This window comes from Plutella xylostella, chromosome Z (assembly GCF_932276165.1).
Source record: "Plutella xylostella chromosome Z, ilPluXylo3.1, whole genome shotgun sequence".
Lineage (NCBI taxonomy): Eukaryota > Metazoa > Arthropoda > Insecta > Lepidoptera > Plutellidae > Plutella > Plutella xylostella.
Window position 1 is genome coordinate 12,451,634 of NC_064012.1, and position 288,358 is coordinate 12,739,991.

Sequence of the window (288,358 nt, forward strand, 5' to 3'; positions counted from 1 at the left end):
CATTATGCACCAAACTATATTTATTTTAATGAATGCTATATTTAGAGATATTGTGACTATTTGTGACATTATAATGGCGAAATTACATACATACTTACATGATGAGCAGATTTTTAAATGTAATTGTAATTGTTAATGGATATGTTTTATTATTGTTGTGAACCAAACATTAGGTACTTACCATAAATTGTGTGTGTGTACAATACACCTAAAACTTTCATATTTTGCTTTAAAAATGTATGTAGGTTGTTTATAGAACATATTCAAAGAAATTGATTGTGATTGTGTCATTAAAATGGCGAAATTAGATATTTATATGCACAGAATTTTAAATGTAAGTCTAACTGTCTATGGAAATGTTTTCTTATTATTGTTGTGAACCAAACAATTACATAAATTGTGGGTGTGTACAATACACCTAAAACATTGATGTTTTGCTTTAAAAAATGTAGCTTGTTTAATTAACACTATATTCAGACTATTCAGAGATACTTAGTGATTGTGGTTGTGTCATTATAATGGCCATTAATGGCGAAATTAAATACTTAAATACACAGAATTATAAATGTAACTGTAATTGTTTATGAAATTATTTCTTATCGTTGTTGTGAACCAAACAATTACATAAATTGTGGGTTTGTACAATACACCTAAAAACATTGATGTTTTGCTTTAAAAAATGTAGATTGTTTAAGGAACATACCTATATTCAAAGAAATTGATTGTGATTGTGTCATTAAAATGGCGAAATTAGATACTTACATACACAGAATTTTAAATGTTTGTAAGTGTTATTTTATTGTCAATGGAAATGTTTTCTTCTTATTGTTGTGAACCAAACAATTACTTACATAAATTGTAGGTGTGTACAATACAACAAAAAACAATGATGTTTTTCTTTAAAAAAAATAGCTTGTTTAATTATCACTATATTCAGACTATTCAGAGATACTTATTGATTGTGGTTGTGTCATTAGGTATAATGGCGAAATTAGATACTTACATACACAGAATTATAAATGTAACTGTAATTGTCTATGAAATTATTTCTTATTGTTGTTGTGAACCAAATGATTAACATAAATGTTAGGTACCATTTTGAATAATAAATGGATCACCGTAGAGCTCGAGTTTTGATTTACCTGCCGAGTCCAGGCCGCATGTTTAGTACAGAGAGAGGCTCAAAATTGAGGTTTTCATTGTAGATTAATCCAAATGGAGTAATGCTACCTATACATAGTTATAATGCATTTGGAATCCAAACATGGATGTCAGTTAGTTACATTTTGAACAGTCCCGAGTGGTATCAACAGAATTGGGCATTTGAATTTCCTTCTTTTCTTTTATTCTCATTTATATTCGGTAAGAATGTAACACTACTTACCATTTCGAACATACCTGAGCCTGAGTTGTATGAACATATTATTGGGCATTTGAATTTTCTTTTATTTTAATTAATAATCCGTAAGAATATAACATTACTTACAGTCAGCACCGCAACCTAAGGCTTGAATTTTAGGCGTCCGCGCGAGCGAGCTTGCTAGTAATGATGTCCTCCTGTTTTGTTTGGACCGCCACAAACAGGATACAGGGCCACCCTCCACCCTGTATAAAATCGTAGATACACACATTACAAGCGCGCATTCGCTACATGGTATGTTCAAAATGACTGGAGTAGTCTGGAATTCCGTTTTTTCAAGTAGTTTAGACTTGCCCATAACCAATTTAGAGATCTGGATCCGCGCCTGCACTACAAACCCCTACGGTCTACACACCCGTCAGTTTTCAAACATCAGAAATGCACGGTATGCAGGCAGCTACCGGCAGCGGCAGGTACCGAGAAGAACCTATGTACATTTTATCGACTAAATGTGGATCTCTATGTGGTTCACTCAAGTGGATCCTTTGTTGTACAGTTCCCTATAATTTCGGCCATCCTAGCTTCTGGTTATTCAGCCAGGAGCTTCGAATATCCTAGAATAGCTTATTTAATGTTACATACGGTAAGTATATAGGGCAATAGAAAATCGTAATGCCCGATACGATGTAATGGGTATTATATTATAAATAGGGTAAGGTGGCGTATATTGGACCAGCTCTTTGATTGGACCAGTGAAGTATTTCCTAAAGTATTGGGATGAAACAACAACCGCCATTTCAAACGTGATGCTTATCACCCCCCTCCACACCCCGCAACGCTCAGTAGAGCGCGAGACGCCGTTAAGTAAGAATGTGCATCAGTGTTTTAAACCCCCAATTTATCTAATAAATACGCGCTACACTTTACCATGTAAGTACTACAATTATGATGATTATTATTAGTTAATTGCACGTGTGTTACGACGACCGAATGGCGTAGTGGTTAGTGACCCTGACTACTGAGCCGATGGTCCCGGGTTCGATTTCCGGCTGGGGCAGATATTTATTTAAATACAGATATTTGTTCTCAGGTCTTGGATGTGCCCGTAAAATGGCAATAGGCCCGCCCCCTATTACATTGGGACTAACATAACACTCTGGCGAAAAGTGGGTGCAGCAATGCACCTCTGCCTACCCCGCAAGGGAGTACATTAGTACAAGGCGTGAGTGCGTGTTTTTGTGTGTGTGTGGGTTTTTTTGCACGTGTGTTATGGCAAACTATTTGTGTAAGGGCGGATTCGACCAACGTCGAGTAACTTTTTACTCACGAGTAGAGTACCAGTTACTCGCGAGTAAGCAGATTTTGCATTCTACCAAACCTGAAACCAAGATAACTAGCTTATCCCAAGAATAAAATGTTATACCGCCAAAATTTGACCGTGTAACGAGCTTATCCGAGAGTAATTTTGTAATGGCGGCAGCACATCAGCTGATTAGAAAACCGTCATAATGACATATAAACACATCTGTCAAAACATAAACAAAAGTACGTTAAAAGGCAAAGTCTCAGAATAACAACAGCGAATAAAATATTAAAACATAAACAATTTCATACTTTTATAATCCATTCAAACTAAGTTGGCATGTCATTTCTATTGCATGCTTTGAAACGCAGCTATTTTTATTTTAGTTGCATTACAGTTTCGTTCCTCGTTCATTCAATTTAATCATGGTATAACTTGGTAGAATGCAAATGTACTTATCCTAGATATTTACTCGCGTATAATTTTAATTCCGGTATAGTTATTCTCGTGTAACGTGATGTTTGGACGAATTCACCCTAAATGTTTTACTGTCTAGATAGTCTAATCCAAAATGTGAAAAAAAAATTGCCACGTGTTTTGTGTATAAGTAGAAAGCTTCTCAATCAATGGACCGGCGTCAGTTGCTTGATTTGGACCGGTCCAATCATGGCAACTTTAAAACAGAATTTTTAATAAAATTATTATATTGGTTTCAGCATGGCAGCTACTCGGAAATATTACGAGTAGAACGAAACAAGCATGAAACTCGCTATTACTGCTTCAAAAAAGAAGGAGTGCGGCTTAAATGAAGCTAGTCGGGTATATGGTGTACCAAAAGCCACGTTAAAGCGCAGATTCAATGGGACCAATAAGAATGCAAAAGAAGAGAAGCAAGTCTGAGGATCCTTTACCTACTTATCTCCTGGGTTGGAAGAGACATTGTACGAACGCATTTTAGAAATGAAAGCATGTCTCTATGCCGTCACTCCAAATAATGTATGAAGATGTATGAAGACTAGCATACCAAATCGCAGAAAAAATAATCTCAAACACCGATTTAACAAAAACAAGGGCATGTCCGGGAAAAAATGGTATTATGCATTTTTAAAAAGATACCCACAACTGAACTTGCGACAACCACGAGCCACGTCACTGAATAGAGCTACGGCTTTTAACAAACCAACAGTGCAAGACTTTATTAATAAACTGGAGGCAGTCATGGATGAACACAATATAAAGGACGCAATACAAATTTACAATATGGATGAGACGGGTCTTTCCACGGTACAGAGGAAAGTAAGAAAAGTACTAGCACCAGAAGGTAAACACCAGGTTGGTTCTATTTCAAGTGGTGAACGTGGAACTACTACGATTGCTGTTTGCTGTGCTAGTGCAGGTGGATCATTTGTTTCCACACTGATAATTTTAAGAGAAAAAGAGCAAAAGATGAACTACAGGATGGAGCACCACCCGGATGTATTTTTGCATTCAAACCAGAAAGTGGCTACATTAACAAGGACATATTTTTTGTTTGGATGCAGCACTTTGTTGAAAATGTGAAATCAACGGAAGACAAAAAAGTCCTCCTTATACTCGATGGCCACACCACTCATACCAAGAATTTGGATGCGATTAATTATGCCAAAGAACACAATGTGGTGTTACTATCACTTCCTGCTCACACGTCTAATAAACTGCAGCCACCTTCTTCTGAACATCAGCTACCAGAAAAATTCAATACACAATTCGACAAAAACATTGCAAACACTGCAAAGAAGAATGTCTCAACCGAATACTCTACACCATTAAAGACACCTTTAGGATCAAGTGTAAATGATGGCCATGTGCCGAGTACAAGCACTGCACCACCCCCAATGAAGAATGTCTCAACCAAATCCTCTCCACCATTGAAGACACTTTTAAGATCAAGCGTAAATGATGACCAAGTGCCGTGCCGAGTACAAGCACTGCGTTTGATATCAGTTGCATTTCGCCAGGAGCAAAAAACATCATGAAAAAGTTAAAAGAAAAAAGCCGCCAACCACAACGTACTACTTAGGGCGCCTTCAAATTAGTCGCTTAAGTGTCGCGCGACTGCAGCGCTGCTGCAGCGCTGCAGCCGCGCTGCTGTCAAAATCCATATAAATTTTGTAATTTAAAAGATGCGCGACTGCAGCGCGGCAGCAGCGCTGCAGTCGCGCGTTAATAATTTATATGGAATTTAGACAGCAGCGCGGCTGCAGCGCTGCAGCAGCGCTGCAGTCGCGCGACACTTAGCGACTAATTTGAAGGCGCCCTTACAGTGTCAACATCAACACGCTATAAGAAGGCAATACAAGAAAGAAATCCAGACTAAAGAAGGGAAACCTAAAATAAAGATTCAAGAGTCAAAAAAGACTGCAAAGAGGTCATCTACCTGCCTTTTGTGTTCCATAGAAGTTGTGAAGTTGGGTACATGAAGAGTGTGCCTGTGTGAAAAAAGGAAGAAAAATATACCTATTTTTAGCACATAGTATAATCGTCTATAATGTGTCTAGTTTTTTATCATTCATTTGTTCAGTTTCCAGAACTTTAAAGCACTTAAATAGTACATACAAATATATTTACTTTTTTTTTTGGAAATAAGTAGGTACTCTTTCCATATTTTTGTTTTGTTATTGTTGCAAGTATCTCCTACTGAGGTCTGCTGCATTTATTTGACTGTTGATTATTAATTTGACTGATTACTTTTAAGGTAAAGATGATAAAGACTGATTATTTGTAACTTAATAAAAGAGTCAAGTTTTTATTTAAAGAATTATTCTTAAATTAAGCTTTTCCTTGATTAGTTCACTGAGGCAATTTTATCAATGTCTAATGATGAAAACTCAAGGGCCCCGGAAGATTCCCGCTCAAACGCATTAATCTTAACACCCGGTAGAAATGTTTTTATTTTGGCTTTGTATTTTAGTTTCTAACAAAGAAAACGTAAAGCCGGACACAAAATCAATCTATAGAATCCAAAAACATATAATATGACATATAGTTTAATTTTTATCACTATTTGAAGTTAAGTGGTCCAATATACGCAACCTTACCCTGCCTACCATCGAATATTCGGAATATATTGCTTAAAGGGGCGAAAATGCGGATTTTTGCATGACGGCTAAGACGATAGAGAAAGGCATTTGTAGTTGATTAAACCCTATAATAATACACTCACAGGCAATGAAAAAGTTTCATTCAGAAAATCACCAAATTACACAGAAACGGAAAAAAACTAACTCAATGACGCCTTCTGCAATATTTAAGTTCATTTATCGGCGCATCAGAATATAACCAACTAAAAACATACTTAAATATTTTGTTCACGTATTAAATGTTTTTTTAAAAATTACGCCTGTTGGCATTTTGTAAGTTTAACTGTTTCTTTGCCCGTGAGTGTAATATCACTTTGAAGATATTTTAAATAAAAAGGTTTTATAGTCGAAATAATTAAATGCGCATTATTAGCCTTAATTTAGCCAGTTTAGATATACGTGCATCAAGATTAGTTATCATAAGATTTGTGTAGTCTCCAACGTAGAATGGATATTCTACGTCAATGGCTAGTAGAATTTAAACTAAACAGCTGTGAATATTAACAATGTCTTAGCAACAAAGCGATAGCTTAGCCGTTTCAAGCCCTAAGCCCCTTTGTCAGTAAACACTGAGGCGACGTAAACAGATCTTTGAATTTCCTGTAAGTATGTAGGTACAGTCTATTGTTGTCGACTTGTTATGGACACAGGTGTCGAGTCTACTCTTCAATCTCTCATCATCATCAACTGCTGTCTTGTGAGAGTTATGAGTGCCCATTTGGGGTAACTAACAAATGATATTTACATCATCACTATCGTTATAGATCGGCAAAAATATCCAGCCCTTCTTGACGATCGAATATTGGTAAGTACTTATCGAATTTTCTATCGACAAGTTAATGTTAAAAAACATCTTGATACAGCCAAACACTTGTTAAGAGTTTTAAATTCAATTGAGTGCTGTGTCGTGTAACCTTTGATACGTATATTATACATTATAACGAGTATAATTGTTCATCATCACAAGAGCCCCAGCAGTAGGGACTGCTGCTTTTTTTTGGCCTTAGTCCACCACGCTAGCCTAGTTTGGGTTGGTGGACCCAAACAAAAGCAAGCTTGTGATCAGAGATTATCGGGTAAGCGGGCAAGCCGATTGTCAGATTTTTTCAAGCTGCCCGAAGGCCTCTGACTAGGCTCTGGGACTGCTGCCGATGCAGAAATGTGCCATGTGTTTTTTCAATTAGTTACGCTCACTGAAGCTAGCTCGACTACGGACGCATCAGCTCGACTCTTACTTTCTCGATTGTTACTTTAAAGTAATGAAAATCAGGGAGTAACCTAGGCTTTCTATTGAGTATTTCGTGTGTTTTTCAAGACATTTTAATCAATGATTGTTAGAATTTTGGATTTAGTAGACGGGGCAGTCTCTACTATCTGTCGTTCCGTTTGATGTACCATCAACACTAGGCTAATACCTCAACGGTGCTCCTTCAGTTTCAATCTTAGAACAAATGAAAAAGGAAAATAATAATAATAATATAGTATGCCCATATTGCCCATCAAAACCTATTTAACAAATGAAAATACTGTCCACCAAGGACGTGCTTTATTATTCGTTCTTTATTACCACCCTCACCATGTGATCAAGGGGGTAGGTACTTACCACAAGATGCATGGTCTTGATACTTGATGGGCAATATGGGCATACTATATTATTATTATTTTTTTTTCCTTTTTCATTTGTTCTAAATTTGATCTAGAATCATACTCTATTGTTAAAACAAAGCACCTGCATGTGGCTTTGATAAGCCAATCTCTTATCTCAATCTATTCCCCCTAGTCTGTTTATAATATTCCATGTACATAGATTGTAGGTTAACACCAAATTTATGGATGTTGGATAATTATAACACGAGCCTAAACTGACCACCCGGGGCGTCTGAATTTTGATCAGCTTGTTACATCATAACATATCGTTTATTCATTAGCGAGATTTGCACGAGCACGTAATTGAAACGTGTGTCAATATCGATGCTCACATAATCCCGATATAATATATTAGATTTCTGAGCCAAGTAATTATGTCACATGAGTGCTAACATGCCCACACGAGCGTGTGAAATATTACTTGTTATTCCTGTTCCTATTTAATTGTTAACATTTGTTGTCTGTGATTTAAACTACTGAGTCTGAAATGTCTCTCGCAGGATGAGTCTTCTTCTTCTTCTAGTGCCGCTTCACTACTGCAGGTTGGCGGTCAGCTCTGCATACTCCTCTCTATTCTAGTGGGATGAGACATAATTGCGATTATTAGTGTGACTTGCACTAAAAAATATTCTGAAGGTAGAAATTCTAATGTTAACGCTGTCTATCAAACTATACATTTTGCTAGCTAAAAACGATATCTACGGGAACACTCATAGAGTCGAATTTTTATTAAGGGTCGGCAATAGGCAATCGAGGGTTGGCATTGTCATAGAATTATGTAGTAAATGATGCTCTACAGCCTTGAAAAAAATCACACAGGTAGCCGAAGAGTCTAGCTAGGTGCTGAATCATTCGAATTTAAGTAAATGCTTATGGATAACTGTAAATTAATTACGAAAAACCAGTAAATCACACTCCCGTATTGTAACAACTGTGTCGTAATTATCAAGAATTTTCACATGATTCTTATCAAATTATAAAGATAAATGCTTGGACTAGGCGCTTAATACCTTGTTTTTTAATAAACACACACCTATTTTGTGTAAATTAATCCCAAACTTGAGCAATTTTTTTCCCTCAAATCTTCATACAAATATCTATGGCGGCTTTCTGTGTTATAAAATCATAAACACAAGCGACGTTTGACTCAGTCGGCCGGTGGCCTCCAAAGAAGGGTCACGTCGGTTTAGGCGGCACTGACAGCTCGCGATCTATTCGTGTACAGACACAAAATCACTGCACATTGGTTGTCATTGCACTTTTTCAACTTTTATGACACCAACATAATTTGATTTGAAATTGAGGAAGCATAATTCTTATACTATATTCAATAAATTAAATGATAATTTTTTTTATTAGTTAAGTCCATGGTACTTCTTGATTAAATTATAATTATTAATGCCTAACTAAAACTAACTAATATAAAATTAAAATTAAACTAAAAAGAAGATGCTGGCCAGATCGCTGCCACTGTCGGGTAGGGTACCCAAGACGCTGGCCGCGTTACCCCGCTATATAGCGATGCTTAGCCTTTGTGATAGGTAAGTGCCAGCCCTAGGGTCCCTTGAGACTTCTATTAGTCTGCTGCTGATGTCTTTAAAAAGCTGACGTGCCTCCGGTCCCCACGGCCCTGGGATGAGGAGCAGGAATGTAGTGAATGGATCTAAGTGATGACAATACGTAGGAAGATTAGGTTAGGATTCAAAAACACAGTCTCATGGTGCTGGTTGAGGCATGGTCTCGTGAGGATCTGATGAGGGCAGTAACACGGAGGTGACTGAATTTTATTTCAAAGATTTAATAGCTAAAAGCATCGAGTTTGGGCGCGGTGGTAGCTCAGTCGGGTAAGCGCCCGCTTCTCACGCAAGAGATGCGGGTTCGAATCACGGCGCTGACATGTACCAATGAGTTCTTTTAACTTGATGTCCTCTTCGTCGTATCCGACAACAGCGACTCTTGCTACACTCTGTTATGTGCTCTTATGTGGCTGGCAAGTCCGAACTTCGTCTTGAACACCCTGTCACACTGAGCACAGTAGAGCTGTCCCATCCTGTTGTATGTATAGTTGTAGGACGGCTTAGGGCGTGTCTTCCGAGAGTGGCGTTTCACGTCAAGGGCTTGAAGTCGAGACTTTTCAAAATTTTCTAAGCCTTTGTGGACAGAGTTACGCCACTCTGGCCTCATCTCAGCTAGTTCCTCCCAACTGTCCGGTGATATGCGCTTATTCTTCCCATCTTACTGTACGCTGCAGAAACCTGGTGCCTCTACAAACCAGACATTAGAAAACTGGATACATTCCATATGAGATGTCTGCGCTGTATTCTGCGCATCAAGTGGCAAGACAAGATCCCGAATACCGACATTCTTCGTCGTACTAACATGCCTGGCATGGAGGCCATGTTGATGAAGAGCCAGCTCAGATGGTGTGGACACGTCAGGCGTATGGAAGACTGCAGACTACCTAAAGCCGTGCTCTACTCAGAGCTCAGTCGCGGGAAACGGAACCGTGGCGGGCAGTACCTGCGCTACAAAGACGTGCTCAAGCGTCACCTCGTTGCTTGTGGCATATCTTTTAACTTAAGTACAATGTATACCATCGCTCTAACGGTGAAGGAAAACATCGTGAGGAAACCTGCATATCTAGATTTAGCACATCTAGATATGTGAACCCACCAACCCGCAGTGGACCAGCGTGGTGGGAAATGGTTCAAGCTTAGGAAGGCAGTTTAGACCTTGGGGATATGCACAAAGGTTCCACTCGAGAGAGCCAGGTGCAGGTACTTACACCCCCACAGAGAATAGAATAGAATCGAGTTTGGGCTATTAAGTATGTTTTTCAAAGAGAGAGAGAAAGATATTTTAGGTTTCCTCTGGATTAGTTAGGTTTACTGGGTTTACTAAATTCATTCGTAACGTAAAATTGTCAATGACGGAATTTCTTCTATAGACAGTAGCCACTAATAAAAACAACGATATATGGCGTGATTTGCAAAAGTACCTATCTAGTCAACCTGCCACGGGGTGACTTCGGTGGGTAACTCAGAATAATACTAATTATATGTTATTGCATCAATAATAAAAAAATCAAGAAAATATTCAAAGTTTCCATCCTCGTTTTTCACGCACACACATCACAAACTCATACCTTGTTCTAGGAGCAGGGTCTATTTCCATGACCCTAGTGTATTTCCATGACCACTTTTCACTAGTGTTTCCCACCGGTTTCGGTGCTCAGCTGAATAACATCATTAACCATTATTATTCTGAGATATCATCACTTCTTATTCTGAGTTACCCAACATAAAATCACGCCATCTATTGAAATCATTTTTTTTAATTAGGTTTTTTCTATGGTATTATCCCCAAATTTAAGGGAAGCAAAATAATTATATTCTAACCTTTTTATACCTATTATATTAAAATACCTATTCAACGATACCCTACCTACACCATCAAAATAACCAGAAAAAATAGCAGCCCCAATTTACTTGTATGGGAGAGGGAGTACCCCAATTTTTTTTGGGGGTACCTACTCCCCATAAATATTAGCTTGATATCTTTACCGGTTTCTGATAAAAAGAGCGGTGACAGACAGTCAGTCAGACAGACGGACAATAAAGAGACCCTAAAAATAAGAAAAAATATTATGCTGCTACCAAAAAATATACTTACAGGTATTGAAAAAGCGGTATATACCAAACAAAAAACCGGCCAAGTGCGAGTCGGGCTCGCGCACAAAGGGTTCCGTAGCAGCAAATATAATATTACAGTTAAATCAACCTATCTCAAAAACTATAAGAGATACTTTGATCAAACCAAAAATCGTTGAAAGAGTTAATTAGCATGCATCACCTCTATTTTTTTTAGAATTTTATACCCCGTAGTTATAAAAATAGAGGGGGGGGACATACTTTTTACGACTTTGAGAGCTGATATCTCAAAAACCGTTCACTTTAAGAAAAATGTTTTTTAGAAAACTTTATATCATTTTAAAAGACCTTTCCATTGATACCCCACACGGGTATGTACATCGAAAAAAAAAATTTCATCCCTCAGTTACATGTATGGGGGGCCCTACCCCCAATTCTTTTTTTTACTATTTAGTGTCATATTTTTGTAGCGGTTCATACAACACATATTCCCATCAAATTTCATCACTGTAGTACTTATAGTTTCCGAGTAAATCGGCTGTGACAGACGGACAGACGGACAGACGGACATGACGAAACTATAAGGGTTCCGTTTTTGCCATTTTGGCTACGGAACCCTAAAAAGGAGTGAGACAAGGGGTCATTCTGAAATTTTGTTCTACGAGTTTTTGCGACACTCTGTATTTACTTTGCTTTGTCGTCGGGGTTCAGTTGGCTGGAGGATGTCCTAAACTTATTATCTACACTTTAATACCTGTAGTTACCTTTCTACAAGTAAATACAACATTTGTTTGCGAAAGCTAATCGGGTTCCGAGTATGGAGAAAAGTGGCACCCCTATTAATTTCTACTCTTTCCTGGTGCCTAAGAGTGTAAGTAAAAATTATACTTACCCTAAAATCACCCAAAATTTACTTGAAAATAATTGTCAATAAAGTTGCCGAGTAAAATTTTATCGACCCAAAATTAAATGTACTCTGTGCCCACTGTGCAAACTTACATGTGTGCGTGTCACTGCGTGTGCTGTGTGAAGAGCACTGAAAACCCAAATTTGGCGGGGCACGTCACCCTGTACGGGCCCTTAAAGAAATTCAGCTCTAAAATTAGAATTTCTGTCTTCAGAATCGACTTCAGTATACTGTCAAATAGAGTGCAATAGATTTATTTTTTACTAGCCGTTCCCGCGAGCTTCGCTTCGCCTTAAAAAGTTTCCCCGTGGGAATTCCGGGATAAAAAGTAGCCTATGTTCTTTCTCAGGGTCTACACCATATGTATACCAAATTTCATTCAAATCCGTTCAGTAGTTTTGGCGTGAAAGAGTAACAGACAGACAGACAGACAGACAGACAGACACAGTTACTTTCGCATTTATAATATTAGTTAGGATTAACTTTTTTGTGCCACCCTTTAGCCCCAGTTTCACCATACTCTGTTAGATCATAATAAGGTATTAGCTGTTGACTTTTGACACATCTGTGAATAATTTAATATGGAGATGACATATTGTCTTGGCTATTAAATTGACCAGTGCTGGGCAAAGTGGTCAACGTACAAACGCAGGGGGCTGAAGTGCTAAGCTTTACTGATCCAGACGCGACCAGAGGGCCTATCACGGGTTATCAAGGCAATTCGATACTATTTTCGATATACTACACAATTAAATGGAAAAAGAACAGCGCAACACTAAGCCTTACATTTGACAGTGACAGTTGACGATTCGCGACGTAAACGGAGGTTCGAAAATCTTGTAATCGCTGTAATGCTCACAATAAGGTACAGGCTGTAATTTTATCAGTGATGTTCCTGTTTCCAGGTCAATCTTCTCTACATAGTGAGCTCTTTTATTACTATACTAAATTTCGTGAAAATCGTTGGAACCATTTCTGAGATTCAAAAACATAATTAGGTATATGGGGTGGCCCTGTATAAGTTGATTTTGTGCTATGGGTACCCGTGGGGGTGTAGGAAGTGTACGTACGTACCTACATATCCACTGTATAGGTATAGGTGTTGTGCAACCTGAGCAGTCAGCAATAGCTATTAAAAATATAGGCTAACCTAAACATAACTGTTGCTTAGCTATCGCATATTTAAAAGAATATCATCCAAAATAAATAATAAACATTTACGCTGCAAAGGAAAATAGTGATCTGAAGTAACAGGTGAGTTGTTGAAACAGCAAACATTTTCCAAGCAACCAGGAATCTGCACGACCGAATCTGGCTGAACATGAAACGGGCCAACGTTTTTACTCGATTGCACTTCAACTCCTATCGGCATCTTAAGGCCAGTTCAACAACAAAATACGGCAAGTATAAAGAGGTAAGTTCAGCAAGCCTATACATATATTTTTTTAAAACTTTAGCTCCAATTTCTCCATAGTCGGTTAGATCGTAACCAGGGAAAGGTTGATCAATTATATGTCAAATCCATATTAAATTCTTGTCAGATGTGTCAAAAGTCAAGCAATAATCCCCGGTTATGCTACAAATACAAATACAAAAAACCTATGACAAAAAACCTAAAACCTAATATAACCTAAAAATATGCTCTACCCCACTATGTCGAAATTGGCACTTAGATTCTTTTCTCTGTGACAGTCGAAGCATATTTAGAATTATCTATTCAATATTATAATATTTATAATATACTCGTGAGCAATGAACAAGCTACTGTGGCATAGCATCAATTTACTACTAAACGGAAAGGGCTAGCTTAATGTCGCCGTCTGCAATATTGAGATAAGTTAAGTACATTTAACAGCACGACATCATCATTTTATACAATAAAAATTAAAATATAGTGTTCTAATTTTAAATTAAATGTTTAAAAAAACTGAGGCCAACTTTTTCATTGCTCACGTACCTACAACTCACGATCGTGTTATTATGTTGTACCTACCTAGTCTTTTTTTTTTCGTACATAGTTTAAAATGAAATGCTACTATATTTTAGATTAAGTAGTTTATTACTAATAATAAGTTTCACAAACATATGTAAATATAATGGATGGATAAGACGTTGTTGTGAATTAACATAAAATGTATCTGTTTTATTTTGAATCTATTTTGCAGAACTAGGTCATTCTATTTAAAACTAAGGTTTTCCGAATGAAAATAAGTCTACTACTTCTTAGTTTTACTACTTGTTTAGCACTAACATTTTATTTCTGTGCTTCAATGTTATTTTACCTTACATTTTATAGTTCAGTTTATTGTAAAGAATGAACTCCCTCAATGGAACTTCGTGTTTAATTCAGTCGACTTCTCCGATTTAGTTTTCCTCGAACTACTTAGATACTCTTGCAGTTGCAAAAACTTTGTAAAATTCTATTTGTTGAATGTTTATGCACTGAGTTTTACACTTATAAATAAATGAACAATAAATAAACAAAAAACAAACTTTTATTTCATATGTGTTTATTACATACATAGGGTTTTTTTAATAGCGTGCGGATTTCATCACGCACGCGGGATTGCCCCGCACGCGTGACACCCGCAAGTGTTATTTTCATACAAGTATTCATTGTAATGCGTGGAATATGCAGGCGGGACGCGGGAAAATGGCGCGCAATCCGAGTGCGTGATGAAATGCGCAGTGCGCACGCTATTAAAAACACCCATACATAATTTCAGGACGTACGCACATCTATAAAACGGAAATGACTCCTAACTTGTTATTAAAACCGCATTAAATCGATCTATTATTACCTTTAAATATTTAACTACATATCCGTTAACCCATTGAGTGCCGAAGGTACCTAATGTCACTAGGTACCACATGGTACGTACTACGCAATATTGCGTAGTCGGCATTCAATGTGTTAAAAATAATTATTATAACATATTCTTTATTTGCACACCAAAAAGAATAACACATTACAGATCAAACTTAATTTAACAAAATGTACAAATGGCGGCAAAAATATTTCTCTCAATCGGTATTTCCTTTTTTTAATTGTAAGTAAGTAAATAACTGACAATGATGAAAAGTCTTTGCAAAATGGCACTCTTTATTTTCATAGTTGGACTGTACCTAAAGATAGACTCATTTAAAATTTTACTAATTATAGTAACATTGAGGCTTTTATGGCTGGTCATGTAGCTCCGAGATACATTTACGAGTTACGAATAGTTACGATATAAATTAACCCCCTTATTCATAGAAAAGTTACAAAACGTTTTAACTAATAAACTGTTTTGTCCCTCTCTGTCAAAGAACAAATTGTTCTTTGTTGGAGAGGGACAAAACAGTTTATTAGTTAAAACGTTTTGTAACTTTTCTATGAATAAGGGGGTAATACTACACAAAATGACGGTTGCATTGTATCATCATACATAATCAGACATTTCAGACCACAATTAGATAAAAAAATCGGCACACAGTCAGGCCGAACATGTTATCGATTGGACGCTGAATGCGGGAATTGCCGAGATTATTTTGATTTCAGAATTAATTGTTAATACCTAGTTAAAGTGTAAGTACTGCAGTATGCATAGTATAACATAAAAATCTAGTGATAAGTCATTAAAAGTGTACGTCTTAATTACAAACTTGAAGTCTAGACTCCACTGAGTCACTTTTTCATGTTGCTAGACAAGTTACACATTGTATACGCGCTCGCCGCTCTTACTCATGTGTACTTGTTTGTTCATTAGTGTAAAATACCCTTGAACTTATTCCCGCATTTACCGTTGCTATTGACCGTAGAAAACACATTGTTTATTAACAACACCCACACAAGAAAACCTTGTATGGTTTTATGTTTATTAAAAGTTGGAATAAAAAACGTAGTGTGGGTAGCGTGGGTCGTAGTAGTATTATAGTAACGAGAAAATCGAGCCATTTTGTTGCTTCAAACTTACGATCGCGTGGGTGTGGGGATGGACATCATGAAATAAATATTTTACGAAAATCACCCTTTCATATTCGGAAATGGTGAATGGGCCGTCTAAATACAAACACAAAATTGTTTCCTTATTCATAAATATTAAATGAATGTGTGCTAATATCTAAAAATACATCGGGTAGTTCGCACGTAGCTGACCAGAGCACGTTGTCCGCTGTGGACCGGGAGGTTCGGGGTTGTTGATTGGAAGTGATGAAGGTCGTAGGGTGGATAAGAAACGACGGCGACTCCGAGACTGCTCGCAGCAGGCGATCGATAGCACGCGGGGCCGCCCGCCGCCGCCGCCGCCGCCGCGCTAGCTCGCGGCACTCGGGCCCCGCTCGCGCCGCCGTCAGCCGCGCCAGCCGCGACCATGCGCGGCGACCGCGCCACTCGCGACTCGCGACACAACAAAGATCACGATAACTTAAAGTCATCACTTAAACAAAAGGGGAACAAGTCTAAAAAGCACAGAGTCGTGTTCGACGAGAGCGCTAATGAGTTCTTCGAGGCGGACTACATCATCGTGGTGCGTGATGAGTGCGGCTACTCCGACGAGGGCGAGGGCGAGGAGTGCGGCGGCTGCGGCGCGTGCCACCAGGAGGCGGACGCGGGCGCGCTCAGCCCGCCGGAGGGGTACAAGGACCTGGGCCTGTTCAACCGCGACGGCACGCTGCGGGAGCAGGCGTGGTGGGAGGCGGGCGACGTGGTGCTGGTGGGCGAGCGCTCGGGCACGGTGTTCACGCCGCAGCACCTGCAGCTGCTGCGCCGCCTGCAGCGCGAGCGCATGCTGCGGTCCACCATCTGCGCCGACTGCGACGCGCACGCCGCGCTGCACCAGCCGCTCGGTGAGTCTCCCCTTGTCTCAGCTGATCCGGCACGCACACAAGCCCATTGTCTCGGCTCTATTCATGCTCCGTCTCGCGCCTACAGATGCTCCCCCATTGTTCCTGACATACTATGTTGATGCGAATGTTATGCTTGGCGAAGTACCTACTGGTCGTGTGATACGATACCTACATGTAGCTCGCGAAACTTTTTGTTTGAGAATTGTCGTAGTAATCAGCTGATGGCCTCGGCCTGTAGCATGTCCTCCATTATTCACTAGATAAACAGTGTTGGTTATTGCGAGCGACGGCCTCTTAATTACTTTTAATTAATTAACCAGTATTTAGCAATGACGACTGGGGGTCACACAGCATACATATTTTAGTTTGTAGTAGTTTGTACGTAGTTTCTGGTAAGGATTTTTCTTTAATGATTCAGTTGTAAGCTATACGTAAATCAAAAACACTACAAATACAGCAGCTGTAATTTTCGAAGAGAAAATACAACGTATTAAGGAATATGTCATTTAAATATCGAAATTATAATTGTTATCCAATTATAAAAAAACAACTTATTTTGAATAATGAATATATAATTTACTTACCCTAAACATTTCATTCCTACTTAAACCAATTAAACATTTCAGGGCTTGCATAGAAAATATAACAGAAAGAAATCAGAATGAATTTATTTTGAGCGTAATCACTAAACACGTTGTTTGTAGATAAGTATCTTAAATTTTCTCCCAACTACACTCACAAGCCATGGAAAAGTTGCAGTGACAATACCACCACATTATTACTAAACAGAAAAGGCTAGCTTAATGACGCCGTCTGCAATATTGGAGTACATTTAACAGCACAATAGAATATTAACAATTTAAACATAAATATTGTGTTCAATTTTTTAATCAAATGTTTTAAAAAATCGGCGTCATTTTGTAAGTGGAACTTTTTAATTGCTCGTAACTGCATTAATAAAGCAAAGAAAACCTTGTAAGTAGGTACCCTAAAAATGCAAATGTCATTCTATTACGGTTAATGAAATACGGCCCGCTGACAGACCGACAGTCAGTGAAGGCTTAGTTAAATGGTCTTCGGTTGGCAGTTGCCAGTGTTGGCACCCATTGTAACTGAAAATAGCCTGAAGTCATACAGGGGGTTGGTAAATTGGTAGGTAGGTATAGTACCTAATCCAAAAAGGGGTACCTCATTGCTAATGCGACATTCTAAAAATCTTTTGTTGTAAAACTGTTGGAAATTTGTTTTTTTAATCTTCAGAAGAAAAAAAACCAACACATGGTAACTCATCTATTTTTTTTGTAAAAACAAATGTGGTTCTCTGAATTTAAACTTGTGTCTGTTCGTTAAAATCTGAATTAAGCCGTTCAAATTTTATTGGTCTGAAAACCAGATGCCTACGTTTTTTTAAAGGAATATCGAAAAATAAATGTTTCACGGAATGTTGCTGAAATAATTGACGTGTGTTGCTGGGGCCGATGACCTCACCTGAAAGTTCAGGATAAATTAACAAAAACTTGTAATTTTGATTGTTGTTTTTTTTAACGTAGCAACACACACATTAATGTTCCTATCACACAACCAATAATTTAATAACCTCCTCGCGGTGAGTAATCAAAATTACCGAATTTTATTCACACACACACTCACGCCTTGTACTAATGTACTTCCTTGCGGGGTAGGCAGAGGTGCATTGCTGCACCCACTTTTCGCCAGAGTGTTCTGTTAGTCCCAATGTAATAGGTGGCGGGCCTATTGCCATTTTACGGGCACATCCAATTTTATCCCCATCATACATAATAATTTCAATAACATTTCGGTGGCGCAGAGGTCGATTTGAAAACATACTTCACTGTAGGTGCACGGTTTTAAAGCAGTTCGATATAATACCTAGATAATTATTTCGCTTTGGTTTGGTATTTCGTATCGCAACTCACCGTATTCATGCACGATATGATATTTATTATCAAATTGTGCATATACATTTATCAACAAATAATTAAATTGTATGACATCGACAAAATATCCAATCTACAAAGGATCAAAGTGACCAATATGCATTAGGCTAGCGTTATACAGTCGTCAAAATTGATGAATTTCCGAACAAAGACTCCGTGTTTTGTCAATATTGTACCCAATATGTAGAAGTCGTATTCTACTATGTCATTAAATTATTGCTATAGAAAGGTTTTTGCAGTCTATTAATCTCTATAATATTCAGTTATTTTTTGCCACTATTTTATTTAAAAAAATGCTGTACTTGCAGTCAAGCATTACAATTAAACATGATTTTATTGTTAATTCCGGAATCTGGAACCTCTAATCTCTACAACTTCTTTCCTATTGCTGCCAAAATGCTGGTTAAAAAGCTATCAAATGTTAGTAAACTATTAAGTACCACTGCTCGGTATTAATACGACTGGTAATGATATAATTATTATGGTAATGCAAATCTAAATATGAATAGAATACGATTATATATTCATATATACGCGAGATATGAATCACACACTCACACACACACACACACACACACACACACATATAATCCTTTTGAAATTAGGCCCAATCAATTCTAGACACGATGTGCTGAATGCAACGTTTCAATGTGACTTCACAGACACACATCTGAGTAGTTATATTCGAATTGCTTTCAACACTCCAGCTGTGCGACGCGACAGGGCCCTTGGTATCTTCGCTCGCAACAGATACCAAATAGTGTTCGTATCGTAATTCGTAACATTGACATTTCAATTTAGTGTCTCAGGATTTATCGGGAAATATTGCTTAGGGAACGGGATATTTTAATCTAAACAAGTGTTAAATTCCAGCTGGGTACGAAATATATACCATGCCTTTACATATTCATAAATTTTCTCCATTGCAATTCAAGGTTTCGTTCAATTAGTATGTACATTCTTAATTAATTGTGAATTGTTCCGAAAATCTAATTTTACAGCGCTCACACAGATGTGCTCTTGTGATGTTCAAATCCATCATTTCATTTTCTACGTAGCTGGGGTGGACAAAGAGTTAAACAATATTAGTCTATGAAAGTGTTGATTTGTCATAAATTACATGCAGAAATTAGCTTTTATAAGATACGATACGTTAGCGTTATTTATATCAAAGTTATTTTCAGCCTTGTTAAGAAAGTATTTACAGTGTTACCTATTAACCTATTTTGCCAACATTCATCCTACACTTTCACAAAGCAGGATGAGCTGACAGTCCGATTGTCCTCACTAGTTTAACGTTTAACAAAACAAACGGACGAAGGCCAGCCGAGCCGCCGTGGTCGGCTCGTTTCAAACTTGCTACAAATAACATAATGCAATCCAACTTTTGACTTTGACCGAGTTAAAGTAAAGTTAAAACGTGCCGCAAGTGATGCATTGTATAATGAACCAGTTGAACAAATGAGTTTTTATAGAAAAACCTATACAATCATCAACAATATGAAACTTTCCCTATGTAGGTAGCTGGAGGTCTGGGCTATAGGATAAATAAATAATAAATGGTTGAATGGTTTTCTAAGTACGCAAATAATCCTGATAGGTAAGTATGTACTTACCATTATTATGTAAAATGATAAATCCGTCATTAGATCAGAGCCGCGAGCACAGGATTCGAAACCTCCGTTTACGTTGCGTATCCTCAAATGTCACTGTCAAAATGAAAGGCAAATTTGTTAGTTCAAAAAGTGGCATTTAACCCATAAGTTTGTGTAGATTCGATAATAGTATCGAATCCTGTACCCGTATCACGAAAAACCGCAGCATATTCTATTCGATAGTCTATTCGAAAGTGCTGTCAACCTGTCAACAACAAAATGGCGGTGTATAGATTTGCGAAAGTTTGACAGCTATCATTCCATAGGTCATTGTCAGAATAATATTATGTACTCTGTGGTCATTCTTTTCGAAACTCATTCGAAAGGTAAAAAGTGTTCGAAAGTGCTGTCAAGTTGACAATAGTCGCACTCGCATTCGATTCTATTCGTTAGCTCGAATTTTCATGATACGGGTACTGTGCTCGCGGCTCTGCACATCTACCAGACCATTTCTACACGTCATCATCTGCCAAAAGTCATTAAAATCTTATTTAAAACCGTACCTTAAAAACTCGGTAATTACAAAGTAAAACTTTCACTTTATTTGCTCACTCAACACTCAATCCTCTAAACGGCCGCCTCCAGGCGCTAATTGCGAATTTTACTGTTTCGCATTTAAACTAAATTGCGTCTCAAAGGACAAAGAATAACCCTTGTGATAAAATAAAATGGTCGCTTGGGCTCTTGAGTGGAGATACAACACCCGGTAATGTGATGGCCTCCCTTCAACTAGATTGTATTGTACACATGATCTGCTAAAGGTGTCGGATAGCCTCGAACCCTACTTTGCTTTCAGGGCGACGGCCAAAAAAGAAAATAGGTTTATGACCAGTAGTTCATTGAATTGAGTGACCGATCTATACCTACTCATTATTATTGTTGGTGAGTATTTATCTTCTATATTTTTATTCGTCCTTTGACACAAAAAAACTTTGGCTTATGATATAAGCTTTATCATTATACTTTAAAATAAATTAACGCTTTCAATTAGTTTTTAGTATACACAAACACAGAAACTACGCACAGAAAGTGGCGCAGCATATTATTTATGTCGAGGACAGGTAAAGCAGACCCTACTCAAATTCACGCCACAATAGTCAGAGACAGCGACGGCGACGGTATTTCGCAGTTCTATGTTAAAGGCTATCGGGACGTATCAGCGTTTCAGTCGAAATGAAAAAAAGTAGTACTTGTAATATCACAAACAATAACCTTCCCTTATTTATTGAACTCTTCTTAGATTTTTTGTTACTTAAATTGGACATTTAAAATATAATCTCGCTTTCACATTAATTTCACAAGTTTATTATTTTATTATATTTTACAAGGTCAAACTGAGATATAATATTAATTTAACAGTAAGTAATTCTTGCTCTCGTGTAGGCTTAACTCTGTTGGTCACTAGTAGTCACTACTGCCATCAAGCTTAAATTTTACCTTTTCCCTTATATTTCGAATGAAGTAAGTAGTCATAATTTATATCATACTAGTTAGCTTTTTTCGCAAACACTACCTTTTCAGACGGGCATACATACAAATAGCCTGTGTAAAAAATATCTGGCATAGCCGGCGGTCGAATCCGGGACCCTTAGAACTAATTCAGAGTTACTATAACACTGTGCCATCAACGGTCTTCGTACATTGTCGTCGTAGTGAGAATAAGTGAAATCAGAGATCCAATTTAACCTGAGTAGTTTGTTGGTTCGTATCTCTAGTTTCTCTTCCACTGTTATTATTTATATGCTACCCTTACGCCACCTGACCTTATACACGTATATTTGATTTAGGATATCCCGATCTGGCCGTTTATAATTGGGATATAAGAAAACGAAAACCAATGAGTGTCTTCTCTGAAATCATTGTTACAAACACTGAAACTGAAAGCGTAACTAAGTTATGTTCGCGTTTATAAACAAAATAATAGAATAGTTTTAGGCTCCACAACCGTCCGTATTACAATTGAATTATTACAGTAAGCAAAATTTATGTCCGATCGTAAATTAGACCTGATAAATAATATAAAACAACTGTATAAATACAACTTAAAAGAAGGATTAAATTAAAGTGTTCAGAAATTATTCTTTAGCGGGAATTTCAGTAAGTATTTACGTTTACATCTACAAACCTTAATTAAATTGACAAATAAATACAGAAATTACCTATAACACCAGCTTGAATTGAGCAAGATCATTAGAATGCTGATAACAAATTCTCGGGAAAAGCTAAATTGCCCAAGATGCCAGATAAAACACCTACTCCTATTTAATTATTTATCTAAAAGATAAGTATTCGAAATCTCTGAATTTAATGTCTGTTAAGGATGATAATTAATCCACTGGGATAAAGCAAAACGTAAAACTTCACACTTTTAACTGCCTTGCCTCCTGGTTTGGCTATCAAAAATTTCTGGGAACTATGAACCTTTGCCTTTTTAAAAAAGGGTTTACAAGTCATGGTAATAAAAACACTTAATTTGAAAACCTAATAATAGTGCAGTGGAAGCCAGCATGTGACTTGGCTTTTATTTTATCATGCAATCTTATAGCCTCGTAGCACTTTTGTAGCTTCGTAGCGTGCTACGAAGCTAGCTACGGATAAACCACGCTACGATACAATAGGCAGACACTCGTTGACCGTGTCTCCGTCATAATTCATGATTCATGATTGATCCATAAACAAACAAAAAGTTTAAGTTATTCGAGAGATTTCGAGAACCTCTTTTTTATTGATTTACCAACTTTTTATTGCAGAACTTACATCTTTTCTTCCTTTGGCAAGTGACCCCCTGAGTACTGAAAAGTTTCGTATAACATTCGCATTTCGCAGGGCGTATATATTTTTTTGTTTGTGAATAGAGCCGATGCGACTGAATGTAAGATATAACAAAGATCACCACATATCTCATCCCACCAGTCTAGCCATCTCGAATAAATTTGGTTAAAGTTTTTCTGACTCCCGAAATCAAATTTGCACACGTTGAATATGGAACGCACTATCCTATGAGAGTTGGAATCCATCCAAATCCAAACTGTCAATATCTCCTAGTACCCTTGATGACGGTGACGCTTTGTCTCTTAGCGTCAATTCACACGTACCACAACCACACCACGTCGCAGCGACAAAATGTGGTCAAGCTGTGGTTACGTGTGAATTGTGTGACAGCGGCTTTTTGCAGTTGCGTTGTGGCAGCGACAAAATGTCGATGTGGTTGCGTTGTCGCTGTCATTGCGATGTGGTAACCACGTCGTCGAGTGCAGTTAATACGGAAAACAGGTTGCCGCGGTGCCGCCGCCGCGTGGCGGCGTTGCCGTTGCGATGTGGTTGCGTTGTGGTTGCGATGTGGTTGCGATGTGGTTGCGATGTGGTCGTATTACACAGGTGGTCGATAACAACGGCAAAATGTCGCACGTGTGAATTGGATTATTCATTGTCAATACAAAATATACGCCCGACCACATCGCGTGGTTGTGGTGTGGTTGTGGCTGTGGTGTGGTTGTGGTACGTCTGAATTGACCCTTATTACCATTGAGGGCTTGTACACAAAACTGCGTTGCGACGTCGCATCGCAAAAATCTGCCAATGTTTTGACAGTTTTTCAGGGCCAACGCTTGAGGTTAAGTGCCAATTTCGCTTACAGCATAACCAGGGATTATTGCGTGATTTTGGACACATCTGTCAAAATTGAATATGGAGATGACGCATAATTGATCATCCCTTCCCTGGTTACGATCTAACCGACTATGGAGAAATTTAAGCTTAAGTTTTTTGCGATGTGACGTCGCTTCGCAGTTTTGTGTACAAGCCCTCACCCTTGATGACGATGACTCTTTGTCTCCCATTTCCCCTTGATGACAATGTTGGTTTGTCTCCAGACATCGAGTACAACTACGAGGAGGAAGACTCGAGCGACGTGGACAAGGAGCTGCGGCCGGTGGCGCGGCGCAGCGGCAAGCACATCGCGGCGGGAGAGGAGCGGCCCCGGACCAACTCCAGCCAGCAGACCACGCCCACTGACGGTCAGTTTACTACGTTTTTTTTACCGAAAAGGGTGAAACACCTATTGACGGTCAGTTCACTACAGTTTTTAGCCAAAAAGGGTGACCCGAGCAGATTGCCGATTCTGTAGATGAACGAAAATGCCGAATAGACACTGCTGGCGGAATGAATTAATAGACTCACGTACAATCAAAATGTTTCATTTACATAGTGTTGGCACCAAATTACCAAAATTGTTTAAACATTTAATTTAGCATTTGATCAAAATATTAACCTTTTTTAGTTCGTATAATATTCTGATGCGCTGTTAAATGTACTTACTTCAATATTGCAAACACGGCGTCATTAAGCTAGTTTTTTCTGTTTAGCAGTAATTTGGTGCTATTGTCACTCAAAACTTTTTCATTACTCGTGAGTGGAATATGTGTGGCAACCTTGCTATACTATGGTTATTCTAGTTTTTTCTAAGGTTATAGACTTTAACCCATCATTGGGTTACTCGTATTCTCATGTAAGATATACTTTATGTTCGCAACCACGCAACATAGAATTGCTAATATTAGGCACCCAGCTGAAAATTATGGCCATTTGATTAAATTGAGACGGCTAGACAGATTCTAATATAATTTTTGATACCGTGCAAGATAAATTAAAATAGATGGATTTATGTTTCACATTCAATAATCGTCCTCACCGATTTAGCTGTTCTCCCGATACTAAAAGTAGCAGTTTGCACCTGTCTAAGATATTGATAGGTTTAGCTCAAGGAATATTCCGAACCAAATTGCACCTAGGGGCAGCTTTACCTAACCTAGATTGACTGCTTTTAGGCATCCATTCTATTATGGATGGTGTCTTGCTTTCAACTCTTGGCATTTTCGATAGCAAGTGAGCAAGGCCTGAGTGTTTTGTGTATGTAATTTAAAGTAACGACGATAATCCTACCAACGTGATCTCACTATAAACATACATATACGTTTTATTTTTAGTTTTAAGAACTGACGACCTTTGTCTAGCTAGGTTCTTCTGAGTTTATCCACCCGTCTGAAACAAAATTGAGCTTTGAACCCAACCAAGGTCAAGTTATCTATGTAGTAAATGTACTTGTCACACCCACGTGTAAACAAATACGTAACTATATCCGGAACATCACTAACCGTAACGGAAGATCTGATGCCATAAAAAAATGTTGGAAAGATCTTAAGGCAAACTTGCACCAACATCTTAAATATAATTTTAAAATTTTGTGACTTGCACCAAAAAGTTAATCAAAATTAAATCTATTGCTCTCTTGCTCTGGCATAATACTGTCAAAGCAAGATAAAGACAGCAATTGATTAAATTGCATTTAAATGTTTGGTGCAAGCCAAACTTTCCCTTCGAAATTAGAAACGTGAATCCATACTAATTTATGGCTTAAATCGAGATTTAACACTAAATCAAGATTAAAGATTTTGGTGCAAGTCGCTATAAGAACAGTAATCTCAATGACACACCAGAAACCAAGAAAGCATATTTAAAAAATAAATTTCCTAAACAATAAAAGCGCTACGAGTTTGCGATATCTTCAATCAAAACATGTATAGCTGCAGGTAACTAAAAATAGCAGTCGTCTGCCGGCCGGCTAGCGTAGCCGTCGTAGTAAGGCCGATAGAATACAATGCATCGATTTACCTCACTCCACTCCCCGCCACGTGGACTCTTTACAATCTACGCTACAACCACTATGTACGCGTTAGCCTTCTCCCATGCAGTTTATTAATAGATTACTATACGTGGAATTTCATGCCCCGTTAGTTTGTGAATGAATAATTGTTACCTGTTTTAATCCTCAAGGACTTTAGCGATTGTTGAACTGTTAACGTTTATTGACCCACTGGGATGAAATGTACGATTATTTGGAGTAATAGTGAGAGGAGAATATAAGTCGGATGCAGACAATGAACATTGTACATGATCATGATCGGTCATAGTTGGTCTTTATAGCGTGTCTGTGACAAACACTAGAGAATCAGTCAGAAAAGTTGACCCTCTTCAAATACCCAGGGTTAGGCTCCTTCTGTGGACTCGCTTGTTGATAATTTATCATAATCTCTGAAATCAGTTAGTTAACTGCGCAGGAGTTGAGCATCCAAAAGTTAGGTCCATGACTGACACCACAAAATAGTTCACCGGTGGATTGGTCCTATAATAAAAATTTAGTCATTTACTCGATATTATGTATAACAGATTTTACTTTCTGTAAATGGTCTTCTAACCATGACTGATCTTATGTCAATTTCAGAGTGATGTCTAGACATTTAACACATATGCCATAGTATTATCTAGGCCGGACAGGCAGATATAACGAATCTATAAGCATTTCGTTTGGCCACTTGGATCCGGAACCATAACCTATCTATCAATATCTAAAACTATCAATATGTTTAAAGTTTACTTATCGGAAACACACGATTACTAAACATTCACGACACAAAAAGATAAGTATTAATCACACAGTGTATTTATTAAAATAAAACAAAATTATCTCGTCTATTTCAATGTATTAGTTAATGGGTTAGTCTCTGTGCAAAACATGATAATTATAATCTGATCTAACCAGCTTAGTAACAATGCACTAAAAGGTATTAAATGAGCTTTCGGACGACCGTCTCTTCGTTATTTGTGCAACGGACCATTCGAAACATTTCTGCCTGATCTCCTTTATTCCAGTGAAGGATTATTCAAACAATGTTTGTGCTGTCCAACCAGAGCTTCGTTTGATGGTTTTAAGCATTTCCCAGAAGGAAAATACTTGTTTTGCAAATGCTTCATTCAACAAACAGCTATTAGCCAGCGTCCACTAACCCTAGAGCCTTTCGTCCCATGTTTACAGATTTAGTTTTTACAAATTTTCTACTTCAACACTGTAAAAATGGGTAATTTCTACTGGTTTACATGTTTATTAGATACTTACACACATTTGTTTCAACGGAATCACGTAATTTAGGTACTCCTTTTTCGCATTTTTATGATAACATTTTTTTAATAATCAGGCTTAGAACAAGAACCGGGAAAATTATAATTTATTAAAAAGAAAGCAGATTTTACGTACCGCTCTATAAAAAAGCACATTTTAGACAAGCACGTGCAATAATAAAAACATGCATTTTTGGCCAGGGGACCATGGATGAATCTTGCGGAGAAAGCTAATGTATGATTTAAAAGGGAGAGTTCCCAAATCGCATAGAGAAACAGTAAACGTGTTCGGTTACCACCAATCTGTCCCCCCTAATAATATGCAAAGCCGCGACTTTTCATAGAGAGTAGTCGAAAAGTTATCTATCTTTTATACCGGAAAGCTCTGAAACAACAGGATTATCACGTATGTAAATGCGTTCGTTAGGATTCTAATATATGCGCAGACACTCGGCGTGCTTAGTTGGTAATACCCGTAAAACCGATCCACGCGGCTGTGAGACTGATAATAATCAAACACGTGCTCTACACTGGATCTTGTGACAAGTAGGTCACTTCTAGTAATGGTGTGTCACATACAAAAATAAAGCAAATAACTGTCTGCATTCGTTTATTGTTAATCTAAGAAGTAAATAGTATACGCTTGGAGAAGGACATTTTTTGCTATACAGTAGGTTTTTGTTTCAGATATGTAGACGGGTTCTACCTTTTTTGGCATAAGATTTATTTGCCTAATCTCGTATTGCATAGTAACGTTTGGTCAAAGTCTCGTTACGCCGAAAATCGTATGGCATAAATCTCATTTTGTAAAAAGTTATTTCGCATAACATTGTTTAGCCTAATAATGGTATGGCCAAATCTTGAATAGCCTAATAATGCTATGGCATAGGTTTATACAAAGTAATAATATTCGTTTGGCTTTAACTTTGACGGAGCGTCTCCCTACATAGCGCAAACTGGTGCCTTGTATTGTTTCCGCTGTTTGGAAAACGCTCCGCTGCGCTCCGCTTTGGTTTTGATGAACATGTGCACCTAACACGCTCCTCCTCGCTTTGCTCGTCGTCGCACCTATTTTTAGGTTTCGATCTCATGGGGTTTGTAATAATTATATTGGTCGTTAACTTTCGATTTTTTGATCATACAATATCGTGATTTTCGGGATGTAGGAGAAAAATACCACAATTTGTACATTTACTACATACTTAATATATTATTTATTAAGATAACATTAGGAGAAACAAGATTATACATAGGTATAGACGAACATAAATTTGAGCAAACGAAACTTAGGTGTTTAAAGATTGTGCCTAAAGAGTTTTAGACGAAACGAGCCTTATGCCACATAAGTCTTGGCAAAGTGATGGTTCGGCCAAAAAAGTTTAGACCATACGAGTTATGCGACATGAGTTTTGGTCAATAAAGATTATGCGAGATGAGCGGAACCCATGTAGACGTTTTAAAAGACAAATAGTTACAGGCCATCTATTGCGAATTTGTTTTGTCAACGATTTTTAACCGACTTCTAAAAAAGGAATAGGTTCTCAATTAGTATGTATGTATTTAAGTATGTTTTAAAAAAAAATCAAATTATTGTATTTGACAATAATTACTTCGTTAATGTTACTTCGTTTTGACTTCGCGTTTGGGCCCCAGGCTGTTAAAAGGGTACAGTAACCCAAAAGGTTACTTACAGATGACTCAGGGGTATCAAAAGTTTTACAGAATGAGGCCCTGAGTCACCCCCTTCCGGCTTACTATACCACTTTTGCAAAATTAATGTTTATTGTTAGTTTGTTTAATTTTTATTGTTTGTTTCAGATATTTCGCCTGAAATGTGCATAGAAGACCATCATGTTGAACCACAGCTTGCTCCAGTTACAAGTAAGAGTTTTATTAAGAATTTTAAAATAATATTTATGTATTTGTATATATCTATTTATTATAGAAAGTGTACCAAAAGTTTCGCAAAAGCATTTATGTCACATAAAAAGTGATAATGATAACTTTTTTCGTAGGACTATTTCAAGTTTTCGAATGCTTGGGGTTGTAAGTGCATTTCTGTTATTTTTTCACGAAAAACAACTGAACATTAAACATTATCTATTATAATAACAGACTCTGCAGTTACATGAAAGTTACGTATCTTAGTCGCCCTGAACTTCATGTCGCGCTAAAACGACCTTGGCTTTGCCTCGGCTGCAGCCACCGAGCGTCAAGTGAATGGGAGCGTGTCAGAAGATAGAGTGGAGTGGCTTGACAAGCCGCAGATGCTACTCACAATGTAGGGAAATATGTACTGTGATGATGATGACGGCACCTGAACTCCAAAACTTGTATTTATGCTACTGAATAACTAACTAAAAAAAATGGCATAGTTCGAGATCGAAAAGATTCAAAGACAAATTCTTTACCTACTGGTAAGGACATCATTTAATGATTGATTAGTAAACTGTACTAAACAATATGCCATGTATATTTAACAGCACTGTGTAATTATTACCGGAAAACAGCTCAATAAAAGACAATCCTGAGGAGGTACTTTGACGCCCTCTCAGGCAATTAGTTTAAAGAGAATAATAAAGAGAGAAATTCCAAGAGCTTTTCAATTTAATTAACTAAGATAAGGAAATAGTTTTGCTTAATAGACACTAAGAATTAAATAACAAATGAAGTTGTGTACAATTTTTGTTTTTGAACGTTAATTAGTTATAATTTACCTATTAAAAAATTGTTAATATAAATTACTCAGTGAATACAATAATAATTGTTATATGCACTCACCATTACAATGCATTCCTCGCAAGTCGAAACAGAATCCAATTTAAATATTCGGAAATATTTATCAACAATAAAGAATCGAAATAAATAAATGGCGGGAAATTGAGTTCTCTACAAATTTATTGGTAGAAAGCGGTGAATAAATATAAATAACCATTTATTTACAAAGCTTATTGTTGTGATTTCAATCAGAAGGTAACAAATTAAATTAAATGTGCCTTCATTTTTATTTCCTCTTCTTTTTGCTTTGGACATAATATTGAATTCGTAAATATTTGTTGAGATTCATGTAATAAATTCACAGCGAGCAATGTAAAAGTTCCACTTACAAAATTCCAACATTAAATGGCCTACATGTTTTAAATACATATTTACGTTTTTGGTTGGCAATATTGTGATGCGTTGTTAAATGTACTTCAATATTGCAAATTTCCGTTTAGGAGTAATTTGGTACTACTTAGGTACTAGTTAGGTACTACTTTTCTTATTGGGACTTTTTCATTGCTTGTAAGTGTACGTATACATACTCGTCCTTTGTTTATTGTCTGTTTTGAGTCAATTTAAATTTATACGTATAAGTTTAAATATATAACGTATTAGAGTTAGCTGTAATGTTGTGCAATTTTAGTTTCAATATAAAAATCGTTTTATGGACTGCACAATCCATTGATATATTAAGTCCTTTACTTCACTACTCACCAGTACTTCACATATATTGATTTTGAAGAAAGAGGGCAAGTAATAATGGTTATGTGTTTCTAGGCGAGGAGAGTGACACCGGAGAAAACGATGGTCGTCTCTCCTTGGAAAACTCGCCTCTTCGACAAAAACGGGGAGGAATTCTCAAGGGGGGCCGCCTGTGGAAGTCTATGGATTCCGAAAGAGACATCATAGAACAGGTATGTCACACTTTATGATAATACTAAATGAATTTATAATTACAGTTCATGGATACTCGTTTATGGATAAGCCAACTATGTTTTCAGTCTGAAAGTTCCAAAATGTTTACTTACCGGGTCCGGTGATCGGTCCCAGTAGGAATGGGTGGACAGTTGGAAATTCCCTGTTTAGGGACCGTAAATGTTATAAACCGGGCCTGTCGTACACGTAACATTATTGATGCACAATTCTCGGCACCGAATTACCGATCGGAGCCACCTTTTCTAAAATAACAGATAGCAAAAATAAGATTAAAACTATATAAACATAACTTTAACAACCACATAAGAAGTACACGTTTTAATATCATCATGCGCCAGCCCGTTAAATGTTCAATTTACATATTTATAGAATAACTGGAGTTCACGTAATGACATCACCAGCGCTTGTGTGACCTCACTCGTTAATAACGTTATACAGGCATTGTATACCCTGCAGCAGAGACAGAAAAAAGGAGATAATAAATGATAAAAGAAATAATCTTTTCTCTTCTTCTTCTTATCGTGTCGACGACAAACCAACAAAGTCGCTAAATAATACATGCCCAGAACTGGTCCACTGATACTGCACCGCTGGTAGCGGTCATGAGCTCTTCCCGCGTACAGGTGTAGGGACACGCGGGGCATGAAGTAAGGTGCACCATAGTTTGTGGCGCTTCACACAAGCAGTTCAGATTTTGTGCATCCGTGCGTGTGCATAATCTTGTTTTGTATTGCAAATGTAGGTATATATACTTTTAAAATATATAAATATTTTCATACATCATACGTTCAATAAGTCAAATTTGCAAGACGGGAAAACCACTATGTGGATATGCAGATGCAGACTGGGCATTGTGCGTAGTGGACTGAAGACATACACTGGATACTCTTTCATCAATGAAGGTTCTGAAGTAAGCTGGGAGTCGAGAAAGCAGAAGACTGTCGCTCTCTCTACATGCGAAGAAGAATTCATTGCCGTAACGGAGGGCATCAAGGAATTTATGCACTTGATGAAATTATCTGAAGACTTCGGAGAGAAGCCAGCTGGACCCATAGTCGTGTATAACGACAACCAGGCTGCGCAAAACTTATTCAAGAACTTATTGGTAAGCTCGAGGACTAAGTGGGCAGATGGGAAGGACGTACAAAAGACTGAAAGACGTTTGCAATATTTCTTTAATTTTATTTCTATCCCGATTAATAAAGGTAATTAAACAACTACATCTCTTTTAATTCCACACGAATGTCGAACTCCAGTTCACGGAAGTTTAGATGCTGGCTGACCTGTTGACCAAGGCGCTATCGCCTGGACGCCATTAGACCTCAAGGATAGGGCTCGTGAGGGGGAGTGTTGTGCTGGCAGGTTAGAGAGAGAACTCGCCTCTACGCCTGGCCGTCTGCTGAACATCTGTCGTTGGTTTCTCGTAAACAAGTATATCACGCAATTGCGTTATATTTTAGAATAAATAATTATTACAGACTTTACATACGAGTTTATTTAATGCAAACTACTACTACCTACTACTCCGCTTAGGATTGCAACTTCTGCCACGCACATCGCTGCATTTGTGGGAGGGAGGTAAACGGGCAGGGTTGGGACGGGCTACACTGTGTGCACATTCGCACAGTCACACTTTAAGAGTCCACCACAGTGCCGCGCTGGCATGGAATCAGCGGCGAGAGAAAAACGATGAAATACTCAAATCTATAATGATCATTCATCTTTGACCCTCTGGCCATAGAGACCACCGCCGCATGGGGAAAGCAGGGGAAAGCCTTTCTGTTAGAGAAATAGGACGGAAAATGAGGGACAAGGGACTAGACTCTCGGTTCGGAGCATTCCATTTTAGGCAATTGCACTAGACATGTACCCGACCGCTCCCCACCAGAATAGATTTAGTTTATCACTTTTTAGCAACTAAGAACAAGTTTAATAATGTAGTATAGACAGTATAGTGCTTGTTTACGTTTCTTTACTTACTTACATTTTATACGCTTTGTTCATTTGTTAGTGCCTATCTAGTTTAAATTTTATCCAGTAATAAGTTGTTTAATATGTTTTATTATTTAGTTTTTCGTCAATAAAGTTCACCAAAATTACACAAATTCAATCAATAATCCTATTAATATACAAAATAAATACTCATTAGTCCGCATTAATTGCAAATGAACAAATGATTTTCCAGCTCTGAATGTAATCTCACCCCTCGGCTTTATCCTATCAGGGATTCAGGCGTACGAGCAAAGGTAATTCCACAGAAATACAAAATAGGTTATATTATAAATCAAATTTTGTTTGATGTGTACATCGAGTGTAAGTTTTAATTTACGTGTTTTGTTCCGGATTCGAAGTATTCCTGAGGGGTTAGTGTAGGTTTTTCCTAACCGACACCGATCGCGTAGTGAAACCTAGGTGGCGAAATTCTCGCGCCATACAAATTCACGATTACTCGCCGCGTGTAAAAACTCGCAGTGCAGACTTACAATTAGGCACTACAGCGGCCTCATGGACAATTACATCTTTGTGCCCCTGGCTCTGGAGACTACGGGAATCTGGGGTCATGACGGCAAAATATTCATCAAAAGCCTAGGCTGTCGCATGAGGGACTTCGGGCTAGACATCCATTCTGGAGCGTTTCTGATGCAGAGGATCTCTCTGTCTGTACAGCGAGGCAACGCTGCCAGCGCCTTAGGGACCTTTGCGTCGGATGCGTTCCGGAGCGAAGACACATAGTTTTTTTGTTGATTATTGTTAGGTACCTAGAGTTACAAGTTTTTCTTAAGTTTAGAATAAGTTATTTAGATTGTATTGTGTTGTGTGTTAGAACAGTCTCATGATATTTGACAAATTAGGCACTTCTACTAGTCGACCTAGAACAATGGAAGTTGGCAAGTATTGTTAAATATTACAGATTGAGGGAAAAATCAGAAAACGGAGCCTTTGTTATTGTACCCATTAGTAATTTGCCATGTATACCAACATCAAAATTACCTGCTTAGTTGTTGATGCAAATATTATATATGCTATGAATTGTGCGTGCTGGCAAAAATGTTCGAGTGCTATTAAACATAGTTAATTCGAGTCTAACTCGCACTTGGCCGGTTTTTTATTAGCAGAGTACCCTATGTGGCTGCGTGAACTACATATTTTACTTGAATAACACTCACTAATTGGAAAAGTGCATTGGTCAGGTCAAAACTATTTTTACAAAGCCAACTAGAAACATATTGATACCACCGATGTAGGCCAATGGGCTTTGGTCAGATTGAAAAGCTAAAAAAAAAGTTATCGATCAATCAATCTGGCTAGGCCGCTTTCAATCACAGGCTCTTGACTAGGTTGGAAGAGCAGATTTCTAAACCGCCGGGAAAAAAGAGTGGTATATAAAATATTATATCATGTTTGTCTGAATAACAAATACTTCTACTTTCTGCAAATGCAGGATATGGGCTCCTCCAAGACTAGAGGGTTTAGCCGTACAAACATTATACACCCAATTTACCCAATACCCCTGATCAAATAATACGTATTTAAACCGATACGTGCGATGATATGTTTTAAATAGCATTTAATTGAATTACAATATTGTTCAAATATACTCGTATTAAGCCTATTAAAACCATTATTTAAAAATATCCCATTTCTGTTTACAATTTAACAAAACACTGATTATATCATCGGTTTTCACTCACTAATGTTATTGAACACGACTTTGCATGTTCTGCTATATCTACGTAATTATGTCACAGATTCACTAATTGAAATCCCTTGTCTGCGTATAACACGTCAAACAAACTCACATCGAGCACTAGGCACAATATTGATTCGATTACGTTCATTCGTTTAGTCTACACAAATTGAAACGACCGCTAACAAAATTACTGCCTTTATGTAACGTGCAAAAGTTACTAAAATATTGTTTTTTTAGACTAACAAAGTGGCCACACGAACTAATAGCGGAGTGGTTGGAATGGAAGTACTCCATCAATTCTGTAGATTCGGTCCGCGGCCGGGCATAATACACACGCGAGCAATGAAAAAGTTCCATTAGCAAGATTAGCAATTATTCCTAAATGGAAAATACCAGCTTAATGTTGCCGTCCGCAATATTTAAGTACGTTCAATAGCGCATAAGAATATAACCGCCGCACTCGAATGTCACAAGATCTCCGCTCCTGCAAAGAGCTGGTTCTCTTCTTATCTTCGAGGTCGCCAGCAGGCAATTCGCAGTGGTCCTTCTGTTCTATCAGATTGGGCCGACTTTACTGCTGGTGTTCCTCAAGGCGGTATTCTCTCTCCTTTGCTTTTTTCTACTTTTATAAACTCCGTCACGTCTAATCTTCACTACTCTTATCACTTGTATGCCGATGACTTGCAAATTTACAGCCATGTTAAAATTGACGAATTAGATGCTGGCATTGCTGGGGTGAATGGTGATCTCGACGAGATACTAAGGTGGTCACAGAACTTTGGCATTTCCGTCAACCCCAAAAAGTGTCAGTCCATAATTGTAGGTAGTTCAAGACTTTTATCCTGTCTGGACTACACCACTGTACCTCCAGTTAAATTTGACGGTCGTGTGGTACCTTACTCACCAACTGTTATTGACCTAGGACTGACTATCGATCAACACCTGAGTTGGGAGCAACAGTTGGACAAGGTGTCTCGCAAAGTGTACGCTTCTCTCCACTCCATGCTTCGCCTTAAAAACTTTCTTCCTCAACACACGAAATTAGCATTAGTCAACTCACAGCTCCTACCGATCCTGGACTACGCGGATGTGTGTTATTTGGATTTGACCGAGGCACTTCTCAATAAGCTTGAACGCTTATTGAACACCTGTATCCGTTTCGTTTTTGGGCTACGTAAATATGATCACGTGTCCCAGTACCGCGCACAGCTAAAATGGCTCCCCATCCGAGATCGTAGAAATCTACGGATTCTATGTCTCCTCTTTTCTGTCCTCCACGAGCCAAATACTCCCCCTTACCTTAAGTCCATGTTCAACTTTCTTTCTGACACTCACACTCGTCATCTCCTCCAAAGCTCCTTCCCGCAATGTCTTCAAGCGACTAACCCGTGCTCATTATCTCAGCAAGTTAGATAAGTAGCATTTTCTTGTACCTCTTTGAATATTATAATTTTGTATGTTTTATTGTATATATAATTGGTATTCGTATATATATATATATATATATTTATTTATTGAATTTATAGTATATTGTGTATATTTTATGTATATCTATTAAGTTAATTATCAAGTGACTTTATTTTGTTTTTGCTTTTTCAATTTAGTAACTACTTTATTTTTGTTGCACCTTTCTACTAGTTTTTCTGTACCTCCTGTAGGTTGGCTGGTAGAAAATGCTTTTAGCATTAAGTCCACCTTTTGTACACTTATATTTCATATTTGTGCAATAAAGTATCTAATAATAATAACCATGTAAAAAAAATATTTTGATAAATACTAAAAGTGTTAAAAAAATTGGGGTAATTTTTTGTAGACATTTTGTATGTGGAACTGTTTCATTGCTCGTGAGTGTATATTGGTTTCAACACTTGGCTTTTGTTATAGCGCCTTAGATGTGTCCGGATAGCAATTACGCTTGCCCCCGTATTACATTGGAGCTAAAGACAACACTGGTGCTCTGGGTATAAAAGGGGCTATGTAAACCGACAGGGGATGACTCTAAGGGCCATAAGAAATATATTACAAATTCCTGAAAAAAAAATGCTTCGCTCTAGAAACTTTGATGATCACGTGACTTTTTACTGGTTTTTCAGAATGACTCCCAGAGTTACCCTCTGTCGGCTTAGTGTTCCACTTTTGCTACATCGTATACAGCCCTATTTAAGCTATTTTCTATACGAGGCCACCGCACATAGTTGAAGACTAATCGGTTCTATAATAGGGTTGGTATTATAGCTTACGAACTAATGAACTTATCTAATACCCCTGCGGCGCTTGCCAGTTGACTTCACTTTGCTTCACAGATCAAAATAAATCTGTTTCGTGATAACTGTTAAGTCTCTCCGTGTCACTCTGGTAAAATATAGTGTAATATCTACCACATAAGAGAGCACAAAAAATAAAGAGTTAATGTACTTTTAAATTTTCTAGTAAGCTTCGATTTACCGAAAGGAGTAGACTCAGTTATGTTGCCTATAGACCAATATTCTAAAATGTATGTAGATGATCTATTATTGGACTGACAGAACGCCTATTTCAGCTTTTACAACATCCAGGCTTGCTGCTCCAGTTTACCCGGGAGTTAGGCTGGCTGAAACTAGTGGGATTTGCACAAAGGAACGAATTTTTGTATTTAGTAAACAAGTAAAAAACATTACCCTCGGGTAAATACTGGACAACCCACCCATGGACATCGGATGTGCACACACCGGATGTGACAAACTCACACACTCTACCAACATTAATATTTAAAATAGGAAATGTCATGTTTCACTTCAGATTTGGGAACGGAGACGGAAAACAATACACAACTGTATAAAAAGCTCCCTTATTACTTCCACATTAAAACTTGAACGCACGGAGTAGTCAACAAAGGAAGCAAAAATAGGAGAAATAATTCGGTTTCAAGCAAATTTTGACATAGTTGTAGGGATGGTGTCTGAAACAACATAATCAAACTATTGATGGAGGAGGATGGGGGGGTAAAGCTAAGGGCAGGGGGATGTTATATATTTTTTTAAATTCAGCATTTCTCATTATTATCTTGGACTATTATCTATACAGCAGGTCTATACAGGGTTATGTAACATAAAAAAAAACCTTATAATATATAATTTTGTACCGGCGGCACACGCCAAATGATCCGGGGTGTCGATATACAGCACAATAAAAGGGACAATATATTCGAAAACTATAGACTTTTTACTGAGGTCATATTGCGATATTCTGGTCACTTCTGAGCTGGGCTTAAGTATCAGCCCTCCAAGGCATGACGTTGACTTTTTGGACACCATCTATAACTATAATCTGTGTACGAGGTTAGAGTTAAAAAAACTACAAAAATGCTACAATTTTAAACATTCTCTTTGCCAGTAACATTTCCATTTAAAACAAGGCTTGGTCGATATTTATGCAGGCATGTACTCGTATTGTTATTTCTGGAAATCTATGTGAAACTCGTGTGAATAAGCGTACAAAGGTAATATACGCAGAAACTATTGGACATACGTATGTACCACACAATATAACTGTGCTTTTAATAAACCCTCTCTTCGTAGAACCTTCGTTGAAGCGAACCATATTGAATATCATAAAATCAAAACTCATAACTTCGAAATAAACCCAGTCTATTTCTGTAAATTTTGTACAATACACTAGCGAGCAATGAAAAAGTTCCAGTGACATATACACTCACGGGCAATGAAATGGTTCCACTGAGAAAAAGCACCAAATTACTCCTAAACGGAAAAGGCTATCCTAATGACACCTTATGCAACATTGAAGGACATTTACCAGAGCATCAGGTCAGGACATTACCAGCAAAAAACGGTAATATTTTGTTAATTTTTTTATTAAATGTTTAAAAAAAGGGTCGTTTGGTGTCGAATTTTTGTGAGTGGAACTTTTTTATTGCCTGTGAGTGTACCTATAGATCGGCAATGACAGGTGAAACTCTTTCATTTCCCGCAAATATTGTAGTATTTTCATTGAAAATCAATTCGATTTACCTCTGGAAAAGCCCCACGGTAAATACCTATCAAAGTGTGCAAACTCAAAGGCTCTCGAGACACGAATATCGTATATCTAGATGTAAAAAGAAAGGTACATGTTAGAAAAGCCACAGTCGCGTTTCACACACCAGCTGTTTGCTGGGTCAATAACCTCTCATGAAATGAACTCTCACTACCCCCCGTCGCGTCACATTGATTCAAAAAGAACGAGAGGGCGTCATCTAGCTAGACTCTATAGCTAGGAGAGCACCAAACTTTTGCTGTTTACCTGATCAGGAATTCAGAATAATTATGTGTCTTAATAATTTAAGATTTTGCTGGCTAACTTATAAAGGAATAAATACTTAATTAATAAATAGTCATTTATTTCACGCTAGATACCCATATCCCACTTTTATTATCTTGACCTTTAAATGATTTCCAATGGGAAACCTAGGCTACAAAATTTTGCCTGATGAATCCCTATATTACAGTCCTGTTAAACATATTAAATTTCAACTAAATAAGTACTTGTATTTCAGAATAACCCTAAACCAAGCATATGGTTTCTTATATTTTTTTAGTACTTGAATGTATTAAAGAGATTACAGATAAAATATTTTGCAGGTGTGTAATACGTTCCTGATTAGGGTAAAAAAATATATCACTAAACTTATAATTCACATCGGTCTATAGCAACGTATCGTATATTTAATATGATAATTATTATGTTTATAATCAGTGATGTTAAGATGTAAACAGCCGGAACTTAGCCGTAGTTAATGTAGGTATGTTTTCCCGCACTAAACTTATAATAAATGTTTTTCCACACTAAACCTAGACACTAAATTATAAATAGAATTTTAAATAAATTGTGACGCAAATAGAATAAACTCTCTCCGTTCAGCTCTTTTTAAAATGTGCTTCATAGCGAAGTTACATTTCTGTGAAACGTAGACTTTAACGCTCACCAACAACGATGTTTATGGCTCCAGACATAACTCTTTTTCCTCAAAGATGTACCCACTCACGTACTTCAAAGCTATTTCAAACCAAACACTTTAGAGAAAAATAGCGTCCTCAGACTAACTTTAAGTGTTCTTTGTGTTGCAAATTATATTTTCCTAGCTTATTTAACGTTACCAACTAAACATTTACATAGCCAAAGAACTGTATTTAGGATCTGCATAGTTCTTTTCAATGAATCTGCTGAAAAGTGTTCTTATCTCAAATACATTTTTAATAGTAAGACAAAAGTTATCTGGGGAATAGTTCTGATGCTGTCGCGTCTGAATGTTTGTGTTAGACAGTGACAGCAACAATTTTATTCCTCAGATAACTTTCATTGTAAAATCAGCCCTTAGTAGATAAATTTTTCCAATAAATGTATGTGTCCATGTTACAGCTTTTACGGTACGCTATTACCAATTTTTCCTACCTCCTGCGGGTTGACTGGCAGAAAATGCTTTTAGCATTAAGTCCACCCTTTGTACTTTTATTTGTAATATTTGTCCAATAAAAAATTAAATAATAATAATAATAATTACGATCAGGAAATTTAGTAACTTGAACAAAATAATAATGTTTAATAGACGACGATCAGATATGATTCTTCTAAATTTTCCAAGGGAGACGTACCTATTGTTCTACACCAGTGTTTTTCAACCTTTTTCATGACGCGACCCCCCTGGTATAAAAAAATATTTCGCGACCCCCTTGACCCTCTCGGTTTTTTATCATGTAGGTATGTATGTGTATGTTACAGTATTCCCAATATTCATTCCATACGACGTATTTATGGTCTCCATGATTAGGATTCGAAGTACATACTTACCGGATTTAAAAACACATTATTTTACAATTACATACATCGGATACATGTCGCCATACGGTACATACCTACGTACATGCTATTGCGACCCGGAATTTCTTTTCCGAAATTGGATTTTCTTTCTGACTTTTTTGAGCATTTAAATATCTTGAATAAAAGTTTTCAAGGGTGAATTGAAAATAAAAAGACAAAATACGTGGCTTTACAAAAAATAAATACTTGTGGTCGTCGTCTTTGAACCAGGCAGGAAGAACTCCTACGCTATGTTTGCCTATTCGTGGTCTATACTCGAGAACTCGTTTACCCCAATGGTTATCGGTTCTTCAGCAGATATGACCAGCACACTACCACTTCAGCTTGCATATTTTGACAGCTATGTCAGTAATCTTAATCCTCTGACTGACGGAAAACCTCATTTCTGATACGATTTATCAGAGAAACCCCAAGCATAGCTCTCTCCATAGCACGCTGAGCGACTTTAAATCGGTGGACTAGTCCTACCGTCAGTGTCCACGACTCTGCACCATACGTCATCACTGGTTGAAATCTTTAGTCTTCAGGCTCTCAGGGATGGCCAAGGAGAATATGTGCTGACGAAGTTTTCCGATTGTAGCCCAACCCAGTTGGATGCGCCTTGCAACCTCCTTGTCGAAGTTGCTTCTGCCTAGCCGAATAGTCAGCCCGAGGTAGACATATTCTTGCACAACTTCGATTGTGAGCATTGTACATGACTTTTGTCTTGTCCAAATTTATACCCCGATGCCTACACGTTGGGAAGCAGCATTTAGACCACTTCCATCATCCAGCTGAGTTCCTGCAGAGATTCTGCCATAATAACGATGTCGTCCGCAAAGCAGAGAGGTGTGACATGTACTCGCCATTCCACGTCCAGCGGCATCGCACAGACTCCTCAACTCCTCGATATAGCGCCAGTCGATTTGAAATCTCTGCAACGCTCTAAAATAGCCCATGTCTCGATGGAGTTGAAGGCGTTTTTTTAGTCCACAAAGGCTAGATACAGAAGCTAATAATACTCTTCGGTCTTCTGTGTAATCTGCCTTACTGTGTGGATGTGGTCTATTGTACTAAAACAGATCCACGATGAGATATTAAGAAAATTTTCAGTAAAAGTTTTTTTTTGAAGTAATAAGAGTCTTTCTTAATAAATTAATACTTATTGTCTTTATTGTTTTTTTACTAAAGTTCCCAGTTTTTTCGCCCCTTGGCGACCCCCCTACAGAAGCTTCGCGACCCCCCAGGGGGTCGCGACCCACAGGTTGAAAAACACTGTTCTACACCTTCGGATCATCTAAGTGATGATAAATTATAATAGTATAGTATTTTGTAGTAAAACTAATATTATAAATGCGAAAGTAGCTGTGTCTGTCTCCCTGTCTGTTTGTTACTCTTTCACGCCAAAACTACTAAACGGATTTGAATGAAATTTAGTATACATACGGTCTAGACCCTGGGAAAGAACTACTTTTTATCCCGGAATTCCTACGGGAAAACTTTTTAAGGCGAAGCGAAACGCGCGGGAACAGCTTGTATGAAAATAAATAAAGAGGCCAGCAAATAATACTCGCCATCACCAAGGTCGCAAAGTAAATTAATATCCTGCACGTGCCTCCGAAACCGGAAGAACTTCAGCTCGATAAAAGCAGTTCAAACACTAATGCATTTATAACAACATTTTAAAACAAAATATTAAAGTACTCCCGGTTTGGTTCATCAATGCCAACATCACTCGGCACTCGTCTGGCACTCAGGCCAAGGTTGCACTTCCGTCGTCTCTCCCTTGCATTGCCAGAGTGCTAGCTTATCTCCAATCCACTTCGCATTGCTGGTGTTTAAGAATCATAATTTTGCATAACTTCGATTTTATTCATTCAAGTTCATTCCTGAAATTTGCAGGAAAGAGAATGAATACATCAGCTCTCTTGGATGAATTTAATATGTATGTATGTAGGCAACTCCCCCTCCCCATTAAACCTATCATCGCGTTGATAGCAGTCATTAGCAAAATCAAAATGTTCATTCAGACTACTACTTGGCTTTTCTTTATATAAAAATATTTGGTTCTTATGCCTTTTTAACTGTGCATCACTTTCATTGTCATTTAGTAAATACACCACTTCGCCCAACTTCTTTACAATAACACCTTTTGTCCAGTGATATTTATTTTTGTTTACAAATTTATTGTACATAACAATGTCTCCCGGCACAAAGTCGGATCGGATTGTTCCCCCGTAGTACTCTGTAAGGACTGTTTATGTTCGATGGATGAGTAAATAATCCCTTAGGCGTGTTTATACAAGTTATATTATTTGTATCTTCCAAAATCAGCTGATTATAAGCACTAGACATATCTAACTTAGTAAACTGTTCGCCACCATGAAGCCTGGAAACAATTCTTGCACAGTGGGCAGCGGATATTTTTCAACGAACAGCTGTTTGTTAATTGTTTGAGAGTAATCTGCACAAATACGGACTGACCCATTACTTTTTAAAACGGGAACAATGGGAGACGCGTAATCGGAGTAATCTACCGGTTTAATCATGCCTATTTGTACGAAGCGTTCAATTTCTTTGTTAACTTTTTCTCTTAGTGCAAACGCGACTGGTCTAGATTTCATAAAAATCGGTTTTGCATCTTCCTTTAACTGCAAACGCACTGTGTACTTATAAAAACAACCTAGTCTATCCGAAAAGGTATGTGAAAACTTTGTTAATAACATATCAATCAGTTTGTTATCGGGATATTCGCCATTGCAATATTTTATTGGAGCTATTTCTAAATGAAACTGCGATATAAAATCACGTCCTAATTAACACGGGCCGCCATCTTGGATTACGTAAACATCGAGTATTTTAGTGACATCCAAATAAGTAATGGGCAATTTTGCTATACCTAAGCAGTTAATGTTTCCCCTGTATAACTTATTAGCTTTTTTCGGCTTGACACTAGCTGTGTATCCTGAAAATACAAGTTATAAGTTTTCTCGGATATAGCTGTTACTACCGAACCGACGTCTATTTCGAACTTTCAGGGAATATTCCTGATATTTATAGTTATAGACATTGGTGCATCTCTATTAGAACGAATGTGCAAAATCTCACCATCGTCATCGCCCTTTTCCACCTAGCCAGAATCCACAAAGTTGACTCGTTTGCACATCCTACGTAAATGACCCTTCATGTTGCACTTGGTACACTTGTACCTTGCGAACCGAGTACCGACACTGATTGGACTTGTGGCTCTTGCGGTCACACACTGTACACCTCTCACTATCACTAGCCGGCTGGTTGCCGTCGGAGCCTTTCGCTATCGCGAACACAGGATCAGAACTGAGGGTACCCGGCGGCGCGCTCATGGCCGCCGCGGCTGCCCCCGCGCGCGCGCACCGCACGCTCTCCGCCACGTCGACCGCCTTTGCCAGGGACAGGTCCTTCGTGTCCATGGCAAACATCTTCTCCCGCTCGGCACCCGGCAGCATTCCTATCACGAATTTGTCAAGTCATGAGTTCTCCAAGTCTTTGAAATTGCAATGCGCGGCGAGACCACGCAGGCGCGCGGCCCACTGCGCGTGCGTCTCGTCCGCGCGCTGCGCCGCCGCGTAGAAGTGGTACCGCTCTGCGAACCCGCGACGCCGTGGTGTGAAGTGTTGGTCTAACTCCTTCACTATATCGTCGAAACTCAGGTTCTCCAGCAGTAACTTCGGTAGTACTAAATTGCTTGCTAGTTTATAGGTGTTCTCACTGAATGCGCTCAGAATGATAGCACGTTTCTTCACTACCGCCTTGTCCCAAGATGCATCGTTGTCATTTGCTAAAAACCACTGCTTTAATTGCATCTTATAAGAAGTCCAGTCCTGTATTGTGTGGTCAAAACGTAAGAAGTTTCCGAAAAACGCACTTGAACTTGGACCTGCCATTTTTATTTATTAATGTGGGTAATTAACTCACTCGCCGCCACTGTTGTATACGGGAGATACGTGAAACGACTGCTGGCTTGTAGCACACTGACTGTATATTCAATAGAGCCCTATACGTAACGGGCAGCCACACCTATACATATACCTATGTAATATCTATGTTTACAACTCATACGAGTATCTCAGTTTGAACTTTAGTTTTATGCAATTTGAAATAAACTTTATCATTGAATAGCTGTCGGTCCTTAACACTAAACGCCAAGTTAATGGAGCAAGTGTTCGGCACAGGGGCGGTGCCTGGCGTGAATAAATAATTGTTAGGCGGTTCCTACACTGCCCCGCACCATGTTGTGTGTTGCGTGAATTGCAGGCGGTAAGTACTTTTTATGTAAACGTTGGATTGTGCATGATTTCTTTACCAATGGATAAACTTACAAGCAAAGTTCGGACACGCAACTTGCAGCGTGTTGCGTGGCAGTGTGAGGACCGCCTTAATCCTGAAGCTACGGAACCGATGCTATGTCCGCCTCCTATTGCGAAAGGGAATGGGCGGGAAATGAGTAATTGCTCTGAGTGCATCTTCATAGAAGTTTACTCGCTCGAGGTGGATGCACTTCTATGTTCTATGAACGTTGCCATTGCTATTAGTCTGTGTGTATTAAGTGATTTCGGTCCCCTGTGCGGTAGACGGACGGATATAATGAATAACGGATGCAGAAGCTATTTGACAGGGTTCTACCTTTTTTGGCATAAGATTTTTTTGCCTAATCTCGTATTGCATAGTAACGTTTGGTCAAAGTCTCGTTACGCCGAAAATTGTATGGCATAAATCTCGTTTAGTAAAAAGTTATTTCGCATAACATTGTTTAGCCTAATAATGGTATGGCCAAATCTTGAATAGCCTAATAATGCTATGGCATAGGTTTATACAAAGTAATAATATTCGTTTGGCTTTAACTTTGACGGAGCGTCTCCCTACATACTAGCGCAAACTGGTGCCTTGTATTGTTTCCGCTGTTTGGAAAACGCTCCGCTCCGCTTCGCTGCGCTCCGCTTTGGTTTTGATGAACATGTGCACCTAACACGCTCCTCCTCGCTTTGCTCGTCGTCGCACCTATTTTTAGGTTTCGATCTCATGGGGTTTGTAATAATTATATTGGTCGTTAACTTTCGATTTTTTGATCATACAATATCGTGATTTTCGGGATGTAGGAGAAAAATACCACAATTTGTACATTTACTACATACTTAATATATTATTTATTAAGATAACATTAGGAGAAACAAGATTATACATAGGTATAGACGAACATAAATTTGAGCAAACGAAAGTTAGGTGTTTAAAGATTGTGCCTAAAGAGTTTTAGACGAAACGAGCCTTATGCCACATAAGTCTTGGCAAAGTGATGGTTCGGCCAAAAAAGTTTAGACCATACGAGTTATGCGAAATGAGTTTTGGTCAATAAAGATTATGCCAGATGAGCGGAACCCATTTGACAGCGCAAAAAATATTTTTACAAAAATACACGCACATTTATGTCATACATACATTGAGTATGAATGGTCTGGAGACGAAATAGGCAGACGTGAAAATTTTGACTGCAAGTAGTTTTTATAAATCGGTGGGCCTTTCTGGCCCACTACCGCGGCAGAGGGGAACGTCCGTCTATTTCGTCTCCAGACCATTCATACTCAATGATGTTATATCATACAACGAATATTTTATTGTGTGTTAAGTTTTGTACTATTGTGCTTAAATACGAGGATGAAGCGATTCTGGGAGTCGTGATATTATTATATCAAAAGCCTTCTGCATCTGTCAAATACCGAGCTGGATTTAGCCCCAATTTCTCCATAGTCGGTTCTATGGTCCCTGGTCTAACCTACCAGGGATTGGTTCATCAATCGCACTTGGGCCCTCTTTTATTCCTAATATTTATTAACGACCTTACCACCAACATTAAACATTGCCATTTCTCCTTTTTTGCTGACGATTTAAAAATTTATAAAACCGTAACCTCCATAACAGATGTCAAACTTATTCAAGAAGATCTAAACAATATTAAAGACTGGTGCGATCACAACCATATGTCAATAAACGTGAGTAAATGCTACTTCATCAAATTCACAAAAAAGAAATGTCCTCTTTCATCTTCTTACACTATAGACAACACTCAACTAACAGAAACAAGTGAAATAAGAGATCTCGGTGTTATCATTGATAGCAAACTCAGTTTCAGTTCTCATTATGATAATATTGTTAAAAAAGCAGCTCAAATGCTAGGGTTTCTAAAGAGAAATTCGAGGGACTTTCACAATAACAAAACTAAAATACTTCTTTACAACGCGCTAGTTCGCAGTCACCTGGAGTTCGCCAGCGTGGCGTGGAGCCCTCACTATACGGTGCACTCTCAGAGGATTGAAAGTATACAAAGGGCATTCACCAGATACTTGGCATTCACTTCTACTGGGATATCGCACAGGAACACTTACGACCAGCGTCTAAACTTTTTCAACATGCACACGCTGCGTGACCGCCGTATTGTACAGGATCTAGTATTTCTATATAAAATTATTTCAAACCAAATTAGCTGTATTCATCTTTTCGAGAAAATTAATCTATCAGTGCCATATAATCTTCCTAGAAAACCAATCAATAAAATCTTTCATATTAGTACTTGTAAAACAAATACTGGTTTGCACGCTCCATTTAACAGAATTTGCCAGGAGTACAACGAAATTAGTACTAAGCTTCCGAATATAGATATCTTTAGTGACAATCTACCGAAGTTCCAAAGTGGAATACTGCAACTATTTTCAGTTTAAGTTAAGTATAACTATAGTATGATATTAGTACCTAATTTAAAATAACGGATTTGCAATATTTGTTCACATTTAAATTTGAATTCTATTATTAAGTTAACACTTTAATTTTGTTATAAAATTTTAATTTTGTTATAAAATTATTTTTTTTTAATTTTTAAGGTTTGTTGATTTTAAAATGTTGTATACGCCTGTAATTGGCATATCGTATTAGATTGTAAGACCTTCTTTCGATGTATATTTTAAAAACTGTAATAATATGTATGCTGTTGGTGTATCTTTAATAAATAAATAAATAAATAAATAAAATCAATTATCCGTCATCTCCATATAAAATTCTTGACAGCTATGTAAAAAGTCAACAACTAATACCTGGTTATGCTCTAACCGGCAGAATTTGGCACTTAAGTTTTTTGTGGTAATAGGTATGACAAGTTTAAAACTGACGACATAATGACCTACAACTACAACAGATTGTGACCTTGTCAACAGAAGGAGGAGTTGCGAGCTACGGGCAGCGACGACGACGGGACGACGGCGCGGTCGGTGCGCTTCGTGGTGGCTCGGGAGGCGTGCGACGGCGAGCCAGCCCCGGCTGAGCCCGAGGCCACCACCCGCCCCGATACAGAAGCCACTAAAGACGCCAACACTCAAAGGTATGTCTAATGAATACAGTAATTATCCACTTCTGGACATATGCCTCTCCTAAGGAGCGCCACAACCACAACACTCGGTCCACGGCCGTCCTCATCCCGCCGCTACCAGGGAACCGCTTTAGGTCGTCGCGTCGGTCCAGCGGGCAAGAGAGCGTCCCATGCTGTTTGCCTGTTCGTGGTCTTCACTCGAGAACTCGTCTACCCTAACGTTTATCAGTTCTTAATACACTCAACTCATGAGCACTAAAGATGTTCCAGTTACAAAAGCACCTAATTGCTCCTCAACGGAAAAGGCTAGCTTTATGACGCCGTCGCTAATATTGAAGCAAGTACATTTAACAGGGCATCAGAATATTACCAACTAAAAACGAAAATATTTTAATCATATTCCAAATTAAATATTTAAAAAAGGATCATTATTTGGTTTCGACATTTTAAGTGAAACTTTTCATTGCTCGTGAGTTTTAAGGGCTGGATGTAAATGTAACCTACCACGTACCTGCGAAGAAGAAAATTTCATTTCTACTCTATGCTACAGGTCTAGGCGATAAATTGTGGTCATTCATATTTATTCCTTGAACTATAAACGCTATCATCAGATTAGGAATGATAGCAGTTTTCTCCACCGCACAATAGACTCTACGAGAGTACATATGTGGCATTATATCGTTCGTTGGTAAAGTGCCAAATAACCGGTAGTGCCAATTCAGAACAAAGCACAGCCCTATCACTGAACAAATCTAGAGTGACATGGTCTACCGTCCATTTCTAGGCTGTGCCATAGTGTTCAACTATTGTATTTTGTTATAAATTCAGCTGCACAAGCTTTATGATTGATTAATAAAATTACAAAGATTCAACAGATACTCAAATATTATTAACAACCACGTCGAAGTCGTTTTTAACTCGGGGGTCTAGGAATGGTCCACAATTGTCTTATTTGCTGTTATAATGAAATGCTACTTTATGCTGTACGTAAGTATAAATTCATTCTTTTTAACCATTTTTTTTATTTGTAAAAAATAGCTTGGTCGTGATCGTTCTGCGTTTAAGTGTAACTTTGAATTAAGATTTAATTACGTTTATTAAAGTTTTGCAGTGCTTCTGATTTTTAATTCCTCATCATGATCATCATTGGCCAATGCATCTATGCTTAATTTGGATTTGGCGGTGTTTCCAGATATTGTTGAAGCCTCTTTGTTTAAAATTTTCCAGCCATTTTCCAGCGCGTATAAAAATTGTGTGGTTATGTTACATTTTCTAATTAGCCCAGTGTTGATACTGTCATACTTGTACAAGCATATAAAGTATAGTGGCGGCAAAAAAATCTTTACATGAGCCGTTTCCCTTGACTGCGTAGCTGCCAGTTGAGTTTTATTTTTTTGACAAACAATCATTGCTCTGTGGGTTTGAGAGTTTTGTTCAACTCAGAAAACGCCGTCTTTTTCTCCAATAATGTAAACCTTTTTTTTTAACAAACGCATCATTGGCGCGAACATTCAATAATTGAACAAGGTTTGGTAATAATTGCTTTTGATTACAATAATATCATTTTTATCGCACAAATGGGTCGGAAGAAACTTAAAATAGAAGAAAAGGCACGAGCACTGATTTTGCTTGAGAAAGGAGACTCTGTTATTAGCGTGGCACACGATATTGGCGTTTCAAGAGAGGCAATTTATCAGCTCAAGAGATTGGCTAAGTCACTGCCGAGCTGAAACTATCCCAGAACGAAAACCAGGATCCGGAGCACCAAAAAAAAACTTCAGCTAGGACAGATACAATGCTGAAGAGTGAAGTGTTGTCTCAGCCGTCAATTACAGCCACTGAGCTAAAAAATAAGCATCCTGAGCTCCTTCAAAATGTGGGAATCAGGACTATTCGCCATCGTCTTCAAAAAGATCTTGGGTTGCCTTGTCGACGAGCTGCAAAAAAGCCTATGCTAACCGCCTCTATGAAGAAAAAAGGTTAGATTTTTGTAGAAAATACCAGCACTGGACACCTGAACAGTGGAAAAAAGTAATGTTTAGCGATGAAAGTACATTCAGGTTGGTCAGTGGAGGATCCAAATTCATTAGGCGTACAGCAACAGTCTCAAGGTATGACGCAAAATATACAGTGAAAACCGTTAAACACCCCGACAGTGTCATGGTTTGGGGAGCATTTAGTGGCAACAAAGGTAGAGGTGGCTTATACTTCCTTCCCAAGAATGTTACAATGAGGGCAGTACATTATATCTCTGTGTTGGAGGAGCATCTTTTGAATTTTTGGCATATTCATGAGTGTGATTTTTTCATGCATGATGGAGCCCACAAAGCCAAAAGTGTGAAAAAGTTTTTAGCTGACCATAAAATTAATGTATTAGAGTGGCCCGGTAATACACCAGACTTTAATCCCATAGAGAACGCATGGAATCATATGAAAAACAAAGTTGAAGAGAGCCGGCCCTCTAACATAAATGTTCTGAAAGAAACATTAAAAACGCTGTGGGTACATATGGATGCCGATTATTTCAAAAATCTTGCAGAATCTATGCCAAAACGGATGCAGCTAGTAATTGACAGCAAAGGAGACATGACAAAATATTAACATGTATATAAATTATTGTACTTTTTCTGATCTTTTACTGAATACAATAAGCACTGATTAACGTATTTTTGATGTTTTATTCGCCATGTAAAGACATACATAAATACATTCATATAAAGGCGACTTCTCGACTCTACCCATAGTTCATCGAGGGTAGTTGCTCCCCTACCGTCGAGACTAATTATAATTGAATCCCATGCAAGTCAATTTGCTAACTCAATTGTAGTCCCGGGCACGAATGTCAACAACTAGAGTTCCATATACTCGTAGTGATCGTTTTGTTCGGAAATAATAAAAGTGATATAATTTTTCACTGAATTGTTTCTTTTCCATTATAATTTATTAGGTATAATTTAATTTATCAAATAAGCAGAAAATTTAAAGATAAATAATTGTATTAGCTATCGGTTTATACTTAGATAAGCAATAATTACTTCCAGCATAGCATCAGTTCATCATTGTGCTTTATCACTTTAAAAAAAAGTAATTGTAGCGAATCAATACTATTCCACATCGCCTGCGGATAATAATAATTATTTCAAACAGACACATAAAAAACTGTGCCTTATTTTTCTTACAAACTAAGTTTTCAAATAACGTAACCTCACGTCGCTATAGGGATTATAGGATAAATACTTACCTAATTTTGTTTATAAATTCTTTTTCTAGACTTTATTTATAAACATACTTTAATATACCTACGTATGTTGTAGTCAAAGAGATGAATCTAAACGATGCACTTTTGATGCACTTTTACCATCATAAATGTAATTGAGTGTCTCGGAAAATATAAGGGAAATTCTCTCTAGCTTGCTTTGCCGCTACGACGAACTGAAGTGTGGAGAATATAAATAAAATTTTAAGACATAGGTAGTTTTTATTATAGTTCGATACTTTATAATAAAATACGCATTTAAAGACATATTTTTTCAAAACAAAAAAATGCTATAAGCATCAGTTAAAAAATACACTTAAAATAAATATACATAGGTACAGACGAATTGAGAACGTCCTCCTATTTTCTAAGTCGGTTAAAAATCTACAGACTTTTTATTTATTACGCTTAATATACTTGTACTTAAGCTATTATAATATTCACTAAGGTGGCCGATTTTATAGAACAGAAACTTTGAATGCAAATAAAAGAATATGGATTGGGTATTTTTGAGCCAGGATACCACGATACGGGGCGGTAATTCAGACAAAGCTTGTGGTGAATAATGTACATACGTATATCATAGACTAATATACTAATCGAATTTTGAACAGGTTTCGTCAAATTTTTCGTACAATTATTGTACATCATTCACCACAAGCTCTGTCTGACTTGTCAAAATAGCTATTTTAAGCGTAATCATACATACACTATACGATACACTCTTACCTTATCGTATAAAATCAAATATAATTACCTTTTTGTATAAATATAACGAAACCAAATAAAAAAGCAACATTTTATGCAAGGAAAATTCTCAGTCGCATCCCCAACAACCCATCTCGCCCAAGTGCTGTTAGTTTGTGATGAATACTTTCCCCGACATTTTAAAAGGAAAGTGCATTGCCGACCCTGGATGGTCACTCTATATAACGAAAAACTAAGTTTCGGGGCGCGGCTGCGTGAGCCACTAGTTTATCTTGTATTATCTATAATAATTATAGACAAATACATAAGTAATTAAATTTAAACTTAATTAATTACCTAGCTACTGAAACGTAATTTTTTCCAAATTTCATTATAGGTATATATTATATAGGTGTATATATTAATTATTAATAAATGAGTATTTTAGTATTTCAGTATTAAACGTGCCGATTGCACGACAGCTCTCGTTCGTTCGTTTTTCGTCAGTATTGAATAGAATAGAATAGTTTTATTTCTTTCTACAATTCAGTAACAAAATAGCGACCAGACCACTTATAAGTTAAAAGAAACCTGTGCCAGTGAGACACTGCTCTTCCATTTTGTATAAAATTCAATATGCTTAGATAGAAATAGAACAAGTAGCAAAAATTAAAATATTTAAAATAAATAGGCGCAACCTGTAAATATGTAGGCACATTTTTTTATAAATACTCATACGTTTTTGTTATAATATGATACCAATAAGCCCCTTTAAAATAAAACAACCTTAGTTTAAAGTATAGAGCAACCCTCCCAAGCTGTTCGACATTAATATCGTTCATCGTTGGGGCAACTTGGTCGCGTCCGGCGCGGCGCCTCCGCTGTCTTCTCCATTTCCTGTTGATTTGTGTTCTCCCGGCGACAGGTTTCACAACTTGCTCACTGCCGATATGCAAATGAATTAAGTGAATTACAACTTCAGTTACCAGTTGTTATTACTGTGAAACACGGGTTCTGTGCTAAGTTAAAGTATAATTTGAGCAGAGGGAGAAACTAAACTAAATAATGTCATAAGAAATGCACGGAAATATAACTTAGGTAAATACGTAACGAATAATTTTGGAAAACTTCGGTGTTCAGTATAATTGACTAAACTAGGTTTGGGCTTGCAACCGCTGTTCGCCATTACGTACCGGACACTCTGTATATAAATGTTACTATAAAATATAACGGCCTTTGTCACGGCCACTGCCATTTGGGCAGGCAGGACTGAAATAACACTGAAATTTTCAGCGTTATCAGAATTATTATTTAAGTGTCGAAGCGGTTTAGCGTGTGGGTGTCCGCTGAACATAAATATGCATACATAATACTCACGACTGTAATCCCCGAAGGGGTAGTCAGAGGTGGCTTGCAAACGACCCACCCACTTTTTGCAGTACATTATTGTACTCACGTTATTGACGTGATACTGGTAGATCGCGAACCGTGTCTTCGTACTTTTTGCATTAGGTAGGTACTTTTGCACTCACGTGTAGGACACGAAATGTATACATTTCCTTACAGTTTCATACACTATATTGTATTAGGAAATGTATAGAATAGAACACTATGTGTGATGAATAAAATTTTTAAACTTTATTGTTGGCAAATAAGATAACATGAGTGTCTATGTTACGTTAACCCATTATAATATAATTATCTAAGGTTAAAATCCACAGGATCCCTAAAGCCTAAAACATAAAAAATATAGCAACATCGAAGCCGCTATGAATTAATCTAGCTTTTCAGCGATCCGTATTTCGCCTCAAAGGCCTTCTTGGAAAAATATTCTTAATCAAACTAAGGCAAAGGAAATTTTAATCACTCATGTTCAAAGAACATTCTGAATCAAAGTTGATAAAACTATGTGTGTTTCTAAAAAAATGAAATGAGGCATTTTAGTTATTGTTCTAAAATTTTAAACGAGTATTTATGATATATTACCTTGCAGTTAATAAATTTCATAATCAAAGCCGCAGCAGCCTCAAATTTACGCCTAGATGAGTTAATTACATATTTTAGTACTAATACGCATTAAATATTCAGTAGATACATTATAGAAATTTATATCTAATTATAAATTCCAGTAAACCAATCAACGTCATTGAGTATTTGCGGTAAAATTTTGTATTATAGCGAAACTACGATACTACGCTTACAATAGAAACGAAAGTAGAAAGGCCTTACGTAATTATCTATCTAATAACACAGCCGAACTGTTACTAGGCGCCAAACCAGACAATTTCAGAAACTTGTAGTTTATACAATACAGGTGTTGCAAAAAGGGTATACTAAGCCGAAACCGACATGTGCAGCATGGTATATCTAAGCCCGAAACTGAAATCAGAATTTTAAAATTCGCGAAAAAATATATTAATTTTTCATAGAAACTTAGTTGGTCGCTTGATTTTTTACTATGGAGAATGAATATTTCATTTCGCGAATTTTGAAATTCTGATTTCAGTTTATATTTTTTTTATATTTTATTCAGTTTATAGCAGTGTTTTTCAACCTTTTTCATGACGCGACCCCCCTGGAATAAAAAAATATTTCGCGACCCCCTTGACCCTTTTGGTTTTATATCATGTAAGTATGTGTATGTTACAGTGTATTCACAATATTCATTCCATACGACGAATTTTTGGTCTCCATGATTAGGATTCGAAGTAGTACGCTTACTTATCGGATTTAAAAACACATAATTTTACAATTACACAGTACACACATCGGATACGTGTGGCCATGTACAATTGTACATAGGTACGTACGTCTAATGCCATTGCGACCCGGAATTTCTTTTTTGAAATTAGCTTTTTCTTTCTGACTTTTTTGAGCATTTAAAAATCTTGAATAAAAGTTTTCAAGGGTGAAATGAAAATAAAAAGACAAAATACCTATAGCTTTACAAAAAAAATATACTTATGGTCGTCGTCTTTGATGCAGGCAGGAAGGCCTCTCATGCTGCGTTTGCCTATTCGTGGTCTATACTCGAGAACTCGTTTACCCAATGGTTATCGGTTCTTCGGTAGATATGACCAGCACACTACCACTTCAGCTTGCATACTCGTATTTTGTCAGCGATCTCGGTAAACTTAGTCCTCTGACGGATAACTTCATTTCTGATACGATCCATCAGAGAAACCCCAAGAATAGCTCTCTCCATATCACGCTGAGCGACTTTAAATCGGTGGACTAGTCCTACCGTCAATGCCCACGTCTCTGCACCATACGACATCACTGGCAGGACGCACTGGTTGTAATCTTTAGTCTTCAGGCTTTCAGGGATGGCCAAGAAGAATATGTGCTGACGAAGTTTTCCGAATGAAACCCAACCCAGTTGGATGCGCCTTGCAGCTTCCTTGTCGAAGTTGCTTCTGCCTAGCCGAATAGTCTGGTAGACATATTCTTGCACAACTTCGATTGTTGCCTCACCAACGATCACCGGCTCCGGTTCGATGTGAGCATTGTCCATGACTTTCGTCTTGTCCCAATTTATACCCCGAAGCCTACACGTTGGGAAGCAGCATTAAGACCACTTCCATCATCCAGCTGAGATCCTGCAGAGATTCTGCCATAATAACTATTTCGTTCGCGAAACAGAGAGGTGTGACATGTACTCGCCATTTATACATATGCCATGTCCAGCGGCATCGTACGGACTCTTCAACTCCTCGATATAGCGCCAGTCGATTTGAAATCTCCGCAACGCAAAATTGCCCAGGTCTCGATAGAGTTGAAGGCGTTTTCATAGTCCACAAAGGCTAGATACAGAGGTTGATTATACTCTTCGGTCTTCTGTGTAATCTGCCTTACGGTGTGGATGTGGTCTATTGTACTAAAACAGATCCACGATGAGACAATTTAATTAATAAAAAACAAGCTCAGCCTTCGCATTTAAGAAAATTTTAAGTAAAAGTATTTTTAAAGTAAGAGTCTTTCTTAATAAATTAATACTATGTAATTGTCATTATTGTTTTTTTACTAAAGTTCCCAGTTTTTTCGCCCTTTGGCGACCCCCCTACAGAAGCTTCGCGACCCCCCAGGGGGTCGCGACCCACAGGTTGAAAAACACTGGTTTATAGTATAGATCGGGTGTGCCATTTCAAAACACAGTAACAGCCAAGAGACAAAATTTTCAGGAGAGCCAAAAAACGTTTTTTTCTCTTCATTTCAATGCCCTGGTAAAACTACGAGTATGATACATATCTCTACGAATGTAAGCTTAAAAGAAGCGGCAGAACCAAGGCTTTACAATACAATACTATTTCATTTAAATTTGACTACCTAATATTGTTGCTGTAATGCACAAAAGAAAACACTGTCTAGTAGTGTTCTCTTGACTCCGGTAATTTTCCCGATTTATGGCGTAAAGCCTACGTTATCCCTCTCCCCAAAATTTCCAATCCTTCATCTCTCAACCATTACCGTCCCATCTCAATTTTACCCTTCCTTTGCAAAGTCCTCGAGTCGATTGTTCACCGACAACTCACTGCGTTTCTCTGCAATGGTGTTTTACTTTATCCGTACCAGCCTGGTTTAGCACCACTACTGCATTGCTAAAAGTCACAGAAGACATAAGGTCTGGCATGGAGAATCGGATGATTACCGTGCTGGTCCTTATTGACTTCAGCAATGCCTTTAACGCCGTGGATCATGACCTTCTGCTAGCCGTCCTAGTAAAATCTCAGATCTCTCCCGCCGCTGTTAGCTGGTTCTCCTCTTATCTTCGGGGTCGCCAGCAAGCGATTCGAAGCTGCTCGGTATTATCCGGCTGGTCCGATTTGTCTGCTGGCGTTCCTCAAGGCGGTATTCTCTCTCCATTACTTTTTTCTATCTTTATTGATTTAGTATCTAGTCTTCTTTGTTCCTACCATCTATATGCCGACGATTTGCAACTCTACTGTCAAGTCAAACCTGAAGACCTTGTGTCTGCCATTAATCATCTAAATGGGGACCTTAACAGTATCCTTGACTGGTCCAACCGTTTCGGTTTTTTGGTAAACCCTGGGAAATGCCAGGCAATCATTGTCGGCAGCTCTCAACTTATCTCTAACCATGACCTTAATTCAGCCCCTCTGGTGTTCGACGGATGCATCATACCTTTTTCATCAACGGTCAAAGACCTCGGAGTGACCATTGAAGAAAATTTAAGTTGGGTGCCACAGGTCAACAGCGTGTCTCGTCGGATTTTTGCTTCTTTGCATTCTCTTCTTCGAATTAAAAACTTTCTTTCTTTCCAGACCAAACGTTCATTGGCAATGTCTCTGCTCTTGCCCAGTTTAGATTACGCTGACGTGTGCTACTTGGACCTGACTGAAGCACTTTTTAATAAGCTGGAACGTTTGCAGAACACCTGCATACGTTTCATTTTCGGTTTCCGTAAATACGATCATGTGTCAGGTAACCGCGCCAAACTAAAATTGCTCTCTATTCGGGATAGACGGAATTTACGAATTCTTTGTCTTCTCTTTTCGATCCTTCATGAACCAAATTCTCCTTCTTACTTAAAATCAATGTTTAACTTTCTTTCCGATACCCATAACAGGCACCTCTGCTCTTCTCATAACCTCTTATTATCTTTACCCTTACATCGGTCTGGTTTCATGCTTAATTCTTTCTCCGTCACGGCAGTCCGTCTGTGGAATGATCTCCCTGAGTCAATCAGGAAAGCCCCTTCTCGACCGCTCTTCAAGTCTATGGTTCGTGCTCACTACCTCAGCAAGTTGGGACAGATTAATGAGGCAGTTTTTCTTGTACCCACTGTTTTTATATATATAATATATATTATTATATATTATATATTATTATATATATTTAAGCTAAGCCGTAAGCCTAGTCAGAGGCCTTCGGGCGGCTTGAAAACATCTGACAGTCGGGTTGCCCACTTACCCGACAACTCTCTCAGCACAAGCTTGCTTGTGTTGGGGTCCACCAACCCGCACTTGGCCAGCGTGGTGGACTAGGCCTAAACCCTTCCTTCATTGGAAGGAGACCCGTGCCCCAGCAGTGGGGATGTAATGGGTCGTGATGATATATATTTATATGTGTATATTTAGGATTTATATATATATATATGTTACTGTAAAAGCCCGAACAACGGTAAATCCTAGGATTTACCAGTAGGGGAAGTATGTACAAAATGAAATACATGGACAAAACGACACACTGCACTTCTTTCAAAAACCACAACCTTTAGCGCCTTTCTTGTCCACTCAAAATATGACTACAGTGCCATCTATAATCCTGCCGAAGTAACTATGCGGCCGGCTCAGTCGTTCGTGAGTGACAGGTCCAAACTGGTTTTCGGCTGTCAAAAGTTTATTTTTCGCTCCACTTCTTTTAATGTTTTGGTAAGTTTTTAGTGACTTTTCTTCATTATTTGAACTTTATAAGGCAGTTTGTGTATAAGTTAATGATAAAACCTGTTTTAAATTACAAATAAGAGTATTTTATATTTTAAAAACATATAAAATAATTTTGCAGAGTAGTACGGACAAAATGACATACAACTGTTATGGACAAATCAACATAGTGTGTCATTTTGTCCATACTGTATCAGGTGTAAAAATAATAGATAGTAGGTGATCTTAATTAACGCAGAGGTTTTCTTACTTATTTCCAGAAGACTTATGTCTCAAGTCTCAACATGCCTCGCGACTACAAAAGGACTACCGACCGGCAGTCTTGGAGCCAAAAGCATATGGAAGAAGCAATCAAAGCGGTTAATGAAAACAAAATGGGCTGGCTTCTAGCATCTAAAACTTATGGTGTGCCTCAAGCAACGTTGAGACGCCACGCATTAGGTTTAAATAAAACACTGACACCTAATACTAAAGGTTTGGGACGATTCAAAATTACATTTCCTCCGGAAATTGAAAGACAGTTAGTCGCCCATTTGAAACTACTAGAAACTCGCCTTTTTGGATTAACCCGGACCGAGGTACAAGAACTTGCATTCCAGCTAGCCCAGAAAAATGGGTTTCCACATACTTTCAACGCTGTAAAACAAAGAGCTGGCCAGGAGTGGCTAGCTGGCTTTCTAAGAAGAAATAAAGACATTTCAGTTCGCAAGCCAGAGCCCACTTCTGCAGCCAGGGCCCAGGCGTTTAACAGGCCACAAGTGACGAAGTTTTTTAACGCATACGAAGAACTTATAATCACTCAAAAATTTCCACCAAACAGAATCTACAATGTGGATGAATCAGCGCTTTCCACAGTGCAAAGACCACAGAAAATCCTGGCGACGACTGGTAGAAAGCAAGTTGGATGCCTAACAAGTGCCGAACGTGGATCCCATTTGACAGTAGTATGTTGTATGAATGCTGCTGGTACATACGTTCCTCCATGCATGATATTTCCGAGGAAGAATATGAAAAATGAGCTGTTAGATGAAGCACCTACTGGGACAATAGGCATAGCACAGGAGACTGGGTGGATGAATGCTGATATCTTCGTTAAATGGCTACGTCATTTTCAGTCGTATGCTAAGGCAAGTGTTGACGAGAAAGTGTTGCTTGTTGTTGATGGTCACGCAAGTCACAAAGGCATTGATTGTTTGTCTTATGCAAAGGAGAATGGCATAGTAATTTTATGCCTGCCGCCACATTGCACCCACCGAATGCAGCCTCTCGACGTTTGTTTCTACGGGCCGCTCAAAACATATTTCAACCAAGAAATAACGAAGTGGTTGAAAGCTCACCCAGGTCGTGTGGTTACACATCTACAGATTGCCGGGCTTTTTAACAAAGCATATGGAAAGACAGCAACTGTAGAAAATGCATGCCAGGGGTTCAAAAGCACCGGTCTCTGGCCTGTTGATGCTGATATCTTTCCAGACCACTTGTTTGAGCCGGCGGAGACCACTAATATACCATTGACTACAGAAGCTATTCCAGACGCTCAAACTTTGACGACACATGATTCTCAGCCTCAGCAAACTACAACTGCAAGGAGCACCAGTCCAAAACCTCGTTCTCGATCGACTATTACATTGGAAGAGGAAGCTCATGTTTTGGCCACGCAAAGTAATCAAATAAGCTCCATTGCAAAGAGCCCCAGCCCACAGCCTGGGCCTTCTGGATTATCTGTTTCATTGGAAACCCTACGACCTATTCCACGAGGCAAATTTGTAAGTGGTCAAGGGAAAAGGAAGCCTAAGAGCCGTGAAACGTGTTTGCTACTGACTTCAACTCCTAATATGGATGAAATAAAGGATCGGCAATCAAACAAAAACCCTACTGAAAAGAGGAAACGCAAGGTCACTAAAGTTCTGTTTGACGAAGATAGTGATGAAGAAGTTTTTGCAGTTGAATGCACAGAGGATGAAGAAGATTGTCCTTGCATATACTGTAATGACCTATTTTCTCGTTCAAAACCGGGCGAAGGCTGGCTACGGTGCATGTTATGTTCCCGCTGGGCACACGCATCATGTGCAGACTTACCTAAGTCTACAAAGAAATTTGTTTGTGAACTATGTGTGTAATTTTAAATTTTTCGTTATATTTCATTATGTCCATAAATATATATGCCATTTTGCCCATAATATGTATGCCATAATGTCCATGCAGTATGGACAAAATGGTTTTTCGCCCAAAAAATTGTGAGGCTTATATCTAATCAACGGGTAAATATTAATACTTAAGACTGATTATTGTGATAGATGATTAACCAAAGATGATTATTCCAAAAATCCAGAAACCTCTCTTTGAAAATAAAAGTTTTATGGTATGAAAACAAAACCCTATTTCATTTTGTACGTACTTCCCCTAAATCTTAGGATTTACCAACATGAGTTGGTAAATGTAAGGATTTGTGAAAATGGGTCATTTTTTTCGGGCTTTTACCATTAGAATTTGGTAAATGCTAGGTTTTACCATTGACACCTAGTAAAAGTTGGTTTTGGGAATAAAACAAAGATTAATTATTACCTATTCATTTATTTCAATCAAAAACTTAAATTATTTTCTTTCAGAATTTATATTATTTTTATATGGTCAACTTTTGGGCGAAGTAATGCACCGGATTATGGTATTTATGTGTATAGTAATAGATGCGAATTATCATTGAATGCTGGATTATTGGAAAATAACTTTATTTTCACTCATTCACTGAACGATAATTTGAACACGGAAACCGGAAGTAAAATAATTTGCAATAATAAATATTTCTTAAGTTCGGTTAGTTATAAGTTATCATCATCGGGACGTAATGAGTCGTGATGATTCACGACTCATTACGTCCCCACTGCTGGGGCACGGGTCTCCTTCCAATGAAGGAAGGGTTTCGATCTAGTCCACCACGCTGGCCTAGTGCGGGTTGGTGGACCCCAACACAAGCAAGCTTGTGCTGAGCGAGTTGTCGGGTAAGTGGGCAACCCGACTGTCAGTCGTTTTCAAGCCGCCCGAAGGCCTCTGACTAGGCTTAACGACTGCTGCCGAAGCAGCAACCGGGACCCACGGCTTAACGTGCCGTCCGAAGCACGAAAGCATCCAGAAAAGAACCACTTGAAATCGGTCACCCATCCAATGGCTGACCATGCTGGTTGTTGCTAAACCTCAGTGATCAGTTACGATCACTGAAGCCCGCTCGACTATATACGGACGCTTTGTTCGACTACGGAGGTTATAAGTTATAACCTGGCTTTTTCAACATTTACCGTGCCTTAATGTAAATCCTAAGATTTACCAAGTGAATAGTGGTAAAAGTGCGAATCGCAAAATCTTTCGGGCTTTTACCATTAAGAGTTGGTAAATCTTAGGTTTTACGCGTAAATCTTAGGATTTACCGTTGTTCGGGCTTTTACAGTAACATATATATTGTATAGGTAGTATTTTAGTATTACTAGGTATAGGGTCATATATTATATTTATTAACTTAGTTTTAGGGTTAGGTATTATTTTTATTTAGGCACTTCACAATCATATTGATCTTTTTTTTCCGTTTTTGCACACCCGTACTTTTTATCTTCTTACCTCCTGCAGGTTGACTGGCAGAAAATGCTTTTAGCATTAAGTCCACCTGTTGTACATTATTACTATTGTAAATTGCGCAATAAAAAATAAAAAAATAAAAACTAGGTTTTAAATGGTTTTCTCACCCTAAAACCGCCCTCACTGACCATTTCATAACCTAGTAAGAGCCATTATTGTGTAATTTAAGACAAGTTAAGTATATTAAAATTGCAATAATTACGTAGGTAATAATTTAGATGTTTTTATTTTTTTATATGTTTGAGATCCTTCACATAATATAAATCAAATTTTGCAGCACTTTTACACGACCGCACTATAAGTAATAGCTGAAATACCATTTTTTTTTAAGTTTGTTTTTTTGTTTTATCTAAACTAACTAAATCGCCATATTAAGAAGGCATGTCTGACATAACATTATTTATGTTTGCCTTAAATTAGACAATATTTCCTAAATTTTGAGCTAAAATTAGTTTACTATGTTTGAGTTTTTTTTGGTTTATGCAAAATAGGGCTAGTAGAAAGGTTCTGACGAGAAAGGTCTCTATGGCTTTTATAAAGAAGACAAATTTTCCTTATGTTCTACTTTTAATTCAACTCTCTAGGTCTCATTGGTTCAAAGATACAGGTTCTGAAATATCTGATATTTTTTTCGAAAAAAGTGTTAGTAATAATGTATGCCATTTGTGACGTACTAAAATTAACGGGCGAAAATTGACCTTTGCTGACCATTTCAAAACCTAGTATGAGCCATTGACCATTTTAAAACACAGTAAGTCATTTTCACTTACTATGTTTTAAAATGGTTGGTGGCTCTTACTATGTTTTAAAATGGTTGGTGGCTCTTACTATGTTTTAAAATGGTTTTCGAGGCATTTTTGATATCGCAGGATGGAGTTACTAGGTTTTTAGAATTTCTATTTTCGTTTCTAAGCGTTTATTTGATATTCTGACAATGCAGTTTTATGCGCAATCGCCTAAAATAATGTATAAATCAAAGACCCGTTTTTTTTAAAGTTGGCGCTTACTAGGTTTTGAAATGGCACAGCCGAGATATCTAACTAAGTTGTATGATTAAAAATTCCATAAAAAGATCACTCCTCTGCTAACATTATTTGTTGTTTGATTTCTGTTTAAAGGTGTGATAGTGAGGTATTTTAGTGGTTAGGTAAGTACTTACTACACTCACGGGCAATGAAAAGGTTCCATTGAAAAAAGCACCAAATTACTCCTAAAAGGAAAAGGCTAGCTTAATGACGCCTTCTGAAACATTGAAGTAGGGACATTTAACAGAGCATCAGGATATCACCAACTAAAAACGGTAATATTTTGTTCAAATTTTAAATTAAATGTTTGAAAAAATTACCCGGGAGTGTACATTAAATATAGCAAATGTGTATCATTAAAACTACAGTTAGTTCAAAGAAATTCATAATATATTATTGTATATCTATAATGTGATATGTGAGACCAATGTGACATTATGACCACTCAAGCCGGCGATCATTATCAAATGCAGAGGCCGTTATGACCAGCCAAACTCAACTACATAGGGACGCCATATATCTCGTGGGCAGACTTGATGCTTTTTTTAGAAAGTATAATGGCATATTCACAGTAGTTGGAAGGAATTAGGAACATATTATTGTTCCCCATTGGTGATTTAGAGGTGCCGTGTCTGACGGAGGCCAAAAATGCGTGGCTGAACGCTGCTGGTCCCGGGCAAGATATCCCGACAGACACGACGTCTCAGAGGCTATGGGACGGGCCACTATGTGCCAAAAAAGAAAAAGACCTACTGGAGACCGCAACCGATCCAGCGGACCGAGCTGGTCTCCTGGCCTCTAGCTCTCCACAGTCGGGATATTGGCTGAGTGCCTACCCTTCGGCAAATCTAGGCACGCTGCTGGATAGAACAACTCTGGCAGTGGCCATCAGCTTGAGGTTAGGGCTTCAAACGAATGAGCCCCATCGCTGCCGCTGTGGGGAACATGCCGACCGCCGCGGCCACCACGGCCTATCGTGTGGCCGCAGTGCCGGGCGCATAGCGCGCCATGCCGCACTTAATGACACCATCCGCCGGGCCCTTGCCAGTGCAAACGTTCCCGCTACCTTAGAGCCAAGCGGGATCATGCGGGACGATGGCAAGAGACCCGACGGCATGAGTCTAGTGCCATGGAAGAGGGGCCGGCTGCTGGTGTAGGACGCAACATGCGTGGACACACTAGCACCGTCCCATCTTCCATCTACCTCCACAGAGGCTGGCGCTGCGGCCGGGCGGGCGGAAACGATGAAAGGCCGCAAATATGCATCCCTAGGAGAGGGGTACATGTTTGTGCCTTTCGGAGTCGAAACCCTAGGGCCGTGGGGACCGGAGGCGCGTCGGCTGCTAAAAGAAATTGGCAGCAGGCTCAAAGAAGTCACAAGGGACCCTAGGGCTGGCTCGTACCTCGCTCAAAGGATAAGCATCGCCATACAGCGAGGTAACGCGGCCAGCGTCTTGGGTACCCTACCCGACAGTGGCAGCGATCTGGCCAGCATCTTCTTTTTAGTTTAATTTTAATTTTATATTAGTTAGTTTTAGTTAGGGATTAATATTTTATCATGTATTGTATAATAATTATAAATAAATAATGTGTTCCTCATTGATATTTTCTGAACATCTTGCCCACTTTGCTTTATTTATGTCAACTGAAAGTAAGTTTCCTTTTTTTACCGGGTAACTATTGATACTGATGATGATAAATAATCACTGAGAAAAACTAACTTTTTATGTTTACCCGTTCGTAACCTTAAAACTTATGTATGAATTTAGCTAAGAGTTACTACAATATTAATAAATAGCTATGTATATTTATAATAAGATAAAAAGGTTCTATCATTCATTTTGCATCCTTAGTTCAGAATATCTCAACCGTCCGTAAATAAATTATTTATCTTTCTATAAAAAAATATAATTATAAACAAACAAAAAACCCGAATGCACGCTTAAAAGATGAAAACAAGTCCCAATGTTAATGGGAAGTATCGTAGGCGGGGACCAGCAGAGGGTTCACCATTTAGGTGAATGTTACTTAGAAAACGGCCTTGTGTGGCGGTCAAGTTGGTCCCCGCCTGCGATACTTTCCATTAACATTGGGACTTGTTTTCATCTTTTTAGCGTGCAGTCGGGTTTTTTGTTTGTTTATAGTTATATTTTTTTATTTGTAACTTTTTAGTTGTTTTTATTTTATGAAATTTTACGTCAGTAGTCGGGTTTTAGTTCATGAACATTTTTTATTTCAATAATTTTGGTGTTGTTATTCAAATACCTACAATATGCATATTTTTGTAATGTTCAAATAAAGCTCTTTCATTTGATACCCCACACGACATAGTTGGAAAAATATTATTTTTTCGATCATCACGTTATGTCCTCTAGAGGGCACTATGTACATTTTAATGTAACGTCACATAGCCTATAACCATCGCGCTATCAATACGCTTCTAACGATACCGCATACATTAAATAAAATCTATCAAGCCGTTTAGGCTACAGGAGGGAACAAAGAAACAGACAAACATACATCGACATCGAAAAACATTACCCTCCTCCTTCGGCAGTGGGGTAAAATAGCAAATTGGTACTTTATTGTGGTCGATTAAAAGCTAATTAACAATTCTGCAATGACTGAGCAAAATGCGGAGCATTGTAGAATATTGGAGTTGGAATTAATTATGAACAGGAATTATGATTGGTTCTGCCAACGAGTCGAGCATCGATAGCGAGAGAAGGAAACGGGAACAGTCATTTCTCAAAGTTATTCCGTTGTCTTCCAACGTCCGGCTTTATTATGCTATGTACAGATTTTGGCTTTCTACGGTTTGTCAGTGTTATTGTTATCTGTACATTACATAAATTAAATTTACAAAGCACAAGATCAAATCCATCAAATACTGATGTAAATTGGGCAAGCAGGGGTAGGAAATCGTAGAGTAACTTACAAACGGTAGGAAATGAAGGAAGGAAAACCTTTACTGCGTGTAAGGTGAAAAAAAACTGTTGACTGTGTAACAAATAAAAATGATGCCACCAAATAATCAATTGAATTTTTAACCCCTTGGATGTACCTGACCATAACCACCACACCGATGAATACCTTGGACTCACCTACTCGAATACCAACTTAAATATTGATACGAGTACATTGGACTAGATTCCGAATGAACAAGTTTACAATTGACAAACCGGCCAACATAAGAAGCTTCCGTTGATATTCTACAAAGACGTAATCATAGAAACTATGATTATGCGTTAGTTCATACTTTGAACTTGTCCAAGATACTTACTATTAATTACTAGACAATGAACTATTAATTGGCATGGCTGAAAAGTGCTGTGAAATAGTAAAAAAATTCCAGGGCAGGGGTAAATTGCAATCCGAGGATAACTGTCGATTCACATATTTTCTCTTCGTTTGCGCTGCTATTGGCAAAAAAGATTTTCTACAACCCGGAACTTTTAATCCAATGAAGTGAGCATTATGTACAACCGTGGCAGTAGCAACTCTGAAATCGTGAAATATATTTACTGATCCATACATTTTGGTGAAGTACGTTTAGTATGCAGCTGATATTTTTTTGCGATATAAAGTTGATCCCATAAAGTTGCTCGATCATTGATAACATTTATTGTTTAAAAGTGTAATTAGTAATTATTTTAGGGTTCCGTACCTCAAAAGTTAAAAACGGTACCCTACACGGATCTCTTTGTTATTCGTAAATTTAAATTCATAGTTAATCTAGAACAATGAAGTTTGGATAGTTATACTATCAAAAACTTCAGATTGAAGAAAAAAATAAATTAGTAAGCTGTCACGTAACAAACTTCCAATTTCACAATGATACTTAAATTTTAAGTTTCTTTGTACGTGAATCCCACTCGCACTTGGCCTGTTTTTGTAGTCTAGTGTAGATGTTTTATCCATGAAGCTATTAATTGCTATTAACTAGACCGTGGCATCAAACTGGGTCCTCTGATGTCTACGTTAATTGGACGCTAAAGAAAAGTAATTAGAACATTATTACTCCCGCTCGACTGAAAAAGAGCGTTAAGTTCTTATAAGTTTATTTGTAGCTATATGGGTTTTCTGCCTTTGAAAACGTAGTTTCATATCGGATTTTAAATTCATATAGCATATTTTTAAGCTGCGATGATTTATAATTTTTTTGCGGCGCAGGCAAAGGATGAATCCGTACAAAGGAGGTCGTCCAGTTCAGGAACTGGCCATAGCATTAACATCTTCTAACAACTTTTACTTTGCTTCTACTGCAGTCCTGATACAAAATGTATTGTAACTCAAAGTTATAATACTGCTGCGATTTTGCTTTCAGTTCTATCGGAACATAGTTGAGTTGAGCGCTGTGGAATTCCACCGCTAAGTGATACCTACCCTCGCTGGCCCCGCTTTGCAGTCATCCGCACAATTTCACAATTACTTGTCTTACTGCTTTTTTTATTTTGAGAATAACAATAGTGAACAGTTATTGGGTGATTCTTCAGGGACTGAATTTTCGACGGCGCGGCGTTGAGGATATTTCTTTAACCAATTAAGATAATGGCACGTATTTTTTTTTCAATACAGTCTAGCACTATCTCTATTTGTAACCAATCTTATTTTTTCAGTAAATGCTGTTTCAGTACCGAAAAAAAAACTTTGAAGTGTGTTCTTCTGATTCATATAGGGCGTCCGTTAGCCAGCTTGAGGAACAAAATGGTCAATATCTCATTTTGCCTTCGATTTATTTAAATCAATTAAAAAGATATAGAAAGGCAATGAATTGGGCTTTTACAAAAAAAATACGAATTACTGTTTACTATGTTAGTATGTTTTAAAAATAATAATTAAGAAGTGTCCGGCGCTTAACGCTGATTCTTATTCTGGACGCTACGACTGACCGTACTTGGACAGCTATTGACAGTGAGAGGGTGGGGGTCCGCGCGGGGGGAGCCAGTAGTGCAACGCATCAGCAGCTCGATCCCGGTGATACGAAGGTAAATGTCTGATTCATATTCCCTTGGTTCAGGTAGTTCTCTGATTCATATGGCGCATACAATAAAATAAATAGTTTTTATATACCATACTAAGTTAAGGAAAAAATATGATACTGAGGTCCGTATAAATGATGAGTTTTGTGTGATTATGTGTTAAATTCTGATTCATATGCATCTGATTCATATGGTTAAAAGACTATATGAATCACAATATGTACAATTTTTTCTGTTGACGGCTGAATGTTGCATTGATTACTTCTGAAACTTGAGCGCTGAAGGGCTCACGTTCTGTCCCTGACCGGATCAAGTATTTTTAACCTCTTTATAATTAAAAGTTTCTGTTAGTTTTATATTGCAGTAAAATAAAATGCCACAAAGTAACGAAACTGAAAAAGGTGAAAAAAGGCTCTCAGAACGTAGAAGAATGGAAAATATACGTAAAGATCCTGAAAAATACGCGGTGTAGAACCAAAAAATGAAAGAATTATATTTAAAACGAAAGAAAGAAGGAAAAATCAAATCAATTAAGAATTTCCAACTATTGAACGAAAAGAAGCTCAAATGAAAAGTAGAATCAGCTCTAAAAAACACTTTAAAAAAGAAAAATGTGTTGAAGAAAATACAATTAATAGAAATAAGCAAGAAGAAATTTTCATTCATGAAAATAAGGCAGAAGAAAATTATATTGATGAAAATGAACCAAAAGAAAATTGTGAAACAACGCAAGAAGCTGTAATATTACCTAGATCTAATGAAGGTCCTAGTTCTTCGCCACTTTCTTTACGCACAAGAACCGCAACAAGAAAAATGAAGGCCCTTAATTTGATTTCATGCGAAACTGATGCCTCGTCGAGAATAATAAATTCGCCTTCACCAGCTAGTGTGATATTAGATTCACCGAGGACACTAACAAGCATCGCATCGTCTCCACAGCGTGTCATCAGCCCGCAAACAAGCAACGTATCGTCCCCACTAAGTGTCATCAGCCCGCAAACAAGCATCGCATCATCTCCACGTCGTGTCATCAGCCCACAAACAAGCATCGCTTCATCTCCACGTCGTGTCATCAGCCCACAAACAAGCATCGCATCGACCCCACGTCGTGTCAACAGCCCAATAGTTAACAGGAAAACCGTACGAGAAACATCTATGAAGAAGAAATCACCATGGAAACATATTTTACGTAAGTATTGATACAGATACAACAGAGAACTACATTTAAAAGATCAGAAAATTCTCGAACTGAAAAGGGCTAATGAATGTTATAGAAAAAAGTTAAAAAGATTACAAAAATACAATAAACAAGTAACAGGCGTAGATAAAACAAAAAACAAGATATCTGGAATAGGAAAAATACAGTTGGAGGTTGAACCCTTAGCTACCGGAATAAAAGAAAATGTTATAAGATATTTTGAAGAAGATGAAAATAGTAGAATACGTGCGGGAAAAAAAGAATTTGTGACAAAAGGAAAAATAAAGAAGCAGAGAGATATCTTAACGACAGCTTGCTGAGTCTTCACAAAAAATATCTTGAAACCAATCCTCAATATAAAATAAGCTACAGCTCATTTTGCAAGTTTCGACCATTTTGGATACGCATACCAAACGTCAACATTCGTGAAACGTGTCTATGTAAAGATCACGAAAATATGGAATTAGTTATACAGGCTCTACGGAATAATTATCTGATTGAAGAGAAATCTGTAAGTGAGATTCTACAAGCACTGTGCTGTGATCCTAGGAACGTGTCCTGTCTGGCTGTGAAAGATGTAAAAATAACTTTATAAATTATAAAGAATTTGACAATAGCAAAGAAACATATTATTGGTTTTGGAGCAAAGTGAAGAAAACTTACATGAAGGATGGATAAGAAAAAGTTACGCTTCAAACGGTTAAGGAAAAAGTTGTAGCGTATCCGAAGGATATAATCGAGCATTTTGAAAAACTGTTACTACCCTATATGCGGGACTGTGGAAATATTTTTGCACAATATGATTATATAAAAAATTTTAAACAAAACCTGAAGCCAGAAGAGTGCATCATACATTGCGATTTTAGTGAAAATTACAATACTAAATACGCCGCTGAGATCCAGTCATTCCACTTTGGCAGTTCCAGGCAACAGGTAACATTACACACCTCCGTCATTTATTACATCAAAGATGGAAAACTGTGTAAAAAGTCATATTGTACGATGAGTGAATGTTTACGCCATAACGCTACCGCAATATAGAAACATTTACATCCAATACTTCGATTTCTTGAAAAGGAAGTGCCAGCTGTAACGGTATTTCAATTTATTTCGGATTCACCATCAGCACAATATCGTAATCGCAAAATGTTTTACATTATGGCAAAAATGCACTGGTATTTTCCAAGTTTGCAATTGTTAGTGTGGAATTATTCCGAAAAAGGACACAGGAAAGGGGCTCCTTATGGAGGAGTTTCAAAGCGAACTGCTGATCAAATTGTTGCAAGAGGGAATGACATTCCAAACATTGCTACTCTAATCAGACACCTAAATGAACGTTGTCCAGGAGTTATTATAGAAGAAGTCAATGGTTCCGCCATACTAGAGAAAGATATGTTAGTTCCCATAAAAATTTGAAGGAATTTCGCGGGACCATGAAAACACATCAGGTTGTGTGGAGTTCCAATCAACTTCAAACTTTAGCTATGCGTGAACTTAGCTGTGGCTTGGACAATTGTTCTAAAGAAGCTATTCAATGTCCGCATGGTCAACATATCGGTTTTTATACCATAGAAGACATTACTAAAGAACAAAGTAATGTAGAAGAGTCCATAAATAAAAGAAAGGAGAAATCTAAAAAGACTACATGCTCTTCTTTGATGTAGTCGTATATCTGGTAATCACAAAACTCAGTCCGGAAAAGAATCAGAAACAGCCCAGCAAGACCTCGATCTTCCCGATGACGATAGCTTTTGGGCTGAGACTTCGTCAATCGATGAAAATATAATAACGCCAGAATTCACCAGTGATGTCCTATCGACTCTCTATCTATACCGTGGATGATCTGTCAGATTCTGATGATGAGAACATTTTCGTATTCAAAAAGCCCCAATTTGATAGACGGAGAAAAGAATTTCAATCGGAAAGGATGAGATTACTGCATCTTCGTCCAAAAGTTCTAGACCTCGTCATCTCGGAAACAGCTGGATCCCTTGCAAGCAGCCAAGAATTTTTTTCTTCTAGTACCTACTTTATATTGACTATACTTGTTAAACATGCTAAACTTGTTTAGAGTATTTTTTTATCAATGTTAAATTGTTTATACACGAAATTAATGCAACTTAATTAGAGAAAAAAATATTTTTGTTACTTCTTGATAATTAAAACTATGCGTGATTGTTAATTAAGCTAAAATTAAGAATAATTATTCATTTGATTTTTTTTTCTTTGACATTAGTATTTTGTTAATGTTACATGATTTATGTCATTTGATTGATCTCTGTTACCATTATTTTTAGTAATAAATATGTCCGTGATTGTTAAGTGTAACTTAGTAATAAGTAAGAATGATTGACCGCACAAAACCGGCCGTTTTTACGGCGATTCCTTCACAGTGACAACTGTACTGCTGTGGAATGCTCTTCCTGAGGACATAAGACGTGCACTTTCTGCAGCTTCCTTCAAAGAAAGGGTTAAGCGGCACTACCTAAATTCACTGCCTTAGTTGAATATATTATTGCTGTATATCATTATGTATTATTGTATGTAAGTATAGGTATAATAATATATATTATGTATTTATTTACTTATTTTCTTGCTATATTTATTTATTTAGTTATTTATTTAGTGTATGTAGTGTTTAAGTAGTGTATTATACACTTGCACCCCAGCTACCTCTAATTCTATTTCTATTTTTTATAACTCTCTTCCATCCAAAGGTTGTCTGGTAGAGATTGCTATAAGCAATAAGGCCGCCTGTTTGTACTGTTTTTATTTTTTAAGTTTTTATTTTGTATGTTGTGCTATTTTGGTGCAAATAAAGAGTATTGTATTGTATCGTATTGTATTAAACTGATATAATATACAATAGTAAATTATTGGAGTAAGTATTTTTGTTTACGTTAGATGATCAATGCAAATTTATAAATAGGTATATATCCATGTTGTTTTGTTATACTTAATAATAATAATTTATTTATTTTTAACCAGCATGGATCAAAGTGTTAGTAGTGTTATTTTCATGTTAGTAATAAATTAACTAATTTGTGTTCTTTCAATATAGACCTACAGTTAAAAGTGATTGTTAAGACTGATTTGTTAAATTAATAAGAGTAGGTTTTTACTTTAAATGGTTATAGTTAAGTACTCTAAAATTTATTTTTGTATTATTGTATTAAGTACAGATAAAAAATGTTGAATTGCACCTGGAGCAATATGATCAATGATGATAATTTTGATAAATACGAGATGTCCGAAAGGTTTTTTTTTAATATATGCCAATTTGATTATAAATATTGTATTTTTATTTCTGTTTCTGATTCATATGTCGAAAATTCTGATTCATATGGTCCCAAAAAGTTTGAGTGCTGATATCTCAAAAACTACTTAATAAAAATGAGTGCCTCATTCATAAATAACCTATTTACTATCTCTTTTTTCATATAAACTTATGTTTAAAAGCTAAAAATAAAAAATAAAATTGGCCATATGAATCAGACGAAGAATGACATTTCGAAGAAATACCCAATTCATTGATAGCAATTTATTTTTGTTCCAAAACTTGTTACACAAAATTAGTTTACTCTTGTTAAATCCTGTGTGGTAGGGGTGAGCGGCGGCTGTCATCCATGAGTTGTACAAGTTTTGATTATTTCCTAAAACGGATTATAACCAATATAACCATGAAACAAATGACAAGATATTATTTACAACAATAACAGAAAAGTACATTTCTAAGAATAATTTAAGGCCTACAGCTTTCAGGCTTCGGTATAATAATATTTTGCTGAAGCCTGAAAGCTGTACCGTACGAGCCAACAAGGTGCTAAACATATTAAGCACCGATGCTACGCACCTAAGTGATAGGTGTTGGGAGAAACATTGATTAACATTGAGGCGTCGTGTTTTATCGAATCACTTCATTTTATCCTATTTTCTTACTTTGATCTTAGATAATATTATCTTCAGTGCAATGGGTAGCCCCATTGTTCAGCCTAGTAACGTGTTCCCACGGTAACGGGAAAAAAAAATATTCGTCACAACCGTAATAGTATATTATTACGGTTGTGACGAATATTTTTATTCCCCGGGTCAGCCATTGATAGATTAGAATAATTGAATCGCTCTTTACAATAGCAATTACTATATAAATAAAACTCGAAAAATTGTTTAATCTTTTCAAAGATTCTAATACAGTTCAGTTATGATATCGTATTGCCTACAGGATAGAAACACCGCCGGTGCCAGCCAGTCAGCTGCCGAAGACCAATTCGGCTGTTCAGCAACTCTTCAACACCGTGAGGCCGCCACAGACAGCTGTCGAACCTACCCCCATCACTTCCGAGACATTAAGGTACCTATGAATAAAAAAAACACACACACACACTGTTCGTAATTATCTACTGGGAGGCACCGACCTCGTCCTATATTATTTAATGGAATAGATCGACTTACTAATCTAGGAATACGGATAAAAAAGCCGGCCCTAAATATACGACGTACCAACATTTACTTGTTTCTTAAAATACTTATTCTATTTTATCATTTTTATCGTATTTGTACACAGGCAGTGAAAAATAAATAATCATAAAGGTTGCACGAGTATACTGCATACTCATCATTCTGGACAAAGTTATTTACGTGTAGCACATATTCGAAATACTTCTGTAAAATGGAGATAAACAAGGACAACCACATTGTTACGAGTATTTCTAAAACGCTTTGATACAATTTAACTTTCATAATAGTGAGATACAAACGTTTTGAAACGTACTCGTATACTATACACTACTATATACCTGCCTCTATATTTACATAACTACAGCCTTAATTGGCTGGAAACCAGTAAAACACTCGGGTTTGTATTCTTGGTACTATTGTGATGTGGATGTGACCTCTCAGTTACAAACAACACAATGGCCCTTTGTCTCTCATCCGAGGCGCAGTACTACGTACATACAAACGTACAATCTTTTCTGAAACTACCCCATCCTTTGAGTCTACTTTTGTTCCAAGGTTGATTAGAAGGTTTGAATCTTCATCGCTGAGAAAGGTTTCTTCTCTGATCTGATGCATATACATATTTTCTTACTTCTGGGTTAGTTTTACTTTGATTAAGATTAATGTTTCAAGAAATGTAGGTTTCTTGTTATCGCTTAATTCGATGACTTGATTACTAAGATCTGCTATAAGTATATATATTCGAATGTCTTGACTTTCCCGTACTAAGTAGTAGTTGAAAATTATTGACTTGACCGGTTTAATTTAAAGTAGTAGGTACATTGTGCTCCAAAAAGGTTAATCATTTATTAATACAATCAATGTAATATCTGTAAGTAGTTAAAGTTATCTACTCACATACAGGAGGCCCAATAATTGTTTATCAATATTCAGTATGTACCTGCGACGTAGTTAATTAGCTATGTCTACCACATTACAATATTTGTACCTGTGTGGTTTCACGTGCACCAATGATTGTATTTTTTGTGCAATAACTACATATAATTGCTTCATTCCGTTTTTCCTTGAAGCGACTCTGATTGAAATGTGGGAGGCGGTATTTTAAAAATATTATTGCTATAGGTATACCTATAATTTTTCTAGAAAAAGCAATCTCAGGAAATTAAAATCGAAGGGTAAATAAATTATTCCTTACGGAATAAGTAGTTTATTTCGCTCTAGATACAAGGCTGCGTGAGCGTTCTTTAGGTTTTTTTCTCTGCAATCAGAGATTCAAAAGAAGTAATCAGACGTATATTTTTATGAAAAATAACTTTAATATACCTATAAGCTCGTTATCATGTATTGTATGTTCACTATATTTCTGAACTAGTTTTTCGCGCGTGCTTCGCACTGCCTAACTCTAAGCGCTTCCCCGTATTATGGGAATTCCGAAATAAAATGAAATACCTGAGGGTTATATTATAATGGTGACAGATTTCCATAACCATCAATCGACACCCATATTGATAATTAGACACGTGAATTGGGAATGTATCTCTCGGTTTTAAAGCCGTTGTTGTTTCCGTAATACAATCCGATAAACTACAGATTGCTTAAAAATGGCCGAAAGGGAGAAGGTCAGGTCTTATTAAAATTCCCGGACAAAACCCATCGTATCTGCGATCATAGCTAGTGTCATAACTAACTATACCATTTTCCAGAACCAATGATATGGGGGACGTTTTCATGACGTTTTGAGTTTGGCAGTTTTAGAGATGTCCGAGAGTAAAATTCTATCGACTTGTACCTATCGATTTTTGTACGGGTCAATTTGTATGTGTCAGATTAAACACCGACATTGATGATCAGTTCATCTTGCAAACAATCTATCCGAGCCAAATAGTCACAGTCCTGTAATATAATTCTTTTTGTTCTATCAACCAAACTCAAATGAATTACAAAATCACGACATTCCGAGTTTAAAACAGCCTTTCTCGGCATTTTGACAAAAATAACAAACAAAATGACAAAAAACAGACCGAAATTTTCCAACAACAAAAGGATATGCACTCTGATTAAAATATCATAGTTTGTTTTAAAGCTGTTGATGAGAAAGTAAGTAATAAATACTATATACCTACTTACTATAATACAATGTAAAAAATTCTAATATTTTATCGATTTCAGAACGTCGACTTTGATGTGTCCCGTCTCTAGTACGTTCCATTTTACCAAAGTGTGTACTCAATAAATATATATTATCTGTGGTCGTTGTCAATAAAATGACAGATTTCGCAATAGTATTCATGCGTTAAATGGAAAATTTTAAAGTGTCTTGGTCAATGGTATAATAACTATTAGGTATTTTTATAGTATATATGGAAACCGTATAAAGGTAGTTGCCAAATTTTGGTACTTGTAGAAGTTATTGGATTTTCAGAATATCTGGTGCATTCCTTTGTTACACTGGTTAATTTGATCGCTTCTGCGAGCGTAAAATTATGAGCGCAGAGGAAATAGTTAAAGACTGAAAAATATGAACTTTATGAGTATGACATGTCTCCAAAGACTTGATAATATATCATATAATTTGGGATTATACATTACATACAGTGCTCCAAAATTTATAATGCGCATAGAAATCTTTGACAGATCGGTTGTTTTCGATTTTGTGACAGATGATATTGACTCCTATTTCTTTCAAACAAGGTGCGAAATGCAAGTGTTTTTTTAAGGCTCTTACGATTTAATGATTCAGATGTGCAGATCTGCATGTGCATTATAAATTTTGGACAAGTGTACATACATAAGATATGGTTAAGTTATTTAAAAAAAAGTACTTAATTAAGTACTAATATTATTTATTCACTTTTTCATAAAATTGATTCGACCTCAATCCTATATTTGTATAACAATATTTGTTAAACTAAGTAGGTAGTATTACGATCATTATAAAAAATATGTATATTTCTTATATTATTTATTTGACGCATTTCGTATCATTGGAAAAAATACAGAAGATATTAGCTACCTATACCTGTACTTTAAGATCTAAAGTACGAGAAAATATTTTCTTTGAGCGTAAGCTCTGAGGTTAGGTTTGAGGAAAATCATAAACATTTTCAAGGAAAATTATAATAATATTTCTCCTCTTGGTAAGCCGAGCCCTTTTACAACATACTTACTACAGTTCCCCAAAATTGATAATGCGCATAGAAATCTTCGTCATTGTTCGGCAACGGTCGTATTCCCGAGCGTTAGAAAACTACATTTATTTAGAGTGGTTAAGTGCATTTTCTTCATGCAATTTTAGTAGAATTATGTATTTGGTGCTAAAAGAGATATTGATTTATCCGTAACGAAATTTGATTCGATAATTCATAATATTGTCATAATATTAAAATTTACTTCGAAAATGTTACAGTTCTTTCCAAGTGTCTTACTGAAGCTGATGTAAAGAGAAATGAAATAAGGTTTGAATAACACAAGGTTTATATTATAAGAAATGTATTTCAAACACAGGTATACATTAAAAATTTAAAATCTCAACTCAAAAGTATTTACAGCACTGATCATTTCACATTAATATTACAATTACAAACTTTTCTTGTCTTTTGGGTGTGGCTTTATTTACAAAGTGAAGTCTATCAATGTGACATATTTTATTCTTTAATTTGTTTCATAATAAGGCGTCATCAACAATAATTTTATTAAAGTTGAAATTAAATTCACATTTGAAAACAAAGCCAAGAACGATGTGTAATAAGCTCTATACTAGTGATGTAACGAATATTCGCATTCGCATTCGCATTCGCGAATATTCGCATATTTTTGGATATTCGCATTCGCATTCGCATTCGCAAAATTTTGTGCGAATGTTTTGCGAATATCAGTGCTTATTATAAAAAAAACTATTTTAAAATAATGGTACGTTAACATAATCAAAATCCATTCGTATATACCTAACCTTTTATTACAAGTTACCCTCTTAATCACATTACCAGTCTTACTTTATCATTTAGTAGGTTGTTTTTTTGGGTAGGTAATAAAACTTTAGAAATAGAGGTGGGCCAAAAGTAGGTAATCACCCTATTGGAAGTTGCTCTCATTTGTACAAATGGCCGCCAATTTCAAATTTGTTTTGATATTGGTGGACAGGACAAATGCAGAATACAAGTTCAGAAGCCATGGAGTGATATTCTCCCCAAGATCGCGGAATAATTGTGTAGGTATACTTATTCAGTTGTCGGGACGCCTTTTTTTCGTTCTATCTGTCTTTTTTTTAAACTGCGTCTAGTATTGGTTAGTCTGATTCGGAATGCGCCTAGAACGGAACGTACCTCGTTAAGTACGAGAATGCCACCAAATCATACAAATTACGACAAATTTGAACACAAACTGAATATTCGCATTCGTATTCGCGAATATCGATATCAGATATTCGCATTCGCATTCGCGAATGTCCAAAAACACACATTCGTTACATCACTACTCTATACATATTTCCACAGAACTGACTGACAAGGACCTTTGACTGATTGGTGACAGCCGCCGACAGCCCAAATTGTTTTCGATTATGTACACATGATATTGACTCCTATTTCTTTCAAACAAGATGCAAAATCCAAGTGCATTGTTTAAGGCTCTTACGATTCAATGATTCGGGTGTTTCCGGGAATACGACAGTTTGCGAAGATTTGCATGTGCATTATTAATATGGGAGAACTGTACTTAGGTACACCAACTTTCGCCTTTGTAATGTTAGGTTTGTTGTTGTTGTTGCTGTCCTATGGTACCCCAGTGGTACAGAGGGTCTTCACAAGCGTGCGCCACGCCGTTCTGTCCTCAGCAACCGCTCTGGCCTGCGTCCAGCTCAGGCCTTGCGCTCGCAGCTCGCCGTCCACTGTGCGCCGCCATGTGTGCACGGGGCGACTGCGTCTGCGGTGGCCGCCCGGCGGTTTCCATTCAAAGGCAATGCTCGCTTTGCTCTCGGCTCCTTTTCTGATTGTGTGGCCAATCCATCTCCATTTTCGCAATGCGATTTCTTGTTCGATGGAGGTCTGCTTACACACGTTCCACAGGTCAACGTTCCGGATTGTGTTCGGCCAGAAGATGCGGAGGATCGACTTCAGGGATTTGTTGACGAACACTTGTAGTTTTTTCATCAATCCCTTAGTCACTCTCCACGTTTCACAACCGAACTAGTGTTGCCCAAATTCAGTCTTGGTCTTGCAGTCTTGGTCTTGTTCTTGCGTTTTTGCAAGACCAAGACCAAGAACAAGACCGCGTATTTTTAGCAAGACCAAGACCAAGACTGACCGTGCAAGACTTGAGCAAGAACAAGACATAGCCTGCAAGACTCTTGCGTCTTGCAGAGCGCTATTTCACTGAGTAGTTAGGTGTAACAGTTCGGTGTATAGGTAAGTACGCTTAGGAATTCTATGAGATGCAAAAAACTGTATCAAAGAAAATGAAAAACTGGACCTATGCGCATTACGACTAATACCATAAACATAGCGAATAAAAAAATATCTATTAAAATCAAAAAGTAAACTTTAATAAATAGTAATAGACTAATAGGTAATTGCAAGACTTGCAAGACTCTTGCTGCAAGACCAAGACCAAGACTGGGAGCGCAAGACCAAGACCAGGTGTATTGGCGCAAGACCAAGACCAAGACCAAGACCAGGTGTATTGGCGCAAGACCAAGACCAAGACTGGCTAAGTCTCGTCTTGTTCTTGCATTTGGGCAACACTAAACCGAACAGCAGAACCGATTTGACGACGGAGTTGAAAAGGGAGATTTTCACGCGACGCTTGAGCACGTTGGAGTTCCACACAGGTCTTAGTTGTGCGAAGGCAGCTTTCGCCTTATTTATTCTTGCTGCAACGTCTTCGGTTAATGTTAGGTTTAATGTTATATATTTATATTGTGTTAACAATACAAAGAAATACAGACATAATTTTATTTTTACGACAAAAAATATAGGCTTAAAATCTCTTTATAAAGGGTATCCCATAAGTCAAAGTCCACAAGAGTTACCACAATATCGGAATAACACCTGAATTATAATTTAGATAGATAGAATATTCTTTATTTGTACACACACATAAAATAAACTTACTTAACTTAAATACAAACACATATGTACAAAAATGGCGGTCTTATCGCTTAAATTTAATACTCCAATCAGGCAAATTCATGATTTCAATTTCAATTACGTAACTCTCAATGCTTCTTATACATAATTATTCTTATAAGAATTGCATTGAGAGTTACGTAATTATTAAAACAACATAATGTAAGTGAGTTAACAACAGTTTTGTTATTTATTACGTCTTTCTCAAGTTGTAACATATTCTCTAGGGCTTGGGATGCCGGTGTCAAGCCGAAGATGGAGGAAGTAGCCTTACGGAGGGCTGCTGAAAGGAACGCCTTAAGATGTTCACTACTCAGGAGTGAAGCTCGAAAGAAACAACCAGCTAAGGTAAGAACTTATACCCGTAACTATATTATGTCCTTTTTTTAATAGGTAAATATAAAACACGTCCCATACGTGTTTGTGACTTCGAGTATCACGACGACGCTTGAAAGCCTCTTCTAAATGTGATAAGTGGTTTGTTTGATGGATTCGGGTTTCTACGTTATTTATATTATTAGTATCTGGTATTATGCAGGGTGTTGCAAAAATGGTATAGGTACTAAGCCGAAACCTACATGTGCAGCATGCATATTACATAGATAGATAGATAGAATATTCTTTATTTGTACACACACATGAAATAAACTAACATAACTTAAATAATAACACATACAGGGTGTCCCAAAAGTCAACGTCATCCCATAAAGGGCTGATAGGTCAGCTCATGAGAGGCCAGAATATCACAATATGTCTTTAGTAAAAACTCGATAATTTTCGAGATATTGACACTTTTATAAATTTGCTGAAAATCGACACCTTGGATCAGTTTTTTGCGTGCCGCCGGTACAAAAATCCATATTGTTAGAATTTGTTTGGTGTTGCATCACCCTGTAAAGCCCTGCTATTGATCGCAGTCAAAAAAATATCGAGTAATGCTGTATGTTTAAAAAAACACGGTTTTCAAAGTCATAAAAGGTAATCGTATTTTTTTATAAACAACTTTGACTCTACATACTGTAAAAAAATATACCACGCAATTATTTGAAAAGATTGCTCATTTAATGCAGTTTCCAAAATGGTATGAAACGTTGCTATTGTTTTAATTAACAAAAAAGTTATTGCTATTTTAGTAAAAAACGACCTCGATGTAAAATTGTTTGAAGGAAATTTATCTGACTGAATTTATTAAGGGTAAGTCATGTTGGAATGAGTAAAAGTAAAATAGGTGGTGGGGTCAGCCGTGGCAACATAGATGACGCAAAAATAGCTAAGAAAAAACTTACCAAACTCTTATAAAACATATTTTGCGTTTTTTACACCTTATTTAAAAAAAACAAACATTTATTGACTTTTATTTTTATTTCTCAAAATTATAACACCACATTATTATATTAAGTAAATAATCAGAAAAAATTATACTCATTAATGGTCATAATCATAGTTTGGTTTTGTTTAACAATAACTTTAAAATAAATAACAAGTAATTAGAGGTAATGTTAATGACAAACTGATCTGTCCCTTTTTTGGATACTGTGGGTGTACAATGTACATGTGTAAGCGTTTTACTTGTACAATATCACACATTAGCACTACTCACTAATGTACGTTACCATGCGCTACATTTATGGGGAATTTGAAGTTGCTATTGTCCACTTTTTTCGAGAAAGATACTCAAAATGCGTTTTTTTACTAACTGTGACAACGTTGTCTCTTTTCCCACTCCCGGCCACACCACCTATTTTACTTTTACTCATTCCAACATGACTTACCCTTAATAAATTCAGTCAGATAAATTTCCTTTTGTAAAATGTTTTAGTATTCTCTAGCCATTCATCAGTCTGTCTTCTTATACATTGATCTCACACGGTGTAAATAAATGGATTTATAGTTAAGGCACTGTGAGAAGAGATATTAGAGAGTGAGCATACGGGACGCTCTGTTCGTTACGTTATAGCTCTATAGCGTTGATTAATGCCGCAGTCAATTAGTATTCAACACGGTATACAAAGCAGCTTTAAAATTGGAGTCACTATTGATTTTTGTAATGAGAGGTCACGCAAAGCAGATACAGCCAATAAAATTATAAAATACAGGTACATATCATCTTCTGTATATAGCTTCAATTCGAAAACCATATCTCTAAATAATTAATCTAGTTTTCAAATTATACAGCTTTACTTTTATACATTTATGCATTTTTTAACTGAATTTTCTATCTGACGGGTAGGTAGTCGAGTCAGTGCAGCCTACCCAGCCAACAGCATCTCAAAGTGAAATGCTTTTATTCATAAAAAAATAATAATAAAAAATCTGATGAACGTAATTTTTTTTACAAACTCTTATGCGTTCTATAATTTCTTTTGTTTAATTTTTGACAGTTTCTCCATGACAAACTTTCGCATGTTGCGTGTTGGGCGAAACCATAGAACAACGCGGACTCGGGTGTACTCAATGGGCGAAACCGAAAAGCAGGGAAGTTCCGCCGTAGCCGTGTCGACAAGCAATCCTAAAGTACTATTGTATTTGCCAATGGACGAATTTGTCGCATCGCATCCTTAGAACCTTCAAGCAAATCTTTTTAAAAGCTGAAACAATAAACCAAACGTGGCTAATAATGTCTTTAATCTACGAGTATCCGTTAAAATACAAAATATTGTTCATAATAATAACTTTATTTTTTTTACGAAATTAAATACTTACTTTTATTTAACTTACCAGTACCAGTGTTATTAAATAAGTTATATTAATTCACATAAACAAAGAGAACAAGTTTTAAAAAACAAGTAACTGAAAATTACTTTTAAAATACTTAACACCGTTTTTCCTAGCAAACAAAGAATGTAAAAAAAGCAAACAAAGAACAAATACTGAGAAATGTAGAAAGTGTTATGAAACAAGAAAGCAATTACAGAAAACATTTTAATTGAACACCGTCCCTGTAAAAATAAAATAAAAAGTCTGTGACCGGAAAAAAGTAAACTGTAGCGGGAACTGCGGGAATGAATACAAGTGCGCTTCATTATAAAAATGCTTTTTAAATAAAAATATATTCAAAGTTTTCTTGTAAATATCTCCGGTAATATTATATTGTCTGAACTATAAAAGCAATTTCTGCTATAAATTTCCAAGACATTCTAACATAAAGAGTGAAGAAGCCATCCGGCTTTTGATACAACATTCAATAAGAATATTGATATCTACAAATATTTTTCTTTTGAAACTTTCTTCATATTATTATATTGGCGTTGATAATATGTTTGGTTTTAACTCCTTAGTACTAGTAGAGCTACACATAACATGTTTCTATTTAATCAATTTAATAATCTTATAATTGTTTATATTATAAAATAAGCTCTTAAGCTAATTAAAAAAAATACAAAGAAAACCTATACAAATGGATATTGCCAAACTTAATGCCCTAAGGCTCATTACTCGTAGTAACGTTTTGTTTTATTTATGATTATAGCATCAAGAAACGACATCTTTAGCTGAGAGGATTCGTTTGCTCACGTGCGACGTGGATGATGATGCAGAGGACACGAGGTCTTCTCCATCCGGAGTTGGCATGGACAAAACACAAATCATCCACCATGACAAAGGTAGGTCATTCTGTAAGAGAATCGTCATGAGTGTGTATTTAGGAGACAGTATGACTGGATCATACCTTTTGCGTTAACGATTAAACTTATATTAAACTAGAAAACCTTGAAAAATGTTATCAAAACTTTCATTTAAATCGAAATGGAAAGTTATTTCAAAAATTCAGTGTGTAGTGTGCAAAAAAACATTATGCCGGATATTTATCATACAGGATATCTAATCAAGTAGAAGGGTGGCATCGACGACTTAGACACCAGATCCCACAAACACGCGTCTGTAATACCGAAATGGTAGTACAGGCGAGCCACCGAGTTTCCCCGTTTGTATCGACTCTTGATAGTCAACTGAGCACTTGCAAAGTTATGTGTGAACTCTACACAACTCCATAGATCTACAAGTTTCCTCTCGATGTTTTCCTTCATCGTAACTGCACCTGTATTGCTTATTTAAAAATGTTTCTTTCGCATTCTTCTTATTATCGATTGAGATGACAATATCACAGCCATAGCCAATACAGCCCTTTAAACTTGTAAAGTAAAAATAATAATTTTCGTTTCATTCAAAAGGAATTATCGAGAAGCCATACGAGAAACCCTTTGACAAGAACAACGAGAAAGCTTTCGGTAGCGGCTCCACTAGCTCATCCTCGTCCACATCATCAGCGGCTCTGCCCATCAGACAACAGCTGCCAGACCTTGGGGACGTCCTGCAAGAACCACAAAAGGTATCCCACCTCCCAATACGCTAGTAAACTACCGATAAAATTGTGTATCAAACTTTGAAGAAGATGCTAGGAATCTTAAGCCTTTGAGTGGTGCACTTAGAAGCTGTGAAAACTTAAACTTACGCTAACTTAGTTGCACAAATTGGAGAGTTTAAAGTGGTATCTTACAGAGCACTTAAAAGTTTCTGGGATGTAAATAAACGCTGCCGTTTCCACAGCCTCGGCCGGAGCCGCGGAGACAGTTCTTGTCGACGCTGGCACCCCTGACGGCGTGTGTGGGCAGCATGGCCCAGCACGAGGGCTTCTACTACATGCCTCCAGCTGACCGGAACAACCCACAAGCCACCACCCACGTCGACATCCAGGAGCATAGCGACGCACCAGCCCCAGATGTGGTAGCCGGGACACCAGGTTTGTCCGATAACCGAAGCAGTTGTGACAAAAATTGAGTAAACTGAACAACTACCAAAATATTGTACCTATTCTTATATTGAGTGGTTTGACTTTCAACACACTGGGATTTTATAGAGAACGAGCTGACCCGGCGAACTTCATACCGCCTCTTACCCTATCCTACCCTACCCTACACTACCATACACTACCCTACACTACACTAATTTACCCTACCCCACACTACTCTACCCTACCCTACACTACCCTACACTACCCTACACGACCCTACACAACCCTACACTACACTACACTACACTACACTACACTAAACTACACTACACTACACTACAGTACACTACACTACACTACACTACACTACACTACACTACACTACACTACACTACACTACACTACACTACACTACACTACACTACACTACACTACACTACACTACACTACACTACACTACACTACACTACACTACACTACACTACACTACACTACACTACACTACACTACACTACACTACACTACACTACACTACACTACACTACACTACACTACACTACACTACACTACACTACACTACACTACACTACACTACACTACACTACACTACACTACACTACACTACACTACACTACACTACACTACACTACACTACACTACACTACACTACACTACACTACACTACACTACACTACACTACACTACACTACACTACACTACACTACACTACACTACACTACACTACACTACACTACACTACACTACACTACACTACACTACACTACACTACACTACACTACACTACACTACACTACACTACACTACACTACACTACACTACACTACACTACACTACACTACACTACACTACACTACACTACACTACACTACACTACACTACACTACACTACACTACACTACACTACACTACACTACACTACACTACACTACACTACACTACACTACACTACACTACACTACACTACACTACACTACACTACCCTACCCTACCCTACCTTTCTTACCTTTTAAACATTCCCTGGACTTCTACGAATATTTCAAGACCAAAATTAGCCAAATCGGTTCAGCCGTTCTCGAGTTTTAGCGAGACTAACGAACAGCAATTCATTTTTATTATATAGATACTCGTAGTTCCATTCTACTGAATCCAATTCCTCGGTGAATATATTTTATCCCTATTCTTTGTTATTGCCACGTGTGTCGTGTGACTCGTGTGCGATGGACGGCGTCGTTTTGCCTCGTGCCCCGTGCTATTGAATATATATACATGACAAATTCATGAAATGGAAAGAATCCCCGACATAAAATATACTTAAGTCTTTTTTTTTACATTATCGCCAGTAAGGGCTTATATTTTTTCTTCTTCTTTCCTTTCTCATACCTTTCCTTTCCTAAACTATTCTTTAAGGTGGAATTTTACCAAACGCTAAACGTATTTAGTAGCCCGTCAAACGTCTGTACTGACAGTACAAAATGAATTTAAAATTTGATTTAAATACAATTTATTTTTAGTTTGGTAAAAGTGACCATAAGTATGAGTGGAAAAGAGGATGGGCTAAAATGTATGGGAGCTGGGACCACCCTCCAATAGCAGTAACATGAGCGTCGTTGGATAGGTCTTGTCAATAGGAATTACATATTTTTTGAAGTTGGTGCCATATTTCTTTAGATTACTTTGTCACCGCACCAACATCAAAAAAGAACAGTTCCTGCTTAGGTATATTTGTACTGTCACATACGAGTATAATTTGTGTAAACCTTAAATTATTTCTTACATTTTAGTGGTTTTTTGAAGTCGGTTTTTTATTTTTTTTAATTATTATTGTTGTCACAGTTGTCCGTTCAGAGATATGACATATAAGTTCTAATAGGATAGAATGTAGTTTTATAATTAATGGTGGAGGAGTGATGTGTTTGTGGTCATCGTATATGGTGACATCTTTGTGAAGTGACAGTTCACTTCTCACGATTACTAATAAAATGGCCGTTAACAAGCAATTGAATTATTTATAATTACCGCCAACCCATAATGGATTTTTGAATTGCACCACGATCGATAATAGTTACTTATGGAAGATTTCCGCAACTGTGTTATGTGTAGGCGAGGCCTTTATCGTGGCAGATATCTGCGACATACTCTGACAGATAATATACCAAGAGCGCAACCAGAGATTGCTGCATTCATACAACAACATGCAGTGTTGGAGGTGAGTGTGTCTTCTCGTTTCGTGATCTTATTTTATTGTAATGAAGACTTTTTTCGACCGAACGACCTAACGTGCCTTTTGCGTTGCTGTCCCAAATATTACATAACGTAAGATAAGGTACTTACTTTTTTACGAAATAAATATCTGAACAGTGTGTCATAACCGTAGTACAAGATAGTGTAATTATAATAATAAATAGTTAAAGAATTACCAGTGTTATTATTTTTCTTCCCAAGAAAATATTTAATTAATCGGAATTTATATGTCATATTATGTCATATATCTCTGAACGGACAACTGCGACAAAAAAGCTGTCAAAGCATAAGTTATTCCTATTGACAAGACCTATCCAACGACATTCATCTTACTGCTATTGGATCGTGGTCCCAATCAGCCTATTCTCTTTTTTAAATAATTTTGTTCGTATATTTTCTTCAATAATCGGTGGGTGATGTATGTTCATTAGGTGCAGACGACATGGACGACAGTCTTGCGGCGTTCGCCCGAGCCTCTGCGATGCGCACGGAGCGACTCCGCCAGAGATACGGCCAGGAGTCACAGCCGGCCAGCAGCGACGACGAACATGATGACTACGGTCAGTAGATAACTAGTAAACAGAAGAGTAATGGTAATGGTATAACGTAGAGAAAAAATCGTTCAACACTAGTATGGCGGCGTAGAATAGGGAATATGCATGATTTTTTTTATATTATTCGTTACTTTTACATAGGATTATTACAGTAAAAAAAAACAATTTAAGTTATTTTAAAGAAAGGTTAAAATTTACGAGCAACACGACAACTTTAGACATCCATCATTTCGGGGCGCGTGATGTGACGTCGCAGTCTCGTCTCACGGCTAACACGCGCTCCACACTCGCTACGCGAACGCCCGCGAAAGCGCGAAACGCGAGTGTAGATAGTGTTCGCGCCTTCGCGTTCGCGGTTCGCGGCGCTTCCCGTCCGGTGTCGGTTTTTTGTCCGCGACGCGCGAACGCGAACGCATCTACACTCACTGTTTTTTCGCAGTAGCGTACAAGACATTGTGGGGGATGGTTGTGCGTGCGTTGCTTTCGTTTCACAACTAAATGGGATAATGAACTCGAACTGATGCTGCTGATCCGATGCTATGGCAGTCGAAACACAAGGATCATAAACATAAAAATAAGGTTCATGATGCCTGGACACATCATCATCAGCCAATAATCACCCACTGCTGGACATAGGCCTCTCCCAAAGAGCGCCACAACACTCGGTCCTCGGCCTTCCTCATCCAACCACTACCGGCTACCCGCCTAAGGTCGTCAGTCCAGCGGACAGGAGGGCGTCCCACACTGATGCCTGGATACGCATAAGTTCTATCTTAAATATATGTACCAGTGGCTGAGTTAAATAAAAAGAAGGATTCGCTAATGTCGAGCTATAGAACATAATAGAAAAAAAGACCTGCTTTTTAGATTTAACACACAAGTAATTATAGTAAGCAATGGCAAGCAGAGCCTCAACAGCAGCAGAAATCACGTCGTCATCCATTGAAGTTGGTAACAACACTGCGAAACTTCGTGAGTGTGGAGGGTAGTGTTGCCCAAATTCAGTCTTGGTCTTACAGTCTTGGTCTTGTTCTTGCGTTTTTGCAAGACCAAGACCAAGAATAAGACCGCGTATTTTTAGCAAGACCAAGACCAAGACTGACCGTGCAAGACTCTTGCGTCTTGCAGCTAGGACTTAGCGCTATTTCACTGAGTAGTTAGGTGTAACAGTTCGGTGTATAGGTAGGACGAACGCTTAGGAATTCTATGAGACGCAAAAAACTGTATCAAAGAATATGAAAAACTGGATCTATGCTCATTAAGACTAATACCATTAACATAGCGAATAAAAAAATATCTATTAAAATCAAACTGAGTGCATGCATACTTATGTTTTAACCATCGGCACTTTGATAATGCAGCATCAAAGGTTTTGTACTTACTTCTCAAAGAAATTTGCCGCTTTTCGGAAGTACAGGGAGGGCCAGTGAAAAGTTTAAATTTAAAAAAATCACAGAAAAAAACTATACGAAATATTTCAATATTTTTTTTTATATAACGTCAGAAGTCGGGTATTTTTTTTGAAATAATAATATTGTTCATATGACCACCGTCGCGACTTTAACCTTCTTCCAAACGAGAATGAAAATTTTGTTGCATAGAGACCTCGGTATTGCCATAGGAAGTGTTACGAGTGTTTCTGTCCACTAAACTATAAGAATTTGAGGTTAAAATTCGATAACGTGGTTCCAGCAAGACGAAACCACTTGTTACACGTCAAATGAGTCCATGCCGGTAGTTCAAGAAATTTTCCCGGAAAAGCTGATTTACGGAGGCGATATCCTGGCCAGCCAGTCCAGTCCAGTCCCAGTAGTTTTTTTTTCTATGGCTATACGTGAAGCACCGTGTGTACATTCATAAAGCAAGGACACTGCGTGAATTAAAAGCAAAGATTAGGGAAGAGATGGTGGCAATACCAACAATATGCAAAAGAGTATTGACAAATTTCCATTCTCGTTTGAAAGAATGCCGAAGTCGCGACGGTGGTCATATGAACAATATTATTATTTAAAAATATATATATAATTATAAACAAACAAAAAACCCGACTGCATGCTAAAAAGATGAAAACAAGTCTCAATGTTAATGGAAAGTATCGCAGGCGGGGACCAGCAGGGGGTTCACCATTTAGCTGAATGTTACTTAGATAGTTAGGTAGCTTCGACCATTAGGTAGATACCTTGTGTGGCGGTCAAGATGGTCCCCGCCTGCGATTGTTTGTTTATAATTATATTTTTTTATTTGTAACTTTTTATTTTATGTCAGTAGTCTGGCTTCAGTTTAAGAACATTTTTTTTTTTCAATAATTTTGGTTTTGTGATTTAAATACCTACAATATGCATATTTTTGTAATGTGCTAATCAAGCCCTTTCATTTGATACCCCGCACGGCATAGTTGGAAAAATATTATTTTTTCGATCATCATTTTATGTCCTCTAGAGGGCGCTGTATACATTTTAATGTAACGTTACATAGACTATAAACATCACGCAATCAATACGCTTCTAACGATACATCAAACATCAAAATCTATCAAGCCGATTAGACTACAGGAGGGAACAAAGAAACAGACATACATACATACATACAAACATACAATCGAAAAACATTACCCTCCTCCTTCGGCAGTCGAGTAAAAAATCCCGACTTCTGACGTTATATTAAAAAAAGATTTTTTGAAATAAAAGCGAGAAGCGCAGCTAAGCGCAGCTAAGGTGGTGTGGTCATGTGGTACGTATGGAGGATGATCGACTACCAAAAGCCGTCTTCTACTCCCAGCTCTCAAAAGGTGCGCGAACAGTTGGTGTACAGCACTTGCGATACAAGGATGTTCTGAAAAGGCATATAACTGCTTCTGGCATTCCACCTGACAGATGGGAAAAAGCAGCCCACAATCGCAACGAATGGCGCTCCACACTCCACACTAGAGTAAATGAGTTCGAAAAAGCCCGACTAGAAACTCTTGACTCCAACCGCCTGCAGCGCAAGACTCGGCCGAAGCCTACTTACAACTACACCTACAACGGCCGTGGCAAACTATTCTGCAATCCTTGTAACCGGACCTTTGCCACGAAGCTGGGTTTCGCGAGTCACATTCGCGCCCACCGCCGCAGAAGTCCTACTAGCCCCTGAGGTCGCCGTCATCGGATTACGATGAGGAGGACATCATATGATACACGCGCCGGCGGCTTCTTTTGAAATCTAAAACAATCGTTGCCGCCACGCCGAAATAATAACATTTGACACTATTTGGTTGCCGCCATAGGGCGTAGGTATACTCATGCAAAATAATTTCGAATTTTAAGAGTACCTACAGACAGGTGTTCCAAGAATAAATAAGTTTCAGAGTGTTTAGAATGAAAATGAATACATTATACTGATCACGCAAGTAGTATTATGATTAGCATAAAATGGTAAGGATAGGTAGTAGATGTCAAGGTGTGTGAAGTTAGCAGCCTAAAGTTAGCAGCCCTTTAATACTCGACCAAATAAAGATGGTCACTTCAGTCAATGCATACTTTATCAATAAAAACACGTAAAAAGCCCCAAAAACATTGGGATAATAATGCTAGAGATTTATATAAACACTATAATATGTTCTAAAATAAAAAATACTAAAAAATTAGACGTTTACTTACTGACGCTCTTGTTGGTTAATGGATATTTTGTATGGGGGCACCAAGATGCTATAGACCTGCTCGCATCTCACCTGGTTTATTATGTGTGTTGTGTCATTAGAAAACACTGACAGAAGTTTCATCAACATTGAAACGGTATAGCAGGTGTCCAGGAGCCACTATCTGACAGATTTTGGGTGAATAATTTACAATATTTCACGAATATTCAAGTTTGCAGGTGGAACCTGAAGACATTCAGCTGCAAATGATAGTTCATATGAAAGGTATAATTAATACCTAGAAACAGTTTTCAGCAATTTCAGATTAAATTACTTTTGGTGAATATTCAAGGAGAACATCAAAAAATAAAACTTAGCAGCCCAAGATTAACATTTTGTATGGGGGCACCAAGATGCAATAGACCTGCCCGCATCTCACCTGGTTTATTATGTGTGTTATGTCATAAGAAAACACTGACAGAAGTTTCATCAACATTGAAACGGTATAGCAGGTGTCCAGGAGCCATTTTATGACAGATTTTGGGTGAAAAATTGATATTATTTCACGAAAATTCAAGTTTGCAGGTGGAACCTGAAGATAAACAGCTGCAAATGATAGTTCATATAAAAGGTTTTATTAATACCTAAAAACGATTTCAGCAATTTCAGATTAAATGACTTTTGGTGAATATTCAAGGAGAACATAAAAAAATCAAACTTAGCAGCCCAAGATTAACATTTTGTATGGGGGCACCAAGATGCTATAGACCTGCCCGCATCTCACCTGGTTTATTATGTGTGATGTGTCATTAGAAAATACTGACAGAAGTTTCATCAACATTGAAACGGTATAGCAGGTGTCCAGGAGCCATTTTCTGACAGATTTTGGGTGAAAAATTGATAATATTTCACGAATATTCAAGTTTGCAGGTGGAAGTTGGAAGGTGTGTTGATGAAACTTCTGTCAGTGTTTTCTAATGACACAACACACATAATAAACCAGGTGAGATGCGGGCAGGTCTATAGTATCTTGGTGCCCCCATACAAAATGTTAGTCTTGGGCTGCTAAGTTTTATTTTTTCATTTTCTTCTTGAATATTCAGCAAAAGTCATTTAATCTGAAATTGCTGAAAACCGTTTCTAGGTATTGATAATACCTATTATATGAACTACAATTTGCAGCTGAATCTCTTCAGGTTCCACCTGCAAACTTGAATACGTGAAATATTGTCAATTTTTCACCCAAAGTCTGTCAGAAAGTGGCTCCTGGACACCTGCTATACCGTTTCAATGTTGATGAAACTTCTGTCAGTGTTTTCTAATGACACAACACATATAATAAACCAGGTGAGATGCGGGCAGGTCTATAGCATCTTGGTGCCCCCATACAAAATGTTAGTCTTGGGCTGCTAAGTTTTATTTTTTCATTTTCTTCTTGAATATTCAGTAAAAGTTATTTAATCTGAAATTGCTGAAAACCGTTTCTAGGTATTTATAATACCTTTCATATAAACTACAATTTGCAGCTGAATCTCTTCAGGTTCCACCTGCAAACTTGAATATTCGTCAAATATTGTCAATTTTTCACCCAAAGTCTGTCAGAAAGTGGCTCCTGGACACCTGCTATACCGTTTCAATGTTGATGAAACTTCTGTCAGTGTTTTCTAATGACACAACACACATAATAAACCAGGTGAGATGCGGGCAGGTCTATAGCATCTTGGTGCCCCCATACAAAATGTTAGTCTTGGGCTGCTAAGTTTTATTTTTTATTCTTCTCCTTTAATATTCAGCAAAAGAAATTTAATCTGAAATTGCCGAAAATCCTTTCTAGGTATTAATAATACCTTTCATATGAACTATAATTTGCAGCTGAATGTCTTCAGGTTCCACCTGCAAACTTGAATATTCGTGAAATATTGTCAATTTTTCACCTAAAATCTGTCAGAAAGTGGCTTCTGGACACCTGCTATACCGTTTCAATGTTGATGAAACTTCTGTCAGTGTTATATAATGACACAACACACATAATAAACCAGGTGAGATGCGGGCAGGTTTATAGCATCTTGGTGCCCCTATACAAAATGTTAATCTTGGGCTGCTAAGTTTTATTTTTTATTCTTCTCCTTTAATATTCAGCAAAAGTAATTTAATCTGAAATTGCCGAAAATCGTTTCTAGGTATTAATAATACCTTTCATATGAACTATCATTTGCAGCTGAATGTCTTCAGGTTCCACCTGCAAACTTGAATATTCGTGAAATATTGTCAATTTTTCACCAAAAATCTGTCATAAAATGGCTCCTGGACACCTGCTATACCGTTTCAATGTTGATGAAACTTCTGTCAGTGTTTTCTAATGACACAACACACATAATAAACCAGGTGAGATGCGGGCAGGTCTATAGCATCTTGGTGCCCCCATACAAAATGTTAGTCTTGGGCTGCTAAGTTTTATTTTTTCATTTTCTTCTTGAATATTCAGCAAAAGTCATTTAATCTGAAATTGCTGAAAACCGTTTCTAGGTATTTATAATACCTTTCATATGAAGTACAATTTGCAGCTGAATCTCTCTAGGTTCCACCTGCAAACTTGAATATTCGTGAAATATTGTCAATTTTTCGCCCAAAATCTGTCAGAAAGTGGCTCCTGGACACCTGCTATACCGTTTCAATGTTGATGAAACTTCTGTCAGTGTTTTCTAATGACATACGACACATAATAAACCAGGTGAGATGCGGGCAGGTCTATAGCATCTTGGTGCTCCCATACAAAATAACCATTCACCAACAAGAGCGTCAGTAAACGTCGTATTTTTTGTATTTATTTATTTTAGAACATATTATATTGTTTATTTTAATAACTAGCATTTTTTATCCAGTGTTTTTGGGGCTTTCTACGTGTTTTAATTGATAAAGTATGCAAGGACTGAAATGACCATCTTAATTTGGTCGGGTATTCAAGGGCTGCTAACTTTAGGCTGCTAACTTCACGGAGGTTAGATGTCATATTAATTCATTCTAGTATACATATTATAATAATGATGTCGATTCTGTAGGCAGAAATTCTAAATTTAGAGCTGTCAAAACCAGTATTTCGTCTAAAATCGCTGCAGGTGCGCGAAATTCTTCTTGGTATACTGCCTAAGATTTGTGACATGTCACCTGTAATCAAAGAAAAATAAAGATTATATACTTTTCATTATGACCCATCCCGTCCCCACTGCTGGGGCACGGGATGGGGTGAACATATTAATAAAATTACATGTGAGTATATGGGTAAAATTATTCGTCATATTTGGCAACACTAACCTGTAGCCGGTGCAACTCGTTCTTCCCATTTTTCAAACAGAATTAAAGGCGTCTGAATACGTTATTCTTCCTGCATAAAAGCCAATATATCTAGTATTACATTTCTTGCATCACATTTTAGCGCTTTTGGCATTATTTTCACGCAGAAAATCACAAAATAAATTATACCTGGATCTTTTATTCGACGGAATTCTGACATTTCAAAAGTGATGCTACTTAAAAAGCTCTTAACCGAAAAAAGGAAAAATTTGGATCCATTTCTGGGCAATAAAAAAATAAAATGACAGATAATGTATGGAATTCATATTAATTACTTTATTTTATTCTTTAGCTGGCATCACTTCCTACTAAATTCAGGGATAGTAAACCTTTTTAATCGATTTCAAAAAAAGATTCTCTTACCGTAAGAGCGATGGTATACATTGTACTGAAGTTAAAAGAACTCATTGGTACATGTCAGCGCTGGGATTCGAACCCGCATCTCTTGAGTGAGAAGCGGGCGCTTACCCGACAGAGCTACCACCGCTCTTATTATTATTTAATAATCGATTAGATATTTTAATAATCAATTATATTTTTTCTTTATTTATTAATTTATACTTTAATTATATTATTTTTGTGATGTAAAGGGACGTAATTATTACTCACCGTAGGTATATCCCCTTTTAATTTGGAGCCGCACTTAATAAAATGGATAGGTACATTCACTAACAAATAAAATGTATAGAGTAGTTTAGACTTAGATGTTCAAGGGGGTCACTCTCTAAATCGACGAACGAACGAACAAGAATTGTCACGCAATCGGCACGCTTAATACAACGAGATAGAGCCGAGCTCTTGTTCGTTCATTCGTTTGATTTTGGTAGTGGCCCTCCAGACTCGTATTGAAAAAAGGGCTCAGCAAAAAAAGGTTTGTGATCTCTGACATGTCAAAAGTAGATAACTGTCAGAATTCCGCCGAATTAAAAATCAAGGTATAAATAACGTAGCCTCTTCGCAGAAATTGACAACTCAAATAACGCACAGAGTATGAAATGACGTTTGACAATGACGTCTCGTTAGTTGCACATTTTGACCACCGGAACAGATAAGATTGTGGCACTATACACTTCCTTTTTCGTTTGTTACCATGACAACATTTATTTATTTGTTGAAAATACAAAAGTACTCTGTGATTACTTGATTAGGGAAAAAAACTATGCCGACTGACGGGACTCATTATTCTGAGCCGTGAAATTAAAAGTTTATGACGTCACACCAGCCCGCCATCCTGACGGGAATTTCAAAGTGGTTGTGTATTTTTTTAATTTTTTTAGTGGGCTGGTTGTAATTTTTTAACTTTCTTTAAAATATCTTAAATTACTTATTTTGGCGTTGAATTTTTTTTTACTATAATAAAGTGATGTAAAACTATCCAAACCAAATTCAAACCAAACCAAAAATAAGTTAAGTTTCATTTAAATATTTTGGTGGATTATTTTTGGGTAGGCAGAATTAAAATTCACAACACAATACAGATACCTTAATTTTCGACAGTCGAACGTTAACCTCCGAATTGGGTTAGACTGCGCCTATAAATACACTTGAGACCTACAAACTAAACTTAATATTCACAATTCCGGGAATATGGCCCTGACACTGACAACAAAGACGACTAAGTTATAAGTGAAGTGTTCAACTTGTGAAGTTCGCTAATAGCTCAGTGAATTCGAAATGAACTATAAATTGAACGACACGTTATGTACGAATGCTGCAATACGATTATTAGCAATGACGCAGGCGTTTTATGACACAGTTAGGCCAGAGCCATGCAGCGCCAGCGCGTGCATGGCCATAAAATAATATCAAATTGTACTTTACCAATAGGACAACTCAGTTAGGAAGCTTAAAGGCCTCTACACACCAAAGCCGCTGACCCGGCGGCTCAGGCCGCCGGCTCAACCCGCCGGCCTCATTTTGTACAATCATGCCTCATTTTGTACTATGTTAACCCGCCGGCACTAGGCCGCCGGGCTATGCCGCCGGGTCAGCGGCTTTGGTGTGTAGAGGCCTTTAGAAGCCCGGAACAAAGATTTTAAAAACTTTAGAGAGTTTCACAGTAATAAATTAAGTTAAGTGTGCAAAAATAAATTAAGTATACCTACCCGTTTTTTTATTATTTTGTTTATAAATATTTATTAAAATATTATGCTTTTGTAACAGTTATTCGTAAATTTAAATAAGAACTTTAGTATAATCGCATAATAATAATTTAAATCATAATTGACAATATCGGCCCGCAGTGCGCAGCGGGCGGCGCGGCGGTCACGTGGAGGCGGATATTTATATTTATAATTCTCCTCCATAGAGTAAATAATATTAGTACTTGCCGCCGCGCCGCACGCTTCTCCCGCTGGTGTCGGCGACGAGGCCTTAGAAATAAATCGTTTTCAGTAGCATAAAGTACCTATCGCAAAAAGCACCGCGGAGATTTTATTTTTGTTAGCATAATGCACCTGTCGCATAATGCCCCAATCGCATAATGCACCTGTCTCAGAATGCACCTATCGCAAAATGTACCCTTGTAAACAAAAATCTATAATATGTTTTTTTTTTTACTTTTACATAATAAATATGTGATCCTTTCTGTTGGTTGATATTATTAATATTTTTTTTTATATTCATGTATTAATATCATCATTAGCACGACCCATTACGTCTCCACTGCTGGGACAAGGAACTCCTTCCAACGAAGTAAAGGGTTTAGGCCTAGTCCACCACGCTGGCCTAGTGCGGGTTGGTGGACCCCAACACAAGCAAGCTTGTGCTGAGAGGAGCTCTATATTTTATAGGTAGTTAAATTATAGTCTATTATAATGTTTATTGTGATCAAGGTAGGTTTTTATACATATACAGGGTGTCCGTAAGTTAACGTCAAGCCGGTGATATAACTCGTCATCCTAAGCAACTTTTGTTTGGGTTCTCCTTACTGAGTTAGTTTTATTACTTTTACAGTGCGACAAACTTATCTGTTCCGGTGAGAGTTCACTAAATTGGTCCATATCTCATTGTTTTCTAATAAATTATATATATTGATATAGATTAGATGGGTTTATTGAAACCGCAAGGGTAAATTACCAATACGGGAAGACTTAAAATCGTAAAGAATTAAGAAATATTAGACATTTACGTCAGCTCTCACCGGAACAGATAAGTTTGTGGCACTGTAGTATGAGGGACTTAATTTTTTCCGGGAATTTCGAAGTTTTCACAAGAGTAAAAGTTTATAGTATGAAAATTATAATATATATACATATACCAAACAACAGACAGGATCAGATTATTATTAAAATTATGGTAATGTAAAAAAAAATATAAGGGTACATTTTGCGATAGGTGCATTTTGCAACAGGTGCATTATGCGATAGGTGCATTATGCGATAGGCGCATTTTGAGAAGGGTACATTATGCGACATTGATTTAAAAAGTTAATGCCTGACAAGTTGTACCACTTTCATTCAACACATCATGTTCCCAGGCTTCAACCGTCGTCCGGCCGTCCGAGGCATAGTAGCCAAGCAGCTCGGCGCCTCAGACGACATCCTGCAGCAGATGCAGAGCGACTTGCAGCCCAGCTCGGGGGCGCCGCCCGCCCACGCGTGCCAGCGAGCAAATACGTACTCCTGGCCCTACTACTCCGAGGCCAACCTCAACAACTCCCGCCCTGTCAGCCGCGCCAGCACTAATTCTAATTGGTGAGCGTAATAACATACATTACTTCTTCTCAGCGCGGGTCAGTCATAAAGTTGGGATCAGACGGTTAATTTTTTGCTCATTTCTGTCTTTCGTTCGGCATTTTTCACTCGAAATGATACGTGAAAACTCAAAATGAAACAAAAGTGCGGAATTAATTCATTAATGAGCCGATCCAACGATGTTGGATTTGGCATTCGCATTTTTCACTCTCACTCCGAATGAACTGTCTTCACACAGAATGAACGTTCACTCGCATTCGGCCATTTGGTTTCGAGCCCTGTAGAGACACACAACATGGTGTTCAAGTGGAATTAGCAAAATACGCTACTAATTTAGAGAATTTAAAAAATACCATTGTGTGTAACCCAAACTCGACGAATACAAGGACAGAACCTAACGTATAAACTCTACAAAATCCTTAATTAGTACTTTTTTGATTAAATGGTCACAAAATAAATGAATTCCGAGACGCACGACATCATCCGACGACATATTATTGGAAATAATAAATTAATGTTCATTAGTTCATTAGTCATGTGAACAATTGGAACTAGTTTCATGCATGCGACTGCTATCAGAACCTAAAAAACCTGTTCACTGAAAGCAGAAACAAATCGCACTATTAAACATGCATGCGGCTCTATTTAATCGTTAGATGATGTTTTTTTAACATCAGTTTAAGCTAGCTTTCTCCTTTAGGGTGAATTCGTCCAAACATCACGTTACACGAGAATACAACAAACAATGTAACAATACCGGAATAAAATTTATATGCGAGTAAATATCTGGGATAAGTACATTTGCATTCTATCAAGTTAGAGTGCGACAAACTTATCTGTTCCGGTGACAGTTTACTAAATTGGTCCATATCTCATTATTTACTAATAAATTATATATTGATATAGATTAGATGGGTTTATTAAAACCGCAAGGGTAAATTACCATTACGGGAAAACTTAACATCTTAAAGAATTAAGAAATATTAGACATTTACGTGAGCTCTCACCGGAACAGATAAGTTTGTGACACTATATACCATGATTAATTGAATGAACGAGAAACAAACTGTACTGAAACTAAAATAAAAATAGCTGCGTTTTCAAAGCATGCAATAGAAATGACATGCCAACTTAGCTTGAATTTAGCTTGAATGGATTATAATAGCATGAAATTGTTTATGTTTTAATATTTTTAATCGCTGTTGTTATTCTTAGAATTTGCCTTTAAACGTGCTTTTGTTTATGTATTGACAGATGTGTTTATATGTCATATGACGGTTTTCTAATCAGCTGATGTGCCGCCGCCATTACAAAATTACTTTCGGATAAGCTCGTTACACGGTCAATTTTGGCGGTATAACTTTTTATTCTTGGGATAAGCATCTTATCTTGTTTTCAGGTTTGGTAGAATGCAAAATCTGCTTACTCCCGAGTAACTGGTAGTTTACTCGTGAGTAAATAGTTACTCGACGTTGGTCGAATCAGCCCTTATATGTCACTATCCTTTTCATTGCCCGTGACTAACAAAACACAAACACCCATATTCCAGGACCAACAAGTCTCCGGACTACGTGTCGGCGCGGCAGTGCATGACGGCTGCGCAGGCGCAAGCGCACAACGAGGCGTGCTACACGCATGCGCAGTCCGTCGCCTACGCGCAGTACCAGCAGCGCCAGGAGACCGCCTATAGGAACTCCTGCTCTATTTACGCTAATATCGGGTAAGAATTCAAATTAAACAAGTTCTAATCCGGTCCACCAACCCGCACTAAGCCACTTAGTGTAGTGGACTAGGCCTAAAACCCTTACTTCGTTGGAAGTGCCCCAGCAGTGGGGACGTGATGGGTCGTGATGATGAATCCGGTAAAACTGAAACATTTTTGTAATGGATAGTTACATCGATACTTACTAATCATCATACTCAAGCAATGGGAATTGATGGCATATTAGATCTATGTTGGATCCATAAATAATATACAGTAATTTAAAATTGAAATTACTCTAACTATACCCACATTTAATTCAAAATTTATAATTTTTACTTAATACCCAAAATAACAGTTTATGGGTCCAGTCCTATGCCACCAAAATGCCAAAGTAAAATAAAATAAAGTAAAACGAGTGTGCTATACGGACCAGCACGTGGATCCATCGGCGGAATAGCCTGACCATCGTCTAGCATAATATAAGCTGATGAGTATAACTATCACTCAGTGGCAACATCAGAGCTATGTCAACAACAAGACAGTAATAAACTATGAGGGTGCAAACACTGAAATCTATATTATTTTTACTTCTAAATACATAAAAACATCAATAATTCTTATCATTACGGGATAAATAGACTTTTAAGAACGAACTATTAACTAGAATATTAAGCATTAGGCAATTTAGTAGATCCACGAGTAGTTTCACACCCGTTCTTTTCTAACATCATTATTACCAACTCATCGTTAGCCCTTCACCGACACTATCTCATCTCATCCCCAGTTGTTCCGACAGCAGTCAAGAGCTCTACAGTTCTCAGACGAGTTCTGAACAGACGTCGCCGGTGCGGTCGTCGTCCCGATGCCGTCGGCCCGAGTCCCCGCCGCCGATCCGCACCCATCACCAGCTGTTGTATCTGCCGTATAACGCACACTATCACTACCAACAAGAGTACAACCAGCAGTGGACCGCGGCGGTCAACGATTGTGAGTACCAAGAATACTATTGTAACCATCGAGCGGTGGTAGTCAGTCACAAGATCAAGCTCTGTGTAACCGGAGTAAGTATAGTTATTGTTACTATAACTTGTCATAAAAATATTAAGCCACGAACATAGGTGAAATTGGAATTGCAATTTAATCGCTATTTTTTTAGCATTGCATACGACACAGCCGATTGCAATGCCACCTTCACAACGGCAAATCGAATTACTGACCGTTTCTTGCGGGTCGAAGAAAACCAGTTAGAGATACAGCGCTCTAATGCCAGCATACTGCAGACCATGTTGGAGCCTAGCATTGAAAGAGACAGAATTATCTGTTAAGCTGTGACCGCGGTTGGGGAAGGGTTAAAATATTTGGCGAAAGCTAATAAACAATGCGAACAGTGACCTCCTATCTATAGCGGTGTAGCTCAGTCGGTTAAGCACCCGCTTTTCACGCCAGAGATGCGGGTTCGAATCCAGGCGCTGACATGTGTGCCAATGAGTTCTTTGGAATTTAAGTATAATGTGCAACCCGCAGTGGACCAGCATGGTGGGAAATGGTCCAAGCTTAGAATAGCAGTTTAGACCTATCAGAATAATAACATAATTTAAGATTATAACACAATATAATTTAAACATTTACATTTTATTCCACTTACAGACAACAGACAGCAGCAAGCATTCTACCAACAGAACTGTGCGGTGGGAGCCACCACCCCGCAGCCGGCCCAGCCCCAGCGGGCAATGTATACCTCAGCTTTACAACTGCAGGTACGTTAAGGTGCTTCTAAACGAGCAATGTTTCTCGGCAATTTGTGGCCGCACCACGAGCAATGAACGCGTGCCAGTGACAAAAGTACAAATTATTCCTAAAGGCGAAACGTTTTTAATCCCTGCGAGCTCATGATAAGGTCAATAGAAGTAAAAAAAAATCTTCATATCTATTTTGTACCTGTTAACATAATTATGAAAAACTGGATGAAACGATTAGAGCAAAACGCAGTTACAGCAAGTCACCCTTAGGGCCAAATTCACCGAAGTAATTAAACGTGGTTAGAATGATCGAAAACGCAGTTTATGCTCTAAACGAGCTTATACGCTCATTTTGATTTTCATCGACCAATATTAAAGTAGATTAGAGCAAAACGCAGTTACAGCGCTAAGGGCGGCTTGCAGAAAAGAACCCCTAAGCATAGCTTTACTAAACGTTTCTTAACACAAAACTGATTTTTATTTAAAACGATTTAAAACTGTCTTGTGCCATGGTTTTTCTAAAACGATTTAACAAAACCTAGTTTACGATATCATTCAATTTCTCATTCGGTCTATACGATTCGTTATACACTATTTGATTTAGGGCGTCTTGCACAACAAAGTTAAATAAAATTAAATCTATGACCTCTTGCTCTGACATTACACTGTCAGAGCAAGAGACAAACTATTTAATTTTATTTAACTTTGTTGTGCAAGACGCCCTTAAAATTTGATAGTTTCCAATGAAGTAGGCTAATATTTTGGGTGAAATGAAATATACTTGTCGTCACATGTCAGTCCATTCACCGAGTGTTACTGTCACTTGATAAACAAACAACATGCAAACAACCGTGTGCAACTGCACACGAAATTTAAATACCTAATTGATAAATTATAAAAATGGAAGGTAAAAAACACCAACGGGCACCCAATTTTACATGTGACGAAAGTATGCTTTTATGTAACCTCGTATAGTAGTTTGCAATAGAATCCAACAATCATGTAAACAAACCAAATTGTCACGATTACTCCGTAATCACATACATTTTCGATCAATTTATGAACATAGTCTGATTTCAACGAACGCACTATTGTTTTCACATTATCTTCAACACGATTTAACTTGTATTTATAAGTTAAATTTGTTAAAACATTTGCAACGTAAAAATTTCGAAATATTTGACAAGCTGTCATCTTAGTTTTTTACTCATCGAACTCTATAAGTCATTGAAAAGTTAGTGTTGTTCGTAATCTGAAGTTATCTTTTATTTTTAATTTAATAAATTATTTTAATTTAATATTATTTGAATACAATAAAAAAAAATTCAAGAGCTTAATATAATTAACCAAAACGAAAAAAGGAAGAGGAAGAAATGAAAAAGCTCGACGGCATTTCAGACACGGCAAGCGATGACATAGTGGTTCCATTTATAATTACGGTTACCGGCGACACTTCTGATAGTGATGATGACGAAGACGAAGATTTAAATTTGTTTTAATAAACACTTTTTAGGGTTCCGTAGCCAAAATGGCAAAAACGGAACCCTTATAGTTTCGTCATGTCCGTCTGTCCGTCTGTCCGTCTGTCCGTCTGTCACAGCCGATTTACTCGGAAACTATAAGTACTACAGTGATGAAATTTGATGGGAATATGTGTTGTATGAACCGCTACAAAAATATGACACTAAATAGTAAAAAAAAGAATTGGGGGTGGGGCCCCCCATACATGTAACTGAGGGATGAAATTTTTTTTTTCGATGTACATACCCGTGTGGGGTATCAATGGAAAGGTCTTTTAAAATGATATAAAGTTTTCTAAAAAACATTTTTCTTAAAGTGAACGGTTTTTGAGATATCAGCTCTCAAAGTCGTAAAAAGTATGTCCCCCCCCCCTCTATTTTTATAACTACGGGGTATAAAATTCTAAAAAAAATAGAGGTGATGCATGCTAATTAACTCTTTCAACGATTTTTGGTTTGATCAAAGTATCTCTTATAGTTTTTGAGATAGGTTGATTTAACTGTAATTTTGATTTGCTGCTACGGAACCCTTTGTGCGCGAGCCCGACTCGCACTTGTTTTTATATATAATCAGTTTTATTTTATAGTCTATGGCTTATATATTTAATCTAATTAGAACACTATGACATCACTATGGGCATAAACAATACGCTGTCAATGTCAGTCCGCCATATTTGTTTACATGATTGTTGGATTCTATTGCAAACGACTATAGACATGTCGCAGGCTTCTAATATGGCGTCTAACAGCTAACAGCTGATACAAAAAGCACCTATATTGATAGTTTTTTGCAAATAAATAGCTTTAAAGTGAAAGAAAGAAAGAAAGAAGAAAGAAAGAAAGAAAGAAACATTTATTTGACACACTGAACAATAAAAACAGAAACAAAAAGAAAAAAAGAATACTACAAAAAATATATATGAAAATACAGAAAATAATACAATATAAACAAACAAGGTTGCTGTCCGGAGCGTCAAAAAGGCACCAGCTCAGCGTGTGCTGTGGCCAGAGAGGCTACAGGCTAAGTGCGTTATTTGTGTTAAAATAGTGTGACAACATGGATTTACCTATTATTACGCCGCGGGCGGATAGTTTCAAAGAAAAAATTGTGGCGTAACTGGATAGTTATAAACAACAATATGAAGGTACGTTTATTGTTATTGTTTAGTTAGGTAATTTGTGAGATAAGAGCTTTGTAACATAGTCTTTTTGTTGACTATTGTCTGCTCATGTTCAACCTAACCAGACATTACAAAGTTGCTATACTATATCCCATTCAACGACTCCGCTGAATAACGTTCAGTCAAGACGTCGAACGTTACAATCAACGACTTGACGAGTTGTCCTTTAGTCATACAACTGAATAGCGCCATCCAATGAACGGGCTAGTGGTTCAATCAAACAGGAGATTAAACCAAATGCCTGCGACAGACACATATAATTTCATAATTGAAAATTGGTTAGACCGTAGCCGAAAAACAGAAGGCTTGGAAGATGCTGAGTAAAGAATAATATAACGCCAACACCACTTATGTACCCAGAACTACTGAGAATTTACTGGTAGGTACAAAAACCTGAAAACAAAGACGAAAAAACAGCACTCAAGTGAAAAAATGCAGATCTCAAGTAAGTTCTATTATTATATCTAGCCATATGGCTACTTACAAAATAAAATTGGCAATAAATTGTATAATAGTAGGTAATAAAGTATGTAGCTAGAGTACTGTGATTTACTCTAATTTTTATGACTGGATTTTTATGTTTGCAGATATACCTAGATAGCAAAGTTTTACACGCGTCTGTAGTTCAGACAGTGGAGCTCCATGGACAAGACTGGGAAACGGTTTCGGCTGATGTTAATCTCCCCCCCGAGGAATGCCAAACAACATTCAATATTTTAAGTAAAGAAGCGAAACCATCATCAAGCAAAATAAAACAACAAGCCATATTTTAAGATTTAGGTATATAATATACAGTGGTAATTAATAATAATAAACATGTTTTTAAATCAACTGGTGTTTGGTACTGGTGACGCTATAACCTTGCAAAATAGTTATTGATCAGCGAAGTTCTTGCATTGTTCCCAGACTGTAAGGCACGAGGAGGTTGGTCTATATAGATTGTTGGGGTATTTTTTGTAAGACGAAAGCTTTTAATAAATTCATCATCTCGATAAGCACGAAACAAATCTGTTATTTTAGTAGTTAACCCTCCTATAAAAGTAAGGGGTATTCAAATATTCAATCATTTCTTTATCGTCGTCTGAGTAATACATTTTTGATCTTCTTCTTCTTCTATCGTGTAAATGCACTAAGCTAACTTCCTCCAGTGTTTTGCTACTCTTATTGCGAGGTCATTGGCTTCATCAGGTCTCCTTGACTGCACTTTGGGGCATTAGGGCACTCTATAAGATGTGACGTAGTCTGGAGGCTTCCGCAACTGCATAAAGTGCTGGCATTGGCTGGGAGCATATCCCATCGCCTCAAATATTTTTGATATTACCGTAAATTAACTAGAAATTCTAATTACTAACAACACACTAACAACAAAACAACCAAAAAGAATACTTCAAAGATTGCTTTTGACATTTGTCAAAGAAGTTAAATCTCGATTTACGAGATATTGCCGGTTTAGTTTTGACGTTTCTCTAAATCGAGATTTGACACTAAATCGAGCTCTTGCAAGAGGATTTTGCTGATTTACGCTTAAACTGAGCTTAAGTTGAACAAAATCGAGTTTTAAGACGTTCTTGCAAGCCGCCCTAAGGGCCACTTGCACCAACATATTAAATCTGGATTTAGTGTTAAATCTCGATTTAGTGTCAAATTTTATATGCACTGACGTTTCTTAAATCGAGATTTGACACTAAATCTAGATTTAATATGTTTCTGCAAGTGGCCCTAAGTGCTATAAATTGGCCAGTTACCCCCTGGCCACAGCCAGTATTGCGGCGCGGCGGGGACGTATTGCGTATAGTATTGCGGGGTGAAAGACGCGGAGGGGACGAGGTACCCAAGACGACAGCGGGTAGCGGGAGGGTAGCGGGGAAGGGCAACGCATGCACTGCATGTCATTGTTACGGCAGTCTCGGCCGCGCAGCCGAGGCGGCCACATGTCTTATATAGTCTGTCATAATTTGAGTGCGACCCACATGAGATCATTGATCCTGAGACCATTAGTCTTGGGATGAGTGTTGAGGCCTTTTTAATATTATCATTATAGTATTATTAGGTGTCTATAATTCGTCAACAAAATAACGTTAAAAACAACAAATTGTATAATGTCTCAATATAGGGGCTTCTTGTAGAACAGCGTACCGGATCAGTCATGCTACGCGGCTAAAGGTTGGTACTGCGCAGTCAGATACGAAAAAGTAAACAACAAAGACGAAGAGTCCATATGACAGTGCGTCAGTTGTCAGTTCTTGTAACTAGAAAAGCAACCAAAATTTATGTGATTTAATGAAAGTAATTAATGAGCAAAACACAGAGAAAAATTACAAAATTGATGAAATTTTGAAAGAAAATGGTCATATCGTGCTTCGCCTACCCCCATACCACCCGGAATTAAATCCTATTGAACTTGTGTGGCGGTACGTGAAAGGCGAGATCGCAAGAACGTCGATTGACTCTAACTTAGATAAAGAGATAAAAGACTTAGAGTTGCTTTTCTCTAATTATTCGCCTGAAAAGTGGAGAAATTGTGACGACCATGTCATAAAAAATTAAGACGAATATTATAAATCTGATAGAGTATTTGACGATGTATTGGACAGGTATGTTATTGTTTATTTATAATTTAATGTAAATTAAACATAAAATATTATAGGTGTACACTGAACTAATATGACTGGCGTACTCTACTTCTCATACTTCAAACTAGGTATAATGTTTTTTGGTTTTTGTCTTAGATTTATAATTGAAGTTAATGAAAACGATTATGAAGATGAGGATGACGACGACGATCAACAAGTTCAAACAGAGAGTGAACATGAAAGTGACATGGAAATTGATTTATAAAATAAAACACTTTTACATAAATAAATTCAAATTGGTAGATATTCTGAAGGTAAACATCCAAATTTTAATGCTGTCAAACTATAAATTTTAAGCTAAATATGACATTTACGGGAACACTCATAGAATAAAATTTTACTTACGTCAGAAATAGTTACAAGCTATCGCGAGATTAATCCGGGCACACTTTTCTACGTGTGTAGCATGTCGTGCTACCTCGCCCCCGCCACTTCTTTCACCCCGCAAGGAGGGTCGCCAAGTAACTTGCCACATTATAGCGGCGCGGGTTGACTGGCGCGGTGCGCGGCGGCGGCGGGCGGCGCGGTGTGCGAGCGAAACAAATGTACTATAGTCGTTTGCAATAGAATCCAACAATCATGTAAACAAATATGGCGGACTGACATTGACAGCGTATTGTTTATGCCCATAGTGATGTCATAGTGTTCTAATTAGATTAAATATATAAGCCATAGACTATAAAATAAAACTGATTATATATAAAAAAAAGTGTTTATTAAAACAAATTTAAATCTTCGTCTTCGTCATCATCACTATCAGAAGTGTCGCCGGTGACTGTAATTATAAATGGAACCACTATGTCATCGCTTGCCGTGTCAAAAATGCCGTCGAGCTTTTTCATTTCTTCCTCTTCCTTTTTTCGTTTTGGTTAATTATATTAAGCTCTTGAATTTTTTTTAATTGTATTCAAATAATATTAAATTAAAATAATTTATTAAATTAAAAATAAAAGATAACTTCAGATTACGAACAACACTAACTTTTCAATGACTTATAGAGTTCGATGAGTAAAAAACTAAGATGACAGCTTGTCAAATACTTCGAAATTTTTACGTTGCAAATGTTTTAACAAATTTAACTTATAAATACAAGTTAAATCGTGTTGAAGATAATGTGAAAACAATGGTGCGTTCGTTGAAATCAGACTATGTTCATAAATTGATCGAAAATGTATGTGATTACGGAGTAATCGTGACAATTTGGTTTGTTTACATGATTGTTGGATTCTATTGCAAACTACTATAGAGAGTATCGAGGCGGCCACAGCTCAAAGCGGCGCGCGCGGCGGCATCAAGTGGACGGAATAGCCAACGCGCGACCAAAACAAATGTGTGCTGTGGCATACCACCGCAATCCGCACCGCCCGCCGCCCCTCACGCCGCACCTCATCCCGCACCGCTGATAGCTGTGGCCACGGCCTTAGCGTTGCTAAACGCAGTTATAGAAAGCTGTCATTGTCAAACGTCAAACTAACTTCGGTCTAATAACAATGAAAAAGTTAATTTTTTTATAGAAATGCTTGAATTATTACTTTTATTATGTGGAGAGCATTGGAATTAGCCTTTGAAGACGAGGGAAGCCGTAGACCTAGGTGGATACGTGAGAGAGAAGAGCAATTCGACTCTCTTGACGACAAAGACTTTGCCGTAAGGTTTCGTATAAAGAAGCATTTATGATGAGTACTGGATATAAGAAATAAAAGCAGCTGATTATAATATTTTATGATGTTTTTTTTATTATAAGCAATTAAAACCTAAATAACTAAGACAAAGTCTATACAAAGTCCTTGTAAACAAACCACTGAGCAAATAAAAACTAACTGACAACGACATATAAATTATTTTTTTATTTTATAATGTGTCAAAACGTTTTGTTACCTCATTGCTCGAAATCAAAATACGCAAAAAGTATATACGGCGCGACGCATTAACTAAACGCACCGATGAATTTCAGGTTGCTCTAACCGCGTTTAGACGAAATGAGTAAACGTGTTTAAAGAAATCATAGTTTAATGGAACTTAGATTTCTATGTTACCCGTGAATTTGGCCCTAAGTATAACAAACTTTAGTGGAATACTTTTTCCTCGTGGTCAAACTAATGTAATGATGTTAAGATCGGGAGACATCAAAAGCCAAAAAGCAAAAATGTGCTTGTACTGTAGAATTTGATCAAAAATAGTGTCGGTAGTCTAAATAGGTACGGTAATAGAAAGCAACACAACGAGTCCTTGCTACAAAATGGATTAGGAGACTTGTACTGTGTTTTAACAAAGTGTGCGTTTTTTTCAGAATCTGTGTCCTGCGCCGGCGAGGTATCGATCAGTACCAGCCGCCCAGCCAGGTGGGGGGAAACAAATGATCTGCTACTCTGAAAAGGTAATTACATGAAGGGTACACAGTAAAAGAAGGGATTGACCAAAATTATAATTTTAGTGCTGTCAAAACCTTGAATTCTGCTTGTTTAAAATTTGACTCTGTGAACCTCTTTTTTCTCTCCGGCATAATTTATAGTTTGAAAGCACAAAAATTTGTCGGTCTTATTCATAAAAAACACTTTAAGCCTATTTGAGGTTTCATAAAAATCTCTATTCATAATAGTTTCGTAAACCTTCAATAACTATAGCGAAAACTTTCATTCATGTATCAATCTCTACTATCTGTGTTAGCAACGGCACGGCATTCAAAAAAGTTTACGTTGGCTTAAAGGCCCAGTGGCCAAGCCAATAACCACAAAAGAAAAAAAAAAGTTACCATAGCAACTAACATATCATAAACACATCGTAAGCTGTTGTAATAAGATTCAATTCGGCTATCAACGTTTTAAGATGAAAAACGAGCCGAGCGAGATAGCTAGAATAGAGGCCGTTTATCCCTTTCCAACGCCTGCCAGCCTTTAAAAAACGGGATAGTTGGTAGAAAATATTTGATTTGAATTGAAAATGTTAGATTTTTATTTCAAACAATGATTATCATACGAACTCTAAGCTTAACTTATAATTAAATAATAACTTTAAACTTACTAATAAGATTAAAGTTGTTATTTAATAAGATATTGATGTCGATTCTAAAGGCGGAAATTTTAATTTTAATGCTGTCAAAACCTTAAATTCTTTGTTTTAAATTCGACTCTATGACTGTTCCCTGAAATCTCATTTTATACTAGCATTTTTTTTTTGTTTCACAGCGTTAAAATTAGAATTTTTGCCTTCAGAATCGACATCATTATTTTGTAACGTACCTCATAATAATTATGTTAAACCTGAAATTATTATCAAACACTAGGTAGTATTCTTTTTAGTACCTCATGCCAACCCTTTCATCTGTCATATGGCGGTTTGTTTTGAAGTTTTGAATTTAGGCGTTATGTCGTGATACCTAGTTATTTTTTGTAATTTAGTAAGTTACGTTGAAGAAATGGTTAAAAAGTGCTGTGTACAGTTTAGTAAAAGTGAATCGTATGGTGGAAGCGGAATTTCATTTCACAGGTATAAGTCGAAAAATGTAATATTAAATTTAAAACAAATAGGGTAACCATGCGGCATTGTGGGATTAGGTGGTGTATTATGTTATGGTGGGTACAGGTATGTGACCTTAAAAAGGATACGTTTTGCGGTGTTTCAATGTGCTATGATATGATTAATTATAATTTATATTTCTTTGACAGATTTCCGAATAATGAAAATCAGAATAAAATATGCCTAGATGTTGTCCCGGTGACACAAACATAACAAAAAATTCCATTGTATGTAGCCTTCACTTCAAAACAGAAGACTTCTATACAGCAAACTCCCGATTGTTATTGAAAGCCGGCGCAATACCGTCTGAATAAATATTTTTTTCCTAAACCACCGCCGTGTAATCCCTGTTTTTTATATGTATATAAAATTGTATGTAAATATGTATAAAAGTTCATTACGTTTTTTATTATTATTTTATTCCGTACGATAGAATTACGGAATAATAAAAACTAATTCAATAAATAAATGTATTTTATTTGAATTTGTCATGAATCATGATCAACTAAACTATCGCCGTCCTTGACAATCGCAAAACAATCGCATTTGCTATCTAAGCATCCCGTCTATGCAACTCCGAAGTGTGACGAGATTTTGACGACGTATGGTAAAGATTGTTTAGTAGAATTATCCATAAATTATCTAGGTACCTATATAGTTTTTTTTTTTTGGGTCCCAATTTTTGATCACAATAATATTTATTTATTTATTTATTTATTTAATAACTTAAACCTATCATTACAGCTACTCCAATGCGATAGGCAAGCAAACAGTTTTTAGTTAAAATTAAACCCTATATCTTATTATTCATAACATAACACAGCACGTATGAACAATTCCTATTGAATTCGACCAGAGAACAGTGAAACAAATCCAACCCCTCCGCTACAATGTTAAGCGCGAGCAGGGCGCGGGTGAGGGGGGCCTCCCGCAGCAGGTTGGTCCTCGCCGCCGGCTCCGCCAGCAGCCGCGGCCGCCGCCGCCGCTCCACGTACCTGTCCGGGACATTTAAACTAATCCTACCCAATATTGCAGAGTTTGATGTTCTACCATTTAATAATCTAAATAAATATGACATCAACGCTAGTTCCCTTCTTACCCTTAATATATTATTAGTTACAACAAGTCCCCAAAGTCCCACGTAACACAATTTTTTTGGTCACCTTATTAGAAAGGGACAAACGGCCTCTTTACTACACCTCCTGCTCGGCTCGCTTTTGGGTTCCGAGTAGGTACTCAGTCCTGCTATATATCCTTGGCAAATATTAACTTCACAACAAATGTCAAATTGAAAATAAAACAGAACAGCTGTTGACCGTCCGTCATGTTTTTGTACAATAGGAGATTTACGGAAGGTGTATAGTAGGGTCCAGCCTACTTTAACATATCAAGGTTTTATGAATCACTTGGAGAGTTCTTTAGAGCTATTGATCGTTTATGAATAAACTTTTTTTGACATTTGCTTATAGCAGGCCTATAGGTCTCCCATAACTTTTTATGAATAACACCGTGTGCCTTCAGAATCGATATCAATGAATCTCTTTTAGAATTTTAATTAACACGTGCAAGGCTACTTATAGTCGTGCTTCTTTTATACTTAATATGCAGGGTAAAATTTTGTAATGCCAGTAAATTTCGGTCGCTCCCATTATCCCCATCCCCATTCCCCATGGAGATAGCGGGAATGCTGTTTTTATGAATTTTAGTCCCACTATCCCCATTTATATCGATTTCGGCTATAAGTAAACCACACACATTAATGAAGAAAATAACTGTCCGTAAATAACCGTTACTGTCAATATAAAATTATTCAAAACATTCATAACAAACATACCCCTTCAGGCATTGACTTATATATTACTAGCGTAAGGACAGGCCCTACCGTTCATAAGGGTGCCATTTTCTTTTGACAAAACGTTCTGAAGGGCGTATCCTTCCTTTTGAAATCATTGCCTTCAGGCGGATTCCCATCCTTCCTCTATATTTCTATGAATACAGGCTAATATCATGATATTCATGTAGTAAGATTACTGTCCCCTATTCACCACATTATTCCAAAAACTGCACACAGGTGGCTCCTCCGCTGTACCAGCCGGCCCCAGGGTCGCCGTCGCGGGCGCGCGGGGCTCCGGAGGGCGCTCCGGCGACCGCCCAGACCGCCACCTCCCCCGTCGCACCGCCCCCAAACCCTGTCTACTACGCAATGAATGTCTGACAAGGCGACTAGGTAATACCAGGCTTCGGACCTGATAAAATAGAATATCCTCCGACAAAATAGATACTAGATCGATTATTTTGTTTTTAAATACCATCCTTCGGACCTATAGAACAACGCGGACTCGGGTGTACCCTCGGGAAGCGTCATAGCGATCTTTCTTGATAAAAAAAGTCTGCCAATTTTTGCAGGGGGAAATTATGTCCCATTTGACAAGCCATTATGAGTTTTAATTCCCAGCAATAAGGGTTACGTGAAGTGACATTTAATAATGAACAACAGTGTTTTCATTTTTCTTGCCAATGGATGTAACAATTATCGATAAGTGTTATCGATGAATTCGAGAATATGGGTTGGAAATACTAATTTTAAATTAGTTAAATTATGAAAGATTATTAAACGAAGCCTTTATTTAAATAACTATCCTTAAAACGAATACTTAAGTAAAAAATAAATGACGCACATATACCTAGTAGTTTTTTGGTACTACATTTGTACTCACGTGATAGGTCGCAAGCCGTATCGCTGTTTTTGATGAGTACGATGCAAGTGGTATGTTGAATGTAAGTGGGCAACCCGACTGTCAGATGTTTTCAAGCCGCCCTGCCGAAGCAGAAACCGGGACCCACGGCTTAACGTGCCGTCCATCCGAAGCACGGAAGCGACCAGAAAAGACAACCATTTGAACCCATCATGTCACCCATCCAATAGCTGACCGTGTCATTTGTTGCTTAACCCCAGCCATCACTGAAGCCCACTCGACTACGGACGCTTCCCAACTACTTATGTCTTCCTTTTGTCGATAAATCAATATTATCTGCATACCGGTACATCACTATTGCATTTTTTTGACATTGGTTGCTAACGGCTAATAACAATAAACCATGACCGAAGGAGATCAAATCTGTGACCAAATCCGGAAATCCGAATATTCTATGAAATAACGCTGTCATTTTAGTATGTGAACAAATCATTATCTATGAAACGAACGCTTTGCCAACTAGATTGAGTCTAGTGAAAATTGAGACTGCAACTAGTTTTTTATAAATCGGTGGGCCTTTCTGGCCCACTACCGCGGCAGAGGGGAACGTCCGTCTATTTCGTCTTCAGACCATTCATACTCAATGTTCGGACCTGATAAAATATATTATAATAACATCCTCAGACAAAATAGTTACTTAACCTATTATTGTGTTTTCAGGTGAAGATCATGGTTGGACCAGCTGGTCAGGTGCGAATAATGGTACAACCACCTTCCACTGCCCAGTCAAACCATAAACCGCCTTAAGATGCTTCAAAAACACGTCTATACGTATTATATGGATATAGTACGATTGTACATATGTATAATATTAAGAAACGGATACTACGAAGTTTAGAACCATTTGCTTCGCATATCTTATGTGAAGAAACCTCTATGTGTTTCTTAATGATACTTAGCAACAACTATCTTTGCCAGGGTAATGTAGCGTTGCGCGGGTAGTGTGTGGTATGCGGTCCTAGTCCTAGTCCATCTAAAGGCGACCATGGTGGCCCAATCACTAGCGCTTCAAATGTATCGACGAACACGTCATCCATCAAAATTATACTTAGTTTAAAAAAACACATTATTATGCTAATATTGCTTTGTTGTTCGTAATGTTTATTAGCTTAAAAGAGAAAGTAATATAGTGTTCGACGTTTGGAAAAAAACGTGAAGGGAAGCTTGAGTTATACTGTAAAAGCATAAATATCTTTTAAAAACATCGAATTAAAAGTGAGTAACACCAATAGATGTTGTGTTATTTGCATACGATATGTACGCATGCAATAAATGCGGGATGATAATGTATGTTATGTAATATACATAGTGCCAAAATATTGGCATAGATTCAATCAATTTTACCTATGTATATTATGCTAGTTAAAATTAAATATTAATAATGTACTTATGATATTGTTATTTTTAATAGATCTATCATTTATGTTTATTATTTACTTAATAATTAATAGTTTATGCCAAGTTTAAACTTAGCAATGTGTTTCTGTATAGTTTTATGTGCGTTCATGTGTTGTCATTTTTGGCAAGATAACACAATACTTATTAAGAAAAAACATATTTCTATATAAATATATTATGAATAGCATTTGTATGTCGTAATCGGATTGTACAATTTTAATAGCAGCTATTTGTAATGTACAATCTGACTGCGACATGTAAACTCGTTCGACAAAGTTTAGGCGTATTTAAGTATATAATGTAATATAAAGACCCCAAAATAAATTGATTAAATAATGTATTACATTTGAAATATTATGTACATAAAATGAAGTTACCTAGTTAGATTGTTACAAAAGTTACTTAATTGAATTTAAACTATAAAATAGTTACATTAGGATTATATTTATTAGAAGCAAACATGTGTAAGGATAGTAGTGAAATTGTATTAAGTAAGTATTGTTCTTATAAAATATTCTACAGCTTTATAATAATTGTTTGCCAAAGATAATGCCAAAATTAGTTATTAGACTTAAAAAATGACTAAGTATTCTCATTTTTTAAAATCTTAGATTTACTTATACCTGCATATTTAAGTACTTACTTATTATGTTTCACCATTATGTTCTATTTTCCGTGTGACCAAAACGCCTATATTATCGTATATCTAAGACATATTTATTATATTCTGCTACTTTATTTTTTCCACTTTTTAAATCTGCCCACCAATGTAATTGGACGTTTGTACTTTGTGTACTATTGTTTTGTTTTTACGGGCTACGTGTTCCCGGAATATTCATAGCCAGATTATTAAAAATAATTAAGTATCATTTTTTTCCATCAGTAACTAATGTTTGCAACATAATACAAACATATTACTTTGTTTTGATAAGTAAAGTGTGTACATTGTGTGTGTTGCAAAGAGTAAACTAAACCGAAGTTTAAGTTGCCGAGTTGCCGACTATCCTAAAGACAATTTGGGCACCACCGACGCGTGTTAGGATGTTACGACAAACATTAATGGCATGTCCCAATAGGACTATGCGTTGAAACGGTAGTGCTCGTCTAGTCCCGTTAGTTCAAGAAACTCTTATGTAAATTTAACTTCCCCGTAGCATCATACCAGATTCGCAGAGTACCAGATTCTGAGCATACTAGACTGGCATGGAACCAGACTAGGAAAACACCAGAAGTAAAGATAGCATAAATCAGCATCCTAAAATATTATGCTTCACGCCTTTGTGTGTTTATTTAGATATCTCCACAACAACGTTAACCTTTTTGAACCTTACGCACCTACGTATCCTCCTTGTGCACTAGCCAACTGGAAAGTCGCGTCATCCGACTTTGCAAAATTTTGGCATTATTTAAGGTTTTTTTAACGATTTGTGAAACTGCAGAATCATCTATTTTTCAAGTATTTTTATAATTCAATTTGTTACGCAATGGATCAACAAAATAACTGCCAATTTTTTTTCTGCTATGGCGAGAAAAATCGAACAACGAATGCTATTGAAGGGCGGCACCGACGTATTAACACTAAAATCTCACCAAAACCAAAACGCTTTTTCAATTGATTATGCCTAATCCAGACGCACGCATAGAGAGGTCTCGGCGAGAGGTTCGTCGAGACTTCTCGCGTTCTCGGTAAACCATACACACTCAGCGGGGTCTCCTTGTGTTCTTGTGGCTATCCGGCAGATGTTATACCTTTGTGTGCATTAGCGCGAGAACGATTGATAATGTGATCTCATTCTCTTTCTTGCCCGTGAAATCCCTTTGTCTCGGGCCAAAAGACCTACATCGATCGGAGAACACCCGAGCGAGAGAACGAGAACATGAGAAACTCATCACACACAGACGAGAACATTATCATCTTGCGTCTCGGGTGTTCTCGGGTCTTCTCGGCGTGAAAATAAGAATGAATGCTTGTTTTTATCTTGAAAAATATTGTGACAATGAGGAACGAAATATCAGTGGGATTGTGCCTGCAAAGACTGGATTGGATACCCTTACTAAGAACCGATACAAAATTAAAAACAAAATCTGCTGTTTTCCTATTTCATGCGATTATGGTATGCTCAGAATCTAGTATTCTGCGATTCTGGTATGATGCTACGGAGGGAATTTAACATTAAAAACATAGCAAAATTTAAAAAAACCTCCCTGCCGCTGCCACGATGTTTTAACGGCAGACTTAAATGGTCTAAATCGAAGGAATTAGGAATATTTTTGTTAGTACGAGTATACGTAGGCCGTGATCCAGAAAAAATATAAAATATTTTAACGATGTTGGTAGAATATTTTTAAAAAATACAAGAGGATTGTATTTATATTTCACACTTATTTAGTTTATCGTCGTATAGGTACTTACAATTATTTAATAACCTGGTACCAACGAACACGAATTCTAAAAGTAATTTTACTTCATAAATGGCTGGGTGACGCTTGTAACTTGCAACTACTTACGAAATGACATAAGTATACGCACACGTACTGTAAACATGGTTATAAGCTAATGTTCAGTCCAAGTCAAAAGGTATTTCAATGATGATGATTAAATTAAATAATAATTGTGTAACTATGCAAATGTTTTATTTATTACTAGCTGTGCCCGCGAGCTTCGCTTCGCCGTAAAAAGTTTTCCCGTGGGAATTCCGGGATAAAAAGTAGCCTATGTTCTTTCTCAGGGTCTAGTCATATGTGTTTGTTTCATTCAAATCCGTTCATTAGTTTTGGCGTGAAAGACAGACAGACAGACAGAAAGACACAGTTACTTTCACATTTATAATATTAGTTAGGATAATATATTAAGCGTAACTAAGAAAAAAATTGAGATCAGAAAAGTTTAGTCAGGGTGAAGAGTGTTACCTAAGCAATTAGGTTTGCTTTACTGACTGGTTGAGTAAAAATAAAATAAAGGTTATTTGAGATTTATTCACAATTTACATTTAGTAATAAAATAATAGAGCTATCTATGAAATTGCTTAGTAGCTTATATTAAAGCAAAGTTAAAGTACAAGTGTTTTGAAATGTTATTTTCATTATTCTTTCTTTGTAGCGGCTACGGCAGCAGCGGTTGTCTGACCGGATGCATAATGTTTCACATGGTGTTCCACAGCTTGTGATTCCGTTATTTGCATGTCACTATCCGGAAGACACAAAAATATCATGCAGAACAGAATAAAACAGACAAACTGAAAAAAAATAAAAAATATATTATTTTGGTACAATTTAGTGAGTTGATGTGCCGGTGAATGTTTTTATCACGGTGAAATCATACAATTTCCTTGCATATTTTCCTAGTTCCAAACTGCTCATAACAAGCGATTCTAACGGCAGCAAATCAAATAAAGCATCAATGTTGTACTTAAAAAAACAAACTAACAACAACTTTTCGCTTGAACAGAAAAGTTGAAAAGTTGTATTACAGCCTTATAATTATCAAATATTTATTATTGTACGAGTTTACGGTGGTGCTGAATTTGGTTGGGTGCCGTCAGAATGAGCTTCATGGACTACGTACCAATGAAAAACATGAATAAAACCATTTATTGTAGGCCAGTGCATAAGCTTTCCAGTTTTCAGCATATCCGTGGTAATAATAAATATCCACGAATCTTTTAAAATAATTGAAGTAGAAATCTTCCCAGATAAATATAGCATTTACAGGAACAGTTATTAATGGTGACAGAAACCCCAAATAGAAAAAACCTAAGACTCTTCCTGTTAAATTTGCGGCACCTCTACCCAATCTTGCTAATCTTGTATAATATTGCTTACTCCCCGTCGTCAAACCTACATAACGGCCCTTTTTAAGGACACCGGTATATCGTCTCCAATAGCCTGAAATCGAAAAAATATAATTATATTTAACTAGCGACCCGGTTTCGCACGGGTTCGACCGTGCAATTACTGATGCTAAATACACTACAGAACAAACTGTGATGTTATTGTACATAACCCTTAGGTAGGTACTCTTGAATCATTATTACTCTAAAAAACCCCATCAAAATCCTTTGCGTAGTTTTAAATCTTTAAGCGTACAAGGAGACTGTTTTATCCTATGTAGTGATTATTTAGTCACACTTTGAAAGTCGGTTAGGAAATATATTTACTAAAGTACTGAAGGTCCGGATCTCTTGACACCACCAAAACGACACCGGTGGTTGCAAAGGCACGTTGACTGCAGCTTTGCGGAAGCTGGGTGACTACTACAGTCAAAACGCTTTGAGGCAAACCCATCCAAAACTCAGTCGTGTGCTTTTCCACCTACGCTACGCAACCAACCAGGCAAATCGAGAGCTGGACATAACATGGGAAGGGGTAAAAATCCAGCACTGCTCGTCACCAAAATACCTCGGAGTGATCCTGGATAGATCCCTCACGTACATACAAACCCCACTGCCAAAACACCAAGAAGAAAGTCAGCTCCCGAAACAACCTTCTGCGACGGCTTATTTCTACCAGCTGGGGTGCCTCTACGCAAGTTCTACGAACAAGTAGCCTAGCACTCTGCTTCTCAGCCAAATTTGCCTGCCCCATATGGGCAAGGTCCGCGCATGCTAAAGAAGTAGATGTTGCCCTTAACGACACAGTTCGTATAGTAACGGGATGCCTCAAACCGACACCGCTCTACAAAGTCTACTCTCTGACTGGGATAGCACCCCCTAGCGTACGGCGAAAAGTGGCATGTTCTGTTGAGAAATCCAAACAAGAATGCGACTCCAGACATCCACTTCACTCACATCACTCGCCGCACCTTCCCGCCTTAAGAACCGCAAAGCGTTTCTAAATAGTGAGGTGTCCTTAACGGATGAAAACCCACAAAACGAAAGACAGGGAGGAAAAACAGCCCCAGTATCCTTTCCTACCTCTTGAGGAAATCTTGCTCCCGGTAACAGACTGGCTGGTTGGCTCATTTGGAAGACTCTAAATCGGTTGCGAGCAGAGGTAGGATGCTCCAAGGACAATCTCTCCAAGTGGGGCTATACCGTTGGTACCAACCTATGCGACGATTTTCTAGGTCCCAAAAAGCATGAGAGTATTTTTTTTGATCTAATAGAGCAATTATCAATCATATGAGACCTTCTTTAAAAAAGGGTCAAGTAGCCTATTCCTTTGATGATCGGACAAAAACCGTCACGCGTATCATTAACCAAAGTCTTTGCTAGAGATCGATCTGTTCAGCGGACTCTGTTGACCCAACTGAAGACCGACAGTGGCAACACCGTTTCATCAGTTACCGAAATTCTGGGAGAAATTGAGAGATTCTACGAACAGTTATGCACCACAACACAAAACCCTATTACCAGCGGTGCTCATGACAGCCGAGAGCCACTCACCCGACAATATACCGAAGATATCCCGGACGTCAGTCTAGACGAGATTAGTATAGCTCTCAAACAGCTAAAAACAATAAAGCACTTCGGAGGCTGTTTAATTTCGTCATATTCGAAGGCACAAGCTTAGAGGCATGGAGCAGAAGTGTAGTGACTTTGTTCTTTAAGAAAGGCAACAAAGCCCTATTGAAGAATTATAGACCCATTGCACTTCTCAGCCAGGTGTACAAGTTGTTTTCGAGAGTTATTACGAGCAAAGACTCGGCGACTTCCAGCCGCCCGAACAAGCCGGGTTCCGAAAAGGATATCCATCATATCCATAGATCATATACACAAGCTTCGGCAGGTTATACAGAAGACCGAGGAGTATAATCTACCTTTATGTCTAGCGTTTGTGGACTATGAGAAAGCTTTTGATTCTATTGAGCTCTGGGCGATGCTTCAATCCCTTCAGCGGTGCCATATAGACTATCGCTATATCGAGGTGTTGAGATGTATGGACAATGCTGCCACAATGTCAGTTCGATAACACGAACATACCACAAAACCGATCCAGTTGCAAAGGGGCGTGAGACAGGGAGATGTTATTTCTCCGAAACGGTTCACCTGTGCACTGGAAGATGTTTTTAAGCTTGTAGAGTGGAAAATACTGGGCATTAACGTCAATGGCAAATATATCTCTCATCTACGATTTGCTGATGACATAGTTATTATGGCGGAAACGCTGGAGGAGTTAATAAAAACTCCCCACTTGTTAGGAAAAAAATAAAATTTCCCTAAAAACGTAGATAAAATTACCAACATTAGCAATTTCACCCCTTTGAAGTGGTCAGACAGATTTGTGGTATATGGCGCATTTGTTAAGATAAATACAAAGAATTATTTTTTAAAATAAAAATTCCCCACTTTTAGAGAAAAAATATTTTCCCTAAAAATATACAAAATGTAAATAAACTTTACCACAGTGTAAGTGCCGAGCGCAGCGAGGCCATAGTCCTTCTACAAACTATACCAAAATAAAACCAGCCGAGCGCAGCGAGGCATCCGACAAGTAACCCTGCCATAAAGGAAAGAAATCATAATTATCAATATCAATAAAGAAAAACTACGGGAAAAGTCCCGTTTAAGAAGTGGAAAGCCGAGCGAAGCGAGGCAAAACAACCTAAACCATCAATCCAAAACCTAGAGAGCCGAGCGGGGCGAGGCAAAACTACTGAAACCAACATCCGAAAACCCGAAGAGCCGAGCGAAGCGAGGCAAAACAACCGAGACTACCATTCCGAGACCTGGAGAGGAGCCGAGCGCAGCGAGGCAAAACAATCCAAACAATCCAAACCATACCACAAACCTTGGAGAGCCGAGCGTAACGAGGCAAAACATTTCAAAACATCATACCACAACCACTGAAGAGCCGAGCGCCTATATAACCTAACCGTTAAAGAGGAGCCGAGCGAAGCGAGGCAAAACAATGCGAACCACCATACTGCAAACCCTAGAGAGCCGAGCGAAGCGAGGCAACACTACTCAAACCCTCGTCAACACAACTATATAACCTGAGAGCCGATTGTGGCTAAGAAATAACTTGAAAGACAAAGTGTAAGTTTGGCCGCGTTCATAGTTCCATAATACGTATGCAACCAATTATGAATTAAATTTTAGTAAAACATAGTTCTATAATGTAAAAAAATGCACTTTATCCTACTTACTGTGTCTTAAACAGCAAACCCACATAAGAAACTAATGAATAAAAAAAGACTGTAAATTTCGTTGCTATGAAAAAGTTTCTTTTCAGGACAGAGTAAACTAATAATAGAGACGCTAGAAAAACGCGCGAATGGAGGTGACTCAGCTGATTTATGAGGTGTTAAAGAACCCAATATTTATACACAAAACGATGTCATCTCAATACTAGGTAAAGTTTACGAAACCGAAACATATCCGTATTTGTGTGAGACAATCCGTAATTCATAATGAAAAAAGTTTTCAAGGCAATTATTAACATTCCTGTGGAGTTTTTTCATGTACTTAAAGCCAAATTCAAGAAATATCTTGAATGAATAAAAAAGAAAGACAAAGTGTAAGTTTGGGCGCGTTTATAGTTCCATAATACGTATGCAACCAATTATGGATTAAATTTAAGTAAAGTATAGTTCTATAATGTTAAAAACGCACTTTATCCTACTTGCTGTGTCTTTTAAACAGCAAACCCACATAAGAAATGAATGAATAAAAAAAGCCTGTAAATTTCGTTGCTATGAAAAAGTTTCTCTTCAGGACAGAGTAAATCGAGAAGCTAGGAAAACGCGCAAATGGAGGTGACTCAGATTTTTTATGAGGTGTTAAAGAACCCAATATTTATACACAAAACTATGTCGGCTCGATAAGTTAACGAAAGTAAGTAAGTAAAGTTTACGAAACAATAATACAATGACCAGTTTCTCTACCGTATTTTTGTGAGACGAGAGAGAGTAATTCACAATGAAAATAGTTTTCAAGGCAAATATAAACATTCCTGTGGCGATTTTTTGTGTAAAGCCATGCCAGAAATATCCCTTGTATTATGGCAAACAAAGTCAATACCCATTTCAAGGGAAAACTAAACCCCATAAAATATTCGATACGTTTTAGTCAAGTGAATAACCGTATCTCACCAAAATTCATACTGAAAACCGTATCCCACCTAAAACAAAAATCATCAGTACGCCTGTTAAAGTGAAAATCATAGTGAAAATAGTTTTAAGGCATAACAAAAAGCAAGAATGATTTGCTATGATATATTCAAGTCAATAGTCCCTGCTGAAACTGAAAATCATACTGAAAACTGTTTCCCACGTCAAACAAAATCGTCAGTACCCCTTTAATTAAAAAAAATCACAGTGATCACAGTTTTTAAGTCGTAACAAAACGCAAGAAAGAGTTGCTACGATTATGTTCAAGTCAATACCCTGCTGAAACCGAACCAAAAGCATCAAAGCACCGCGCGGCTGCTTGCAGCCCGCGCCACAACGCGACCTCTAGTTTTATATTATGCCTTAGTCTGTCCCAGTCTACCAGTTCGCAATGGCAAATAAATTTGAAATACATTACGTCATTTATTCTTCTTTGGCCTTCAGATATCATATGAGCTACGCAATGTATAAAAACCGAGGCTACTTTTTCTACTCGATCTTAGATGGCGTTAACCTGAGCTTTACATAAAAGTACATCTACTCGAACTAAGGGTCAATTCAGACGTACCACAACCACACCACAGCCACAACCACACGGTGTGGTCGGGCGTATATTTTGTATTGACAATGAATAATCCAATTCACACGTGCCACATTTTGCCGTTGTTATCGACCACCTGTGTAATACGACCACATCGCAACCACATCGCAACCACATCGCAACGGCAACGCCGGCACGCAGCGGCGGCACCGCGGCAACCTGTTCTCCGTATAAAACTGCACACGACGACGTGGTTACCACATCGCAATGACAGCGACAACGCAACCACATCGATATTTTGTCGCTGCCACAACGCAACTGCAAAAAGCCACTGTCACACAATTCACACGTAACCACAGCTTGACCACATTATGTCGCTGCGACGTGGTGTGGTTGTGGTACGTGTGAATTGACGCTAAGATGGAGTTAGCGTCGCGCACCTCAGCCTTCAACCCCGATTAGTGGCTTCATCTCATCCTATACAGAAAACGAAATATGGCAGCTCTACTTTGTATTTGCTTTGTGAATGCTCCTCTTAATCTTAGGCGCTGGTACTTACCCCACTTCGGTGTAGTCAACCCCAACAAGCCAGGACAGTTAAGAGTAGTTTTTGTAGAAAAGCTCTCACGAGCCGAAGCCAACACTTGGCATCAATGGGTTGAGGATCTTGTAACAACCTCTAGTTTAAGAATTCCTCGGTGGTACGGTTCGTGTGAGGTGGAAATCTTACACCGCGAGCTTCACGTTTTCTCAGACGCAAGCGAGCTGGCTTATGCAGCTGTGGCCTATTGGCGTATAATATTCGTCGATCAAAGCGTAAAACTCGTCATTGTGAGTAGCAAATCACGCGTAGCTCCGTTGAAACCATCATCAATTCCACGTCTGGAACTCCAAGGAGCACTCATTGCTTCGCGTCTGGCCACCTCAGTGATTGATGCTCACAGATACAAGCCAATAAGGCGCAACTTTTGGATGGACAGTATGATCGTACTGGGTTGGCTTTGACGTGGGAATCCACGCAGTTTTAAGCCATTTGTAGCAAATCGAGTTGGAGAGATTCTTGAATCTTCAGACGTTAGTGAATGGCATTGGGTCCCAGGCGAATTAAATGTAGCTGACGATGCCACTCGCACTAAATGCAGCTCAATATCGCAAAATTCTCTATGGATATCCGGGCCATCATTCCTGCTGTCATCAGATTGGCCATCTGAACCATCTCCCATTTTACTTTCATCATCAGGTAGTGAAGAAGTAAAAGCAGTAGATCGACTTCAAGTCTGTTTCATCAATAACGATATCAATTCAGAATCACCCTCACCAACCCCGATCGTTTCAGTTCATGGCTTAGGCTGGTAGCGCACAACAGCACGTGCACATCATTACATATCATTATTACATCAACGCTGTTTAGCCAAAAGGGGGGTCCAAACTAATCAGTTAGAGTCTATTACTGCTAGTAATTTGATAACGGCAGAGGTCCATATTCTAAGAAAGAGCCAAAGAGAGAGTTATGGAAACGAACTTCATCTTCTCCGAACAGCAACCGATCCATACAACGAGTAAGTTATTTAATCTGTCACCAATGATAGACGACGATGGAGTACTTCGACTATCAACTCGAACTAGAGCTACCCCCGACGTGGACCTGACGCCCCCAATAATACTGGACGGAAAATACCCAGCAGTGCGTCTGCTTATACAGCATCACCATGAACGAGCGGCACACGCGAACACGGAGACGGTGGTCAATGAGCTAAGGCAAAAATAGTGGATCATCCATTTGAGAAGCACCGTCCGGTCAGTCGCACATAATTGCCAGTATTGTCGAGTATGGAATTTTTCCTGTTGAACCACCCATGGGTAATCTACCGGAGGCCAGGCTTGCACATCATCGCAGACCGTTCACCTTTGTCGGGCTGGACTATTTTGGACCAATTACAGTAAGGCTGGGTCGAAGAAACGAAAAAAGATACGTTGCTCTGTTCACATTCCTTGTATGCCGAGCCGTACACTTGGAAGTGGTTCACAGCCTGTCAACTGACGCAGGCCGCAGCCCTAATGGCATTGCGGCGCTTCACAGCTCGTCGCGGCACGCCCAGCGAAATATGGTCAGACAACGGCACAGCATTCGTCGGCGCGAACAGAACATTGAAGAGTTTGTACTCAGAAGCTGTAACAGATTTTGCTGCGAATGAAAAAATCGAGTGGAAGTTTATCCCCCCGCCTCGCCATTTATGGGCGAAGCGTGGGAAAGACTCGTGATAAGTGTAACGTCAGCCCTGAAGGTGACACTTAAGGAACGTTCACCATCAGACGAGGTCCTCGCAACACTCTTGGCCGAGGCGGAGGCCCTAGTAAATTCGAGGCCACTGACCCATGTATCAGCGGATCATGAAGCGCCTGAAGCTTTAACACCTTTTAGTTTCATACTCGGCTCGTCTTCGGGTTCCCCAAGTCCAGGATCTGTCTCCGATGCAGACCTGCATGGCCGTCAGGGCTGGCGTAGAACAGTTCGACTAGCTGACTTCTTCTGGAAACGTTGGCTGACGGAGTATTTGCCAACTCTGGCTCCCAGAAGGGGTGGCGGGACTGAAGTCAAGTGGAAAGTTGGAGACCCTGTGATAGTTGCAGATGGGAACCTACCCAGGGGAAGCTGGCCAAGAGGCCTAGTTGATGCATTATACCCCAGAAGAGATGGGGTGATAAGGGTTGCGGTCGTCAAGACCTCTGCCGGGGTCTTAAAGAGACCCATTAAAAAGCTGGTCAAGCTTCCAGCTTGAAGTTGGCCATGCAACTCCTTATTTTGATATCCTTATTGTTTTATACTTTTTTCTATTTTCTTTGGATTTATGTTTTTTACGTTTTGTTATTTTTTGTCACTCTTTATTAATATACGAATTGTTTAGCGAAACAGCGGTTTTCCTTGCTTCAGAAAAATACGTTAATAGATGTATAGGAAGCCTAACAGTAATTAACACGTGTGTTGGAGCGACGGAGATCTCTTCGTATCAGCTTCTTTATACGCTTGTTGAGTGCCCCTAGTTCTGACGAAGTGTCGCCCGCCGACGGAAATTCGCGTCTCTGCCTCATAAACTCGAGTGTCTCGCTTGAAAGTTTGGACTCTTTGCTTTTGCTTCTCATGCTAAAATGTCCGTGGCCCACCTCACGAAGAGCCTTCAATATTTGGATTGTATCCGCGTCAATATCTGTAGTGGTTTCCAGCGATTCGAATGGGCTCTAGTTCTCTCTGGAAGCTGGTGTTGCCAGCTGTAATTTGGTGCAGTGTGGGACGAAGGGTCGACTTCACCAGACGTCTCCTCTCCAGCTTGAAGTTGATATTCAGAGTGCCTCGGAGAAGTCGGTGATCACTCCCAGTTTTAAACCTATTGATCACTGAGACATCTCTGAATATGTGCCGCTTGTCAGTCATAATGAAGTCGATTTCTTTTTTCGTCCTACCATCGGGGCTTGCCCATGTCCACTTCCTCTGGGGCTGTTTCTCAAAGAAAGAATTCATCAAGTACAGCCCCTCCCTTTCGAGGAAGTCAACAAGCATTTGCCCTCTCTGGTTTCTGCTACCAAAGCCTGATTGCCAAAAACTGATGAGGTCCTACCCTCGATTCGTCGCATTCTTGTACTCCCACTTTGGCGTTGAAGTCCCCCATCACAACGGTGTATTGGGTCTTAGCAGAACACTTGATAGCTCTAGAGATATCTTCGTATGCTGCTTCGACTTTTGTGTTAAGAGTTTGCCGAGGTTGGTGCATATACCTGTACGACCTTCAAGGAATACCTCTCGGTTAGTTTTAGTACTAGGTACGCTACCCGATTCGACACACTGCTGATCTCCACTACGTTGTTGACAAGGGTCTTGTCGAAGAGAAATCCTACGCCACCTTGGGACAGTTGGTCGCCCTCGCGATGGTAGAGCATGTGGCCGGACTCCAGGGTCATCGTGTCCTCGCCCTCTCTACGGACTTCTGATAGCCCTAAGATGTCCCATTTTATTTTGCTAAGCTCTACCTCGAGTTCTACCATCTTCTCGTCCTCTCTCAGTGTACGTGCGTTGTATGTAGCCAGTTGTAGTCGTTGGTGGCAGCCATTCGTAGCCCGAGGATTCTTCGCACCCCACGCCCTACCGTTACCTAGACCGCTGCCGTAGTCAGGAATAGTGGGGCTGTCGGGAACTGGGGGACGGGGCTTTGGGTGTTACTCCATGGAGGTTTTTGCTATAATCACCACGCTTGGCAATGCGGGTTGATGATCGCAGGGCTACACTTTTTGTACTGGTGATGCTGCTGCCCATCGCCGGCCTATGGGATTTAGTGTAGCTGTTTTTGGATGGTTATACCGCCATCATCCGGTCGCCAGAGCCTCGTCTGTTATTTAGCAGGGTGCACCACGGGCAGGTTAGGTTGGCAATTGGTTCATTCGGATGTTTAGAACCCTTACACCCCAAACAAATAAGTATTACTGAAAAAGGGGCTACTTAATATTTCAAACAAACCTTTAAAATAGCAAGTTCTTCTAGGCATTAAATCATAATCGTTAGTCGATTTCCATGTATTATGTTGGTAGTAAGTCGTGCAAGAACATGACGGTTTATATAAACCATAATTGTTTTCGATGTGACGCAAATACTCATGTAAAGGTGTGTCGTCACCCTTTTCCTTCTCGAGAGTTTGATAATCCTGAAACAGAAGTAATAATGTAACATAACTGAACCTTAGAGGTATACAATAATTATCCCACAACTGACACCTTCTATGAGAGTATATAGAAATGTGTGGCGTTTACGATAAAAACAACTAAAATAAAAACAACTAAAAAGTTACAAATAAAAAAATATAATTATAAACAAACAAAAAACCAGACTGCACGCTAAAAAGATGAAAACAATGTTAATGGAAAGTATCGCAGACGGGGACCAACTTAACCGCCACACAAGGCCATTTTCTAAGTAACATTCACCTAAATGGTGAACCCTCTGCTGGTCCCCGCCTACGATACTTTCCATTAACATTGGTACTTGTTTTCATCTTTTTAGCGTGCAGTCGGGTTTTTTATAATAATTAAAAGGGAAAAGGTTAAATTCTATCCTTTGATTACTAAGCCTTGTTTCTTATCTCGTTTTATGTTGTGCTGTGCTGTGAATACGTGTGACTTATGTTAGAGCATAACATGCACCTGTTCTGTATTCTTAAAAGATAGTTGTGTATCAAATCATGTATATCATATATCCATATGTGATATGGATTAAAATGAAATGTCTACAGTGGATTAGGTAGGTACTTTGAGTAGCCAAAATCTCGGTAGGTACCAGACAATGTGGCCTCATGACTCCCATGAGTGTGGTGCTGATGCATGTGTACTTTTTTTATTGACCTTGGCATTGAATTTTGGAATTGAAACTGAAGTTTAAGGTCATTATGTCAAAACGAATAGCTATGTAAGGGCGCCTTCAAATTAGTCGCAAACTGTCGCAAAATATGTTTTATAAGAGTTTGGTAAGTTTTTCCTTAGCTATTTTTGCGTCATCTATGTTGCCACGGCTGACCCCACCAACTATTTTACTTTAACTCATTCCAACATGACCTACCCTTAATAAAATCAGTCAGATAAATTTCCTTCAAACAATTTTACATCCAGGTCGTTTTGTACTAAAATAGCAATAACTTTTTTGTTAATTGAAACAATAGCAACGTTTCATACCATTTTGGAAACTGCATTAAATGAGCAATCTTTTCAAATAAGGTGCCAGGTTTGCGTGGTATATTTTTTTACAGTATGTAGAGTCAAAGTTGTTTATAAAAAAATACGATTACCTTTTATGACTTTGAAAACCGTGTTTTTTTTTAAACATACAGCATTACTCGATATTTTTTTTGACTACGATCAATAGCAGGGCTATACAGGGTGATGCAACACCAAACAAATTCTAACAATATAGATAATAATAATAAATAATAACTTTAAACTTACTAATAAGATTAAAGTTGTTATTTAATAAGATATTATTTTGTAACGTACCTCATAATAATTATGTTAAACCTGTCATTATTATCAAACACTAGGTACAGTGCCACAAACTTATCTGTTCCGAAAAGTTTCCGACCTCAACGTGAAGATGGCAGCACACATCAATTAAAGTCATGGAAGTAATAATACAACAGGAATGCGCACTGCACCAAAAAAACGAGCCGACAGAGATAGTCAGCACGGAGCCCTCCATCTCTTTCTATTTTTGGTGACCATAATTTTAGGTAATTCATGAGACATCACTTCTAATCTATCATGTCGCGCATAGGTGTCGATGGTCTCAAAGTCACCTATTATTCGAATAAAGGATAATTCGATTGCAATGTAGGTACGAATGTATTTTGGTGATATGACAGTTGTCAGGGTGTCCACTCAGAATCCTCCAAAAAATTCCCTGACTTTTCCCTGACTTTCCCTGACCATTTCAGAAATTTTCCCTGACCAGAGATCAAAATAAATAAAAGCTTGATTTGAAAGTTTTCCGTTCATTTGCAACACTTATTAAGAAAAACTTCAACTGCGTAAAATATTTGGCTGTAAAAAGGGTATATTAAGCCGAAAGAGAGAGTGACTCAGGCAGATCTGTTCTGTTCACTGTGGGGGTGTTAGTACCTGCACCTGGCTCTCTCGAGTGGAATGGAACCTTTGTGCATATCCCCAAGGTCTAAACTGCCTTCCTAAGCTTGAACCAATTCCCACCATGCTGGTCCGGGTGACGGACCAGACCACTGCGGGTTGGTGGGTTTACATATCTGGATGTGGTAGATCTAGATATGCAGGTTTCCTCACGATGTTTTCCTTCACCGTAAGAGCGATGGTATACATTGTACTTAAGTTAAAAGAACTCATTGTTACATTTCAGCGCCGGGATTCGAACCTGCATCTCTGGCGTGAGAAGCGGGCGCTTACCCGACTGTACTACCACCGCTCCTCATTACCATTACTATGACTCAGGCAGGTCTTTTTAAACAACATGAAATTCTAAAAAAAATGATTTTCCACACAAAATTTGCTAGACAGGTGAAGTTATATGAGAAAAAAACGCGAATTTCAAAAACACGTAGAACAAAAGTTGTTTCGAGTGAAGCCCTGAGTACTACTGCCACTACTATTACCACTATTGCAACATTATGTACAGAAAGCAATGATAAATAGGACCTACTTAATTTTTTTGTACAACAAAGTTTGAATACTTTTATTTTGCCATAACGTGTATTTTTTTTTTGTATTTGCAAAATTGAGAAATAGGTATATATTTTACTAGCTGTTCCGGCGCGCTTCGCTTCGCCTTTAAAGTTTTCCCGTGGGAATACCGGGATAAAAAGTACGTTCCTACCCTACCTACCTATGTTCTTTCCCAGGGTCTAGACCATATGTATACCAAATTTCATTCAAATCCGTTCAGTAGTTTTGGCGTGAAAGAGTAACAGACAGACGCAGTTACTTTCGCATAATTTATAATATTTGTTAGGATTTATTTTCAAAATTTTATTTTACTTTTGTAAAAAGTCATTTAAAGTTTGAAAACCCAAGCGGGATCCACTGGTTATTATTGCAAAAGACGTTAGTTAGACCTATTTAATTTTATTTAAGATCACTTATTGATGGTAGGATTAGTACAGAGTGCTTTGAAGAAATACGCCTCCTCATATATATTTTTTAAATGAGAGTTTGGAAGCAGGTAGATAAAATATATTTTTTAAATTGTGTATAAAACTTGTACTATAATATATATAATAATATATATAATAACTTGTATATATATAATAATCACTCGAGTTATTTCGGTTTTGAAGGTCCTAAGATCACTATACAAGGTGCTATACCTCATTCGGGGAAACGACGTAGCAAAGCGCCCTCTTTGTCCCACATTTCCATACAAAAGACAAAGACGACAAATGAGTTAGCCACGCCCATTTGGCCACGTGATTACCTAAAATTGTAAAGCCATGTTTACACTTCTGAATTAAAGTATGGAGTAGGAAATAAAATTGTGTATGTTCATAATAATATTTTTTATTAATCTCTTTCTGACGACTCATCACTCCTATCATTTACATTTATAATAAATGATTCATTAAAATTTTCAAAGTTGTGGTCCATTTTTGACGAGGATGAGAGCGAGAGGATACACGGGAGACGTCCGAACGGTACAGAGAGCAACGACAGACTAATTATGACCTACAGTGTAAACGCGCCTTAGCGTCTTATCTATGACCAATCATATGCTTTCGTATATTCTTAGTACTACGTCGTTTCCCCGAATGAGGTATAGCACCTTGTATAGTGATCTTAGGACCTTCAAAACCGAAATAACTCGAGTGAAGCGTGTTAAGCTTTGTAAATGCCGTAATTAATTTAAATAACCAACCATATAAATAAAAACCAAAATCAAATATTTTCGTATGGGTGCGACGCTTTAAAAAAAACATTAGGTGCCGCGTAGAGGTAACGCTTCTGCATGCGCTCCCGCTGCCGTAGCAAATTATGAGAATTGATGAGTGAAATGAGCGCCGATACAGCGCGTCTGCACCAACACGTTATGTGGGGACTTATTTTTCATCACCAACTCCTAAAACTCTTAAAACAAAAGTTTTTCAGAATGGCAAGCTGAGTCACTCTTTTGAAAGAAATTTAATTAAGGGAACATCATTTTACTATTGAACAAACTATGAACTGAGTCTGGAATCTGGCTTACGAAATTTTATTTTATGACTTACGTATTTTACGTTTAAAATAGAAGAAAAATAATAATTAGTAAAGGAAAGAACTACAATTTTGCAAAAATATATGCTTTACTAGTCATTTTTCCCTGACTTTCCAGATGGCGCATCAATTTCCCTGACTTTCCATGACCACCTTGAGCTTCCCTGACTTTTCCCTGACTATCCCTGACTTTCCAGAAAGTGGACACCCTGGTTGTTCAATATTACTTCTGTCAATCTAAAGTGTAAATATTCACTGAGTCACGATTTTGATAACGTCAACGGCTGCACGGAAGCCAATGACGTCATTAATTCGTCGAAGAGCCGATCTTTACATTTTTTATTAAATTAACAAAAAACAAAAAAAACACGCACTCACGCCTTGTACTAATGTACTCCCTTGCGGGGTAGGCAGAGGTGCATTGCTGCACCCACTTTTCGCCAGAGTGTTATGTTAGTCCCAATGTAATAGGGGGCGGGCCTATTGCCATTTTACGGGCACATCCAAGACCCGAGAACAAATATCTGTGTTCCGTTTACATAGTCTAGTTGATGAAAATAATAAGATTTCAAAAAAAATATCTCAACCTAAGTGCTTCCGCCGGTTTTAAGCTTGATAAATTATCTTTTAATACTCATATATATCATCAGCTCATAACTCTTTACCAGCCTTATAACATAAAAAGCCACAATAATGCCTAATGATACTTAGGTATAAAATAAAACAAAAAGTTTAAAGAAACAGGTCCTAATTAATGGAAAGTGATTCAAAAGTACGAATGAATGGTCACCCTAACTATAACGTCTCTCACAACAGTATAAACGTCATCCGTCATCTTGACAACTTCGGTCTTGTCGTAAAGTATTTAGAAAAACTACCAATATTTTTTATGAAATTATTATTCATACAAATACCAAATATTTAATTAAATTTACATGTTTATAATGATTTATTATAAATTTCTTTTTGAAAATGATATGATATACAGTAGTCTATGAGTTAATTTAATATTTTTTTTGCATAGCGCTCTTCGTAAAAAATCGACTAAAGTTTACACAACTAAATCCTGGCAATTGTTAGAAAGAGAGGAAGGGCTCTGTGGTAAGGTTCTACCTTTTTTGGCATAAGATTTTTTTGCCTAATCTCGTATTGCATAGTAACGTTTGGTCAAAGTCTCGTTACGCCGAAAATCGTATGGCATAAATCTCGTTTAGTAAAAAGTTATTTCGCATAACATTGTTTAGCCTAATAATGGTATGGTCAAATCTTGAATAGCCTAATAATGCTATGGCATAGGTTTATACAAAGTAATAATATTCGTTTGGCTTTAACTTTGACGGAGCGTCTCCCTACATAGCGCAAACTGGTGCCTTGTATTGTTTCCGCTGTTTGGATAACGCTCCGCTCCGCTTCGCTGCGCTCCGCTTTGGTTTTGATGAACATGTGCACCTAACACGCTCCTCCTCGCTTTGCTCGTCGTCGCACCTATTTTTAGGTTTCGATCTCATGGGGTTTGTAATAATTATATTGGTCGTTAACTTTCGATTTTTTGATCATACAATATCGTGATTTTCGGGATGTAGGAGAAAAATACCACAATTTGTACATTTACTACATACTTAATATATTATTTATTAAGATAACATTAGGAAAAACAAGATTATACATAGGTATAGACGAACATAAATTTGAGCAAACGAAACTTAGGTGTTTAAAGATTGTGCCTAAAGAGTTTTAGACGAAACGAGCCTTATGCCACATAAGTCTTGGCAAAGTGATGGTTCGGCCAAAAAAGTTTAGACCATACGAGTTATGCGAAATGAGTTTTGGTCAATAAAGATTATGCCAGATGAGCGGAACCCCTGTGGTAACCCTCTCTATCGGCTCGCGGCCTCTTTCACTTCAAATATAAATCTTAAGGTGAATTCGTTAGGTCTATTTTCGTTTGCATCATTTTGGTGAGTGCGCTCGCGGCCTCTTTCACTTCAAATATAAATCTTAAGGTGAATTCGTTAGGTCTATTTTCGTTTGCATCATTTTGTCATTCCTGTTGTATTATTACTTCCATGATTAAAGTCAGGGAATGTAACTGTGCATCTTTTGACAGCAACACTTCAAAGTTTCAGCCATTTTTGACGCGTGGTTTTAATTTTACAGTCGTTTGAGTGAGTCGATGTGAGCATTTTTGTGAAAATTGACAATATCGAGTATCGAACTGTCTTAAAATATTGGTTTTTGAAAGGGAATACCCCTACGCAAATCAAAGATGAGTTAGACTCTGTGTACGGGGACTCTTCACCGTAATTTACCACTGTAAAATTCGGAGATGATGAACGTTCGGAACGTCCAAAAACTGTAACTACTGACGATAACATCGCTAAACTTCTTCAAATGGTGTTAGACGACCGCCGAATTAGAGTGAGATAGATAGCAGAGGCAATGAAAATGTCCAGAAAACGTGTTTATCACATATTAAATCAAGATTTAGGCATGAGAAGGCTGTCCGCGCGTTGGCTGCCGCCTTTGCTAACGTCAGACCAACGACGTGTTCGAATGAACATTTCCAATGCTCTGTTGGCGCAGTTTAGGCGCAATAAATCCGTGTTTTGGCGCCGCCTAATTACTGTTTTACAGGCTATGTAGAAGAAAAAAAAATTAAGAAAAAAATCTTGTATCTATGTTAGGTCGGAACCTTTTCAGACCACCCACGTATTTTGATCCATATCTCATTACTTACTAATGAATTATATAGTGATATAGATTAGATGGGTTTATTAAAATCACAAGAGCGAATTACCACTACTACTCGTAGCAAACTTAAAATCTTATAGAATGAAGAAATATTAGACATTTACGTGAGCTCTCACCGGAACAGATAAGTTTGTGGCACTATAGTATTCTTTTTAGTACCTCATGCCAACCCTTTCATCTGTCATGGCGGTTTGTTTTGAAGTTTTAATAGTAATATGTTTATTTTTGAATTTAATACCTACCTAGTTAAATTCCGTTGTATGTAGCCTTCACTTCAAAACAGAAGACTTCAGGAAGCTTTGATTATTTCATTATGAAAAACATGGATTTTGTCACTCCTGTCGACATTATAGTCACTCGTGTCTATAGAATAAAATAAAAATACACATTTTTTTCCTAAACCACTGCCGTGTAATTCCTTTTTTTTATGTATATAAAGTTGTATGTTAATATGTATAAAAGTTTATTCCGTACGGTAGAATTAACGAATAATAAAAACTAATTCAATAAATAAATGTATTTTATTTGAATTTGTCATGAATCATGATCTACTAAACTATCACCGTCCGGACGGTGATAGTTTAGTAGATCATGACATCCTTGACAATCGCAAAATAATTGACATTTGCTATCTAAGCATCCCGCTTCTATGCAACTCCGAAGTGTGACGAGATTTTGACGACGTACGGTAGCGATTGTTTAGTAGAATTATCCATAAATTATCTAGGTACCTACATAGAACAACGCGGACTCGGGTGTACCCTCGGGAAGCGTCATAGCGATCTTTCTTGATACAAAAAAGTCTGAAAATTTTTGCGGGGGGAAATTTTACCGTTTACCATGATTATGTCTCATGGGACATATCATTATGAGTTTTAATTCCCAGCAATAGGGCTACATGTCATTTAATAATGAACACAGTGTCTTCATTTTTCTTGCCAATGGATGTAACAATTATCGATAAGTGTTATCGATGAATTCGAGAACATGGGTTAGAAATACTAATTTCAAATTAATTAGGTATAGTTAAATTTAATTAGGAATGATTAATAAACGAAGTCACCCGCTTTTCGCTGTACATTTATACTCACGTGATAGGTCGCGAGCCGTATCGCCGTTTTTGAATGAGTACAATGCACTGAAGCACTCGGGCGGCCTCTGACTAGGCTTAACGACTGCTGCCGAAGCAACAACCGGGACCCACGGCTTAGCGTCCCGTCCGAAGCACGGAAGCGTCCAGAAAAGAACCATTTGAAATCGGTAACTCATGCTGTACCTACCAATGGCTGACCGTGTCAGTTGTTGCTTAACCTCAGTGATCAGTTACGATTACTGAAGCCAATTCGACAACGGACGTTTCCCAACTATGACCTTTTTGTCGATTAATACATATCTACATACCGGTACATCACTATCGCATTTTTTTGACATTGGTTGCTAGGAAACAGCTAATAACAATAAACCATGAACAAATCTGTGATCAAATCCGGAATCCGGATATTCTATGCATTGAAGCTGTAATTTTAGTATGTAAACAAATCATTTTCTATGAAACGAACGCTTTGCCAACTAGATTGAGTCTAGTGAAAATTGAGACAGCAACTAGTTTTTATAAATCGGTGGGCCTTTCTGGCCTACCACCCCGCCAGAGGGGAACGTCTGCCTATTTCGTCTCCAGACCATTCATACTCAATGAGGTACCTATATAGCTATTTTTTTTTGGGTCCCAATTTTTGTTCACAATAATATATTATTAGTTACAACAAGTCCCGAAAGTCCCACGTAACACAAATTTTTTGGTCACCTTATTAGAAAGGGACAAACGGCCTCTTTACTACACCTCCTGCTCGATTCGCTTTTGGGTTCCGTGTACTCAGTCCTGCTATATATACAAAGTCCTTGATGGAGACCGATAAAGAGGACAATACGTCGGGGCCAAGTACCAGTTCAAACGAAACACCCACCTTCAGCTTCATCGAGAGCAACCACGGGGGTAGAATATTAGTAAAATCAGGGCCCCAAGTCTGCTATTGGTTACAAAAAATATCAATGAAGATATCCAATAGAGACTCCATTGCAACTCCATTGTCATTGGCCCAAAAACGGTAGTCCCTACGTCTCACGGCCGGTTCTACCTTTTTTGGCATAAGATTTTTTTGCCTAATCTCGTATTGCATAGTAACGTTTGGTCAAAGTCTCGTTACGCCGAAAATCGTATGGCATAAATCTCGTTTAGTAAAAAGTTATTTCGCATAACATTGTTTAGCCTAATAATGGTATGGCCAAATCTTGAATAGCCTAATAATGCTATGGCATAGGTTTATACAAAGTAATAATATTCGTTTGGCTTTAACTTTGACGGAGCGTCTCCCTACATAGCGCAAACTGTTGCCTTGTATTGTTTCCGCTGTTTGGAAAACGCTCCGCTCCGCTTCGCTGCGCTCCGCTTTGGTTTTGATGAACATGTGCACCTAACACGCTCCTCCTCGCTTTGCTCGTCGTCGCACCTATTTTTAGGTTTCGATCTCATGGGGTTTGTAATAATTATATTGGTCGTTAACTTTCGATTTTTTGATCATACAATATCGTGATTTTCGGGATGTAGGAGAAAAATACCACAATTTGTACATTTACTACATACTTAATATATTATTTATTAAGATAACATTAGGAGAAACAAGATTATACATAGGTATAGACGAACATAAATTTGAGCAAACGAAACTTAGGTGTTTAAAGATTGTGCCTAAAGAGTTTTAGACGAAACGAGCCTTATGCCACATAAGTCTTGGCAAAGTGATGGTTCGGCCAAAAAAGTTTAGACCATGCGAGTTATGCGAAATGAGTTTTGGTCAATAAAGATTATGCCAGATGAGCGGAACCCCTCACGGCCAGTCTCGATAAAATATAAATGCTATTGACACAGAATGACTTCTGGGTGATCGTGACGTCATCTTGGAATATTATCAGTGTTGCCGGTTTTGTCAAATTTGTAAAGCCACCATACACGGATCGTTCGACTTGGGCTTAATTTGAAGATTTTCCACACTATTTATTTAAAAGTATTAGTGTTTTATCTTATTCGATGTTTTTTAAATTCAATAATTGACGTGTTATGGCATTTAAATATATTTTTCATATATTAAACTGGCTGTATAATTAAGACCACAGGCAAAAAAAAAAACTCGTCGTGTCGATATGTTGCATTTCTTATGTCAACTTTAACAACACAGAGTACATTTTAACAATTTATCGTTTTGTTCTCTGACCAACAGGGTTCCTTTTTCTGAGGTTTTGTTTTGGTTTTGTCTGTTAGTTGAGGATAAAAAAAAAAGATACAGGCGAATTGAGAACCTCCTCCTTTTTTCGAAGTCGGTTATAAAACATGGCTAAAAGAATGCAATGCAATGAGTATATGAAACATATATGTATAAGTATTAGATCTTCTACCATCCAGTACAGCTATATTTTGCCAAATTATAGACGGCTCCAAACTTTAATCATAACAGATATACCATCTAGCCTGCGTTCTTTGGCTATCAGTGTAGTTAAATCCGTGGCAATCTCTTTCACCACATCCTTACTGAGGCGAAATGTCTTCACAAACTCTGAGTCCGGCAAACTCAGGAAAGGATCGACATTCCGCCTCATGAAGGCGCGATTGAAATTAATATTCCAATTCATGTTGACAACATCTGAATAAAACGTGTATCTTAGGTGTATCTGCTCAATAGCCTCACAAATGTGATTTTTGACAGATAAACCATAATGAAGCCATTGACGGAAACGTTAATAAATAGTGGACTACGCAAATTGTCACCCGAGAGACGATATCGGTGTGGCACTTATCAGTGGACTAGCGTTTTGTTCAATGTAATATGAGTGGCTTCATGGTGGCTTCCATCCAACTTCCATCGAGCTGACACTATGGTCTTAAAAAATACAAGACTGCCAAATGTGTCATTTTTCGCTGTCGACATGCTGTCGACATACAATCGACATCCAATTTTACTCTAATGCGTTTAGTAGACTTGGGGCCCAGGTCGCAGGCACTACCTTAAACGAGTAAATGAAAAATCTGGCACCGCAGTCTGGAATTGTCATAAGAAAATGTGTAGTGGGCTAATCGTCTTAGGTGCAGGTGAAAATCACATCACGCGAGCAATGGAGCACAGCTGTGTGCCAGACTACGAAAGTATTGAAATAGAAAAGAGTTTTATCAGCCTGAAGAAGAAAACCTGCTCTGATTACAAGCCTATCCCCTTACTGTACAAACAAGAGATGAAGAAATATCGACTGTAGCAATTAACAATGTCGTAACTGACTTTTGGCCATTTTTCAGTTTATTGCACTAGAAGGTCATAATATCAATAAGGAAGGTGTTAGGAAAGTTTCAGCTCTTAATTATGAATATTTCCCGATTTTTCTTGTGGAAAAAAGTCGGATCTGTTCATGGCGACCGCTTAACACTGTCGGTAAGTATGTTGCGACACTGTTCCCGGGGCGGGCAAGCGGGGCGGCCGGTCGTATCTACCACTTCCCGCCATGTTAGCGGGAGGAGCCCAAGTTGCGTTATACAATTTTATTATGTGGTCTTTATGATCAATTAATTTATAAAAATAATGAAACTATAATGTCTTGCTCTAAATAATGGTAGACTTAGTGTATCAAGGAACGGGTAAAGATCTCAAGACAATGTATGACAGAATTTGAAGATTTGTGTACAAACATGTTCCATTAAAACGAATACAATTAAACAAATATATATTTTTATAGCATCTCACATTAACATGCTTGCCCAATACAATGTATTTTTTTTTAACAATTAATATTTTATTAAATTTTCGTATGGAAGTTGTATAAACAGTACTGAACAGGTAACATTGTAGCAAACGGCACATCCAACAGTATTAACTGCGCATTATTTTAATTTTGAGTCGGATGTACCACATCCCACATTGTTACTTGCTTGCGTTTCAAGTACTACTGTTGTATATGGTATTACCGACTTTATTATTTGTTCTTCTTTCCCTTGTGATTGTCGGATATGGAAGAACCGACCTTGTTATTTGTACATAATGTTAAACTATTGAGTTGGATGTGGTACAATGTACCATTATTTTCTGTAAACGTTGTAAAATCTCGACCGGCTCTCTATAAAAGTTAGAGCCCAGCCTCACTAGAACCTCATTGACCGCGTTACCAGCAACGTGTCCAAGCTGTAAGTATTGAAATTGATGGTACCTAACTCACTTGGCGACGACGATGTGGCATCGTCGCTAATACCATACATTTCAATATACCTACTGCTTGGATACGTAGTTGCTGATGTGACCATGGCCTAGTAAGGAAGGCCTCTTACTGTAAATTTATTAAGGGCAGATTTTTCAAAAACAGTTAAAAGCTCTGGTATCTACAAAAATAGTTTACTTTAATTTAACACTCACATCTTTAGAAATCCCATACATACTCGTAATATTCCAGAGTAAGTAATTCTGTATGGTAAACTTAAAGAAATGATAATTTGCGTAGGTATTTATATATTTTAGTTGGACTGAAGGAGCACGTGGTTCATGATTTCAGGAGCATTGCTTTTACATTCTGTATGTTTATAGGTACCGATATTTTATTATTTATTTGTTGTTTTTTGGATAACAACCGTCAGTAAAATTCCTATTGGATTTGAAGATGAACTAGTGCAGTCACGTGCACTGTAACCTGCAGGTTTCTCGGCCTCTTACTGTACAGCTGCAAGGATACGAGTATGCTAGATCTTTAGTGATAACAATAATAAATGACATCAGCGTAGGGAACAACACTCTCATGAACATCCAAACGAGCTTTTTGAGACACTTTCTGACTCCTCATTACAGAGTTCCAGGCTCCAATAAATTTATCTGATTTCCCACTTTCACTTTCAATAACCCTTACATCTCTCGTTAACAGGATACCCAAACAATACAAACTCATTCTCTTGCTGTAATCTTTAATTCTCTATCGTGATCTTACACTCAGTCACCGTTTCATTTCTTTCAAACATCATAACTTTCGCCTTTCATTCCCTTCATTTTTAAACATCATACCGGAAAGTTACTTATTTTTGCAGCTGTTCTACCGACGGTGATAGTAAGACTTAATTGTCAGCGTACAGCATGCACTTAAGAAGTAACTTTTCGATTCGCAATCCTTTTTATCATCTTTTATATCCCTAACATAACTTTCTTTAAATAAATGAAACACCCAAGGCGAAGCACACATTAAGCAGGGCTTAACACCCCTGTGGATGCCAAACCAGTCAGTGTAGGCTCTATTTATCCTAACGCAAGCCAAAGTCCTTAAAGGGATCCCAGTGGTCGCGTCAATTGGCTGTCCACTCCATAAACGGACATTGTGTCCCACAAATCATTCCTCCTTACTATAAAAGCATTTCCTAAATATAAGAAGGCACAGAACTCTGTTAAGCCAGGACCTATCTGTGACATTATACGTAGTGATAAGATCGTAATCCACAAATCCCATTCCCTTCCTTCAAATACCATGCCAACACATCCAAGATTTTTTATTCTCTGTCTCCCTATATACCCTTTCAATCAATATTTTTGCATACAGAATCAACGATACTTAAGAGGCTGATGCCACGGTGAATGTTGCGGACCTGGAGAGAGCCTTTGTCTTTATGCAAAGGAACTATGACCGCTCCGTTCCAGTTACCTGGCACTGTACCGCAACACCAGCACTCATTGAGGAGTTGGTAAATCTCAGTTGCAGCATCTCCCAATGAGCGCCACAACACTCGGTTCTCGGACTTCCTCCTCCAACCGGCTACCCGCCTACGGTCCAGCGGGCAGGAGGGCGCCCCACCCTGCGTCTGTGTGTTCGTGGTCTCCACTCGAGAACTCGTCTACCCCAACTGTTATCGATTCTTCGGCAGATATGACCAGCCCACTGCCACTTCAGCTTGCATATTTTGACAGCTATGTCGGTAACCGTAGTCCTCTGACGGATAACCTAATTTCTGATACGATCTATCAAAGAAACCTCAAGCATAGCTCTCTCCATAGCACGCTGAGCGATTTGAAATCGGTGGACCAGTCCTACCGTCAGTGTCCAGGTCTCTGCAACATACGTCCTCACTGGCAGGACTCACTGGCTGAAGAATTTTGTCTTCAGGCTCTGAAGAATGGCCGAGGAGAATATGTGACGAAGTTTCCCGAATTTCCCGTTCTTAGCATGCCTTAAGAAACTGCGACATTCAGTTTTGTGTCTAGAACTATAAGCAGATTATCGTTGCATTATTATAATTGATAACTAAAATTTATCTTAGAAAATAGAAACGAAATAATGGAAAACTACAATTTTCATGGAAAAAATTATTCAGGAAAGCATAAATCCGACATCGTAAAGAATATAAAGTCCACTTAAAATAGCAGGATTTCCCACTTCCGACAAAATTTTGAGTACTAAGTTCAGTGAACATTGTTGAATCTCCCACTACCAACAAAATTTATAATACCAAGTCCAGTTAACATTGTTGGATCTAACTCTTCCGACAAAGTTAATCTGGGATTTGACGGTTAATAATGTCACATGTGCCTTTTTTCACCTTTCCTATCAAAAATACTAACTTTTTATCTTACTACCTTGTAGCACATTTAAAACTAAGTCACCATGCCGAATTTGGTTAAGATAGATAGAGTAATGTAAATTTTAGAACTATTTTAGTCATATTTAAAACTTAAAACGGCTCTACTGAAAAGTAGCGGTTTTTCACTTACGACATTGTTAATTGCTACAGTCGATATATAAGTGAAGAATATGTACATAAACTACCAACTTTTTCGAAAAAAAAAAGAACACTTTATAGAGCCCGTAATAGCGAAGCATCAATTCATTGTAATAGTATTCGAATTCCTGAAACCCTGGCTGAGCATTAATGACAATGATATGCTAGTCTTCGTTACAACACAAGCTAAAGATTGGATGAAAAACTGTAAAACGTACTTCTCAGACGGAACTTTCAACGTCGTGCCAAAGCCGTTCACGCAATTGTATACCATACACTCCGATATAGGATCCGATGCCGATTCTACAAAAGTGGTCCCGTGCATTTTTGCCTTACTACCGAACAAATGCACAGAAACTTACATTAGATTGTTTCAATCAATTAAAGATGAGATTCCAAATTTTCAACCTATAGAAATCAAAATGGACTACGAAACTGCTGCAATCAACGCTGTTAGGGAGATACACCCATCTACCAAAATCAGTCGATGCTTTTGTCACTACTCGCAGGCCATTTTCAAAAAAGGCGAATCACTAAACATTTTGGAACAACCCGGTGTATTTATATTTTTAAAAGTATTATTTTTAAAATTGTAACGAAATATTTACAAAGTGAAACTGACCTGAAAGCGTGCATCAATTCATTATCATATCTTAAATACTAAATGTTTCTTGATGTCATTCCATTTATGTTTTATGCAGAAATTTTAAGAAGGCAACTAATTACTATTTTATACTATTTTATATATTTAAGGGAAATACAATATCCTATGTTAACAAAAAATAAGTAACTAATATGTATTATGTTTACATTATGTTTTTACGTCTTACGTCATAAAAAGATAAAAAGTTTTATTAATAATAAGGAGTTTGTTAATTTTACCACAGCGTTAGGTAAATTTTATAGCTTAACCAGTTTTCCCATATTTAAATAAGGGTAAGTTTTATATCAGTTCATTACTGAAAGATTCTATACTAGTAATAAAATACGAGAATATGGAAAATAACAACCGCATCAAACTATACCAATAAATTAGAATCACAGGAAAATAATTACCCAAAAAAAAAGAATAAAAAATAATGACATTAATAAATTTCAATACTGATCAAAACATACTAAGTCTATGGATCAAAATAATGTTTCGGGAAAAAACGACACCGGGAAAAATGGGAATGGAAATGATGCCACCAGCAAAAACTGGTTTTCGGAAATTATGCCCCACACTCGAATAGGGTAACAATGAAATTTTAATATTTATTTAATAAAACGATTTTATGTTTATCATATTAAAATACGTTTAATGTCTTATAATTAAATGTCTTATCGTGCCCAGTATCATCAGCTGTATCTACCATTTCCCGCTCCAACGCAATCAAGTTAACACCCTGTATTCCAATTTTAGGTTATGTTATTTACTAAGGTGACCACACACTAAAAAAAAGTCTCAATGAGCCGTTTGTTACAAAAAAAAGTTTACAGTTTGGAGAAACAGATGGCGCTGTCTGAGTTGCACCAAAACTGTCAATCCCTCAGAACACAGATTTTATGTCAGCTCACATCTTATTTCAACGGAAGAAGTTCTATATCTGCCCTCATGCGTTCCCTAACACAACGACTCGAAAATAAATACAATCTAGCCTTGTAAACTAGACTTAATAGAGATACTATGTGAGCTCTTATTCTGAGTTTAAAACGTCAACCTCTTAGGTCTGTGGGTGCAATATTTTTTGTTGGATATTAACTCCTTTATCTCCCTGTTTCGTTTGATCCATGACTTTTTGGCCACCTGTATACAGGGTTATTTGCAAGTAGACCTGATCCTTTCAGGAGGTGATAGAGGAAGGCATTTCCAGTCGATTATAACCTATAATGCATTATCCGAAACTTAACCATTTCTAAGATATTTAATATTTGAAGAATTTTTGATTTTTTGCCAAAATTTCATGTTTAAAACCGAAAATAAAAAAAACTAGCCATATTTCAACACTTTTTTGTTTGTTTAGGATTAGTAACATCTTAATAAACTAATTAAAATTATCAAATGTGCATTATTAGAAAACTCAACAGGGGTTTCCATACTAAAGTGAACAGGACTGAAAATCATCACACTTGTTACCTTTAAATTGCGCTAATTTTGTTAGTTTTTCTGTTGAATTTTGTCCGCCTTCTCTGATTGTTTTGGCCATATCTTGGTGATACCTAAATCGATTTGATATTGAAATATCTCATTTGAAAGCTTATAAGTTGACAATGTTTTTAAGCTGAAGTGCACAAAAAATTGTTATATGAAGTTCTTTTTTAATTTAACTTATTTGTTTTTAGGTTTTGACAATTTTTTTAAATGTGTATGTATTTTGAGGTATTGTGTCTAATTTAAGTCGAATAATGCACATTTGATAATTTTAATTAGTTTATTAAGATGTTACTAATCCTAAACAAACAAAAAAGTGTTGAAATACGGCTAGTTTTTTTTATTTTCGGTTTTAAACATGAAATTTTGGCAAAAATTCAAAAAATCTTTAAATATTAAATACCTTAGAAATGGTTAAGTTTCGGATAATGCATTATAGGGTATAATCGACTGGAAATGCCTTCCTCTATCACCTCCTGAAAGGATCAGGTCTACTTACCAATAACCCTGTATAATGTATTGATTTACACAACACCCTGTATATTGTATAGATTTATATGATAACACGAGTGGTAACCGTTGCTGCAAAAATCACGTCTCTGGTGGTTATTTAACTATAAATACGGTAGGTACTTACCTACGCAGGAAAATGTTACGTAAGTATATGTTAATATTACTTACATACTCGGGGAAAACTTTAAGTGATAGGTATCCAAGTTCATAGCTAAGATCAGTTGATGCGTTCGGGCCAAACGCAGGTGTATAAGCGTAAATTCGAAATTTTTCAAAAGGCTCAAAATTCAGATGATCAACTACTGATTCGTTTTTTTCTGCAAGCTTTGTAAACTGCAAAATGGCCTCCGATGTTATAGTGCCAAGAAATATCTGAAACAATTTTAATTATAGTCTTTCCCGAATGATTCACCCTCAGTCTATTTTCCCATTAGATCTACATTAAAAACAAGATATAAATAATTTCAAAAGAAGGTACTTACTTGAAACCACGCTATAGCTATAACTATAGCAAACAACACATTATACCAGGCACCAATGCCTAAGTTTCGTCTTAAAATCGGCCTTCTGCTGTATAAAAGGATGCGTCGAGCAGAAACCCTGAGTAATAATAAACAATTGTTAATAATTTAGAAAATTATTATAAATGCCTAAAATTTAACAATTAATTCATAAACATACTGGTAGAAAAAACGATAAATTCTCACTTCAATGTATGGTAGGTATCATAAAATGTTATTCAAAATTCATATACACACGAACTTCTCACCTTAAATCGATAGCATTGGATACTAATACGACGAGTGGAGCTAGCGGAAATATTCTTGCAAACAGAGTGAAACTCGCCAACTGCACCACTAAGAGGCAAGGTAAAAAAATAAACTTTACGACACTATGGGTTATGAACTAAATCTCAGGTGGATTTTCAGCGACTTGATATTAGGGCATGCAATACCGCAACCCCGGTATTGCGTAATACCGGGATCCCAAACAAAATCCACGCTTCATTCAATACCGGTATTGTTTATTTATTTATTTATTTTTATTTTGTTTTAAATATAGTTAAATAGAATTGAGCCGATATAAATTAATATACTGTATGAATTATACTAATGTGATTTATTGTGATGTAATTTTAATTAATTTATTGACTTATTGTGATCTAATTTTAATTTTTAATTATAATTTTATTTTTAATTTGATTGACATTGCATGTACTATGGATCTTGTTATCTGAAAATAAATGTATTATTATTATTATTATTATTATTGAAAGTTAATACCGGTATTGAATTACTTCAAGCATCTTACCGGAATCGGAAATTTTTTAGGCTATAAATCAAGCGATTAAGATATAGTTAGCCTTGTGCTCCTATGGGTGATTCTTCGAAATTCCATTCTTCGTCTAATTTATATGGCCATTTTTTTATTTCATTTTTAGTTCTATAACATATTTTTATATGAAAATGGATACAGCAAATAACATATAATTGGAAAAGGCACTCTTTTTTATCAAGTAGTTTTTGAGTTATTGACGTTACAAATTTTTGTGGCCATATTAATCAGAACCAGAAGAAAGAACAGCATGGAAAAACATCTTTGTTTTAAACATACAGCATAGCTCGTAATTTTCTTTTACTGTCATCGATAGAATAACTATAGAAGGTCTCGCAAAATAAAATTAAAACTTAAAATATTAAATTTTGTAGCAGTGGCATGTAAAAAGCTGTTCTGGGGCTAATATTTTTATAAAATTTATAAAAGTGTCAATATCTCAAAAACTAAGTAAAGGTTCTAAAATTATAACTCTAAGGCCGAGATAAATAGTCGTTGCTTAGCACTTGCTCAAACTAATGCTTAGCCAAGTACGACTTCACCTGAACTAAGTCGAGTTGCAATGAGTCTCTAAAATAGACACTACTTAGCGTTTGCTCGGCTAAGTCACTGGCTTAGAACCTGTTATGTCAAATCTGCGTCAAATTTATATATTTATTTATCTGTGGTCATAGTTTCATTCATTCATTCCGTAGTTTTTTAACAAATTTGGTATAAATGTGGTCTGTGGATAGCCTGAGAGCTTAGAATAATAATTCCTTACAACTAGTGCAGCCACTTACCGCCAGGTGGCGACTCTCCCCGTGCTATAAAAGTTCACATTCATATTTATTTCTTAATTAACCCTCGGCGAAAATAGGAGTATTATATTATGTTTAATGTGTATGTATTTGTCAGGTGAATCCATTTCCGATTTGTTTTTTTACGGTGATTGGTAATAGGTATAATATAACCCAGAGTGCCTACCTATATTTTATTAAAATAAACTTAGCATTTCCAAAGTTCTGCGATTCTTTTATTTTTAGTTTTGAATGTCGTTTTTTTCCCATAAAAAATCCTATAAACAAACCAATTGATAATAAATACCACAACTATTTATTTCAACGGCGTGCTAAGCAAGGGCCAAGTCTTGACAAATGTGAACTCGAACTCGGCTAAGTCAGAGTGCGAACTCCGTAGCTTAGTCTGTGCTCAAGTAGTGTCTATGATAGTGAAATTGTGTTCTAAGCATGTGCTTAAGCTAAGACTCCGTCTTAGTTTCGTCTATTTATCTAGGCCTGATACTCAATTCTCGTAAAAAATATTAGGTACATAATACAGAATTTGATTGCTTTTTCTTGTTGTATTTTGCCCTATACGGCCTTTAAACAAAATATGTATATGCCATTCATAACAAGAAAGTCTAATACCGGTACTAATACCGGGATCCCGGTATTGAGTTCTAATACCGGAACTTAATACCGGTATTTGAAAATATTACCGGTATTGCATGCCCTACTTGATATACTACATCGTACTTACGTACCTAAGTAAAGCCAAACCAGGAATATAAAAACCCTGTAACCCTGGTAAATGACAGTTTCGAGATTTGAATCCACATCTCTGGCGTGAGAGGATATTGAAGAGGAAATTGTCACGCATCGAAACTAAATAGGAAATCATTTATGTGCTTTGAGATTTAGAAAATTTATAAAGTTAATGTGGTACACCTACTTAAGTCCCGATATTTCAAAGTAATAAACTTTTCTGTCTCCATAGATGACTTTAGAGCCTTTTCTCTTTCCCAGTGCGGAGTTCGAACACTTCTCAGAACACCTAATAAGAAAACAAACAGACATTAGATTTGGAACAACAATCAGAGAAAATTATTTTTTGAACTCTACTTTGTACTCTATAGTCCACTTCAAATAGCAATATCAATAGTCTATCGGAAGTAGGTAGGTATGATATTGCAAAATCCTGCTCATCATATTGCACAATCTACGCTACTTCACAGTAAGTCATCATAAATCATATGAAATCTATTTACCTAGGTCGCTGTAGTCTATGTTATGGCCAATGCTGAAAAAAAAGAAATTGAGTTTTTAATAAAGCATTTTATATAAATAAGCAATTTGAGAGGTTTAGCTCCAATTGGCCATGCTAACTTTCTGAACAAGAATGGAATGCTTAAAACCGTTTCTAGGAATATGCTTTCTGTACAATTTCTAGTTATCAGATTTTAAATTAAGTCTCAATTTTTTGAATTATTCAATAAAAACTAATAACCTTAATTTGCCCTTTCTATTTTTGTAAATTAGGATTTATGCACAAAATGCATTTGCCAATTAACAAAGTACTCTGTGGCATTTGCCTACAAAAAAACAGTTAACGTCAAACTCAAACGTCATAGCGTGTGTTTATTTATCAATGACAAAGGAATAAAGAGAGGACCTGGCATAAAAATCTGTACTTAAAAATATATCGTCGTCTCTTTTTAACTTATTGGTGTTATCCTACGTAAAAAAGGACAACAGTAGTTTTGTCTTTGCCTAAAATTACAACATTGCGACCGGTCGCCATTTTGATTGACATCCAAACACAAGGTACGTACTTCAGCTGTCAAACAATTTGTTTGTTTACATTTTTCAAGAAAAAAGCCGCCATTTTAATTGAAACCAAAGTTTAGGTAGGCGCATTTTTTTCGTGGATATGCCATGTCCTCTCTTTATTCCTTTGTCAATGTTATTTATCTTTGCCATTTGTTACAGAATGGTTAGAAGTAGAAAAATTGTTTTAATTTATAAATGAGCAAATAAGAAGGAAAGAGAAGGCCTGGTGTTCACGCTCATCACGCAAGATCTCAGAAGAAGTAGGGACAGTAAATAAATTGTCAAAATAGTGTATATTTAAATTTCAGTCTAGCAACATTTGTATTGTATAACTTCACTCTTATTTCAGTCTTGCAACATTTTCATTGTATAACTTCAGTCTAAACTTTCAATCAATCAAAAATTCATTCATTCTACCTTCCTTCTTCAACTTTACGTCAAACACGACACATTCTAACGATCTGAATTTTAAAGAAAAATAAATTATTATATCAGCATCAACTCAATCAAGCATCTTTCATTGGAAGTACGCACCAAACACAGGCAGGCAGGCAGACATCATCATCAGCCCAAACACCTGGAAGGAGGAAATTGACGTGGCTGTGCAATATGGAAGAGAGGACCGGTGTAAAAACCGTGGAAGAAATATTTAAACTAGCCAAAAATACAGAGCGCTGCAAAAAGCTGACTTCCAATGGTGGAGAGGTACTACAAGAAGAAGATTTATTTTCTACCTTGTTTTGAAACTCTACTACGAATAAATGTAAAATAATGCGTTAAGGTCCTTCAAAGTTAACTTTAAAAAGCACATTAACACCACTTAATTTCCATTTCTAACACTGAGCTGCAGAAAGGATCTTTAAGTTAATGTCGGCATTAAATCGGCTGTCCAATTTCAAAACACAGTAAGCGCCAACTTTAAAAAAAAACGGGTCTTTGATTTATACATTATTTTAGGCGATTCCGCACATTCTTGCATTGTCAGAATATCAAAAAACGGCTTAGAAACGAAAATAAAATTTCTAAAAACCTAGTAACTCCACCCTGCGAAATCAAAAATGCCACGAAAACCATTTTAAAACACAGTAAGAGCCACCAACCATTTTAAAACACAGTAAGTGAAAATGACTTACTAGGTTTTAAAATTGTCAATGGCGCTTACTAGGTTTTGAAATGGTCAGCAAAGGTCAATTTTTGCCCGTTAATTTTAGTAAGTCACAAATGGCATACATTATTACAAACACTTTTTTCGAAAAAATATCAGATATTTCAGAACCTGTATCTTTGAACCAATGAGACCTAGAGAGGTGAATTAAAAGTAGAACCTAAGGAAATTTTGTCTTCTTTATAAAAGCCATAGAGACCTTTCTCGTCAGAACCTTTCTACTAGCCCTATTTTGCATAAACAAAAAAAAACTCAAACATTGTAAACTAATTTTAGCTCAAAATTTAGGAAATATTGTCTAATTTAAGGCAGCCATAAATAATGTTCGTGTCAGACATGCCTTCTTAATATGGCGATTTGGTTCATTTAGATAAAACTTAAAAATATGCCGGTATTTCAGCTATTACTTAGTGCGGTCGTGTAAAAGTGCTGCAAAATTTGATTTATATTATGTGAAGGATCCAAAACATATAAAAAAATAAAAAACATATAAATTATTACGTTATTATTGCAATTTCAATATACTTTACCTGTCTTAAATTACACAATAATGGCTCTTACTAGGTTATAAAATGGTCAGTGAGGGCGGTTTTAGGGTGAGAAAACCATCTAAAACCTAGTTAGTGTTTTCTTTTGTGCATTACAGCAACAATATTAGTCATATTTAAATGAAATAGTATTGTATGTAAAGCCTAGGTTCTGCCGGTTCTTTTAAGCTTACATTCGTTTAGATATGTATCATAGTTTTACCAGGGCATTGAAATGAAGGGACAAAAACGTTTTTTGGCTCTCCTGAACATTTTGTCTCTTGGCTGTTACTGTGTTTTGAAATTGGACAGCCGAAATGTATTGTTGCCTTTCTTTGACAGTATACGGACAGAAAGAGACAGACATAGATTTAATGTCGACATTAGCTTAAAGTCCCTTTCTGCAACTCGGCATAAGTGGCTTAAATTGTTTGTTTATTAATACCTAAATTGTTAATTTCATTGTTTATTCTATGTTTATTTTACTAATGTTATTATTAGTTAGTAGTTATCACTTAACTTAGTAAAATGTTTCTTCATTATAAAGATAGCTGTAAGTACGTATAATTACAGCTGAACATAAAAGAGTAGAGATTAATGTTTTTGGAACTAAACAGATTTAAACCTGGCAATAAAAAAAAAACTTGTGATTTGTGGTCTGTTTCTATGGTTTGAACATGGAAGTAATAATACAACAGGAATGCGCACTGCACCAAAAAAACGAGCCGACAGAGATAGTCAGCACGGAGCCCTCCATCTCTTTCTATTTTTGGTGACCATAATTTTAGGTATAGTGCCACAATCTTATCTGTTCCGGTGGTCAAAATGTGCAACTAACGAGACGTCATTGTCAAACGTCATTTCATACTCTGTGCGTTATTTGAGTTGTCAATTTCTGCGAAGAAGCTGACGCTACGTTATTTAATTTGTTTTGTGATTTTCTGGGTGAAATACTGCCAAAAACGCTGTAATGTGATGCAAGAAAAGTAGTACTATATATATTGGCTTTTATACAGGAAGAATAACGTATTCAGGCGCCTATAATTCCGTTTGAAAAATTGGAAGAACGAGTTGCAGCGGCTACAGGTTAGTGTTGCCAAATATGACGAATAATTTTACCCATATACTCACATGTAATTTTATGAAATATTTTCCCGAGAGGCCCGTGCCCCAGCAGTGGGAACGGGATGGGTCGTGATACTCGTGATGAAAAGTATATAATCTTTATTTTTCTTTGATTACAGGTGTGAGGACGTGACATGATACTTTAAATCTTAGGCAATATACCAAGAAGAGTTTCGCGCACCTGCAGCGATTTTAGACGAAATAATGATGATTTATGACATGTCATTGTTTTCCCAACCTATCAAGAGTTGGCTGTAAGAAATTGCTTTTGGCAATTAGCGTTTGGAAGGAGACCCGTGCCCCAGCAGTGGGGACGTGATGGGTCGAGATGATGATGATGATGAATTAGCCTTTGCACACTATCTGAATTTCTTTTAATTGTATGCTCTTGTTTCTTGTTACTTTAGAAAATGTAAAATAAAGTGTTCAAAAATCTCGTGATTCCTACGATATTACCACATATATTATCTATACCATTGTAATCTAGATTTAATCTCCTATATCAGAAGCAGAACATAATCAGAACTAATTTTATTTCTTTTCGCCGTGGGCAAATTTTCTATACAACAAATGTCGTTTGATATATTATATCCACTTTCATTTACTATCAACCCTATATTTTGATTTATCTATGCTTATGAATGTACCTAATTATAACAATAGGTAATAGCAGAAATGCATTGTCGTTTAAACCAGAAATAGGCAAAATTTAATCGATGGCATCACTGGATTTGATCACAGCGATGTCGCCACCGGAACAGATAAGATTGTGGCACTATAATGAGGCGTTTGTTAAAAAAAAAAAAGTTCCTTTTTGGAGAAATAGATAGCGTTGTCTGGGGTTGTACCAACTTTCAAACCCTCAGAACACACTCAGATCACAATATGTTATTCTGTGAGGCTAACGAAATGTGAAAGTGACGTAGGTAGAATTGTAGTATTATTTTCTCTATGATGTCGATGTCACTGTTGCTTCAGCGTTCAGTGCGATTGTGCGTACAGCCGTTCTTTTCAAGTTTTCTCAGTTTCCTTGTGTTTCTTCTGTATTAATTGAGTTGTAGTTGAGCTATCTGCTCCTCCTCCCTTGATACTGTAGAGTTAGTGCACTTGAGATAGTGACTCTTTTTATTATTTATTTAGGATCATACAATAAATAAAAATAGAAAATCAGTTCTCGCACGCAGCACCCGTTCAAACGGCGCGCATAGAGAAAAGAACACTACGTGACGGCGCGGGTAGAACTATTCACAGAATACTTAGCACTATCCCAAGCCACATGCAGTCTGAGCCTCGGAAGGATGGCTCGCGCTACCACCCGACATTTAATCACAACTAGTGAGTTCTTATTCTGAGTTTAGTACTCTTTGCTCTCTATGTAATTTTTGACAGTTGGTACACTGCGTTTTCACGCCATCTATCGGCTTACCCAAAAGCTCAACTGACAGCTGTCAAGGAAAACGGCTCATTCATGAGACATCACTTCTAATCTATCATGTCGCTAATAGGTGTCGATGGTCTCACGCCGGCTCCATACGTTGGCCCCAACGCAGGTCCCAAGTCCCAACGCTACTCGTCCAACGTATGGATCTAGAAAATTGCATTGGCCCCAACGTTGGAGCGAGCGTTGGTAGTTGGCCGGCTCGTGTCGGTTTTATCAAAGGAATCTGCGCCAACGCTGGCGACCACGCCCACACGTTGGCGCTTTGCTCAGTGCTGTTGTAACACGCAACGAGTGCGGACGTCGAGCAAGAATGGATTTCTCACCACAAAATCGTCACCTTTATGGAAAAATTAAAAAGTTACAGATTTTATTGAAATTAACAACAAGCACATCCAATAATATGGGACGCAACTCGAAAGGAACATAAAAATCAAAATGTATTAGCATGCATGGCGCAGCATTCATCAGAATATGGGCATGATCTTCTCAATTGAAGATTTTTAAAAAGGGGGAATCATTAATGAGCACATATTTATCGCCTCAGAGCAGTTAAGATTTCTGTATCGGACATCTTCACGTTGGCTCTGTCGGGACAGAACTGGTTTATTAGCCAACGTATGTACGCCTCACCCAATTTGCAGTCCAACGTTGGTACGAGCGTTGGGACCAACGTGTGGAGCCGGCCTCAAAGTCACCTATTATTCGAATAATTCGATTGCAATGTAGGTACGAATGTACTTTGGTGATATGACAATTGAGTAAACAAATGGGGTGAAGGTAAAATTTGTATAGATGTGTTGTTGCAGCGCAAACTGCAATGTAATATTGATATGTTTTTTTTTCCATATCAATGAGATATTCCCAAGGTTTGAACTAGCAACAACAATCTGTCTTTTTACCAAATTCTACTAAGATGGACTGGTTTTAAATAGAGAGTTAGGATTGACGTAAATAATAAGATGAGCGAAATCAAACAACACACGTTTTTATAATAAGTATAATACAATGTATTTATTGGATCTTCTTTATTTACACGTTACTATTCTATTATATTTTCTGCGGGTTAAGTAGGTACCTTATTAAATTAAATCTGTCCTTCAATACGCTCCGCAAGGTTAAAGTTTCAACCAAAGAGAATAAAAATGTTCAATATCACTTCTGTCAATCTAAAGTGTAAATATTCACTGAATCACGATTTTGATGACGTCAACGGCTGCATGGAAGCCAATGACGTCATTAATTCGTCGAAGAGCCGATATTTACATTTTTTTATTAAATTAACGAGAGCAGTAAAATAAAAAATATTCAATTTAGTGTCTCGGACCGGTATACATCGTACTTTTTTTTTTTTTTTTTTTAAAGATTTTGTTATCACTCCACAGACTTTATGTCCGTGCATTTTTGAGAGATCAATATATTGTGAGAGTTTGGTTGTTTTTTATCTTCATCTTTTAACTACTCACTACTCAATGTGGAAGCTTATAATATATATATTTTATCTTTTATATATATATACCTATATATTATTAATAATTTTTTTTTTTTTTGCACTCCTGGAGGAAAATCTACACAGACACCTGGGAAGGGGACCCAGGTAGTGTCGGCCTTTAACCGACTAAAAACCCCCAGTTGTGCATTTCTTGTTTTTTTTTTTTTTTCTTTTTTTTTTTTATACATCGTACTTAAATTCAAAGAACTCATTGGTAAGTACATGTCATCGCCGGGATTCGATACACGCATCTCTGGCGTGAGAAGCGGGCGCTTAAAACCGACTGAGCTACCATCAGTCCTCACACATTACTATCATCATTTGGGAAAATATAATTTTAAGAAAATAAAATTAAGTTGGGTGTAGTGTTGACAAGAAAGTGTCAAAACAGGTTAACATTAAACGCAACTATGTACCTAAAACGTGTTTACTCTGTGGGTGTTCCGTTTACATAGTCTAGTTGATGAAAATCATAAGATTTCAAAAAAAATATCTCAACCTAAGTGCATCCGCCGGTTTTAAGCTTGATAAATTATCTTATAATACTCATATCTAACACCAAAAAAATCAACAGCTCATAACTATTTACCAGCCTTATAAGATAAAAAAAGCCACAATAATACCTAATGATATAATTAGGTATAAAATAAAACAAAAAGTTGAATGAAACAAGTCCTAATTAATGGAAAGTGATTCAAAAGTACGAATGAATGGTCACCCTAACCATAACGTCTCTCACAACAGTATAAACGTCATCCGTCATCTTGACAACTTCGGTCTTGTCGTAAAGTATTTAGAAAAACTACCTACCAATATTTTTTATGAAATTATTATTCATACAAATACCAAATATTTAATTAAATTTACATGTTTATAATGATTTATTATAAATTTGTTTTTGTAAGTGATATGATATGCAGTAGTATATGAGTTAATTTAATTTTTTTTTTTGCATAGCTCTCTTCGTACAAAATCTACTAAAGTTTACACAACTAAATCCTGGCAATTGTTAGAAAGAGAGGAAGGGCTCTGTGGTAACCCTCTCTATCGGCTCGCGGCCTCTTTCACTTCAAGTATAAATCTTAAGGTGAATTCGTTAGGTCTATTTTTGTTTGCATCATTTTGGTGAGTGCGCATTCCTGTTGTATTATTACTTCCATGGGTTTGAATGTCAAACTCGCCCTTCCTGTATAAACAAATCGGATTTTGCTTAATTTTGGGGTTTTGTGGATTGTTCAGTTTGTTCACGAGGTGAAAATGAATAAAACCATTCTCAGCGAAGCTAGAAAGATGATTTACTGCGTTTACCTACGATGTTTATGAAAGAGCAGCGTTTTATACTGGTGAGTAGTTACTTAATTTCTAACCATTAACATACATTGCTTATATTTCTTGTAATAAAGATACTATTTTGTTGTAATAGAATGCCTCCCAATGTGTATTTTATTATTCTTATAGAGGTTAGAAAATACTGGTGTCAATCGTCACATGACATCAGGGTCTGGATGCTAATGTTGTTAAAACATCAGGTCTAGATACTTTTTTACTAAGACCCGACTCAAAAAAGGGTATCGATAAGTTTTACTGCTGTAGGTGCCTATGTGTATCGGTATCTCCGTGTAAGAGTACCTATTGTAAAAATATGTGTAAGAGTCGGTATAAATTCCCCAGACATAATAATTTGCAAGTCACTGTTTTTCTGACCAATAAAATAATTTGTTGCAGGAAAATTTGTAAACACAGTTGTAGAAGAATTGCCGGGTATGGGGCACATTTGAACTTAATCCTGAGCAAGAAAAAACTGTAATAAAATATCGATGTGTGATGCTAGCACTTTTCTCCTATAGTAATTACATATTATAATGGGATAACCAACACGTGTTTCAGTGCAAAAAATCATTATGAAATACAATGAAATAAAAGTTACAGTTGATTAAGGGCCGGTTTTTCAATGCAAGGATAATAGGTCAAATAACTATCAAACGAATAAATTTATTTGGCTGTTTATCGGCTTGGTAGTTGCCAAACCATTTTTCAATTGTGATTTATTCCATAGGTAACTTTTTCTACTTGAACTCTGGAAAGGTGAAACAAGTATATGTAGACACGAGGTAGACACCTAGTGCTAAAGCAGGACAGACTACTATTTTGATTGTCAGAGTCAACTGTCACTGTCAAGCCACAAGCCTCACTGACTGTTTGGTTTGGTTGTTTATTGGGTTGTTTAAATTTTGATATTTATATTTGTTATTTTTGGATCGCAATGGAATCACAAAAAAGAGAGCGTTCAGCGAATTTTAATATTAATGATGTTACTGTGTTAGTGAGTGGTAGATAAATTTTATTCAAACATGTCATAGAAAATAAAAAGACTGATGCAGCAACAAATAAAGATAAGGAGACTGCATGGAAGAAAATTGAGTTTCTTTTAACTCCAGTGGTAAAACCAGTCCGCTCATTGAATATCCTTTAATTTAAGTACGAGGGCATCAAAAAAACAATGAAGAAGAAGTCGTAAGAAGAAGTCTTCCCTGCAAAGGCAGGAGATGTACAAAACTGGAGCTGGGCCCTCAAATGCTCCTTCATTTAACGATGTAGAAGAAAAGGTGTTAGGCATTTGCTCCAACATAAGCATTAAACGTATCCTTAATTTAAATTTAATGAATAAAAACTGAAAGAAATAACACCTATGTTTTATTATCAAGTACTGGATGGTTTCTCTCTTTTCTCCTCAGCCTATAGCCGTCCACTACTGGACATAGAAGATCATGCCGCCAAGCCGGAGGGATGTCTTAGATACTTAGGTATATGTAGCATAGGTTACCTACTTATCATAAAATGAAAAACTATAATGTACCTTAATATTTTATTATGAAGGAAGTGCTACTACATTCCTGTTTTTTTTTTAAATTAATGCTTGAAAATAAATCAACATAATGTTTGTAGTCTGGCGCCTTTCGGCGATGAAATTCTTTTGCATCCCACATGCTGTAATGATCAGGCCTCGTTTTGACGACTCTGACTTTCCTTTCAACAGGATTAATACATTCGTTCATTACCTACTGCCTCTTTTTCGATCGCCAAATCATCAATATCATCGAAAATATCCATTGAAAAGACGATTATTCTCTGCGCTTGTATAGTTTAGAATTGGTATAAACACAAAAAAGAACTTACTTAATAACCTCAAATGTCAAATTATCAATCGAATAAGCACTATCTGGCGGCTCAAGCAGCAGATAGATTTATTCTCCAGTTAACTGAGTTATTGGACGAATAAGCTCTATCTGACGGTTGAAAAATTCAATATTTCGCTATCTGTCGAATAAACGCTATCTGGTTGTCTATCTGAGCATTGAAAAATCGGCCCTTAATGAAATTCATTCAAGACTGCCCCCCTCTCCCCTACTAATTTCTTCTCTTAACATAAACCTCCCCAAAAAGTGGCATTTTATCATTAGTAAATATTTGAAACATTTCTCGTTTTGATTTTTTCTGCTAAAGTATCATGTTACTTTTGTCCGTTTTCTATACTATAATAGTGTGACCACTTTCTTAGATTGCAACGCCCTCAATAATTCTCTACTCTTTTATGTTCAGCTGTAAGAGAACACTTTATTAAGTATTTTATTTATGTGGCTTTTATGTATGTAACAAGTGTATCAATTGTTGGTCTTCAAATAAATAAATAAATAAATAATAAACCAGCGGATACTACGATGGCAACAAGATCGGTTCATTTCGAAAAAGCTGACTCTCGAAATTTGCCCAAAGCTTAACCCCTCGGCTGTCGACCAACCTTTATAAGGTGGACAATAAATAGCTCACATATTATGTCCCGCCATCTCTAAAGGTGTTACTAGTCTGCCGTATTTAAGTGAGCGATATTGCCTATGTGAACTATATTTATCTTGGTTTAACCTCAACTAAGTGTAAAAAAAATGACAAGGATGGCATATAACCTAGCGGCTGTTAAATCGGCTGCCAACCGACCTTTATATCCTTATAAAACCTGGTGCTCGATTCGCCTCAATGAGGCGCGTTATTCAAAAATTATTTAATAATAAAAATGATCAACGAAGCGTATTATTTTAATTTATTAGTGTAATATAAATAATATTTTGTACTAGTTTTGCTGTACCTCCTGTAGGTTGGTAGTTAGTAGTAATACTAATGTTAATTTAAACTGCCATGCACGACAAGAGGTAAGCAACTGATAGTTGTACATCAGAACATTCAGGGGCTTTCTCGCAAACTTCAAATGTTCTAATGTTATTTTTAGAACAATACGACATAGATATAATGTGTATTACTGAACATCACCTTAAAAATGATGACATGAATTTTAATGTAAAAAATTACAATGTTATAAGCTCATTTAATAGGAAATCGTTAGACAAAGGAGGATCATTAATATTTGTAAAGAAAAATTTGAAATGTAAAGAAAGGAAAGATATCGTAAAATTGTCAGTCGAGAGAGTAGCTGAACTAGCCTGTGTTGAGTGAGATGGACAAGTATATATTTTTAAGCGTGTACAGGCCCCCATCTACTGACTATAATAAGAATATATAAAATATAGGTTAAGACAATTTGATGCAATGTTTATGAATGTTTTGACATGAATACATTTTTCTTGTAAATTTCAACTTTTTAGGGTAATAGCTCGAAAACGGTTAGGAACCTTTTGGCGACTTAGGTCTATCAGAAAAAATGACTAGGTATAAAAATGGCTAGAACGTGATATTGTCAAGAAAGAAAATTGGAGAGATGTATTATTACCTAAGTATAAAAATGTCGACATTAAAAAAAAGTCCAATATGATTATTACCTAAGTATAAAAATGCCGACATTTAAAAAAGTCTAAGATGATTATTACCGTAGTATAAAAATGACCAGTAGGTCTAGTATAGGTTTGTTATCATCATCAGCCAATAATCATCCACTGCTGGACATAGGCCTCTTCCAAGGAGCGCCACAACATTCGGTCCTCGGTCTTCCTCATCCAACCACTACCGGCTACCCGCCTAAGGTCGTCAGTCCAGCGGGCAGGAGGGCGTCTCACGCTGCGTTTGCCTGTTCGTGGTCTCCACTCGAGAACTCGTCTACACCAACGGTTATCGATTCGTCGCATTCTTGTACTCCCACTTTGGCGTTGAAGTCTCCCATCACAACGGTGTATTGGGTATTAGCAGTACACTTGATAGCTCTAGAGATATCTTCGTATACTGCTTCGACTTCTGTGTCAGAGTGTGCTGTGTGTGTGTGGTGCATATACCTGTACTCGGTTAGTTTTAGTACTAGGTACGCTACCCGATTCGACACACTGATGATCTCCACTACTTGTTCAGTCATGCGACTCCTCGTTCTGAGGGATATCTTCCTATCTCTAAAGAGGCTTTCCACCTTCATGTTAAGTGTAATCACGTGAAGCGTCTTATTATGAAAAATATAATGACAATGACATTAGATTTTGTTTCAAGAAGAAAACGCGTCAATAATGGATAAAGAATTTATTTTAACGAAAAATCAAAAAATCAAACCATCTATTATCGAAAATGGGTATCGGTACAATTTAGACGGCAAAAACCCATCAAGCAAATCGACTCGATGGCGGTGCGTAAATAGAGAGTGTTGTACAGCTTCGGTGACACTAAATGGAGACCAAACGGAAATAATTCGTAGGAGCAATCATACTTGCGAAAGAAATTTGAAGAAAAATAAAGTATATATGGCCATGAGAAAATGTAAGATGAGCTAGGTAGTGATTTGGGTTACGTACAGGAAACTTATGAAAAAAATATGGAACCTTTAAAAAAGGAGCGTCAGAGTTACATCGACGAAATGCCTGAGTTCTCTCAAGTAAAAGACGGTTTACACAAACTAGTTAAAAGAACTCTCGAATCTGAAAAGTTAACTTACAAGAACATAAAAGACGTCAAAATTCCACGTGGCTTGTCTGATGGAGTTTTAGTTGCCGAAGATGGAGTAGAAGAAAAATTGCTAATATTTTCGTCGTCGGTGTCGAGAGATTATCTGGACACATTTTATAACGAAGAACGTTATTTTGGTGATGGAACTTTTCAAGCGTGTCCTAAGCCGTTTTACCAGATATATAGTGTACATTTTTATTTAGGATCAAATGTAAATACTAATAATGTAGTCCCAATAGTTTATGGTTTGCTGCCAAATAAGAGTGAAAATACGTACATACGGTTCTTCACATTATTGAAAGAGAAATTGGGCATGAATATAAAACAATTCAAGTGCGATTATGAAGTGGCCGTAATGAATGCCGTGATGCACGTTTTCCCAGAAGCGGAGATATTTGGCTGCCTTTACCATTTTCAAAAGGCTATAAGGAAGATGGCCGAGGATATTGGACTGTACTTTGATACCAGAGAAGGAAGGAAACTGATCCGATTAATATGTAATTTACCACTCATACCTGCGGAGAAATTGTGGGAAGCATGGACTTCAATCCTCAACACTGTGCAAGAAAATAATGAAGTAAAGATATTCAAAAACTATTTTTTGAAATACTGGATACTGGATGAACAAGTATCCATTGCACATTTTAAGTTGCTCTACTAACAGACATAGAACGACGAATATAGTTCAAGGGTGGCACAGGCGGTTGAATACGAAAATTCCTAAGCGACCGACTCTGTTTCGTTTTATCAAAACAATAAAAAAGAAGCTATATATTTCGACTACAAAATAAAGAATAGCTTGTATTTTTCGGAAAAGAAAAACAGAAGGAATACATCCGACATCCTTTTTGATTAGACGTATAAAAAATATTTAGATCAACTACAGCGAAAGGGAATGTCACCACTTGAGCTTATTAATAAAGTTGTAGATTTAGGGCGAAAATATATTTAAATTAGGTACTAGGATTTAATACACGTAAGCGAGTTTTTTTTTAATTAGAAGCAAACAGAAGATTTTGTTTCGTTTTAAGGAAAAATAAAATAATGTTTTTATAGAACGCAGTTTTATTTCATTTCGCCTTAGATTCTAAAATCATGAGCTTATATCGTCTAGAATAGGCCGCTGTTTGAAATAAGTTATTAAAATTAAATTAAGTCTAGAAAATTGCATAGGTTGGAACAAATATTTAACTATCGAAAAGAAAATCGTAATTATCATTTAGAACATTTGGTAAGGGATTATTGTCATTTTTATCCAAATTGCGAAAAAAATGGTAATCTGTTGGAGCAAGGTCCGGAGAGTACGGTGGATGTCTAAGACATTCTAATTGAAGCTCCTCTAATTTGGTAGCCGTCTGTTGTGCAGTGTGTGGTCTAGCGTTGTCCTGAAGCAGCAGTGGCCTAGAGCGATTGACCAGCCTCGGTTGTTTAGCAGCTAGCTTTTCCATCATGGTTTGCAGTTGCTGACAATAGATATCTGCCGTAATCGTCTGGCCAGATTTAAGAAAGCTGTAGTGAACGACACCGGCACTAGTCCACTAAACACTTACAAGCAACTTTTTTTTAGTCAATTTTCGCTTAGGACAGGAGTTGGCTGGTTCGCCAGGGTTCAGCCATTGCGATGAGCGCTTCCGATTATCGTAGAGGATCCACTTTTCATCACAGGTAATGATTCGATTTAAAATTCCTTCATTATTGTGCCGGTTGAGTAACGTAACGCAGCAGTCGACGCGCGTTTGTCGGTTTGCTTCACTCAATTCATGAGGTACCCACCTTTCAAGCTTTTTCACCTTCCCAATTTGCTTCAAGTGGATTAGAATAGTTTTATCACTAACACCGGAGCCTGCAGCTAACTCGGACGTGGTTTGCGATGGATCCGCTTCCACAATAGCCAATTATCAACTTTGGTCTCCGGCCGTCCACGAGGCTTGTTCTGCAGGTCGAAATTTCCAGAACGAAAACGTTGGAACCAAAAACGCACTGTGTTTTCTTTTGCGACACCGTCACCATACACATCATTAATCCTTCGAGCCGTTTCTGCAGCACTGGTGCCACGGTGGAACTCATACTCGTAAATAACGCGATATTTCAAGTTTTCCATTTTGTAAACAGGGGTCAGTCTCACTATTCCCATTGAGCTTTCTCATTGATGGTAATAGTGATACTACTTGTATCACTATCCCCATTGCGTTTATATAACCGCTACTATTCGCGACCAATAAAACGCCCGATATTATGACCTCTTTATTTGTTTTGATATCTATACAGGCAATTAGTAATAATAAGTTACAATGACAATAATGATTTTCAATGACGTTTCCATTTCTCACATGTAAATCATTTTACAAATAAAGTTATAAGGTATCTATCTATCTATCATATGAGAATCTTACATGATATATTCATCTTTGATCACACAAATTAACAAAATGGATATTGAGATAATCGAAAGAGGAAAAGGGAAAATTTTGTTATATGGGTTATATTTTGTTGTATAATTTTGGGTTATGAATACGTAATAATAACGTAGCATTCTCAATATAAGAATGGAAATTATATATGGCGTTGTAATAAACGCCATAAAACTAAATGCAAGGGATCCTTGACAGTGACTCCTGTAAGTACGCAATAAATCAATCATCATTATCATCAACTATCAGTGTATCACACTCACCCACTGCGAGTTGGTACTTCACGAGCTTTTGAGTTACATACCTACATGGTCCACCTAAAACCATTGGTTGAAAAGTTGTCGATTGGCTAAACTATACCTAATAAACTGTCATAAGTACTTATGTAATTGATCATCATAATAACCTTTCAGGATTGCAAGACAAAAGTTTCATTAGTTATACATTCTACTCAATGTGTTCCAAATGTAAATGAAATAATAGTACAGTCAACAATGGCAAGCTATTCTAAGGAAGCTGCTAAAGGAAAAATATCAGTGTTAAACGCTTTCCAAAAAGGGATTGTATCCTTGAAGGAACAAGGAATACATTTGACGGGTACACCCTTACCAAAATTTAAAGCAAAAAAAGCGTCAATGTATAGACAAAGGAATAGATTTTTAAAAGTTACTAAATTATGCCATAAATCTGTTGAGAAAGTGCAGGTTCCAGATATGTTTACAAAACATTTACTAGCAGACTATAATGATAATGGTGTAAGAATTTTAATTTTCTGTCATGAAGAAATAGCACCAACTTTGAGTGAAGGTCATTATTTTATGGATGGCACATTTTTTTCTTGCCCGGTTCCATTTGGTCAACTTTTGTCGATACATTTGGACAAGAGTAGTGACATGAATGTCACAAATGTTGTTCCTGTGATTTATGTTTTATTATCAGACAAAAAACTGGCGACATATTTAATATTATTTGATTTGTTAAAAACCGTATTGCCTTACTTTCAACCAACAAAAATTACAGTCGATTTTGAAAGGGCCACGATAACTGCTAAAAAACAAAAATTACCCAACACTGTTATTGTTGGTTGCTATTTTCACTTTGTGAAGTGTTTACAAAAAAAAGGAAAGGCCACTGGTTTAAATAAATCGCCAGATACGAATTATATTCTCCAATTATCATGTCGACTACCATTGTTACCCATAAACTTAATACGTGAGGGATGGAACTATATAGTTAATGAGATGGGTAACAGTGACCCAGAGAGAAAATTTAAAAAATACGTAGAAAAATATTGGCTGAAAAATAATTTTGAAGCGATTTGGTGTGTTTTTGCAGAACGCCATCGCACCAACAATGCAGTAGAGGCATGGAATCGTATGATAAACCGTAAAGTCCCCAAAAATGTGAACATTGTGCAATTATTGCATATTTTATTTGAAGACTTTCAGTACGATGCTGATGAACGTAAACGCAAGAGGGATCTAATTACCAAGGATATGAAAATATTAGAAGCTCAGATACAACTGATGAATGGTTTATTAACACCTGGACACTTTCTCACCAAAATGGCATTATTATATTCCAATTACAAATAAACTTTTTGCGACATATATATGCAATTTAATTTTAAATTATCCTTAGATGTAGGTATTTGACATTGACAGAATCTGTTATCATTCTGAGCATAATTATATTTTCAATATAATAAATAGAAGTTATCTAATAAAGTGAATTCATTTATTTATATGTATCATGGCTTTCGTTATCGATGTTGAAGAATATAGACATTTTACAAGTGTACTTAAGGCAAAATGTATAAATAAAATTCGACACGGGAATTCTGACTACGGTAAAAGAAAATAATGATAGATGATTTTTGTATTATGGTCAACAAAACCAAAAGTACACTTGTAATATTCTCATTTCTTTTCAGTACCAAATTTATGTTCCTGTAAGATTAATTTTCGGGAAAGGTGTTTGAGAATCATGCTTAAGACAATCCACTTTTTAAAATTTGATGACTGTTGGGACGAAGTGATTGACGTATTTAAAAGATATCAGCTAAAACGTTTTCACGGTAAATAAATTGCACGGAAATTAGGTCAAGGGTAGTAAATTATAGTTTTAATTCAATGACATCATTTTATTTTACAGAAAACGAAATATTGAGAATCGGTGGTTGCATATGCTCAAAACAGCGGCCAACCGAACTGCGTAAAATGTTAATGCAAATACCATCACAAAAGTTTGAAGAATTTTGGTTCGCCATTGTAAATACAATAATTAGATATACATAAATAATAACTAAAACCCCAAATAAAATTTTACATTGCGTAGATTTGTTTTTTTCTTCTGTAGGATAATATATTATTGTACACCCGACGTCTAAAAAAACCGCTCCAAATGGGAATAATGAGACATTTTGTAGGAGAACATAAGTCTCACTATTACCATTCGGCGTTTCGTAATTCAATGGGAATAGTGAGACTGATTTGAAAAAGAATGCTGTCTCAGTATTACCACTGCAATGGGTAATGGGAATAATGAGATCTACCCGTAAACAGAGTGTCACAAAGAAAAAAACAAAAGAAGAAAAAACAAATGAATTAGGGGGTTTGAAACACAAATGCATGAGTAAATAGCTGTATGAATTTGAATTTTGAATTCCTAACCATAAAGGTAATATTTGAGATCAAAGTGGCCAGTACGACAAAACGCCAATTTCATATGTAAGGACCTAATATTTCATTCGTTTCAATCCAACATTTTGCACTCCAACATTATGGAATTCCAACTTTTTGTGAATTCAACATTCTGAAAATTCAACATTATGTGCCTGAGGGATTATTAGCGTCAATTAACACGTACCACAACCACACCACGTCGCAGCGACATAATGTGGTCAAGCTGTGGTTACGTGTGAATAGTGTGACAGCGGCTATTTGCAGTTGCGTTGTGGCAGCGACAAAATGTCGATGTGGTTGCGTTGTCGCTGTCATTGCGATGTGGTAACCACGTCGTCGTGTGCAGTTAAGGGTCAATTCAGACGTACCACAACCACACCACAGCCACAACCACACCACAACCACGCGGTGTGGTCGGGCTTATATTTTGTATTGACAATGAATAATCCAATTCACACGTGCCACATTATGCCGTTGTCATCGACCACCTGTGTAATACGACCACATCGCAACCACATCGCAACCACAACGCAACCACATCGCAACGGCAACGCCGCCACGCGGCGGCGGCACCGCGGCAACCTGTTTTCCGTATTAACTGCACACGACGACGTGGTTACCACATCGCAATGACAGCGACAACGCAACCACATCGACATTTTGTCGCTGCCACAACGCAACTGCAAAAAGCCGCTGTCACACAATTCACACGTAACCACAGCTTGACCACATTTTGTCGCTGCGACGTGGTGTGGTTGTGGTACGTGTGAATTGACGCTTATACGGAGAACAGGTTGCCGCGGTGCCGCCGCCGCGTGGCGGCGTTGCCGTTGCGATGTGGTTGCGTTGTGGTTGCGATGTGGTCGTATTACACATGTGGTCGATAACAACGACAAAATGTGGCACGTGTGAATTGGATTATTCATTGTCAATACAAAATATACGCCCGACCACACGGCGTGGTTGTGGTACGTCTGAATTGACCCTTACTTTTCCTTGTACTTTTGAACGTAACGCAGCCACTTTCGAGTTCAGACCAGTTACATCAAACAGAATTGATAAGTTTAAATCTCAATTGATCGGTAAACTTGACAACTGTATTAGGAGCTCTGAAAAAAATCCCAATGATGCCTATAAGGAAATATTTCAAGGTTTATCTCAAGAATTTGAAAATGTGTCCACTAAGAAAAAAAGTAGATGTTAATTGTAAATTAAGTCTTAATGATTAGGCAACATCGGGAATTTATAAGAGCAGTACGTACATTTACTCATGACGATAACTTTAGAGATTATGTAAAGAAATAAACAAAGATCTTCAAAGCCGTTTGCCACCAAGCTAAATCAGATTATATAAATAGAAAAATTAAAAACTCTAATAACAGGATTATTTTTTTTTTTTCCATTGACATTCTTTTTAAAAACTCAGTCCGTTGCTTAGTAAACGTTGTAGTCTGTGGTTCTGAGGCAACCCTAAGGTGGCTTCTTTTTCTATGCGTATAACCACGTATAACTTATTATGCACCGTAGTCCAGCGAAATAAGGCGCATATTTCCTCAAAAATAAATTGGTAGGTAATTAAATAAAAACGTGTGCGGCTGGAACGCGATCTAAATTAGATCTTATTGCTTATGGAATGGAGTCATATTTCTTTGAAAGCCATTGCGAAGATGGACTTCTGTACTGTTGCCCGAGCACAAGTTTCGATCCTCCGTTAACGTTGCGTATCGTTGAATCTATGCGATACCTAATTCGAATCTACAGTCGAAATCGATAGCATTGAATGCTAGCGTTGGCTAGGAGATTCGAAGGTTCGTTTAGAAACTGCTGTCTTAACCTTATTATATCCTAAATTTCGCATTTTTTTTGTTTTTATTATGAAAATATTGTTGAAATAAGTGCTATTATTTAATATTATTTAATTAAATAAATAAACAAAGTGAAATTAAAATAATTTTATCAATTATTTTTAAAAGTTGTTTTAATTTTATATCGTATTATGAACAAATATGGACGTTTGTGATTGTGAAACCAATTTGACGTATAGATTCAAACAAAAACGCTAGCGATAAAATTTCGTTCGAATCTATGCGTCAAATTGGGTTCGTAATCGCTAAAATGTCAAATTTATATGGGCAAAGACTTTCGAATCTATACGCTTTCGATACCATAGTCGATAGGTGAATGAATTTCGAATCTATACGCTTTCGATACCATATTCGATAGGTGAATGAACGTCACTGTTATTTTTCCATATGTTTGTGTAGTATCGAAAATTAGTATCGAATCCTGTGCTCGCCCTACTGGTACTAGTTATTATTCTGTGCCAAGGATTAGTTCATCAATTATGCGTCTCTCCATATTAAATTCTTGACAGATGGGTCAAAAAACAACCAATAATCCCTGGTTAATGGAATTAAAGTCTTAGACCCCCCGCAGACTGCAGACTTTTAGTCGGCCGATAGTTTGGTCGGGCTCGTATGGTAGTGCGCACATTCAACGATTATGTATCGGCCGATACTCCATACTGATTAAGAGCCCGACCAAACTATCGGCCGACTAAAAGTCTGCAGTCTGCGGGGGGTCTTAGGGTAAGTGCCAATTTCTCCATTCTCGGTTAGAGCATAACCAGGGAGTAGTGGTTAACTTTTGACACATCTGTCATGAATTTTATATGGAGATGACGTTTTATTTATAAATCAATCCCTGTCGGTTAGATAACCGACAATGGAGAAATTGGCACTAAGCATATAATTTTAATTAATCACAGGTACACATTGTACATGGCTGTTAGATGGCACATTATTATATATTTAGGTATATCTTTCTTACATTTTCATGTATGGGACAAATTTGAAGACTAGTTCCCTCATGTAAAGTATAGTGGCCATTACAATGAGCACCTCATCCATGCACGACCTTGGGTCACATTTCTCCACCAGTATACCACTATATTTTCTCCACACTCTCATGTCTATGGGATAAGTATAGAATTGTCCCTGCAAGAAGAAATTATGGTGACAAACGCTAGTGTAGCCATTGTGTGGTTTATTACAGACAGGATAAAAATATTACGGGTAGTTAAAAGAAAATAAAATTTAAGGCCCCACTAGATTTAAAATAACTTTAAAACATGTAAGAATACACTTACCTTTATAAATGCGAAAAAAAATGGAATGTTAAAAGTAAGGAATATGGAGTAAGCAGTGAGTTTATAGGCTAGACTTTTATCCATTGACAGTGGTGTCTTCAGACGTTCCCAATGAGGCACGTAGAAAATAATAATTCCAAGCATCTGAAATTTCACATTCTAGGTAAGATGGACGACCGAATGGCGTAGTGGTTAGTGACCCTGACTACTGAGCCGATGGTCCCGGGTTCTATTCCCGGCTGGGGCAGATATTTGTTTAAACACAGATATTTGTTCTCGGGTCTTGGATGTGCCCGTAAAATGGCAATAGGCCCGCCCCCTATTACATTGGGACTAACATACACTCTGGCGAAAAGTGGGTGCAGCAATGCACCTCTGCCTACCCCGCAAGGGAGTACATTAGTACAAGGCGTGAGTGCGTGTTTTTTTTTTGTTTTTTTGTTTTTAGGTAAGATGGTTTGGATTTTTAGATTAGACAAATGGTAAGCTAAAACAAAATAAATAAATCTGTGGGGACATCTCACACACGGCAATCCAACCCCAAGCTAGGCAGAGCCTGTGTTATGGGTATCGGACAGCTGATATATCTACACAAATATATAGAAAGATAAATATTAAATATAAATATAAACACCCAAGACCCGAGTACAAATGCAAAACAGTGTTCATAACCAACTGAGAGTTGGTTATTAATCGGTTACAAAAATTTTGCACTACCAAAATCAATATTCATTACTTATTTTTGAGATCTATTAATTAGAGAAGTGATGAAATCAGGGAGGGAGGGAGGGAGCTATGTTAAGGATACTTAATGTACATAGATGTAAGAACAGTGTAATACCAACATAGTTGCAATAATAAATGAATATGAATATGAATATGAATAATATGGTAAGATGTAGGTTATATTTCTTTTATTTCATTGAAGTATTGACGGTAAAAGATATAAATGAGACGATAATACTTTAGGGTCTTGCAACAAGGTAACAAGGACTGGTCAGTGGTATAGCAATGTTAAAGTCACTTTCGACTTTTACACTAATAGCCAACACCAAGCTCAGATTCAGCCGGACTCGTGGCACTAACATCTCACAAACATCTTGCCATCTTGTTTTATTCAATTTTAACATCGTCCCGTCCTTGTTGAAAGACCCTTTATATACAGGATGTTGCATTGCATGTATGTAGGTAGGTAAAGAACATTATTATAAAATGGGGCATGGTTACAAATTGTAGACCTACACATATTTTATCTCTTTTTTTCCTTCTATTAATACGAAAATTATAATCATCGTATGAATCTTGAGAGCATGGAGCGTAGTAAATTGGCCATGATGCTTATTAGGAATACTTACTCTCTCTAGTACAAACACTAATCCACAATTCGATATTGTTATAAATATTAATACGTAGTAGTTTTTCTTGTAAAGATTTGCCGCATCCATATTGGGCATTTTTAATGTTCGCAGCAATGCGTAACGCCAATAAATAAACATGAAAGCGTTATATCCTGACCATATTATCTGCAAGAAATATTGTAGTCGGTGAGGGACAGCATAGGTTAGGGTTATAATAATATGGTAGTGGTAAAAACCGGCCAAGTTCGCGACGGATTCGCGCCTTTAAACTTTCACCAAATGAAAAAATTAAACGTATTTATAGTGCCACAAACTTATCTGTTCCGGTGAGAGCGAACTAAATTGATCCATATCTCATTACTTACTAATTAATTGTATATTGATATAGATTAGATGGGTTTATTAAAACCTCAAGGGCAAATTACCACTACGGGCAAACTTAAAATCTTATAGAATGAAGAAATATAATACATTTACTTGAACTGTCACCGGAACAGATAAGTTTGTGGCACTATAGTCGCCTGTCAAACGTCTTTCAGTACAAAATGTTTTTAAAAAGAGAATGGCCAAATCTGACCTTCTTTGCAGCCACTAACCAAACCTATTTTAATTCAGTTATAAAGGTGTTGAAATATATAAAAAATCTAAACCATGAGGTTTCGGTTATATTAGGGTTCAAAAGTGAATGAATATAAAAATATTAAAATACGACTTTTATTAATTTTACACTTTTATTCTATTTTAAGTTCCCGTTGTCCCGAAGTAACATAAAATATTTTTTATCCAGGAATTAGGTATGTAAAGTAATTTTATGAATGAATGGCAATTAGGTACTTTGATTTGGTAATAAAGGCTTTATTATTATTAAGTAATTTTATGGTGATTGTTTTTATAATTTTAAATTGAATTTTGTCGGAATTCAAGACACGAATTTAAATATTTTTTTATTTTACTGCTGCTATTTAATAAAAAAATAATAGGTCGGCTCTTCGACGATTATATGACGTCATTGGCTTCCGTGTAGCCGTTGACGTCATCAAAATCGTACATTTTTATTCTCTTTGGTTGAAACTTTAACCTTGCGGAGCGTCTTGAAGGACAAATCATATATTATTATTTTTTGATAAAATAATCGGAATCCTTGAATATTTTATTTTATTAATAACGAGGCACTTATTAGGAAGATAATATCTCGAATTGTATAACGGGGTGTATAACGGGGTCCCATATATCATCACACGGGGCCCAAGTCAACCTCACCTGCACGTGGTGCACCCTGCTGACTAACGAACGAGGCTCTGACGACTCACCAACCCGCACTGGACCAGCGTGGTGAGATTATGGTCCACCCCCTTATGAATGCACACCAGAAGTCCCCGGCCTCTAGTGCCCGGCGGGCCCAGTGGCCCCGGCGATGACGGCAGCCGGGTCAACCCTGGGCCAGGTGCGAAGAATCTCCGGGCGGGACCGAACCCCCGTCAGACGACCACAGCTTTGAAAATGGATACAAATTCTTTGAATATCATAACGTATAATGTACGCACACTAATGAAGGAATAACGATTAATTGAACTGGAAAATGCTCTGAAAGACGTAAATTGGGACATTGTTGGTTAATCCGAAGTTAGAAGGCTAGGCGAAGAAACCGCAGAACGAGAAAACAACATTTTCTACCACTACGGCACCATCAGCGGCCTGTACGGAGTTGGCTTTCTTGTCTCCAAGAAGTGGAAGAATAATATTATTGAATTTGTTGGATACTCAGATAGAATTGCAGTTCTAAAGTTTCAAATATCATCGAAACAAACGCTAACCCTAATCCAAACGTACGCACCAACATCTTCGCATACGGACGACGAAGTAGAGAACTTTTACGACCAACTCAACAAAGCCTGCGACGATCACCGGGGCACGTGGACCATGGTCCTTGGTGACTTCAACGCAAAGGTGGGCAAAAGGCAAGAACTGGACAACGCAGATATTATTAGACCACACGGGCTTGGATGCCGTAATGAACGTGGCACGCGGTTGCTCCAGTTTGCTTTCGGACAAGGCCTTAAAATTAGTAATAGCTTTTTCTTTAAAAAAGCTCAACGTCGTTGGACCTGGGTCTCTCCCGATAATCGCACCAAAAATGAAATAGATTTTGCATTATCATCTCATCAATCTATTGTTAAAGACGTTTCAGTTATAAATAAATTTAAATACAGTTCCGACCATAGGCCACTACGTATAAAAGTTTTCTTTGACATCAAAATCTACCGCAAAATTATTTTCAAAAAACGAATAAAAAGACTCAACAAAGAATCTTTACTTCAAAATGCAGATCTGTTTAATTTAGAACTCCAAAACAATTTCAAACAGTTGACAATAGACATTGATGACGTGGAAAACCAATAAAATAGTATAAAACATGTTATTAATAAGGCAAGTAAAAAACAATAGCAAACTTACAACTGCAACAATAGCCCTTATTGACGAAAGAGAAAGATATGCAAAGTTCAGTTCAATATAATGAAATAGATAGAAAAGTCAAACGCAGTATCAGAAAGGACATTCGATCCTATAATACAAAGTTAGTCCAAATAGCAATAGAGAAACACACTTCCATTCGTAACGCCAAACAAGGAGCACACAGGTCAAAAACTTGGATTAATAACCTCAAAGATGAGAACGGAGTAAAACACAGTCACAGGGACACTATTACAAATATATGTACAAAGTTTTACAAACTTCTTTATTCGGATGCGAATAAGACAAATTTCTCGACAGAAGGTTACGTTCCTCCTGACCCTGATACCATCCCACCAATAACCGGACATGAAGTTCACACAGTACTGAAAAGTATGAGTCCCGGAGAAGATGGTATCACAACTGAAGCTCTCAAAACTGGTAAAATAACGTTAATTCCGCACATTGCTAATTTATGCAATACTATCCTCTATAAAGGTCAACTTCCACAAGGACTATGCCATTCAAATATAATTCTGCTCCACAAAAAAGGCGACAAATCGGATGTTGGCAACTACCGGCCTATTAGTCTGATATCTGTACTGTTTAATTAGTATACCTTGCACCTCTACTCCCATTAATTATGTTAAAATTGTCTCTTCCATCCAAAGGTTGTCTGGTAGAGATTGCTTTAAGCAATAAGGCCGCCTTTTTTGTGCTATTTTATATATAAGTTGTGAATTCTAATATTGTCTTTAATGGTGCAAAATAAAGAGTATTCTATTCTATTCTATTCTATTCTATCACACATTTATAAAATTTTCATTAAAATCATAGAAAACCGTATATCTGGTCAACTTGATTCCCACCAACCTCCCGAACAGGCAGGATTCCGCAACAGTTTTTCCATAACAGACCATTTGCACACCTTAAATCAAATTATAGAAAAATTTAACGAATTTAATAAGCCATTGTACTTGGGTTTTGTAGATTATAGTAAAGCCTTCGATAGCATAACTCATGAAGCCATATTCTCTGCACTACAAAACCAAAGTATAGATATAAATTATATTAACATTTTAAAAAATATTTACCATAACAGCACAGAACACATTAAATTAGACAATGCAGGCCCAAAATTTAGAATAGAGAAAGGAGTGAAACAGGGTGACCCGCTGTCGCCGAAACTTTTCACTGCCACTTTAGAAGAGGTCTTTAAGAAGCTAGCGGTCTCGTGGGAGCACAAGGGCATAGACGTCAGCGGCAGAAGACTTACCAACCTTCACTTCGCCGATGATATAATATATGATATATATACAAGATCTTAGCACGGCAAGTCTTGAAGTTGGACTAATGATGAATAGGACAAAAACCAAGGTCATGACCAACAGCGCAAAGGGTAGGGTCGAGGTAGACGGGCAATAAATACAATATGTCGATGAGTACATCTACTTGGGCCAGATAGCATCCTTCGAAAACAGTGCAGCGAGCACAGGATTCGATACTATTTTCGAATCTACACAAACATATGGAAAAAACAAATGTCACTTTTGGAACTTCCGAATTTGCCTTAATTTTGACAGTGACAGTTGGCGATACTGTTCTTTTTCAATATGTTTGTGTAGATTCGAAAATAGAATCGAATCCTGTGATCGCGCCTCTGGCAAGACAAGGAAGTCGAAAGACGAATCGACAACGCCTGGAAGAGCTTCTGGTCCATGAAAGAGCTAATGAAGGGTAGCCTTCCTCTGTCACTAAAGCGACAGCTCATCGACATGTGCATATTGCCCGTCCTAACCTACGGCGCACAGACCTGGTCCTTAACCGAACATCAAAAGTCCAAACTCAAGATTTGCCAACGAGCAATGGAGCGTACCATATTAGGTGTCAGAAGAATAGATCGCGTCAGAAACACCACGCTGCGCTCCTTGACTCAAATTTCTGACGTGGGCGCACAGTTGCCCGAGCACAGGATTCGAAACCTCCGTTTACGTTGCGTATCGTCAAATGTCACTGTCAAAATGTAAGGCACATTTGTTAGTTCCAAAAGTGGCATTTGTTTTTTCCTTGTTAGGTGGAATTTCACCAAACGCTAAACTTATTTAGTAGCCTGTCATACGTCTGTCAGTTAGTACAAAATGTATTTAAAATTTGATTTAATTTTGTTTAGAGTTTGGTAAAAGTGATCCTTCGTGTAGATTCGAAAATAGTATCGAATCCTATGCTCGCTGCACAGACCGCAAAGCTGAAGTGGGCCTGGGCAGGCCACGTCTGTCGCATGCACCCGGACCGGTGGGCCAGAGTTGTCACCGAGTGGGTGCCGAGTGACGGACGTCGGCGCCGAGGAAGACCTAGGCGGAGATGGCGGGACGACTTGGACAAATTCCTGCCTGAGTGGTTCGAAGTTGCGGGGGATCGCGATCGTTGGACAAAACATAAGAAGGCCTTCGCCCAGCAGTGGGACACAAACTAGGCTATATAAAAAAAAATATATCTCGAAACGGTTTTGGAATTAGCACCAAAAAATTAACATACCAAATTCCCACAGGAACACTTTTAAAAACGTTACTTAGCTCGAAGGAAACATCTAGTACAGTACAAAGACTTGATCTTTCAGCACCTATATCTTCGTTCTCCCATGCCTCACAATAATAAAGTTTAAAAAAAAATAAAAAAAATATGAAAAAATACTTATTTAAATTTAAGATTATGATACAAAAAGTATTGGTTGCAGTGTTTGGTAACAATTTAAGGTGGTGATATAGCAAGGGCTACCACACTAGGCTAGGACTGTGTCGTGGACAGCCAGTTTATACCAAGATATATTGTAGTCCGTGCTAAAATTGTCCAGGTCACATCAGTATAATGTTTCATCAATGGCTGCTCTGGTGGGTCATGGCGCCATAGAGATTTGACCATTCTCCTTTGATTTAAACAAAATTTTAAATACGTTTAGCGTTTGCCCTTGTCATTCACTTAAGACAAAAAATTAAAATTTAAATTATATAGATAATTCCGGTATCGTTGAATATATAATTACCAATAACACAAGCAGAACTATATGTTCCAAATATCTAAGTATTCTAATAAAAACACTCATTTCTTTGTGAAACTGGAATCCTTTGGCATGAATTCTGCAATTAAAAGCTTATTTTATACAGGAAGTTATGTTCAAAACAAAACATGGTGATATGCTGACAGCGCCTGTATTCGTTTTACTAGCACATCATTATTCGTCATTCATCAATAATAGTTTCACAGTACTTATTTAAAAAAAGTTTTTACCATTGAGTAGGAATGTTTTGCTGTAAAGGAACGCTGTTTATTTTTACCGCTGATCATAGTGAATGTAATAATTTGAGTATTATCATTGATATCGTTAATAATCGGTAACTAAGATAGTTTACAATATACTTTTATTTCTAAATTTTAAAATCCACTTTCAGATGTAAGTATACAAAGAAATAAAATTGGCCTGGTGCAGTCATAATTATAAATGCGATATAGCAATATAGCATAATAACTTACTATAAAAGCGTAATAGCTACAAACAGCCCTCAATAAAAGTTTGATTTTCTGTAAAAAAACGTTTTGAAATATACTTAGATACAAATAATACAACCTCTGCACATCTTCCATATAGGCTCTATCGATTTCCCACTGCCAGAAGAAATCATTTTCTCGCCTCCTCCATAATTTTAGAATAAAGCAAGCTGAAATATTGTAACTATTAAAAACCTACACGCTTTTAATCACCAAATACGAACCATAACAAGTTAAGAACAGTTTTGGTATTTTTTGTATCAAGTAATTTAATACAATAAATACTTAATACAGTAGATACTTACACCACAAAAATACGATTGTCGGGTACACAAATGTTTTCGCTATAGTATGCAAATGATCATTTACTTGACTTTCTTTGCAGAAATCATTTACCATTGCGTAAGGGCATATGTCGTAAAATTTGCAATTGGGGCAGATAAATTTATTCTCTGATAAGTATTTTGGTCTGTTTGTAACATTTGTATAAGTGGGTGCCTTGCAAATAATTTTTCTGAAACATGATATGATATTGATTTGATAAATCGATTTATCGCCAAAAAATCTAGCGATTTTGCGATAGCACGGATAATTAGTCACATACGTCATATCACTTTCATTTTTATGTAATTCATCCACAGCAAATATTAAAAGACCAACGAGTGCCAAAATAGCCGTAGACATGTTCAGAAATCCATAAAAGCCAAAGAATATGGCAACCTGAAACAAATTTGAGTAATTCATCACCTTCATTTTAATACCCCCATATAGGAACTATATGATAAAGAATCGGTATTTAAGAACCACAAGCCTTTGGAAAAGACTACATCTATTATGTAGTCTGAGCCTGTCTGAAACCTATGTAAACATTGTGAGATATGGCGTTTCGACTTTCTCCGTGTTAGGCATCATAAAGGTCACAGTTACAGTTAAATAAAGTCCATTTTTCTCTCTACCTTTTAGTTTGCAAGGTGCGGGAGAGCCTATTTAAATACAGTGAGTTGCCCGCGCGCCTCAGTTGGTTTTTGATTTTTGAAGTGAACACTTCGGCAAAATGGCTCAATGTAGCCACGGTTCTCGTCGGCTTCACTCCGACGGGGAAAAATATAATATTGAATTTGCGGAGTCCTCGCTGCCGGGAGCTGTAGCGTGATGCGGACCAGGCGGCGCGGGGCCTGTCGGCTGCTGCGCACGCAGCCATTGCTGAGGATTTCGCAACGAAGGTTTGAGCTGATAAGCCGTGAGTAAAATGCTATTAATTACTGCTTTTAAAAGCTCAGCCACTGGTCATAATGCTCCGGCGCTTGGGGTTTTTATCCCACGCAGTAGGGTCCGATTCAATAGTCGTGGTGATGATTGATCACATATTCCGGTCCTACTAGTGGCGCTTGAGCTAGATACTTATTAATAACTGCTTTAAGTTAATTTTATACAGGAAAAAAATATAAAAACATATTTTTCTACCCTCAATTTCTAATATTTTTAGAAAACAGTTGATAAAGACTTTGTTATTACAATAATGCACTTGATTATAGCTTATGTAAGGCTTTACAAACTGGAGCTTTCCAGGACCGTCATAAGATTTTTTTACAGGATGCTTCCTGCACGTGGCTCCGAGTTTCAGTATGTTGGGACATTGTGGCGTGTGCGGCGAGTAATGTGATCCGCCGGTACCTACCCGCTGAGGGTAGGCAGGCCGATTCGGTGAAATTGAAGTTTCGTGTAACCTGCACCCGGCCCTGTGCTCCCGCGCTGGCCGCCGTCTCGTGCCACCTGCATCGCAGCGTACACCCGGTCCTGGCCCTGGCCACCGGTTTGTGCTACCTGCACCGCTGCATAGACCCTGCCATGCACTCCTGCCATGGCGGCTGTGTTGCCCCAACTGCATCGCTGCGCACACCTGGCACACCTGTTCTGGTTGCCAGATCCAAACGCCCCCTGTCTGGGAAGAGATTTTATGCTCAGCAGAACCGCCTGCACTATTGCTAGCACGGTCATCATCATCATCATCAGTCATCATTGTGAGTGACTTCTTTAGAAGGTATCGGGTAACGTGCGCTATTCATTAGTGATTATATAGGTATATAATGTATTCGCGATATCCGGACCGGCTACCTACTTACTATACGACGTTTTATTTAAACTCTTATCATATTATGTTATGCATTTATATTGTACCTATTGTATTATTTATCGTTTATTAATAAACTTAGTATTATGCGTCTTATTATTTATAAATATATATATTTTACTTAATGTACCTACTTACTTATATCTACTTATACACCTACCTAGCTTACTCAAATATACACACATTCCACACATACACACATACACACATACACACAACACAACACAACCCATCCTAGTTAATATACCTCGCGTTCGTGACTGAGGTCACAACACTAAGGGCCAGCTGAAAACCAGCGCTGTGGCCTCTCTGGCCATAGCACACGCTGAGCTGGTGCCTTTTTGACGCTCTGGACAGCAACCTTGTTTGTTTATATTGTATTATTTTGTGTTTTTTCATATATATTTTTTGTTGTATTCTTTTGTTCTTTTTGTTTCTGTTTTTATTGTTCAGTGCGTCAAATAAATGTTTCTTTCTTTCTTTCTTTCTTTTCTTTGATTTTGGCATATGCGGACGAACGTTTACTGCCAAGGTTGGTCATGTTAGCCATACAAGGGCACACCAACGAAGCCTGAGTAACCACCTGCAGTCACCGTAGCCGCATCGGCATGGATGACGACAAATCGGGTAACGGGCACCGCTTCCAGAAGTGTTATAGCACTTCAATTTGATGCCTCCGCTGAGGTAGGGTATTCTGTTAAAGCAGCTTTCTTCTGAACTGCCCAAAGTGACCTGTAGACTGCTCCTGGGGATAATTGTGCAATCATTTTTTTATTTCGATGTCTCTGCTGAAGAAACTGTCTAATGCAGCTTTTGTTCTAAACTGCCTAAAGATCATTGAACTGCTCATGGGAATGGTGACGCACGGTAAGTACAGATGCGTTACTCTATACTGATGAGAAACGATCGAACGAGAGCTGTCGTGCAATCGGCACGTTTAATACATACAAACAGATAGAGCGGCTCGCGCCGCAGTGCACTAAAAGTTCGTTTTTCGTCATATAAAGTAACCCCCCAGACACTATCTTTAATTGTCGGGACACATCGGCAGATTCCAGCTTTGAGTCTTTTCTTTTCTCGGCTGTGAGCAAAGTGAATCCCACCGGCGAGTGTTCAACCTGAAAACACTGAGCTAATTCCTGATTTCGTGAAAGTCGCTGTTACTATACCACACCGCTTCACAAGTTACCGAATTCATTATGATCCTACTGTCAAGGTTGGTCATGTTAGCCATACAAGGGCACACCAACGAAGCCTGAGTAACCACCTGCAGTCACCGTAGCCGCATCGGCATGGATGACGACAAATCGGGTAACGGGCACCGCTTCCAGAAGTGTTATAGCACTTCAATTTGATGCCTCCGCTGAGGTAGGGTATTCTGTTAAAGCAGCTTTCTTCTGAACTGCCCAAAGTGACCTGTAGACTGCTCCTGGGGATAATTGTGCAATCATTTTTTTATTTCGATGTCTCTGCTGAAGAAACTGTCTAATGCAGCTTTTGTTCTAAACTGCCTAAAGATCATTGAACTGCTCATGGGAATGGTGACGCACGGTAAGTACAGATGCGTTACTCTATACTGATGAGAAACGATCGAACGAGAGCTGTCGTGCAATCGGCACGTTTAATACATACAAACAGATAGAGCGGCTCGCGCCGCAGTGCACTAAAAGTTCGTTTTTCGTCATATAAAGTAACCCCCCAGACACTATCTTTAATTGTCGGGACACATCGGCAGATTCCAGCTTTGAGTCTTTTCTTTTCTCGGCTGTGAGCAAAGTGAATCCCACCGGCGAGTGTTCAACCTGAAAACACTGAGCTAATTCCTGATTTCGTGAAAGTCGCTGTTGCTATACCACACCGCTTCACAAGTTACCGAATTTATTATGATCCTACTGTCGGGTGATCATGATCAGAGTGTCAACGCGGTTTCTGAGTGGCACCATAGTAGCTGTCCTTATGTCCCAGTGGATTGTGAGTGTGTGTCCGAGCTCTTTGTTGAAAAATGCGTGAACCTCCTACGCAGCAGCTGTTTACTAGTTGTGTATCGAATAAATCGAGTAACGGTGCTCTTGCACGAGACGACTACCTTTTGGTTAAATTATAACTTCCACTATTCTGGGAACATGCATATACCTACTGTGTACTGTGTATCACATCACGTGTAGCCGTAGCCCTACTCAATGTACTGGGCTAGATAATATACAATGGCAGTCGTCATTAAATTTCTATGAATTTCGAAGGTCATCATTTGGAGCACAATTCAAAGGGTGAAAGTACCTATTCATGCCTAAACGGCTTCTCTAATGAAAATGTATTTTTAATTCGATTCTGGCGCAAACGTTTCATAACTATTTTTCAACACTGTATCTGCTGAAACTACTTAGACTGACTGGTTAAGATGCAGACGTGCCGTTTTCACAATTCCATTTTGAATAATGTTCAACTGTTTTATGGATCTTTCAGTTTCAGTAGTTACGTAACTGGTTACCAAGTAAAAAATTGCTTGTGTCATGCTCGTACTCGCATCTGATTTAGGAGCTCTCTGGCCCCTAGCAGATGGCTAGATATGGCTATATATACCTACAAAGCTAGTACAGAGTTATAACCGGGCAGCGGTGACGTGGTAGCTGCTTGATTTATTAGAGTTTGCTGAAAACTTTCTAAATAAGTAAGTTGTCAAAATATTAACTCTTCGCAGTTCTTTCAGAATGCAATACCAGGTCGCTGAAGTAGGTAACCTTCCTTAGCTGGACAACAACAACAAGCCTTTTTGTTTTAAAGAATGTCACAGTTATACGCCGTTCCACTGTCATATCGATGTCCAAGGACTTTTTCTTGGGTATAGCTAACTACCTAAGTTTACCTATAGATAGCCGCAAGCTATCTGCGTGCTATCTGCTGTTGGCGAACTGTCAATTAAAAGTCTGATTGATAAGTCAGGCTCGAGGTGGCTCGTCCAACTGTCCATGTTCCCGCCACCAAAAAAAAAATAAAAAAAAGAATTTGCCTTACATTTTAAATTACAAAAATGATAATCTATTAAATTTTTACTATCATTTATACCATGCCATCAAATCAGTTGTCTAGTTTATTAACTATGTGTTTAATATATATACATATATCTTTTATTTATTATTTAACCACACTTGCATGTATTAATACCTATTTATCTATGCAACACTTTACACATATAGGTACTTACAATAAAACCTTATGTGTGTATCTTGTGACCTTTAGTTTTAGTTTTTAAGTTAGTATTAAGAATTGGGCAGTCTGAAAACCAGCGCAGTGTGTTGCCGCATGCAATACGCAGCATTAGCTGAGGCTGTCCTTTTGCCACCTTTGTATTTAAGTAAGCTTTCAAATTGTATTTTCTGTTTGTGGCAATAAACTATTTTTCTTTCTTTCTTTTTCTTCTTTCACCGTGATTGTTGCTTCCACAGATTAGAGAGTCTATGTTGGCTGTCGTTGCATCAGGTCTGATCAGGTACAACTAACATCTTTACGTACCATCTTTATTTAATCGAGCTATTTTATTTTGTTTTATCTAGGTCGACTTAATGGTTTCAAAATCGAACCTACAACAATGTAAGTAGGTACCTACCTAAGTACCTTTCAAGTTGCAAAAAGGCGAAGCCTTAAGGTTTTGGCCGAGACCTGCCCTTAGTGTTGACGAACATACCTAAAGGTGACCTTGTTAATGTTTTTCATATGAAATACTGAACATTTTACTTATCCTGGTGGCATGACTGATCATTTACTTACCCAGTTAAGACATTTTAGCCGGGTTTCATTTATAAACTATTATAATTGTAGTAGTAGTAGTAGTATAACTTTATTGTACATAAAACACTTAAATAACATTTAATACTTAAAATCTATGATACAATAAGGGCGTAATTAAATAATGCAATTCATTGTTATTGTTGTGTTAATCAATCTTTATTAATTGATGTCATCTACCAAGGAATGCTGCCAGAGCTCATAATATTCACATATACAGAATGATAGTAGCCTACAAAATCGGTGCAAAGGCTTATAAAATAACTTTCCTTCCTAGTAGGACTGCACAGGAACTCGTTAACCGCCGAGTTAGTTAGAGTACAAAATTAGACTGTGTGTTACTTGTCAATCTAGAATATGAATATGGTGACCTGCATCATGTTTTGAAAAACTGAATACTTAGTTATCCGCCAGTGTCACATTCTTCATCTAATCTTTTCCAGTAGCTGATGAGGCTGAGATATTTAGTAAAATTATTTTCCCTTCAAGCACCGTACTCCTCGGTCCAAGGACTAGATGCCGCGCCAGGTGTTGCAGGCCGTGTCGTCGTACGGGGCTGACTGAGCAGGTCCACGAGGCTCCAGGGTCGGTTGCTGCATTTCTGAGGTCAGTCCAGAATTACATACCCTAGTCAGCATGTGCTGGCCTGAGCCCCAGCGGCCTGGATCGATATTCTACATTTTACAGCTTTTAAATATTGTTGCAAAGTATTTCACTGGTTCCATCCATTCGGCTAGTGTATGTTAAAAATATTGCCTTGACAATATCAAGATTTTGATTAATAATTACTTATAAGTATTGCTTTCGAAGAGGCACTGTGTGTATCCATATGTATAAATACCTACATATATGTATAGGTACATACCTTCCATAACTTTCTGACAAGTCAGGAATAATAAGGTGGAGAGAAAAATTGACTTTATTTAACTGTAACTGTGACCCTTATGATGCCGAACACGGAGAAAGTCGAAACGCCATATCTCACAATTAGGTTTCAGACAGGCTTGATACATAATTTATGTCATTTTTATTTCAGGAAAATGCTTCTATTATAGCAAATTAAATCACATACCCTATCTCCCAAGTACTCGTGTATAACATGAAGAGGTTGGTATTTAATTATATTCGATAGACCAGTCCAAGTTTCAAATAGTATCTAAAAATAAAAATATTATTTCAATAAAATATAATAATCTATGGTAGTTAACCTGCACAGTGGCTCACCAGCGTGGTAGTTAATGAAAATGGAGAATAACGAATTCTCAAATGGAGACTCATCATCACAACTAGGGACTGCAATCCCGTATCTGCGAGATCCCGCACTTATTTTGCGGAACTGAGCATGCGGGATTTGAGGGATTCAAAATTTTATGGCTGCCGGCCATCTTTGCAGTTAAGTGAGAAGTAACCTCAACTAAAATACATTAATTATAAAGTTCCTCTAGTTTATATCAATGGGAGGTAACGCGTGTGAATTTGCCGCTAGGGGCGCTGGTGTCGACTGAGGTCAAGGACATTTTTACTTTTATTTACTTTTCACTACTTTTCACTGGTATAATTTGGCGGGCTTCGTAACAAATTATATTTTTGTTCATTTCCCTGTTGAAAAGTGATCTCATTTCGCGAAATTATCGCAAATATTGATTATTGGTCGATGAATGTGCAAGCTTTGAAAGCTGAATTAAGGAAAAGAGGCCCGAAAATATGTGTCCTCCTTTTCTTTCTGAACATAGCGGAACTGCACAACATTGCGGCATAGTAACTCGATATGATGATAGTTATTTATAATTAATAGCTGTTCCCGCGCGCTTCGCTTCACCTTAAAAAGTTTTCCGTGGGAATTCCGGGATAAAAAGTAGCCTATGTTCTTTCCCAGGGTCTAGACCATATGTATACCAAATTTCATTTAAATCCGTTCAGTAGTTTTGGCGTGAAAGAGTAACAGACAGACAGACAGACAGAGTTACTTTCGCATTTATAATATTAGTTACGATAGTTACGATAAACTATATGTATATGCTCACGGCTGTAATCCCCAAAAGGGTAGTCAGAGGCGACTCGCAAGCGAGTCACCCGCTTTTCGCTGTACATTTGTACTCACGTCACGAGCCGCATCGCCGTTTTTGAATGAGTACAACTGAACATAAAAGAGTAGAGAATAATTGAGGGCGTGGCAATCTCAGAAAGTGGCCACACTATTATAGTATAGAAAACGGACAAAAGTATCACGATACTTTAGCAGAAAAAAATCAAAACGAGAAATGTTTTAAATATTTACTAATGATAAAATGCCACTTTTTCGGGAGGTTTATGTTAAGAGAAGAAAATTAGGGAATGAATTTCATTAAATCAACTGTAACTTTTATTTCATTGTGTATTTCATAATGTTTTTTACACTGAAACACGTGTTGGTTATCCCATTATTTAATTACTATAGCAGAAAAGTGCTAGTATCACACATTGATATTTATTAACAGTTTTTTCTTGCTCAGGAAAAAGTTCAAAAGTGCCCCATGCCCGGGGCACTTTTGAAACAGACTGGGGCACTTTTGAAATGGCTTCCATTTGTTGAATAGATTGAATGGCTGAATAGAATTTGAACAGTTTTTTTTTAATTCAAAAAGTCTAACCATATTAATTATAACCTAAGTTGATCCTAAGATTTCTATTTTTTGAGTACATCATGCATGGGGCACTTTTGAAATTCAAAACCGATCGGTTTTTTTTTGGATGTCTACAAAATAAAACTAAGTTACATTATTGAACATGTATTTAAAATCAAAAGTGAATGGTGAAAATACGTAAAAATATAAAGAACACTTATGAATCTAGAACAATTCAACTTACAAGAAAGCCTATGCAACATGAACATAGACTATTAAACAAAATCCTGAAAATCTCAGGAAACAACAATATATCACTAAAAACTAAACAAATTCCTTTTATTAAGTCAGTCTCAATAGGAAATCATAAAATGAATAATAGGAACTTTCGATAATAAAAAAGGGAACAGGAACGAATCGGAAAATAAATTAAAATAAAATCATATATGAAACCTTTCCTAATTTGAACTTGCTGAAATCGAATGTGAAAGAGATCATCAACATTGTACGTGAGGTATCCGGAGCAACAACAGGCCATGTAGCATGGGGCGCTATTAAGACGTGACAAGAGTTCTCAGTCGCTCTCGCTCTTGAGGCTCCGCTGTACTAGCCCTTCAGGTTGAGGCAGTTTAGTTAATACATCGCTTTTTTATAGTTTCGAACCATTTTGCTTGTAGAAAATGAAAATATTAATGATTATGTAAAACATCCAAAAAAAACAAAACTGCCCCTACGACCCAAGTCAAAAACATTGGCCCAAATTCACAACAAAATATTAGTACCTATGGGAATTTATATTTTTACTGCAATTAATACTTTAATATATAGACTTTGATGTAAGTACATTTCTACTTACATTAAAAGTATATATTTTGATCAAAATCCTAAAAACTTTCCAAAAAAAAAAATTAATTTTGACCTCTTGAAAAAAGGCAAAAATAACAAATTTCCGAAGGGGCGAAAGCAAGCGTGATCTAGCCGGGAATACGGTTTGGTGCCGATTCAATACCCGGGCACCGATGGCCGGTGGCGCGAGCGGCGGTGATAAGGGGTGAAGGAATTCATCTTCACAAAGTAAGACGAAATCTAAATAATCCACGCCATTGACATATAGTTCAAACAAATTATGAAAGATGACAGTTATTTTGCTTGTATGAAGAAGGTTTGAGTAAAGTAAAATGTTCTGTAGAGCGATCCGGAAAAAACGCAGCACATTCTATTCGATAGTCTATTCGAAAGTGCTGTCAACCTGTCAACAACAAAATGGCGGTGTATAGATTTGCGAAAGTTTGACAGCTATCATTCCATAGGTCATTGTCAGAATAATATTATGTACTCTGTGGTCATTCTTTTCGAAACTCATTCGAAAGGTAAAAAGTGTTCGAAAGTGCTGTCAAGTTGACAATAGTCGCACTCGCATTCGATTCTATTCGTTAGCTCGAATTTTCGTGATACGGGTACTGGAGGGCGTATCCTTCCTTTTGAAATCATTGATCCACACTGACAAAATTTTCTTAATCACTATCTTCCTCTGAGTCACTTTCATCACTACTTTCACTACCAACCCTTATCACCAAGTCATCAATATTCTCATAAAGTACGCTTCCTCGATCGTAGTACTCTTTTTCAATTTTTTTAACATGCTCGCAGCAGTTTTTCCAGTCTTCCGTAGTGATTGCTTCAAAAGCTTGCTCAGTGAGCTCTTTTATATTTTTGCCTCCTCCTACATTTAAAGAGGCCACCGCTTTTTTTGCTTGTCCCCATATCAGTTCAATGGGGTTTAAGTCGCAGTGGTAGGGTGGCAAACGCATAACGATATGGCCATGTTCTCCTAACAATTCGTCTATTTCGTATATAGGAGTCGGCTTGTGTTTCTTAACAAGAGCTAGGAGTAAAGGTTTTCTAGTGGCTGGGTCGAATGGAATATTGTTTTCCAGCAGCCATAATTTGATTTCCGCCACTTTACTGGCCGATGTGGGAGCTTTGTTTTTTACCACTGAATGGTAAGGAGCATTGTCCATCACAATTATTGTTGGCTCCTTAAGATTTGGTATCAGCTTCTCAGTGATCCATTTGGTAAAGTTGTGCCGGTTCATTTCCGAATGGTAGTCCTCTTGCTTGTTTGTGCCGCTAAATATAAGGAGTGCATTGGGAACAAAGCCTTTTTCATTTCCAGCGTGCACAATAATCCACCTTTTCCCCTTTGATATGTCGGTTATAACGCCATGTGTATCAATAGATTGCCAACATTTTTTTAACTTGTATGTAGCGTGGATGTAACTCTCATCTAAATAAATTACGTCCTTTTGCAATTCCGGTGGTAGACTTCTATTTTCCATTATTTGTCGCAGGTAAAGCTCCCTCTTTGCAGCAATATTTGATGTCTCCATTAAGACTTGTCTATTTGAGCGACATTTTTTGTATTGGAATCCGATATCTTTTAGAAGTCTTCGCAAATGTTCTCTGCTGCCATTATATCCTATTCTTCCTTTAACAGTGCCAACAACTTTGCAATTGTTGGTACCTCTTTCTTCACAGTATAGAATTGCTGAATTTTTTGTCGGATCACACACTTATCAAAATCGTCTAACTCCTTCTTTGGGCGGCCTTTCCTTTGTTTTGCTGGCGTGGAAAATTTACCCTGGTTAATCGACCCCTCTTTGGCAATTCTTCTGACTGTGTTTATAGATTTTCCTGCGAAAAATGATTTTATTGGTCAGAAAAGCAGTGACTTTCAAATTATTATGTCTGGGGAATTTGTACCGACTTTACATATTTTTACAATACTCTTACACGGAGAGACCGAGTCGGGGGTTAGTAAAAAAGTATCAAAACCTGATGTTTTAACAACATTAGCATCCAGACCCCGATGTCATGTGACGTTTGTCAATAGTACTTTCTAACCTCTATAAGAATAACAAATATACATTGGGAGGCATTCTATTATATTAAAATAGTACTTTTTTTACAAGAAATATAAGCAATGTATGATAATGATTAGAAATTAAGTATCCACTCACCAGTATAAAACGCTACTCTTTCATAAACATCGTGTATGTTCACTAATGCTTCTCCAGCCTCATTCTCCGCCAAACATCGACGGTATACGCTATAAATCAACTTTCTGGCTTCGCTGCGAATGGTTTTATTCATTTTACCTCGTGAACAAACCTTACAATCCACAAAACCCCAAAAATTATGCAAAATCCGATTTGTTTATATAGGAACAGAGCGAGCTTGACATTCAAACCATAGAAACAGACCACAAATCACAAGTTTTTTTTAATTGCCAGGTTTAAATCTGTTTAGTTCCAAAAACATTAATCTCTACTCTTTTGTGTTCAGCTGTACTGAGCACTGAAGTTGTTCGGGTAAGTGGGCAACCCGACTGTCAGATGTTTTCAAGCTGCCCGAAGGCCTCAGAGCCTGAAGACAAAAGTCTTCAACCACTGCGTCCTGTCAGTGATGACGTATGGTTCAGAGACGTGGACACTGACGGTAGGACTGGTCTACGGATTTCAAGTCGCTCAGCGTGGTATGGAGAGTGCTTGGGGTTTCTCTGATGGATCGTATTAGAAATGAGCTTATCCGTCAGAGGACTAAGGTTACATAGCTATCAAAATAGTGGGCTTGTCATATCTGCCGAAGAACTGATAACCATTGGGGTAGACGGGTTCTCGAGTGGAGACCACGAACATGCAAACGCAGCGTGGGACGCCCTCCTGCCCGCTGGACTGACGACCTTAGGCGGGTAGCCGGTAGTGGTTGGATGAGGAAGGCCGAGGACCGAATGTTGTGGCGCTCCTTGTTGGGAGAGGCCTATGTCCAGCAGTGGATGATTATTGGCTGATGATGATGATGATAAAGGCCTCTGACTAGGCTTAACGACTGCTGCCAAAACAGCAAACGGGACCCACGGCTTAACGTGCAGTCCGAAGCACGGAAGCGTCCAGAAAAGAACCACTTGATTCGGTCACCCATCCAACGGCTGACCTGACCGTGCCAGTTGTTGCTTAACCTTAGTGATCAGTTACGATCACTGAAGCCATCTCGACTACGGACGCTTCTAAGCTTATGAGATTCAAGATTTTATAATATAAAAAGTATAAGTAATAGATAAAGTCGCCTTTGATAAGTTTGACAGCTATACCTCTTGACCTCAGTCGACAGTGGCGCCAACTGGTGAGCAAAAAAACGGTAGTCCCCATTATGTTGATATTTCGTATTTTTGTTTTTGTTTTGAAAGTTTATTTATTTCTATTATATTTATTCTAATAAATGCCAGGACATAACCTATTCAAATCAATGTTTTATTGAGTTTTTGGCTTTTATTATGCTTCTTTTTAAGATTATCGGTCAGTTTCCCGAGCACCGCGAATAAAGGAAAGGTTTTAGTCCTACGTGTACGAAATTTGTATTTTGGGGGCAGAGCGCGGGTGATATTTTCTTTAAGGAAAATGTTCAGATGGGCGCATCCATTTGATATCATTATTGGTATAAAGTAATCATATTTTAAATACCTGCCGAGCATTAATTTTGTCAGCTTCTTGATTTTCCACCAAGAAAAAAGGACCATCATGTAGGGCGAACGCGTCGGTAACAAGATTAAGTGAAACCATTCTGGAATGTTTTTAAATAAAATTGAAAGTTTGAAGATAAAACTTGCCATTCGGATCATAATGTTGTTTCGTGTTGTTGCACTGGTAAGGCGAAACGATTGAAATTGTAACTTAATTGAAACTTAACATTTCAGACTGGAAAAATATTTATTCGACTACCAAGAACTGAAATAAACCCTTTTTGATCACAATGCCTACGCTACGAAACGACCTGCACGCAGAGAAATATCTGGCTACCTAAACGAGAAAAAACGCTACTGTAACTACAACTTCTGTTTGCAAACGTGACAGCAAGACTCGCGAAGTTAACTTTACAAAAACGATTATGTTATTATGTTACCTGTCGGTTTATTAATAACAACTAGATGTTTAGTGTAAGGCCCGGGTCTCCTATATACGCCGTAGGTCAAGTCTAGCGTCACGCCGTAGGCCGCGTCACGATGCTCACTATAGAAATATACTGATGCGGTCTCGGGCGGGTACAATACACATTGTAATGCTAGCATCCTAGGTATTGTTACAGCTACTATTTCGTATGCAGTACCTACTGGTTTAGGGGTCGGCTTACTCATTCCAACATGACTTACCCTTAATAAATTCAGTCAGATAAATTTCCTTCAAACATTGACATATATATTACTGCGTAAGGACAGGCCAAACCACTCAAGAAAATGGCACCCGCGCGTTGGCCCTTAAATAGACATTTTAGGGCCAACGGTCCTCAGTCGACAGTTGTCTGTGACGGAGAGATGAGTCTTTGTTTCTTGTGTAAATATGCCTATTTTTGTTGTGAAAGGCTACAAAAACTATGATACGAAGGTCAAAAAGGAATATGGAATATTGTATCATCCTTAATTAATAAATAAACACATTTTAAAGCGATAATTATTTTACTACCAAAGTCTACAATGGCCGCACGATGTAACCTTGTACGGACGTCCGCATGCAACTCACTCATATTATTATGTACCTACTGTCCAGTGACGGTAAAATATGAAGGCACGTACAAGGTTGCGTCGTCAGGATAAGTAGCTCGGCTCTGACATAGTTCCAACAAAATATGACAGATGGCAGTTATTTTGCTTGTATGAAGAAGGTTTGAGTAAAATGTTCTGAAGGGCGTATCCTTCCTTTTGAAATCATTGCCTTCAAACAATTTTAAATCGAGGTCGTTTTGTACTAAAATAGCAATAACTTTTTTGTTAATGGAAACAATAGCAACGTTTCATACCATTTTGGAAACTGCATTAAATAAGCAATCTTTTCAAATAAGGTGCCAGGTTTGCGTGGTATATTTTTTTTATAGTATGTAGAGTCAAAGTTGTTTATAAAAAAATACGATTACCTTTTATGACTTTGAAAACCGTGTTTTTTTTAAACATACAGCATTACTCGATATTTTTTTTGACTGCGATCAATAGCAGGGCTATACAGGGTGATGCAACACCAAACAAATTCTAACAATATGGTTTTTGTACCGGCGGCACGCAAAAAACTGATCCAAGGTGTCGATTTTTAGCAAATTTATAAAAGTGTCAATATCTCGAAAATTATCGAGTTTTTACTAAGGTGATATTGTGATATTCTGGCCTCTCATAGGCTGACCTATCAGCCCTTTAAGGGATGACGTTGACTTTTGGGACACCCTGTATATGTATGTAACCACACCATCGTGCTCTTAATTTCATAAGCGGGACCATTTGCTACTTTGCTAGATAGGGGAAAAATATAAGAATGATGAGTTAATCATCATAATCAAACATTTCCAACGAATACAAAAATATTGATAAAAACCTTTTCGTACGACGTAAGCCGGGTTAGCGTCTTAACCGTCCAATATGGGGGGGTTAAATATTTAAGAGTTTATTCCAAGGTTAGCGCTCATAATTTCAGCGATGCAAGACAAATTAATAATCTAACCCTTCTTATGTCAAATATCTCCGAGTTAATTCGCTAACCCAGGTCTGCGCAAGTGGACCTAAGGCTGATTTTTCAATATTCAGATAAATGTTATCTGGGTAATACAAACATTGAGAAACATTGAGACGCAACAGCATCAAAATTATTCCCCAGTATAACTTTTATCTGGCTATTGAAAAATTAGCCTTAGTGTCTTTTTCCTATCAACCGACGATATACTCAAGTTTTGTTTTTGTTATTATGATAAGTTAAATTTCCCCATATTTAGGTTTTATTTCTTTGTCGGCAACATCTATGGTTTGAGTGAGAAAGAGAATAGTGGACACGGCGATTGCGAGTCTATTTTTTGTAGTTGGTCTGAGCTCTATACATATAATTTCACAGAACTGACTGACAAGAGAACAAGAACATTTGACCAAGGACTTTGTATTATAACAGGACTGAGTACTGCCAAAATTTTAATTACTAATACACATCGTAAGCTGTTGTAATAAGATTCAATTTGGCAATCAACGTTTCAAGAGCCAAAACGAGCCGAGCGAGATAGCTAGATTAGAGGCCGTTTGTCCCTTACTAACGCTTGCCATCCCAAAAAAAACGTGATAGTTGGTAGAAAATATTTGATTTGATTTGAATTGAAAATGTTAGATTTTTATTTCAAACAATGATTTAATTATCATACGAACTCTGAGCATAACTTATAATTAAATAATAACTTTAAACTTACTAATAAGATTAAAGTTATTATTTAATAAGATATTATTCTGTATCGTACCTCATAATAATTATGTTAAACCTGTCATTATTTCAAACACTTGGTAGTATTCTTTTTAGTACCTCATGCCAACCCTTTCATCTGTCATGGCGGTTTGTTTTGAATTTATTTGTTGTTGTCTTGTCATACCTAGTTATTTTTGCAAATTAGTAAGTTTCATTGAAGAAATTGAGAAAAAGTGATGTGTACAAGTTTGTAAAAGTGAATCGTGTGGTGGTTGCGGCATATTATTTCACAGGTAAGCCGAGAAAGGTAATATTAGATTTATAACAAATAGGGTAACCATGCGGTATGACAATCTATTGGGGCTACGAGCTACCACACAAAATAACAAAATTTTATTCGATTGTCCACGCATATCTCTGAAACTATTGATCCGGATGCGACTATGTTATTAGGGTTCCGTACCCAAAGGGTGCCAACGGAATCCTATTACCTAGCTTCCACTGTCTGCCCGTCTGTCTTTTAATGTGCCATGACTAATTATATATGTCGGAAACGGACGTCAACTGTCGCGCCACCTAGCGGAGTCTCTGCGAAACAAGTGACAATGGGAACGCCAGCGCCTCTAGTGGCGCTCGACGGAGTCTAGATGGTGGGGGACGAAGTAGAGTCGAGTCAGTCTGTACTTGATCGTCGTTCTGCGCACACGTCTAGAAACTGTCCCGCGTTTCTCTTACTTAGTGACATTACGTTACCCTTTCTGTGTATTGGCTTGCTGTGTGATTGCTAAGTGTTATTGTGTTGTGTAACTGTGCGATAATTAAACGAAGTGATTATGTAAAGTGACTTTTCTTATAATCGCCATTCCTACGCCTACGAAACACGATGTCGGACAATCCTGACACCCAGCCACCCCAGGAACGTGCACCTGCTCCACCCCCGCCCTCCGACATCAGAAGTGAGATCAGAAGACGCCACCCCACGTGCTTCACACCACGACACGAAACGACGACGAAAAATGACAGAAGCTTCTAGAACAACAGAATCGGAATTTCCTGACGCTTGTTCGAGCTATGAAGGACACCGTCGTCGTCGACCGAGCTGAGGTTACCCGATTTCAATCCAAGTTAATCCGATGTCGACGTACGTTATTGGATGTCGACTGCGGACCTGTGCGTTAACGACGAGAATTTGCAAGGCGCACGGCTTATGGTTGCCTTGAGTCGTGCTCTGAAAGTGAAGCCTACGGTCACTTGCTTCTACTACCAGAGCCAGGGACACTACGCATCCAGCTGCCCAAAGTGTTGCAGACAGGACCAGGATGCTGCCAGTGGAGGAGTGAGTGGATCCGGTGCAGCCAAGGAGAAGAGGGTCGATCTATGCGTAGTGAGCGCGCCTGCTGAGATGTTGCATTAATCTGGTGAGCTGTTTTCGTTTAAACTATGACTGTAGTTTCAAAGTTTAGAGGCTATATGTTTCATTACGTGGATGAGGTTAGTGTGACCGGTACTGTGGAATTATTTTCGAGGTTCGAGTCCTGGAACTGTTAATCTGTCGGGTTGCCAGACCTGTTGACTTTAAAAAAAAAAAAAAGGTTATGACATGGAGGTTGATCAAAATCCTGAGCTTAAGTTAAGTAGGGTTATGAACATGCGTCCATGACCTCATTAGGTAAATCTCCGAAAGTTGATTCCCTATTTTTTAATCATGATCTTTTTTTATGCTAAGTAATGATGAAGCAATCGATTGAATTGTGTGTTTCTGTGGTGTGCCTTGCTCAATTGTTTAATGCCAGTGGATGGAAGTGGTAGTAGCAGACAGTGTTAGTCTGCTACTACGGATGGAAGTGTTAGTGAGTGCCGGATGGAGGCACTGGAATGACACCGGATGGAGGTGTGCATTCGTGATGAGTACTTGGGTAACCGGATGAAGGTTGCCGGACAAGTGAGCAAGGACCATTGGTAATCAGATCCTGATCCGTGTTTTTCTTTAGTAGAGAGTTAAAGATAGTGGATTAGCTTTCGAGTATTGATTTGTTTTGTCTGATACTGTTCAAGTTAAAGCTTCATAGTTCATCAGTGTGATGAATGCAGAGTTCATCAGCCCACTGCTTTCTTCCCTGACTAGGTCAGGACTGGCCGAGTAAAATTCAGTTACTGCGGTTGTTTTTCTTTCTTTCCAGATAACTCACACGAGGACGTGTGAGATGACATGATGGCCGTGTCGCAGCGTTGGCAGACAAACGCCGCATCGATTTTGATTGCAGTAGCGACCAGTGGCAACAAATCATGGCATAATGCTCTAGCTAGAATGACACACGAGGGCGTGTGCCAGCAGGATGGCCGTGTCGGAAACGGACGTCAACTGTCGCGCCACCTAGCGGAGTCTCTGCGAAACAAGTGACAATGGGAACGCCAGCGCCTCTAGTGGCGCTCGACGGAGTCTAGATGGTGGGGGACGAAGTAGAGTCGAGTCAGTCTGTACTTGATCGTCGTTCTGCGCACACGTCTAGAAACTGTCCCGCGTTTCTCTTACTTAGTGACATTACGTTACCCTTTCTGTGTATTGGCTTGCTGTGTGATTGCTAAGTGTTATTGTGTTGTGTAACTGTGCGATAATTAAACGAAGTGATTATGTAAAGTGACTTTTCTTATAATCGCCATTCCTACGCCTACGAAACACGATGTCGGACAATCCTGACACCCAGCCACCCCAGGAACGTGCACCTGCTCCACCCCCGCTTCCGACATATATTTTATTTCTTTGTCAGATTTCCCAAGAATGAAGATAAGAAAAAAATATAGCTGGATGTTGTTCCGGTGTCACAATAGATCATCATCATCCAGTTCAATGTAATAAGGAACCACACATAAGTTCCAGTTGTGAAGGCATTAGCTAATTCATATTTAAATTTTAACATACTTATTCCATAATGGAAAATTTAATTGCTTAAAGAATTTAGGCAGTAAGATTGGCCTCCGGCAGAATTGTATACTTAAAACAATATTGTTTAGCCATGTTTAGTAATAATAAAAATAAATTCAATAAATACAGTGTCTTTTATTTGAATTTGTCATAATCTACTATATCCCATTCCACAACTTGTCTAGGTAACTATAAAGCAAAAATATTTTTTTTTGGGTCCCAATTTTTGATCACTGTCATAATTATATTATTACAACAAGTCCCCAAAGTCCCACGTAACACAAATTTCGTGGTCACCTTATTAGAAAGGGACAAACGGCCTCTTCACTACCCCTCCTGCTCGGCTCGCTTTTGGGTTCCGAGTACTCAGTCCTGTTCTATATACAAAGTCCTTGCATTTGACTGATTGGTGACAGCCGCCGACAGTCCGAATTGTTTTCGATTATGTACACATGATATTGACCACTAATTCTTTCAAACAAGGTGCAAAATCCAAGTGCATTGTTTAAGGCTCTTACGATTCAACGATTCGGGTGTTTCCGGGAATACGACAGTTTGCGAAGATTTGTATGCGCATTATTAATATGGGAGAACTGTACTTAGCTATGAATACCACCTCGATTGTTATTGTAACATTATTATTTTAAATAATCTAAAACACGCTAACAGAATAGCATGCATTAATACATACATTGTACCGTTTACTATTCTATTCTATTCTGGTAGGGGGTGAAGATCCTGTACGTGGCTCTCTCGAGTGGAACCTTTGTACATATCCCATGATTTCAGCTCAGCCAGCCTAGTTCCCGAGTAAACTGGAGTAGCACGCCTGGGTTTTCCATAGCTGAGATAGGCGCTCTGTTGGTCCAAGAATAGATAATCTTGTTTCTGTAGTAGGTGGACAAGCTAACAGAATGTGTTCAACCGTCTCATCTACTTCCTTACATGTCCTACATAAGGGACTAGTTGAGTTACCTATGGTATATAAGTGTTTATTCACGCAACAGTGTCCTGTTATTAATGATATATTACTACGGGACAGGTTGAGTAAGTAGCGTGTAAATTTATAGTTGGGTGATGGAATGAACGCTTTAGTTTGTCTACAGTCTACCCGGTTTTGCCACTCCTGATTGTGTTCGGATAGTGTTTTATCTGTAAGACATTGCCTTATTGCCTTTGGTGCCAGAGTAATAAATGGTTGTGGTCCTATAGGTAGGATATTCGAACCCATTCTCGCTAATCGGTCAGCCTCGCAATTTCCAATGATATCGTACCGTTTACTATTTCTCGGGTGGTTTTTACTATAATATTCTTGTTAGGCAAAACCACTACATAAAAAGTAAACCAAATTAAACACAAATTATACGACACTTAGAACGATATGTACTGCAAACAATAACTTCATCATCATCATCATCATTATCAGCCCGTATCTGCCCACTGCTGGGTATAAGCCTCTTCCCTATCACGCCATCTCTTCCGGTCCTGTGCGAGTCTAGTCCAGTTCAACAATAAATTAGTTGTAATTAATAGATTATTGTTTTGATTACAGACACACTCGTAGTCCACCAGTAACATTCTAAATCATTAACCAGAACTAGATCATTTAGTGACTGTGAATGCCTGTTTCTTAGTACACACAATTCATTATTATACATACTAACATAATTATTGTTTAGGATGCAATAATTATTGATGTTTTAGTTCATCATCACGACCCATTACGTCCCCACTGCTGGGGCACGGGTCTCCTTCCAATGAAGGAAGGGTTCAGGCCTAGTCCACCACGCTGGCCAAGTGCGGGTTGGTGGACCCCAACACAAGCAAGCTTGTGCTGAGAGAGTTGTCGGGTAAGTGGGCAACCCGACTGTCAGATGTTTTCAAGCCGCCCGAAGGCCTCTGACTAGGCTTAACGACTGCTGCCGAAGCAGCAACCGGGACCCACGGCTTAACGTGCCGTCCGAAGCACGGAAGCGTCCAGAAAAGCACCACTTGAAATTGGTCACCCATCCAATGGCTGACCGTGTCAGTTGTTGCTTAACCTCAGCGATCAGTTACGATCACTGAGGCCCGCTCGACTACGGACGCTTCGTTTTAGTTCAATAATATTTTTTGTGTGCTACATAAATGAAATAATATAACGAAACATACGATTAGTAAGAGTGAATAATTAGTCGTAGAGATAACAAGGACACAGTATTTCAAACTAGAAAAGTTGTAACCTAATTCAACTAATCGATTTAGTAGTTCTGTTTGTCACCAATTTCTCTGCGTGTGGAATGATCACGCCTACTATACCTATCATATCCACCAGAAATGTGCTCGGTTTCAGAATCCACTGAATGTAGATTTCCTTCAAAACTTCAACACGAAATTCAATTGAGAGCTGACATATGAGGTGGGGTACTCTACTCTTCTACTACTTATAATAGAAAAAAATGAATATTTATAAACTTTAGCCGAAGTGAAAAAATAAGTAAAAAGCGCAGAAAATGAAATACAGATAATTTTGGCTCAAATTGAGAAACCAAAACGAAAAAAGCAATTTTGCTGTAATTGCTTGAGAATGAAAGGCTGCAAAAACTAAGTAGGTAAATAAGATGATCTAATAATTACTTAATCAAGAAGGGTTATTATGAATAATAAAGAAGACTGAAGAAAATTATGTTAAGTAAACTTTAACCAAATTAGGTGAAGATATGTTATAATTTAATTCGCCTAGTGTGGGGTTTGTATATCACCATATCTCTATCTCTCTCTTTTAAAGGAAATTAAAAATATAGTTGATTATTATTATTATTTTTATTTTGTGTGTAGCTTAAACCATAAACCGAAATTATTATTGTCACATTTAAGGGGTCTGTATCATTTCATCTTAAAAACTGTTGGTCTAAAGCCCCATCCACACGCTTGGCAAACAATGTCAAACAGCCAACAGCAAACACGGACGTGTGGATGGGTGTTTGTCGTTGTTTGCCTGTTTGTGTTTGTGTTGGTCAGTGTTCGACATCGGTGTCGGTTTTTCTTGCCAGATCAAAGGATGTTTGGCAAACAGTTCGCTACGTATCCACACGTTTGGCAGCGATCAGTATGCTTGCGAGCTTGCAGGAGGCGGACGTATTTACTTGCTATATTTTATTAATATTTATTATGTTAATTGTATTTATTATGGCAAATTAAAGCCCAAATAATAGGTCTAAAGTAGTATCTCGTACGATTTCTATGTATATTAATCATCCACCATCGTCTTTGCTTTAATTTTAATAAAAATATGTCAACCCGAAATTAATAGCTGCCAAAATCTCATCGTCCGCCATGTTTGCCGATTCGGAATGTTATGAACGTTCGCCAAGCATGTGGATGGCTGTTTGTGATGGGTGATTGTGGTTGGTGTTTGGGACTTCGTTTGCTGTTTGCGGTGTTTGTGACAAACAGCAAGCGTGTGGATGGGGCTTAAGTATTAGCAACGGTTCTAAAAATCTGCTGGTCTAAGTACAACTGGCGCCAAATCCGGAGGCGTTCGAGGGCGGCGTGTTTGTGGACACGCATTCGGCTCAAGTTCCTGCGCGACGGCGCACGAGGAGCGTGGAGCAGTGGTAGCGCCGCTTAGACCCGTTGCTACTTATATCAGTTGCTTTTTAGACGAAAGGATTCTAACAGTATTATTTCGAAGTTATGTTCCTTCAATACAGAAGTATAACAAGTGTAAATCGACGAAAGGTTATGTCGAACGTTATGTTCTGTCGAAGCAGTGATTTGTCGAACTATTGTTATTCTAAGTTGAGACTGTGTAGAAATAAGTAACTGTTGGAATTCAGTATGCGAGTCAATTATTATTATCAAAATAAGAGTTTCGTGTTTATTTCTTTTATTCTTATGCCAACGAAGTTGTAAAATGCACTAGTAGAAGTTACGGTTGAAGCAAGTAGTAGTACAGTCGACTACAATGAATGGCATATTTACAAGTTCCTGACACAAGGTTTTTTTTGTAAGGTAAAATGTTAAACATTCCTTCAGGTCCATAATGCCTCTTTCCCAAAATGTCCCCTGGTATCATAATGTCCCTTTCCCGCAATGTCCCTTTCCCAAAATGTCCCTTCCTCATAATGTCCCTTCCCTAAAATGTCCCTTTCCCAAAATGTCCCTTCCCTAAAATGTCCCTTTCCCATAATGTCCCCTGATTCCGAAATTGGTAAAAATTAAAGCACCTTTTTTTATTCTCATGATAATTACTTACTTAGCACAAAAGGTAAAGAATCTTAGGGTGAATTCGTCCAAACATCACGTTACACGAGAATAACTATACCGGAATAAAATTTATACGCGAGTAAATATCCAGGATAAGTACATTTGCATTCTACCAAGTTATACCATGATTAAATTGAATGAACGAGGAACAAAACTGTAATGCAACTAAAATAAAAATAGCTGCGTTTCAAAGCATGCATTAGAAATGACATGCCAACTTATAATGCGGCAAGTTACTTGGCGACCCTCCTTGCGGGGTGAAAGAAGTGGCGGGGGCGAGGTAGCACGACATGCTACACACGTAGAAAAGTGTGCCCGGATTATTCTCGCGATAGCTTGTAACTATTTCTGACTAAGTAAAAATTTATTCTATGAGTGTTCCCGTAAATGTCATATTTAGCTTAAAATTTATAGTTTGACAGCATCAAAATTTGGATGTTTACCTTCAGAATATCTACCAATTTGAATTTATTTATGTAAAAGTGTTTTATTTTATAAATCAATTTCCATGTCACTTTCATGTTCACTCTCTATTTGAACTTGTTCATCGTCGTCGTCATCCTCATCTTCATCATCGTTTTCATTAACTTCAATTATAAATCTAAGACAAAAACCAATTTATGTTTAATTTACAATAAATTATAAATAAACAATAACATACCTGTCCAATTCATCGTCAAATTTATACTCTATCAGATTTATAATATTCGTCTTAATTTTTTATGACATGGTCGTCACAATTTCTCCACTTATTAGGCGAATAATTAGAGAAAAGCAACTCTAAGGGTGTCTTGCACAACAAAGTTAAACAAAATTAAATCTATGACCTCTTGCTCTGACATTATACTGTCAGAGCAAGAGACAAACTATTTAATTTTATTTAACTTTGTTGTGCAAGACGCCCTAAGTCTTTTATCTCTTCATCTAAGTTAGAGTCAATCGACGTTCTTGCGAGCTCGCCTTTCACGTACCGCCACACAAGTTCAATAGGATTTAATTCCGGGTGGTATGGGGGTAGGCGAAGCACGATATGACCATTTTCTACTCTATCAGATTTATAATATTCGTCTTAATTTTTTATGACATGGTCGTCACAATTTCTCCACTTATTAGGCGAATAATTAGAGAAAAGCAACTCTAAGTCTTTTATCTCTTTATCTAAGTTAGAGTCAATCGACGTTCTTGCGAGCTCGCCTTTCACGTACCGCCACACAAGTTCAATAGGATTTAATTCCGGGTGGTATGGGGGTAGGCGAAGCACGATACATTTTCTTTCAAAATTTCATCAATTTTGTAATTTTTCTCTGTGTTTTGCTCATTAATTACTTTCATTAAATCACATAAATTTTGGTTGCTTTCCTAGTTACAAGAACTGACAACTGACGCACTGTCATATGGACTCTTCGTCTTTGTTGTTTACTTTTTCGTATCTGACTGCGCAGTACCAACCTTTAGCCGCGTAGCATGACTGATCCGGTACGCTGTTCTACAAGAAGCCCCTATATTGAGACATTATACGATTTGTTGTTTTTAACTTTATTTTGTTGACGAATTATAGATACCTAATAATAATATAATGATAATATTAAAAAGGCCTCAACACTCATCCTAAGACTAATGGTCTCAGGATCAATGATCTCATGTGGGTCGCACTCAAATTATGACAGACTATATAAGACATGTGGCCGCCTCGGCTGCGCGGCCGAGACTGCCGTAACAATGTGACATGCAGTGCACGCGTTGCCCTTCCCCGCTACCCTCCCGCTACCCGCTGTCGTCTTGGGTACCTCGTCCCCTCCGCGTCTTTCACCCCGCAAGGAGGGTCGCCAAGCAACTTGCCAATCTATAGTTTGAATGGATTATAAAAGTATGAAATTGTTTATGTTTTAATATTTTATTCGCTGTTGTTATTCTGAGACTTTGCCTTTTAACGTACTTTTGTTTATGTTTTGACAGATGTGTTTATATGTCATTATGACGGTTTTCTAATCAGCTGATGTGCCGCCGCCATTACAAAATTACTCTCGGATAAGCTCGTTACACGGTCAATTTTGGCGGTATAACATTTTATTCTTGGGATAAGCTACTTATCTTGGTTTCAGTTTTGGTAGAATGCAAAATCTACTTACTCGCGAGTAACTGGTACTTTACTCGTGAGTAAAAAGTTACTCGACGTTGGTCGAATCCGCCCTTAGTGTGTCTTTTTATTTGTATTATATGAAATTATTGAAATTGAAATTATTTGAAAACGATATTTTAAAATAAACATACATACCAATGAGATACTTACTAGTGAAAATGATAAATTTGTTCGATAATACCATACCATTCTATGAATACATCTCCATAATGTGCTGTCATCTTTATTTGTTCGGTTTTTATTGAACTGGAAGTCATTATATACCAAAGTGGGCTTTCCTTTTTGATTAGAAATGAATTGTAGTTCGTCGCTCATTATTAACTTTTTATCCAAACACAAAATGATCAACAGGATTTTTTTAACAAAATAAATGTTATTTCAAACCTACCCTACTTTGTTGACTTGACAAGAATTTGTTATTTCAGTTTGACATTGAGCACTGGTGTTGCCCTGTAAATAATTGATTGTCTATGGGTATTTGTGTTCCAGTATAGAGAAAATACTAAACATAAAATTTAGTTTTTAAAAACAAACAATAAATTTATAAACTTTTAAAATAATGGCAATAAATCTATGAGATTTATTTTATTTTGTTTATGTAATATCAAAATGGAAACACAACATAAAACTAAAAATCGGAAGGGATATTTTGAGGAAGGGACAATTTGAGGAAGGAACATTTTAGGAAAGGGACTTTTTGAGGAAGGGACATTTTGGGAAAGAGACATTATGGGAAAGGGACATTTTATGGAAGGGACATTACGGGAAAGGGACATTATGAAACCAGGGAACATTTTGGGAAAGGGACATTATGGACCTGAAGGTGTAAAATGTGTATACTCGACCCTATATACTATGCTTGTAACTCAAACTTGATTTAATTTAATGTACTTTCGAGTGTATAGATGTTTAGGTCCTAAGTCGTTTTGCATTTGAGACATTTTTGTCTGTATTTTCATATACATGTATTTTACTACATTACATTGCATTGTTAGCTATTCTGGTGCTTTAACTGTAAAATCCGTTTGCATTAGAGGTACAGTGATAATAGTTCGTTTTGATTTGAGGCATTTTGCTTAGTAGGTGTTTTAAATAGTAGGCGTAAAATCCTTCAAAGTCGTATCGCGGCGTAAGCATATTGTGATCAAAAAGGAAATAAACACTCTTGAAATAAAACACTATACACAAAAAAGATTTTAAAAACGATTGGATGTAGTTTCTACTTCTACATACCGCTGCAATGGGTTATATCCATAAATGCCGCCCAATCTTGTGCTTGTCAAAACATCGTACACGATTTGGCTTCTATCTAGTGTTGAATACCCAGGCGGGCCAGGATAATTGTCTCTAAAATTAATATAAAATACATTTTAAAACAATTCCTTACATTATGATATAATTATGTATTTATGAATTTATACGATGTTTAAAAAATACTAATATTACCTCATCAATGTAACGAATCCTTTATCAGATAAGGCAGATGTAAATGGTAGCATCCGATCCATTGTAGACTGAGCCATAGTCTCGACACGAACATCTTTAAAAAGTTTAAAGTACAGGAACATTTCGCCATGAATTGCAATGAAAATATCAGGTGCATGTACCTTGATAAAAAGCAGGTGATTGTGTTCTGCCATCTGTAAAACAATATATATTATATTATTGAGACTATGTAGGGCGTGTATATTGCGCTATTCCTACCAAATACCTAATCCGCAATGATAATAATCCAGTCAGGTCCATGCCAAAAATATCAGACAGATTCCATAACTGGCTAGCTTTGTTTGTGTAATGTAAACTAACTATGGTGTTACAGCAGTACTTACTTGGCCTTGCTCGAGTTCAAGTATTAAGCCCATTTTACAAAGTTGTGCAAAGTACAGCATTTTGACTTTTTCATTTTTTCCAACACCGTCGTCTCTTATAATTATTACTAAGTCAACACGCCGGTACCCATCCCGGAAATATCCAGTGAATGGTAAAGACTGAAAATTACATTAAAACCAGTGATTCATTTATATACAGAGTGACTTAAGGAAAGTTTAGAGCATTTGCAGTTGAGCGAACGATAAAAATTTACTATTTTTTATATAAAAAAAAATTGCGTACACAAAATAAAACTTTTAGATATTATAGGAATCAATCGACTGCAAATGCATTTCACTACAACTCATTTAAAGTAATGCATCTAAACAGCACCAATGCATTGGAAGATATATTTAAGACGTTGGACTGGAAAGGACATAGCATATGTATAAATGGCGAGTACACGTCACACCTCCGCTTCGCGGACGGCATCGTTATTATGGCAGAATCTCTGCAGGAACTCAGCCGGATGCTAAGCGTGGGTTGCACCATTTAACTTTAACTATTACAGACGTCAAATCTCTTGAAGATTGATCTGTCTCGCCAAGAGATTTGACGTTTGTAATAGTTAAAGTTAAATGGTGCAACCCACCCTTAGTGGCCTAAATGCTGCTTCCCGACGTGTAGGCCTCGGTATGAACTTGGACAAGACGAAAGTCATGTACAATGCTCACATCAAACCGGAGCCGGTCGCCGTTGGTGAGGCAACAATCGAAGTTGTGGCAATAGAAGAAGGCCGAGGACCGAGTGCTGTGGCGCTCCTTGGGAGAGGCCTATGTCCAGCAGTGGATGATTATTGGCTGATGATGATGATCTAAACAGCACTCACCCCGTATAATAAATATTTAAAATAACGCGGCAGGTGAGTGTTCCTGGTAAAAGCAATGTAGTTTATTAGTTAATAAATTAGTATATACCATAAAATTGAAAATTTTCGCTTCTATCTTTTTCCCATCTGGCCCAATCATTGTTCTCTTTCCCTTTCCTTTCTTTTTCTTCATGTTTGCCATTGACTTCATCTTAGATTTCATTTTTGACTTTTGTTTCGATTTAGCTCTCGATTTAGCTCTTGACTTATTTTTTGATTTTGCCCTAGATTTTGCCTTTGATTTAGCTCTTGACTTATTTTTAGACTTGGCTCTTGATTTAGCTTTAGATTTGGCTTTAGATTTTGCTTTAGACTTTGCCGTAGACTTAGCTTTAGATTTCTCCTCAGCTTTCGGTTTCTTCGCCACCTCCTCTTCCGACATATTAGATTATTATCTAGGCAATAAAATAAATAAAAAAATTAGCATAGCAATTACGGTAGGTAATATAGTAATTAAAGGATTTTATTTCCCCCTGTTGATGTTGATGTTCATTACACCTTAGTCTCAAAATGCCTCATATCGGTACAACGACACAATCTCAGAATGACTGAAATCAATCAAGACTAAATTTCAAAATGACTGAGTCCCGTAATGCCTGAAAATTCAAAACTGCCAAAGTGACTGATTCACACGATTGCATTATTAATATATTATGCAGAAGTATAGGTAGGTAATCAAGACTAAGCTGGAGCGAGGCCAAAAAGTACAGCCGAAGATAGGCGGACGTTAGTGGAGACCCTCTGCACCTCTGGGGTGCCATAGGAACAACAACAACAACAACATAGGTAATCAATCCTGTGGATAAAAATGGGTCCAAAGATGTAAAGTACTGCTAGCCAAAAACATCACTTCTGTGAAGATGATGTGACTATGGAGAAATTGGCACTAAATCTAAGAAAACGAGATAAATGCAATTTCAAACATTATGGGTTTTGACATTTTGTAACTAGGACGTACCATCGTAATTGTGGTTTAACATTCATTACCTATAATTTTTTGGCGGCGGCGGTTGGAACCGTTTATTTACGAACGTTTTTTGGAAAAAATGTACGTAAATAAACAAAGATTTTACACATGCTATTGGATGTTAAGTTCAAATGGTACATAACATGGATCAATAATTACACATAACTATTCTATTCTATTCTCATAGGGGGTGAAGTTCGTGTACGTGGCTCTCTCGAGTGGAACCTTTGTACATATCCCCTTGATTTCAGCTCAGCCAGCCTAGCTCCCGAGTAAACTGGAGTAGCAGCAATTACACATAACACATGAGAGGCTAAAATAGTACGTCAAATCTGTAAAATGTTCGCTACACGTAACGGCAACACTGCAGGTCATTGCTCCCCCGGGCCGCCATCACAGAGCACGCTCCGGGTGTACTAGGAACGCATGGCTCCGGTGGATATCTCTTTGTAGCAGACAGAGACAGCATCTGCTATCTGTCTCTGTCCCGCATGAAAACGAGAGTTATCATGTATTGATTTTTTGTACAGATTGACCTTTAATAAACTCGTTACATCATAACTGCAGCGCTTTCGTCGCAACACTCGCAACAGAGCTGGTCCAGGCTAACTATCCTTAATTTCTAAAAAAAAATACTTATTAAACAAAAACAAAAAAAATACTCTTAGAAATGTTTAACTTGCGGATAATGCATTATAGGTTTCAATGAACTGGAAATGCCTTCCTCTATCACCTCCTAAAAGGATCAGCATGACTATCACGCAACTTCACTGCCTTTGACTTGAAGGCAATCCTTTCTTTCAACTGTCAATTTCGCATCACGTAACATGATGGTCAATGCAAAGCCAGAATACGGAAAGCCAGCATTGAAAAGAATGAACGATTTTCGGTTTTTGACAGAAAAGCCCGTCACACACCTAGCTATAATATATATTAATATGTTATATATTAATATGTATATATACATATCCCGACATATTTTGAATGTACAGCGTGTTCCTCCGATCCCCGCACACTCCGCTTTGCCTCGCGCGCCCGCCCGCGCGCCTCGCTGCCCCTCCTCCGCCTGCTGTTGTGGAACCTCAACCTTTTATAAATCTCAACCTTTCTATACTTACATATATTTCTTTTTTACATCATAATTCGAATTTTTATTCATTGTTCCCTTTTTATCCGTTATTGTTTGGGTATCTCGGTTTTGGAGTAAGTTTAATTAATATGGTCCTAATCAATTTTATTGGTGCTAAATATTGGGGTACAGAATTGTTGTTGTATTAATTTTCTTCTTACCTTGAACACACAGCCAGACGTTCTTCAGAACTAATACTTTTGAGCAAAATCGTATCCTTTTTTATATCATTTTTAATCAATTCATGTAGCTCTAGAAATGACGATCTTGAACTTCTAAAATATTGGGCAAATGTTGTTGAGGATAACTCGCGATACAAATTAAATTTGCCACGAGTTTGTTCATTTCTGATATGTGATTCGATCCATTTGGTTCTAGTTTTTGTGCCTGACCGGGCAACTAACATATCGAAAGCAGCTGCGGAATCGTCTTCTGAAGAACTGTCGATTAAGTACATTAACAATGTGCTTGTTGAATTCATAATTATTATTATTTAGAAATAAGAACACCCTTAATCACAAAATACATGCGAACACTACGACGACCATCAATTAAATGACAAAATATATATTTCTTAGTGTATGGTAGCTTGCTATAATATATATTATAGCTAGGTCTGTGACGGGCTTAAATCGTATCACGTAACATTTCTGTCTTTGATATCCATGGATTTGAAATAATTATTTCCTTCGATTTCTGCTATTGAAGGAAGTTGCTCTTAAACAACTTCTTTCAAAGTTTTTCAACAAATATTTTTCAATATTTAGGTACTAAGTGTTTGGATTGTGTCTGTGTTGTGATGGCACATATATTGTTGATAGCATTGATGGAAAACGAAAGCCTGAAGAGGGAATTGGCAATAAACCGAAAATTTTTAGGACAGGCAGTGAGCCACTTAATCTACCCGACGAGGAGTTCAGAAAAAAAATTAGGCTCACCCGACTACAATTTAGCAGGTTGTGCGAATAAGCAGCTGATTTAAAGGTGCGTATATATGTTCGGCAAGTTTTACCCCCGTATTCATAGAATTATATTACTGCCTACCCTGCAAGGGAGTACATTAGTACAAGGCGTGAGTGTTTGTTTGTTTATTATTGTTATTTATATTTCATCGGCGCGAAACAGACTAATTTCGTCTTTTTCTGGCTATTCCTTTCAACCCTTGCCCAACTGTATACTGTTAAAAGTCACCGATTCACTAAGAATATTTTAGAACACTGGAACATATTAAATCTGTTTAACTTATCTTAATATTTTTTTTTGTTTTTTTTTAGATTCTTGCTGCTGTTGCCTTTTATGGGAATGGAATGTACTTACCAGAAAAAAATTGTGGCCTAGTATCACCTAACTATACAGGCCTCTCGCATTAAAAAAGTACCTATAATATTATGAATTCATTTGTTGCATTTATAACCTAAACATGGCAATTTAATAATTTACCTTAGATCTACATAAAAATCACAGTTAAGTATGTATTAATTTGTTGCATTTATTATCTAAACAGTATTTATAATAATTTACCATGGATCTACATAAAAATCACAGTATATTATAGCAATATTACAATTAAATAATAAAAATCACAGTAAGTATAGTATATATTATCATGTTTTAGGGGGCGAGTTGGCGTTCCTAGTTCCTGCTCAAAGGCGAGTCGTCGCTCCTCCACGGCGGGTTGTTGCGTCTCCACAGCCAACCGACGCTCCTCAACGTCGATTAGGGCGTGCAAAACCGGAAGGTTTTCAAAACCGGTTTTGAATTTTCGGTTTTTAGCCTCAAAACCGGGTAACCGGTTTTTCACCGGTTTTGATATTACTTAAATATTTTTTGTCATACAGTACTAATTAAACAAGGAACCCATATTCTTAGATAGAGATATCCACAAAACATACGAATAAAACATTTTTTATGATATACTTACCTATTTTTAATCAACCATATGACAAATTAATAATTTAGTGAACAGGAAAAAAAGTTAAATAAGAATTATCATAGTACTTACTGTTATCACATCTAAAAAAGTGTGTGGCACCTTAATGGTGTTTTTATATCGTTCTGTTATCATAAATAATTGTATATTTTAAACATACAGGCAGATTTTGAAAAAAAAAAACATTTATCGTCTGATTCTTACGACCACTCTATAGTAGCAGTAAGATGATGAATGTTTTTTTGATGTATTACAGATTTGTTCATATCAACGCAACGAAAGAAAGCCTAACTCATTGATGGACACGACTGCATTTGATTTGACGTCCTCAACACTTCATGAAAAATTCCATAACGTCGAATGCAGTCCCCATATTTTCAACAACGGTCAATGCAGTCCTGTTTTTCCTAGAGTTAGTATGAAGACCACCTTGTTGTGCTTTATTGGGCCAGATTTCAACGTTATAATTATGTGCACCCAGAGTACCTTTTTTTCACACAGCAATAAGTTTTCATACAGCAAAAAATGTGAACTCACACGCACACATCGGTCACTGACGTCGTGTTTGCTTTACTGCGCCTAGGCAGAGTGCCGGCATGTGCACCAGAAAATCGTCACTCAATTTCCATACAATATTTTAGTTCTTTTTTATGAGTTTCAGCATTAATCTAGTGTCCATCAGTGTGCCAACCGATATACAAATTCTTTTATTTTTAGAGTTTATGGGTTCAACTTCTGATGTATGTAAAAAAATATATAAAAATACGATCAAAATCGGTGAAAACCCGGTTTTCGGTTTCCGGTTTTGAACTCTCAAAACCGGTTATGAAAAACCGTGATATATTGTCAGGTTAACCGGTTTTGCACGCCCTAACGTCGATGCGACGTTCCGTCTGGTGGAGCCGACGCTCCTCCAGCTCCACGAGCCGAGCACGTAACGCCTAACCAACCCTTTCCGACAGCTGAAAATAAAAATTATATGTTACATTACTTATTTTTAATGGACCACATAAAATCCGAGCTAGCTCGTCTCAAACCATCTTTATGGCAGGCACTAATCAAAGGGCAGACACTAACATATTTTAAAAATATTAATGAAATACCTTTGTTTCAATAGTGCTCCTTAACGGGGTAGGCAAAGATGCACTATTGAAAGTTATTTAGTAAATGTAATTTTGAGTGATTTTGATATTAAAGTAGGTAGCATGATTCTACAATGAAAATATGTTGTACAAACTAAACTTTACTTACTTTTTGCATAAAATCCGGCTCCGGCAGTATATACCTACTCGTATATATTTCAAACAAAGAGGAAAACACGTGGAAAACACTTTACATAAAAGAAAACACGAAAATTTACGAAAACTTAGTTGCTTATGTTGGGTGTTGACATTTAGCAAAGCGGTTTGTTTAACCATTATAAATAATTATGTTGAAAATAATAAATTATTTTCGTAAAATAAATAATCGCTCGATATCATCTTTATTTAAGGATTTAATGAATATAATTTATTCTGGACTGATTTTTTTCTATCTAGACTATTATGTAATTTGAGAACAAAACGCAACGGTATGTCTGAAAACAAATATTGCACAAGTGTATTTACGGTCACATGGCTTTCAGTTTGGCAAAGCCAGTCGTTCACTCTACCATTCACATATGTTATGTGATACCACCAAAGCAATAGCTATTGGACAGCGCTTTCTTTCAAAGTTCAATGTCTTTCAGAGTTATGTGATAGCAATGCAGGTCTACTTACAAATAACCCTGTATACGCGCATTCATCCCAACCCATATCTACGCTCTGTTTTCATTTCTACATGAATAAAAAATTACAGTAATTGTGCACCTATGCAAAATATAAAACTTTTTTGTATTACATAGATGCTGTATAATTATATGTCCTGTAGAACCGAGGCTCGGGGAGCTCAGGTCAATACCCTGAGAATTCCGGGGTAAAAAGTATTCTATTTCCTTCTCCAAGGTCCTAATCTATCTCTATGCTAATATTTTCAAAATTGATCCAGCTATTGAGTTAGGCGTATAGTTTTCCCGTGGGAATTCCGAGATTAAAAGTATTATTCATAATTCTTTTCATTTCATTAATAGTCAAAAGGGGAAGCAGGTACTGTTATGGAAGGGATATCGATACAATCACGAAACTACTAACAAAAGCGGAACTAGTCGATGGAGATGTGCCAAAAGGGATGAATGTAGTGTTAGTGTCAAACCACACCACGTCGCAGCGACATAATGTAGTCAAGCTGTGGTCACGTGTGAATAGTGTCGCAGCGGCTTTTTGCACTTGCGTTGTGGTAGCGACAAAAAGGTCGATGTGGTTGCTTTGTCGCTGTCGTTGCGATGTGGTAACCACGTGGGCATGGTCGTGTGCAGTAGGGAGCGCAGGCATGTGCAGTTATACTCCAGCTTTAGTAGACGTAACACGGCTGAACTTAGTCATGGAGGAAAGGTTGTTGTAGCTATCCTTGTTATGGCTTTTATTAATAAGAAGACGACGAAATCAGCGTATTCGACCAAATAGAATTTATTGGGTACATCCTTTATTGGAAAACAAAAGTCAAAGCCAATTCCGTACTGATTATCCTAAACTTCGATAGTTCAAGATGAAATTTAAAGCAAGAATACATTTGTCGTGGCGATGTGGCTGCGCTGCCGCCGCCGGTGGTGGCGCTGCAGTAGCGATGTGGTTGCGATGTGGTCGTATTACGCAGGTGGTCGATAACAACGGCAACATGTGGCACGCGTGAATTGGATTATTCATTTTCAATACGAAACATACGCCCGACCACACGGCGTCGTTGTGGTGTGGTTGTGGTACGTGTGAATTGAACCTTACGTTGACTTTGAACAAGAAAAAAACTGACATTATTGGGAGGGGAACTGCACATTCTTGTAAAAAGAACACAAGAAAAAATTAAAGCGACCGTATAATGAATGTATGCAAAAAGGAGATTTTTTCGAAAAATTCAACTCAATACCAACAATATTTAAAAAAAAGTGACTGCTGTCAGAAAATTATACCAAGTTTGGAAACGAAAAAGGACTTAATATAGAACTAGAAGGAAATTAAAAAAAAAACTTTTTGTAATAAAATAGAATTCTTAAAATTATCTAAAACTTTTATATCATATGTTTTTTTCTAATTCCTAAGCGTTTTTGAGCTAAATATACCCTCGGAAAAAGGTGAAATTTACAAAAAAATACATTTACGTCAAAATATTCATGATCTTTCATCATAAATATTGTCTAAACCTAATCACAAACGAAAAGTATGAATAGGAAAGAATTTGTAGATTAGATAATTCTCTTTTAGATTATATTTACATATGCTGATTATTGTCCGACACGCCTAAAAATACAGCCTCTATAACAATGAAATAAAAAAATATTGTAAGTAGTTGATGGAGGATTTATACTCCACTCAAGAGTTATTTGGCCAAAAGATGCATAGGTTGTGACTATTTGTAATGGTTATATCACGTAGACCACCATTATCCTGGGACTACTCGACTCCCACTGTGGTGTTAGATGGGTACCGCAAACAAAGCCAATATCACTAAATCACAAGAACAAATGCGTCGTTACAGACTAAAAAGGTCAGCCGATATCAATTTGACATGGGACACACAAACACCTTTTAAACAGGAAGGCTTTTTAAAAAAGCAAATCCTACCAACAAAACTAACTTCATCTCCTTACTGAAGATAAAGCCGCAAGGGAAAGGGATACATACTCTTCAGGCTACCGATGTCGCTGACATCCTAATCGTGAAGACTGCTGTAGAACAGTCCACTCACAACTCTGTCGTTGGTGAGGATGTAATTGCTTCCACTCCTGCGACCCGAGATATCTTTATGGTGAAACCCGGACGAGGGAAAATCTAAACATTAGTACTGTCCACCCAAGAGATGCAGCACCGTAGGTTTGAACAGATCCTGTTCCTTCATTCATTTACTGGATGCGACACAACTTCTGCTACTTTCAGGAGAAACAAGGTGGGCTTCTTTAAATTGTATTCGGAGTCGGAAATCATCCAGCAAGCAGCAATGACATTTTCTAACCCCTTCTCTACTTACGACCAGGTTGAATGGCGGTTTTGGGTTTTTTTGCGGCAGCAAACAAATTAGATATTGCGAGGAAAAGTGTTATTAATATTGGTTTTGATCAACGTGTTATCGAGGAGGGGGGGTCAAAAAATGAGAAAATCTACCTCACGTGATTAATGGACGGCCCCTTTTTTTTCTAAATTTTAAAATTTTCTGAGGGCAAAATATAAGGATGTGAAAAAAATATTCTGAAACGGACCTCCGATAAACGTTTCTCCGCTGGATGATACGACGAAAGATTCGCCGACAGAATATTTCATCAAACAGTAATTTGGTGGCAAAGATTAAGATGAAGAAGACATGGTTTAACACTAAACTATTAACTAAATTTATAAATATTTCTGGAGATCTCAATTGTACTTTTCCCACACTGTTATATCGAAAGATTTTATAATTTCTAAACGAGAACCATTATATTATTATGAAAATCTGGGTAGGCCTCACCTGTCATGTCAACGTGCCTAAACTCTTTAGAGTTCGCCACTTGCAGAAACATATTAAATCTAGATTTAGTGTTAAATCTCGATTTAGTGTCAAACTTTATATGGACTGACGTTTCTTAAATCGACATTTGACACTAAATCTAGATTTAATATGTTTCTGCAAGTGGCCCTAAGTTCCACATTGATTTAATCTTATCGTCTGCGTTCACAATTTTCTTCTCATTATAATCCCTCTTAGCAAAAGCGATTACTTTGTTCAGGACACGGCAGAATGTATTGTATTTTTTTAAGATCATCGTTTTTCTTCGTTTTTACCCGTATGAACAATTCGCGCTTACTTTCACAGGACTTTTTTATACCAGAAGTAATCCAGCCGCGATCTCATTTGGCTTGCCCAGCTTTAATTTTAATTTTTGGGCACAGGTCATCAAATGCTCGGGTAAGTATATCGTGAAATATATTAAAACCTATAATTTTAGTGTTTTGATTTAAATACCTACGATATGCATATTTTTGTAATATGCTAATCAAGCCCTTTCATTTGATACCCCACACGACATAGTTGGAAAAATATTATTTTTTCGATCATCACTTTATGTCCTCTAGAGGACGCTTTATACATTTTAATATAACGTCACATAGCCTATAACCATCGCGCAATCAATCCGCTTCTAACGATACCTCATACATCAAAATCTATTAAGCCTTTCAGGCTACAGGAGGGAATAAAGAAACAGACAAACATACATACATATATACATACAATCGAAAAACATTACCCTCCTCCTTCGGCAGTCGGGTAATAATGTAAGTAATGAAGGAAATTAGGAAACGGAACCTTAGACCTGGTTCAGAAGGGGCGAATTCGCCGCGAATCGTTTCGCGCGAATTCATACGCGCGTAGTTGAGGTACTAGACATCAATACATCGCGTCCAAAAGCATCGCGTGAATTCAAAATACGCGCGTAAATCGCGTGCACTACGCCAGACTCTCGACTCACTAGGGACACTACTAGGGTCACCTTGTTACGGTCCAGTTAACGAGCGAACTCTAAAGCGTTTTTCCTTCAAGTCCATGTTTCCTACTGAATTCTTTACCAAATCTCGCGCATTGGTACGCCCCTTCTGGACCAGGTCTAAACAAACCAAGTCCTTTGTATATACAGGGTGTTAAGTAGAATGCGTTTGAGCGGGAAATGGGGGTTAGCAATGATTTCAAAAGGAAGGATACGCCCGTCAGAACGTTTTGTCAAAGAAAAATGGCACCCGCGCGCTGGCCCTAAATTCATACAAATTATGACAGATTTATGAGGTTTTAGGGCCAACGCGAGGGTGTCATTTTCTAGAGCGGTTGGGCCTGTCCTTACGCTAGTAATATATAAGTCAATGGGGGTTAGTATTACTTTAACCAAGCACGTTTCTAAGAAAAAAAACATCAGAATCTCGAATATTTATGTTTAAAGTGTAAAGTAAAGTGGAAAGTTTTACCTTAATCAAAAACATGGTCACCCTACACAAAAACATAACCAATGAGACATTCGATTGCAAAAGAACACACACTGTAAATTTGTTATCAACTTCACTTTTCATAATTTATTTTATGTAACTATGATTGTAATTAATTACACAGTAGGTAATAACAATTATTAAATAAAATTGAAATTATTCATGGTGATTAATGACATACTAATCAACAATTAAACAGCTGATGTGCATAAAGTTTTATAGATCGTACAGAATATAATTTATGACTTTCTAGGAGCTCAGAACAATAATTAAACCTTTTTACTCAAAATAAGGTAAGCGTTTAGTATTCACCCTTGATACTCACCACGTTTTATTTTTCTTTTATTACCTAAAGATGCGTACAGACCGGCCCAACGAACGCCCAACGAACGCCCACCGATGGACATTTATCATACATAATACAGGGGCAGATTGAGCAACGAAGGTCAACAAAACCCGTTCGTTGGCGTTCGTTTGGCCGGTCTGTACGCAGCTAAAGATAAAAGACCACAATGCATAACAGGATGATAACAGGGTCTACTTCAATGACGAATTGGTTTACTTACACTCGCTCATCTCGATTTGTGTTGTGTACTTGCGATTGAGACGTCTTTGATGACGAATAGTACGGAAATCCTCATAATAAGTATGGCCTCACTTTGAATGCCAGTAGAATAATAACAATCTCGCGTATCTTAACCATTGAGTATTTATGATGGTCATTACCTTCTCTGTGGATCTAGTCTGTCAGTCAGTCATTGTTGTTTACTTGATTACAATCATTTTTTACAATAATTATTACCTAAAAGGGAAAAGGTACCTACAATTCTATCTTTTGATTACCAAGCCTTGTTCCTCATCTCGTTTTATGTTGTGCTGTGCTGTGAATACGTGTGACCCATGTTATGAAGCATAAAATTAAAATGTTCTGTATTCATAAAAGATAATTGTGTATCAATAAAGTGATACTTATGGAGTAAAATGAAATGTCTACAATGGATTGGGTACTTTGAGTAGCCAAAATCTCGGTAGGTACCTTGACGATGTGGCTCCAAGTGTGGTGCTGATGCACGCATACTTTTTTATTGACCTTGGCTTTGATTTTTTTGGCCTTGACCTTGGCTTTCAAGTTCATGGTCATTCTGTCAAACGTACCTAAACATGAATAGGGTGACTATGAAATTTTAAAATGAACTAAATAAAACTGTTTTATGTTGGTCAGCTTAAAGCAAATAAAATACGTTTTTTAATGTCTTGTCGTGTTCAGTATCATCAGCTGTATCTACCATTTCCCGCTCCAACGCAATCAAGTTAACACCCTGTATAGCAGGACTGAGTACTGAAATATATTTTTTTCCAATTTTTGATCACAATAATATATTATTAGTTACAACACGTCCCCAAAGTCCCACGTAACACAAATTTTGTGGTCACCTTATTAGAAAGGGACAAACGGCCTCTTTACTACCCCTCCTGCTCGGCTCGCTTTTGGGTTCCGAGTACTCAGTCCTGCTATATCTACAAAGTCCTTGAAACAAACAGATAGAGAACGGAGTTTAACTGTGATGCCAGCCTTCGGAATATTACTAGCAAATCAAAATAATCTAATAGAAATATTGACACAATCTTATACAATATTTAAGTCACTGCCAACATATATTTTGTTTGTCCATGAATAATATAAATATAAATAAAACAATATGTTTAGGTAGGTACAGTGAAACTATAAATTCATTACATTAATGTTTGAGGAACTAAAATTTTGATTAGCCTGGCACCATTAGAAAAGATAAAAGTCATAACAATTGTTTATGGCAATAGGCGGTTGGCTGTTCTTTGAATTTCCTTATTAATTATTAGGATAGTCTAGATAAAAGCAACAATTTACGCTTGGTTGCAATTAGGAAGATGAAGAAAAATATTCGTAGTCAAGATAGGGAAGTTATTTATAGAGTTTTTATACAATGTTTAGCGGAACATCAAGCTGGACACAATTTTGTTAAATTTGGAGGATGTTTACGCTCGTACAGCGTCTATGACGGGGATTGAACATAAATCGATTGTATGGACGGTTGTATACGACCTCCGTCGACGAAACAGTTTAGTCGATTTAAAAGTGATATGTATGCGCTAGCCCTTGTAAAAACTACGGGGATTACCAAAGTATCGTAATCAAGTACCACATAACAAGGTATGGTGTATGACCTTACCTTAAGTACCTACCTAATAGGTGGCCATCGAATAATCTGGCAGGACTACAAGACAAGGCACAAAACTATGAACAACCCATATAAAGTAAAATAGTGTACCTTACGAACACAATAACCTTCGCACAGAATTACGACAATATCATCCACAGTAAATCAAAAACACAATATTCAACTTATCACTTATACAAAAAAATATATAATATCAATTTCAACTTTGACACCATTAAAGTCATAGTCGTAGTTGTCACGTGCTTGTTTATTTTTCTTCAGCATCAATAACTCATTCAAGAAAAGGTTAAGTTTGTAGACGTGTGTCAAAATCTAAGAATAATAACGGTTGTTTTCCTCTGCGTCAATAATTATTTTGATTGGAATACCTTAAATTGCCTTAGGTTCACTTGCGCAGACCTGGGTTAGCGAATTAACTCGGAGATATTTATTTTGACATAAGGAGGGTTACATTATTAATTTGTCTTGCACCGCTGAAATATAAGCGCTAACCTTGGGATAAACTGTTAAATATTTAACCCCCCAATATTGGAGGGTTAAAGACGCTAACCCGGCTTACGTCAAAAGAAAAGGTTTTTATCAATATTCTTGTATTCGTTGGAAATGTTTGATTATGATGATTGACTCATCATTCCTATATTTTTCCACTATCTCGCAAAGTAGCAAGTGGTCCCCACTTGTGAAATTGAGTGCAGGATGGTGTGGTTACAAACATATGGTTACCTCTGAGTTTATATTTTTAACCCTGTGATCCACGCAAGTGGGCCTAAGAAAGCTTTCATCTAAATCTCAGATATATGTCAAACATGAGATTAATAATGTATTATTTAAAGCAGCCTTGGGAGTATACGACAATTAACAGATTACACATGAGGCATCAATACCATCGCCACCAACAACAGTATCGACACCAGATATTGATCTTAATACTAATATTCAGTCTCCATATTGGAAATATCGATAATGTAGACTGACGGCTGGATTTGAGTTAAGGTCCTGATGATAGTTAGTGGTTGTACTTATTTGAAAACACGTATTTTATATTATTAGCACTGTTTATTAATTTCACACACACACGTATAGTTTGTACAATATGGCAGAAGAAACCAGCAGGAAACGGAAATACATTATTAAGTTTTTAAATCTTAGTGTTGGTGTTGCCAACATGTTGGGGGCCACAAGAAGAAGTGGATCATAACCAGTTACAACAATAATTAAGCTAAAACTATAACAAAATGATGTTGAGTGTCTATTGTTATACATGTAGGAATATTTACTTTACATTGGTAGTGCAATGATAAAGTTAAGTAACTTATGTGCAACTTGTGCAATGGATAACTTAAACTAAAATTAGTATTATGAACTTACATCGAATATCATTATTAAAACAGTACTCTACGTTTTACAAGTACGCTCAAAATAAAAACGCTAGCGCTTCGCCAGCAAAACAAAACAATAACATATTAATTTATAGCTTATAGACTAGTTATGCTATGACGTACATGAATGGTACTCTACAAGATAAGGCACAAATACAAAAATTACATTGGCGAGATAGTGAAAAAGTTCATAAAGCTTATGTAACTAATACTTTGCAAAGATTCGGAAAGGTAATTAATTATTGCCATTATAATACAAGTAGTAGGAGGTACAATTATAATATGGTTAGTGTAGGTGCTACGATTTATAATCACGCATTAAATAATATGTAAAACCTTAAACGAAAGTTTAGCGTGCGAAGATAAAAATATAATAAACTTATTATTAACAAAAACTTAACTTAAATACATTTTTATTTATCACCATTATCATCAACAGGCAATGCACACATGCGAGTGACGGACCGTTTATGTGTATGTCCATTAGAAGTTCGCACTTCGACTGCACGAACTAAGTTATCAGTTCCTGGGAATACTTTAGTGATTCTAGCCATAGGCCAATACATTGGTGGAGTGTTATTTTCTCTGAAAATTACAAGCTGCCCTATCTGTAGGTTGTCACGAACATTTTTCCACTTAGGTCTAGACTGTAATGAATTTAAATAGTACTTGTTCCATATTTTCCAAAATGACTGTTGCATATTAGTACATATCTTCCAGAATCTAAGGCGATTTACATTGACATCTGACACATCTGGCTCTGGGTATGAGTTTAATGCTGTACCGATTAGAAAGTGTCCAGGTGTGAGATATAGATAATCGTTAACATCGTCTGACAAGGGGACTAAAGGTCTGCTGTTCAGAACTGCCTCAATTTGACATAGCACTGTGCTCAACTGTTCGTAGGTTAATAATGCCTTTTGACGACTCCCAAAGGCCACCAAACACTGGGCTGTAGCATGGTATGAAGTGAAAAGTTATACCTTTACTTGATGCAAATGAATGTACCAGTGATTGATGCTCCTTGGTATTGAACTGTTTGAACAACTCGTGTAACTGAGTCTTTGCTGACTTGAAGGTGGACGCATTATCACAGAAAATGTCAGTCGGTAGTCCTCTCTTCGAAATAAACCGCTTTAAACAGGCTAAAAAACCATCAGTTTTAATATCTGAGACCATTTCCAAGTGAATCGCCTTTGTTACGAAACAAACTATCACACGTATGTAGCCCGTTGATATGACCGATCGTCTGATTGTAGATTGCTTGACTGATATAGGTCCAGCAAAGTCTATGCCAACTTTTTGGAATGGGCGACATACATTTACCCTATCGTGTGGCAATGACCCCATCAGCTGTTCTGAAAATTCCTTTTTTAGTTTGAAGCATGTTATGCATTTGTGTATAACTTTTTTTATTTCTCTGATACCATTTAACAACCAATACTTTTGATTTAATGACGATAGTACAATTTTTTGACCGGCGTGAAGGTTTTTCTCATGTTCGCTTTTGATGATTAACTTTGTGACTCTAGAGTCTTTGGGCAATATTATTTGATGTTTTTGTGAGTAGGATATGTTAGCGTTTTGCAACCTGCCTCCAACTCTTATTAACCCGCGATCGTCTAAAAACGGATCCAGGCTCATCAAATTGTCCTTCAGGGGTTTCTTTCCCCTTAGAAGACGAATTTCATCTGACATACACTTTTGTTGCTCGTAGAGCAATATATAAGACATAGAATCATCCAACTCTGCAGCAGTCAAAAAAGGGTCTGATCTTTTAACTGATTTTGTGCGTGCGTTGTTACAGAATCGCAATACATATGCAAGAACTCTTTGCATTTTAGTTATATTTGAGAACTTGTCTAGGAAATTACAGTTGATGTCTATGCTATCTGAGTTAACACTAACCATGGCCATAGGTAGCTCGGCATATGGTCGAAGCTCGGGCAGTGCATCGACGCTAAATGGCTCGTATGTCGGCACGAAGTAGTCACGCTCGTGTAGGCAGGGAGAGGCGGTCCACCACAGTGGATGTTGCTGCAACTCGTGCGGCGCGACTCCTCGGCTGAGGCAGTCAGCAGGGTTGTGTTCAGTACTTACATAAGCCCAGGTGTAACCACAGGTAAGTTGGGTTATAAGCAGCACTCTGTTAGCAACGTATGTATTTAACGTTACCACATTTGTTGCGATCCACGCTAGTACTATTTGAGAATCAGAATATAGCACGACGTTACATACGTTTACTTTTAGCGACAATATGTCATGCACTCTTTTAGCCAACTTCGCAAGCAGCACGGCGGCGTTAAGCTCGAGCCTAGGAACAGTAAGCTCCTTTTTGATAGGATTGACTCTTGATTTAGAACTGAGCAATGAAATACTTACATTACCAGCTGTATCGACCACACGCAGGTATAGACAGCAGCCATAAGCAGTGGAGCTTGAAGCATCAGCAAATCCCACCAGTTGTATGCATGCAGAATTATCCAAGTGAGCGAAGCGGCTGATCACAATAGGCCCCATGATATTTAAACTATTATAAAAGTCATTCCACTCCTTCATTAGGGGGTCACTGTGGGGAGAGTCCCAACCAACATGCTCCTTCCAAACCTTTTGCATAATTGCCTTGCCGCCTACGACGATGGGTCCTGCTAGCCCGACTGGGTCAAAGAATTTACTTATAAAGCTAAGTATTTCACGCTTGGTTGCAGGCACCTTCTTTTCTAGCCTTGGTGCAGAAAGTGTTAGAGAATCAGATTTTATATCATAGTTGATACCTAACGTTTTCAGGCAAACATTATCTTCTTGTAAGTCAACCTTATCAAAGTATTGATTTTGAATTGGGATATCATGCAGTACTTGAGGTGCATTGGAAGACCATTTATGTAGTTGAAAACCCCCAAGTTCTAATAGACTGCAGATCTGTTTTTTGGTTTCGATCAATGAATCCAGAGTATCAGCCGTTGCTAGGATATCATCAACATAAGTTTGATTTTTTAGTACAAAGGCAGCCTTAGGAAATTCATCACCATACCTCTCCGCCAACTCAATGAGGCAACGGGTGGCCAGATAGGATGAGCTCTTCAGCCCATATGTTAAAGTTTTAAGCTGTATACAATCTATGGGCTTGTCTGGAGAATCCCTCCACAGAATGATTTGTAGTGGACGATGCTCTGGTTTCAGTGATATTGCCCTAAACATATGTTTTATGTCAGAGATTATTATGTACTTTTCTAAACGAAATAGTATCACTATGTCAAATAGGTCCCTTTGTACTACTGGACCATTTAACTGCAAGTCATTGAGAGAGACCTTTTTATTACTTAGCATCCCACCATCAAATACCGTCCTACACTTGGTTGTTCGCTTATCCATGCGGATTACAGGATGATGAGGCAAAAAGTATGTTGGATCCCTACCGAGATCATAGTCTTCAATGTTAATTACTGAAGCATGATCAAGTGCCAAGTATTCAGCAATGAACTTTTTGTACAGATCGTTTAGTTGACTATCCTTTTGTAACCTTTTTTCTAGGTTATGAAACCTTTTTAAAGCAAAGTGAAGTGAGTCACCTAACGTTTCATTTACAGATTCAAGTGGCAGTTTTAATGGCAAGGCAACTTCAAAGCGGTTATTCTCAAGTTTTACATTCTCCTTGAATATTTGCTCACAAGTGTTGTGTTCAGAAAACTTTTCAGTGAAGACTTCAGGGTCGCTTTCAGCTTGCCAGAAGTTTGAAATAGTTTCAGTGATGTCTGAATCACAGGTTTTACAGAACAGGCAGTGCTTTTCCAAGGGCAGAGAGTATGAATGATTATATGTGTTACCAGCTATGATGTGTCCAAATTTGGTGTTAACTATAGTTGGTGCCGGCAGACTCCCATGGTGTGCATTGTGTGGTGAAACTGTAGCGGAGCTCGTGGACTCAAGGGGCAGGAGCACCTGAAAAAATACATCAGCTCCCATGAGTATGTGTATGTCGCTGGGCACACCGAAATCCCTGTCAGCCAGTGTGATATTCGGTGGGAGCACAAGTTTGGACATGTCCACTGGGGCTTGAGGTAACTTCGATGTTATCTTGTCTAAAACATAGCATACTACATTTATGTTAAAGTTGTGTGTCAAAGAATGTAGTTTAATGTCAACACACTCATTCAACTTGCTAGCCGAGTTTCCAATACCTATTACGCCAGAATTGACCTTTCTTGGCTGAATTTTTAGCAATTCCACTAGCTCGGCGGTTACAAAAGAGGTCTGGGACCCGCTATCCAGCAGGGCCTTTGCATAAACTACTGTGCCATCTGTCCCAACTAGCTTCACTCTGGCTGTAGGAAGCAGTACTTGGGTGCTTGAAGAGTTGGACAGCAGCGTCACTGGTGATGTGGACTTTGGAGACTGTGAATCCTGATGCAAAAGACTGTTATGCCCTTTTTTACAGAAACTACATTTAAAGAAGTATCTGCATTTTTGTGCATGTTTGTTGAGGCATACACTGCATAGTTTGTTCTCTGTAACATGCTTGAGTCGTTCAGAGATAGACATTAACTTGAATTTGCCACAGATAAATAGTTTGTGTGGTAACTTACATATCTGGCATGCCGCTGGAGACTTGCTGGAAGGCTTGCTGGAATCTGGTGGCTCCTCGCTGGCTGCTACCCCGATGCCACATGTCATCTTTGTCCTCTCTAAATGAGGCTGCTCGGAGTTCTCGAGAGCTGAGGCACGCCTTTCTAAAAACGCAATCAGTTTATCCACAGATGGTTGCAAGTCAAGCGTCAACTGAAACTCCCTATTGCATATAAGATCAAGCTTTCTCAACAGCACACATAAAACCAGTGGATCCCATTCATCTACTTTGCAGTCGAGGTTTTTCAAGGCTGCTAGCTGTTGTTTGACATTCGACACAAATTGTCTTATGTTGCTAGCAGTGGATTTTGATATTGGTTGTAAATCCAATAACATGTTCAAGTGTTCGTTACTGATTTTGTATTGGTTATCGTACCTAGCATGGATAATTTTGAGTCCCTCATCATAACTCTCGGCTATCATTGGCAGATTTTTAATCAGGTCAAATGGCTCATCACTAACAAATGATCTCAGATAATAAAACTTTTGGATATTTTCGAGGTTTCTGTTATTGTCAACAAGTGAATTGAACAGTCCTATAAATGTTTTGTAATCGGAGTACTTGCCAGTGAATATAGGCACTGATATTTGTGGCAATGCAGTGGGTGTTGAGGTTACTACAGGTATTTTAGGTTCACTGAGGGCGTTGGCCCTTAACATGGATTTTATCTTAGCCAGAGTCGTCACATATTTATCTTCAAAAGCATCGAAATCTTCTCTGTCGCTTGGATCTAACCCGATAATTTGTAGGTTGTAATTTTCATAGCGGCCAAACAGTTGTTTTAACCGCTCTTCTTTTACAGTCAGGGCGTCCTGCGACAGAGAAGTATCCGGAGACAAGTCAACGAAATAATTGTACAGTTTAGTGATCAAACCCTTGACCTGTCCCCTTTGGTTTATAAGAACAGATAACGTACCTTCGTTGTCCATCGCTTAGCTTTGATTTACAATAATGGGGACACAACAGTCACGATGCAGTAATCAGTTATTAGTTACTTGATGTAGACAAAACAAAATTGTAATATTATGTAACTGTATAATCAGAAATACACTTTTAAATCAGACCGGCGTTACATACACATCGAAATGAAGCAAAGAAACAGTAATGGCGGCGTTGTTGACTTGTTGTGTTGAAGTTGAAATTACTCGAAAAAAAATACGTCATTCGGCTGCGTCCGGGGTTGCTTCGGCTTCGTTCGGCTCGACCGCGACGTCAGGAAACGGAGTTCTCGCACCGGATTGGCTCGATGAGTTGACCATAGACTAGTTGCATTTGTTTCTTAATGTTCGATCGTATGTTGAATATCGGAATCTGATTTACGTTGGCGCGCCAGCACAAGAAAAAGGGCGGCAAATAGGGAATATGCAAGTGGTTCAAATAAAGGTCAAATATTATTTATAATAAACTTTGTTGTTTCATAACTACGACTCCATCATTATTTTTGATTATAATTTATTTTTGAGCAAGTAAATGAAGTTGAAAAGTACAAAAAAACTTCGGTAAATTCTAACTTCCGAGAAACGTCACCCATCTTCTTAGGGCGGATGTGACGTCATAATTCTTTAAATATCAATCTCAGAATAATAACTTCTTTGCGTTTGCGTATAGTTAAATAAATGTCAAGTGTAAACAAAGAAATGTTAATGTCACCGAGTATTTGTGATGCTCGTTGTGATCAGATACGATGGATCACATAAAAATTCTTCCAATACGAGTAGATCCTAGCCTCCTATAACCTCTCCACTTCTTGTTTGATATGCTTGTTTGTTTGCAAAGATTAGGACTTTTTATATTTTTTGTTGGTAGTGTATGGGCTGCCACTAGTTGTTCTATTGTAATGAGGCGTAAACAGCCATTCGCTAGTCAACGAGCCACTCAAATATGCTCCATATTGCAACACAATAAAATTAAATTTGTATTGTAAGTATTATGACATGAACATGACACAAGTTGCTCTTTCTACTTTTAGGTTATAATGGCAGTCGTTAGTATATTTCAAAAGTTGTTATTTTTTTCTAAATTAAGTTATGGAAGAATTATCGTAATCAGAAGAACTGGACACATTAAATTTATTACGCAGTATGAACGAGTAAACTGTGGCCAGCTGCGGAAAAGGACAGCAAAGACTATTGAAAAGTCGAGAGCCGTGTGCCCAAATATTAGGAAATATGCATATATTTTTATACTCTTATTCGATAGTTTAGATAAGGGGGTTTAGACCTTTGAGATATGCACAATGGTTCCATTCAAGAGAGCCAGGTGCAGGTTCTTACTCCCCCACAGATAATAGAATAGAATGACCCACTAACCCTAGTCTCTCTTACTGAGAACCAAAGTTACAGTAAGTACTTACATACAATACAAATATTACTTTATATTCATATTGCCATAATAGGGTAATATTGTGTACAAAGGTCCTCTGGTTTGCGCGCTCCCATTTCAAAAGAGCTACTAGCAGCTATTTACGAGCTCCCATTACAAAACAGCCACTGGTCACACTTTATTACCATTACAAAACAGCCACTGATCACACTTTATCCACTTCCTTTTTCGTTTGTTACCATGACAACATTGGTTTGTTGAAAATACAAAAGTACTCTGTGATTACTTGATTAGGTAAAAAATCTATGCCGACTGACGGGACATTATTCTGAGCCGTGAAATTAAACGATTATGACGTCACGACAGCCCGCCATCCTGACGGGAATTTCAAAGTGGTCGTGATGGTTGTAATTTTTTAACTTTCTTTAAAATACCTTAAATTACTTATTTTGGCGTTGAATTTTTTTTTTACTATAATAAAGTGATGTACAACTATCCAATAAAAGTATAAAAAAAAATTACGCATATTCCCTATTGTAATGTCTCGCTGTGGGTAACCAGAGAAAATGAGACCTATTGTAGACAACGAGAATGTATGGCACTATTGTAGGTGTGGTGTTGCACAGTTTTTATACGTCACGTTGTTTTCTTCCTCCAAGCACTTCCATCGATATATGGATGAATTAACGCCTTAATTAAGCGTAGCTTCAGGTGATGGCGACTGGGGCTGCTGCAACCTTTTCAGTCCTCAACTATTGTTCGAAGGACCATGGAAATATCGATAATGTAGACTGACGGCTGGATTTGAGTTAAGGTCCTGATGATAGTTAGTGGTTGTACTTATTTGAAAACACGTATTTTATATTATTAGCACTGTTTATTAATTTCACACACACACGTATAGTTTGTACAATATGGCAGAAGAAACCAGCAGGAAACGGAAATACATTATTAAGTTTTTAAATCTTAGTGTTGGTGTTGCCAACAATATGACAATCAACATGAGACAATAGATAGAAATAGGGATGATGAAAGTCAATCTGTTTTGGTGGAATACCTTGATCAATCAAGTAATGTCCACCAATATTTAACTTTTATTTATTGTTTTAAAAAAAATGAAAACTAAGTGACGCATTCACAAGGGATTTAGTAGAAATGGGGGAAATGCGTTAAATTTTCAATGACGCATTTACCCTATGATAAATCCAGATGTTGTCAACCTTTTTTGAAAAATGAACAAAATGAACTACGCGTTTGGCCTAGGTGACCTTACAACCTTTAGGCATCCACACTAAATGACTAGGTAAGTACTTATATATTATTTTTACCTTTATGTAATCTTCCAATACTTTTGAAATAGCCTCGCATACATCTGGGACAATGAGAGAAATTGTAGAACATACTTCAAATAAGTACATTAGAGACCTGTATGAATCACCGGTGGCTAAAAATCTTAATGTGATTAGCAGGCGCATTCTCGGTGAAATGCTATCTTGGTAGTTGGTGTCCTCTCTTTGAATATATGGTGCAATTAGTTGTAGTAAATGTTGAAAGTCCTCAGTTGACATTCTGGTAAAGTTTTTAAAGAAGGCACCATCGTCTGCCTTAATTTTTGTTAGTAAACTAGTCCGTGGGCCATTCTGAAGTAATCTTCTTTTGCACCAACGTTTCTTCTTCCGTTATTTAGCTGCATGGCTTTGTAGTACTAAATAAGCTGCTGTTAAAGTTAATTGATCAGCCATATTCTATGGTGTATGTATCCCCTCGATCAAACAAGTACGCTCCAATGCTTAAGAAATTACCCAGGCACGATGTTGCCTCGGCGTAAAATAGGCTTCCCTATGCCATATATGCCGCAAATGCTTTCTATTTGTAGCATGCCACAAGGTGCTGCATGCCACAATATGTAGCATGCGGCACTGTTGCACGTTGTTGCCTCGGCGTAATCGAGCCTTGACGCTCGTCTTCGCACACACTTGGACCAACAAAGTGGACGGAAAGATGGACGTTGAATCATTCTTGATTGGTTTGACCCATATTCTATACATAAAAAATCATCAGTTTTTTTGTTGTTGAATAATGTATAAGTCTTATTTGTTTAGTTCTTTGTGAAAAACACACACACACACTCACGCCTTGTACTAATGTACTCCCTTGCGGGAAAGGCAGAGGTGCATTGCTGCACCCACTTTTCGCCAGTGTTATGTTTTAGTCCCAATGTAATAGGGGGCGAGCCTAATGCCATTTTACGGGCACATCCAAGACCCGAGAACAAATATCTGTGTTTAAACAAATATCTGCCCCAGCCGGGAATCGAACCCGGGACCTTCGGCTCAGTAGTCAGGGTCACTAACCACTACGCTATAGGCCATGATTTAAAAAAAAAAAAATTTACATTGATTGTATTTCGCGGTAGATACACAATAAAAGCATTTTTCATTTCGACATATTATGGATGTAGACTGCCTGAAACCATATTTATTTCAGGAAAAATGCTTTTATTACGATTTTTTGCGCCTGTCTGAAACCGGGTAAACATTGTGAGATGTATTTAGTATTGCGTGGTGGAGAGATCACCAACTGTGAGCTACTGATGAGTATTTCAGCAGATCAATATTTGAATCTATAAATTATGCATAGATCTTTAGGTAGTAGGTATACCTACTAAATTGAAAAGTATTATAATAAGAACATTTGTGTTGTGTCGGACCAGTGTTGCGATTGATACGGCAATTGCCGTAATATACGGCATTCCATGATGTATTTCAGATTTTACGGCATACGGCAGGCTTTTCATTACCGTATCAAGTAATACGGCAATTCAGCTTTGCAACAAATCATAATGGATAACTATGAAAAAATACTATTTTTAATCATTTATTTTATTACTAGCTGTTCCCGCGCGCTTCGCTTCGCCTTAAAAAGTTTTCCCGTGGGAATTCCGGCATAAAAAGTAGCCTATGTTCTTTCCCAGGGTATGCATACCAAATTTCATTCAAATCCGTTCAGTAGTTTTGGCGTGAAAGAGTAACAGACAGACAGACAGACAGACACAGTTACTTTCGCATTTATAATATTAGTTAGGATTAGTTAGGATGAAATGCAGCAATGCAGCACGTAAAAACATAAATATACCGAACTATATCGATATCACTTTTTTTCGCTTTCGTCAACACGTAAATAGAATACGAACATTACGAACTTCTAGAGTGTGGTTGTTTATGGCTAGGTGAATTACCGTTTCGTCTTTTATTTTACGAATTTCATTTTATGATACATGTTTAACGAAAATTTCATTTTTTTTAATGAAAGAAATACAAACATACTTAGATTTTTACGCTCTTTTGTATAGATATGCTAACATGGGTAGCAAATCGAACTTTGGTTTGTGTAGCATTTCCCAAGTAACATTTTTGGTTTTAGAAAGGTTTTGAAAAGGTTCTAGAACCTTTGTATGGAAATCTACTCGTAAGTCTTAGAAGGCTCAATAACGTCATATTAACCTAATATTAACCTCCTGAGTGCAAAAAGGGCCCACGTTTTAGAACCTTTCTGAGAGCTACAGCAAAACCTATAGCTCAAACCCAGAACCTTTTGATCTAATTACACAGAACCTAAATATAACCTTCACAACCTTAATTTAACGTTAACATAACCTTGGAAGACAGCTTTTAAGTTCTAAATTAGTCCTGGATGTAACTCTACTATAACTTGAAACATATTTGATGGATATTTGTAATGCCTTTCCAGGACTCTCGGGTTTTAAAATGTTTCTGTGTAAGATTTTATAATAATTATAATAAATGGCGCCATTATACCTGACACTTTCCAAGATTCAAAATGGCTAACTTGTAAGTGTTGTTTTAATAAAAAATACAGTAAGTAGTTAGGCTGAAGTCAAGAAATATGAAAAACTTGTGCGACTAGCACTTTATCGTGATACTTTAGGATAATAGTTCTGTATACGTGACGGGCCTTTTGTAAATAATAGATTTGAAGATATTTTAATTTAAAAAAATACATAAAATTTTATGTTTGGTGTAAAGTTATATTAGAAACTAATATTATAAATGCGAAAGTAACTGTGTCTGTCTGTCTGTCTTTTTGTTACTCTTTCACGCCAAAACTACTGAACGGATTTGAATGAAATTTGGTATACATATGGTCTAGGCCCTGAGAAAGAACATAGGCTACTTTTTATCCCGGAATTCCCACGGGAAAACTTTTTAAGGCGAAGCGAAGCTCGCGGGAACAGCTAGTTAGAAATAAAAGTACTGTCTATATAAAAAAAAAACATATATTTGGAATAGTATAGCACACGCTACTGAATTTTCCCCTAATTAATTAAAATGTATCTTTTTGCTAAGTATTTCTTTTATTTCAGTTAAAAAATATGGCGGCCGTTAGGAAATTACTAAAAAGCATTAACCATATTTTTAGGATGCCTTTAGCTTTAAAATATTCTTGAAAGACTTAAATCATGCCTTTAGCTCATTCGCAGTGCTTAATGCTTTTGGTTTTAACCAAGTAGTCCTAATTTGTTTGCCTAGACAACTCTCATCAGCCTAAAGGTTTAAGATAGGTTTTAAAAATTACTTATAAGTGATTTCAACATTCCATAACTTTATGGTTGTATCGAGGTTAAAAATTTAACCTTAAGCTCTCACTTTAGCATAAATGCTAGCTTTTCTAGAACTTTATCAGGAGTCTACCACAACTATAAGATCCTAGAACTATATGCTCTTGAAATAATAGTTAAAATAACGTTAATTTAAACTCTTATCAGCAGCTCCAAGGTTGTATTAATAATCAATTGGTTTTAGGACTTATTAATCATTCTCAAGTACTCAATATGACCAGATAGCAAAGCATTAACCTTTTCACAACTCTTATAAAACCTAAAGGCATTTCTTACAACCTAAGCTCGAATGAAATGTTACTTGGGATACTATTGTCAGTAAATTGAACTTGGATTACGGTCGTGCTTAAGTAAACTTGTACTTTCACCATTTCTTTCCTCCTTAATGAATGGTGGAGGCTTCGTAAAATGGTGGAAGAGTAATATTATGATTATTAATATGGGAGAACTGTATATTATTATTACGAATATTACGATGTGTGTTCTGCAAGTTCTGTGGTTGTCAATGAATTTGTCATTGTCACTCTCTCACGCTTGTATCAAAGTTTGCGTTTGATATTCCTAAAGCTGCACGTGTGTTAAAATCTAAAAAAGAAAAGGGTAGAAATAAAAAAATAAAAAAAAAACACGCACTCACGCCTTGTACCAATGCACTCCCTTGCGGGGTAACCAGACATTACAAAGTTGCAATACTATATCCCATTTAACGACTTCGCTGAATAACGTTCAGTCAAGACGTTGGACGTTACAGTCAACCACTTGACGAGTTGTTCTTTAGTCATTCAACTGAGTAGCGTCATCCAATGAACGGGCTAGCGGTTCAATCAAACAGGAGATTAAACCAGATGACTGCGACATATACATATTTACAAATGTTGGTGGCGTTCTGTTGCACCCCACCCAAAGGTACCCATAATGCTTTATATCAGAATAATAACAGCCTCGCAAGTTTGGACGGGAGGAGACAGAAAGGAAAGGAGGTACTTGGAGGAGAAGCCTAAATATTGGCCAGATACTGCTAATAACCACAGCCACTCAACATGAAAAGACGAGTTTATCATTATATTTAACTTTATTATTATTATTCTGAGCTAGCGACGTATACATTACTCTGTCTAGTGACACTGACAGTTCAATTTCATTGACATTAGACTTTCTTTTTTGGCGGGAAAGAGAAAGGGCGCCTATTTTAAATTTTATTTTCAAAAATTTAAATTTTATTATAAATATTGTAAATTAAGTGTGAATATTGTGAATAAATGTATATAAAATGGATGGAAATGAAGGGGACCCGAGTAGTGCCAGTGTAAATAAAAAAAAGAGACCTGCGGAGAGTAGCGGCGGCGGTGAGGATGTAGACAATAATTCGTACAGTCCATTTTTAAAACAAAACTATGTAAGACTATATCCAGACAATTCTACAAACGTTGAGTTCAAAGTGTTTGTTGAAAGTGCGGATAAAAAGGACAAATTGGGAAACAAAAGTCCAATATATTTGAACCATATATTCACGACGGACATTAAGGGGGTAATTGGCATTCACCGAGTTAACGCTAACAAAATTGCGGCTGTTTTCAAACAATCCAACAATGCGAATAACTTTATTACCAACGCTACATTCCTGGCTAAACACCAATTAAGGGCTTATATTCCAGCGGCTCAGATTGAGAAAACTGGAATAATTCGATTTGTACCAACGAACATATCCAACAAAGAGCTGTACAACAAGCTCTCAAGCACAAGTGAGATCATAGCAATAAGACGATTCACGAAAAAAGTAGGGCAAGAAAGGGTCCCACTGCAAACAGTTAGTTTGACCTTTCTGTCAAACTCGCTACCAGACCATGTCCAATATGACCTATTTTCCTATAGAGTATTTGACTACATACCACCACTACAGCAATGTTTTAGGTGCTTTAAGTTCAATCATTCGGCAAAGGTGTGCAATGGCAAGCAGCGCTGCAGCTGCTGTGCTGGTGAGCACCATTACAAAGAATGCAGCACACCGGATGAGGTTCGCTGCTGTAATTGCAGCGGGCCTCATTTGGCTATTTCAAAGTCATGCCCAATTAAATTAAAAAAGATTATGGAAAAAAAGAGCAAAATCACATATGCTAGCGCTGCTGCCAGTAAACAACTAGAACTTGAAGTAAACTTCCCACCTCTACCAGCTGTAAATAAAACTCAAAATGTAAATAGTAATAAGTTTAATAATAAGAATGTAAACAAGTCTGTACAAAGTGTATCTAACAATGTAAATAAAAATAAACAAAAAGGTAACGAACCTGTCTCACAAGACTTTTCGCCTAAGGCTGTTGACTTAAAGACGCAGCTAATCAACAATGATGACCTAGTTAACGTCATAGTGAGCACCCTAATACAACTGGGTAATAAGAGTGACGATAATCCTATTACTACGTCATTTATCAAAGAATTATTATTTAAAAACCTAACCTAATATGGATAATAACTTGAACATAACACAACTCAAAATAGCTCAATTTAATATTCAAAGTTTAAATAACAAAAAGCCGTTACTTATAAAATTTCTACAGGAAAAAAATCTTGATATTTGCCTATTAAATGAAACATGGTTTAAGGAGAACCAACATATTTCTATACCCGGTTACAATCTTCACTTTAAAAATGCAAAAAATGAGCATGGTGGTGTTGCCATCTTAATTCGTCCTTATTTCAAATACAAATTAATTAACACTGTCTTTTATGAAGATATTCAAACAATAGCTATATCAATTTCTACAGGATGTGGAGAACTAACTCTATTATGTGTATATTGTCCACCTACAAGTAGTCATATTAGAATTAATAAATTACGTAATTTAATTAGATATCTGCCTAAACCTATTTTAGTATCAGGTGATTTTAATGCTCACCATATTGCTTTTGGGTGCTTATCCACTAAAGGACGAGGACAACAATTATACAATGTTATAGATGAATTGGATTTATGTATCCTTAACGATGGTAATTTTACTACTATTAATTATCCTAATCGAAACCCGTCGGCTATAGATGTCGCTTTTACCAGCTCAGCCATTGCACCCTTGTGTGATTGGACTGTTCACGATGACAATATGGGTAGCTACCACTTTCCTGTGATCATTACTATTGCACTTTCAATTGATAGATATCAAATAAATCCTCCAATAGATAAATTTATGTACAGTAAAGCAAACTGGCAAAAATACCACGAACTTTCTAAGTCCTTTTTTACAAATTTTACCATTAATAGTGATAATCCTTTAGAAACTTATGAATATTTTTGTAACAAGTTAAACTCTCTTAAAGAAGAATGCGTTAGGAAATTTACAAAACCTAGCTCATACAAAAGTAAACTACCAGCTCCTTGGTGGAACGATAGATGTGAAAAAAGTGTTACAGACTCTTATGAAGCTTTGAAGTATTATAGAAGTAATCCTACAATAGAAAATTTTGTAAAATATCAAAGATTAAATGCTATTAAAAAAAGAACAATATCAGAAGAAAAGAAAAATGGATGGAGTAGACTATGTAACAGTTTTAATAGAACTACACCGATAAGTAAAATATGGAATTACATTAAAATGTTTAAACACAGAAAAGCTACCAATAAATCTTATTCAGACAAATTCATTGATGGATTTTTTGATAAGTTAACAGAAACCGGCTTACATATTCATGAATTAAACACCTATTTTGAACTTCATAATTCAGACATTAAATCAAGTTTTCTTATACAAAAATTTACTTTCCACGAATTTGAAAATAGTTTGAACTCGCGAAAGAATACATCACCTGGATTAGATGATTTTCCTTATATTCTTATAAAAAAATTAGATACTTCAGTGCAGAAATTATTTTTAAATATACTTAATAGTCTTTGGGTGAATCAAATAATCCCACAATCTTGGAAGACTCAATGTGTTATTCCTGTTTTAAAACAAGATAAGCCTCCAGAAGATCCAAATTCATATAGACCCATTTCTCTCTCTTCATGTTTAGGTAAAATATTTGAAAATATGATTAAAACTCGTCTTGATTGGTTTGTTGAGTCAAATGGCTTGATTCCCAATGTTCAATATGGCTTCAGAAAAGGCAGAAGTTGTGCTGACAGTTTCGTCTCCCTTATCTCAGATCTGGAAAATGCAAAACATAATAAAGTTAGTGCTGTGTGTGCTTTCCTAGATGTACAAGGTGCATTTGACAATGTCCAACCAAGTATACTTGTAAAAGTGTTATCAGGGCTGGGTATTCCCGGTATCCTATGTAAATGGATTTATAATTTTTTGATTGATAGAGTTTTATATGTAAAGCATAATAATAACTTATATGGACCAAAAACTGCCTCTAAAGGCACAATGCAAGGTGCAACTTTATCGCCATTGTTGTATAATTTATACACAAGTGAGATATGTAAATATGTAAATAATAAGTTTGTAAATATACTGCAATTTGCGGATGATCTTGCATTATACAGTATGAATGTTAATGTGGATGTAGCAATACATAATTTAAATAGTGCCTTAACACAATTACATCATTATTATAGCGGTAGATTGAAACTTAAAATAAATCCTAATAAAAGTAAAGTAGTAATATTTAGTAAGGACTCCAACAATGATGCAGTTATGTACAATGATGTAGAGATCTCAACAGCTAGCTGTCACAAGTTTTTAGGTGTTATCATAGATAATAAGTTGACATTCAAACAACACATTATGTATATAATTCAAAATGCCCTTAAAGGCTTAAATATTCTTAGATGTTTAGCTGGTGTATCTTGGGGTGCAGACCCAAAGACACTGACCGTACTATATAAAGCTATAGTCAGAAGTCATTTTGATTACAGCTGCTTTGCTTATATGAATAGTACTCATGTAAATAAGTTAGATATTATTCAGAACAGAGCTTTGAGAATTATTTTAGGTGCTATGTGCTCAACTCCCATTCGTGCATTGGAAATTGAAGCCATGGTAATGCCTCTTAATATACGAAGGCTTTTATTAGCTGAAAGATTTTCATTAAAACTTGTATCATCCAATAATCAACAGATAATTAAAAAAATCTTACCTAATTCAATTGTCCAACAAACACCTATGACCTCAGGTGATGATTTGTTATGGAACAGAAGTCCCAATTTGGCTCAGATTCTCCTGGAAATTAAAAGTAAATACTCAAATATATGTATTAGGCCTTTATGGCCAATGTATTTAAATACCTATAGCAATCTTCTATTCAAAATTAAAATAATAGATGTCACAGTGAATAATAATACAGAACTTTTACAATTTCTAGATCTTAATAGAGAATATTATAAACTTTATACTGATGGAAGTAAAACAAGCTCTCATGTGCGTAGTGCTGTATATGATCCACAATTGAACTTTTCTCAGAGCTTTGTTCTCAATAATTACTGTAGCATTTTCACTGCAGAGGCTTTTGCAGTGTTAGAAGCCCTGAAGCGTATAAACTCTGTACATAATTACAAGTGTTTCATAATATTAACAGACTCATTAAGTTTGGTGGAAAGTTTGAGGAACCCAAAATGTCATTTTAAAACTAATTATATTTTATTTTTAATTATAAATAATGTACAAAAATATGAATTGATGGGTATAAACATATTATTTATGTGGATTCCTTCTCATAGAGGGATCACAGGTAATGAAATAGCAGATAGAATAGCCTATGAAGGTATTAACTCTTTAGATGTAAGTACAGTTGTAAATATACCATTTACTGATTTTTATAATAGCATTAGTAATGACATGTACAGTTTATGGAATGTTTATCATGTCAAAATGCTGTTGGAACGCTAGAACATATGATTTTTGAATGCCCTACCCACAACATGGAACGTTTAGTTTTTGCAAGTGAAGTGAGTGAATTTATAACAAATGAAGATAATCCCTCCCGCCGCCTCATTATGCTACTAAAATTAAAAGTGTGCTTTAATGCTATATACTATTATATTAAAAATACCTTCAATAATATATAGTGAAGAAGTGAAAGTGCAACTGTGCTGTGAAATGTGAAAATAAAGACATGGCTTAAAGGCCCAGCGGCCAAGCCAAAACCCTTAAAAAAAAAAAAAATCATTGACATTGTGTCAGCCAGCTGTATAGTGCCACAATCTTATCTGTTCCGGTGACGGCGTCGCTGTGATCGAATCCAGTGTTGCCATCGATTAAATTTTGCCTATTTGTGGTTTCAACGACAATGCATTATTGGGTCGATAGTAAATGAAAGAGGATATTATATATCAAACGACATTTGTTGTATGGAAAATTTGTACACGGCGAACAGAAATAAAATAAGCTCTAATTATGTTCTGATATAGGAGATTAAATCTAGATTACAATGGTATAGGTAATATCAGATCTGTGGGTCAGACTATTAATAATTATTTATTTATTTATGAACACTTTATTTTACATTTCTTAAGTACTTAATAAGAACTAAGGGCATAAAATTAAAAGAAATTCAAACAATGTACAAAGGCTAATTTCCAAAAAGCAATTTCTTCCAGCCAACCCTTGATAGGTTGGGAGAAGATGTCATTAATCATCATTATTTCGTCTAAAATCGCTGCAGGTGCGCGAAATTCTTCTTGGTATACTGCCTAAGATTTAAAGTGACATGTCACCTGTAATCAAAGAAAAATAAAGATTATATACTTTTCATTATGACCCATCCCGTGATGGTGTGAAAATATTAATAAAATTTACATGTGAGTATATGGGTAAAATTATTCGTCATATTTGGCAACACTAACCTGTAGCCGCTGCAACTCGTTCTTCCAATTTTCCAACGCCAATATATCTAGTATTACTTTTCTTGCATCACATTTTAGCGCTTTTGGCATTATTTTCACGCAGAAACAAATTAAATAACGTAGCGTCAGCCTATTCGCAGAAAAAAAAAACACGCACTCACGCCTTGTACTAATGTACTCCCTTGCGGGGTAGGCAGAGGTGCATTGCTGCACCCACTTTTCGCCAGAGTGTATGTTAGTCCCAATGTAATAGGGGGCGGGCCTATTGCCATTTTACGGGCACATCCGAGACCTGAGAACAAATATCTGTGTTTAAACAAATATCTGCCCCAGCCGGGAATCGAACCCGGGACCATCGGCTCAGTAGTCACGGTCACTAACCACTACGCCATTCGGTCGTCGCAGAAATTGACAACTCAAATAACGCACAGAGTATGAAATGACGTTTGACAATGACGTCTCGTTAGTTGCACATTTTGACCACCGGAACAGATAAGATTGTGGCACTATAATTTTGTAATTGGTTAAACTCAAATGAATTATGTTTAGGGCGCTAATTATCTATTGAGCAAGAATTAAAATAATAGTGAGTAGGTACAACGATATTTTTGGAACAAACTTCCGCCATACATAATATCAATGTATGTTACACCTCGGTACAAGATCAGACTTTTATCTCAAGTCTCTACTTTACATGGAATTCTCAAAATATTATTAAGTATTATATGAGTCAATGGTTGTATCAATATTAACCATTTATGTTAATAAAGGTTTTAATGCTTATTTCAGAATACCATGGTGGAAGGAATCATAAAAACGGAAAATTTATGGTGACCGTTAAGTTACCAGCAGTGTTGAATCATCATGTCCTTTTACTATCTGAGTCCTGTGAAAGGAGAAATGCCAGCCAGTACATTTGTTGGAAACTATAATTTTAAAGAGACTTGAGTACCTTACTGCAATTGCAAAGAGTGAGACCATAGGTTTTAATGAGTTTGTGATAGAAGGAAGTGTTTATGATAATGTGGGACATTTCATGCTATGCATTATTACAAATATATACCAAAACAGAGATTTCACAAAGTTTTTCTTAAAAGCAGAAACTGCACTGTTTATAAACCGTTTAATGTCCCTTTCAGCCTATGAATTAAGATCTTTTGCTAAAAAAATTTGCAGAATTTAAAAAATATGACCGTCTGTACAACCCAGCTTTAAAATTAATATGACAGCATTTAATACTAAAACATGTATCACATCACCTCTGTTCAGATTTTCATGATGAGTCCTGTGACATAGAGTTAAACTTTCACCATTGCCTCACACTGGTGGCCAGCAGGCAAGTCGAGTTGCAGCACGGTGTAGCCACAGTACCATGTGGAAGATGGAAAACGCTTTTAATAATACAATTTCAAAAAAGATTGCTCCAAAGAATTCTCAATAAAGACATACCACATCGGAGAAATGATCCAAGAATACTTGAGATATTACAGAAAATAAAGAATGAGAATTTAAATTTTACTTCATCTACATCACAAAACACTTTAACATGTGGATAAAACTTCCATTTTGTTCCCACCATGTATGTTTAATCTACATTTAAACCTAAGAAAACGACATAGACTGTCCCGTGACCAGAGATTTTATTTAAGTTTATTTTTAAAGGACATTGGTATGCCAGTAGAAGAGGCGATAGAGTTTTGGCGTCAGGAGTATCGGAAAGACCCTTCTGGTGGCTCCTACTGCCATCATTGGGGAAGAGATGAGAAAAAGTTTATTTATGGAATCAGACACATGTATGGGTTAGAAGGAGCTAGAAAGGAGTATTCATCAGTAAGTTGCCATAGAATTCAGACAAACTCAAATGCGGGTTGTGAAGGTGGATGTCCATTTAAATCTTTTTATCCACCAATTATGGCTAAACTACTCGACACAAAGGCCTTGGATACTCCAGGTTTTTTCACTGAAATACATGATTTTAAAAGAAAAGGTGACCATATTAGTGCTTGCCTGCATTACCTGGAGAATCGATTTACTAACTCTGTAAAAATCTGTGATAATAATGTTAGTTTAAATTTTACGCCTGTTAAATATTATGAATTAGCTAATAAATTCAAATGAGCTCTTAAGAAATCTTTTTATTTTTATTTGACTATTACTTACGAATTTAAACTTGACTCATCCAAAAGCCCTAAACCACATAACCCTCCCGTAGCCATAATAGCCCTCCAGGTAAGAAGGATGCATATTTCCAATAATGCACTGCTACACAAAAAATGGGATTTTTAGGCGCAATAACCTCTAGGGGGGCTAATGCCTCTTTCACTACTTTTGTGTGCTTGGAAGAATGTCTAGATGAAAACCATAAGAAGAATCTTCAATAATTGCGTGACGGCTCTGTATTGCAAGTATTGAAACTGAAATTAGCTCGTTAGAAAGCAATCTTGGAGCTTTATGAAAGCCTTAATTGTTTCTATTGTATCTAAGTGTTACAACTAAACTAAAAATATATTAACTAGCAAGCCACAACCTAACTATTTTTGAACATTAATAAATTGTACATAGCCCTTTCGAACCTGAGATTTTTTGTCTATCATAGGTAATTTTTTTTTGCATAATATTGCCTTTTATGCCTAAAAGGGCTAGGGAAAAATAATAAAAAAAATCATGCATTTTCCGTTTTCCCGGAAAAGCCATAGCACGTTCGTGCTATCTGGGTTTCAATACCACTAACACACATTTGTGCATTACCATATTTTACTTAGGAAACCTATTTATTTAACTGAAATAAAAAACAGAAAATATGTATTAAACACTTTCTTAAATCAATCATTGCAACAATGTTATAAAAACTTTAAAAAAATTAGCTTTTTGACTATTTTTTTTATTCTAATGATAATAATATAGTTTTGAATTCCGAAACATAAATAACATATTTAAGGCGTGAAATATGAAAGCGAAGTGCATATTAAGGTACAATACTAAAAATAAATGATTATTAGCTTAAATCTTAAGTTTCAGCATATATTGAAAATAATAATAATAATGATAATCATAAAGAAGCAGGGCAGCTTCTGGCCAGCTGTTGGGCATTAGGGACTCCACCCACCAGAATCTACGGAGAACCCCTGTTCCTCGTCTCTGGTTTGCCTTTATTGGTTGTCTAGAACACTGAAGAGGAACAGGATCTCCCACCCCTTGCTTGGCTGGTTTGAGTGGTGTTTCGCTAGAGCAGAAATGCTCAAAGAAGGATGTGTTACCCAGTAAGGTATTGTAGAGATCTTTACCCATAACTTGGTTATTCTGAGAGTTGTGGAATCCCTCTCCATCCTTAGTACCTCATGTCATGTTGCCCCCTTGCTGCTACGTCACTGTAATGTACTAGCGACTGTTTTGGGGGGGTGGGGTTTCATTGGCTGTGTGTGCAAGTCACCCCCTGCCTTTTTATCCATGTGCGAAATATATAGGTCAGACAGGAGCCATAGTCCTTCCATAGTCCCATTTACCCAGTCCATTTAGCACCCATTCCATAACCCTTTATTTATTTTCTCCATATCTTAGAATAGTCCTGCACCAACTGGGGGGTTTCTTTGGGTTTACATCTATAGTCTAAGCAGGGAATATCGTCGGTTGGTGTCACATTTCATATAGATTAATTTTTTCAAACGGGTCCCTACATAATAATTTGGCCCATGAACGCCTTCCAAATGTCTGGGACCCCATGGAACTGGTTCATGGAACGAAAAGTACTATTATTATGACAAAAACTACCTCATGCAATTTTGTGCATTTGTACATTTTGAACCTGAACCGCACATTTGTGCGTTTCAGTTTTGTCGGACAAAAATTATCACGGAATCATTGTGTTATGCAAATTTTACTATGCTAACAACAAAGATAAGACTGTAATATTACAATGTAGCATAAAATATGTGAAGAAAATTAGCTAAAACAGCAAAATTACATTAATTACTAAACACGCTCGCTGTTAGGTTCAAGGAACGCCACCAATTTCTTCGCCTGTCACAGGCCAACTGATTTCAAATATCAACCACAATTTTTTTAGGCCTTTACAACGATACGCACAAACGATGCGTTTCGGTTCCACGCGGTGAAATAAGTTTAACGCTAAAGTAGAATTTCTAAAAAATCGAGCGCACATTCGTATCATTCAGGTTCGAAAGGAGGCAAACTTAATGCTAAAAGCATTTCAGAGTGGTGGTTTGTACAGTATTATAGGTAGTATACGATAAATTGAGAGAAATTAACTTTTCTAAATACCTATAAGTAACTACCTAACTATAGACTAAAATACTCATACATAGTACATAATATACTAATAGATGAGCTAATGATGAGATAATTATTACCAGTATTATAATAATTAGTTATTTGTGTAAATAATAAGTGGTTGCGTACAGTTGCCTAGACGGTCAATGTGATCGATCGATGTTCGCCGTAACCGTAAAAATAGGTTAACCAAAATCTATTCTATTCTGTGCGGCGCTTGTGCTTACAAATTATTAGATGCCCTTTTCACTAGACAATTTATATGCAAACTAGCGGTCGCGTTGTGGCGCGGGCTGCAAGCAGCCGCGCGGGGCTTTGATGCTTTTGGTTTAGGTGGGAGACAGTTTTCAGTATGAATTTCAGTCTCAGCAGGGTATTGAATTGAATATACCGTAGAAAATCTTTCTTGCGTTTTGTTATGCCTTAAAACAGTTTACACTATGAATTTCTTTATTAAAGGGGTGCCGATGATTTTATTTCAGGTGGGATTAGTTATCAGCATGAATTTCAGTTTCAGTAGGATATTGACTTGAACAAACCTACCTACCTGGGTACCTGATGATTTTGTTTCTGGTGGGATAAAGTTTTCGCTATGCATTTTTGTAAGATACGGTTATTAACTTGACCATAACGTATCGAACATTTCATGGGGTTTCGTTTTCCCTTAAAATCTGATTTCAGTATGACTATGGGTATAATGTAGATATGGAAGCATTTAACGTAGCTGAATTTTTTTTTCAGTATTAAATATGGTGACAGATGACTTTGCCATGGCATTTGGCTTTACATAAAAAAAAACTTCACAGGAAATATTCGCCTTAAAACTATTTTCATTATGAATTTCGATATCACGTCGGTACTAATGCTTTTGCTTTTGTTTTCAACACAGTTTTTTAAGTAAAGGGTTTTTCAATTGGCCATGCTACCAATTTATGATATGTATTTTTTATAATTTATTTTGAAAATATAGACCGCGCGGGTGGATTTTGGCGGCCCGTGGCGGCCATTTTGTTTTGGTGACAATTGTCAAATCTTTTGCTTATTATTCAGTTGCTTATGCCAAATCACCATGGCAGGTTACACGATTGAACAGCGCGTACAAATGATAAAACTTTATTATCAAAATAAGTGTTCGTTAGTGCAAACGTTGCGTGCATTGCGCCCACCGCACAGTCGACTCTTCAGCGTTTGGTGGCCAAATTTGAAACAACCGGTTCGTTAATCGATCAACCCACACCTGTACGTTCAAGAAACGCAAGATCAGCCGAGAACATCGCGGCGGTCCGTCAAAGTGTACAGCAGAACCCGAGGCAGTCGATTCCTCAAATTCAGGCGGATCTATGCGGAAAAGTCATTGAAAATTGGACCACTCGGATCCGTGCCACTGGGAGAAGCCGAGGCGGGCATTTGAATGATGTCATCTTCCATAGTTAATGGCATATATGGGCCTTTTAAATAAATAAAAAAAATTGTTGATACCTCATACGCAGCTTGTTTAATTTCGTTTCAAAATCTACCCGCCCTTATTGAAAAACCCTTTATAATAATCGGTCAGCTGGCTTTACTTATAATATAACTTTTGGCGTTTTTCTTTGCATTCAAATTTGAGTGTAGAATACTTATGGCTTTATGCTTATGATTTTCCTAGTATGGAATGTTGCTATTATAATTACTTTAGTGGTATTCGTTTCTCCTTAAAAATACCAGTAAGAAAATTCAGGTAGGTATACTTTACAATGACGTAACGGATCTTTCTGGTGTTCAAGTTAAAGACGCATCTAAAATTTAGACCATTTCCCAACACTCCAACCCGTACTCGTACTCAAAAAAATCGGTTCCTGTTACGGATTGTCTCACACAAATACGGTAGAGAAAATCTAGGTATATGAACATTTTTTAGTTTCGTTAACTTTACCTAGTATCGAGCCGACATCGTTTTGGGTTAAATATTGGGTTCTTTAATCAGGCAGGCAGGTATCATATTTAGACGTTTTGTACATTTTGAAGAAAGAAAAATAAGTGGTACTTTTTATTTATTTATTTATTTAAATTGTTCATGGAGAACCAACAGCATTTGCGTCAACTTATATGGTAACAAAATTATAAAATTCTACAAAACACGGAAATGCCATTAATAGGTTCCCACCTATAGTGACAAAAAGTAATGACTTGTAGTTATAATCAAAAATAAAAATAAACTGTAATTATTACATAATAATAATAGCAGCAAGCGCCACGTCTAAGTACACTGTTTATTGTTAATGAGCCTACTCAAAACTTACAAGCGAAAACGTAAAGTAAGAAAAACACTTAAGATGCTAGGAACTTAGGAATATTAGATTAGATAGTTAATTAGGAGCTACCCACTAAGTAGATGCCGACGACGCCTTAATAAGAACGTCTTTTATTTTAGGTAGACTACTGCAGAACAAATCAACTTCAGAATCTGAGAGAACCCTATTATATGTATTACTTGCCCGTACCAAAAAACTATTCTGCCGGTAATTACTATTAGACGTCGGTATATGCAATAATGGCCTTTTACGAGTCCTGTGATGAGGAACTCTTAATCCTATTTTACGTAATAGATCAGGACTATCAATAGAACCCCTTAAAACTTTGGCAAGAAAGAGGACATCGGAGATATCACGACGCAGATATAGAGGCAAAAGATGAAACTTTATGCATCTCTGTGCGTATTTCATGCGTGGCAATTTAAATTTGAAACCCAGGAACCTAGTAAATCTCCGCTGCACTCTCTCCAACCTATCAATATATATACCGTATTGGGGATTCCAAATTTGACTGGCGTATTCCAAGTGACTACGGACATAAGCACAGTATAATATTTTAAGGGATTTCATAGTTTTGAACGGTTTAGATACCCTCATTATAAAACCCATAGCTTTACAAGCCTTACCTATAATATTGCTTATATGCAGATCAAACAACAGCTTGCTATCATGAATGACACCGAGGTCTTTAGTGTGTGAAACACGTTTCAGTACATGATTTCTTAAAATAAACGTGCTATTAAAAGGGATGCGTTTACGGGTGAAAATTATAAAAAAACATTTGTCCACGTTTAATTCGAGCTTGTTGGTGTAACAGTATTGATCCAACCTGTGGAGGTCATCTTGGAGGAGCATCTCATCAGAAGGGTTGTTGACAATTCTAAATACCTTCATATCATCGGCAAATAAAAGATACTCAGAATTGACAAAACACCGTTCAATATCATAAACAAATATTATAAAAAGCAAAGGCCCTAATAAAGAACCTTGCGGGACTCCCGATGGAATGCTCATCCAAGACGAGGAAAACCCATTGAGTACAACCGCCTGACTCCGATTCTGAACATACGAAATAAACCACCTCAGCAAGCTGCCTCTAACACCCAAGTTTCGCAACTTTTGAATTAGTAGTGCATGATCAATTCTATCAAAAGCTTTGCTGTAATCAGTATAAATAGTAGCTACTTGATTGTCGGAATCCATCTGTACAGTAACGAAATCATTGAAAAGGACAAGGTTGGAAACCGTAGACCGACCCTTAAGGAACCCGTGCTGAGCCGGACTGAAAGAAGCACTAAGTTGATTGTACAGTTGCCTGTAAACTATGCGCTCAAATACCTTAGCGACTAAGCACAGTTTCGAGATCGGTCTATAGTTTTCAACTCGATCCTTTGGACCTGATTTATGGATTGGCGAGATAAAAGCCGATTTCCATTTCCGAGGTACGACTCCTTCTTTTATTGATCTATGGAAAAGAATTGCGAGAGGAATTGATAATTCTGTAGCACACTTTGTGATTAATATGGCCGGTAGGTCATCTGGTCCAGCGGCTTTAGATAAATCAAGCGATTTTAGGAGCTTTTCAATTTCACTGAGATTTATTTCAATTGACTCAATGTCACTCCGTACATCACACATATCCGTATGTCACAATGTACATCAGATACCCACGACGCCGACGGTCTAAAGAAAACCAATAATGAATACGGCTGTCCCATTTTAAAACACAGTAACAGCCATGAGACAAAATGTTCAGGAGAGCCAAAAAACGTTTTTGTACCTTCATTTCAATGCCCTGGTAAAACTATGATAGATATCTGAACAAATGTAAGCTTAAAAGAAGCGGCAGAACCTAGGCTTTATATACGATACTATTTCATTTAAATATGACTAAAATTGTTGCTGTAATGCACAAAAGAAAACACTTACTAGGTTTTATATGGTTTTCTCACCCTAAAACCGCCCTCACTGACCATTTCATAACCTAGTAAGGGCCATTATTGTGTCATTTAAGACAAGTTAAGTATATTGAAATTGCATTAATTGCGTAATAATTTCATTTTTTATATGTTTGGGATCCTTCACATATTATAAATCCAATTTTGCAGCACTTTTACACGACGGCACTATAAGTAATAGCTGAAATACGGGCATATTTTTATGTTTGTTTTTTTGTTTTATGTAAATGAATTAAATAGCCATATTCAGAAGGCTCTAACATGAAAATTATTTATGGCTGCCTTCAATTAGACAATATTTCCTAAATTTCTATCTAAAAATCAGTTTTATTACTTGTTTTTTTTTTTTGTTTATGCAAAATAGGGCTAGTAGAAAGGTTCTAACGAGAAAGGTCTCTATAGCTTTTATAAAGAAGACAAAATTTACTTATGTTCTACTTTTAATTCAACTCTCTAGGTTTCATTGGTGCAAAGATACAGGTTCTGAAATGTCTGATATTTTGTTCGAAAAAAGTGTTAGTAATAATGTATGCCATTTGTGACTTACTAAAATTAACGGACGAAAATTGTCCTTTGCTGACCATTTCAAAACCTAGTAAGCGCCATTGACCATTTTAAAACCTAGTAAGTCATTTTCACTTACTGTGTTTTAAAATGGTTGGTGGCTCTTACTATGTTTTGAAATGGTTTTCGTGGCATTTTTGATTTCGCAGGGTGGAGTTACTAGGTTTTTAGAAATTTTATTTTCGTTTCTAAGCGGTTTTTTGATATTCTGACAATGCAGTTTTGTGCGGAATCGCCTAAAATAATGTATAAATCAAAGACCCGTTTTTTTTTAAAGTTGGCGGTTACTGTGTTTTGAAATGGGACAGCCGAATAGTCCTTATCGATTTGCTACTTATAACTGCAAGAGTGTAAAGCGATCCATAGACGACGTTAGAGAGCTGTGCCGTACGTGCGATGTTGTATGTCTGCAGGAGACTTGGCTACTGCCGCATGACATAACATACATAAGTACGATTGACAGCGGCTTCGGCTACACGGCGACGTCTGCGGTGGACACGTCTGCGGGCATCCTGCGCGGGCGCCCTTATGGGGGGGTCGCACTACTGTGGCGGCATAATGTGTTTCAACAGGTGTCAGTGATACAGTGCAATAATGTCCGTATTTGTGCAATTAAAATCACTACATGTGATAGATTTAGATTTAGATTTGTTTATTAATAATTAATAGACCATAAATAAAATAATTGATAGACCAGTGATCATAGTGAGTGTATACTTGCCTACTAATTCTGTGAATAATTTACAAGAATTTACGGATTGTTTGAGTGCAGTAAGCGCTATTATAGATGAATTTGGAGTTGAATCTGTGTTTATAATGGGCGACTTCAATGCAGACCCGGGTGAGTTGTTTTACAGTGAACTTGCGAATATTTGTAAAGACCAAAAATGGTCATGCATAGATATAGATATGTTGGGGGTTAGCTCGGGCACTTTTACTTTTATTAGCGATGTGCACGGGACGACTAGCTGGCTGGATCACTGTGTGGCAACTGGCTCGGCAAAGCAATCTGTTCTCAGTGTGAATGTTAAGTATGACACTCAATGGTCTGACCATTTCCCCCTTATAATGGAATGCAACTTAAAACTATTGACACAAAAAGTTTCAATTAACATATTAAATGAAAATAAAAACGTAGTATGGGGTACAAGAACAGAGGAACAAATATATGGTTACTCCAAATAGTGTCATGACCGTCTGAGACGCATTGATTTCCCAGATGATTTTATAAAATGTGCGCACTGTTATTGCAATAACCGTGACCACAGGCGTGTTCTGGACGGGCTGTACTCGGACATTGTCTCCGCCCTCCGTGAGGCGGCGGTGGAGTGTCGGGGAGTCACGAAGAAGGCCGGGAGTGGCGCGCGCATTGTCGGGTGGAACAAACATGTCAGCGAGGCTCATGGGTTGGCTAGGTCAAGTTTCAATATGTGGGTGCTGTGCGGAAAACCGAGAACCGGTTCCGTATACTTGGAAATGTGTCAAAGCAGACGAATATTTAAGTCGCGATTGAAATGGTGTCAAGACAATCAACACCAAATTAAAATGGACTCGCTAGCTGAAAAACATTCCAAGGGGAACTTTCGTGGATTTTGGAAGGACACGGGTAAAGAAAATGTAAAACCAAGCCTTCCCGTGAGCGTCGATGGTAAAAACCAACAGAAGGAAATTGCTAATGTGTTTAAGGACCATTTTTCTGTAAAATCCTCATTGGGCGCGGCTGCGGAGGTGCTCAATGCTGACATGAAGTATGGAGTTTTAGCTGCCCCTATTTTAGCTAAGGACGTAGCTAAAGCTATAAAATGCATAAAAAGAGGCAAGTCCCCGGGTCACGATGGACTCAGCATTGAGCACCTGCAGCATGCCGGGCCTCATATTTCTAGGGTATTAGCAATGTTTTACTCTCTGTGCGTGAGCCACTCCTACTTGCCAAGTAACTTTATGAAAACAGTGGTAGTGCCTGTAGTGAAAAATAAAACTGGTGATCTTGCCGATAAAAGTAACTACAGGCCTATTTCCCTTGCCACTGTCATAGCCAAAGTATTTGACGCTATGCTTAACACACAGTTAAATAAATACGTAACACTGCACGATAACCAGTTTGGCTTTCGTCCCAGACTCTCCACAGAAAGTGCTATACTGTGTCTTAAGCATACCGTCAAATATTATACAGATCGCAAAACACCCGTGTACGCGTGTTTCCTCGACCTCTCCAAGGCATTTGACTTGGTGTCGTACGATCTGTTATGGAACAAAATGAAAAGTATGGAAATACCTATAGAAGTCATCCGCATGTTCCAGTACTGGTACGCACATCAGTCCAACAGTGTCCGGTGGGCGGGGGCAATGTCAGACCCCTACCGGCTCGAGTGTGGGGTGAGACAGGGCGGTTTGACATCCCCAACCCTGTTCTCCTCTATATGAACGAGTTGATCGTCGCGCTCAGCAGTCAGCATGTCGGCTGCCACGTCGACGGTGTCTGCGTCAATAACTTGAGCTACGCAGACGACATGGTTCTGCTGAGTGCGTCGACCTGTGGCCTTAGAGCGCTGGTGCGGACGTGTGAGGAGTACGCCAGTGGTCACGGATTAATATATAACGCAAAGAAAAGCCAATGCATGGTCTTTGAGGCTGGTGCAAAACGACCCAGAGATGTACCACCAGTACTATTAAATGGCAAGTCACTTGTGATGGTCGATCAGTTTAGGTACCTGGGGCATATACTGACCACCGATCTCAAGGACAATGCAGATATTGAGCGCGAGCGGAGGGCACTGTCAGTAAGAGCGAATATGATAGCCCGCAGGTTTGCACGATGTACTCAACAAGTTAAAGTTACGCTCTTCAGGGCTTACTGCACATCCCTCTACAGCTGCAGCCTGTGGGCAGACTACACGAAGCGAAGCTACAGTGACCTCCGCGTCCTGTACAATAATGCTTTCAGGACAATATTGGGACTGCCTCGATTCTGCAGCGCATCGGGGATGTTTGCCGCGGCGCGCACGGACTGCTTCCACACCACCATGCGCAAGCGCGCCGCGTCCCTGGTGCGCAGGGTCCGGGCCAGCTCCAATATTGTCCTGAAAATGATTGGCGACAGAGTGGACTGTCCATTTCTCCGGCACTGCTGTGACAGACATGTCGCTGTAACGATGCCGCTAAGGAAGTATTGATTATTTTATTTTATTATTATTATAATGCATGTAATTAAATTAAATTTATAATCTGAAATTATTATTATTCTTATATTTTTTTTAAAATTGTATTTATTCCTGAATTTATGTATTAATTGGATTTATGATAAATTGTACCTACTTATGTTAATTCTTGTGCTCGTTGTTAATTGTATTGTTTTTTGTTTATTGAATTTTATGACATGTACCTACTGAATATGGATCAAGTTATCTGAAATAAATGAATTTAATTTAATTTAATTTAATACCTTATAAATCTGAGTCACCTCCATTCGCGCGTTTTTCTAGCATCTCGATTATTAGTTTACTCTGTCCTGAAAACAAACTTTTTCATAGCAACAAAATTTACAGGCTTTTTTATTCATTAATTTAACTTTGGTTTGCTTTTTAAGACACAGTAAGTAGGATAAAGTGCGTTTTTTAACATTATAGAACTATGCTTTACTTAAATTTATGTCATACTTGGTTGCACACGTATGGAACTATAACATTGACAAAAGAATAAAGAGAGGACATGCCATATCAACGAAAAAAATGCGCTTACCTAAACTTTGGAGTCAATTAAAATGGCGGCTTTTTTCTTGAAAAATGTAAACAAACAAATTGTTTGACAGCTGAAGTACCTTGTGTTTGGATGTCAATCTTGGTCAATCAACATGGCGACCGATCGCAATGTTGTAATTTTAGGCAAAGACAAAACTACTGTTGTCCTTTTTTACGTACGATAACACCAATAAGTTAAAAAGAGACGACGATATATTTTTAAGTACCGATTTTTATGCCAAGTCCTCTTTATTCTTTTGTCAATGAAGTATAAACACGGCCAAACTTACCACTTTGTCTTTCTTTTTTATTCATTCATGTAGGAATGTAACATTATCGTTTAATAATATTTGATAGTGCAGAGTGTATGATAGGAACTATTGTCTATGAAGGCGAGTATTATCTATGAAAGGAAGTATAGTCTATGAAAGGAACGAAGAATGAGGGAGTGAAAGGATGAAGAAAAGATGGAGGATTAGAAAATGTTGTTGTGCTCGAACATAAAATTGTTTTAAAGGATGTAATACTAAAATAAACGTGATTCAGTGTTTAAATACTTTTGGTTTTCATTTCCACCGCCTGGTCCCACATTCATACAAGTTATTTCTTAGCCACAATCGGCTCTCAGGTTATATAGTTCTGTTGACGAGGGTTTGAGTAGTGTTGTCTCGCTTTGCTCGGCTCTCCAGGGTTTGCAGTATGGTGGTTCACATTGTTTTGGCTCGCTTCGCTCGGCTCCTCTTTTACGGTTAGTTTATACTTAAGTTGTATTGGCTCGCTGCGCTCGGCTCTTCAGTGGTTGTGGTATGATGTTTTGAAATGTTTTGCCTCGCTGCGCTCGGCTCTCCAATGTTTGTGGTGTCATACCACAAACATTGGAAAGATTGGTTTGGATTGTGTTGCCTCGCTGCGCTCGGCTCTCCAGTTAAACATGCAGTTGGTGATTAAAGTAGTTTAGCCTCGCTTCGCTCGGCTCCTCTCCAAGTCTCAGAATGATGGTTTCGGTTGTTTTGCCTCGCTTCGCTCGGCTTTTCGGATGTTGATTTCAGTAATTTTGCCTCGCTCCGCTTGGCTCTCTAGGTTTTAGATTTATGGTTTAGGTTGTTTTGCCTCGCTTCGCTCGGCTTTCCACTTCTTAAACGGGACTTTTCCCTTAGTTTTTCCTTATTGATAATAATAATTATGATACGTTATGCCTCGCTTCGCTCGGATTTCTTTTCTTTATGGCAGGGTTACTTGTCGGATGCCTCGCTGCGCTCGGCTCGTTTTATTTTGGTATAGATTGTAGAAGGACTATGGCCACGCCACGTGGTAAAGTTGATTTACATTTTGTATGTGGACCAGGCTTAGAAGGTCTGTTCTACATATAGTTTTAGTTATGTACATAGGTTTAGTTTGTATAATATATAGGTAGTTTAGTTTGTAACATTCATTATTATTAGGCTTAAGTTACTATCTCATAATAATATATTGTAATATTTGTCTAAATAAATAAACACAATACATTTTGTATGTTATTAGGGAAAACATTTTTTCCCCTAAAAGTGGGGAGTTTTTATTTTAAATAATAATTGTTTGTATTTATCTACACAAATGCGCCATATACCTACCATTATTTATTTATTTTTTTATTTATTATAAATTACACAAAGTTACATTTTATATAAAAGACAGTTACAGTGTGACAAAAACCAGTTTAGGTTTGACCGCACACCGACATTCGCACGGCTTCACTCATTGTATACGTACAGTTCTCCTATATTAATAATGCGCATACAAATCTTCGCAAACTGTCGTATTCCCGGAAACACCCGAATCATTGAATCGTAAGAGCCTTAAACAATGCACTTGGATTTTTCACCTTGATGGAAAGAATTAGTAGTCAATATCATGGGTGCATGATGGAAAGCAATTCGGGCTGTCGGCGGCTGGCTGTCACCAATCAGTCAAAGGTCCTTGTTCTCTAGTCAGTCAGTTCTGTAAAATTATATATGTATAGAGCTGCTGTTATTACACATCGTTCTTGGTTTTGTTTTCAAATGTGAATTGTGAATTTAATTTCAACTTAAATCAAATTATTGTTGATGACGCCTTATTATGAAACAAATAAAAGAATAAAATATGTGTCACATTGATAGACTTCACTTTTTAAATAAAGCCACACCCAAAAGACCAAGTTTGTAATTGTAATATTAATGTGAAATTATCAGAGCTGTAAATACTTTTAAACTGAGATTTTAAAATTTTAATCTAAACCTGTGTTTGAAATCTGGGGGCACGGCAGTGCACCAAGTCGAGCAAAAAAGCGGCACGGCCGTACCATCCTTTTCTCGAAGCAATTCAGGCCATTTTCGACCCCCTGTAACTTCGTTGTGGATAAAACTAGAAGGCTGACTTTTCACTAACCATGCAGGCACTGTAAAGACACGGTATATTTCAAATTTCATTCAATTTGAACCAGTAGTATAAGAATTATAACGGGTCAAAGTTTCTTAATTTTGTCACTGACTCACTCACTCACTCACTCACCGATCATAAAAATTCTAAGGCACTTCTAGCAGACCTAGAAGCTTCAAATTTGGAATATAAGTAGTGTTTGGTGTATGAATCAAGGGAAAACTAAAATATTTGGGGGCACGGTAGTGCCCCCACCAACTCGAGTAAAAATTTTCAATTTTCGTCCACTTTTCTAGATAGACATAACTGCTTAAATAATTTCATAATCACATATCTGGGGGCACGGCAGTGCCCCCACCAAGTAAATATAGGCGCACGGTAGTGCCCCTGCCAAATCGAGCAAAAAATTCCCGTCATGCAAATTAAATCCGCAAAGGATGGATTACCTACCTACGGACAAAGCACATCAGGCTACCAGTGCTACCACTTATAGTCAAATTTTCTTAATGTACAATGAACTTTGTGTATTGGAAACTCGGTTGAAATTTAATTAGGGAAATTTGATGTAGTACGAATTATCAAACATTACGTAGCCACAAATAAAGATTCTTGATTCTTATCTCAAGTTTGCGATTTATGTAGGTAGGTACCTACCAAACTAAGTAAACGCACCTACGTACCCAGAAGGTACCGAAAAGAAAAAAAAGTAGAACTGTCTGTATATTGACTTGGTCATCGCACTAGAGTCGAGTCAATAAATTTATATAAAACATAAAAGATTTTTAAGATTGAGATGCGTGCGTGGATAAGACTTGGTATTACATGGATCTCACAACTTTTTACCGTAGAACAACTGAGTTACGAAACTTGTTTTTTTTTGACAAGTATTGTTTTTGATGGTTCATTTTTATTAATGTGAAATAATCAGTGCTGTAAATACTTTTGAACTGAGATTTTAAATTTTTAATGTAAACCTGTGTTTGAAATCCATTTCTCCTTATAATATAAACCTTGTGTTATTCAAACCTTCTATCATCCACTTTTTTACATCAGCTTCAGTAAGACAATTGAAAAGTACTGTAACATTTTCGAAGTACCTAAATTTTAATATTATGGAATATTATGAATTATCGGTTTAATTTTCGTTACTGATAAATCAATTATCTCTTTTAGCACCAATTACATAATTCTAAGAAAATTTCACGATGAAAATGCACTTAACCACTCTAAATACATAATAGTTTTCTAACGCTCGGGAATACGACCGTTGCCGAACAATGACGAAGATTTCTATGTGCATTATCAATTTTGGGGGACTGTACATTGGTCTTAAAATACTTAAAGATAAGGCTTACATTCTAACACATTATAAAAAATAACATCGAGTCCGTGTTGTTCTATGATAAATAACATGCAAGAGTAGTTGTTTGTGTAGACACACTAGGTGATTATTTTACATATTTATGATTGTAAGAAGAAAAGTGTAAGTTTGTTTTTAATATTACTAGTTGTTATTTGTTGTCTTATATTTAGCGGGAGTTGGTTTATTAAGGTAGGTATTTGGTATTGCAGTAGCTGTTTTCCATATAAATTACGATACGGAAACGGGGACTTGTAGTTTATTATTTAGACCGCTTCGGGTATTTTTTGGATTATGTATTACGTTTTGATATTTATGATTAAGAAGTTATCAATCAAAAGCCCTTCGGCCGCGTTCGAAACCGGGGGTTCGTAACCAGTTGCGGTAGAAGAAAAAAACTTCTTTTTACGATACTAGTTACGAAACAATAGGTTTTTTTATTTACACGATACTGGTTTCGACATAAGAAATTCCTAATCTAATGAATTACGCTATGGTACTTTATTTTCTTCATGCGTAACCTTTAAATAGATCCTCATAACCAAATATGTAACCGTTTTACATTAAAAACTTTTCAGATAGGTACCTACGTACCTGGTTGATTACACTGTCATGTCAGTTTATACTTTATGTTTCTTTATCATTATGACATTGAATAAAAACAAAAGTTGTTATTGCATTGACGTATTGTTGTAATAATTTTATTTGTGAAATTAAATAAAATAACATTGAAAACTGTGAAAGTATGAACGACACAGAATTGGAGTTCATTTCTACAAAGAGAGGTGGGAGATCATTGCTGACCAATGGTCGTAGATATCATAGGAAGAAATTTTATTCAAATGGAAGCACATTTTGGCTTTGCTGTAATCATGATAGTGTCAGTTGCAAAGGTAGTGTCACTCTTAATGATCGAAATGAACTGGTGAAGACTAAAACCCATGCTGAAACGTGTAAAGAAGATTTCGCTAACAATAAAATCTTAAAAGAACTGGATACTTTGAAAGGAAATTGCTCTCATAATTTTGAGAGCATACAGAAACAATACAATAGCATGGTCTTTAGTTTGGAGAGTGATGGAGTCGATTTAATCCAAGGGATCCCCGGCTTTCAAAATGTCAAGACCGGGCTTTACAATGCAAGGAATAGAGTTCTTGGAGCACCAAAACTACGATTCAAATCATCTAAAGAAGTCATTATACCCCAAAAATTTAAAAAAATTCTCCTGGCTGAATATGAGGACGACGACAAAAAGATTTTATTATTTTGTAGTCAAAATATAAGACCATACATGGGAAGGTACAAGCATGTTTTAGGTGACGGAACGTTTAGTTCGAGCCCCATTGCGTTTAAACAGCTGTACACACTACATGGAGTTGACGAACCTACGGCAAATATAATTCCCTTAATTTATTGCTTGCTTCCCGATAAGAAAGTTGAAACGTATGCAATTTTATTTAGCTTAATTAAATCGCAATTTAGAAACTGGCAACCAGAAAAAATTACCGTTGACTTTGAATTGGCACCAATAAAAGCTATTAGAGGAGTATTTCCTGGAATTGAGATCAAAGGTTGCTTTTATCACCTCAATAGGTGTTTATTTAAAAAAGCAAGGCCTTGAACATTAAGACAAGGGTCAAAAGAAGGCACGTAGCAAGATGTGCTGGCCTTGCTCGTTTGCCCGAAGTGTATATTAAAAAACCGGCCAAGTGCGAGTCGGGCTCGCGCACAAAGGGTTCCGTAGCAGTAAATATAATATTACAGTTAAATCAACCTATCTCAAAAACTATAAGAGATACTTTGATCAAACCAAAAATCGTTGAAAGAGTTAATTAGCATGCATCACCTCTATTTTTTTTAGAATTTTATACCCCGTAGTTATAAAAATAGAGGGGGGGGGACATACTTTTTACGACTTTGAGAGCTGATATCTCAATTAATTTAAAAAAATAAAAAACCGACTTCAAAAAACCACTAAAATGTAAGTAATAATTTAAGGTTTACACAAATTATATGTGACAGTACAAATATACCTAAGCAGGAACTGTTCTTTTTTGATGTTGGTGCAGTGACAAAGTAATCTGAAGAAATATGGCACCAACTTCAAAAAAGAACAGTTCCTGCTTAGGTATATTTGTACTGTCACATATAATTTGTGTAAACCTTAAATTATTACTTACATTTTAGTGGTTTTTTGAAGTCGGTTTTTTATTTTTTTAAATTAATATTTTATTTTATAGTTTTTAGTTTATTTGCAATAATTTTTAATCAAAAGTAAGATGCAAATGATACCAAAAAGAAAAAGTCCTACTAATCAATACGAATCATACAAGCCTAAACACGAGGTAGTTGCTATATACCGTTGAGGAGTTCCCTTGACTGCCTTCCGTTTCCATCATCAGATCAGCTCAAGGTCACCATCATATTTTATTGTTGAAAGAACTATATTTACGTTCTTAATTTCATTAGAATCGGTTAATATGTGTCCAAAATGGAAATTCATACCCTGTTTTTACCCCTTTACCCACCCTTAGGGGTGAGATAAAATTCTGAAAAAAAAATGGGACCACCTGGAAGCTCAACCCAATACAACAAAAAAAGAATTTTCAAAATCGGTTCATAAACGGCAGAGTTATCGGTGAACATACATAAAAAAAATATAAAAAAAAAATATCCCGACGAATTGAGAACCTCCTCCTTTTTTTGAAGTCGGTTAAAAACCGTTCACTTTAAGAAAAATGTTTTTTAGAAAACTTTATATCATTTTAAAAGACCTTTCCATTGATACCCCACACGGGTATGTACATCGAAAAAAAAAATTTCATCCCTCAGTTACATGTATGGGGGGCCCCACCCCCAATTCTTTTTTTTACTATTTAGTGTCATATTTTTGTAGCGGTTCATACAACACATATTCCCATCAAATTTCATCACTGTAGTACTTATAGTTTCCGAGTAAATCGGCTGTGACAGACGGACAGACGGACAGACGGACATGACGAAACTATAAGGGTTCCGTTTTTGCCATTTTGGCTACGGAACCCTAAAAAGGACTCAGTTATATTATGAACAAAAGTCCGCGTAGCGAAGATGTTACAAAGTTTAATAAATACTTCCGAAAGCAATGGATGACTAAAACTGACTTTGCTAAAGTCTGCTGTTGCTCTAAAGAAAACATAAGGACAACAAATAATATCGAAGGTTGGCATAGTCGTATAAATAGATTTGTGGCGAAAAAATCCAACACTGGCACAACTGCTTGAAGTTCTAAGCAAAGAAACCAAACTCTTCAACATATTTAAGAAAAAAACAAAAATGTCAACGGAATATCTGGAGATCGACGCTGAAGTCAATAAATCAATTGCAGAATTGAACTCAAACAAAATAACAGTGGGACATTCAACATTGTATCGAATTGATATCTCCCAATGATTTCAAAAGGAAGGATACGCCCGTCAGAACGTTTTGTCAAAAGAAAATGGCACCCGCGCGCTGGCCCTAAATTCATACAAATTATGACAGATTTATGAGGTTTTAGGGACAACGCGAGGGTGTCATTTTCTAGAGCGGTTGGGCCTGTCCTTACGCTAGTAATATATAAGTCAATGATATCTCCATTTTCTTTTCGGTTTTAATATTTATGCTTGAAGCCAGGCTTTGAGTAGGTATTTTTGTATGTGGGTTACAGAAGTGAAAGTTTGAGTTGAATATTATTTGTTAAATGATTAAACATGTTTGGTTAAATATCAAAATCTTATATTAATCTATTATCTTTTCCGTTTCATACCTAGGTACATAATCATATCACACGAGAAATAAATAGACTACATGCATCTATATTATTTATTGTAGGTATTCTTTGTGGGGATGTTAATACTACCTGGCTCACTCGAATGGTACCTTTGTGGATATCTCCTTAAGATCTAAACTCCCTTCCTAAGCTTGGACCGTTTCCTCACCACGCTGATCCATTGCGGGTTGGTGGGTTCACACACCTCGATGTGCTAAATCTAAATGTGCAGGTTTCATTACAATGTTTTCTTCATCGTAAGAGCGATGGTAGGAATACATTGTTCATAAATTCCAAAGAATACATTGGTACATGTCGCGGTGATGGTTCTACCTTTTTTGGCATAAGATTTTTTTGCCTAATCTCGTATTGCATAGTAACGTTTGGTCAAAGTCTCGTTACGCCGAAAATCGTATGGCATAAATCTCGTTTAGTAAAAAGTTATTCCGTATAACATTGTTTAGCCTAATAATGTTATGGCCAAATCTTGAATAGCCTAATAATGCTATGGCATAGGTTTATACAAAGTAATAATATTCGTTTGGCTTTAACTTTGACGGAGCGTCTCCCTACATAGCGAAAACTGGTGCCTTGTATTGTTTTCGCTGTTTGGAAAACGCTCCGCTCCGCTTCGCTGCGCTCCGCTTTGGTTTTTATGAACATGTGCACCTAACACGCTCCTCCTCGCTTTGCTCGTCGTCGCACCTATTTTTAGGTTTCGATCTCATGGGGTTTGTAATAATTATATTGGTCGTTAAATTTCGATTTTTTTATCATACAATATCGTGATTTTCGGGATGTAGGAGAAAAATACCATAATCTGTACATTTACTACATACTTAATATATTATTTATTAAGATAACATTAGGAGAAACAAGATTATACATAGGTATAGACGAACATAAATTTGAGCAAACGAAACTTAGGTGTTTAAAGATTGTGCCTAAAGAGTTTTAGACGAAACGAGCCTTATGCCACATAAGTCTTGGCAAAGTGATGGTTCGGCCAAAAAAATTTAGACCATACGAGTTATGCGAAATGAGTTTTGGTCAATAAAGATTATGCCAGATGAGCGGAACCCCGCGGTGATCGAACCCGCATCGCTGTCGTGAGAAGCGGGCGCGTCACCCGTTGAGCTACCACCGCTCTTGAAACTTAATGCATAAGTAGTTTTTATTTATTTAAGTAGTATTCTCGTTACGGTGAAATAATATCTTATAAAATGATCAATTGTTTGAAACTAGTATCGTGCGAGGCATACGAATTCTTTGCTCGTCACCAGTTACGAAAGGACAATCGCGGTTTCGAATGAGTACAAAAAAGTATTTATTCGTAACTGGTTTCGTACAAGTACAATAAAGTTTTTAATCGCAACTGGTTACGAACCTCTGGTATCGAACGCGGCCGAAGGGATCAAAAGGCCATATTTAACTTGGTTATGTATAGGTATTACTTTGCAGTGGTGGAATATTTGGTGGTAGTTGTCGTGGTGCTTAATTTTAGTTTTAAATGGGACAATCGCTTTAATAATTCTAATTTGTAGTGCGTATATGGAGTCCAGATTTGTTTTACAAGTTCTGCCATAAGAACTAAGCCCATAGTATATGGTAGTTTCACCCAGTGCTTTATATAGCTGCAGCAGTATATTGTATGGGATTTTTTGTTTAATAATTTTTATTTTTGATAGTATTGCTCTCAGTTTATCACATACGTGGTTGATGTGTTCTGTCCATTTGAGCCTGTCGTCGAATATCAGCCCAAGATAGTTAGTGGACTAGTTCATTAGTTTTTCTAATGAATTTTGTCCGCCTTCTCTGATTGTTTTGGCCATATCTTGGTGATACCTATATCGATTTGATATTGAAATATCTCATTTGAAAGCTTATAAGTTGACAATGTTTTTAAGCTGAAAAAAAATTGTTATATGAAATTCTTTTTTAATTTAACTTATTTGTTTTTAGGTTTTGAATATTTTTTAAAAATGTTTATCTATTTTGAGGTATTGTGTCTAATTTAAGTCGAATAATGCACATTTGATTATTTTAATTAGTTTATTAAGATGTTACTACTTTGAATGTACTAATGCTAAAGAAACAAAAAAAGTTAAATATTTTTGAAATGGTTAAGTTTCGGATAATGCATTATAGGGTATAATCGACTAGAAATTCCTTCCTCTATCACCTCCTGAAAGGATCAGGTCTACTTACCAATAACCCTGTATAATGCATTTGTAAGGTCACAAGTTAACTGATTAAATCACTGGGTAAGTACAGTGACCATTAAATAATAGAGAAAACGAAAACTTCCATTTCCCAAATGTTGTGTGGAGATGACTTAGTTATGGCAGTTTGATATTTATCGACTCATTTATGGGTTCCGTTTTTACCTTTTGAGATACGGAACCCTAGAAAGGTTTCAATAGATAGCATGATTTCGGGGACTAACTCAGAATAAGAAGCCTATTGCATAATTATGCCTCATGTCATTTCTTTATATCTATGCCTTCGTAGCTCTATAGTGCAAAATGTAAACAAACCAAATTGTATATAACATTTCTAAGCTTTATTCATTAAAAATGACTAGTAAATGAAGTTTTCATCGCATATACCTATGTAAGTATAATAATATCTCTTCTCATAATTTGTTTATTTAATCAGTTTTTGTAATATATTTTGAAAAAATAAATTGGCGTCATTGACATATATAATATATATATTACTGCGTAAGGACAGGCCAAACCACTTAAGAAAATGGCACCCGCGCGTTGGCCCTAAAATAGATATTTTAGGGCCAACGGTCCTCTGTCGACAGTTGTCTGTGACGGAGAGATAGTATTTGTTTCTTGTGATAAATATGCCTATTTTTGTTGTGAAAGGCTACAAAAACTATGATACGAAGGTTAAAAAGGAATATGGAATATCGTATCATCCTTAATTAATAAATAAACACATTTTAAAGCGATAATTATTTTTCTACCTAAGTCTACAATGGCCGCACGACGTAACCTTATACGGACTTCCGCATGCAACTCACTCATATTATTATGTACCTACTATCCGGTGACGGTAAAATATGAACGCACGTACAAGGTTGCGTCATCAGGATAAGTAGCTCGGCTCTGACATTCAAATTCAAATTCAAAAAATTCAAAATTATTTATTATCCATATAACACAAAAACATAATTATAAAATATACACCTTGCCCTAACAATTTAACAAAATTTTATGTTTATAACTGAAATTAATTATAGTGGCCCCACACTAAGCAAGCTTGTATCGTGGGTACCTTTACAAAGATTTACTTAATACTATTTCGCAGAGGTAGCTAGGCAGGTTTTTTGAGTAAGTCAGTCAGTTTGTAGATAGGTATGAATTATGTATCCTAAACTAATTCTAAACATGCAATAAAAGAAAAAATAAATTAGGGGTAATAATATAAAATGAATACGGTGAATAAATATATACTTTTATAAATATATACATTTATGTGAGTAAGTAATAATATATTTTAAGTTATGATTTTAAGAATTTCCTCAGTCTGTTCGTATGACAAATTAAGTAAAATCTTATATGTTTTCAATTTAACCTCATTGCACGTGTTTTCACGGAAGTCACAAATACTGTGAAGTTTATTATAAACAAACGGGTGCAGATAATAGGGAATTTTGTGGGCGAACTTCGTTTTTACCTGAGTGACGTTAGCTCTGTATATTCTTTTCCTAATTACTTCAGGATAGTCTGTTGAATTCCAACAGACTAGACAGAAACATAGTTCCAACAAATTATGACAGATGGCAGTTATTTTGCTTGTATGAAGAGAAGGTTTGAGTAAAATGTTCTGAAGGGCGTATCCTTCCTTTTGAAGTCATTGGAGCTAACAGATTCCATATGGATCCAGGTTCCACGTGGTTCCACGGGAACCGAGCTGAAATGGCGGCACTGGCAAAGAGCGTTCGACATCTTCATATCCGCTGAAGATTAAAATACTAAGTATGTGTACCAAACTGATAAATGTCGTCAAAGATTTGCCTCGCGAGGATAAATTATGCACTATTATCTTGTACGAAATGACTTGACTATGATGCCGCAAGGGATCAATTGAAAGGATTTGCTTCTCTTGGGAAACATTAAACTAGCAAAACATGAATTGGTTAAGGTGAAAGGAATAAAAAAGGAATACACACACCCACTCGCATATTATTTTACAAGTGACATGAACAAAACTGAACTGAAACATTGTTATATGCGAGGTAATAAAGAATTATACAGGGTGTTGCAAAAAATTTTTTTCGCGAATTCCCAAATTCTGATTTCAGTTTCGGGCTTAGATATAACATGCTGCACATGTAGGATTCGGCTTAATATACCAATTTTGCAACATCCTATATAATAATTTGTTTTTTATTTATTGTTGCATGTAGGTAGGTACACACGGCAACGTTAAATGGTTGGCAGGGCACACTAACGCGTCGCCGACACACACATACACTACCATGTGTGTGTCGGCGACGTCGACGTTATTATTTAGTTCTGGGCAACCCACACACGGATATTGTAAGCATGTAGTTGTGCCAGTGACAATGATTCATTGTTTTTATGATATGAAGCAAAATTTTGCAAGGTGTTGTAATAGTTTGAATGGCTCAGTTGGTATGATACAAGACTTACATGAATCGGTATGGTGAAATCGGTGAATATTAATTTATTTTTTAAGATGGTTAATAATAGTATTGTAGTATATACGAATAAAAGCAACACAGAAAGTAAATGAAACAAGTTATTAAGTGTTAAAATTACCAAATTTATTCATGCTGTAACATAAACACTAAGGATGATACGTTTTTGTTGTTTTTCGTTTTAAAACATACCTAGTTGTAGTTTATATTAATAAGGAAAATTTTCAATTTGCAGTTTTAAATCATAATAAACATCAAACAAGGATGGACTGGCTGTTTTACTTAAGTAAATAGGCAAGTCATTAGTTATATGAATCAACATGTTAATTAGCTAGAAATAAGATTTAAACTTATTCTCACCTCAGTAACAATAACATCATTAACACATTGACTTACCCATAATTGTAAATAATGATAAGTATTTAACAAATAACTAAAATCTTATACAAATGGAAAAATTACTGAGCTAACCCCAATAACTATAATTTTCGCCACTTTTTCGCCATAATATATTACGTCCATCCTTGTCTGACTTTTCATCACTAAATATCACAACATTGTTGCACCAATCAAAGTTTAAAATAGTCAGTCGCAAAACGCACTCTGTTTCGACGATGCTGATCGGTTAGAGCAATTTTCTTCGCCGGCCTCCGACACCGCAACCCAGCAGCACGCAAGTGAACCCGTACGGTTTGTAGGGATATATTATGTGTTGTGGCCGTAGAACGGGTGCTGCAGAACGGATCAGCGCTATGTGCAGCTACGATTTCTCGATGGCGTGGTGATGCATCCGTATAGACGACTACTGTCTACATGTCCCGAATCTGCGTATCGGTGAACCCATAATTGAACAGTTCTCCTCTGCAAACAAAAAATACAAATACTTAGCATACAAATACAAATATTCTAACAGTCAAATAAAATATTTGCAATTCTATGTTACTTACCGTTAAACGTCTTGCGATTTCACTAATTGTAATATTTTGTTCATATAAATACAATTATCTCCGCCTTTTTGAACATGGTTTAGTTTAAGTTAAGACTTTCTATAGTGACTGCGAAGAGTAATTAATTAAATTGACAAATCACTATGCAGACGCAGAGGTGAATTGTCACTAAAACTAAAAACAAATTTCGTTTATTCATATTGTATGAGGGTAGAATGGTTTTAATTCTCAAATGAAGAACGAATCATATATTTTTGGCGAAGAGAAATAGTCGACAGCTATGCAGCTTGTAGTCATTTGTCAGTTTCTAATAAATTAATTTTATACTCAACAGCGTTTAAATTAACGCAAAATTTGAATTAAGTAAAATAAAAATAACCATCAGTGGACTCGAACTCACCACCTATGTTTCATAAGTCTAACATTGGTAGACCAATGAACTACGAAGTGTATAGACACAATCAGTGAAATTTTGCTTCACGTCAATTTTATAACTATTTAACTAACACTACCGGTTGATATGTATTTTTATGTCACAGCCTACGCGCAAACTCGTTTGTGCTGTTGTGTGTGTGTGTGGTTTTACTGGTGTGTAAACCGATTTCTGCGTTTATGCACACATAGACAATGTTAGTGTGCACACATACACTACGTTAGTGTGCCCTGCCAACGATTTGACGTTGCCGTGTGTACATAAATAGATTGAACTTACATTTAGCTAATAAATGTAATATCTGTTGTGTGGTGTAACTACGTTAAGGCAAATATGTCTTACATCTTTATAGATTGAAGTGAATAACTTGTGATAACAATATCTATATATACAGGGTATCCCAACGGGGCATGTATGTACAATGAGGCTGAGAAATATAAAGAGATGGCGCTGTTCAGTATGACGATGATACTCTTTTCACAATTATTTCTTTTTTCTCTATGCCCGGGCGACGACTGAACAAAGTCAAAAGCCTGCCGTTTTCAAAATGGCTTCCATAGTATTTTGTATGGACGCGATTTCAACTTTATAAACTCGTAAAATAAGAAAATGATAGCATTTCTTTAAAAAGTGGCTAAACTAGATTAGTCTAGAGTATATTTGAATTGGTATTATTTTAATACTTTTCTTGATTTAGTTACAGTTTCTCGTAACAATGGGCATCAATATGACTACGCGCGTGTTTACTAAACAGAGCCATGTTTAGCGCCTAATAAAAGTATAAAATTGAACACCAAAATGAAAAAATATATATTTATCGGGAAGCTGAAATTCTCATCTTCAAAATTAATGTAAATTGCATCTCAGTAATGCCCTTTGAATACCTATAAAATATATATTTGTGTTCTGTAAATTCAGCGGTTTGCGAGTCCGGCCCGTTAATACTTTTTTGTTGACTACGGATACTTGTGTTTTCCTCAAAATTTCCCTTTTTACCAGTTTTATACAGCCCGCTAGTTAGTTCCAACTTACGGAACCCTGAAAATGCCCTTAAGAGAAAAAAAACCAAAAACATTCTATTGTCTACTCAAAAAAAACCAAATATGAAGAAAATATCTCAATTAATACAAACAGAAGGCGAAAATCAAGACCACGGGGATGAAACATATATGTCAGAAAATAATACAATATTTTATAAAAACCAGAAGCGGCACGATAAAGAAAATCATAATTGTCAGAACAAGCACTTAAGTTTCTATTACAATTTAAATATTTAGAATCTAAATTATAAACCTACTACAGTACCTTTACTGCGGAATCGAAATTATACAAAGAAATAATAAAGAAACAATCAACCATGATACAATGCACAATAATCAAAGGAAAGAACCACTAAGCGTTAATCCGTGACGTGAAGATTATTTATACAAGTTGCACAAGTAGTGTTGTTGAGTTGTTGACAAACCGCAATGGCGGCAAAAAGCAATGACAAAGGAATAAAGAGAAGACCTGGCATAAAAATCGGTACTTAGAAATATATCGTCGTCTCTTTTTAACTTATTGGTGTTATCCTACGTAAAAAAGGACAACAGTAGTTTTGTCTTTGCCTAAAATTACAACATTGCGACCGGTCGCCATGTTGATTGACATCCAAACGCAAGGTACTTCAGCTGTCAAACAATTTGTTTACATTTTTCAAGAAAAAAGCCGCCATTTTAATTGACACCAAAGTTTAGGTAGGCGCATTTTTTTCGTGGATATGCCATGTCCTCTCTTTATTCCTTTGTCAATGGCAAAAAAGGAAAATATGACCATAGACAATTTATATTGAAATAGAGGATTCACAGACTAGCTGCCGCTCGGAATAATAACTTCACAGACTATATTTTGTACGAGATTGCTAACAAATAAGTATCTTCGTATAATCACTCACGTAAGTATAGTAGTTGGTCTGAGATCTTCTGATGAAAAGAAAATTCATGTTACGTTTGGAAATGTGGGGAAGAAGTTTGAAACTAAAGATTATTGAAATGTCTAGTATGTCAGTTACCTACCAGATATAGGAAATAAATCAAACTGTAAATATCTATGTACTATCTATGTAAAAGAACAAACTGTTCTCTGTCAGAGAGGGACAGAACAGTTCAATAGTTAAGGGTCTGCAATAGGCAATCGAGGGTTGGCATTGTCATAGAATTATGTAGTAAATGATGCTCTACAGCCTTGAAAAAAATCACACAGGTAGCCGAAGAGTCTAGCTAGGTGCTGAATCATTCGAATTTAAGTAAATGCTTATGGATAACTGTAAATTAATTACGAAAAACCAGTAAATCACACTCCCGTATTGTAACAACTGTGTCGTAATTATCAAGAATTTTCATATGATTCTTATCAAATTATAAAGATAAATGCTTGGACTAGGCGCTAAATACCTTGTTTTTTAATAAACACACACCTATTTTGTGTAAATTAATCCCAAACTTGAGCAATTTTTTTCCCTCATATCTTCATACAAATATCTATGGCGGCTTTCTGTGTTATAAAATCATAAACACAAGCGACGTTTGACTCAGTCGGCCGGTGGCCTCCAAAGAAGGGTCACGTCGGTTTAGGCGGCACTGACAGCTCGCGATCTAATTGTGTACAGACACAAAATCACTGCACATTGGTTGTCATTGCACTTTTTCAACTTTTATGACACCAACATAATTTGATTTGAAATTGAGGAAGCATAATTCTTATACTATATTCAATAAATTAAATGATAATGTTTTTGATTAGTTAAGTCCATGGTACTTCTTGATTTTTTAAATTATAATTATTAATGCCTAACTAAAACTAACTAATATAAAATTAAAATTAAACTAAAATGAAGATGCTGGTCAGATCGCTGCCACTGTCGGGTAGGGTACCCAAGACGCTGGCCGCGTTACCCCGCTATATAGCGATGCTTAGCCTTTGTGATAGGTAAGTGCCAGCCCTAGGGTCCCTTGAGACTTCTATTAGTCTGCTGCTGATGTCTTTAAAAAGCTGACGTGCCTCCGGTCCCCACGGCCCTGGGATGAGGAGCAGGAATATAGTGAATGGATCTAAGTGATGACAATACGTAGGAAGATTAGGTTAGGATTAAAAAAGTCTCACCATGAGAGGCATGGTCTCGTGAGGATCTGATGAGGGCAGTAACACGGAGGTGACTGAATTTTATTTCAAAGATTTAATAGCTAAAAGCATCGAGTTTGGGCTATTAAGTATGTTTTTCAGAGAGAGAGAAAGAGATTTTATTTTTCCTCTGGATGTGTTAGGTTTACTGGGTTTACTAAGTTCATTCTGTTAATGGCATCAAGTTGTTATGTGTTCATAAGTAATAATTATTTACATTTTTTATTATTATATTTATTTTAACAAAATGCTGTTGGTTCTCCACGAAAATGTAAAAATAAAAATAAATTCGTAACGTAAAATTGTCAATGACGGAATTTCTTCTATAGACAGTAGCCACAAAAAAACAAACGATAGATGGCGTGATTTGAAGATAAAGATACATTTATTCGACACATAGACAGCAACAACAAAAAAAATACAGATTTAAAGAAAAGAAACATATACTTATACAATACAACAAAGAAAAAAAAGGATACACATCAAAATAACTGGAAAAAATATAAGCCCCAATTTACTTGTGTGGGACAGGGAGTACCATAATATTTTTTTTGGGGTACTCCCCATCTATGCGGAATATCAGCTTGATATCTTTACCCGTTTCTGAGAAAAAGGGCGGTGACAGACAGTCAGTCAGACAGACGGACAACAAAGAGATCCTATAACGGTTGCTTTTTTTCTTTTGACGTTCGAAACCCTAAAATTAAGTAAAAATATTATGCTGCTACCAAAAAATGTACTTACAGGTATTGAAAAAGCGGTATATAGTACTAAACAAATTATAAACAAACAAAAAACCCGACTGCACGCTAAAAAGATGAAAACAAGTCCCAATGTTAATGGAAAGTATCGTAGGTGGGGACCAGCAGAGGGTTCATGATGTGTATGTCGTGTACTCTTTGTAGACTAGCACTGGCACGTTGCATCGTGCCCTCTATACTCTTTGGTAAGACCTTTATAGTCTATGGTCAAACTCTATGGTTTTCAGTAATAAAGCGCCAAGTCGAATTATACGGTCGGTTGTTTCATTGCAATTAATAATTAATCTATATTATAAATATCTATCAGTTCACCATTTAGCTGAATGTTACTTAGAAAACGGCCTTGAGTGGCGGTCAAGTTGGTCCCCGCCTGCGATACTTTCCATTAACATTGGGACTTGTTTTCATGTTTTTAGCGTACAGTCGGGTTTTTCGTTTGTTTATAATTGTATTTTTTTATTTGTAACTTTTTAGTTGTTTTTATTTTATGAAATTTTACGTCAGTAGTTCATGATCATTTTTAATTTCAATAATTTTGGTGTTGTTATTTAAATACCTTCAATATGCATATTTTTGTGATTGAAAATCAAGCCCTTTCATTTGATACCTTACACGGCAAAGTTGAATTATTATTTTTTCGATCATCACGTTATATCCTCTAGAGGGCGCTATGTACATTTTAATGGAACGTCACATAGCCTATAACCATCGCGCCATCAATACGCTTCTAACAATACCTCATACATCAAAATCTATCAAGCCGTTTAGGCTACAGGAGGGAACAAAGAAACAGACAAACATACATACATACAATCAAAAAACATTACCCTCCTCCTTCGGCAGTCGGGTAAAAAGGAGTAAGACAGGGGGTCATTCTGAACTTTTGCTCTACGAGTTTTGGAAATTAATAAAAAAAAACCTTTTTCATAGAAACTGTTTAAAATGTACTTAGTATATGGAAGAGCGGGGTATCCTGGCACAGGTACTTTATACTTAAAAGGATACCCCATCAACTATTGTAACTAGTATGTAAGTTTAAGAAATAAAATATTTTGTATTTTGAATTTTTGAATTTTGAATTTTTTTAGAAACTTTGTTGGACATGTGACTTTTTACCATGGAAAATGAATTTTTTTTTCGCGAATTTGCAAATCTCTTAGAACAAAAGTTGTTCAGAATGACCCCTTGAGTCATCCCCTTTTGGCTTAGTATAGCCCTTTTGCGACACTATGTATTTACTTTGCTTTGTCGTCGGGGTTCAGTTGGCTGGAGGATGCCCGAAACTTATTATCTACACTTTAATACTTGTAGTTACCTTTCTACAAGTAAATACCACATTTGTTTGAGAAAGCTAATCGGGTTCTGAGTATAGAGTAAAGTGGCACCCCTATTAATTTCTACTCTTTCCTGGTGCCTACCAGTGTAAGTAAGAATTATACTCACCTACTTACCCTAAAATCACCCAATATGTACTTGAACATAATTGTCAATAAAGTTGGCGAGTAAAAGTTTATCGACCCACTGTGCAAACTTACATGTGTGCGTGTCGCTACGTGTGCTGTGTGAAGAGCATTGAAAACCCAAAATTGGCGCGGCACGTCACCCTGTACGGGCCCTTAATCCGTTCAGTAACTTTTTTATGAATAAGGGGGTAATTAAAATCATGTTATCATAATATGTTTAACCTTTAAAAAAACCAACTTAAAATGTGAAGAAAAATTTATATCTGAAAAAGTAGAAGGTAAAGATCGAGCAAGATAAACACAAAGAAGCGGAAACAAACAACTACAGAGATGAGCAATTTTATTTTGCAAAATAATAAAACAATCTCGGTGCCATCGTCCGCTGGCTTGCCGACTGCATCAAATTACCTACAACGTAACTTATATTGAGGATTCTCAACCAATTCCAACAAAAACATGTCATGACTTATCGAATGATAATGAAATACCTTTCAGATTCAGTCAGCTTTATTGACAATGATAAAATATTTCAGAACCAGAGACATATTAGCTAACCAACAAACTATTGTAAACCAAATTGTTCAAAATCAACAGCAGCAACTGGAATGGAACGAAACAGTTATCGCTCAACTTGAAACTCTTAAGAACCTGCAAACTATTTTGATTCAAAAAGTGTCTACTTTGTCTGTGCAATTAGAAGACGCAGTTTCGCAAATTTTATCGCATGATCAAGGATGTCAAGATGTACAAGATGTACAAACTTTAGGCAGCAGCAAAAGCCATTTCAATAACATTTCAATACACGCAAAGCCAATTAACAGTGCTCAGTAATTGGATGAGCTGGAAAAGCAATTAGCAGACCGAAAAACCAGAGATCTTTTGAAAAATGCATACTCCGTCCAATGTCCTGAAGGTAAAGGTGCAGATTGTGCTTATATGCTGGTTGATGTAATGTTGTCAAATTTTTATGCGAATGCTCGTGGAGTAGCGGTAGTAGTGACGATACGAACGTACCTTTAAAAGGCTATAAACATGTTTTATAATTTTTCTGGACTATCATTCACTTTTGGGATGATACATTACAAGACAATGAATCATTTTTAAAAACAATTTTGGAATAAGTACGGTGGCCTGCGCCTAAAAGTATACAGGCGGAGTTTTTAAAATAGCGATCCCTGATGATGAAGGGACCAGCTACATGTGTTATAAATCCGTGGACGTGTTGTGTGTGATATATGTAGCAGTGGAGTTTATGTGGATGTGCTTGAGCAGCATGTGAGCTTGAGATCGCTATTTTAAAAACTCCGCCTGTATACTTTTAGGCGCAGGCCACCGTACATTAGTACTTATGATACACATCTAGAACCTAGATGTGCAGGTTTCCTCACGATGTTTTCCATCACCGTAAGAGCACGTGGTATTATTGTACTTAAACTCCTTAATTGAAAGAATTCATTGGTACAGGCCAGGATTTGAACCCACGGCCCCTCGATTGAGAGGACGAGGCCTTATCCATTACGCCACCACCGCTCTTACATATAGTTATAGCGCAAAATACACTCAAAAACATCAGCGCGAAGGATATCAGGCAATATGATAACGGTCAAATAGTAAAAAAAAGTTCTGAATTCACTGCCTTTCCAATATGCGAGACAATCTATAGTTCTTACTGGCCGGTGAATCTCTGACGGTAGTTTACATTTATTCAAAAATGTGTCTAGAATTTCAATATCTCTTGCACATATCTTTGTTAAATATGTTCCGAAATTGCCGTCTCGCCACCCAACAAGAAGTCTTTTCATTATGCCCAGATCAATAAGGTGTAAACAATCAGCTACCGGAGCAGCTATTGGCACTTGTAGTAAGGTAGAATCTACTTGTAGTAAGGTAGAATCCACTTTATGATGAGGTCCGTAACACTTGTTTCTGAAATTTTCATTCGTTTTTGGGGGAGCTTCTTTAGCAGAGAAAACTACAGTGTGTGATGGTGTGGGAATATTCTCCAACCGTGGTGCATTTCAAACATCCATGAAGCCCATTAAAATTACATACACCTAAAATAAAGTATATTACATATTATAATGATGTCCTCCACGACGTATCCGTCGACGGCGACACCGAGCTAGTTCCGGGCGTGTGCTCGGCAGTGGCTGGCGAACCCGAACTAATGCCGAAAAGTATTCAAAAAAAAGTTCGGGTTCGCCAGCCACTGCCGAGCATTACATATTAGCTAGGTATCTAAATAGCGTTTCACCGTCTTAGATCATAATGTCATTTTCTCAAACTTTTGGCGCGCAGACAAACAAACATACACACAACGTACCTTCTCAATAAAGTGAGATCCGAAACGGTCATTTTCAGAAAGGGACATAATGATAAAAATATATTTCGTGAAAAGGACATTATGGGCTGAGACGGCCCATGTCCTTTGCTGATAAAAGGGAAAACTTTCCAATAAGTGTAAGAATGTAGTAAAGTATAATGTATAAATATATAAACAAATCTTTCCTCTATATTGTGAACATGTGAAATTATCAAAACTAATGTGGTCGTCAAGAGAGCGTATAAAAAACAACTAGCGCCGCTACTCTAAAAACACATTGTGATCAGTGAGCAAATAATTTTAAATCTGGTGGAAGAAATAGTTGTATACTTTATTATTAGGCTTAATTTTATATTAATTAGATGAATAATTTATGCTTTGTGTAGATCTTGAGATTTTTGTGAAATCTTAATTCGGCCATTACAGCTATTTTTAATTTTGTAACTTAATTACACGTTCTATACAAAGTACCTAAATAATATACTTAGCTATACCCACAGTCAACCCATATTAACGGTTCTACCTTTTTGGCCTAAGATTTATTTGCCTTATCTCGTATTGCATAGTAACGTTTGGTCAAAGTCTCGTTTCGCCCAAAATCGTATGGCATAAATCTCGTTTAGTAAAAAGTTATTTCGCATAATCTTGTTTAGCCTAATAATGGTATGGCCAAATCTTGAATAGCCTAATTGAAAATTCTTTAACTTTGATGGAGCGTCTCCCTACATAGCGCAAACTGGTGCCTTGTATTGTTCAATGAGGGAAACAATTTGACGAACATGTGCACCTAACACGCTCCTCCTCGCTTTGCTCGTCGTCGAACCTATCTATAGGTTTCGATCCCATGGGGTTTAATAGCGTTTGTAATAATTGTAATGGTCATTCACTTTCGATATTTTGATAATTCAATATTGTGATTTTCGGGATATAGTTGAAAAATACCACAGTTTGTACATTTACAACGTAATATATTTAGTCTATTATTTATTAAGATAATATTGGGGAAACAAGATAATAACTATACGAACAATTTGAGCAAACGAGACTTAGATGTTTTACGATTTTGCCAAAAGAGTTTTAGGCGAAACGAGTCTTGTGCCACATAAGTCTTGGCGATGTGATGATTTTACCAAAAAAGTTTAGACCTTACGAGTTATGCGAAACGAGTTTTGGGCAATAAAGATTAGGCGAGATGAGGGGAACCCCGCGCCGGCACAAACGGCCCCACGCCGCTCAGCGCCGCCGGGTTGTCCACGCCGCCCCGCAGCAGGCGCAGGTAGTGCACCACGGTGTGCACCGCTCGACGCACTTCCAATGTCTCCATACCTACCATGCCTATTACAAATAGAGACGGATATAGAAATGGATAGTATCCGTAAATCCTCCTAAATATATATCTGGCAAACTTACGCTGCAAACGCTCCATCATGACAATATACTTAGCCTCGTAGGGACCCCAAGTCATTTCGTCAAATTCTAGTTTACTACAGACAAAAGAATTATATAGGACCATGGCAACTCTGGTGTCGCTAAAATGAGATGCAGTGCGCATAACGTAACCTAGAGTCTTTTTAGCACTCTTACAGCACGCCAGAATATGGTTTCTAAATGTAAGTTGCGGATCCAACAAGACACCCAAGTCGCGTATCTCTACCACTCTCTGGATAGGACAACCAAGCAGCGTATAAAACTGCTTAACATGGCTTTGCAGTCTGCCAAAAGTCATCACCCTATACTTGTCGACATTAAAATGCATATCGTTGAGTTCGCTGCAATGGCCAATAGCGTCGATGTCTTGCTGTAGTAATTCAGAGTCGACTGTGCTTTTAATGGATGTATAGATTTTTAAATCATCAGCGTACATCAGGCATTTACATACCTGGAGCACTTTGGGAAGGTCATTGACCATCAGAGCGAACCATGATGCCATTACTGTCCTCCTGCGATATTATTTACACAAATTTCTTTTGGACTTTGCAAAACCGTTCGTGGATTTTTTGGAAGCAATAATTTATTACTAACGTAGCCTTCATTTAAAATTGAGAGCAATTCTTTCAAAGCGATCTGGGAAATATTATTTTTGATTGACCACGTTTTTTTTTGTGAGGGATGTAATTTTTTTTAATTTTACTTTCAGTTTCACAAAATTTTCTTCGTTTTCTGGCTCACTAAGTGCAAAGGAATCAAAAAAGTCCTTATTTATTTATCCTTCTTGTTTTAATACGGAACCATCATGCTCGTGTGGGGGATTTTCTCGAACTTGACCAATATTACACGTCTCACTACTACTACTACTATTTATATTTTCTATTTGTGGCAATTATTCTGTATTTTTCGCTGTAACTAAGAAAAACATAATGCAATCCTGCTTTATCACAACCGCTGGATTATAGATGGACTTTTTCGTGCGCGACCCTCCTTCCGGGGTGACAGACGCGGAGGGGACGAGGTACCCAAGACGACAGCGGGTAGCGGGGAAGGGCAACGCGTGCACTGCACGTCATTATTTCGGCAGTCTCGGCCGCGCAGTCGAGGCGGCCACATGTGTTGTAGAATCTGTCATTATTTGAGTACGACGCACATGAGACCACTGATCCTGAGACCATTAGTGTCAAGATGAGTGTTGAGGCCAGAGCCACCATAATCCTTGGAATATTTAACTTTTAATTTTTATTATCTATGATTCGTCAATAAAATAACGTCAAAACAACAAATCGTATATTTTTGCAAATAGAAGTAACAAATAAATTATAGATCGCATTATAAAACTATAATCTTCGGAGGCTTCCTGTAGAACCGTGTGCCGAATCAGCCCTGCTTCGCGGCTAAAGATTGGTGCGGCTATAATGAGGAAGGCAGACTTAATGACTCGACAGACTAAATGAAAACGATGATGAAGATGATGATGACGAAGACGATGGACAAGTTCAAACAGAGAGTGAACATGAAAGTGAAAGTAACATGGAAATTAATTTATAAAATAAAATACTTTTACACAAATGAATACAAATAGTCTGAATAGGCTTAACTGCCATAAATACATTTATTTGAATAAAATAAATAATGAAAATATTTTTAAGAACCTAAATACCAATCAACTTCATTTACTATTAAATTACGTCACAAATACACTCACGGGCAATAAAAAGTTCCACTCACAAACTGCCGACACCATGAACAAAATATTACTTAACGTTTTTAGTTGTTAATATCCTGATCCTCTGTTAAATGTACCTACTTGAACGATGCGGAAGGCGCCATTAAGCTAGATTTTTCCGTTTGCGAGTAATGTGGTGCTTTTCTTACTGGAACTTTTTCATTGCCTGTGAGTGTAGTTACAAGTCATCGTGAGATTTATCCGGGCAAACTTTTCTCCGTGTGTAGTCGTGTTCTAAAATGTCGAGCTACCTCGCCCCCGCCACCTCTTTTACCCCGCAAGGAGGGTCGCGCACGAAAAAGTCGATCTATAGTTTTTATCATTCGTACCACTATTGATAGACTTCAAAAGAGTACGGCACTCGTGCATAAATATTTTTTTCACTGCACCTGTTTTTTTTTTGTTTTACTCCAAGTGTCTAACCGTTTCATTTTACGAACTAGGTATATTTTAACAATATTTCGAATATAATCTTAAAGGAGCAATTTATTCCATTCGTAAACCGTATCGATTTAAAGCCAATTACTTGAATCTAGATTTATGCCTTTACGTGTTAACAAAGATCCATACACTCTTGATTGACGTTACTTTTACAATGTCTTTAAAGTCTACTTGCCTAACGCAATAGGCGTAAGTAAAGTTAACCTTAAAGATTAAAACTGCATTGATGAGTTTTCCAACACTTTAAGGATCATGTCTTACTGCACTCTTGACAAAATCTATTTTACAACCAATTCCTGCAGCCTTAATTCAATATGACACCTAAAGATGTATATGAGTATTAAAGGAAACCACTTAATAACCATAAATGTTAACGGGTGTCAGTGAGCATAGTTTGTATAGCTTTAGGTTCTAGAAACAGGCTGAACCTATAATATCTTAAATACAATTGCTTCGACTAATACCATTTTAACTCTTAAACCTGCCTAACGTCGTTAATTAAAGTTGTAGGATTACTGTTGACACTAATTTCATTTTTTTAACTCATATTGCTTTATGTTAGAACTGAGATAATTGTTACAGTTACACAGTTATATAGGGGAACCCGGGGTAAGATGGGGTCGCGGGGTAAGACGGGACCCCCAACATATATGCAAAACTATACATCTTAGGAATCTGAGTAATGAGCCAATAGAAAGGCTTAAATGATTGACCTTTAGTGCGCCAGTGACAGCAGGTGTGAGCGTATGCGTTTTTTGTGTAAGCTCAATTGTTTGTTTTTGCGTTTTGTCCATTTTTGACCTGTAGAAACAACGTCACAACACAGTAAGTAAAACAGTGGCATTTTTGGTAATTGTGTCTTATTTAAGGTTTGGTACGCTTTGTTTAAATATGTGCAAAATCACTTTAAGAGTCCAGACACCCAAACCGCTGAATTTACAGAAAACAAATAAATATTTTATAGGTATTCAAAGGGCATTACTGAGATGCAATTTACATTAATTTTGAAGTAGAGGATTTCAGCTTCCCGATAAATATATATTTTTTCATTTTGGTGTTCAATTTGATACTTTTATTAGGAGCTAAACATGGCTCTGTTTAGCAAAAACGCGCGTAGAGCCATATTGACGCCCATTGTTACGAGAAACTGTAACTAAATCAAGAAAAGTATTCAAATAATACCAATTCAAATATACTCTAGACTAAGATTATCTCAGAACTTTTAAAGAAATGCTATCATTTTCTTATTTTACGAGTTTATAAAGTTGAAATCGCGTCCATACAAAATACTATGGAAGCCATTTTGAAAACTGCAGACTTTTGACTTTGTTCAGTCGTCGCCCGGGCGGCGACCACGTCAGACGCAAAATCCACGCCAATTTATTTTTTCAAAATATTTTACAAAAACTGATTAAATAAACAAATTATGAGAACAGATATTATTATACTTACATATTTGCGATGAAAACTTTATTTACTAGTCATTTTTAATGAATAAAGCTTAGAAATGTTACATACAATTTGGTTTGTTTACATTTTGAACTATAGAGCTATGAAGGCATAGATAAAGAAATGACATGAGGCATAATTATGCAATAGACTTTGTTCTTATTCTGAGTTAGTCCCCGAAATCATGCTATCTATTGAATCCTTTCTAGGGTTCCGTATCTCAAAAGGTAAAAACGGAACCCATAAATGAGTCGATAAATAAATTATTTGTGTTAGTGTTAGTTCGACTGCCATAAGTCATCTCCACACAAAATTTGGGAAAAGGAAGTTTTCGTTTTCTTTATTAAGTATTAAATGGTCACTGTAGGTACTTACCCAGTGATTTAATCAGTTAACTTGTGACCTTACAATTGCATTATTATAAACAAAACATCTATAACATTCATACAAATACGGAAAAGTTAAAAAACAGTTTGGACTTATATCAGTTTATATGCCCATACAGGACTTATGCTGTTTTTATATGACACTTAAGGACTTATAGTTGTTTGAAAAATACCGATTTATATTTTTTTAAGTTTTTATTTTACAAAATCACCAGGCCCTTCAAAATAGAAAGTATATTAGGTGGCAGAGGTAGAAATAAAAAATCAGGCCAAAATGTAGGTACCTACTGTATATTCTACCCGATAATGCCCTGTGTTTACTACGAAGATGCTACGTGGGTTGGAAAAAAAAGGGGTTTTAAACTTACTTCGGCATAGTTTTCCTTGCTATAGTCGCTATAGTCTTCAACCTGTTTCTATTGCGAGCGCAACAATAACAATTTGATCCACATTTTCAATTATTTGAGTTAAAAATCACTAAGAGCGCAAACCACAACCTCGAAATTCTCAGCAAGACTGACGCCATGTTGAAAAAATTACGCTCTGTGATCGGCCGCAATGGACTTGTTAGTATTTGAATTGCGTAACGGTGTGATTTAATAGGATTTGAAAAAACTAAAGATTTTAACGGCTTAAAATCAGACAGGTGGTGAATAAAACCAAATTTGGTGTCTAACTGCTAACAGCTGACATAAAAAGCACCTGTATTGTTATTTTTTGCAAATAAATTAGATTTAAAGTGCGTTATTTGTGTTAAAATAGTGTGACAACATGGATTTACCTATTATTACGCCGCCGGCGGATAGTTTCAAAGATTTTTTTTGGCGAAACTGGATAATTCTCAACAACAATATCAAGGTACGTTTATTGTTATTGTTTAGTTAATTTGTGAGATGAGAGCTTTGTAACATAGTCTTTTTGTTGACTCTTGTCTGGTCATGTTCATTCTAACCAGTCATTACAAAGTTGCTATACTATATTCCATTCAACGACTTCTCTGAATAACGTTCAGTCAAGACGTCGAACGTTACATTCAACGACTTGACGAGTTGTTCTTTAGCCATACAATTGAGTAGCGCCATCCAATGAACGCGCTAGTGCTTCAATCAAAAAGGAGATTCAACCAGATGCCTGCGACATATACATTCAATAGTATTGAGGCTGTGAAAATGTCCATCTTGTAATCTAACCTGCAAAAAATACTGAGACCTTAGTAAGGTCAACCGGGGCCATTGCGCCACAATACTTTGACTTTCATATTCATTTGATCATAACAAACAGACTATACGCCCTATTAAGCTATAACTTGTGATACATATTAGGAAATTTTATCTAGTTTCATATTTTGATGCAATTTTGTAGAATTTTAAATATCTTCTACGTGTAAACGATGTTTCTACAAAAAATGGCATTTTTAGGCGCAATAACCCCTAGTGGGGCTAATGCCTCTTTCACTAGTTTTGTGTGCTTGGAAGAGGTTTTTACAAGTTTAAGTAGATATAATGTATAGAATTACTATTAACGTAGCTAATTATTAGCTTGTAAACTAAATACTGCGCTTAGTTAAGGAGAATCAGTTGATCAAAAATTTTTGGGGCTATGGCGCCTACGTAGCCTAATTTCTTGTAGTGGCATTTACCCCATCCAAGATTCCAGGGGTGCTCAACATTTTATTTATGAAAACTTTATTGGACTTAAAAAAGTATAAATACTTACGTGACAAATTAAAATACAGTATAAAAACATGCAAGGGCATAGTTTTTATAATTTGCAATCAAACTACAACTTTAAATAAGTAAGTATACCATTTTTAGAGTCTGACGGAATTTTAATCATTACAAAACTATTTAGAGTTTTAAAAACAAGTGGGATCATTCTGTTAATATGACTATTTTTTATTTATTATATGATTATTTTCTATATACCGTGTTAACATTACAATGTCGACACCAAATGACGCCAATTTTTTAAAATATTTAGTTTATTATATATTGAAATTACTTACGTTTTAGTTGGATTACCAATCTAAGAATTTAATTCTGATACGTCGTTAAATGTTCTTCAATATTGCAGAAGGCGTCATAACCTAGTATTTTTCGTTTAGGAGTAATTTGGTGCTAATGTCACTGGAACTTTTTCATTGCTCATGAGTGTATTAAATACATTTATCATAACATAAAATGTTTAGAACCTCTGAAAATGGGGCTATTGCGCCGCAATAGAGGCAATAACCCCATCAGCCCAGAGGCATTTACCCCAAAATAAAAGCTAAACCTACAATTTTGTAATTACATATTGTGTGCAAATCTTACGTTATTTCAATAAAATAATCAAAACAATGTGTGAAGCAACAAAACAATAACAGTATTAACAGTTAGGAAACATAGATTCATTTAAACAAACCCACATTTGGAACGATTAAAAAAAACGTGTCAGAAAACCTGAGGTGGCCGAAAGAGGTGAAAAAATTAAAATGGCAGATTTGTTAAGAAAATTTACCCGGATACGACATCTATTGGTCAGAGGTAAAAGTTTCAGTTACAAAGATAGATAGCAGATGACTCCCGTAGTTCTAAAGTATGTGGTTCGGAAGATAAATGGATTCGAGGCATTAGCCCCGTAGGCGACTTGGCCCCGGTTGACCTTATACATTTTAGTTCTGCTACCGACCGCCTGGGGCGCTGTTCATATTTTCATACAAAATTGCTCGATGAATTTTACACGTTCACGATGAAAATTTATGCTACGGTCTCAGTCGACGAGTGGAGTATCATTTTGATCATTTAAAAGAGATACTTAGTGTGGTTTCCTGGACGCTTCCGTGCTTCGGACGGCACATTAAGCCGTGGGTCTCGGTTCCTGTTTCGGCAGCAGTCATTAAGCCTAGTCAGAGGCCTACGGCCAGCTTGAGAACATCTGGCGTCGGGTTGCCCACTTACCCAACAACTCTCTCAGAACCACCTTGTTTGTGCCAAAACAAGCTGCACACTAGGCCAGCATGGACTATATCGGCCTATGTACATGTAACATTATGTACTTTATATATAATAATACTTTAACAGGGTGTTTTGTAAGTCGATGTATTCCTTTAAATTCATTTTATTGTATTCATTTTCAGTTGATTGAATCCTTTAATGCCTTAAATCCGAAATTTCTGAAATATTTGATATTGTTTTTTTTTATTTTTGGTAAAATTTATGTTTAAACACGGCTGAATGGCGTAGTGGTTAGTGCCCTGACTACTGAGCCGAAGGTCCCGGGTTTGATTCCCGGCTGGGGCAGATATTTGTTTAAACACAGATATTTGTTCTCGGGTCTTGGATGTGCCCGTTAAATGGCAATAGGCTCGCCCCCTATTACATTGGGACTTAAACAACACTGGCGAAAAGTGGGTGTAGCAATGCACCTCTGCCTACCCCGCAAGGGCGTACATTAGTACAAGGCGTGAGTGTATGTTTTTTTTTTTTTTTTAAACAGTACTTGAGTACTAACATGTGCATTATTCAAACTAGTTTAGACACAATACCTCAACATAATATATTATTATTTTTACTGAAAACCAATAATTAGAATAAAAAAAAACACACACTCATGCCTTGTACTAATGTACTCCCTTGCGGGGTAGGCAGAGGTGCATTACTGCACCCACTTTTCGCCAGAGTTGTGTAAGTCCCAATGTAATAGGGGGCGGGCCTATTGCCATTTTACGGGGACATCCAAGACCCGAGAACAAATATCTGTGTTTAAACAAATATTTGCCCCGACCGGGAACCGAACCGGTCGGGGCAGATATTTGTTATATAAAAAAAAATTATAACCTAAATTAACTTTATAACAATCTATATAACTAACATAAATTGATAAAGCTATCACCAAAATATGGGCAAAACCACCAGAGCAGGCGGAGGAAACTGAGAGTAAAAGTTGTTAAGAATGAAAAAAAATCTTGTTGCAATAATTATTAAATGTAGCAACAGTCATCACCCCTTACGGGATTACATTAACTTGTGGGACACCTGTATATTGTCCTGAGTTAAAGTGCACATCCGAATCATAGTGATACAACTCGTCATTCTAAACTAATTTTGTTCTAATACTTTTGAATATTTGCGAATGTTGTTTTTTTCCAATTCATAGAAACTTTTTTGGTAATGTGAGTTTTTACTATGGAGAGTAGATATATTTTTTCACGAATTTCCAAAAATCGTAGAACAAAAGTTGTTTAGAATAACGAATTGTGCGACTATGATTCGGATGTATAGGTAAGTACCTACGAGTACTTTAACTTAGGACACCTGTATATTGTCATTCGGTGGCCACTTTGTCGACTTTCACTTTAAATTTTGATGTTTTGTTAAAATGGCCACCGACTGACGCACCAAATACGCATTCATAAAATTCACATAATTATGTCATACATTTTTATTACCAAAATGCCGTGTCTGTAAAATTGCTTATACATAGGTACGATCTCATGTCATTGTTCCTGGAGCGCCCCTCGCCCCTCAAGTTCACCTCGCAAATTTTGACAGATTCTCATTTTCATTCGAGGAAGTCTGGAGCCTTAACATTGAAAATAATTTTTAGACTAGAATACTAGAATATTATAACTGGAGATAGACGGGTATGTTCGCCTCTTTTTTAACTAAGGTCACAGGTACGCCATCTAGTAGTAATTTTTAGGCAAAAAATATTGAAAACCTTAGGTAGGCTTGTTGTGCTGGCAGCTTAGAAAGAGCCCTCGCCTCTATGCCTGGATGTCTGCCTGACTTATGTCGTTGAGTCGTGTAAACAAGAGTGTCACGGAATTGTAATATATATTTTGGAATAAATTATTATAGCTACATAGAAGGCTTAATTCAAGCCCGTAATTTGATTTTATTTTCATAAATTACCAGCAATAGGCATAAGTAACTCACGTAGTAGTGTACCTTTGCTTATTGTAAGTAATATATGAAAATCTCTAAGAAGTAAATTAATAATTTTTGTTCTGCAAAAACGTGCGATTCGAGCCATGTATGTATTAGGGTCTAGAATTTCATTAAGAGACAGGTTTAAGGAAATAGGTATAGTAACCGTTCCAGGTCAATATATTTATGAAAATATTATGTATCTTCGTAAAAACTTAAGTTCTTTTAGTAGAGCCCTTCACGGTATTGAGACAGCCATACTCCCACCGATTAAAAGCTGAACCAATTTAAAAGCAATACAAATGCAGTTCAGAAGTTGAACCAGTTTCATTCGGTACCACCACCTCGGTTTTGACTGTATCGCTGTCGTAGAAAATCTTCGACCATTTACAACCCTAGACGGACTCATCTCATACATCGCCTACATTGTAAACAGGCCAATATTTTATTACTTTTTTGCGTGACTGTACTGTCATTCCCTCCTGTCATGTCATCGAGTGCATGAAAAAATGTGGCAACGTAAGTAAATTGTTACTAAGTTGGTAGAAAATGGAAACACTATAATAATGTGGTACTTATTTGTTGTACCTATGTGTTATGTTTATGTGGAACAAATAAATGATTTATCTATCTATCTAATGTGGTGATATTTTTTAAGGAAATTTCAATTAGTTAAAATACGTTTCCAGTAGTCCTCTCCGCAGCTTTTTCTAATTATTTCTATCCATATAGAAAAGAATAAATAATTAAATATGTAGGGACATCTCACACACGGCCATCCGACCCCAAGCTAGGCAGAACCTGTGTTATGGGTGTCGAACAGCTGATATATCTTACACAAATACATAGATAGATACATACTAAATATAAATATCAAAGAAAGAAAGAAAGAAAGAAATAGTTTATTCGCCGTTTATTCAACACCCAAGACCCGAGCACAAATATATTCTGGCATTAAATAAATATCTGCCCCAGCCGGGAATCGAACCCGGGACCTTGGGCATCAGTCAGGGTTACTAACCACACACACACACACACACTACACCAGTCGCCGAATAGAATAGAATACTATTTATTTTGCACCATTAAAGAAAATTTATATAAAATGAATTCATGGTAAGTACCTAATTCCAATTTTAAGAATCCAATCACGAAACAATTTATGGTACACTTTTCATGTCGACCGGGTGTCGACAGGACATTCAAGCGGTTCATATAAATTATCATCACTTTTTGGTATTTATTTTCAAGAAAAAACTGGCAACACCGACGAAAATTATATCAATATTTACTTTATTAAATTATTTATATTAATACATTATTTACAGATGTTAGGTGACCTTGTATGGCGTTTTTAGTCGACCTTTGTAGTTTCTGCACACTTTTAAAGCACATACACGCATTTTAAAAGGACAAAACTGAAATTAATGCTAACTGTCAAATATGTGTTGCACCGGCGATGACACAATAGACACTGGTAGAGCGAAATTTGTAGCGGGGCAGTAGTGCCCCAGTTTATGTATGGCAGTAATTGCTTCTTCTATGGGGAATCTAGGGTTGTATATAATCAAAGTAGAAAATATATCTAGTAGGTAGTATCTAGGTATAAAAAGGTAGCTAATACCTTGTTGGGGCTTAGGGCTGCGGTCATAGGCTCTCCAGTTGGTGGTTGTGGAAATGATGTAGGCGACAACTTTCTTGCGTGTAGACTTTGATATTATTAATTATTTACAATATTTTAAATATACAGTGGCAGTTAGGTGAGAGGCGAATTCGAATGTGTGAGTGTTAGTTGCGCGTGTGAGGTTCTACAGGCTTCTTCAATGACGTAGACAGGCGGACATCGTGTTGGCGTCTTCTTATTGGTCCCCGTGAATATGTCGTGATGAAGGCTGGCTCAGATTGGCTGTTCATGACGTGATATTCCGAGAGTGGCGCCATCTAGTGCTCAGTGCGTGTATTAGCTGCTCTGCTTATCAGCTAGCGTACTAGTGTGCCGTAACATACTCCCGGCCTTGGAACCGTCAGGTTTCAACAGGAACAGTCGTCCACAGGAAGCGGGCATATTTTGGAGAATGCCCTGCGTGTAGTCCCATGGGCGTTTCTGATATCGGCCACTCTTGATATGCCATCTCTGCCCGGGTAGACTCGTGTGATGCGACCCAGGCTCCACTTCAATGGTGGTAGATTGTCATCTTTGATGAGAACCATGGTGTGCTCCTTCAAGTCCTCACTGCTCGTCCTCCACTTGATCCTCTGCTGCAGCTCCGAGACGTACTCCTTGGACCACCTGGCCCAGAAGTGCTGGCGGATCTGCTCGACTCTCTGGTAGCGTGTGAGGCGCAGCATCGGCTTGTCTCGCAGGTCGGCGGTGGCAGGTGCTGTAAGTGGACGGCCAACCAGGAAATGGGCAGGAGTTAAAGGAAGGAAGTCGTTAGAGTCAGAGGACAATGGAGTTAATGGGCGAGAGTTTAGTATGGCTTCAACTTGTGTCAAAGCTGTCGTGAATTCTTCAAAAGTTAAATGCGCGTTACCTACCACTCGTCGCAAGTGGTGCTTACAACTTTTGACTCCACGTTCCCACAAGCCCCCAAAATGACTAGCGTACGGAGGTATAGTGTGAAATTTTATACTTTGAGAAGTTGCGTAATCTTTTATTTCATCGGAACAGTTCTTAAGGAACTTAGAAAGTTCATTATTAGCGCCTACAAAGTTTTTTCCATTATCAGAAAATATTTCTGCAGGTTTATTTCTACGACTAATAAATCGCTTCAGAACTAATATGTAAGCCTCTGATGATAAGTCTGAAGCGAGCTCCAAATGCACTGCGCGTGTTACAAAGCACACAAATATGCATATGTATGCCTTTACCGTGATAGCACCCCTACCTTTACGGTTCAATATGAGCACAGGACCAGCGTAGTCTACCCCACAGCGTTCGAATGGAAACCCAGGTTGTAACCTTTGCGCGGGTAAGTTACCCATGATGGGTTGTAGTGTCTGGGCGCGCAGGCGGGCGCACGTGACGCAGGCGTGCACAACGCGGCGCGCGAGCGAGCGGCCGGCGACCGGCCACCACGCCTCCCTCACGGTGTACAACAGAAGCTGCGGAGCTGCGTGCATCAGTTGTTTATGTTGATGTCTAAACAATAACAGCGTGAAATAATGTTTAGATGATAATAAGGCAGGATGCTTTTTATTAAAACTAAAATCTAAGGAGTTCTGTATGCGACCTCCCACACGAATAATTTGTTTATCATCTAAAAATAAATTTAGTTTCGATAAACTATTTGATTTAGATACTGACAGACCATTTTTATTGAATAAGTCGGAGAATGATTCCCTTTGTGCTAACTTTGTCAGTGTTGTGAGCGATTCATTAAGTTCGTCAACTGATAACGGGCCTATTCTTTTGATTTTGTTGCGCGCGTTATAAATAAACCTTAAGGCGTAGGCACCCGCTCGTTGCATGCGAACAAACTGTGAAAACCTATTAAAATCAAACCATGACTCATCATTATTTTGTTGTGTTACATGACTTTGTACGGCAGTTGGCTTTATTTCGGGTAACTCTGTGTGATTAGGTACTAACGGTGCCTTCAAGCTCGTTACGTCAAACTGAGGGTCATGTAGGTATGTAGGGCCATTCCACCAAAGACTATTTTCTTTTAACATACCTAAACTTTGTCCACGTGATACTATATCGGCTGGGTTATCTTTACCACTAACATGCCGCCATTGACATAGACTGTCTTTGGTAAGTTCATGAATCTCCGCGACCCTATTTTGAACAAACGTTTTCAGCAAGTTACATGGCATACGTAGCCATCCTAATACTATAGTTGAGTCAGTCCAAAATACGACGTTATCGAACTTCGATCTGAGCGAGTTAATTATCTTGTGATAAAGTCGTGCGCCTACTAATGCTCCCGAGAGCTCCAGCCGTGGAATGCTAACTGGTTGAAGCGACGCGACCTTGCCCTTGGAATAAAGTAACCTTACGGTAACAGCTGATCTGTTATCAATTGTGCGTATGTATGCGCACGAGCCATAAGCTACCTGAGATGCATCGGTAAATATATGTAGCTCTTTGCGTGTGTTGTTACAACCCATTACATAACGTGGTATGCGTATTTCATTGAGCGACGACAAACTATTTACAAACGATATCCATGATTGTGCGATATTTAATGGTACTATTTCATCCCAACCTAGCTTTAACAAATATAGACTTTGAAGTAAAGTTTTTGCTGTTGTGATCACCGGATTTATTAAGCCGATTGGATCAAAAATTTGAGATGCACCTGACAATATTTTACGTTTAGTTATATCCTCAGTCCCCCCTGAAAACTTTGTGTGAAAATACAACTCATCACTAAGATTGTACCAGCCTAATCCTAAGGTTTTGCATTGACTATCTTCACCTAGTGATAACTCTTTGGCCATTTCGCTACTAGATAAATCATTGTCAAAATTAAATATCCATTTGCGCAAAGGGAAGCAGCCTGACTGTAAAACTTTAGCCGTATCGTGACAGATTTTTAATAATTTTGATGCGCTGTCATCACCGGTACACATATCATCGACGTAAAAATCATTATTTATTGTTCTAGCTACGTCGGGGTCGTTGCATTCATTAGCAAGTTGTTTCAGACATCTACAGCTTAGGAAGGCGGCACTGGCTTCGCCATACGTCACTGTGTTTAAATGATAAGTTTGTATCGGATCTGATGGATTATCGCGCCAGAGTATCATTTGTAGGTCACGCTGTTTAGGGTCGACGCTCACTTGTCGGTACATTTTTTCAATGTCGGCACATGCTACGTACCGACATTCCCTAAACCGTAGCAAAATACCTATCAAATCCCCTTGAATTGCTGGTCCTACGTACTGTAAGTCGTTTGGTGATTTACCACTAGAAGATGGTGTGGTTGCTTCAAAAACAACTCTTAATCGGGACGTGGTTGCATGTTCGCGATATACCCCGTGATGAGGCATTATGTAATAGGGTGAGTTATAAGAGTCAACGCGTGTCATGTGACCTAACTTTATGTACTCATGAATAAACTCTCGGTACATAAGCTTAAGACTCTCGTTACGATTTAAACGTTTTTCTAATGCTAAGAAACGTTTTTCTGCGTGTGTGTATGAGTCACCTAAAGTGTCGGGTGAATGTTTAAAAGGTATGCGTACACTAAACCTCCCGTCAGATAACCGCGCTGTCGTCTGTACGAAGTGCTCCTCACATGCACGCTCCTCATCATTCATGTGCGTATTCCCTAACTTGCTCTCAATAGGTAACTGTTCTATTTCCCAAAACTTGCGTAATTGGGTATCTATAGCTTCCGTACTGTCTATAGACTGCGTGAAATAACACTGAACTTGCTTGCGATAGCTTGGTTCAGAATAAATAGGGCCAGAAATGATCCACCCTAATTTAGTGTTTTGAAGGAAGGGACCGCTCGATAGTCTCATTTTTCCTTCACATAACAACTCCCAAAATATGTCCACACCTAGAAGAATGTCTATGCTTTCACATTCATAGTAGGTTAGATCCGCCAAGTGAACATGATCGGGGATATCAATGTTGCAATGATCGATAGTAACAGTTGGTACTGTTGATGTGATTCGCGGTAATACGAAACACTTTATGCGCGCAATAAAGGTGCTGATTGTGGATTTTACTTGGATGTCACACAGTTGCGTACTTTCTGTGACTAATCCTCCTACACCTTGAATTTGTTGAGTGGACTGTATTGAATTTAATTTTAGTTTGTTGCATAACGACTGCGTGATAAAACTACGTTCACTACCGTTATCTAATAAAACGCGTGCTTTATGAAAACAACCTGCATTGTCGGCTATCTCAACTATTGCTGTCGATAATAAGACTTGTTGCACCGGAATTGAGCGAGCGGAGTTTAGTTCGAGGTGTGCGTTATGAACCTGAATAGAACTATTCTTATCATTGGAGTCAGCTGAGCTCCCTTTGTCCCCCGTCGCAATCAAGGTCAACGACTGATTGTTTACGTTTTCACTATTACATTTATAGTTGCAAATTAGTGAATTATGTTTTTTATCACATTTCCTACACGGACCGTACCTACATTCAGTGCTAGCGTGTCCTGACCGAAGGCAGTTTTCACACAACTTATTCTCCTGAATAAACTTTAGTCTATCCTGGATATTGCAATTCAGAAATGATTCACACGAATATAACGAGTGCTTACCGTTGCACTTGGGACATGGTTTGTTGCGATTGAAACTGTTGTGATTATGCGGTGATTTATTCTTTGTTTTTCCGGTGATGACGTTGCAGTGAATTTTAGGCGAATTTTGATTATTGTTAGGTTTTTTATTATGTTCGCGTGACGTGTAGAAACTGGTTGTAGGTTTATTGTGATTTAAATTTATTGTCTCCAACATATCCGCCCTGTCCCTAAGAAAGTTAATTAAATCGGTTATCTTTATTGACGAACTAGAATCGTTGCACATTGATAACAATCTACTTTTGTATTGTTCCCACTCACGTTCTGTTATTTGATCTAATTTGGACACGGCCATGTACACAATGAGTGTGTCCCAATGCTCGACGGGTTCACCGAGCATTTTCAAGCTATCAACCTAAGAAAGGATACGATGATTCGAGTGTCTCAAAATGAATTACAGTTATGTATGGAGAGGGATCAGTCAAACATTATTTGCAACCTAAGGTCTCCAGTTAGTCCAGTCAAGGAATGAGGTGTAGAGTGCGTGAGCAGGTAACTCAGCGATTCCTTCAGAAACTTGTTCAGGGGGCTGAGGTTGTTAACATACCAAAAGTCCTGACTCCTAGGTGATGAGCGGGGGGGAGGAGGGGGGGATAAAGATACGAATTTTTGGTTTTTTGCTTATATCTCAAAAACGGTGCACCGGAGACAAATATTATAAACTACTAAAATGGAGGTCTTAAAATTATCTAAAACTTTTATATCTTTTTTTTTTCTAATTACTAACCGTTTTCGAGCTATTACCCTCGGAAAAAGTTGAAATTTACAAGAAAAATGTATTCATGTCAAAACATTCATAAACATTGCATCATATTGTCTAAACCTATTCATAAATGAAAAAAATGAATAGAAAAGAAGTTGTAGATTTTTAAATTCCCTTTTAGAATATTTATACATATGCTGGTTAATGTCCAACCCACCTAAAGGTACAGCTATTTTACTCACACTTAACCTTACTAATTCGGTGAGCTATGTCAGTGACCTTACCAAAATGCAAGTTTAAAATAGCTCTAACTTCAGGCGGGTTGGACATTGACCAGCATATGTAATATATTCTAAAAGGGAATAAAAAAATCTACAACTTCTTTTCTATTCATTTTTTTCATTCACCTACGCAACCACCAGGCAAATCGAGAGCTGGACATACCATGGGAAGGGGTAAAAATCCAGCACTGCTCGTCACCAAAATACCTCGGAGTGACCCTGGATAGATCCCTCACGTACAAAATTCACTGCCAAATCACCAAGAAGAAAGTCAGCTCCCGAAACAACCTTCTGCGACGGCTTACGTCTACCAGCTGGGGCGCCTCTCCGCAAGTTCTACGAACAAGTAGCTTAGCACTCTGCTTCTCAGCTGCCGAATATGCCTGCCCCATATGGGCAAGGTCCGCGCATGCTAGAGAAGTAGATGTTGCTCTTAACGACACAGTTCGTATAGTTACGGGATGCCTCAAACCGACACCGCTCCACAAACTCTACTCTCTGGCTGGGATAGCACCCCCTAGCATACGGCGTAAAGTGGCATGTTCTGTCGAGAAAGCCAAACAAGAATGCAACTCCAGACATCCACTTTACTCACATACTGCCGCAC

At 37.2% G+C, this 288,358-nt stretch overlaps 6 protein-coding genes, 4 long non-coding RNA genes and 2 pseudogenes across 12 annotated transcripts; 8 read left to right on the forward strand and 4 right to left on the reverse strand.

The window, feature by feature from the left end:
* Positions 1-16,281: 16,281 nt before the first annotated feature.
* Positions 16,282-117,029, forward strand: LOC105380641. Of its 2 annotated transcripts, none has more exons than XM_038121844.2 (18): positions 16,282-16,813; positions 24,299-24,442; positions 29,199-29,261; positions 30,921-31,057; positions 47,841-48,004; positions 73,394-73,522; positions 79,979-80,099; positions 83,221-83,353; positions 83,921-84,078; positions 84,297-84,489; positions 87,174-87,302; positions 97,742-97,958; positions 99,508-99,678; positions 100,460-100,650; positions 101,311-101,420; positions 109,027-109,113; positions 112,324-112,479; positions 113,669-117,029. In XM_038121844.2, the coding sequence occupies exons 1-17, from the start codon at positions 16,339-16,341 to the stop codon at positions 112,465-112,467; spliced, it is 2,766 nt and encodes a 921-aa protein (XP_037977772.2). In that variant the 5' UTR covers positions 16,282-16,338; the 3' UTR covers positions 112,468-112,479; positions 113,669-117,029. The 2 variants fall into 2 exon arrangements, with proteins under 2 accessions (XP_037977772.2, XP_037977771.2); XM_038121843.2 differs by having other exon boundaries at positions 16,283-16,813; positions 100,448-100,650.
* On the forward strand, positions 67,964-70,555 carry LOC125491160 (annotated as a pseudogene).
* On the forward strand, positions 104,386-105,179 carry LOC119690400. Its single transcript, XR_005253582.2, has 2 exons — positions 104,386-104,548; positions 104,691-105,179. It is a non-coding gene; the product is annotated as an uncharacterized LOC119690400 (long non-coding RNA).
* LOC125491161 lies at positions 109,736-111,101 on the forward strand. The gene is made up of 2 exons (XR_007268162.1): positions 109,736-110,222; positions 110,402-111,101. It is a non-coding gene; the product is annotated as an uncharacterized LOC125491161 (long non-coding RNA).
* A 333-nt stretch (positions 117,030-117,362) lies between the features above and the next one.
* On the reverse strand, positions 117,363-216,508 carry LOC105380640 (anoctamin-6). 2 transcript variants are annotated; one of them, XM_011550232.3, is made up of 22 exons: positions 216,356-216,507; positions 203,993-204,338; positions 203,036-203,194; positions 202,653-202,846; positions 202,440-202,553; positions 189,157-189,256; positions 183,106-183,189; positions 176,724-176,839; positions 176,425-176,633; positions 176,199-176,289; positions 175,617-175,710; positions 170,123-170,290; positions 168,768-168,911; positions 168,449-168,615; positions 148,285-148,316; positions 147,969-148,070; positions 145,690-145,777; positions 145,403-145,520; positions 145,089-145,292; positions 127,505-127,688; positions 117,972-118,291; positions 117,363-117,642 (listed from the first exon to the last, which is right to left on the reverse strand). In XM_011550232.3, the coding sequence occupies exons 2-22, from the start codon at positions 204,323-204,325 to the stop codon at positions 117,490-117,492; spliced, it is 3,174 nt and encodes a 1,057-aa protein (XP_011548534.2). In that variant the 5' UTR covers positions 204,326-204,338; positions 216,356-216,507; the 3' UTR covers positions 117,363-117,489. The 2 variants fall into 2 exon arrangements, with proteins under 2 accessions (XP_011548534.2, XP_037977727.2); XM_038121799.2 differs by lacking the exon at positions 117,972-118,291 and having other exon boundaries at positions 216,356-216,508.
* On the forward strand, positions 153,085-161,698 carry LOC119694750. Its single transcript, XR_005254970.2, has 4 exons — positions 153,085-153,794; positions 159,124-159,126; positions 160,575-160,579; positions 161,681-161,698. It is a non-coding gene; the product is annotated as an uncharacterized LOC119694750 (long non-coding RNA).
* LOC125491173 lies at positions 185,013-188,092 on the reverse strand. Its single transcript, XM_048632459.1, has 2 exons — positions 186,100-188,092; positions 185,013-185,822 (listed from the first exon to the last, which is right to left on the reverse strand). The coding sequence occupies exon 1, from the start codon at positions 187,024-187,026 to the stop codon at positions 186,151-186,153; it is 876 nt and encodes a 291-aa protein (XP_048488416.1). The 5' UTR covers positions 187,027-188,092; the 3' UTR covers positions 185,013-185,822; positions 186,100-186,150.
* Positions 206,788-207,406, forward strand: LOC125491174. Its single transcript, XR_007268166.1, has 2 exons — positions 206,788-207,023; positions 207,314-207,406. It is a non-coding gene; the product is annotated as an uncharacterized LOC125491174 (long non-coding RNA).
* Positions 216,509-217,223: 715 nt separating the features above from the next.
* On the reverse strand, positions 217,224-222,622 carry LOC119691179. Its single transcript, XM_048632457.1, has 2 exons — positions 222,228-222,622; positions 217,224-221,583 (listed from the first exon to the last, which is right to left on the reverse strand). Exon 2 carries the CDS (start codon positions 221,014-221,016, stop codon positions 218,515-218,517), a length of 2,502 nt encoding a protein of 833 aa, XP_048488414.1. The 5' UTR covers positions 221,017-221,583; positions 222,228-222,622; the 3' UTR covers positions 217,224-218,514.
* A 7,763-nt stretch (positions 222,623-230,385) lies between these two features.
* On the forward strand, positions 230,386-232,537 carry LOC125491172. Its single transcript, XM_048632458.1, has one exon. It carries the CDS (start codon positions 230,500-230,502, stop codon positions 231,685-231,687), a length of 1,188 nt encoding a protein of 395 aa, XP_048488415.1. The 5' UTR covers positions 230,386-230,499; the 3' UTR covers positions 231,688-232,537.
* A 4,331-nt stretch (positions 232,538-236,868) lies between these two features.
* On the forward strand, positions 236,869-238,237 carry LOC119690318 (annotated as a pseudogene).
* A 44,292-nt stretch (positions 238,238-282,529) lies between these two features.
* Positions 282,530-284,914, reverse strand: LOC125491304. Its single transcript, XM_048632927.1, has 2 exons — positions 283,387-284,914; positions 282,530-282,879 (listed from the first exon to the last, which is right to left on the reverse strand). Exons 1-2 carry the CDS (start codon positions 284,609-284,611, stop codon positions 282,530-282,532), a joined length of 1,575 nt encoding a protein of 524 aa, XP_048488884.1. The 5' UTR covers positions 284,612-284,914.
* Between the last annotated feature and the right edge of the window lie 3,444 nt (positions 284,915-288,358).

What these genes read in the sequence shown, in the direction of transcription:
- LOC105380641 (XM_038121843.2), top strand. Translation starts at nt 16,339, where the DNA reads ATGCGCGGCGACCGCGCCACTCGCGACTCGCGACACAACAAAGATCAC. An exon ending in AAAGACGCCAACACTCAAAG is followed by an intron (nt 48,005 to 73,393) that starts GTATGTCTAATG and finishes TATTGCCTACAG; the next exon opens with GATAGAAACACCGCCGGTGC. An exon ending in ATCACTTCCGAGACATTAAG is followed by an intron (nt 73,523 to 79,978) that starts GTACCTATGAAT and finishes CATATTCTCTAG; the next exon opens with GGCTTGGGATGCCGGTGTCA.
- LOC125491173 (XM_048632459.1), bottom strand. Translation starts at nt 187,026, where the DNA reads ATGGAGACATCAAATATTGCTGCAAAGAGGGAGCTTTACCTGCGACAA.
- LOC105380640 (XM_011550232.3), bottom strand. Translation starts at nt 204,325, where the DNA reads ATGTCGGAAGAGGAGGTGGCGAAGAAACCGAAAGCTGAGGAGAAATCT. An exon ending in ACAAAATTAATGCTCGGCAG is followed by an intron (nt 183,190 to 189,156) that starts GTATTTAAAATA and finishes TTTTATTTTTAG; the next exon opens with ATACTATTTGAAACTTGGAC. An exon ending in TTTGAAATATCGGGACTTAA is followed by an intron (nt 145,778 to 147,968) that starts GTAGGTGTACCA and finishes CTTGCCTCTTAG; the next exon opens with TGGTGCAGTTGGCGAGTTTC.
- LOC119691179 (XM_048632457.1), bottom strand. Translation starts at nt 221,016, where the DNA reads ATGGATAAGCGAACAACCAAGTGTAGGACGGTATTTGATGGTGGGATG.
- LOC125491172 (XM_048632458.1), top strand. Translation starts at nt 230,500, where the DNA reads ATGGATGGAAATGAAGGGGACCCGAGTAGTGCCAGTGTAAATAAAAAA.
- LOC125491304 (XM_048632927.1), bottom strand. Translation starts at nt 284,611, where the DNA reads ATGGGTTGTAACAACACACGCAAAGAGCTACATATATTTACCGATGCA. An exon ending in GCTCATATTGAACCGTAAAG is followed by an intron (nt 282,880 to 283,386) that starts GTAGGGGTGCTA and finishes GTCCACTTACAG; the next exon opens with CACCTGCCACCGCCGACCTG.